The sequence below is a fragment of the Mauremys mutica genome, chromosome 8 (genome assembly GCF_020497125.1).
Source record: "Mauremys mutica isolate MM-2020 ecotype Southern chromosome 8, ASM2049712v1, whole genome shotgun sequence".
Taxonomy (NCBI): Eukaryota; Metazoa; Chordata; order Testudines; family Geoemydidae; genus Mauremys; species Mauremys mutica.
Genome location: NC_059079.1, coordinates 6,163,003 through 6,399,861, shown reverse-complemented (window position 1 = coordinate 6,399,861; position 236,859 = coordinate 6,163,003). Strand labels below are relative to the sequence as shown.

Sequence of the window (236,859 nt, the reverse complement as noted above, 5' to 3'; positions counted from 1 at the left end):
GTGAGGCACTTGCCGGGGTTGGAGGACACTTATAAGGAAACAACTGGAGCTTGTTGAATAGAAGTGCGGGTTATCAGCTGGGTTTCACTGGTTTCTGATGGGTCTGGTTTGGGGGGGTAGGGGCTGGGTTTTGTTTTCCCTGCTGCTGAATTAGGGAAGTGCCTTGGCTGTATCGATCGGTGAGAATAACGCCCCGTCCCACGCTGGGGTGTTTGCCTTTCGGGAAGGGCCTGGGGTGGCTGAGAAAAGCAGGGCAGTCTTTTAATATTACTGACGGGCGCAGGTCAGAAGTAGGGTGGGTCCCCGCCGGGGAGTCTGGCTCCTGCCGCTGAATCCGGGTTGACGGAGCTCAGACGCTCCAGGGCTGTTTGGCGCTGGGGTTTGGTCCAACCTGTTATAAATGGGGAGGTTGTTGGTGACACTGCGAGCAGGGTGTGGAATCCAAATCCCCTCCAAAGTGAATGGGTGCTTGCGATTCCCAGGGAGTGGGACACAGAGGGCAGGCCAGGGATGGGGAGGGCGCGTGGTCAGATCACATTGCACACAGCTACTCTCTGCTTCTCGGGCTTGGTGAGGACCAAGCTGCTCCAGCTGAGGCCAGTGGCCAAGCAGGGCCTGCCCTGCCCCAGAATATGGGACATGTAAAAGTGACGTAAAGCCCAAGGGACAGAATACCAGCGAATCGGAGCAAGGGGATTCAAGAAAACCATTTTGTTTGGTCACCGTCGGTATAAGCGACTCCTGTCGCAGCCTGGAGACAAAGACCTGGTCTAGTGGGAGCATGGAGCTCCTGAGAGCTAATCCTGGCTCTGACACCCACACCCTCTGTAGACTTCAGCAAGTCACTTAACCCATTCCTCTAGCTGTACAAGGAGGAGGAGAATACTTAGTTGCCTGCCCATGTCATGGGGGGAGGAGGGTGGGAAGGATTAACCAATTAGTTTTACAAAATGCTTAGAAGATGAGCAGTGCTGCATGGGCAAAATCCATCGCTCAGCCTTGGTGGAGTTGCATTTGAGTAGGTCTGCTGCTGTGTTATTTTCATCCATGCTTTTCCTTCACTCGTCCGCAGGGTGTTGCTAATGACCAACAAAAGGCACTCAGCCCAATCTGAGCCTGAACATGCTGGTTCTAAGTCACCCCAGATGTGCGCATGACATCATTGACTGCCGGGCGGTGCTTAGACCTTCCTCTGAAGCAACTAGTCCTGGTGTTTGTCATACAGTATCTATCTATCTATCTATCTAATCAGCAATCGTGATCCCCTCTGTAAGACAAGGGTTGAACAATCACTCCAGCAGTTTAAGTAATTCTGCCAGCAAAAGATTCAGATAAATAAATATATTCCCTCTCCAATTCAGGTAGCTCCTCCTATCGCTCCTCCAGGCTTCAGTGTAGTCTCCTAGGATTCCAGGGTCAGTACAACCCTATTTAATCAGCCCATACGATCAGTCCCGTTCGTCCCTCCCAAGCTGCAGAAAGGCCCTTTGAAACCTTTGTCTCTTTAATGAATTATCCGCACGTTGCCGTTGATGATTTAACCAGCCAGCCTATTCTGCACAACAGTTCTCAGGTTAATAATGTGCAATGCTGGCTACAGTTTAGAAAAACAAACCCAAAAGCCGAAACCCTGAAAAAGCAAAGCACTGTAAATAATCACAACTGTCAATTTCCCTTTGCCAAACCTCCCATTGCGCCATTGTCCTCGGTGGTTTCGGCTGTAGATCTTAGTCACTGAGCGTTCCATTTAAAAAATGTGGTTTATACACAGACAGTGCACTGGAATGGAAGGGTTCCCAAAGAAATCCACAGCAAAACTCCCATTGGTGTGAATGGGAGCAGGAGCAGAGCCAAGCTAGGCACTTCGGCGAAGGCAACAAGAGTTGGGATGGCTCAGGATTTGGCCTCAAAAATCCTGATCCAAAGCTGGGGTTCTTCCTATTGACTTCAGCCTTCTTTGGGTCAGGTCCATAAACACTGGTTCAGGAAAACACTTATATGCCCTTCTGGACTGGGAGCCCTAGCTGAGAAAGTTGCTTATGCTGGGTTCAGTTGAAGGAGAATTTCCCCCAAGAGGTTTGCTACCTGTCACAGTCTGAATGCTTCCCTTAATAACATCAGATGGGCACCAGCTTGCATATTGCTCCAAAACTGACAATAATAATAATAAACATGCAAGCAAACACATCCTGCTCACCTCCTCCCAACTCACGGGATACGGAGTTTTCCAGGAGGATACTGTTGTTAATAAATCACAGGCATGTCAATATGGCCCACCACCGAGATAGGCAAGGCAACCTAATCTACAAGCGCATTAGGATGTGGGAAAACAATCATCCAAGAAGGAAACACATTATCTGGCCTTGTCACTTTACAAAGTAATTTAAATTAATTTTTCCCTAGAGTGGTTAGGGACCACTGCTGCTTGCCCTTGTCTATTCTCTCTGGCTAATGAAGCTTTACCAGCTACTGCTAGTGAATTTCTATTAAGACCTCATCTTAGAGGTTACGGGGCAAAATCATTTCTGCTCCTGGGAAAGATGTCTATGAATTTGTAATTGTAAGTCCATGTTTGATAGGGATTAGCATCTGAAAGGCACAGAGTGTGTGGTGGGGTGGGGGTGGGGAACATTATTTCAATTAGTAGAAGAAAAGCAACTTAACATCTGATTATAGTTTATGCTTTTAATTTTCTTCTATTCAGGCATCTGGGATAATTATTTTCATAGGACATTTCTCTCCGCCGCCACTGCCTCGCAGCTCTGTTGAAGTACACACAATGAGGTGGGGTGGTTTCCTTCTTCTGACTTTTCTCCCACGTGATAGCCATAACTTCAAATGGAGGGGGGGAAGTTGGTTCCTCTCCAACTGTATCTTCTCTGGGCCTGACCTGCCGTTTGTGCGGGTGATATTAGCTATGATGCTGTTGTTCATAACGGGGCACTGAACTATGAACTAGTTGCTTTATTCTTATTTATTTAGACAGGAAGCTGCTCTTGTTTTAAGGCACTGGGCATGGGTCTAGGTCAGGGGTGGGCAAACTATGGCCCACGGGCCACATCCGGCCTGCGGGACTGTCCCGCCTGGACCCCGAGCTCCTGGTCTGGGAGGCTCACCCCCGGCCCCTCCCCTGCTGTTCCCCCTCCCCCGCAGCAGCTTGCTCGCTCCGCCAGCGGCGCAGTGCTCTGTTCGGCGGAGCTGTGAGCTCCCGGGGCAGCGCAGCTGCAGAGCCAGCCTGACCCGGTGCTCTGTGCTGCACGGTGGCAGCAGTGGCGTGGGCCGGTTCCAGCCGGGCGGCATGACTGTAGCGCCGCCAGCCACCGGTGCGCCAGGCAGCGCGGTAAGGGGGCAGGGAGCAGGGGGCGTTGGATAGAGGGCAGGGGAGTTTGGGGTGGTGGTCAGGGTGCGGGGGTGTGGATGGGGTCGGGGTGGTAACAGGGGTTTGAATGGGGGCAGGGGTCCCAGGGGGCAGTCAGAAAGGAGGGGGGGGTTGATGGGGCGGCGGGGGGCAGTCAGGGGCAGGGGTTCTGGGAGCAGTCAGGGGACAGGGAGAAGGGGTGGTTGGATGGGGCAGGGGGGGGCCATCAGGAATGAGAGAAGGGTTGAATGGGGAAATGGGGGTTGGGGGTGGTGAGGAGACAGGGAGTGGGGGTGTGTGGATGGGGCAGGGGTCCGAGAGGGGCCGTCAGGGAACGGGGGGGTGGGGGTTGGATGGGGCTGGAGTCCTGGGGGGGGCAGATAGGAGGTGGGGGCTGAGCCATGACACCCCCCCCCTCAACCGACCCTCCATACTATTTACAAAACCCTCAGGCCAAAAAGTTTGCCCGCCTCTGGTCTAGGTTCAATTCCTGGGTCTTCCAGAGACTCCCTGGGGGACCCTGTGGAAGTCACTCCATTTCTCCGCTCCTCATCCGAAAACCGGGGCTGCAGACAATGCTCCCTTCTTTGCAGATGGTAAGACCATTGCGGCTGGGCCCGGCTCTGGTTATGTGGCGATCCAGTGCTTAGCACAAAGGGAGCCTGAACTCAGGCGCTACCATAACACTAACATTATCAGAATTCAAAGGGATTAATAATAATATCACCCTAGCTTTGAGGGGGGGTAGGTCTGTGTAATTTCGTCTCAGCCTGTGAATAGCTTCTCCATCAGGGCTAAGTCAGCCCCATACACCAACACCAGCTTTGTGCTGAGGGGCAGCGGCCCCCACATAAGACTAGTGCTTAATTTCACATCAGGCAAATTTGATCGCACTTGCCTCAGCTCTGCCAATTGCAAACCACACAATGAAGGCCAGGGCAGATTCTCGGCGCTCCAACGGGGCTCAGTCCGTGGGCCGAACCTGTAGCCCATCTGCTTTCTCCGCTCAGTCGGGTCAGCTACTCCTTGGCAACTGTGCAATCAGTACTCATGACGGGAGAGTCACCGTGACAAAGGGCAGTTATTATTTTGGGATGATCATGAAATCCATTTAGGGTCATGCCTAGTGAAAAGAAGGGAGAAAACTCTTCCACCACCTACGCTGTCAGCTGAGATGATCATTGTTATGGGGTTTCCAGTCCTTCCAGCTTCCTGGCTTATCAGTGAATGCAGCTGGAGGCTTCAAACACCCTCCCAGCTTGCTGCTGATTTTATGGGGTGAAGATTAGAGATGATGATCGGATAGTAAATTATGCATTCCATTTGATACCGCTTGGCAATAGGGAATATCTAGATGCAATTAATCTCTCCCCTCTTTTTAAGTATCACATATTGGAATACTTACTATCTCCCACTGCAGTATTACAGTAACACTTGTCCTTGAATTACTAGTCATGTACCATCCTTCTGTGCTCTGACCAGAGAGCAGAAGGAAAATAATGAATGAAAGGTCTCAACTATTGCACTCAGGCAGGAATGGAGTTACATGACTAGAATCCCTGGCATTATTCAGAGTTTCATAGATTAAGGTGAGAAGGGACCACTGGTATAAAGTAGTCTGAGTGTCTCCATAACACCAGCCAGAGAATTTCACCCGGGATGGGGCAGAACAGGACAGTTTGGCTTTTTTGGGAGAGAGGAAGTTTTAACTTCCTTGTCCTGGCTGAGTTGCCGTTTGGCCGATCACATTTTGCCAGGCTGAAATTCCCTCTGCAGCTCCTACTGGACTGGGTGTTCTTTGCTTCCACTCCAACTCTGTTGTGCAGGGTTGCTGTGTGCTGCCAGGCCATTGCCGCGTTCATCTCAAGAGTGGAGCAGAAGAAATCATTTGCCTTGAGTCACACAGTCCGTGAATGCAGGACGCTCCTGCGGCTTGGGAAGGAACAGCCAGCAGGGGGCGACTTCCTAAGATTTATTCGAGAAGTGGTTGCAGGTCTCCCCCAGGCAGCTCTGCTCAAGAGCTGGATGCATTTCTGATGGATGAGTCTGTCTGTCTGTCTGTCTGCAGTGTTGTTGTGGCTGTATTGGTCCCAGAATATTAGAGAGACCAGGTGGGTGAGATCTTTTATTGGATTGGACCAGCTTCTGCTGGTGACAGAGGCAAACTTTCGAGTTACACAGAACTCTCCTTCGGGTCTGGGAAAGGTTCTCCCAGCATCACAGCTAAATACAAGGTGGAGCATATTGTTTCGCACAGGTAGTGAGCAGCACATATTCTAAGGGACCATTCAGACCTGTTAACACCTCTGCAGTCATAGGCCAAATAAGGGGAGGAGGGGCTAGTGAGTTACAGATTGTTGTAATAAGCCATAAATCCAGTATCTCTGTTCAGTCCATGACTTTCAGTGTCTCGCAGAGTTATGAATTTAAGCTCCCAGGCTCATTTTTGGAAAGTGTTGTGCAGGTTTCCTTTGAGGACGAGGACTGAGAAGTCAGCTATAGAGTGATCGCTTGGTGACAAGTGCTCACCCACAGGTGACAGGGTGTTTTTGTCTTTTTTCATTTTGCAGTGTGAGTTCATTCGAGAGCCTAGCGATTGTCTGGTTTCACCCACATATTGTTATTGGGGCATTTAATGCACTGGATGAGATATACCTCACGTTGTGATGGGCATGTGTAGAACCCATGGATCTTGAAAGTTGTGTTGGGGTGGGAGTTGGTCATTGTAGCAGTGGAGAAATTCTGCAGGTTTTGCATTTGTTGTTGTGGCAGGATCAGGTGCCACTCTTGAGCAGGTGTGTCCTGGTCTGTCGGGAGCTTGCTTCTTAGTTTGAAAGTTTCTCTCTCTCATCAACACAAGCTGGTCCAATACACTGGGGGGGGGGATCGATCTAAGATACGCAACTTCAGCTACGAGAATAGAGTAGCTGAAGTCGACGTATCTTAGATCGAATTAAAATTACTTACTTTGCGTCCTCGTGGTGTGGGATCAACGGCCGCGGCTCCCCCGTCGACTTTGCTTCCGCCTCTCGCCGAGCTGGAGTTCAGCGGTCGACAGGAGAACGATCGGGGATCGATTTATCACCTCTACATTTCACGTAATAAATCGATCCCCGATAGATCGATCGCTACCTGCGATCCGGCAGGTAGTGTAGATGTATCCAAAGATATTATCTGACCCACTCTGTCTGTATAGCAATTCCTCTTCTGAGTAGTCCCACTGGAGAATTCTTGTAAGGACTGCTCCAGGGTTGTATAATCAGTCTATAAGTCTGTGGCTAAGAATGATTTTTGTGCTGAATCCTGAGTCGTTTTCCTCAGTCTGCATTCAGGTCCGGCCCATTGAAATGGGTGGGAGTTTTGTCTGCTAAGGACTGAGTGAAAACTGAGTAAGAACTCTAAGCTTTAGTCCTGACCTTGCAAAGTGCTCTGGGTTCCCTGGGAATGGAAGGTGCTGCAACAACATCATTAATGTTTTAGCTACAAATCAGCCAGCACCTGAGGCACTGTTTGTCCAAGGAGGATGCATGAAATATTAGGGCAATGGGGACAGTAATTAATAATCCAGATCCTCAGCTGGTGTAAATCAATCAGTGGAGCGATGCTGATTTACACCAGCTGGGGATCTAGCCTAGCCTTTTGAATTTCACTCTCCGCCTCACTGGAAGCTGTGAAGCAGGATGGGGGCTCACTGTATTGGTTTATCAGCTAGTGCCTTTGGATTATGTACTGAGCCAGGGGGTGGGGGGAGGGGTCTGGTTTTCCTCTTGCTCGCACTGGTGTGAATCCGGAGTGACGCTGCTGAAGTCGATGGAGTAACGCTGGTGTGAAAGGGTTGTGAAGAGAGACTCTGGGACTTAGTCTCCAGGCACGAGAACTTAACAGAGTCAAGGCACAACTCAGGCCAGAGAGCGAAGGTGTCGTCAGATGTGGTGCACTGCTCTGCTCTGTTCAGTGATGATAACAGTTGGCTGTGGGCGTGTTCCCTCTGTGCGCTGCCCCGGCTCTGCGCAGGTCGGTGGCACAGCAGACCCCGAGAGAACCCCCAATGACCACAGATTCCAATAAGGTACCAAGGCACCTGGCCAGGTTTATTGTCAAATGAAGCACAGTAGTAGTTTCCCACAGACTCTACAGGACATACTACGAATATGTGCCCCCTGACAATGGACCGGCTCAGTCTGTGGCGGGATTCTCCACTGCCCCCTAGGCCAGACCAAGACAACCCCTCAGGGGTACACTTTTATACACAGGTACAAACAAGTTACACATCACTCCTGACATATAGAGGTGCAACCCCTCTATGCGACCAGGAGGCAGGCCATGAGGGAGTGGGTCTCTGGAGGGCCTGGCTGGAGGGGTACTGGGCTGTGAGGGGGCGGGGAAGATCTCTGGGTGTTGGGGCACTGGGGAGTGTGGGACGTGTGTGGAGTGCTGGGCAGTTGTCGTGGGGCTCTGGGCAGGGGGGCACTGGAAAGGGGTGGTGTTGTGCAGGGTGCTGTGCATTTGTGGCAGGGTATGGGGGGGCCCTGGGCACAGTGGGTCCAGGGGGGCTCTGGCCATAGGGAATTGGGGGTGTGTGTTCCGATGTTGGGGGGGGGGGTGTTGCGCGGCATGGGGCATGCTGGCAGCACAGGGCCGGGCAGACCATTGCGAGTCTGCTGCTTTGTAAATAGTGCCCTCGCACTAGGCTGGGTGGAGTGGGGCCACCCCTGCCATGCCATTGCCCCTGGCTGGCCCCTCACTCCAGGGACCGACCCCCCCTGCACCATGCTCCATTGCCCCATAGGGGCTCACAAATATGTTTGGCGCCGGGCCCACAAAAGGTTAATCCGGCCATGTAAACCCAAATTATGACTGGTACTAACAGGGAATTTGTTTACCCAATTTGTAGTTACTGTGCAACTTAATTTCTTTATCAGAGGGGTAGCCGTGTTAGTCAGGATCTGTAAAAAGCAGCAAAGAGTCCTGTGGCACCTTATAGACTAACAGATGTATTGGAGCATGAGCTTTCGTGGGTGAATACCCACTTCGTCAGATGCATGTAGTGGAAATTTCCAGAGGCAGGTATAAATATGCAGGCAAGAATCAACACTGTAACAATAATACAGTAATAATAGTTGCTTTTACACAATAGCCAAATTCAAATGAACTGACACTGATTTCTAGCTGATTGCCAACTTAATTGTTCATATATGGTAGAATGAAGTGTATTTGACCAGTCTCTTATTTATAAAGCACTTCATTTTTCTTTTCTTGACGCTTGGGGAGTTTCTTCACTGTATGCTGATATCATCTGGTGTTTTTGTGATGTGGTATTTTCCAGTGTCTTTAGTGTGATATTTTCTGGTGTCTTCTGGTGTCTTTGGTCTGTGGGATGCAACCTTAAACAGCTAGTTAGTTAACATAATACAGTTTTTTGTTTGTTTTACATCTCTTCTTGTTTTCAGTAATCCAAAGTTAATACACTGATGAATGTACTTTGTTCATGATGTGACAGGGACTAAATCTTTTATAACACAAGCTATACTTTGCAATTGTTGTATGGACATGCATTTTCACTTGAGGTGCATTACTAATAGTTTATACTAAATAAAATGCTTAACCACTAAAATAGATACTCACAATCTTCTATGAGAAGGTGAGTTGCTTTCCCTTGCTGAGCACTCTGTTTTAGTAAAAGAGTTAATAACAGAATTTTTACCAAACTTTTTAGATTTAATTGCTTGTGATACCAATTCCACTTTTGTTAACTGTTTAGAAGCACAAACTTTAACAACCACTACATCCCTTTAACATAATAGAAAATAAAATAAAAATTAAATCAAAATGAATTTTAAATACAGGTCTATGCAAATACTTTGAGGGTATTATTCTTTTATGATGCTCGGTTGTGTTTGGGAGACAAAGGTGGAAACCTATTGAAAAGGTGGAAACCTACTGAAATTGTTTGGTTAGCTTTATGCATAAATTGTTATTTTAAAACATTTTTGTTATGACATTCTTATAACTATATTCAAAAGTGCAAACAAGTTTATAAAAAGCCCAAACAAAAAATTGACATTTTTGTTAATATCACTTTAATCTTAAGGTTGTGGTTTTCCCACCTTTTTATTTCTTTGAGTAAAAATAAAAAACAAAACTGTGATTAATAAAAGAGAATTCTTTTTGTTTACGATTGCATTATTTGTTGAGGCAGAAATATATGTACATATATTTATAACTGAGACCTTGTTGAACTTTGAAAAAAAATAATATTAATAATATTATGATGGTTATACCCCAACCATAATATTAAAATAGTGTGGTACCATATTACCATCTATCTATCTATCTATCTATCTATCTATCTATCTATAAAGGGTATAAAATTGACTTTTGTTGCAACAAAATAAAAAGAATAAAAAGTAGTCATGTGACACACACAACACAGGACAACATACATGACATACAAGACTAACTTACAGTTAAAAACAAATGGTGCCAGAATTCCATTTATAACTATACAAAATAAGGCAAACAAAAATACAAAATAAACAAAAGGGTTAAACATTTAAATATGCAAGTTATTACCTTGCTATTTAAAACTTTTAATAAAAATTGATACAATTCATATTATTTTCAAAATTTGTTGTATTAATTTAGTAACTTAAGGCATTTTCGATTACTTTATATTAACTTTATTTTAAAACTCTGCTATATGGAAATAAGGATAGCCCATGTTTCAAATATTAGTTAGTGGTTAGGATTAGAAGCAGAGTCTGCATTTCCGTTGCATGGCAACCATATCTTCAAGAAAGTTAGGAGTAATTCCAGCTGTTGCATTCCTGAAGGGTTAAAATAATTTACTGGATTTACTTAAAGTTTTTACCTTATTTTCTCTTTGTTTGTTGGTTTGTTGGTTTGTTCTCTTTTGGAGGTTTCTGTAAAAACTATAACTTTTAAACCAGAGAGAGAGAGAGAGAGCGCAGAAGGGGGGTGAAGAACAACGTAGGAAGGTAGGGAGACCTGAGCCAAGAAGGTATCTTAAAGTACAGGCAGCAGCAGCGAGTTTAGCAAACTGAGAAAGGATATAAAGGAAAACGTAACTGGTATTAAAAATATTTCAGAAAGAAGGTTCTACGTTTAGCTCTGAGCGCGGAGTGTGGTTCAGTCGGTTAAAGCAGTTGGGAACCCCACCCCAGGGTTTTATCCTGGCTCTGAGAGGAGAGCGGGGGTAGTTACGTGCTCTTGTAAAACCTGACTTTGTTCCCTCAGCGTATGTTGCTTTTGTGTGCATGCCAAGTGGATGGCGGGAGTGCCCTTTTTTGCTGCCGTTAACTGGTTTTGGGCAACTCCATGGGTTAATGCATCAATTCTAGGTGTTAACCCGCTTCATTTTTTTACTTTGAAATTCTTTTTTATTCACTCCCCTGCCATCGAGTCGCTGCTCCTGTCTCCTAATGTGCTCTGTGAACTGTTCCGTTTTTTCCCTCTTCTGATTTACCAATTCAGTGAAAAGTATTGTGTGTGCTCCTCTTTCCTTCTGTGCACTTACTTCTCCCGCTCTGACAGGCACCAGTCTAGGGCTCAGTTTACGTTTAACCGGCACCTGGCTTTTATCATAAGGTGGTGGTTGCAATGCAGTGGACCCCATTTCATCTTTTCATTTCGCTAGGGCTCCCTTTTTCCACTTCTGTCCCCATTCTTCAGGCACAGGGCAGCTACCGGAAGCCTGCTGTTGACCACCAGGATTTATAACGGGGTGGGGGCACATCTCTTTTTCGTAGGTTTCTTACAGATGTTGTCAATGTTTTATTCTGTTCCTGTGCTGTTTGTCTGTGGGCTGCTTGCCACCCCGCAAGGAGAGCGAGAGCAGGCCAGGGCTCTGTAGCGTCTTCTGATTATTTTAACACTTCCTTTGTTTCTGTTACTTGTCCCACCAATTTTGTGGCATGTTGTCTTAACCATTTAACAGCCCTGGTTATAGTTTGTAATATTCTGCATTTCAAGGCTACAGTTTCTGCCCAAGCCTTACAAATTTCATTCCATGGTTCTTCCCCACTATATTTTTTGAATTCAGATGGACCTCTTTGGCTAGCGACCCAGCAGGTCCACAAGTTATCAAACTCTGTGGGGATTTGAAGGCAGGGGAGAAGGGGGTTCCCTACCTCGTGGCTTTCTGTCATGTTAGATTGCGATTCCTACAGCGGACAGCTCGCTTACTCACCAGATCAGCGGTCGGGGTCACCAATGTCATCGGACATCACTAGTGTGGTGCTCTGTTCTGTCCAATGTTGATAACAGTTGGCTGCGGGCGTGTTCCCTCTATGTGCTGCAGATCACTGGCACAGCAGATCCCGAGAGAACCCCCAATGACCACAGACTCCGATAAGGTACGAAGGCACCTGGCCAGGTTTATTGTCAAACGAAACACAGTAGTAGTTTCCCACAGACTCTACAGGACATACTATGAATATGTGCCCCCTGACAATGGACCGGCTCAGTCCGTGGCGGGATTCTCCACTGCCCCCTAGGCCAGACCAAGACAACCCCTCAGGGTACACTTTTATACACAGGTACAAACAAGTTACACATCACTCCCCGACGTATAGAGGTGCAACCCCTCTGCGTGTTAGGGTGCCGCCTCTCACCCTGTACATGTGGGTTCAAACAAAACAACTCTAGCCATCATAGAATAACAGGGTTGGAAGAGACCTCAGGAGGGCATCTAGTCCAACCCTCTGCTCAAAGCAAGACCAATCCCCAACTAAATCATCCTAGCCAGGGCTTTGTCAAGCCAGGCCTTAAAAACCTCTAAGGATGGAGATTCCACCACCTCCCTCGGTAACCCATTCCAGTGCTTCACCACCCTCCTAGTGAAACAGTGTTTCCTAATATCCAACCTAGACCTCCCCCACTGCAACTTGAGACCATTGCTCCTTGTTCTGTCATCTGCCACCACTGAGAACAGCCGAGCTCCACCCTCTTTGGAATCCCCCTTCAGGTAGTTGAAGGCTGCTATCAAATCCTCTCTCACTCTTCTCTTCTGCAGACTAAATAACCCCAGTTCCCTCAGCCCCCTAATCATTTTCATTGCCCTCCACTGGACTCTCTCCAATTTGTCCACATCCCTTCTGTAGTATTACCATCCAGCCCCTGTCTTTAGGATGGTTTAGCCTGTTTTCCTTGTGATCTATGTGGAATGTGCTCGTACCGGACTGTTCTGGTACCATCCTGGCACATGTTTAGTGCTTAGTACCTTTTAGGTATGTGTATATTTGCAACATCAGCCTTCTTCTTGCCAGCTCCTGTGAGCAGGGCCTGCCTCTGGCTCACAGCTTAACTTTGCTTTATGTTAGCAAAGTCTTGACCATTACTTTAGTTCAGGCTTTAGGCTTCAGACCAGGCCTCTGATACAAGTACTTATGTTTCAGGACCTCATCTTACTACAGAAGACATCAGAAAAATAACAGGGTGAGTCGCTTGGGATACTGGCTGAGCCTACGGGGCTTCAATCGTTTGGGACAGGTCAGTTCCTGAGGGTGTGTGGTGGCAGAAGGAGAGTAGCAGTGGCAGGGGGGTGGAATGCAGCAGGTCCTTCTCCAGCCGATCCTTCCACCTCTGTCTCCCATCATGCTTTTTTCAGCCGGCCCCACTGTGGCTGGGATGGGAGGAGTGGAGCTGGGGCAAAGACGAAAGCTACTATGTAATCGTTAGAAGGAGGGGGAAAGCCCAATTCGTTGGCCCTTTACCCAGGGACGAGCACACTGAGTTTCCCCCTGGCAGCTCTGAGTCCGGGCACACAGAGCCGCGGGCTGGGTTGCAGGTGGGGCACCTCTTCAGCCATGGGGTCTATAGGTCACAATATTTGAGCTGTTTTCTGCCCTACAGAGGCCTGGCACTCCATGAGTGCTGTTGTGCCAGCATCTCATTATCCTCTGAGTGTTGCCATGGTGTACATTGCCACCTCCAGTGAATTGCTGAGGGTAACATGGCATTAGCATCTCCTGGGAAGTGCTACACTGGGCATTGTGCTCTGCCGGGGCTGGGCACCCTATGGATCTGCCATGGTGGGTGCTGGCTCCTACCTGGCTAGGCACTGGGACAACTGACAGGCATCGTCATTCCATTCTGAGGAGCCCAGAGGAGGTATTTGCAGGACTCCAACTGCAGGGGAATGAACAAACACTCAGAGAAAATACAAACACTTGCCCCGTCTTGACATCTAGTGTGTGTTGCCAAACAGTCTTCACCCCCCACTAGCCGTTGTTTATCCAGGCAATCTGTAACCATGCCCTCTTTTCAAAGCTTTGCTCTGCTTGGATGACTCCAGGCCTGCTTCCAAAAGAAAGGCCTCTTGTGTAGAAATGTGTCTAATTAGCACCAGCCCTCAGGGGGCTCATTAAGTGAGAAGCAAAATGCAAGAGGAGCCTCTTTCTTCCCTCTCTTTTGTGTGTGTGTGTATGTGCTGTGGGGAAACGAATCTTTCCCAGTGAGAGCCTGCTTGTCTAACTGCACCAGGAGGCAGGATTTCAGCTGGGCAGAAACAGAATTTTCTTTCAAACATCCACTTTTACTCGCTGTGTATACAGAATGCCCCGAAAATCGGAGCCTCTGTCAGATCCAGGCAGTCCCACAATAATAATGCCTAGCTCTTATGTAGCAGTTTTCATCAGTAGATCTCAAAGCCTCTTGCAACGGACAGCCGCGTCATTATCCCCATTTTACAGAGAGGGAAACTGAGTCACAAAAGGGGACGTAACTTGGCTGCTGGGTGATCATTAGTCTGTGTCAGAGTTGGGAATAAAACCCAGGTCTCACTAGTGCACTAGGCCAGTGGCTCTCTACCTTTCCAGACTACTGTGCCCCGTTCAGGAATCTGATTTGTCTTGTGCACCCTCAAGTTTCACCTCACGTAATAACTATTTGCTTACAAAATCAGACAAAAATACAGAAATGTCACAGCACATTATTACTGAAAATTTGCTGACTTTTGCATTTTTACCATATAATTGTAAAATAAATCAATTGGAATATAAATCTTGTACTTACATTTCAATGTATAGTATATAGAGCAGTATGAACAAGTCATGGTCTGTATGAAATTTTAGTTTGTACTGACTTCACTAGTGCTTTTTATGTAGCCTGTTGTAAAACTAGGCAAATATCTAGATGTACCCCCTGGAAGACCTCTGCGTATCCCTGATTGAGACCCACTGCTCTATGCACATGGGCACACGGCACAAAACAGAAGCCTTTGTCTAGTCAAGGATACAGTGCTATGCTGTCTCTGAAGAGAAACCGTGGGATTTTTAAATATTTGAGTCAGTGCTGTAGAGAACGAGGTCAAGAAATTCGGTGGTAGGGCTGGGGGTGGGGGCCAGAATATTTAATGTAATGAAACGTTGCAAAATAAGTGAACAAGTTCTGTTTTGTTTGCAAATTTTCTGTAACTTTTTCAACATCAAAATGTACATTTCTTTTAGGGAAAAAAATACATTTAAAGGTTTTTGTGTCTTTCCCTCTTAGTTTTACTCCTCTCTTCCCTCTCTTCTGGGGCAGAAAAAGTAAAATTGGGAGAGAAAGAGGTGGAAGAACCCCAAAAATGAAAACCTTAAAAATGCCCCCCCCTGAAATGATTTTCCTTTTGAAACTTTTAATTGAAAATAGTTCTTTTTTTTTTTACCCAAAATGAAAATTCTCTGTGAAAATTTTAATTTTGGTCAAAAAGCCATTTTTTCGTCAAAAAAAAGTCTGATGAAAAATGTTCAGGCCGATCAGTGGAAATTTTAAAATTCCAGCACCTGATTGTCCACAACACTTGAAAAAATGGACAATGAATAACCTAAATTCACTGGGAGGTTGCAAAATGGACTGGCATGCTCTGGTCTGGGACCTGAGAGGCCTGGATTCTGGTCCCAGTCTACCATTGACTCACTGTGTGAAGTCACATCCCCTATTCGTGCCTCAGTTTCCCACCTGTAAAGTGGGCATACCAAAACTTCACGCTCAGCTGTTGTGACATTTAATATACAAATGAATGTAAAGATGACAGAGAAAATAAGATTTTCCCAAATCTCTGATCTGTATCCAGTGGCAGCTTGCAATTTCTGTTATCTGCTGGATCAGAAGCCATGGGTTGCCATGGAGAGAATTATGAAATCATAAATCGAACTGCAAAGCAAGATTTAATCTGTTGAGATTTATTACATCTTCTCTGGTATATTTCCTGCTATCTTAGCCATTTTCCACTTCCTGTCCACAGATGGTCTGATTGAACAAACACATGCTGTACATCACACCTCTCACATCGTTACCTTAAATAAAGTCTCCACAAGACCGTCCTCACAGAACCACAGGTTGTAAAGACTGAAGGAACCTTCCTGAGCAGCTGGTCCAATGATCCACCAGAACATAAGAGCTGCCAGACTAGATTAAACCAGGATCCTCATCCCGGATCCTGTCTCTGACAGTGGCCAGCATGGGCTGCTTCAGAGAAAGTGACAATGGAGAGCGAGGGGATAAACTGCCCCCGGGGAAAGTTTCCTCATATCACCTGACAGAGGTTGGCTTATGCCCTGAAGCAGGAGGCTTTAGAGCCCTTCCAGAACTATTGTAACTGGTTGTTCTCATTACCCAGACAAATATAGGCGGTAGAATTTCACCCACCAATTCTTGCATTGAGCCCAATAGCTTGTGGTTGAACTACTGTGCATTTTTTAGAAAGCAAGGCCCGTCTTAATTTAAAGACTGTGAGTGGTGGAGCATTTACAATGGGCCCTGGGAAGCTGTTGCACAGGTTGACTTGACAGGGAGCTCAGAAATACTTGTGACACTGCTCAGGTGCCGCAAAATTACAAGTTGCCTTCGTAGAGCCATGAAACAAAATGGTTTTTAAAATGTCCAATGTAACATAAACTAAACTGAACAGAGAATACCCAGCTTTTCCATCACTCTCCAGCTGAGCGCCGAGGAGAAAGGATGGCCCAGTTGTTAGGGCACTAGCAAAGGACTTGGGAGACGTGGATTCAATTCCTTGCTCTGCTACTGAGTTCCCATGTGACCTTGGGCAAGTCACTTAGTTTCTCTGTACCTCAGTTTCCCATCTCTACAATGGGGATAACTGCACTGCCCTTTCTTACAAGGGTGTTGTGGGGATGAATACATTAATGATGGGTAGGTGCTCAGATACTACGATGACAGTGGCCATGAAAGTACCTAAGCCAGGCAGAGGATTGCTGGGAAGATGGGTGTGATCCATCTCCTGCTGAAGTCAATGGGAATCTTTCTACTGGATGTTGTCTGGGCCCCACCTGATCTCTGCATGCTAACAACAGTCTGTAGCTAGGGAATCAAATACATGTAGCTGCTTAAAGTGCTCTATAATTCTTTTTAAAGTACACTTGGTGCTTGGGAAAGAGGCCAGACTGACAGCCAGGGAGATGGAAAATCCTCTCTCTGGGTCTGATCCAAAGCCCATTGAAGTCAAGGGGAATCTTTCCATTGATTTCAGTGGGCTCTGGAACAAGTCCTTTATTTGCTGAACTGCTACAGCATGACGGGCAATGAGCTTCAGTCCTGACCTGGAGAGACGCCCTGTAAAGGTGAATGGGGAGTTCAGTCTATATCGCTATTCATCCCTTCGCTTCCTTGGCAGAACGATCAATGCGGGGGAGGGGGGCAGTTAATATCAGTGTCAGTGGATATGTCTGTAACATGGATTCCTGTTCACAGGGGACCGACCGAGCCCCTCAGGCCATTTCACACAGGCCCCGGAAGATGGGAACAGCTTTTGCTCACTATCAATCTGGGCCTCTGGCCTGCCATCTGATCCTCATGGGCGGAGCCTGGCTGCTCATGGAGAATCCCTCTGCAGTCAGTGCAACTCCATGTGAGACAACAGTCTGTCCGCGTGGATCTGATTGCAGGGTTTGGGCCCTGGGCTGGAGCAGCACCAGTAACTTGGAGGCAAAACGGTGCATGTTTGATCACCAGTCCCCTGAGTTGTGTAATCTTCTTCACAGAAAACTATTCAAAATGTCACAAAACACAGAAGAAAAATCTACTGGGCTATGCAGTTCTTTTACATACTAGAGGAAGCAGAGCTATAAAACGCATCTGTTGTCCGACAAAGCTGCAATTACAAGTCAGTGGAAAGGCAATCCCTAAAAAACAAAGCACACGGTCAAAATGAGAAATCTGATGTGCCTAAGAGTCAATATATTGACAAACCTGTACTATCCAAAGCTCAGCAATAGCTAAAACCTTTCCAGTGGCTATCAGAGAACAGAGCAGATGCATTAAAACATCGAGATAAGCAGATATGTTGTTTGGTAGGCTATGAAGCAAGGAACGCATACAAATGTTTACACTTGTAAACAGAGGAACCAGTGGTGATAAAGTGCTGTTTGGGCTTAAGAAGCAAATAGAATTCTATTTTACCACAGGGTTCCCCCTAGGCTAACACCCGCCATAAACTCAGATCCTGCAAAACAAAATAGCCCTGATTCCTAAGAAATCAAGTGTAATTTTGGAAGGCAGGTCATAGCGCTGTGCATGCATTTCAATCATTAATAGCTCTCAGGGCCGGTGCAAGGATGCTTTGCACCCTGGGCAAAACTTCCACCTTGCGTCCTCCCCCCCCTGCACTCCTGCCCTGAGGCGCCCCCCCCCGCAGCAGCTTCCCCCCTCCACCCTGAGGCGGCACCTCCCCGCCCCAGCTCACCCCTGCCCCGCCTCCTCCCCGAGCACGCCCTGGCTGCTTCACTTCTCTCGCCTCCCAGGCTTGCGGCGCCAATCAGCTTAGGCGCCGCAAGCCTGATAAGCGAGAGAAGTGAAGCAGCCACGGTGTGCTTGGGGAGGAGGCGGGGCAGGGGTGAGCTGGGGCGGGGAGTTCCCCTGCATGCCGCCCCCCCCTTACGTGCTGCAGGCGGCCCTCCCCGCACCCCCCTGCCCCAGCTCCCTCCGCCTAAATGCCGGCGGCGACCGGGGTGGCCGAAGATCCGGCCGCCGCGGTCGCTGCTGAAGAAAATGCCGCCCCCCCAAATCCTAGCGCCCTAAATGGTTGCCCCGGCCCTGATACCTCTCTGTGTTTTCATGCCATCGCACATCACTTTTTCTTTATGGCTATAAAAGTCAAGATGTGCCAGGTTCATAGGCTCATAGAATTTGAGGCCTTTACCGTCCTCCAATAGGTTCTCATCCTGAGGGTCATGCACACATGGCATCATGGGATTGTGACCATGTATCGTTCCCATATTGCCAAATGGGGGTTTTTGGCTAGATGCGAGGGGGACCCTAGGAGGGATCCTACTGTGGGAAAGGGGGACCCAATATGGAAAAGGTAGAGAATGACTGATGTAGTCTGACCTCCTGTATAACATAGCTCATAGAATTGCACCCAGCAGCTTGGGGTTGACCTAGATCATCTTCTTTAGAAAGAGATCCGGGAGTGTTGTAAGCAAGACATGCAAAGTTATTCTTCCACTCTACTCCGCCTGATTAGGTCTCAGCTGGAGTATTGTGCCCAGTTCTGGGGGCCACATTTTGGAGAGAGTCCAGAGAAGAGCAACAAAAATGAATAAAGGTCTAGAAAACGTGACCTATGAGGGAAGATTGAAAAAACTGGGTTTGTTTAGTCTGGAGAAGAGAAGAGTGAGAGGGGATGTGATAACAGTTTTCAAGTACATAAAAGGTTGTTACAAGGAGGAGGGAGAAGAATTGTTCTTCATAACCTTTGAGGATAGGACCAGAAGCACTGGGCTTAAATTGCAGCAAGGGAGGTTTAGGTTGGACATTAGGAAAAACTTCCTAGCTGTCAGGGTGGTTACGCACTGGAATAAATTGCCCAGGGAGGTTGTGGAATCTCCATCACTGGAGATTTTTAAGAGCGGGTTAGACAAACACCTGTCAGGGATGGGCTAGATCATCGGTTCTCAACCAGTGGTGCAGGACCCCCTGCGGGGCCGCGAGCAGGTTCCAGGGGTTCCGCCAAGCAGGGCCAGCGTCAGACTCCCTGGGGCCCAGGGCAGAAAGCCGAAGCCCCACCGCACGGGGCTGAAGCCGAAGCGTGAGCAGTATAGCTTCATGGGGCTCCCCAGCTTGTGGGTCGGGGCCCGAAGCAATTGCCATGTTTGTGTGACGTTTAGATGTTGCTTGTAATCATGAGAACGGGGAGCACTGGCTGTTGGGAGTCTGAAAGGACAGGAAACATGAAGGAGTTGAGGAGGCAGAGTGAGAGTTACAGAGGGTGCAGCAGCAGCTTGGTAAAGAGGTTTCCACTGTAAAAATAAAGTCCCGCTGAACTTTGTTAGTACATTGCCTGGTTGATGCAACAGTTTGCTACCCCCTAATACCGACCCTGGCTTTTATATGGAGAAAATCAGTTGTTGTGACACAGGTGGGCCATGGAGATTGTATAGCATGGTAAGGGGGCCTCAGAAAGAAAGAGGTTGAGAACCCCTGGTCTAGATAATACTTAGTCCTGCCATGAGTGCAGGGGCTGGACTAGAGACCTCTCAAGGTCCCTTCCAGTCCTATGATTCTATGTTAAGTCTGCGCTGGTGGGAGGATGAAATACATGACAGATGGTGTATGAGAAAGATGCAAGACTGGCTGGTAGGAGACAGGTCAGGTATGGAGAATATTTGTGAATCATCATCTCTGAGATGGTAGCTGATGCCGTGCAATTATTATAACATTGCAGTTACAATAGTTATAGCTTACAAACCTTTTGGTAGGAATATAGGCCCTTGTGCATCCAGGTTTAAGCCAATCTCTAAATTTGAGGGGATGGGATGAGATGGTCGTGGGAGGAGATTATCCCACTTCTGCTTGCTGCAGTGTCTCTTATCTTCCTTTGAAGGATCTGGTACTGGCCACTATTGGAAACATGCTTCTGGACTGGATGGACCTCGTCTCTGACCCTGACTGACATTTTCCATTTTCCTATGCAAAGAGGATCAAATTGCTTGGGGATAATCGGACCTTTTTCATGAGCACTGACATAGAATGTTCACAAATCAATAGTTTGATAGCCTGTGGCTTAAGCAGACATCAGCCATCTCAGAGATACAAGCTTCTACATGTAGCCAGTAGGATGGGATATCTTACTGCTGGTTCCTCCAGGGCCTTTGGTCTTATGATAAATGTCTCCACTTTGGATATTTATTACAGTGAATTCTACTTATCGGTGAACTGGTGAGTAAAACTGGAAAATAACTAGGCTTGGAAAGATTCAATTTTTATCAGTAAATATCAGTAAATGTTGATTTTACCAAATACACCCAAACAGGCGAAAAATAGTTCCATTGATGATAATCAAAATTTATAGATAGGCAAATTAATAAAAATGCTGCTTAGGAGTCAAAATCCAGTGAGTTAGACTTTAGAATGAGGCTTGTTACAAACAGACTAGCGAATGAATAGCAAAAACAGGTATGACTTGTTGATTTAAGGATATTAACTTTGTGTATTTTGCCAAGCACTGCTGACAATTTGTGTTTTAACGGTTTATAAAGCGTTAACTTTTTGAACGTCATCATCTACTGTCATTAAATAAGTGTTCCCTTTCCCCCCCATAATTTTGCAGAACTGGGAAAATTACATCACTAAAAAATCTAAAAAAAAATGTCGATATCCATCAAAATTATACATTAAAAAAGATTGAATTCTGACAAGCCTAAATATAACAAACCAAGGCCAGCAATATGTTCTGAATGCGGTCAGTAACTGAGGGAAAGCTCATAAAGGAGTCATTTTTACTTCTTCACAAATCAAGTATTTCACCATTATTTATTCTTTGTCCCACAGTAGTGCTAGAAGGGCTAATGGGGTAAGCCCCATTATGCTGCTAGGTACTCTGAAAACACACGGTAAGCCTTAAGAGTTTGCAATTTAAATGGACAAGATGGATAAAGGCTGGGAAAAACAAAATGCTGGTATTCCCATTTTGCAGATGGGGACCTGAGCCACAAAGAGATGAAGGGACTCGCCCAAGGTCACCCAGGGAGGCAGTGGCAGAGTCGGGAATTGAAGGCTTGGTTTTGAGGGGACACCGTCTGCTGTTTTGCCACATCTCGTGATTGTATCATGAGCCTCATGATAGTTGGTGTTTTCCTTAAAGCCCCAGTTCCTGGAGTCAGATGGTTCTAGGAAAATCTCAACTTTTACTTAAAAAAAAAATAAAGTTTCTAGCCCTTATAGGGGCATAAACGTTGAAAATGTCAAAGCTCAAGTAAAAAACCCACAAATTTATTGTTTTTAGAATCTTACAAGTTTTAGGACAATCTCATGATTGGGGGAGGGGTGACATGAGTTTTGCATGATTAGGGTTGTCAATAATGCACCTGGCTCATAGACAGCTATTTTTAAATAGCAAATTTCCTTTCCTATGTTATTAATAACATCTTAGATAACTGAAAATGAAATAATCTCATTTGCTTTATGCTGCTTGTTTACTTTGCGCTTATTATTTTCCTTTTTCTCAGCCAAGACAATGACACCAGACAGGTCAATTTCAGGTTTGTTTATAGTCAGTTTCATCTTGTCATTACATATTGTTTGTCTTCCAACAGCACCCAGAATGTGCTACTACGCCTGCAAGATAGTCCCTGCCCCAAAGAGCTTTCAATTTAGGCAGCAGATCCGTGCTGAGATGTCTGGATCACAGGCACCATAGGAGAATTTTTTTTTTTTAGTAGAGTTCATTGCAACTGCAATCTGTGTAGGTTTATTTCTGCAGGTCTAAGGCTTCCAGTGACTTCATGGTTATCACTATGTTGCACACCATGATTACTTGGAATTGAGATAGAACTCAGATCCTATATTACCACCAGCGCCTACCACTTGAGCTAAAAAAGAGTCACCCGTAGCCATATAGGGTCTATGACGTGCTGTTCTGATTCCATCCTCCATAGGGCAATGGCATATCCCACTAGCCAGTAGAGTATATTATTTTCTGTGCATCTATTTCTACCAGTCAGAGTTTGAAGGCTTCATTTTACAAATGCTGTATTTTTGGGGCTTTCATTTGATTTGCTTATCTGATTTTGGTGCTGTTGCATTATCTGGTATCATGCAACTATGCTACGCCAGGGTGCTCCTTTCAAGAAAGAATGTGTTGATCATAGTATCGGTTCCCCCAAATCCCCACTGTAAGTAAATAAACAGCCATGGTTCATTGTCTCCTCTGAAATTCCTTCAGGCTCTGCAGTAACTGCCAATTATTCAAACCACATGTCTGCAAACTAGACGTTACTTATTCACCTGGCCCAAAGAGGAAGCAGGTATGTAAATTCCATCTGTACCTCCTCTATTTAAATAGCCACTTATTAATGTCACTGATAATTTACCACGCTCATTTCCATGGGAGGCAGCCGTGCTTAAGTGTGCTCTGGGTTTTCAGATTTCACATTCAGCAATCTGAAAAGCTTCTGCGAAGGAGCAGGGCTCATTGTTTCTGTCACAAAGCAAAGAGCCCTCCGCACTGAGCAACAAAAACAACTACTCCCCAGTCATGCAGCCTCTCCAGGTTGCTGCCCTGTGCCTTTTAATGGCTCTGGAGCCAGTGAATTGCCAGCAAGGTAAGTGTGATTTGCTACTTTTGGGGGTTGAACTGGGGGAGTCTTGAAAGTTTCTGGTTATGAGTGAAATAGCTGATCCATGAAGGGGTTGCTCTTTACCTCAGTGGCAGTGACAGGCACTTTCTTTTTAACCAGGTGCATCACAAATGAATTGCTGAGAGTCTGAAAACAAAGCATTTCATCTGAAGCTTTGTCTTCTTCACTGCAAAAAAAAAAGGCATGTTCGCTGTCTTGCTCTGAAATCTGGTGGAGACAAGAAAGACACGGGTAGTTTTTTTACCTTGTGGTAGCTGAGCGCAATATTATACACCACCAATCTGGGGTTTAACTCCATTGAGGTAAACTGGCTGTGCCTTATCTCCACTAGGATTTTACACAGAGATAGCTCATTGGCTATAAAGACACGCTTTTTTTGCAGTGAAGATATAGTGCTAGGTTTTTATCTTTCCAGTTACTCTAGGACAGTGGCTCGCAACCTTTCCAGAGTCTGATTTGTCTTGTGTACCCCCAAGTTTCACCTCACTTAAAAACTGCTTGCTTACAAAATCAGACATAAAAATACAAAGTGTCACAGCGCACTATTACTGAAAAATTGCTGACTTTCTCATTTTTACCATATAATTATAAAATAAATCCACTGGAATATAAATATTGTACTTACATTTCAATGTATAGTATAGAGAGCAGTATGAACAAGTCATGGCCTGTATGAGATTTTAGTTTGTACTGACTTTGCTAGTGCTTTTTATGTAGCCTGTCGTAAACCTAGGCAAATATCTAGATGAGTTGATGTACCCCCCGGAAGACCTCTGCCGACCCCCGCCAGGGCTGTGTGTCCCCCTGGTTGAGAACCATTGCTCATGCAGTGAGATCTCCCTAATTCTCATGTTGTAAATCTTCAATTTTGATCATGCTTGCCAGAAAAAATCTCCCCCAAATGGATGGCTTCCCCCACTTTTCAGAAAATGACAGAGAGGCCTCCTGCTACTGTGACATCATTTGTTTTTATTAAGTACGACAGGACATTTAATAGTAGTTAATAGTAAAGTGTTCTAATGAATAATTAAAGTTGATCTTTTATCTTTTCAGTGTTCTTGGAAGCCCTGCCCTGCACACCCACACACTCACCCACACAGATCACACTTTGTGTTGTTCCATCCTTTATTGTTTCTAATGTATTTGTTTGCTTACTTGCTTATTCTCAGAATTTAACTGCCATGGATCTCCCAGTTATCCGACTGAATTAGGGTCCAATCCTGCACCGCTATCTCAAACAGCGTGTTGCCATTGACTTAAAGGGAAGCAGGACCAGCCCTCCTAATGACGTTCTTCTGAATTTAGGCACTTATATGACTTTTGAGCTATGGCCAAATCTCACAAACAGCCACATTTTCAAAGCACCCCAGAAAGATGCACCCTTACACATTGGATGGATTCTGGGGAATGTGCCCATATGGGCAGTGATATGTGCAAAACAGGTAACAGCATGTGCAAGGGCTATTTGCACTGACAGCCCCCCTCCCCTCTCCAATTTGCAGGTGCAAATGTGTGTATGCACATTTTTATGGGCACAATGGTTGCATCCAGCTTAGCTCATTTGGGCCTGTAATCAAAAGGCTGACAAGAGAATCGGCATCAGAGGGCTAATAATTAGAACAATTAAAAATTGGAAGGACACAAAAGAAAACCCGTGTCCGTGTGGAGTTGTGCCAGGGTAACCAGGGTGTTTTGAAACTTCAGGAAACTTGGTCCTGCTGCCCAAACGTAATTGCTCTTTATTCAGTTCCAATTCAGACTCTTCTTGCCACACCTGTGTATCCAGGGGGACAGAGCTAAGGCCCTCTGCCAGCAGGGCCGGCGCTAACTTTTTTGCCGCTCCAAGCAAAAAAAAAGAGCGCCGCCCAGGACCCCGCCCCCCCCCGAGCGCCGCGCCGCCCAGGACCCCGCCCCCCCCCGAGCGCCGCGCCGCCCAGGACCCCGCCCCCCCCGAGCGCCGCGCCGCCCTGGACCCCGCCCCCCCCCGAGCGCCGCGCCGCCCAGGACCCCGCCCCCCCCCCGAGCGCCGCGCCGCCCAGGACCCCGCCCCCCCCCGAGCGCCGCGCCGCCCAGGACCCCGCCCCCCCCGAGCGCCGTGCGGCCCAAGCCCCCCCCGAGCGCCGTGCCGCCCCCGCCCCCTGTGCCCCCCACCCCCACTGAGCGCCACAGCCCTCCGCACCCCCCCCGAGCGCCGCGCCGCCCAAGCCCCCGCCCCCCCAAGCGCCGTGCCGTGCCGCCCAAGCCCCCGCCCCCCCGAGCACCGTGCTGCCCAGGACCCCGCCCCCCCCCAGCGCTGTGCCGCCCAAGCCCCCCGTGCCCCCCACCCCCACTGAGCACCACAGCCCCCTGCCCCCCCGCCGAGCGCTGCGCTGCCCAAGCTCCCGCCCCCCCCGAGCGCCGCCCCACCCAAGCGCCCCGCACCCCCCACCCCCACTGAGTGCCGCAGCCCCCCGCACCCCCCCTGAGCGCCGTGCCACCCAAGGCCCCCCCCCCTCCCAGGGCCGCCTGGCCGAAACAACAACAAAAAAACCCGAGCGCCACCCCGCCCCAAGGTGCCGCCCCAAGCACGTGCTTGGTCGGCTGGTGCCTGGAGCCGGCCCTGTCTGCCAGACCAACCACCAATCACCCTTTCCCTCTCGTGGCCACTTGCTCTCCAGTCCCTGCCTTGCCCGTGGCCCTGCGCTGACCTTTGCGTGTAGGGAACTAAAGGTGCCCGTTACAGAAGTCGAAGCAGAAATATGGAAAATCTCCTGAAGTGACACGGCTCACTTGTGGGGAATGGGGAGCAGTGTGTGAAGCTGGAGAGGGTAAGGGGCACATCTCGTCCCAGTCAATGCTCTCAGGCTCACCCTGTTTTTGTGGGGAGTTGAGTTCACATGCAATTTTGCTGACTTGTGTCTCTCCGATCCATAGGTGACGGCTCCTATACCGGTCAGTGTATGCTCTTCGGGGCTTGCAGGAATCGATGCATTTTGGGTTATGTTCAAGGGCTCACATAGGAGTTAGAGGATGTGTTCTTTGCTATTTCTGTTTCATTTGGTTTGCCTTTTTAAAAAACAAAACACTTGGAGGTGGGTCCAGATTGGAGCCCTGAATCCAAGCCCTTATGAATGTTCTGTTCAGATAACCCCCCAGCACCTGGATTCCTGGTCAGGTCTGGATGCTGCTGAAATCTTGTGAAAACACCTCTTGGAGCAAGATCCGGGCCCAAGGTAATGGAAACCTCTTGGGAAGAGATGAATTGATGAAATTTCAGTCTTTGGGGCTGAAATGTCATGAAAACAACTTGCCAAATTTCAGCACGGCTGTATCTGAACCCAAATTCGCTACCACTGGCCTAAGCCTCATCTGGATCAGGATGTGAACATCACTTCCCTGAGTCACATCTAACACCACTAATGCTCACCCACCGACCAGGAGAAAACCAACACAGCAATAAAACGAATCCAACAGAGGTGACAGCTGAGGAGGAACCAGAGAAGGAAATGAAGCAGTCCAGGCTTCAGGATGATTTGGGATGATGACACATTCCTAGGACTAAACTCTGCCCACAGCTAGACCTGCCCAACCCCATGGGTGGGACTGAGAGCAAGGAGTTAAGCCCTCTTGTTTACGACCTATAGGGAAATGCCAGCAATGAGGCCAAATCCTACTCTGTTTACACGACTCTGTGAAAATCAATGAGGCTGCTCCTGTGTTCCCGGATCCTGCTTCAGCAAATCTTTGAACACATGAGTAATCCCATTGCATCAGCGGGACCAGTCTCCTGCTGAAAGTTAGGCAAGCGGTTACGTTTCTTAGAAGTGATTTTGGCCCTCGGTCTTTTAGCATACAGAACAGACTGTCCTCCACTTACAGCCTGGTGCTAAGTTAGGGCTGGACGCTTTGGCCTCTTGTTCTGCTGGGATTGTTCTGTTTGGTTGTTAAGTTTACAGTACTGCCAGTCCCGGGCATTCAACAATCCTAAATCAGATCCTCCCATAATCATGAGCTTGGCTACAAAAAATCATGAGTTTTTAAAAAAGAATTATACATTTTGGAGTCTTTATAATTGCCTTCTATTTACTGAGTATTTACTCACTTCAGAATTTTCTCCACAAACACGAGGTCTAAAAACTTACTATTTTTAAAAACAAGAACTGAGAGTCTCCTATAATCACAGGATTCCAGGAGCTGAGGCTTAAAGAAAACGCCAAATATGTCAAGACTCATGGTACAATCAAGAGAGTTGACAACACTAAATCTAGTTCATAGCCAATTGTAGATGATTCTGCTTTACATATACGGGTGTATGCAAGCCATGTTTACAACTGCTAATAAAGAGACAGTTTTGTCATTATATGGGCCAGATGCTTGGCTGGAGTAAATTGTCAGAGTCCTACTGGAGTCCAAGAAGCTACATATATTTACACCAGCTGAGGATCTAGACCGTGATGACTTTGCTCACACTTACTGGGCCAGATCCTGAGCTGGGGTATAGATGTGTTGTTCCATCTCTGTGTTTTGTTTACAGCTCGTTCTTTGGAAGAGCTCCCCAGCACCACCGTGGGAACTGCGGAACGATGCACCTCCCTGTTTTACAGCAAATCCGCAGGGACACAGGTGTTTCAACTCCAGAGGCATGCGGTGTCCTTTCCTGCTTCTTCCAGCCCTGCCACACACCCACATGCAAATCATGTGCAGTATTAAAAGCCTTAAGGAGCAAGGGGCGATTAATGCACTCAAGAGATCTTGGCGTGTGCAGCAGGGCCGGCTTTAGGAAGTGCGGGGCCCAATTCGAATAGTTTTGACGGGGCCCCGGCAGGGATGACTAAAAAAAAAAAAAAAAAAAAAAACAAAAAAAAACCCCTTTCATTTCTTCCATGTATTATTTACTTTCCATGACTATATACATAATAACAAAATTATATATTACATACATTACATCATATATTATAAATATCAATATTTATCGTACACCTCACCTATGTTTTTAAAACTTTATCTTCCTCGCTTTTTGTCTGACAAAATCTTTCAGTAAATTGCCTAACTCTAAGCTCTTCATTACTTCGCATTCAATTGACATGATTGCCAAATTGTTTAATCGGTCTTCCTGCATTGTTGATCGCAGATATGTTTTAATTAGATTTAGCTTCGAGAAACTCCTCTCTCCTGAGGCTACAGTTACTGGAATAGTCAGGAAGATTCGAATTGCTATAAATAAATTTGGGAATCCTGTTGATCGGTTATTATATGTAAGAAATTGAAGGATTTTTAGGGGGTTTGTACAATCAGATGAAATAATTGGCTTTAATGCTTCCAGTTCTTCACAAAGCATGTAGCCATTTATGTCAACTGATTTTACAGTTGAAACTTGTTCGTTTTCCTGCACTAGTTTCACATCTGTCAATGCAAGTTCCAGATCTGCAGCAGCTTTTCGTATGGTGTCCTTGGGAAGATTTTTGAATTTGCATAAAAATCCAAATAAACTCTCATGCTTTTGTAACTGTTCAAACCTTGGTTCAAGTGACTGTAAAGCTTTGTCTAACACTTGATTGAAGCACTGCACTCTGTAAGCTTCTTTTGGATCAGAAAAAGGCTCGTCTGCAGACTCGTACTCAAACTGTTTTTTTCGTTTGTGCAAACGTTTAGTCTGGAATACTGGAGTCACATCTAGATCTTTGGCAAGTTCATTGGCACCAGTTAACACTTCTTGAAAACCCTTCTCTCTGTACATTTTTAACCAGTTACAAAGCTTTTCAAATGAAGAAATTCCTGCAGAAATATCCATTGTATCACTCTGCAGCTCTTTGCTCACAAAATTCACTTGAAAAAGTAAATCATGCCAGAAAACTAGCGAAACCAAAAACTTATAATCCCTTATTTGAAAAGCCAGCGATTTAGCTTCATGTTTTGCTTGAGAATCATCAGTTGTTTCTTCTACCTCTACAAGTGCATCATAAAACTCCCCTGCTTGGTACCGCAGAGCTTTGACACTTTGCATTCTACATTCCCATCGTGTTTCGCAAAGAGGCTTTACCGAAAGGCCAGTAACATGTTTTCTAAAAATAGTCCATCTTTTAGTAGATGCAGAAAAAAGGGCATAAATACACTGCAAGGCTCCAAAGAAACTCATCGCATCTGGACATGTTTTGGCCATGTCTCCCAAAATGAGATTATAGTTGTGACATGCACATGGTGTAAAAAAAGCTCTTGGGTTTGTTTTCAAAAGTCGTGCTTGTACACCTGATATGTTTCCCTTCATATTTGCACCGTTGTCATAGCCTTGCCCACGGATATTTGCAACGTCCAATCCCAGGTCTTTGAGTTCACTTAAAAGGATATTGTACAAATATTCACCTGTGCTGCTTTCTACTACTATGAACTTAATGAAATGTTCATATACTCCTGCTGGAATACTTGGTGATACACCATCAGCCACATATCTAATTGTCAATGACATTTGTTCTTGGTGACTAATGTCAGAAGTGCAGTCGAGTATAATAGTAAAATATTTAGCAGCCTTAATTCGAGCTATTATTTCACGTTTAACAGCATTCCCTACAATGCTAATAAGTTCATTTTGAATGTTTTTTCCTAAATAATGGTCATGTATTTCTTCGTTCTTGATTCTTCGTAAATGTTCCTGTATCACTGGGTCAAACTTTCCCAGTAATTCAATAACTCCAAGAAAATTTCCATTGTGTGATGTTCCCAGCCGTTCATCAGACCCACGAAATGATAAGTTTCGTTCTGCTAGCAACTGAACGACAGCAACTAGTCTCTCAAAAACTTGATACCAGAGTTTTGCTTCTTTGTCAATAAGTTTTTGTTGTATTGAGTCAATGGTTTTTTCAGCAGATAACCTTTGCTGAAGGTCGCAGCAACTAAGCATAGCTTGTAAATGTCCTTTTGAGTTTTCGTGCTCGGACAATCTTGTATGAATATTAGACCAGTCATTAAAACCATTAGATGCTAATGAACTTGTCACATTATTGCACAAAATCTTACAGTAATAACAAAAGATCTTGTCAGCTGACACTGAGTATATCACCCATGGACGAGGTACAATTTCACCATTTGAAAGTTTCCTTTTGCAGTGAAACTTTGAAAAGTGTTTCCCAATCTTATTTTTAGGGAAATCTTCTACAATAATTTTAGGCGGCCCTTGTTTTACTAAATACTCCCTGATACGCTGGCTAATGTATTCTGGCCAAGTTGCAGGATCATCAGATATTTCCATCTGGTCAGCAGAGTTGAAGTTGCCTTTCTGCTCTGGATCTAAAACACTCACATCTTTATTATCAGAAAAGCATTCTTGACCCTCAGTACCTTCAGCATCAGTTACAGCCCTTTTTGTAGTCTTCTCTTCACCGTGACTGGCTTGAGTGTCTTCTTCAGACTGATTTGGCTCTTCAAATTCTTTGTCACTGCTGTCGTTCTCTGTCTGTGTTGTATGTTCTACTGGAGAATTTTCAACCATATCTGCGTCTTCACTGAGCTCTTCTGGCTCAACAGTAGAATCAGGTCTGCTAAAATACTTGCTTAAAGCATCCTTTTGCTTCTGTCTTTCAACTGCCTTTGCCTTGTATATGGCTCTTTTCTTACTTCCACTTGGGTACTTTCTACCAATATCTCTTGATCTCTTGCCCATATTGATAGAAGTCACCACATTCTAAAGGAATATTAATTATAGATTTTCACTTTCATATTAGGAAAATAATTTGTTTTGATAGTTGTACAACTGATTTTATTCAATAATGTCTATTTTATGCCCCCTGCTTCCCCCCAGCACCGCCCGACCCCGTGGAAACACTGCCCCCCCCCCAGCGCCGCCCACCCCGCAGAAACAAACCCTCCTTCCTCAGCGCCACCCCGTTGAAACAGCTATGGGCCAAAGAGGAAGGTTTGGAGAGGGGGGGAGAAACGGCACACATAGGCAAAAAGAAGTATTCCATTCTATGCATCTGAAGAAGTGGGCAGTAGCCCATGAAAGCTTATGTTGAAATAAATGTGTTAGTCTCCAAGGTGCCACAATTACTCCTGTTCTTTTTGCGGATACAGACTAACATGGCTGCTACTCTGAAACCTGGCACACACAGGGTGACCAGATCACAGCAGTAAAATAGGACTCGCCCCCTCCCCGCTCAGCCCCACCATCACACCCCTCCTCACCCCACTGACTTGCTGCGTCCCTCCTAGTCAGTCCCCCACCCACCACTCGCCACCTTTCACTTTCTCCCTCCCCTGCCAGAAACCCCCATGCCTGCCCCTAGAACCCCTGCTGGCTCAGTGCTCGCCTCTTTGCCCACCTGCCGCTTGCCCCCCTGCTTGCCCCCAACTTGCCACCGCACCCCCCCCCGAGTATAAAGCCTCATTCAAAGACCATGGGGTCACTATATTACTGCACACAGCAGTCAATCAATGCAGTTGTAGATAAATCTCTGCATTATGCATTTTTGTATAACTTTTACATGACTTTGTATTGAACCTTAGTAATATGTTATAGCAGGCCCCTAAGGTAGCATAAAGGTAAAAGAAAAATGTCTTTTTGCTAGAAGTAGAATAAGATCTTCCCTCCACTTTGTAATCAATTGCCCCATTGACTGAATGAGGTGTGAATGAGGAAGGTGTGGAAGGCAGCACCTCCAGACAGCTGCAAATCTTGGAGAGGGGCTGGGAGCCAGACCAAGGAGCTTTGCCCAGAGCTGAGTGGGACAGAGTTTGGGTGCTGGGTGCAGGCTCCGGGTGTGACGAAGTGGGACTGGTCTTACTGGGGGTTGGGTACAGATCCTAAGTTTCTAGCAGCAAAAGGCCATGCAACCAAATGCCTGAGGTTCTGTCGCCTAGCAACAGATGGCCGGGCCCCTCCCTGCAAAGGTGCATCTAAAGGTGCTGGAGACAAAGGAGTCAGGTGACCTCCTGGCCCGGGAAAGAAGCGGAGGAGAGAGGAGGGGTTGGAGGGGGTTAGGCAGACGGGAGTTGGCTGGGGATAGAGGGGAAGCAGGGAGAAAGGGCTCTGATCCCCGAGGGGGGGGGCTGTAAGGCCCCAAAATGGACCTAACCGGGGGGATCCGGTTATCTGTGCCTGCAAGACCTGTGTTGGACTGTGTTCCTGTCGTCTAAATAAACCTTCTGCTTTACTGGCTGGCTGAGAGTCCTGGTGAATCGGCAGGGAGTTTGGGGGTGCAGGGCCTAACTCCCCCACACTTCGTGACACCGGGCTGGGGCATGGGGTGGGGTGCAGGAAGGGTGGAGGGGTGCAGGCTCTGGGAGGGAGTGCGGAGGGGTGGGTGTAGGCTTTGGGACAGAGTTTGGGGGCTGGAGGGTGGTGTTGGGGGGAAGGGACTGCCATGTGGCTTCCTTCCTCCCCTGTTGCCCCTCACCATAGCCTCAGTGGGGGATGGAGCTGCCCCTTGCCCAGTGTTTGCAGGAGTGGTGACTGGGGGGAAACCCAGTCAAACTCTGGTTTTACTCTTTCGCTGATGGGTCACTTAAACCCTTACAAACTCCTTCCTGCCTCTCTCACTCCCCTTTTCTACTGGGCTTGTTTGGTCTTTTCAGTGGAGCCAGATGAAAACCACAAACCCCAGTGAGAGCAACAGGCTGGAAGACTAGACTGAACCCACCACCCAGCCTAGTCCATCCCAGAGCCCAGGACTGAGGGCAAATGTCCCCCCACCCCCAGGCCACCTGCTTCCACTCCTGGCCTCTCCCAGCGCTGCCAATGATTCTGTGTGGCTGCATCGGGTGGGATTTCAAGCGGACCCCTCAACCCCCGCTAAATTCACCCCTGTTTTGTGACCACTCTGCACCAAGAGCACCTACCTTCCCTGCCCTAAAGCTGCTGGATGGCTAGAAAGCTGAGCTGGGCATTTGATTGATCTAGAATATTATCATACCCCCCCCAAACCTTAATATCCACAAAGCTTTGGGGGGGGGGGCTATTCCCCCCAAGCCGGTCTATTTCATTGTTGCAGGGCAAATGAAGGAGCCATGGTTTAATGGAAATATTCAGCCCCTACAGCGGTCTTGCAGCAGGGAAAGCAGAGTTGATGGGAAGGGAACAGTTTTGGATAGGAGCCCCTGTCCTCCTCCTTTGCAAATAATTTGGAGAGGGGAATTTGATCACTCAGTGCCTCAGTTTCCCCTCTTGCGGGGGGGGGGGAGATAAAAGTCTCAGCCTGCCCTGTTGCAGACCTTTCGCATTCTCCCCTCTTGATGTATTTGATTTCCCCCTCCAAACCTCCCTCTCTCTCACCTGGAGTTCACAGCACTAAGTACCGGCTCGGGGCTTTTCCCCTGGGTTACAGGATCCCAAGACTTTAGTTTTAAAACAGACACAGGCAGTCACAAACTCACCCTCAGACACCAACACCACGAAAACAACCCAATATTACAAACCCTGGGGGAATCACAGGGTCAAACACTCACCGTTGGAAGCCCCAACTGCTCAGGTTAGTGAGGTCCACTGCAGAGATTCCTGTCTGCCACAGACCAGAAGCTCCCTTGGCGTCTCCTCCAGGTGAGTGCTGGGGGTGGGGGAGGGGGAGGGGGAGAGGAAGGAAGGCACATGTGCCTTCTCTCCCCCCGCCCCCCGACCTGTCCTGCAAGTGCAGCCAGGGCTGCCTCTGCCGGCCAGCGTCTCTCAGCGTCTCTCGTTGCCTAGCAACAGCTGCTGCTTCCGGGAGACGCAGAGTTTGCTTCCGGGAGAGACGCTGCCGGTGCGTGGGGGCCCCTTCAGGCGCGGGGCCCAATTCGGGGGAATCGGGCAAATCGGCCTAAGGCCGGCCCTGGTGTGCAGTATCGCTAATGACACTGTGTCCTTCCTGCTAAGGAGGGGATTTCACACCTGAACACATAAGTAGATGGCAAAACCATGAATCACAGCAGCTGACACACAGGCTCATTTGCCCCATTTACAGGTGGAGCTGTGAGAGGCGGATCCAGATTTCAATCTGAATCCAAACTTTCCCATAGTCTGGGGGAGAGTTTCAGTGCTGGAGTTTTGAACTGATCTTATGCCTGTTCTTATGGAAAGCCCTTTCAAGCAACGGGAAGGGCTGTTGGACAGGGCTTACTTATGCTTCAGATGTGCATTTATTTTTTTTTTCTATCAAAAGGATCAGCAAAGCAATAAATAGCTCCCAGGGGGGCTGCCTCGGTGAAGTTCAAATGCAGACTCAAGGAGCCACGTTTTTCAACCCAGCCTTTACAGTTGTGCCTGCAGTTTTGCCCAGGCAAATCCCTGCTTTTGCATGTGCACATTGCAGCTGTGGGTGCGGATCAGGTGATGAGATGTGGACGTAATCACAGGGCTTCAACAAGCAACCCTGGGTGATTTTGCATGCTCCCAAATTCTGGGTGCACACAGAGCGTGCTCCTAGAGTTAAAAAGAACAGGAGGACTTGTGGCACCTTAGAGACGAACACATTTATTTGGGCATAAGCTTTCGTGGGCCACTCCTACAGGGTGAGCTGTATCGAGGATAAAGGGGCAGATCTAACAGTGGTACTTGAAGTAGTAGTGGTCTGAGTTGAAGGTGCTGGGTTCAAACCCTGCTAGGGGCTCACAGTGCAAATTTAGAAGCTGTCTTAGAAGCCGTATCTAATAACTTGCATCAGATGCTGTAGGAAATAGCAGCCACTGAATGCTCAGTAGTGATACACACTTGATTGTCTCTGGATTTCTATTGTCTATGGCTTTGCATTTTTGCCCTTATCGCATGCTTGTGTTGGCACGTTCTCTCCAGTGACGCTGGAGGGAAACCCCTCTTGATCTGGAAGCCCGTGCTACGCCGCCTCATTTCTCGGAGGGGCTGTGGCTATCACAGCCTTCAGAATAAATGAGATGCGCAGGAGGGAAAACTCATCTGCTGGCAAGAGAAATTGGCCCACTGGCTGGGCTTCCGGCAAAGTCAGTGGCTGGGCTGAATCCCTCGGAAGCATTTCCACTAGGTTTTCAAAGTGGAAAAGACAAGACAGCTGTAGCAGGGTCTGAAGCCAGAGAGATGACTTTGGTGGGACATCAGGGGTGTGTGAAGGAGACTTTTGGTTTGGGGAGGGGCTTTGGGCTCACAGGAAAGGCTTATGGGGTGCGGGAGAACGAGCAGGGTGGGAACAGGCAGCAGGCCTGGGAAGGATGAGCCTTGACTTCCACATACGCACAACCAAGCAGAGAAGTTCATCTGAGCAGCAGCCCTCTTAAGTGATCAGAGCCAGTAAAGAAGGGGGGCAAAATGAAACCAGACCAAGAAAACACTGAGCTGGGTCCTGCATACAGGGCCATTTCGGGGAGCAGCTACACGAGCAAGGAGTAAAACCACAAAAAGAGCCAGGCCCTGAGCCAGGGAGGGAGGCTGGTTAGGGATTTGGGAGATGTGGGTTCAATTCCCTGCCCTGCCACAGAATCCCTGTGTCACTTAGTCTCTCCGTGCCTCAGTTTGGCATCAGTTCTATTTGGCATCAGTTACACTCATTATATGTACTTATTGGATGCCAGTAAATACCCATTTACACCTGATATACCCACCACCAGGCACCTCACTCCTGAATTTGGCCCATTGCCTATACGCTAGGTAGGGTAGGATTTTACTGTTGTTCTAACCAGCTTCCCTTTCAATTTCCTATTGAAAGACAAAGTCCTGATCATCTGGGATCTTGATTAGCCTGAGAGGTCCCCCCCCACCGCCCCGCCCCTGAAGGGATATTCCCAGGCTCCTCGCCCAAATACATGTCACCAGGAGTTACTAATGCGAATGCTGACCTCACTTTACGGCGTCCCTACCTAAGCACTGATTACTGAACTGGACTAGAAAAGAAACAGAGAGACCATTGTCTGAGAGAGCCCTTTAGGGACCATTGTTGAAACGTAGGCCGTGCTGCTAATCTAAGGTAAACATTTTACCAGCCAGCCTAGTTCTAGAAAAACATTGTTAACATTCATCCGGGCCAGGACCCATCCGTCAGCATTCTGTGCGTCTTTCCCTTTTACATAAACTTCTTTCCTCCTGGGAGTGAAGCCATTTTTAGTTTGCTTCTCAATGCTTAAAAACGGTCGCTTTCTATCATAGACTCACTGGACTGGAAGGGACCTCGAGTGGTCATCTAGTCCAGTCCCCAGCACTCATGGCAGGACTAAGTATTATCTAGACCATCCCTGACAGGTGTTTGTCTAGACTGCTCTTAAAAATCCAACGATGGAGATTCCACAACCTCCCTGGGCAATTTATTCCAGTGCTTAATCACTCTGATAGACAGGAAGTTTTTCCTAATGTCCAGCCTAAACTGCCCTTGCTGCAATTTAAGCCCATTGCTTCTTGTCCTGTCCTCAGAGGTTAAGGAGAACAATTCTTCTCCCTCCTCCTTGTAACAACCTAATATGTATTTGAAAACTGTTATCATGACCACTCTGTCTTCTCTTCTCCAGATTAAACAAACCCCATTTTTTCAATCTTCCCTCACAGGTCATGTTTTCTAGACCTTTCATCAGTTTTGTTGCTCTTCTCTGGACTTTCTCCAATTTGTCCCCATCTTTCCTGAAATGTGGCCCTCAGAACTCAGCACAATACTCCAGTTGAGGCCTAATCACCGTGGAGTAAAGCAGAAGAATGACTTCTCGTGTCTTGCTTACAACACTCCTGCTAATACACTCCAGAATGATGTTTGCTTTTTTTTTTTGCAGCAGTGTTACACTGTTGACTTGTATTTAGCACAATCCAGTCTCATTCCAGTCCAAGGGAGTCTTTCCACTGATGTCACAGGGTGCTAATTCAGCCCTGACGGATGCAAGGAGGTCCTGAGCTGGGCTCCATGGGAGTTTTGTCATTGGCTTCAGGGGGACCATGACTGGGTCCCGGGGGTCTAATCTTTTCAGATTGTCCCAGCCAAACTCCATGCGGGGATTGCCCTCTGCCTTCTTACATTCCTCCTAGAGTCCCATCTAGACACTGCCTTCTTCGTCATCTCCTGCCCTCAAGCTGTTCTGACTACCTAACTCCCATTGATCTACTAGGAGTTAGGCACCGGACTACTTGGAGCATCTGGGCTTAAGTGACACACAGGGAGTCTGTTGCAGAGCTAGGAACTAAAGCCAGGTCTCCTGAGTCCCAAGACTTAACCCCAAGTTCATCCTTGCTATTAACATGGAAGCCTTTAATGTTCCCTTCCCCCGCTCCCCACCACAGAGCCAGCTTGTGGGGAGCACTCCGGCTTAGCAGATGCGGGAAAACTCTGTGTGGCTTGGCAAAGGAGCGGGGGGGATTAGAACCACATCCGCTTTTGTTCTGACTTATCGAGTTGTCGTGTTTGTTGTTTCCCTGCATTCTCCTGAATGCATCGCCCCCCAGCTTGCAACTGGTTCCCTCTGCTGCCGACTGGCCCCCCCTCCAGCCCCGTCCCTCCCCCAAAACTTGGAAGGTGATCACACTCCAAACGAGCAGCCGCCAGCTAGCGGAGTGTCACGCCGAACATGCTGGCACCTCCTTCGCCAGGTTTGTTATGCTAATGGGCCCACCATAATCCGCTTTGCAACATCATCACCATTAGTGACGGATTACGGAGTCAGGAAAACACGGCACTGCTCAGCGTGAGCGGGCGGGGGGAGGCTTTCGTGTCCGGAAAGAGGGGTTGGGGGGAGCAGCGTGGGCTTGCGAAGATAAAAGTGCAGGTACAGAGCTGGTTTGGGGTGTTTAGTCACAGCCTTGTTTTGTGGACAATGTGGAGTCACATTTCCCCCAAGGGCAGCTCAGCAAGCAATTGGCCATCAAGGCGCACCCAGTGCATAGGGATGGTGCACCGACCGCACCATCCTATCGAGGCGAGGTGCATCCTTGGGAGCATATGGAGGGAACAGAACCTGCATTCCCCCAAATCCAGGGACTTGGATTGTCCCTAGTCCCGGCACAGGTTGCTCTCTGCACTCCCTTCCTTGCACATTCACGCAACAGCCAGAGAGACCGTCCTGCCGACTACACAGGGATTGTGAAGAAGCCCCGTAGATATCGTGTATTGAGGACTGTGTTGGACTTGCAAGTTATCACCTTAAGGGGGAAAGAGGTTCTGCTCATGTTCATAACAACATAAAAATGGCCCTACTGGGTCAGACCAAGGGTCCATCCAGCCCAGTATCCTGTCTTCTGACAGTGGCCAGTGCCAGGTGCCCCAGAGGGAACGAACAGAACAGGGAATCATCAAATGATCCATCCCCTGTTGTCCATTCCCAGCTTCTGGCAAACAGAGGCTGGGGACACCGTTGCCTGTTTGCACGCTAGAAGGCCCTGTAGGGAAGTGTGTTCTGAGAGCCAGTCTGGAAAAAGCCATCTTAAGCAAAGTAGGGTGAGCTGCACCTGGCTGCCTTAGGAAGCAGCCTGTTTTTTCTCTCTCTGGTTTTGGGTTCTTGTGTGTTATCCTGAGTTCTGAGAAATAAGGCCGTGTTACGTTGCAACCTTTCAGCAAGAGTAGTTATGTTTTTGTCTAATTGCTCTGAGAGGTGAAATGGTCCAGTAGTTAAGGTGCTACTCTGGAGACATGGGTACCCTGCTCTGTATACCTCTGGTACTGACTTCCTGTGTGGCCTTGGGCAAGTCACTTAGACTCTTTATGGTTCTTTTCTCCATCTGTAAAATGGAGATCATTGTAGCTACATCAGGTAAGCCATCTATCAAAGGAACTTAGGTGGCTCCCATTTATGACAGCTTCTGAGCACCTCAAACTCTTTAATGTGTTTATTCACACACCACCACTATGAGGCAGGGCAGTGATGTTATTCCCATTTTACAGATGGGGAACTCAGGCACAGAACAAAAAGGGACTGATTTTTAAAGGCATTTAGGTACCTTTTAAAAACCCAACTGTAAGGGACTTTCCCAAGGTTGCATAGGAAGCCAGCAGCAGAACAAGGGCGTAAACACACGCCTGACAAGTCTTAGGTTAGCACCTCCTCACTGGGCCACCCTTCCTCTCAAGGTGGGTGGAGGTGCTGCTCAAGTACTCTGGTAGTGGGGGTGGGGGAGCACAGATGTATGTGAAGCAGAAACAGAATAGACAATGTGACCTGCAGTGTATCTTGAATCTGCAGTAATGGCACAATATGAAGGAAACAAGATGTGGTGTACACTGCTGCCTAACTGAAAGGAGATGTCGTTCTGTTTTTAGTGTGTGCTGCATCCTGAACCACCGAGGCAGGGAGTAGCTGTGAGGCAGATGCCAGTTTGTTTTTCCCATCAGATGCAGAATGTTACGGAGTTAGTCACACTGTGCTCTCTCTGTTTCTCAGGGAGTCTTTATATTCGTTTTTTCTTGTTTTCCTCTCTCTGAAACAAATGGCACTTTGAATGAGGACTATATTGCTACTATTATTTATTTGTACTGTGGTTATGTCTAAGGCCCCAACCTGGGCATGGGACCTCTGCGCTAGGTGCTGTACAAATGTATAACGAAAAGACTGTCCTTTCCCCAAATACCTGGGGCTTATTTTAGTTCTACACAGGGAAATAGAACATTAGAGATGGGTCTGAGATGCGAAAAATAGATCCAGAGTTTTAATTACCCAACACTGGAGGGCATTTGGACTCAAGGCTTTGGTTTGGGTTCCTCTCCAGTGGAAATGAGGGAAAGGGAAGGGTTGGCTCAGCTGACAGGCCCCTGGTACAACTCTCGAGGACAAAGGAAAGGGCTGCGACTTTGGAACACTGTGGTCGGTGCCAACGTCCATCCCACAGTGCAACGCTAAAGACCATCCTGTCCCTGTTAGTCTGCATGAGGCGCGGGATGGTATCGATGTGGTGGGGTTGGATGGGCTGTTGGGGTGTGTGTGGATTTTTAATGCCAATCCGGTTTCTTCGCCTGCTGGGATCTGCAAGGCTCAGACCACTGACCAACCAGCCCCCCGTATCCTTACTAAAGCAGGGTGGCCTTGAGGTCAAGACCCAGCTTATGGCTCAAGAGCGCTGTGTTCATTTTCTCAGCTCTGCCCCATGCTGTCAATCACAACTGCGGACTCAGTCCTGCAAGGTACTTAAACGTGTGCTTACACGGACTTCAGTGGGCTTTCTTAGATGATTAAATTCCAGCATGGGTTTAGTGTGTGGCTGGCTTGGGACCAGAAAGCTCAGCAGGATGGATCCCTGAGAGCCTATATTAATGGAGGCAGTTTAAGAACCTAAACAGAACAGGTGAAGCTAAAAACATCTCTAACATATGTCTCCCCGCTTTCTTCACAGGCCTGGGAAATCTCCAGCCGTGGATGCAGGGGCTTATTGCAGTGGCTGTTTTCCTAGTCCTGGTGGCGATTGCTTTTGCAGTCAATAAGTATTGGTGTCAGGAAAAAGAGTAAGTGTGGGTTTTCCTCCTTCCATTTGACTTGGGCTTCTCTGTCGCTAGAGCAGCTCCAAACGCAGGCCGTTTCGAGTTTTAGCCATGTAGGCACAATGTAATCACTGCACAAAAACAGGGAATCTTTCCTGATCCTCTTAATGGTATCGGTTTACAGGGACCGTGAGCAACACCGCACAAGGCAATGGTCGTACCGTGTAACCTTGTGGTGACACTTCCACTTCCTGTCCTGGCCAGAATCCAGAAATGCCCCTTAAAGTCCCAAAGCCTTGTTACTGAGGGTACGTCCACACTACCCGCCGGATCAGCGGGTAGCGATTGATCTATTGGGGATTGATTCATCACGTCTAGACGAGACGCGATAAATCGATCCCCGAATGCTCTGCCGTCGACTCCACCAGGGTGAGAGGCGGAAGCGGAGTTGACGGGGGGAGCCGTGGCCATCGATCCTTCGCCATGAGGATGGGAAGGAAGTCGATCTAAGATACGTCGACTTCAGCTATGCTATTCTCGTAGCTGCCTATCTTAGATCGAGTCTACCCCCCTAGTGTAGACCAGGCCTGAGACGTTAAAGTGGCAAATGTACAAGCTCCAGACTCAGGAAGGAAAAGGGCTGAAGTGCCAGACTCTGAGCTGATTGAAATGTTCATCGCTCCAGTCCCTTCAGTCGGGTGGCATTTAGAACAGACGCTGCTGCCTTGGCCCAGCTGTTACTTGGTAGCAGGGAAGGCCAGGTGAAATGACGCATGTTTCACCACTTGCATGGTGCCACCAAGGGATACAGGGCAGTTAAAAGGACGACTGACTAACCAGATGTCTCAGAGGGCCATGTTTGATTGACTTAAAACAGTGGTACCAAAAATGATAGCTGCTGAAAATCTGGCCCCTGGACATCAGTGATGTCATGATCATTGACATACTTTGGGGATCTGGCCAGAGAGGAAGGATGGTCAGTAAGACTTGGGAGGTCTGGGTTGAAGTCTCTGCTCTGCTATAGACTTCCTGTGTGGCCTTGGGCAAGTTAGTTAGGCCCAGATTCTCAAAGTATTAACACACCTAACTCCCGTTGATTTCAGTGGGAGTTAAATACCTAACTACCTTTGAGATCTGGGCCTCAGGGCTTGTCTCCCTGGACACTTACTTTGCAACAGGGGTGTGAATTTACCCTGCACTAGCCAGCCGCATCCATGTAGACCTGCTGATGCACACTAAGAATTTCTTAATGCACTTTGATCTAGTCCAGTTTCAAAGAGGACTAGATCAAAGCACATTAATGGACTGTTAGTGTGGGTCAGCAGGGTCCACACAGACAGCGTGGCAGGCTAACATGGGTTCTAGCTGGCCATGAACCCATCACTGCAGTAGGGAGACTTGCCCTTCCCTACCTCCCAGGGGTGTTGTGAGGATGAAGACATTAAAGACCGGTAGTTGCTCAGATAATATGTTGATGGAGGCCATATATGTACTTCCGATGGATGGTTTAATATATTAAGATTTAACATGTTAAACACAGATCACAGATAGACAGGTTGTGCAATGCTGCTGAGGTCACCACCCTCAAGATGGGTTAACTTGCTCGGCCTCATGTCAAATCCAAGGTTTCCAGGGTTGAAAGTTTGACTCAAGCCAGGACCATCCTGGGTTCGTGACGCTGGGGGGAGGGGAGAAATGAAGTAAAGAGAAAAATTCCAGTGAAAAACTATGGTGCAATGGGGAGCAGAGAGAGAGAGAGCGGGGTGAGTGAACGCTAAACAGAGAGGGGTAGAAAAGGGGCAGAGAAGAAGAATGAGAAAAGTTGAATGAAGAGATAAATACAGTAGATAATATGGGCCTGGTTCTCAGTTACTTCATTTCTGTATTTGGGGCAGCGTTGAAAGATACCGTGAGAGGTTTCGCCATCCTTTGAAGCATGGGGCCTGGGTCACTTGCTGGTTGAATTAGAATACATGGTGGAGTCTCTGTAACTTGTGGTCTTTAAATGATGAGTTGAGGAGTTCACTAACTTAGCTGGAGGGTAGGGGTCTATTACAGGAGTGGGTGGGTGTGATTTTTGTGGCCTGTGATGTTCAGGAGGTCAGACTAGATGATCACGATGGTCCCTACTGACCTTGAAGTCTGAGTCTATGAAAGAGGGGATTAAGGTCTCTGGCTTTAAACCACTGTTGGGATCCTGCAGGGGTCTGTCCAGCTCCAGTGTAAGCTAGAGCTGCCTCAGGGCTGCTCTAACTTCAGCTCTGCTTTCCTGTGCCCCCATGGGCCCTGAGAGGCAGAAAACAGCTGTAGCACAGTGTGACCTGTCCACATCCCTGATTCACTCCCTACCCTGCAGTAGGGCAGACCTATACAAAGTAGGAAGCCCCTAGTGCAGGGGCATTTTCAAGGGGCCCTTTCTGGCACTTTACATCCCCTTTACACTGCCAGAGTGGCATAAACGGGTCGTAGGATAGCTGAGGATGAGGTCCCATACCCTCCTAGCTTCTGGGCATGCTCTCCTTTCCTTAACACAGAGCAGGCGCTACCCTTGAGCTAAAACACATGCTTTGATTTTTTACGCCAAATCCATACGTCAAATCCAATGCTTGCTAATGTTGTCTAGTAAGCCCTTATCTATACTGAAGGGGGGGATCAATCGAAGTTACGCAACTTCAGCTATGTGAATAATGTAGCTGAAGTTGACGTACTTAGATCGACTTACCGTGGTGTCTTCACCGCAGTGAGTCAACTGCTGCCGCTCCCCCTGTCAACTCTGCCTGCGCCTCTTGCGGCGGTGGAGTACAGGAGTCGACGGGAGAGCGCTCGGGGGTCGATTTATCGTATCTAGACTAGATGTGATAAATCAGTCCCCACTGGATCGATCACTGCTCGCCGATCCGGCGGGTAGTGTAGACGTACCCTAAGAGTCAGGAAAGTGGCCCAGCTGCACAGCTGTTTGGTGGTGGAGCCAGCACTGCTCACGTCACGTCTGACCCCCTCTTCCTAGGAGCGTGGTGGTATCTCTGGCTCAAACATTGCTCCTCGTTGTCCTGTCTAGTGCTAGAATCTGGCTGCTAGGGCTGGGAGGAAGGTTGGGAAGGCTAGAAGCCCATTTTACTTTACTTTGTCTTCTCATCAGAAAAGATGCTGTTGAGGCTTAGCAAGCTGGCAGCATTCCAGCCCCGGTTCTGTCACTGTGACAGCAGTTATCAGCTTAATCCCTGCCTGTTTCTGCCTTGACATTTCTTTGCATGCCCCGGACATCACCCACCAGCAAGTACTGAAGGGAATCGGAGACATGCATGTATAACGGACCGGAACCAGCGCAGTAGATCAAACCTCCCTGAGCCTTGGGGGAGGACACAGTGCTGGATCTGGCTCCAGGTCCGAACGTCTTTGGCTCAAGTCGAGCTGTGTGATAGGCTGACCAAGAACAGCCCGTCCAATTGCCACCATCAGCTAATTGCCACCATCAACTTGGGACACTGACACACACACAAACACACCTTCTCGGATGTAGACTCCAAGACCCTAGCAGCTTAGGACACGGACACACACACACACACCTTCTCAGACACAGACTCCAAGACACCAGCTGAGGCAGAGTCTCTTCTACTGTTGAAATAAAAAAACATTGCAAAGTATTTTGCAATAGTCTACTCAGAGACTGACTGGAAAAACCAGTTAGCAGCAGAAAACAATTCAAAGGTCTGACAAATTAGTCTCACCCAGTGCTGCAAACCTGGCACTGTGCAGCAGGGAGGGCCAACTGCCGGGATATCGGATTTGCTACCTAGGCAGAAGGAGCAGTTAAAGAACGACTGACTCACCAGAAATCCCCCAGGGCAAAATCCTGCAACCCTTAGTGATTATATTCAGGCAAAGTCTCTGAGTAGGGAATTTTTGAGCCATAGTTATTAACATTGTGGCTGCAGAAAACAGACAAAGCACGTGAACAATTCAGTAAGCATATAACCTACTGGTAAGTGTATGTTACAGATCCTCCTCTGTACCCAGTCCACAGAGGCGATGAGTCTGTTACCACCCTAGTAAGGTCGAGCTGTAGGAGCATGTGCTTATTAGCTCTGGAGGTCGCTGGGTCAATCGCTGGTCTATCAGCCATGGTGTCGTAGCCGTGTAGGGCTGGAAGGGACCTCGAGAAGTTAGCAAATCCAGCTCCCTGTGCTCTGGCAGGACCGAGTAAGCCCAGACCATCTGTGACAGGTGTTTGGCCAATATCCTTTTAAAACCTTCCAATGATGGGGACTCCACAACCTCCCTTGGAAGCCTGTTCCCAAGCTTAACTACCCGTAGAGTTAGAGAGTTTTCCCCAAGATCTAACCTAAATCTCCCTTGCTGCTGATTAAGCCCATTGCTTCTTGCCCTGCCTTCAGTGGACATGGAGAACAAGTGATCACCGTCCTTTTTATAACAGCCCGTAACATATTGCAAGACTGTTATCAGGTCCCCGCATTCCCCAGAATCTTTTCTCAAGACTAAACAGGCCCAGTTTTTTTAACCTTTCCGCATAGGTCAGGTTATCTAAACCTTCCATCATTTCTGTTGTTGTCCTCTGGACTCTATCCAGTTTGTGCACGTCTTTTCTAAAGCGTGATGTCCAGCATTGGACACAATACTCCAGCCGGGGCCTCACCAGCGCGGAGTAGAGCAGGACAATGACCTCCTGTGTCTTATGTCTGACACTCCTGTTAACACCCCCCCAGAATCATATTCACCTTTTTTGCAGTTGCATCCCATTGTTGGATCACGTTGAATTTGTGACCCACTGTAACCCCCAGATCCTTTTCAGCAGCCCTGCCACCTAGCCAGTTAGTCCCCATTTTGTAGTTGTGCACTCGATTTTTTTTCCTTCCTGGGTGAAGTCCTTTGCACTTGTCTTTACTGAATTTCAACTTGTTGAATTCAGACCGATTCTCCAATTTGTCAAGGTCATTTTGCTGCTTTTCCAAGTTTAAAATTCAAAGAGTCCTGTGGCACCTTCTAGACTAACAGACCTATTGGAGCATGAGCTTTCATGGGTGAATACCCACTTCGTAAATTTGTCCTCCAAAGTGCTTCCAACCCCTCCCAGCTTGGCGTCATCTGCACTTTTTAGAAGCATTCTCTCCACTCCATTATCCACGTCAATAATGAAAATATTGATTAGTATTGGACTCCTGCAGGCCCACTAGATCCGCCCTCCCAATTTGACAGCAAACCACTGATAACTGCTCTCTGAGTATGGTCTTTCAACCAGCTATGCACCCACCTTCTTGTAATTTCATCTCGATCGCATTTCCCTAGTTTGCTTATGAGAATGTCTTGCCGAACTGTGTCAAAAGCCATGCTAAAATCAAGGTATATCGCATCTACTGCTTCCCCCCGTCCATTAGGTCAGTAACCCTATCTGAGAAGGACATTAAGTTGGCTTGGCATGATTTGTTCTTGACAAATCCGTGTTGACTATTCCTTATAACCCTATTATCCTCCAGTTGCTTACAAACCAGCTATTGAAGTGAGGCGGATTGGTCTTTAATTTCCCAGGTCCTCCTTGTTCCCCTTTGTAAAGATAGGCCATGAAACTATCTCCTGAGCCCCCTCTTCTCCCTTGTTCCAGCTGTCCCACCTCCACCTCTGCAGCAAGTAGCCTGGTGCCCTCAAGGGTAAGAACACTTGTCCCATAATGCTCTCTGGTAGCAGCTGCTGCAGCATTTCCCGGAGGATCGATGAGCAGCCAGTGGTCAGTCCTCTGATCTGCAATGGAGAGCTGAATGTGTAAGATCCAAGGAACTGAGCTGGATACAGCCTGGGTGATTGGCAGTGGGACTGGGGCATGAGGCGAGGGGCTGGTGAAAAACCATCTAGTCCTAGGAAGGATTTGAGGGTCACGCAGGGTAACTAGAGTCAGGGGCGGCAGAAGCTTCCTAAAAGTGGGGGGCCACACCGGTGCCCAAACTGTGGCCTTGCCCCTTCCCCCTGAAGCCCCGCCCCCATGCTGCCCTTTACCCCAAGATCCTACCCCTGCTCATTCTTCTCCGCCCTCTTCCTCCCATTGCTTGCCCTTATGGCCGGTAAAAGTGGGAGAGCCATGGCCCCCTCGCCTCCCCTGTTCCACGCCCCTGCCTAGAGTAGCTGCTGTGGAGTAGTTTTGAAGTCTGGAGGAAGAATTCTCTACTTCTGTCGAGATCCCCAGCAGCCATCTGAGATCATCACTCTCACATCAAACCACTTTATTCTCCGGCATCTTTGCAATTCTGGGTTGCAGCTGGCAGAGGAAGAAGTGAAATGTCCTGAGAGAGGCAATCCTGGTGTGGTTGTCCCAGCCTGACGAGAAACACAAAGTACTAAACAACTTGTGAGAAAACCCCTCATCCTGAAATCTTCACCCTGGTTTAGCTGACCGGTTCCTGGCTGTATCCCAGACTCTCTCTGTGCTTTGGGGCAAATTACACAGGCCAAGGTCAGCTGAAATACCTTTGAGAATCTGGGCCTTAATGATGCTCAGAGCCTCAGTTTCCCCCTCTGGAAAAGAAGGATGAAGACCCAGGGGTGCTGAGAAGTTACTGTTTATGAAGTGGGAATAGTTGGGAATAGAGCCCAGGGGTGGCGTCTCAGCTGGATCAGAGCTCTGCTGACTTCAGGGGGCTATCGGTTCACACTAGCTGATGTTTCTGACTCCTGGTCTGGAACACTGTCCCCTGGCCCATGTTGGCTGATGGTGGCAAGGAGGCAGTGTGGTCTGGTGGCTAGTGCCCTAGCAAAGCACTCAGGAGATATGGGTTCTAGTTCTTGCATTGCCTCTTTCTCTGCCACTGTTGTCCCCTTGTCTATGATGGAGAAAAGGATCCTGACCTTCATAAAGTGCTTTGAGATCTGGGGGTGAAAGGCCCTCTGCAACTGATGATTATTATTAGAAGCTTGGACAAGCAGTCATAGTCTGGTGTGTTAAGCAAACAGCCTTTCGGGTCCTTTTGAGGTTCATTCGTTTGCTTGTTAGGGGAGCACGAAAGGATTCGTTAGTTGAAAACAGTATTGCCAACCCCAAATGTTCCAAAATCAGGAGTCAGGATCCTCAAAAATCATGAGACTGGCTTAATCAGGAGGTGATGTAAAAATAATAGATTTGGTGTTCTTTCTGTTTGCCTTTTGCTTTTTAGACTCATAGACTTTAAGGTCAGAAGGGGCCATTATGATCGTCTACTCCAGGGGTCGGCAACCTTTCAGAAGTGGTGTGCCGAGTCTTCATTTATTCACTCTAATTTAAGGTTTCACGTGCCAGTAATATATTTTAACGTTTTTAGAAGGTCTCTTTCTATAAGTCTATAATATATAACTAAACTTTGTTGTACGTAAAGTAAATAAGGTTTTAAAAATGTTTAAGAAGCTTCATTTAAAATTAAATTAAAATGCAGAGCCCCCCGAACCTGTGGCCAGGACCCGGGCAGTGTGAGTGCCACTGAAAATCAGCTTGCGTGCCGCCTTTGGCACCTGTGCCATAGGTTGCCTACCCCTGGTCTACTCTGACCTCCTGCACAACGCAGGCCACAGAATCTCACCCACCCACTCCTGTAATAAACCCCTAGCCTGTGTCTGAGCTTCTGAAATCCTCAAATCATGGTTTAAAGACTTCAAGGTGCAGAGAATTTTCCAGCAAGTGACCCATGCCCCACGCTGCAGACCTTTAGGGTGCACTGGGGTCAGAGCTGTAAGCTTTTTCCACAGCCACGAGGGCCAGAAACACACTTTTTCTTTAAGAACAAAGGCTGAAGTCATCACATCTCCACTTGACTCCAGGAGCTGGGGCTTTAAGGAAGCCAGTAATTATCATGCGACTTATGACAAAATCATGAGAGTTGGCAATACTGTGAAAATCAAAAACCAACTTGGCTGGGACAAAGAACTTCACTGATCACCTTATGAATAGAGTTCATGCACAGATTGTTAAGGCCAGAAAGCGCACCTGATGACTGTCCACTGTGAGAGTTCTCCAACAACTTGTGATCCCCTTGTGCTTAACAATCGGTCCCACCTTGTGTTTAGCTTGGATGCTCTGGTTACCTTCTCCAGACCTGAGGAAGAGCTCCGTGAAGCTCAAAAGCATGTTCCAATCACAGATATCGCCGCACCCACCTTTCCTCTCTCTCGACGGCTTGCTCAGCAATATGAAAGCTTCGGGTTATTGTTCAAATGATACCTGAGCTTTACAGAGTGTGAAATCGTTTGAGCTGAAACTCTGTCGCTCACTTGTGTGTCAGCCAAGAGGCACAAATACAGTGCAGCCAATGGTCCTTCCATGGTTCTATCTAAATTCTTTCAAATGTGCTTCTTTTGTTAGGGAAAATATGGAGTCGGTGGTCACCATAGGAGACCAGAAGGAAGAGGCTGTCGTATCCAACGGGACTGAGGGGAGGTATTCAATCACAGCGGCTGATTTCAGGTGAGCCAGGCATTCAGGAGCTTTTGAGTTCATCCGAAGAGGATCCCATTCTGTGCTAGGCCAGGACGGGGGCAGAAATGGTTTGACGTCACCATTAGGCCATTCAGCATCGGGGCTCTGGTGACCAAAATAATCTCCAGTGTAAATTTAAGCAGCTCCTCCTCTCATGGCCGGACCTGGGCCTAGTCCTGCCATCTGCCCCCAGGACACCTCCTAGGCCGAGTCTTGCGGGGAGGGGACAGTGCAGAGCTGCTTATGGTGGCTCTGAGCAGGCCGGTTGAGATAAAATTTAGGACCCCGGTAGATCATGTCTGCTGGGGTCCTACCCCAGTTACAAATGATTTGGGGGGGCCCCTGAGCTCAGGACCACAGTACAATTGTCTCCCCTTTCCCCCTCCACTCTTGACAGTCTTGGACCTATGCTACGTTTGCACTGGAAGAATTTTTCCTCTGGTCATTTTCCTCGCTACATGTGTGGAGGGGCCCAAATTTGCCCTCATAAAACAAGGGAGATTGCCAGGTGACAAACATGAAAAGGTCAGAACGAGTCTCCTCTTTGTCCTTAATAACAGTTTATGAAAACAAAAGGAGGATTTTTAAAATCAAACTGATTTGTTCACCCTTAATGCTGCCAGGTCCTTCAGCCCACTTGGCGAAGGCAACCGGTCAGGTTCACTTTTGTTTCTGGCCAGTGTAGGCTTTCTAGGGCTGGCTGCCATTAGCAAAGATAGGGCCTGATCCTGCAGTACTTATGCCCCTGCATAAAATCAAGCAGGGGCATACGTCTTGGCAGGATCGGGGACTTTAGTACACTCATTTTGGCAATTCCCACCACCGAAAAGGCATAATTGATAGCAGCAGCAGTGTAACATTAGTGCAGGCTGAGCTGAGGCATTTTCACTATGAATTTGCCCTGGTTAGTATGAAAGCCCTGATCCTGGGTTCCACCATCCAGAAGCTGCTACTTGAGCATTAGCTGTTAGCAGTACAGGCCCCATGACACATAGTTACGACCCTGGAAAAAAAATCAGGGATTTTTTTTATTTTTAATGCACGGTAGTGTCCCAGGCAAATGTTTGAATTTCATGGGATCTGCACGGCTGCCGAGTCTCCCCCGTTCCTCTCCCCAAGCTGCTGTGATTCTTCCAACAGCGAGGAGGCGGAAGATGTCAGTCCCGTCCCAGACAGTGGGGTTAGGGGCAGGCTGGGGGGAGGGCGGTGTCTCACCATCAGACAGGATCCCAGGCTGCCACTGCTGCTTCCGGTCTGGCTGATGGGGTGAGGGGGTTGGTGCTAACAATGCCTGGTGCTGCAGTGTCTCCCCTGGTCCTCAGGGTGCTTCTGCGGGGCTAGGCCAATGCTCCTAATCAATGCCGCTTCCCTCGCCCTGGTGGCCGGACAGGAATGAGCAGCAGTGGCCAGAATCCCTGGCTATGAATGAGACACTTCCCACTAGGCCACACCTCCTGCCCCCTTCCTGTGATAGGACCTGCTGCCACCTCCCCACCCACCTCTGGCAGGGGCCTGCTAATCCTCCATGAGCAGCCACCAGCTCCTGCTGCTGGAAAAATTGCAGTATGGACTTATTTCACAATTTCCATGAAAGCAAAAGTTACACACGGTCAAGCAGTTTTGACTCCATCCAGTAGAGGACAATGGTTCACATATACACAAGCCAGTTAACTGCAACACAGCATGGGCCATTCCTCTAGCTCCATTCAAACTAAGGAATATTGACTTAAAAGCCTAACCATAAATCCTTCCTTTACAGTCGTGGTAAATGTGGTGTACTGAAAACTCAGTTAAAATTGTAGGCTGTCACTTTAAATTTCAGGGGGGTTTCTTGTGTGTATAGGGAAGTGTGTATTCTGAGTCTAGCAGCAGTCAGTCTGCAGCCATCCAGACTCAAATAAGATGGGGTGAGTTGTCCCTGTCTGTTTTTGGAGCAGCCTGTTTTCTCTCTCTCTGGTTTTGGGTTCTTGCATGTTATCATTTGGAATTCTAAGCAATGAAGTCATGTTACATTGCAACCTTCCAGCAAGAGTATTTATGTTTTTATTTATGTGTCTGCATGTATGCTGTGGACGTAACAGTAACTGACGGCTTTCCTGTAACATTTCAGGTCCAAAGAAACCCAGCACGCCTATGAAAATATCGTTGAGTACGAGGGGAAAGTCCTCACTACTCCAATGTAAGAGCCACCTTCAAGGATCGCCCATTTTGTGCCGTCCTTTTTTGCCCCTCTCCAATTCTAACTTGGCATCCCTGTGCTGTGGTCAGCTCTATAGCCAGGAGTCGCCCATGGATTCACCCATGCCCTGGAAGATGAAGATTGCTCCCAGCATCATCCAAACCTGGGCAGGATAGGAAGGACAACAGCCACAGCTGCCTCTTACTCCCTGTTCCCTGTCGGTGTGCAGGGAGTGGGAGAGGCCATCCTAGCCAACGGCTCAGACAATGCAGAGGGGGAATAAAGGTCTGGTTCAGATTTCTCTCCACCCCCCCTGCCCAATGAAGCAAGAGGGAAGCAGGAACCAGGAATCCACTCCAAGCTAGGCTATAAGATTGCTGTGCTGCCCGGCATGGACAGAAGCCCCTTCCTTCTTTTTGTCTAAAATAACGTCACCTGTGACATCTCTTCTTCTTAGTCCTGGTCTGGCGCCGGTGGGCGCTCGCGCCCCCCAGCCCCGCCCCTGCCCCAACTCTGCCCCTATTGGATCCCTCCCCAAATCCCCGCCCCAGGCCCTGCCTCTTCCCCAAGCACGCTGCGTTCCTCCTCCGCCCCCCCTCCCTCCCAGCTTGCCACGCAAAACAGCTGTTTCGCGGCGCAAGCGCTGGGAGGGAGGGGGGAGAAGCAGGATGCGGCGGCCGCTCAGGAGAGGAGGCAGAGCAGAGGCAGAGGTGAGCTGGGGCGGGGAGCTGTCAGTGGGTGCGGAACACCCACCAATTTTGGAGCACCCATGGAGTCGGTACCTATGCCTGGTGTAATAGCATATCTGTTAATCACTGCGCAGTCTAACAGCCTTTCTTTATAGCCGAATAAGCTCAAATATTCTATACACATTCCCTCAAGAGCTAGTTATTTATTGATCGCCAAAGCTGGGCATCCTTTTGGAGGTGAGGTATCACCTTTTCCTTTTTATGTCTCTCTATGAACAAAGAAGCCAATTGGTTGAATTTGCCCGATCCGAAATCTCCTCCTGTGAACATATTTTCCTGGTAGCAATAAAGAGAATTATTCTTGAACGTCCTGGTGGCACCCAATGAGTTACAAGGCACAAAGCGTCTTCATAGATACCCAAAAGAATTTTGTGAACAGGAAAGAACCTCATGCGGTGTGAAAAATGACGACAGTCCCATTCCCAGCAACATGCAGAAGGCAGGGCCAGCCTGGGATTGCCACAGGAAGGCTAGAATCAGATCTTCCATCCTGGTTCTCTCACAGGCCCAGCCCAGCCTCAGCGGGAGTTTGGAGTGAGCGAGGAATATAGGATTGGGATCTATCTAAGGCCCAGAGCATTGATGGGAGAGAGAGGAGGGTGGGTTTTGTGGCTAAGGCGCTGGATTGAGACGCAGGAAATTGAGGTGCAATTCCTGGCTCCGCCCCAGAATCCTTGTGTGACCTTGGTCAAGTCATTAGGCTCAGATCCTCAAAGGTCTTCCGGTGGGAGTTAGGCACCTAAATCATAAAACCATAGGACTGGATGGGACCTCGAGAGGTCATCTAGTCAAGTCCACTGCATTCATGGCAGGACTAAGTATTACCTAGACCATCCCTGACAGGTGTTTGTCCAACCTGCTCTTAAAAATCTCCAGTGACGGAGATTCCACAACTTCTCTAGGCAATTTATTCCAGTGCTTAACTCCTCTGACAGGAAGTTTTTCCTAATGTCCAGCCTAAACTGCCCTTGCTGCAATTTAAGCCCATTGAGTCTTGTCCTGTCCTCAAAGGTTAAGGAGGACATTTTTTTCTCCCTCCTTGTAACAACCTTTTATGTACTTGAAAACTGTTATCATGTCCCCTCTCAGGCTTGCAACCCCTCAACATACCTTTTGAGGATCTGGGCCTTAGTTTCTCTGGCCAAGATATTTAGGCTGCTGACGTCCATTGAGTTCAACGGAAGTTAGGAGCTGAAACACCTTTGGGGATCTGGGCCTTCATTCCCCATCTATAAAATAGGGGTAACACTCAATTCTTTCTCCCACTGTTTGTCTGTCTTGTCTATTCAGACTGTAAGCTCTGTGGGGCAGGGACTGCGTCTTGCTATGTGTGTGGACAGCACCTAGCAGGTGCCATCAGCCTGACCCCCCTCCATAGGGAAAATATTGAAGTAATATATCCACATGTATCAGTTCCGTGGGTTTTCCAGTATTTAAGGACAATGGACCTCACTGTTATTTCTGTTCTGACTGTCGCAGCTCTCTGCACTCTAGAACGGGCCAGAAATTGCTTGTGCAGAGAGGCGGGAAAGAGAATAATAAAATAAGGTAACAAAACTTTTTAAACCTCAAGAGACGTCAGGGCCTGTTTGGTTGGAAACCTGGCAGAGAGAAGGTTCTGAGGTGGGGAAGGGAGCTGCGTTTTTATTGAGCGATAATACTTGGATGAAAAAGTTATAGATCTTAAAAAAACAAACAAATGAAAACGAGGAGTCCTTATGGCACCTTAGAGACTAACAAATTTATTAGGCTAATAAATGTATTTATTTTGACTATTATTAGTCTCTAAGGTACCACAAGGACTCCTCCTTTTTTTTTCTTGATACAGACTAACATGGCTACCAGTGAAACCTGTCACCAAACAGATCTTAAAGTGCATTAGAAAAGAGTTAAATAGCATTACCCTAATTTTACAGATGGGGAAACTGAGGCACAGACAGCTTGTTCAAGGCCAGCCAGTAGCAGAGCCATGGGGTCTCTCCTCAGCCCCAGTCCAGTGCCCTATCCCCTGCGCCACACCAAACTGGCTCCCTTGTTGCTAATGTGAATATTCCTAAGGCTGGATCCAGCTCCCCTCCAGGTGACAGGAAAGACTCCCATAGACTCCAGTGGGAGTTGGATCAGGTCCCTGACAATGACGGGTGCTGGCTAGCTGCAGGTTAGAATAGCTCCTTCCCCCTGGGCTGTTAATTAACCAGAATGCCTCTCATTCCTACGTGAGAGCGCTGGGTTGTTTTGCTGAAGCTGCAATAATCTGGGGAGGTTAGCTTCAGATAAGAGGCTCCCAACACCCTCTGTCAAGCATGCTTGGCTAATACAATGTGCCAGCCACTCCCCCTAAGAGCCTGAGCACACAAATACCTAGCTCTGGAGTATCCCCTCTCAGGGATGCAAGTGTTTGCAGGGCTGGGCTAAAATCCTTTAGTGATGAAGCCTTTATAGCCTCCACCCGTGGCCTGGTAGAGAGGTGGTGACCTCTCTCCCAGGTGCCTGCTTTCAATTCAGGTGGACTCAGCTGCAGGGAATTAGGCCATTAAGGAAGGACTATAAGAGGGGATTCTGGGTGGCTCTGGGTTTGACTAGCTCTGAGGTTGGGGGTGGGAGGGAAAGGAGGTTTGGTTTAGAGTAGCCGATTGTTTAGTGATAGTGGTACCTACCCCGGACCACATGCTGCTGCTAGGTACTGCACAAACAGAGCAAGGAGAGTCCCTACCTCAAACTGATAATCTAACTGTAAGACAAGAGACACCAGCTGGCTACAGCCAGGTTAGCCTCACCTAGTTTGGCTTCTAGTCATTCCACTCTAGCTTCATGAAATCCTCTTCCTTAGTGCACTGAGCTTAGGCTCGGAGAAGCTTTTTAAACTGCACAGGCTTTGCCTCTGCTTACACGGTCTCTCCTGCCAGCCTCAGAATATTTCTTTCACACCTCAGACCAATTGTGATGTCCCTTGCTCTGGTTTAAGAGGAGAAACCCGCGGAGCGCTTGCAAATCCAACTGACTTCCTCACCCGTGCTCCCTCTCTTGTTGCTGAATCACTTAGATGTTCCCAAGGGCTTCAGTCAAGATCACAGCCTCATTGCGCTAGGGGCTGCATACACGTGTGAAAAGGCCGGGCTTCCCCGCAAGAACTTTATGGGTGCTCCACGGGCTGCACAGATTTGCCAAGCGAGCTTTGAAACACTTGTATTGGATCAAATTTCAAGCATAGGAGCACTAATGCACATGTAGCTACCGGGGGAAGCTGGATGTATGTATAAAATTCTGTTGCCTTTTGGCTGTGTGTTTAAGTGAAGAGGGGCTAGATCTGTGCTGTTCAGAGCCAGATCCAAACTGTTCTGCAGTCTAGGGCTCTGTGATGCTGAAATTTGGGCTGGGGCCACTTCCCACAGCATTCGAGCAGCTCTCAGAAGAACAAAAGCAGCGACATGACCCCACACTGTATTTCAAGAGCGATTTGAAGTTTTTGTTCGGTGAGCAGCAGATTCAATCTACCTGGAGTCTGAGTCAGAAACGGAACAAAGCCTGTTTCTAGATCTCACCTCCTGTTCTGAACAGCAGAGTTTTCTGGCGAGAGCAAAGGACTGGCTGGCAGTACACTGGGGTTCTACTCCCGGCTCTGACACTGACTTGGGCCAGTCACTTTCTCTCCGCGCTTCCATTTGCCTGTCTGTAAAACAGGGATCAGACCTACGTTAGGGGGGTGCGGACAGAATGAATTACTAAGGGACAAGCACTAGTCTCATTTACACCATTATTAATCCAGAGTTACTCCACTGAGTGTTTGTAAAGGGATAAACAGAGCTATAGAGATACCAAATATTTTTTGTTATTCACTGATTCTAGAGGATGTGCCCAGCCCAGCAGCGGAGAGGTAACAGGCTCTTCCTCACACTGACAGCAACTCTGATGCCAAGATAGGTGAAGGAGCAAGAGCAGTGCAGAAAGGGAAACCTTTAGTGTGTGTTATCCCTGTGGCCTATGACAGTCGGAAATTCAAAATCTCCTCCTGCTTTCTCCCCCTGTAGAGTGTCTCCTTACATCGAAACCAGAACCAAATGTTATTGGAATTAGGAAATATTTTCACCCAGGTGATGCTGTTGATGTCTTCAGTAGGAGGCGGCCAGGAAATCCAGGGGCTCAAATAAAATATTAAAACATGGCCTAGCTAGTGTCAAGATGATAGTACTACATCTGATAATACTTCAATATATAAAGTGCCCTTTTTCTGACTGTTATGTTCATGGTATACAAAGAGAGAAGTCAACAACATAAAATTACTCTTGCTGAAAGGTTGCAGCATAACAGGACTTTATTTCTTAGAAATCAGAGCCAGAACATACAATAACCCTAAAACAGAGAGAGAGAATACAGGCTGCTCCCCAGAACAGAGAGAGAGAATACAGGCTGCTCCCCAGAACAGAGAGAGAGAATACAGGCTGCTCCCCAGAACAGAGAGGCACAACTTGCCCCACCTTACTCTAGTCTTATGGTTGTGAAGTCTGGATTGCAAGCTTCTCTAGAGAGTCTCCTAGCCTGCAAACAGGAGCAAGAAGCTGCCCCCTCCCATGCATTTAAAGTGACAGCTCGCAATTTCAATACCATTTTCAGTACACCACACCGGAGATCTTAAAGCATGTAATAGTATAACAAAGAAAAGATTTTTAAAAAATCCAAGTGTTTTGGAAAAGTTAACCCCTACTGCCTCAGGACCTAAGCCAGCTTCTGATTGGGCGTCAGGAAGCAACTTTCCCAGGGAGCAGTTTTGTATCCCATAACTATCTATTGCAGAGTGTCTTGCACTTTCTTTGGCTGCAGCTGGAACTGGCTGCTGTCGGAGACAGTCTACTGAGCTAGATGGACCCTGGGCTGGTCCAGTCTGTCAATTTCTCTGTTTCAGATTTAAGGCTCCCAGTACTGCAGTGAGGCAGGTCAGTATTCTCCCCACTTTACAGGTGACAAGAGTGAGGCACAAAAATTAAGTGACATGCCTAAGTCACATACTGAGTTTGTGGTAGGAACAGAAATAGAATCCCAGACTCCTGATTCCCAGTCCCTGGCTGTAATCTCTAGTCTGCACTGCTCTCCCACGCATTCCTAGCCTATGGACGCTCACAGATTGCAACGTAAGCACTGAACGCTAGGTGGACTTCAGAAACCCGATCCCAGAGTTCATTGGCAACTCCTTGCTCAACGGACTGTACCTCAGATTAGTCATTTAGCATTTACACCACGCAAGCATTTTAGCTCACATTACTGAGCGGTGGGGTGGAGGGGTTGTGGGGAAGGCAAGGTCCTCTTCCTTTTACTTCTTGGTTGCAAAATAACTTATAAACACCATGTCTGTAATGAGTAACCATAACACTGGTTCATCTTCGCACACATGAGCCGAGCACCAGTCGCATGCCGTTTGCAGTGTGGTAGCCCTGGTGGTCCTGGGACAGGGGTAGGCAACCTATGGCATGTGTGCCGAAGGCGGCACGTGAGCTGATTTTCAGTGGCACTCACGCTGCCTGGGTCCTGGCCACTGGTCCAGGGGGGCTCTGCATTTTAATTTAATTTTAAATGAAGCTTCTTAAACATTTTAAAAACCTTATTTACTTTACACACAACAATAGTTTAGTTATATATTCTAGACTTAGAGAAAGAGACCTTCTAAAAACATTAAAATGTATTACTGGCACGTGAAACCTTAAATTAGAGTGAATAAATGAAGACTCGGTACACCACTTCTGAAAGGTTGCCGACCCCTGTCCTAGGATATTAGAGAGGCAAATTTGGGGTGAATCATAGCTTTTATTGGACCCACTTCTGTTGGTGAAAAGAGACCAGCTTTCAAGCTTCTGCAGAGCTCTTTAAATGCTGGGCTGTTACGGAGCGTGGAACAGTGATTGCTCCATTCATTAGTGTATGGTTTTGATTCAGAATGAAGCAGAAACTGGTGTCATTTGGAATGAGTTATGAGAGCCAAGCACACACAAAAGGAGAGTGACCCTGGTGTGGCCTGCGTGTGAAATTGCTTTCAGCTCTGTTCTGTAGGATAGTAATCATAAGCACATTTGCCTGGAGAGCACAGGGAATCTTACTCGGTGCTCCTCGTCTCTCCCCATGCTCCTTTGTAGAACTTTGCCTGCCTGAGTCACTTGTTGCAGTGGCACAGCGAAAATGGCCTGACTTAACGCCAGTGACATTGCTTTCTAGCTGCTTGCTTTGGAGGCAGTGTGGCCGTATGGATAAGGCACCAGATAGAGCAGGTTGAGGGTTCAATCCTGGCTCTGCCACTGAATTGCTGTCTGACCCTGGGCAAGTCACTTCACCTCTCTGTGTCCATTTTCTCTTTGTCTATTGAGACTGTAAAGTTATTCTGTACGGAGACTGTCTCTGACTGCATGTCTGTACAGCACCCAGCACAGTCGTGGGCGGTGAGCCCTGATCTCAGCTGAGGTGCTGTGGTAATACTGATAGAGACAGGAAGTCACCCATCCACATTAGCAACTGGTCAGATGGCTCACGGACATTTCTTAGCACAATCCTACAAAGAACAAAGGGAATCTATTGTTGGAAAATCTTAATTAGATTTTAAGCCCTGAAGGGAGAAAAGTGAGGTATTAGCTGACACAGCTAATGCGTGTTATGGGTTCATTGTTATATTTCTTGTTTACCTTGCTGCGGTGGCTGATAAGGAACAGGTTCTTGGCTGTATTGCCGTAATTAGGATATCTGATCTCTGGCCAATAGGGCCGGCAAGCCGTGCTGACAACACTGGACAGGGCAAGCGTGACTGGGAAGGTGACTTCTCACTGCACCCAGGCACTAATGCTATCCGAAGCCGAGCACCCAGTGAACTGTGGCCCACGGCTCAGAGATCCTGATAACACCGAGGGGACCCCTCGCTCTGACAGTGGATGATAAGCAGGCTCCGTGAACGTCCCCATGTCCATCCTGAGGGAATGAGTTGGCAGCATCACTACAATCGGGGCTCTGCAAAGGGGGAGCTGGTTTCTCCTTAGGCTGGCCATGCTGGACGGACCATACAGGCTGAGGGGAGGTCGCCCCATGGAGCGAGACCATACAGTGTTCGCTGCAGGCTCATCCAGACCCGCGCGCCTGGCTCGCTCAATGGAATTCAAGGGGGCAGGTTCAAGATAATCTGACCTAAGGTTTTTTCACCCGGTAGAGCTTTTCTTTCCCTGCCATCTCTGATCCCATGTACTATACTGCAAGGAGCAATCCTGTGCTGGCAGAGGAGAAAGCTAGCTGGTCTAGTGGTGGGATCCATGGGAGGCTGCACGGAAGCTTCCTCCTGCCTTTGCATAGGGACCAGCTAGAATGTGCCAGGAAGCTGAGAGCCGTTGCTCCATGCCAGCACGTCCCCAAAGGGGTCAGTCTGTGTCCCAGCAGCCGGTCTAATGCCCTCGCCGCACACAGTTAGAGGGTGTCAGAGGCCCGGCCGCAGCCAGGGGGAATTCTAGCCGGCCCCCTCCTAGCGCTTGCGCTGCTACCACGCCCTGCTCCCCGCAGCAGAGCTGGGCCTTAACGCATGATCTCCAGCCCTCTGAGTCTATACTTACTTCTGGGCAGAGTTAGCAAAGGCCACATCAATTACCCGGAAACAAACCACGAGCCACAGCCCGTGCTCGCTGTAACCGCACGGGCTTGAACAGGGACGTCAGCGCCAGGTAAGCTGAGAGTAACATCTGGCAACGGATCAGAAGCGGATGTGTCCTACTTCCGCTCCAGACAAGCCTGGGCATCCTTGTGTGTGAGCCGAGGGTGGGCTTCTGTGGCCCACACGGGTTCTACAAAGTAGCCCACTATCTCACCCTCCTCTGTACCAAGGAGGTGCAGCCCACAGGGGCCACCAATCCCAGCCACGTTGGCCCAGCCAGCACGGCACTTGTACGTGACGTCCACCCTTCTGCTCCCAGTCTGGGTCTAACGCACGTGCACACGGGAAGGGGAGGTTAACAGAACTGGTCGACATCTTGTCATTCCTGATCGTCCTTTGGATAAAGATATTGGGGGAGCGTGGTGGTGGTTGTTGTTATTACTGCCCATGGTTGTAAGGTGCCTGTCACCGCAGTATCAGGGCACATCTTTAACCCTCATCCGGTCAGATAATTCCCTACTATGATGAAAAGCAAATGCCTGGTCCCATGATGCTGGAGAAAAGCTGAGATCCAGATATCACACTTTTAGGTCCTAATTCAGCATTGCATCACTCCAGTTGTACCCCAGTGTGAACTCAACGGGGTAACACTGACATAGCATGCGAGGGGATGGGGGGCAGACTCTTAGTATCTTCACCAGGGCTGTGATTTAGGAGCGTCAGGGAAGCAAAATGGAAGGGGCGAAGGAATCAGAACTGTTTCAGCCCGGGGACAATTGGATCTATGGGCCCATGAAATCTCCACCGTGGGATGAGCATGGAGGATGGAGGGAGAAGAGCCTCTTAACCAGGGCGGTAATGACAAGAGAAAGGTTTCGGAGCCACTTTCCCAAGCACTCATTTAAAAATTCACATATACTTATTTAAGGACCACAAGCGAGAGGGGAGAAAGTCACTAAACTGCAGTCTACAGAAGAGCTCTGTGCAAGCCCGAGAGCGTGTCTCTGTCACCAGCAGAACTTGGTCCAATCAAAGCGATTACTTCACCCACCTTGTCTCTGTAATATCCGACCAGCACGGCGACAACAACATTGCAAACCACAAACTGCAGTGGTATATTTGTGCCTACAACTCCTGACATACAGGTCCCTTAAGCAGTGTCAGTGCTGCCCCCTACAGGTAAGAGATTTAACTGGAACAGCTGTGTCCGCAATGAATGACAAGGCACAGAACAGGTAGAGAATCAAGCCGGTGTCCTGGTGGCTTGACGTTACAGACCAAGTGGCAGTCACAGTACAGGTGCTGTACACCTGACCAGACAGTCACAACTCCAGTACTAATGGGCTGTACAGTTTATATGAGGCCTGTGGGAAGATCCCAAAGCACTCTATAAAGGTTAAACAACGAGAAACTCAGCACGCCCCCCCCTCGTCCCCTGGCCTTGGATGTCAGCTGGAATTGCCACCTTACAGATAGGCAAACGGAACTGAAGAGAGGTTAGGAGTGACTTGGCAAGGACAGATCCTTCAAGAGAACCCCTGTGGACCTGGCATCCCACCTCCTGCTATAACCGTGGTCATTTTTATTCAAATTAGCTGAACGATCGTGATGTCGTACAGCTGGCTGGCCCCCGTCATCGGAAGGATGCAAAAGTTGCTCTGCAGAAGAGGTGTGCCGGAACCACTGCCACGTGCCACTGAAATGCAGCCACCTCTGGAGTGAAACGCGGCCGAGCGCTAGCACATCTCTTCCTCCTGCAATGCGGAGGGTTGCGGTGGGCTTATGTGAAAACCACAGCATTGCTCTCTGCAGCGGGAAGGTCATTTCAGTGCTGTCAGGACACTGGAGAATGTATTGGAAGGTACAATTCTGCACTGGCTAAGTGAGGGCTCAGGGGTGGGGCTACCCATCTTTTCTATCCCTAACTGTTCTGATTACGGCACTTCATGGCTAATGGCCATTTGACCATCACCTGCACTGTGTGGGTGAAAGCATCTGTAGCCAGGCATGTAGTAAACACGTGCATGCCTCAGCAGCTGTACCTGTGTAAAACAATAACAATCAAGGGAACTCAGTCAGGACCCCAGGGCGCTAGGCACTGGCCGGACCGAGGCAGTGCCTGCCCCAGATGGATCACAGGCTACGATGATGAATGACATGATGGGATAGAGGACTAGGTAACAGGAAAGGCAGGTGTCTTTGCATAAATCAGCAGTTTTAGTCCTTGCTTGAGGCCACCAGCGCCAGAGGGCTGTGATTTTTGGGCATCACAGCAGAGGGAGGAGCGGTGCAGTGGGTGAATGTGTTTGACTGTGAGCTGCTTGTCCCCTTGAGCAGGGTAGGTGTAGCAATAAATGAAGCCAAGTCCGTCAGTCTGTTCCAGTGGAGCGCCCCAAGCGGGGGTTTTCCACGTCCTTTTATTGTAAATGGTTACATAAATCACCCTATTATGCGCATGTACTAACTCAATCCAATTTCTCGCCCCCTCTCCCGATTGGTGCTTTATGCACTGCGTGTTCCAGTGGTAAACACCTAGTCGGCGCTTAATCAGTGTGTCTCCTGACCGAGTGTGTGTGGGGGGGTGGGAACCACTTCAGCCGCTCTAAATGCGGGGGCGGTCTTCCTACCCCCTGAGTGCTTAAGAAGTGTAAAGTTCCTACAGGTAGGTGCAGTTACACACACGCTGCCCGGTGGCGTGACCCGAAGTGGATGTTCCACGAGGCTGATTTAAAAGGGACGCGTCTCGCACACATCTCCACTGCCCTTAGTCTCTGGCTGGCTGATGGGGGAGAACTCCCGTAAGTGGATGGTGTAAACTTGAGCAGCCACGAGGCTGCTCCAATTTGAAACGTGAAATTGGTCACCACTCAGTAACATCTAACAATGTCAGGCACCATTCCTGCCTTTCCACTCACGTCCCTTTGCACGGTCCTACCTCCGTCCTGCTCTTTTTGGATGAAAGGATGGCCTGGCATGCTGCTCATGGACACGGCAATCTGTTTGCCTTCGGGTTATATGGAAGCTGGCAATATTCACATCACAGCCACAGTCACAAAGAGTCTGCTTTCCTCTTGAGACTGCCATTAAGGGCCAGCTCCTTGTGGAGTCTATGGCAAAGCTCCCAGTGGGGACTGATTCTGACAGCAGAGTACATAAGTGAAGTCAAAGGAGTGACACTGGTTTTATTATTATTTGTCCTACCCTGCGGGGAGGAACCCCAGTCACTGATCAGGACCGCACGGTGCAAGGCGCTGCACAAACAGACCAGAAAAATGGTTCTCGCCCCAAAGAGCTTAAATGTTGCTTGGTATTAAGGGCTGGGTACTTGGCTGGTATAAACTGGTGATGCCTCATTGCCTCTAATGCATTAGCAACCGATGTAAATTGGTGCAACTCTGCGGCCTTCAGTGAAACAACCCCAGTTCATACCAGCTGAGGATCTGGGCCCCAAGAAATTTGGACCGTGGCTTTTCAAAGAGTCCAGAATCAGACCAGAACATTTCCTTGTATTTCCATGATCATTGCAAGAAATAGCTCAATGATCTCTGTAAGCAACTTTTTGTTCCGTAGTCCTGTCGTTGTAAAAAGGAAGCAGGGTTTTCACTGCTGTTTAGTTTTTAGCTGCTGCTAGAGTGGAGTATCCTGCATTATATTCTTTGCACTGTGTGGAAGTTGCTTGGGGGATGATCATACAACTGCTGTCGCCTTGAGGCCTGGGTGGAAATGAGGTTTGTATCTCAAGAGGCTGTTTGGGAGTCAAATGCACATAAAGAAGGGGGGACATTTTGGTTTGTAATAACAATGTGCATGCAAGAATTCCCCCAGGGGGAAGAAAATCACAGGATCCGAGCCGCGGGCGGGAGAGAACAGAAATGGAGCCACAAACTGCCCCTGCGGTCCATGCGTGGCTGCTATTCTGGCAGATGGCTGGAGCAACCTGAGGTGAGCTCTGCAGCTTGTTTGGAAGAGGTATACACTCCCCATGCCCTGGCGGTGGGCATGTCCTCCGTGGCTGGATGGTATCTGGGGCAAGCGCCGGCCAGCGCAGGAGTGTGTGGGGCAAAGTGGCTCGAAAAGTTTTTGGTCTCGGTTCAAACCAATGAAAAGCCAGCGGTAAAACCCCATCCATTGTTGGTTTGTATACCCACAGCAGTCAAACAAACATCCCCTGAGCCTTTCCTTATCACTTAATTACACCTGCTAGAATGAATAGATTAAAGGGGGCGGGGGGAATGGGACGGGGAGAGAAACCATCAGAATCCTGCAGAAAACTGCGTTTTGGGATTGTTAATTATTCTCTGGGGTCTCTAATCTTCAACTGGCAAACAGCATCACTAACTGTCTTAAACCTCCTTCTGGAGCATGCTGATAATAAACCATCTACATGGAGGATCCAGTTATCTGCCCTCGTCCAGCCGCCGGTGACACGGCTGGAGCAGGAGATAATGAATGTGCGGCATGTAATAATGACACGGCTGTGGCGATTATCGGGCTGATACCTAACCTTTTAGCTCCATTGTTTGCCGTTCAAAAACAATAAAAAAAGAGAGGGGAATATTCGGTACTAAACACCCTAAGTGCCGCGCTGCCACCTCATTAATGCCAATGGAGCTGGCTCGATCTGTGTTTTTAACTGGATTTATGGCACCATGAGCCTCTCCCCCCATTGATAAATTGCCATTTGATTGTGCAGCCGTCGTAGTCATGGCAATGCAGAGAGTGCCGGGAAAGTACAGAAATGTCATCGTATTCGAGGGAGTCATTTGGGGTGAACACTTGAGTGATTAGATCTTTATCTCGCCCTGCCGACCGCTTCTCACCCGGGGTTTCTTCTCCTCTAGAAGCCGTTGAACGCTGGTTTCAGAAAGAGATGAAGAGCTCATGTGAGCACGCAGGCATCCGGACGCTCGCAGTTTTAAGGCTAGAAGAAGGGACCATTGTGTCATCTAATCGGACCTCCTGTATGGCCCAGGCCCAGTAGCCCCTCCATTGAGCCCATCGATGAACCAGACGTTAGCGTTTTTCGCTGTCGTGCAAGAAGCACCGGTCTTGCTGCAGGCAAATCTACAAGTCAAGGCAAGGCTGCAGGAAAAGGCTGTAAATTGGCTTTTAAAACGGCATTCACCTCATGCCTCTTCCGCAGTAATGACAACACCTGGCACTGCTTCCCAGGGCTGGAAACTTTCAAGACGTTGATCGCAAATGGAAATTGTGCAACAAAATGTTCCCTGACCGGCTTTCCTTATCACCTGTTATTTCTAAATATAACGCCTTTAATCCAAACGCTGGGGGAGATCGACAGAGAGCTGCAATGGCAGCATTGAAAGTAACAATCAACAACAAAAATCAACACGGTGATCCTGGCGCACGGCGCATTTCATCGGCGGATCTCCAAGCGCTTCCCAACCAGGCATCCACTCAGCCCCATAGCATGGCTGCGAGGCAACGAAGTGCTGGCTGTTCTCTAGATAATACGGACACACCAGAAAGAACTCGCGTTCACACAGTGAGTCAAGGACAGAACTCAGGAGCCGTGACTCCTAGTCCCCTGTTCTACGCCCCAGACAGCAATGCCCACCCTGCACGCCCAGCCCCACGTTGAAAGAACCGTGAGGAAGTTCTTAGTTCTCCCTTTTAATCTTAGTTTTCACATTTTAAACTAACTTGTTGCTCATGAATATTAAAGGAGCTGGCTGGGTTGGAAGCTGATGGCTGAGTGAAGGGAAAACAACCCTAAATTAATTATGCCAAAGGAGCCTTTGACAGCAAGAATTTCCCCATATCTGTAGGTACCCAGATCAACCCAAACCACAGAGTCCTTTTATGGAGCCAGATTTTCAGCTGAGGATCTGGCCCATTATTCTTCCCTTGTTCCAGCTGGACACAGCTGGCAATCTCTGCGAGTGACGGCAGGCCTCTGTTTAAGTTACTGTGCTCAGAAAGAGTGGTAACCTCCTCGCTGCTAACCATTGACTGGAGTCTAGATGCCCCATTCCCAAGCAGAGCTGCGTATTTGTACTTCGCTTCCTTTCCGGAGAAAGGATCACTGTCAATTTCTTTAACCTGCCTGTTAAGGAAAGTGTCTGTCCCGTCTCCAGAAATCCCTCAGCACACACCAGCTCAGGCTGGGTCAGTATTTGGCTGGCCAGCCTCGAAGAGAAACCCAGGGTGATGTTGGGGCACTGTAGTCCCAAATGGTGCTTCTAGGTGAGGACATAGATTGGAGACTCTTCCTGATTCTTGCCATTAAAATCATCCCAGGGCATCACTGTGCCGCTGGAAGTTAGCCCCTCACTATGAGGTTGAAAGCTGTTACAGCGAGTCATTTTAGATGTGTGTTTTATGCCTTTTGTAGGAATCAGAGATGGAGTGAGATGATCGCTGAGGAACTCAGATCCAGATACAGAAAGTTAAAGGCCAGAAGGGACCATTAGGCCATCTACTCTCATCTTCTGCAGAACACAGGCCAGAGAATTGCAACCGTCAGTTCCTATGCCTGGATGTGAAACATGTAGCTCAACCTGCTCGCAACTAAATCACAAACTGAGCCTGAGCTGGGTGAATGTTTCTTCTTCGTGACTATCCACAAAACCATTTGGACCAAGCCAGTGAACTGCACTCAAGCTGACAACTTTGATTGTTTGCTGTTCGCGATGTGTGATTGGTCATCTATGTCATGTGGTATTATTTCTGTACCCTGACTGGGTGACTGGAACGCCTTATTCCCGGGAACAAGAATTGCAGAAGGGTGAATTCCATTGATCAGGAACGAACACCCTTGTTTGGGGGGTACGTAGATGTTAATGTGAAGACCAGCCTGTCTCCCAAACAGTCATGTGATCACAAACCCGTGGGTGTGAACGTTCCCCAAGAGCAAAGCAGAACAAGCAGCGAAATGGTTAAATCAAAGAGCCGAATGTTGGCAAAATGCTGTTTCTGCAGGATCCAACCAGCTCTGCCATTTACCGCGTGAAGAAAATGTGCTTCATGCCAATTACCCAGCGGTCCCTGCTGCATGTCCCATAAGGGACAGCAGAGCAGACGCCTCGGGGTAGAATATTTTTGAAGCCGCTCCCCAGTAATATATTTTCAAAGGCCTCCAGTAACTGGTTCGGCCGCCCCTGCCTCTCATCATTTAGTCCTTTGAAAATCTACCCCTCCTTATCTAATTCATCCACCCTGCTGTGAGAGTTGGGTCAAATGAAAAGAAGCCAGGATGAGAGGGAGGGCCTGCGGGTAGCCCACTGAGCCAGAGTCTTGCAGTCCATCAGGAAAACCATTTCCATGTTATCAGCACAGCTGACTCACTGTGAGGCGGACTCTCGGCTGGTGCAAAGCGGCAGAGGAGACAGAGAAGAGTCTCACACCAAAGGGGACGAATAGGTAATAAACTGCAAAAGTCTCATGAAAATACCTTCCTTTGCTTTGCAGGCTGCAGACGGAGCGAAAGGGCCAGATTCTAATCTCTGAGTTCCAGCATAACCTCCTGGACTTTAGGGGAGCCACTCCAGATTTACACTGGGGTCAGAGAGATCGGCATCCACACTTGACTCTTAAAAGGCAGATTCTCCCCCCCCCCCATTCCCTACCAAAAAATAATTTTAAAAGGCATACATTGCATGTGTGCCGCTGACATACTAAGACATAGATAGCTCAGAAATGGCCAAGACACTCTGAATAGCTAGAAGGAAAGGGACTCAGTCGACGTTTTGCAGTTAGAACTTTATACTTGGAATAAGAACAATGTATTGGCTTTGTGACCTAGTGGAAGGAGCAGTGGGCTGAGAGTCAGGCGCTCCTGAGTAGTAAAGCCCCAGCTCAGCACAATGTGGCATTGAGCAAGTCATTGCCCTGCTATGTGCCTCAGTTTCCCTCACCTGTACAATGAAGATAACAAATAATACTCTACCTAGCTACACCAGAGTGTAGTGAAGGTGACAATGGCTTAGCAGCGATTTGAACATGTCAAGTGCTGTGTAAGTGCTAAGGAGTAGAACAAAGGACTGGAAATATGGTCTTTTGGGTTTCCTTCCCAGCGCTCCCTCTGCAACACGAGCTGTGTGCCCTTGTCACATCATTAACCTCTCCGTGCCTCAGCTTCCCTGACGCGCAATGGGTATTATACTTCCATATTATACTACCTATCTCTCCTTGAGATGCTCTAAGGCTTAATGAATCAGTCACTGCAAAGCACACTGAGATCCTTGCTAGAGTGCATGGTAGATGGGAGTTTTGCTATTGACTTCAATGCAGGGCTCAGGATCACGGCCAGTACCCCAACTCCAGAAGTTCTAAAATCACGAGAGCCTGAAAATACATGAGATTTTTTTCAGAACTACTCCATTGGGGGCTCCCTTTATGCACCTTCTGTTTTCTGACCCTTTCAGGGTTGTGTTTTCAAGCCTTTCTCCACAACCATGAAGCCTAGAAGCTTAGCTGTGGTTCTCAGTTAAGCACCTGACTCCAGGAGTTGGGGCTTCAAGGAAAAACACCAGACATCGTGAGCGCTGGTCAGGGAATTGGCGAGGGATACAGCACCTCTCACCTCCAGACTGAATGAGCTGGCACACGTTGGGAGTAACAAACCCCTTGGCTGCCTGTTGGCATCTGAGTAGTAAGTTAGTGGTCTCCTTTGATTTCCTAAAGGGCAGCTCGCCATGCCATCAAGTGATGGGAGTGAAGGCTACATCTGAATGTGTGTGTGTGGGGGGGGCGGGGTTGCAGGTAAAATAAGCCAATGGTAGGTGATTTCTGGTCTGGAAGCAGGGAATAGGTGTAGATAGCAAGACAAGACCTGGGGAGGAGGCCCTGGGGGAATTGTGGGAAGACACTGGCAGCCTTCAACTGCTGGTCACGGCACTAGCTTGTGTCCATGCTACAGAGAAGTTATGTCAGCAGCTGATGAGGCGAGTCCGATTGAGGTGTGCCTTGTACCATTAGTCATCCCAGCCACCTCGCCGGGGGGTTTGTGTCTGGACAAAGCTCAAGATGACGGGAACATCAGAGCTTCGTGGTAACTCTGTGGCGAGGACAAGCCCTTGGAGGGTTTATTTGCTGAGTCCGAGGAAGCTTTACCCTTCCCCCCGACCTGTCCCGTGGCCGAGCCGAGGGCGTCAGTCTCCAGGGCTCACCGTTGCTGAGTACCTGAATTCACCCAGAAAATTGGCTTTCGAAAACAATCCAAGAGGCTCTAAAGGCTTTCGTGGCAATTCAACATTTGGTCAATCAGCTCCGGTCACCTTGAGGGAGGTGAGTCAATAGGTGAGCCGAGCGAATGATTTGTAATGAATAATTTATCCCATGAATTTCACCTCGATCACCACTTACCAAGCTAATAAATATTTTCTTGTTGTTTCCTTTTGCTCCCCTGTCTGTCTGCCTCCATCTGTTCTCTCGTCTTATACTTAGATTGTAAGATCTCTGGGGCAGGGCCCGTCCTTTAGTTCTGTGTTTGCGCCTAGCACAATGGGGTTCTGATCCATGCTCTCATAGGGTCGACTGAAATGCAAATAAGAAATAAGTAAAATAAGGCATTGCGCTGGCTCATCACGCAGGAACAAATGTTGTTCTTCATCACCACAAAACAGATCACAAATTTCCCAGATCAATTCGCTGTTCAGAATTGTACCACATTTCCCCACAACACTTTTCTTGCTTGTATTTGAGCTGTGATCTTCCGTAATCCCAGATCGGCACATAGACCACATGCATTGTTTCTCTCCCTTGACTGGACACGGGTTAACTCTTTCATGGGATATTTCATATGACTGTTCAGAGAGAAAGAGTGAGTTTTAAACGCATGCTCCGTGAATACTGGGATAGCTGAGTTGACATTTTGATTTGCATGAGCATTTACGCTATTGCAATGCAGTCACACAAATACTCCTACAACATAAGCAAGCACAAGAAGCATATGAAAAAGGCCAAAATGAATTAATTTAAAAATTCAAATGAATAATGATAGAACTATGCGATATTAGCCCAGTCAGTTTGCTGTATGAATTCAGTGACAGGAGGACTCTTTTTCAGTATATCTGAAGCTCTCTGCTGCCACCTAGTGTTATTTTTTATATAGCAACACAAAACATTGGAATATTTTCAGGGAAGGCAAATGTATTTAAACCTATTTTAAACCTCCAGTTACAATCCTGGTGGTGGACTAAGTACTTTTCCGCCTCTTCTCTGAGTCAGAGCTGAACTGGTGCCCCAGCAATAACGTCAGGGACCCTGTACTCACTAATTTGCTGAGACAAACAGATTCCGACCCATTTGTCCTTTTATGGCATTTTTTCTCAGGAGTCAGGGATTAATCTGAGTGTCTTCGATCAGTTCCAGTTTGGCAAATCTCATCTGCCTATTGAAAATTTCCTCTGCGTGTTGTGATGAGAGACATATTCTTTCACATCTTTAGGCAGACGGTTGTGTAGTGTCATGGCCGCTGTGTGCTGTTAATGTGCTCCACCCCAGAGATGGTGGCACGCAATAGCTGGTTGAAGTGATTCCAGTGTGGCTTTTTATAATGACTGTTCTGACTCATGTTGTGATTTTATTAGCAGATCAAACGATATAACAAATCAAATCAAAAGAACCAAATGTAAGACATACCCCTAGGAATAAAAAATGCAGGCCTTATTGATAAGCTTTATCCTGGACACAGTGACTCTGAAAAAGACCTGGGGGCCATAGTGCATCATCAGCTGTGAACTTGAGCTGCCTTTAGTGTGACACTGTGGCCAAAAGGGCTAATGTGATCCTGGGATGCATAAACAGGGGAATATCAAGTAGGCGTTGAGAGGGTCTCCTACCTCTGTATTTGGTGCTGGTGTCACCGCAACTGCAAGACTGTGTTGAATTCTGGTGTCCACGCTTCAAGAAGGATGTTGGAAAAACTGGAGATGGTTCAGAGAAAAGCCGCAAGCCTGATTAGAGGATTGGAAACCAGGCCTTATGATGAAAGACTCAAGTCGCTCAGCAAAGAGGAAGGTTAAGAGGTGACTCAAGCAGTCTAGAAGGACCTACATGGAGAACAGAAATTGAACCCAGCAGACAAACCTCTAACAACCAATGGGTGGATGTTGAAACCAGAGAAATTCAGCCCTGAAATAAGATGTACATTTTTCACAGGGAAGGTGATTAACCATTGGCTATCTGCAAACATCATTTCTCTAGATTTGACCCAGTTACTCTTCTGCATCCCTACACTGGCTTTCTACCACATCAGACATAAGCTATTTGTCTTCATTTTCAAGGCCCTTCCTTTCATCTCCAATTCAGTGACAAGAGGTAATCTCCCATCTCCAATCGACCCGCTTGTTACATTTCCAAACCCTTCCTTCCCTTTGTGCTTTGTCGCGTGCTGCTCCTTGCGCTTGGGAGGAGCTCCCCATAAACATCTGCAAAACTAAATCCTCCTACTCCTTCAAATCCCTCCCTAAAGCTCACCTGTGCTGCGATGCCTACAAAAAACTTGACAACTGTCAGGTCACTGGTGTGCTAAGACAGCTGCCTCTCATGCTGACCAATATCATCTCATTTTTACCTTGTTTCCCCTCCTCTGTCTGTATCCATTTGTTGTCTCTTATTTCCTACTTACATTGTAAGCTCATTGGGGCAGGGACTTCTTTTTTGTTCTAGGTCAGGGGTAGGCAACCTCTGGCACGCGTGCCAAAGGCAGCACTCAAGCTGATTTTCTGTGGCACTCACACTGCCTGGGTCCTGGCCACCGGTCCGGGCGGCTCTGCATTTTAATTTAATTTTAAATGAAGCTTCTTAAGCATTTTAAAAACCTTATTTACTTTACATACAACAATAGTTTAGTTCTATATTATAGACTTATAGAAAGAGACCGTCTAAAAATGTTAAAATATATTACTGGCATGTGAAACCTTAAATTAGAGTGAATAAATGAAGACTCGGCACAGCACTTCTGAAAGGTTGCCGACCCCTGTTCTAGGTGCTACCGGAATACCAATAAATAATCAGAACTGAAGCAACTTATCAAGGGTTGTGATGGATCCTCCAGCACTGGAAATGTTTAAATCAAGAGCGGATATTTTTCTATTTCTATGTCTAAGGAAAGAGTTGGTTCAAAATCAACTATTTAGCCAATTCCCCATGGCCTGACAGTTCTGGGGAGTCTTTCTTCCCTCCATTTCTGTTTCTGAACCTGAAGCAGGATTAACACAGGGAAGTCCTCTGGCCTGTGCAGGACTGTCAGATCAGGTGCTCACCTACGCTAATTACTGGTTTCTAACAGCTGGCTGTGTCCTTGTGCATTTTCAACACTTACAGTCACCGCCAGGACCTGATGAACAGAGAGAGTTTCAAACCCTGGGCTGTTTTAAGTAGAGATTCATAGATACCAAGGCCAGAAGGGACCATTGTGATCTGCAAGTCTGACCTCCTGCATTACAGAGGCCATAGAACTTTGCCCAATTAATTCCTAGAGCAGATCTCTTAGAAAAATATCCCATCTTGAGTTATAAATTGTCCACGTGCAGAATCCACCTCGGCCCTTGGTAAATTGTTCCAATGGTTAATTACCCTCACCGTTAAATAATTAGGCCTTATTTTCAGCCTGAGTTTGTCTAACTTCAACTTCCAGCCATTTAATCATTTTATACCTTTTTCTGCTAGATTGAAAAGCCCATTGTTAAATATTTATTCCCCATGTAGGTATTTGTAGACTGTAATCACGGTACCCCTTAACCTTCTCTTTGTTAAGCTAAGCTTATTGACTCCATCACCGTAAGGCAGGTTTTCTAATCCTTTAAGCATTCCCATGCCTCTTCACTGACCCCTCTCCAATTTACCACCATGCTCCTTAAATTGTGGGCACCAGAACTGGATACAGGATCCCAGCAGCAGTCGCACCATTGCCATACACAGAGATAAAAAAATCTCTCTACGCCTGCTCAAAATCCCCCTGTTTATGCATCCCAGAATGGGCCTGTAACCATGAAATTCAAATCTGGGTGTGAACTTTTTCTTCAAGTTCATCTGGACTCTGGGTGCTGACTTGTGACTGCATTTGCAGAATTACTGAAGATAATGAAAACCTTGCAGGGGAATGACAGCAAGGGTGAATTTTGCTTTCGTTTTCAGAACAATCACTAATAGCTCCATGGTTACTCATGATGCTGGGACACATCACAGACTGTATGATTGTTCTTCTAGTAGATTGTTGTAAAGGCGCCAAATTCCACATCAGTTTATGCCCTTCATTTGAGGGAGGCTTGAGAGAAATAAAGGTCAAGGCAGAAGTCAGCTCTCGGAATTTGTCTGCACACAAGTTGTATTGTTTTAATTAGACTGGTCTTTGTGCATATTAATGCTGCACTCTGTGCCTGGAATGTCCTCCCCTGTCTGGGTGCTTATATAACCACAACACTGTCATACTTGAGCACCTCACAATCTCTAGCACTCCTCTGAGGGAGGGAAGTATCATTCCCATTTTACAGAGGGGAAACTGAGGCACAGGGCAGCTGAAGTCAGTTGCCCAAAGTCACATAAGATATGAGAGGCAGTGCCAGGAATTGAGCCCTGGTATCCTGAGTGCCTTATCCACTAGGCCATCCTTCCTCCTTATTCCAAGGAGCTCTCCTGCTCCAGACCCCTCAGCTTGAACCAGGACATCAGATGGAAGCCCAGTCCTGATTCTGATCTGGATCCAGACCTGGCTCTGGATTTCATGGGTATGGCTTCTCTCTAAGTATGTACAGCGGGCTAAAGTGAAGAATCAAACATGAACACCCCTCCACCCATCTTTCTGGAGAAGTTCAGATTCGGAAGCCAGCCTGGATCCAAAATTCACATCTTAAGCAGAGCTCTGCTTAAAGAGCCCCACTGCATTCAGCAAAGAATCCTGTGGCACCTTATAGACTAACAGATGTTTTGCAGCATGAGCTTTCGTGGGTGAATACCCACTTCTTCAGATGCAAGAAGAAGTGGGTATTGCACTGCATTCAATTAGCTGTCCCCCTCCAGTCTCCTCTTGGAGACTTCGAACTCCATCTCTGCCTGCCCATTCTTTTTTTGAATACCCCTCCTCTGGGGCACAAGTATATGTTTATAAAATGCCCCTCATGACGCTGTATAAAATACTAGACGCTTAGTTAGTGGAGCAGGGAAATATTGCATAGGAGTTGACTGACCTTTGTACCTAGTGTCCGAAAACTGCTGGACTCATGATGTCTCTATTTCTTTCAGTTCAGCGTCATGAAGGGTAAAGACACATCACATGTTCATGGTCGGGGCTCTGTTTGTGACGTAGGACGCGTTTAAACAAAGATAACATTTGAAAAGTTTTACCAACAGTCTGATTTGGGGACAGGGAGAGATTTCCCATTGATTTTTCAACAAGAGGCCCTAAGTGTCTTGTATGCCTTTGAAAATCTTCCCCCCAAATGAATTAGTTCAAGACAGAAGACTCAGACCCTGCCCATGAAAAAATTAAATTCACCGTTGATTTTCTCCTATTGGAGGCAAAGCAGGTGCTGTCACAAGACAAGGCCCTTCTGTAGCTTACGCATTGACCTGCAAACCCAAGCAAGATGCAAGTTCTGGAGCATTTCCCACTTTATTCCGTTAGCAGCATCCACTGTCAGTTACAGAAATCACAGGCTCAGTTTAGGCCAAAGGTTCTTAGAGCATTGCGTAAACAGGATGTTAAAACTTCAGTTATTCTAGAAGTCATTATTTCCAATATCAGGATTAAATCATGACATGCAGCTCATCTCTTGCAAGGGGCTTTCAGATTACAGCTTTAGAATTTGAGTAAATGAAAGGATTTTTTAGCTGGATAGCCTGGTGAGATTTCATAGCTATTCCTCCAACGAGGCTTCTAATACTTAAGGAGTGTGGAATAATATTTTAGTCTCTGTCCAGGTGTGAGATACTTAGCTGGAGTCACAGAGCAGGAATTGATTCTTCACTTCTTAAATCTGTCTTGACTCGATGCTTTCCCCACAGTTTAGTCCCAAGCACTAGACACACAGTTTCCCCATCTGGTTTTGGTCCCTGGACTCAGCTGTAGCCAATGGCCTAAGTAAACCTCTGAAGGTGTAGAAATGCCTTTCTCTGATGTAGGGGGTGATTCTGTTTGCTAGAAGCTGGGAATGGGCGACAGGGGATGGATCACGTGATGATTCCCTGTTCTGTTCATTCCCTCTGGGGCACCTGGCATTGGCCACTGTCGGAAGACAGGATACTGGGCTAGATGGACCATTGGTCTGACCCAGTAGGGCCGCTCTTACGTATGTTATTATATTCTGCCTCTTACTATTGAGCTGTCAGTCCTTGGCTTTGCTGAACAAGGTCCAAGAGGAGCATTGAACTTTCAGCCTGGGCCTTCACCCTGGGTCTGCTTTGTCAGCTACACACTGCCTAGTCTAGTGGCTGGATTGAGCTCTGGTACATTGAACCTCCTGTTCTATTGGTCTGTTGTCTTCTAGGAATTTTCTCTCCGACTTCTTCCAAAAGCCTCTGCCGACTGCCCCCATAGCACCTCTTCTCTTTATCCACTTGGCCCCAGAACACTGCTCAGTGCAGAAAAGGGTTTTGAACAAAGTCTCCTTTAGTTTGTTGTGCGAAAGGAGCAAATGGCCTTGCTTTATCTAGGAACATTCTGCTCAGTACACTCCTTAGTTCTGTGCAGGACAAGCTGAGGCTCCTTGCCTTGTAAAAACTGGTTCATACTAAATCCAGGCCCGTTTCAGCAGAAAGCCGATGCAGCTCTCATTTCCCCAGTTTGACGCCTATGTGCCTTACCTGTAATGGGTTTGATTTAGATCCAACCATGATTCTGCAGAGGCAAGAGCCTTTACAACAGAAAAAACGGACAAACGTATTCCTATTCACAAGGCCCCACAGCCAGCCAGAGAGAGAGAGAACCTTGGTCATAATGCTCTCCTACATCCAACCAGGAGCTGCCGTGTCTCCCATGGATTCACCCCAGCAGGGAGAATGGCTGAAGAGGTGCACAGCTACTTAAAGGGGCAGTCCCACTGTAACAGCTGGTGCCCCTAAGGTCTGAGGATTAATTCTATGCCCGCATGGATCCCCCTTCATTGTCTGTGATGCCTTTATGGGCACAGTCCTTCTCATGCCCACTTCGGGGATATCTGGAGCAGTGACCCCCATCTGCTCTTTCTTTTCTTAGGGTAAGAGATTCTTTCATATCCGGGGACATTTGGGTAACATCCACATCCCTACAATAACGGCCATGTCCAAACCAGAGCGGGAGTTGGACAACATCCTGCTAGTTATAGAACTAGAGAGGAGAAACATAAAGCCGACGGCAAGTTGTTGAACTGGCTTTCCTCTAGGTATAGGCTAGGGAAGATGAGTGACGAAGGTCGCAGATGGGTAGCTGTGGATATTGCATATTAGGGTTTGCTCAGTTTACAGCTCACAGCCTGACAAAGATATTTAAAGACCTCTTGACCAATCCACAATCTTTAAGTTGCATTCTACAGGGCATGGCTGTATTCGGGGCATTTGACAAGCTAACCCCCCTTCCTGAGGAGGTCTGTGTACATGTCCCTTCCTTCTGAATGCAAATTGGTGTCTCATCTGGTGATTCGGTGTCTGAGTCTCACCCTGGCAGGCCTTTCCTGCTCCGGGTTTGTAGCAGTCTAGGGAACCTTGGAAGATTTTGTTATGGCTTAGCTCAGGCAATTCCGCTTTCTCAGCCTCCGGTTATTGTAGGACACAGCATGCTAGCTTTGACCTGCTGTAGCCGGCTGGGACTGCTGTGTGGTAAGTCCCTGGCTGTTGGCCAGGGAGGCAGCCCCGGAGGGCGGAGAGTGTCTATTGCATTATGTATGAGCTGATATGCTGCTGTTTGTATAAAATGAGCATGCTTTGTGTTTGTTTTAGGACTTCACCCCAGGCCGAGCTACAGGGCGCTGGGTCCCCGTCTCAGTGACAGCAACGTTTGGGGTCCCCGTTGCAGATGTGTCACTTTACCTTCATTAAAGCCAATTACTCTCAGTGTGGAGTCGGTCTCGTTCTTGCAGAGTACCTCGGACCCTTTTGGGCAATAACAGGGTTGCTACAGATTTTTCATTCAGAGGCACAGTGTCAGAGATAGCATGGGCATAAGAATGCATAGAACGTTGCTAATCAGCAAAGGGGCAGAGTTAGCTGTCACATTCTCCAAGTGCAGGACCCAAAGCCCATTGAAGTCAATGAGAAGAAGACTCTCATTGACAGACTTGGGCTCAGGCTCCAAGTGAGGAGGGAATTGCTGCACGTTTCCCTGGGCTGGAAGGGAGGTGTCTTGATGCAGTTGCTACATTGGAGGGGCGGATTCCAAGGATGAATGCACAGGGAGATCCCTCAATATCTGTCTAGCATAAATGATGTGACAAGGAAGCTCTATTCTGGGGATCATGTAAGCATCCATCCTGGATTCGAGGGGAGAATTAGAGGTATCTTGGCTCCAGCTGAGTGACTTTTTAGGGCCAATGAGAGCTGTGTGTGTAGTCTGAAGGCAGCCTGTATGGATCTTTGATTGTCCATGTTGGATCGTGTCGGTGTTTAAATTACAGAGAGCTCTGAGCCAAGATCTGAGCAGCCTCCACTGGAAGAAAGTTCAGATTTGGAGCAAAAATTTTAACTGGCTCTATTTCCGTAGTGGGCCAAACCAAAACTCCAGAGCTTCTCATTGGGTAGCAGTGTTCACCCACCTCTTAACTGGGAGACTTGGCCCAGCTCACACTTCAATCTTCCCAACCAAGCGTTGATGTTAATCCCTCATAGGGGATGAGAGCGGCCTTGGTGGTGGAAGTCACACCTTTGTTGTTGATGTTTGGCTGGAGCCAGCTCTTGGCAAGGCTGGGTGGATAGGTGATCAGTGCAAAATAGACCAATGTGCTACCGTGTGGGGATAATGTTGGGCTCAGTCTACCCTGGAGGTTAGGCATTAGTGAAACCTGCAGTGCACCAGTGTAAATTGTGTCTACACTTGAGGTTTGCACTGGTGCCTAAAATCCCAGTGTAAGGAGGCCTTAAACCCCAGCTAGATCGCTGGCTCCCATAGGATGGGAGGTGAGGAGACACTTGGACTCCTGTGGAGGACGGAGAGCTAGCTCTGTGCAGTGCTGCTCTCGACAGCTGGCATTAGGGAACCGATGTGACATTGCACTCAGAGCTCTGCTTGTGCCCTCAGCACACAGCGTGAGGGGCTGTGGAAAGGGGAGTTCTGCCTTTGACCCTGCATTGCTTGGGTCCTACGGCATGGCACTGACAGGCAAGAGTGCTCCTTAGCTGGGGGTGAGGCGCTTGGGATGCTTTACTCCCATAGCCAGGTCTCCTCCCAACACTGCGCTCACTCCAGCTCTGGGGATGGGGAAGGCCACAGAGAAACCAGCTGGTGCTGAGAATTCAGGAAAGGTTGTGGATCGGGTTGGCTGAAGTGGGGCTATCCCGTGAAATACCCATTGATTGCATTCCCTTGCAAATGAGCCGATCCTACTGACGCCCGATGTGGAGCTCCATGGTTTCTGCGGTGTCAGGGAAGTTTCTTTAAGAGCAGGTGGATCCCATTGCTGGACTTGAGGACAACCTGTGGTATTTCCTTGGGCGGTTTGGCTGGATCAGGAGCCAGCTCAAAGCGGAGCAGAGTCAGAGCAAGAGCCACTTTCAGCTCGTTCATGGCAAACTGCTTCCCGATGCAGTTCCTGGAAGAGGGAGAGGAAGCTTATAAGGACGTGTGCTCTTGCTTAGAAATCAGCTTTCATTCACGAATCTATCCCGAAGCACTTTGCTAGCTGAGTGAACCAACCCAGCTCTTTGGGTCAGTGACCATTTCTCAGGTGTATGTACAGCAGCTAGCACAATGGGGGCCTCATTTCAGCTGGGGCTTTCGTCTGCTACTGTAATATATAGCCTAGACGAATCCCTTCACCTAACCATCACTATAGTGCTGCCACTACTGGGTTAAAACATGGCAGCTGTTTAATAGTGCACAGCAACGTTACCAGGCAGATTGGGGACAGGTGTGAAAAATGCTCTTTCCCATTGAACCTGCAAGGAGATCGATACAGTTACTCCCCTACTCAAAGAGATCTTTGCTGACCACAGGGGAAATTTTTCCAAGTCACATATATCAGTTAGGCACCTGGCGCTCATTGGGTTTTAATGTGCTTAACTGCCACACACATGTGCATGGAATATCTCCCCCTACAAGTGATCCAGAATTCAGTCCCATGAGTGATGGCTCTGGAGTTGCCCTGTAATAATTTAGAGCGATGGTGTGCTGATCGGATTATTGCAGGGGTTCTCAGATTTTTGTACTGGTGACCCCTTTCACACAGCAAGCCTCTGAGTGCGACCCCCCCATTATACATTAAAAACACTTTTTAATATATTTAACACCATTATAAATGCTGGAGGCAAAATGGGGTTTGGAGTGGAGGCTGACAGCTCATGTCCCCCCCATGTAATAACCTCACAACCCCTTGAGGGGTCCCGACCCCCAGTTTGAGAACCCCTGGATTATTGGGATGTTTACTGTGCGAATATATTGGGTGAAACTGAATAGGGGGCGGTGGTCGGGAAAGCCAAGCAGGAAGGCAAAAGATAAGCCACTTCTCCCCCAAACACTTTGGTGTCAAGAGACAATGCCAGGAGAGGAAAAGGCCTGTGAATGCAGGAGCTCAAAAGAACAATGGTGTGTTAAAAAAGGCACACTCTTCTGAGGGGAGGAATTGTTCAGAGGACCCAGGCTGAGATAGGCACCCGCAGGGGTAACAGAACAAGTGAGGCCTGCTTAGGACCCCAACAGGCAGTGATAAGCCTTTGGGTGAGATAGACGTAGGTGCAGACCACTGGCTGTTTTGAAATCTTTTCTCTCTAAGTGCTTTCTTCCGACTGTTAAATAACCCGCGCTTTGGTTGTCAGAAGTCTGGCTGGTTGCTGTAAACCGCTGGTCACAGACTCCCGAAGGGAAGAACTGCAGGGGTCTGAACTGGGTTGGACCTGGTGGGTCCTGTTGGGCCTGGTCTGAGAGGGGAGAATTGCACAATTCCAACCGGGAGAGGCCTGAGGCCTAAGACCTGAGGGGTTCGCTCAGAGACCACAAAGGGGCTGGGGGTGCAGCTAGCCCACCAGGGCCCCGCGCCTCTACCAAGCGATGGTGGCATGTCAGTTACACTCCTTTGGAGATGTAAGGAGGCTTTAAACCCCAGCTAGATCATTGGCTCTCATGTGATGGGAGCTGAGGCGACACTTCGGTCTCTTGTGGGGGAAGGAGAGCTAGCGCCATTGCAGTGCTGCCCTCTAGCGTTTGCATTAGGGACTGGATGTGAACACTGCACTCAGAGCTCCATCCATCACAGTCTTTTGGGGACAGGCCACTCCAGGGGACGGCTCAGTGGGCATCGTGAAGCAGAAACAGGAGAGGCCAGAGAGTTCAATCCCTAAGAAGGAACCTCTGGAAGCTCCCGTAGCTCCCCCACTTGGAAGACACAGCAGTATGCAGCCAACATGTTAGTGCTCAGTGGGTATTAGCAGCATCCTGGCAGAATGTATTGCTTTGTTTTCAGCTGCCCCCACCCACAGAGTGAATGAAATATCCCCCACCGTGCTCCAGCTGCGAAGGGCAGGAAAGCATGGGAATGCCTCTTGGACACGTTCTCTGGTGAAAACCTCATGGGATCAAACACCTGCGGGAAGAGATTTCAAAGGTCTGTGGCAAAGGCTTTTCGTTTCCAAACTACAGCATTGCTTGGTTTGATGCCAGCAACTTTATAGAATCAGGCAAGGTGCATCTGACAACATTGCCCCCATCAGCTTAGGCACAGGATGCGGCTCCAACCTCACCAGAGCTGTGAAATAAATCCTCAGAAACGGAAAAAAAAAAATTCAGAGTCAGATGAGAGGTCAGTTTCAGCCCAGAGTCTGTTGCTGTAGCCCTAATGCAGGGGAGGAGGTGCTGAGGTGGAAACTCTTCCAGGACAGCCGCAGTGCGAAGGGGCAGTGATCTCCCCTCCCATAAGGGGCCGTCACAGCCCAAAATGTGAGCTGTGCAGTCACCCTGTAAGCTGGGGAGGTGCTGTCGCAACACACCCCCGGTGCAGCCCCCTACCTAAAGAGTGAGCTCTTGTGCTGGGCCCAGAGCACTACTGCCCCTCAACCACAGCTGCCAGGCGACTTGCAGGAGTTGCTGGTACAACCAAGAGCATCATCTGCTACATTTGCCCAAAATGCTATGAATCCTTATTCCACCTGACGTACCTGACTATGTGTAAAAACAGACCTTTCCACACCCTACTCTGTCTCTCTATGATACTCAAAATCTTTAGGGCAACCTCCTTTTTGCAGATCTATCGCACCTTTCATCTGGACAGACACTACTTGAATAAGATTGCAAAACACCTCGGTAAGGTCAACATTTTCCTGGCTTTACAGCTGGGGAAATGGAAGAAGGGAGAAGTAAGAGATGTCTTGCTCAAGGTAGTATGTGGCAGAGGCAGGGAAAGCACCCATCTCTCTTGGTACCCAGTCCTTTGTTTTAACTACGTGACCATCTCTTCTTTCTGTAAAGTTAAAAATACCTCTGGATCTTGCCATACGGCTGGGTTCCTATGAAGAGAATAAATATGCACTGCAACCAGAGAACCTGTAAGAAAAATAAGAAATAAGAAAATAAATATATTCATCTCTAAGGTGCCACAAGTACTCCTCGTTGTTTTTGCTGATATAGACTAACACGGCTACCACTCTAAAAGAAAAATGTTGGTGACCTCACAAGGCAAACATCTATTCAGCACAACATGCTATCCTGTTAAAGGCCCTTAATCTTCTTAACCAACACACCTGCTGTCTGAGAAATATCTTGAGTCATTTCTACATACATGTTTTCACTCCCTTTAGCCCTGCAGAGGCAACGTTGAACTATGGGAGAATGATCTGGGATCTATTCTGTCTCATGTATCATCAGCAAAAGTGATAGGTCTCAAAATGTAACTGTAAGTGGGGAATCGTCATCGAGCTGTGGGTTTCTAGTGGGGTCCCACAAGGCCCTACACTATTTAACATTTTTATCAATGACCTGGCAGAAAAAATAAAATCACTGACAATGTTTGCAGATGACACAAGGATTGGGGGAGTGGTAAATAACACAGAGGACAGGTCACTGATTCAGAGTAATCTGGATCGCTTAGTAAACTGGGCACGAGCAATCAATATGCTTTGTAATACAACTAAATGTAAAAGTAAACATGTAGGTACAAAGAACATGAGTCACTCTCACAGGATGGGGGACTCTATCCTGGGAAGCAGTGACTCTGAACAAGATTTGGGAGTCATTGTATGTAGATAATCAGCTGAGCAAGAGTTCCCAGTGTGATGCTGCGGCCAAAAGAGCTAATACGATCCTGAGATGCATAAACAGGGGAATCTTGAGTAGGAGTAAAGAGGTTATTTTTACCTCTATAGTTGGCACCAAGAGACCACTGCTGGAATCCTGTGTCCATTTCTGGTGTCCACAATTCAAGAAGATTGTTGATAAATTGGAGAGGGTTCAGGGAAGAGCCATAAGAATGATTAAAGGATTGGAAAACCTGCCTTATAGTGATAAACTCAAAGAGCTCAATCTGTTTAGCTTAAGAATGAGAAGGTTAAGCAGTGATATGAGTACAGTCTAGACTCTATAAGCATCTACACGAGGAACAAATATTTAATAATGTGCTCTTCAATCTAGCAGAGAAAGGTCAAACACAATCCTGTGACTGGAAGTTGAAGCTAGACAAATTCAGACAGGAAATAAGGTGTAAATTTTTAACAGATAGAGTAATTAACCACTGGAGCAATTTACCAAGGGTCATGGTGGCTTCTCCATCACTGATAATTTTGAAATCAAGATTGGATGTTCTTCTAACAGATAATCTCTAGGAGTTATTTTGGGGAAGTTCTCTGGCCTGTGTTATACAAGAGGTCAGACTACATGATCACAGTGGTCTAGCAGGAATCTGGGACTCTGTCAGGTGAGTTCTGAGTGCCAAACCTATGTTACTAGAAACGATGTAATGGCAGTAGTAAATGGCATTATAATATATTAATCTTCAGCATTTGTGGAGAGAAAGAACTTGGAATGCCACAATACTATTTTTACAATCACTTGTGTGACAATCACTATACCTTCCAGGTGAGATTTTCACAGCTCGCACAACTGCACACTTACATTTTTGGCTTGTGAAAGTGGAGGGGGGGATGATCTGGCCCTTAGTGAATTTCATCCTTTTTATTGATCTTATGCAATAACTAAACTCTCTTTTTAAAAAAAAAATACACTCAGCAGCAGTGCATGGGCGCCTTATAGAAGTGATCTAAATTCCATTGAAACTGGTGGAAAAAAAATCCCATTGTCTTCAAGGGTCTTTGGATCAAGATTGGTGATTTATCAAGTGCACACCAGATGATGCAATATAATATAATCGATGAGCAGATTATCAACAGAGTCAATAGATTTTGCGTCAGAAGCAGGGAATGGTTAGAAGATTGGGCAAGAGCACCTAATGATTAGGGAAGAATGATAGACATGCCGGCTGTACTTTGAACCTAGAAGAATGAACTGCAGTTAAAGCCAAGTAATGGCTCTGCTTCAGGTGTATATTTCACTAGCATAGTTATTGGGGCAAGGGTAACTTCTCCCCTCTCACCTCCTGCGGTGTGATTATTGCACGAATTAGTAAAACCAGAAGGAGACGGCAACATGACCCCGTGCCTACAAACCAAAGAAATAGAGAAGACAGACACAGGGTGGGGGAAGAAACACAAGGAGAGGAAACAATGTGATGGCAGCAAACAAACACATTAGTTCCATGACTGTATCGATTAACTGATTTGCGGGGAGGAGTTAGTTAGGAAGAGACTAGTTAAATGGAGCGCAGAGAAGTGAGCAGGAGGGGTAGACGGGGCGTGAAACTGAGGTGAGGAGACCGAGATGAGGAAGAGTGCAGAGAAAGGCAGAGATCATTCTTCAGCTTTGACTGGAATGTCCAAAGGTCCTTGTTTTCGCAGCTTCTGCTCCTACTGGCTTGCGTCTCTGGCTGGCTGCTCTGCAGTTCTCCCCCAAGGCCACGTGATGGGGGAAGGGGAGGCACTGCCTGGATTCTAGTGATAGTGTGCATGTGTATAGGGGGTTCCCCTGCACAGTTCTGGGTCTGGGGGATCACGGGCTGGGCCCCATTTCTCCCTCTCCCCACAAGTGCAGCAGTCCCTGGCATAGTGCTATCCAACTGGCAAGTGGAGAGCATAAAGCCAACAGTCCCCTACCTGCAACGTATTTTTCTGCAAGTTCCCTGCTCTTTTTTGGATGCCGCTAGAACTGGCGCTGCAAGGCATACGCCTGGGGCAGGACAGCGTGCGCTGGCCATGGGCATTGCAGGCTGGAATTAAATGCCATGCTATGTTTGTTTGCTTTCTGATTGTTTAATGTTTTGGTCTCCATTCACGTAGCATTTTTCAGTTGGCAGACTCATACCCATCTCACTGAGTGACGAGAGGAGAGGCAACTGGAGAATTTGGTAAGATCAAGACAAGACAGGCAGGACACTATGCCAGGAAGTACAGGGTGAAATTTACCATGATGTCCTAAACAGTTGCTTAGGTAATACAACCCTTAAAGACCTCCATCATTCCCAACATAACAGAAGATAGCAATGATAGGGGTACTCAGTGTGTAAATCTCCTGGGCCTACCCAAAGCCCGTTGAGTCAATGGGAATCTTTCCATTGGCTTTGAAAGGCTTTGGATCCAGCCCTATAACTGTTGTTCCCATCAAGCTCTCTGCCTTTACTGAGTCAATGAGACCATGACATGAGCAATTCCGGCTCAGTCCTACAGTGTATGGCCAAGCAGTCTTGTGGTGTGATCTTATCCGACCTCACAAGCTAACACAGATCAGTCCTAGAGGTAGTAGAATAGTTCAATGCAAATAATATTAGTTGCACATTAGGGTGCACTCTCTCTCTTTCTTGCCCTCCCTGCATTGAATGATTATTAGTAATAAAGATTTCCATTAGATTGTAAGCTCTTCTGGGCAGAGACTGCCTCAAATCATATGTATATGTATAAGGTCTCATGTGTATGCAATAGTGCCTAGCAAATGGGACTTCCTTCTTGGTTGGTGCTTCTGAATACCTCCAATATACAAATAATAAACAATAAAAAAACAATATCTGGGATTTTCAAAGGAGTTTAAGGGAATTGGGCACCCAAATTCCATTCAACTCCAGTGAGATTTGGGTGCTTAATTCCCATAGGCTCATTTGAAGCTCCCAGCCAATACTTCACAGGAAAAGAATGTAATATTCTTGGGATGCAGGGGACTGGAAGCATTTCAGATGTGATGCTTTCAGCTGTTATGCTATATGGGGCTATATCTCAGTGGTTTGAGCATTGGCCTGCTAAACCCAGCGTTGTGAGTTCAATCCTTGAGGGGGTCATTTAGGGATCTAGGGCAAAAATCTGTCTGGGATTAGTCCTGCTTTGAGCAGGGGGTTGGACTAGATGACCTCCTGAGGTCCCTTCCAACCCTGAGATTCTATGACTAACAACATTCAGCCAACTCTGGCCAGAGTTGAGATGGGAGACCACTAAGGCATGCATGTGTGGAGCAATGGTTGTACCGATACAAAGCATCCCCTACATGGACTTAGTTGGCAGGACTCCCATGGAATCTCAGGAGGAAACTGGCATTGCTATTTTCTAGCAAAGTCTCTGAGGTAGGGCAGGCAGCAGTCCCAGCTACCGTCCCTAGGGTGAATCACCCCAGGGCTCAATGAGACAGGTTGGTACAGGAAAGTGCAATTTGTAATGGACATTCAAAGAATCATGTTACAATTTACAATGAAGACAGAATAGGCCATGGGAGCACCACAAACCGCTCAACATCTCCTAGATCTTCACTTGGATGTCACAGGAGAATTTCTTCCACTCTCACTGACATGAACTACATTCAGGACCAAAGTGTGACTTCAGTGGGAGTGGCATGTATGCGGCTGAAGGTAGAATTGGGCCCTTAAGAAGGAAGAGGCTAAACAGACCTTCTGGTAAGGTTCTTCCATCGTGGAATGTGATGGGTTTGCTGAGCAGTCGGGACACTCCAGGTACCGGAGGGTAAAGGCGAAGGCTCTCCTTGATGCACATGGTGCTGTAAGTCATTTTGCCAAGGTCATCCCTGAAAGAAAGCATAGGTGGAGAGTATGAATGAGTAACGGCCCCTACCACTATGAAAATACTAGCTAGCAGCATCAACATCAGCAAACCAAAGATCTAGAATTGAAATGCCCTTAACACAACGGAAGCTTGGATTTGACCTTGGATCTCTCCTTCGTAGCATTGCTATACTAAGTGTTGATCCTTCAGTGCAGCACTTGTGAAATAGATCCATTTTTAATTCCTCCAATTGAATACCTAAGAAAATGATCCCAAACCAAATTATATTAAACTAGTGAGGTAACATCTCACCACTGAATGGTCTCTCTGTCTCCCAGAATCTCCTTGATCTCTTCCCTGCATCTCTGCTGGTGCTCTGGGTACAGGGCCATGCAGTACAAGAGCCAGGAGACCCCACTGGCCGTGGTATCGTGACCCTCAAACATAAACGTGTCCACCTCAGCACGTAGGTCTTCATCGGATAATCCAGCTCCGTTTTCATCCTAGCAAAGCAGGGAGGTAAATAATCCCCAAACAAGTGTTCATTTCATTAACAATTTTTAGAATGAAAAACTACACTTTGATTACTGGTGAGGATCCCAGGCCTGATTTGTCTTGTTTACACCAGTGGAAATCAGGTGTCAGTCCACTGAAAGCAATGGAATTATGCAGGTGTCTACATGGTGTAAGTGAGATCAGATTCAGATCCATTGAGTACAAAGGCAGGCGTTCCCCTTCTAGGATAAGCAAGGGAGCAGAGATGGGCTATGGTTCAAGTTACTCATCATCAAGTGTCACGTACCAACCTTCGGGGCTGACAAACTGAATATGAGCCAACAATGTGAACCTCTGACCTAGCCCGTCCCTGATAGGTGTTTGTCTCAGCAGCCCAGACCACCTGCACAGAGCTAAAACCATTTTGGGGTGCATTAGCAGGAGTGTTGTATATAAGACATGGGAGGTCATTGTTCCACGCTACTCAGCAGTCGTGAGGCCTCCGCTGGAGTCCTGTGACCAGTTCTGGGCACTGCACTTTAGGAAAGATGTGAACAAATTGGAGGGAGTCCACAGGAGAGCAAAAAAAAAAAAGGATAAAAAGTTCAGAAAACCAGGGGGCTCTCTGAAGAAAGGTTAAAAAGCTGGGCTTGTTTAGTCTTCAGAAAATAAGACTGAGGGGGGACATGGTAACAGTCTTCAAATATGTTAAGGGCTTTATAAAGAGTATGGAGATGAATTGTTCTCCCTGCGCCCTGGACGTAGGACAAGAAGTAACAAGCTTAATCTGCAGCTGGGGAGATTTAGGATCGTGGGAGATACATTCTAACTCTGAGGATAGCTAAACTCTGGAACAGGCTACCAAGGGAGGTGGTGGAATCCCCATCGCTGGAGGTTTTTAAGAGCAGGTTGGACAAACACCTGTTGGGGATGGGCTTGGTCAGAGGTTCCCAACTTGTTTTTGCTGAGATCCCACTTTGGAGATTTATGTCTCATATGAGCCCCACTCTTTCTAAGAAACTGTATTTTTGTAGGGGGTGGCGTGCCTGGTACCCAGAGGGGCCAGGGCGGGTCCTCACCATGTAACAGTTGAGAAAGCCTTCAGCTCCCTGCCATGATAAGACAATCTCTCAGGGGCAGCAAACTGCACTGCGCTGAAGGGCCAGTCAGGAGAGGAGCAGAAAGCGGCACCCTGTGAGTACTGGCCTCCTTGCTTAGGGTGACCTGCAATCCCGTTTTTAAAGGAACAGTCCCATATTTAAGCCCTCCTGCAGGTGTCCTGACTTTTTCTTAAAAATGGGCAAATTGTCCCATATTTTCTGTCTCCTCCCCATCAGTACTGGTGGGTCCTGCTGCTGGCCAGATCCCTGCTCGCCAGCCGCCCGCCCACCAGCGGTGATTCAAGGGGTCCAGTGGCCGATGATGGGGGTGGGTGTGCAAGGCTGGTGGCAGGGCAAAGCTGCAGCGCGGGGCCAGCCGCTCCCCATGCTGGTCTGTCAGCACAGCCCCCACCGTGTGCTGGCTCCTGGCCGGCAGGACCCTGCCCCCCGTCCCCGTTCCGGCCGGAACAGGCTGCGCGCTGTGAGCTGCGGTGGGTGGTGAGTGCAGGCAGGCGCTAGGCAGCGGCCGGTTACGTGTCACCTCTGCTGCCCACTCATCAGCCCTTTACGTGCTCCCCCTCTGGCTGTCCTCTCCCTGCTTTGCCCCTTCACCACCCCAGCCCCACTGCTCCTCCATATCCCTGCAGCGGGGTGCGTCCCGCTCCCAGCGCTGGGCAGAGAACCAGCCCCTGGTCGGAGCGCTCAGGTCACCAGCAGCCTGGCCGGCAGGCGCCTTCCTTCCCCCGCTGCCTCTGGCTGGGCAGCGCCCCGGGAAAGCCCAAGGTGCTTCGGCTCGGGGCGCTGGCCAGGAGGAGCCGAGCCCTGCGTGTGCCAAAGCCCCGCACAGCGCTGGCACGGGGAGGCGTCTCTGCTCTTCAGCTAAACTCTGGAGTGGCGGGGGGAGGGGGGAGAAGTGATTTCCAGCCTGTTCGTGTCCTGCCCCTGCAGGCTTCACAGGAGCCCCCTGGGCAGGGGCTTAGCACCCTCTTCACCCCCACCCCCTGAGGTCCTGCCCCCAGGAAGCTCGGGGCTGCTCCGTCCCCTAGGCACCCTCCCCTGCTGAGCCACCTCTCTGGCTGGATTCACTGAAGCTCCTGCAGGCAGGTTCCCTGGGCCCTGGTGCACAAGGCATCCTTAGGGCTTAACCCCTTCCTGCCCACGCTGTAGCAGGGGGACAGAAGGCGGCTGGGTGAACTTGGTGGCCACCAGCAGCCTGGAGGTGTCCCCCCCACCCTGATCCCCTGTGGCTGGAAGCAGCTCCCATCCCTTCCCTCCCACACCGTGCTGAAACGCTGCTGCTGGCCACAATCTGGTGTGAACCGTGGCAGAAATCCGGGGAGGGGGGCATGTGACCTTGCACGCCCCCCCCACCACGTGTTGCCTTGGGAAGACGTGGTGCCAGGTACTGGGAGAGGCAGATCCGTCCCAGGGGCCCAGCCAGGCATGGAGGGTGGAGAGTGCAGGGCAGGGAGGGTCAGGTCAATTGGACACCCCACCCCATGTACAGGAGTGTGTGTGTGTCACGACCTCTCCCTGTGTGAACCCTAAAGCCTTAACCATAAGAAGGTAAATAAAAAGAATCCAGCTACACAGTATTTCTTTTGAACAGAGGCTCAGTCAGCGTGATGTTCATTTGAACGTTCGTACTGATCGTTCTGATTGATTGTTGGGGAAGTCGCTTAAATACGCGTAATTTTCCCTGGTGTCCTGTGTTCAGCAAAGGGAAATACAACCCTACCCTTGCTGGACAGCCCCTGGGCATTCAGCAGGGCCCCATCTGCTCTCCCTCCGCAGGTTCTGTCCGGCAGGGGGAGTGGATGGGGCTCTGTGCCCTGGGGCCGCACTGAAGGGCCAAGATCACGAGGGGGTCTGTCCGGCGGGGGTGGGGTGGGGTCAGTACTCCCGGGGTGCATCCTTCTGTCCCCGGCTATCTGAGTCGCCACCAGCCTCCCCAGCGGAGGACGGTAACTGCTGGTTGGTGGCTCCTGCAGGTGCGGCATTGGGGGAGTGAGTTGGGCATGAACCCTGGTCTCAGCAGCCCAGACCACCTGCACAGAGCCCCACCTGCTTCCCTGCCAGACAGAGCCCCCTCCATGTCCCCCAGGACCTCACACCCCTCCAATAACCCCACCGCAGACACCCCAGGTATACTTAGTCCTGCCTCAGTGCAGAGATCAGCCCAACTGGTGGCCCAGGGGCCAGATGTGGCCCCTGGGCCGATTCCATCTGGCCCCCAGGTGTCCACTCCCCCAGCACACAGAGAGCATTTCAGTGACATGCTGCACGTACCAGAGACTGTCTGTACAAAATGGCATCCTCTGTGCAGCATGGCCTTGTAAGTATGGTGCGTGAGGTCACGCTACGTGCAGGACGCCATTTTGTTTCTGTATGTGGCCTGCACAGGTGTCACACAACTGCACATACCGCCTGCGTCTCTGAAAAGGTTGAGCCACCCGAGGGCCCTTCCAGCCCTGCATTTCCTGTGCTTCTATGGTAACTACCATGTGTTGTCCACTCTCCTCAGAAGAATCCTTATTCTGTTTTATTTTTTCTATACACAAAGAGAAGTTATTTATTTTCAGCCAGGATATTTGTTTTAAGATTACAAGACAAACAACAAACAATACAAGAAAGAACAAAAGTAAAATCCCTGGAGGGGAGGGGAGGAGGAGGGGAAGGGGAGGGAGAGTGAGAGCACAGTGTGTGTGTCTCTCCCCTGTAAGAGTCTGCACTGAACTGAACTCCAAATGGCAGCCATCTCCAGCAGACCAGCAGGCACTTAGAAATTTAAAGATGCAGTAAACAGGAAACCGAAAAGGGGACATTTACCTAGTTACACACAGTATAGACAACACCCCCTCCCTGGAATCCTCCCTAGAATATGCCAAAGGTCTCATTCATGCTTACATGCTGTGGTGCCGCTGTTCCTGTACGTATTAACGTGCTGAGGGAAAAGCAACTCACAGAGAGGAAAGAGTTAATTACCCTCATAGCACCGTTACTACTTGTAGTTATTCATTCACTGAGCACTGTCCTTTGCACACCCTTGCTTGACATGTCTTCCCTTCCCTTCCAGCCCCGCTATCAGCTGACAGAATTAGACATGAGGATATATAGGCTGGAGAAGCTATTGTCAACCACAACCAGGTGTGTCTGCTGATGACACTTAGGGAAACACTTGCTTGGCTGTTTACATGAGTATTTCAAACACTCACCTTGGCACACAGAAGAATGTCCAGAAAATCCAAGTACTTCTTCTTCTGGATCTTTTCAAGTTCTTGCTGATCTTGGAGGGACGTCTTTCTCTCTTTTATTACTTTATCTGCATATGAGAGTGGCAAATATATTAGCTACCCCTTGACATCACTGTGACCTGTCTGTCTGGAAAGGTCATGCTGTTGAGCAGTCAAAAGATCAGAGTCTGAGGGTCTTCTGCTTAATGCAAATGATGAAATGGACATATAGTAGACGAGTGCAGGAGATGAGGTCTCTTAGAACCAGGTATTAGGAAGATTTTGTATTTCTAAAGTACTGTCATTGATGGATAGGTCCATCAATGGCTATTAGCCAGGATGGGAAGGGCTGGTGTCCCTAGCCTCTGTTTGCCAGAAGCTGAGAATGGGTGACAGGGGATGGATCACTTGATGATTCCCTGTTCTGTTCGATCCCTCTGGGGAACCTGGCATTGGCCACTGTTGGAAGACAGGATACTGGACTAGACGGACCTTTAGTCTGATCACTATGGCCGTTCTTATGTTCTTATGTCCCTTCCACTGAGAGCTCTCTCAGTACGTTACAAACAGAGGAATCATTATCTCTATTTTGCAGGTGATCAAACTGACCTGTGGAGAAACGAAGTAACTTGCCTGAAGTCCCACAGTAAATCAGTGACAGAGTGAGGAATAGAAATCCATCCTTATTGGAATTTCACTGAAGTTCATGGAATTCCACCAGCGTTGGATTTGGCTCTAGATCTACTGACTACCAGCCTTGTGCCTCAATTTTAAAACCATCTTTCTTCCCTGGAGAATTAGTGAAAAAGTTTCTCCAGGGTTTCCATTCATAGACAGACCAGCTAGCAGTAGGTTAATCCCACCAAACTAGGCAACATCCTACAGTCAATAGGAGAAGAAAAGGAGGACATTGGGAGATACCTGTATGCTGGTGTGCTAGTCGGCAGGCCTCCTGAAAGCGACGTCCTTGAGAACTGATTCGATAGATGAAATCATTATGAAATGGGACAAAGCGGATTCTATGAAACACCAGGTAGGTCAGGTCATAGACTGCTTTGATGTAGTAGTCTGAGTCACTGAAGGAAAAGAACAGTCAAATAAGGCTACTATGGATCTGGCTGACAAGAACTTTTTTGTTAGGATTTGAAAGCACCTGGCACTGACCTGTCAGTCTGGCAGTTGCTATGACAACTGAAGGCACATTTCATGATGCTGTCCAGGGTCATCAAGCTGACATGTTCAAAGAGCTCCACTGATTTATCCAGTGTGATCAACCGTTCCCACTTATCCTAACAGAGGAGAGAGAGATGAGGAGGGATGGGATTCCAGAAAAGGGTTTTGCTGACTACAGAGATCCCATTCAGTGCCCTTTATTCATTTTTGTTGCTTTTCATATCTGCATCCTGCCAAACCCCTGTTGCATGTTAGACCCTGCTCTGTAAGCAAAGACTCTGATCTAAAAGGTCCAATGTTAGCTGGGATTGACATTCCCTTTTGGACTAGATTACAGGATTCTTTATTTATGGCTGGAGATCAGGCCAAAATGAAAAACTAGATCTGAATTCTTCTTTCCCAATCTTTGGGGTCGGCAAGGTCTGGATCTGCCTCAGGATTTTGTTGTCCTGGGCCTGAACTAGAAACCGAAATCCAAACATCCCTAAAGCAAGTTTGAGCCAGACCAGGAGTGGCTCACAGCCATTTCTATGTACAAGTTGTTTTCATGATATCCTGAGATTATTTTCAGCAAAGTGAAAAGAAACTGATCTGTGTAATAGGTCTTTGGCCAATTATTTTTGGCAGGAACTAGATCCAAATCTGAGGGGGGAAGGGAGAATCCACATACAGTGGTGCATTGTTGATCTAATAGTATTTTCTAGAACGTCTGTCACCACTAGCATATCTAATGGCTCAACAGATATAACCAGAAATCAAGGTAAATTAAGACTTGAGTTCATTTTTACTGGTTTCATAATTGATATGACTCAGCAGCAAACCTCTCCACATAAATTAATGTCCTCTGAGCAAAAGTTCATTGACAATTCAACAGATACGCCACGCCAGAAGGATTTGGTTATCTGAGTCCAATCCATCTGGATTAAAGGATGTGTCTACAATTTCTTTGATCTCTGCAACTGAGTGGATGTCGCTAGCAAACTGTTTTATTTGCCAGCATTGTAAACAAACCAACGTAAGTTTAGCAACAACCCTTATTAAAAAGGGAGACATGATTATTTCTAGGTGGTTAGAGCACACCTCAAGTGATAACTGAAAATCTGAAGACGTTTGGGGCCAAGTGCATCTCTTGATGTATCTCCACTATAGTCAGTGGAATTACCCCAGAGGTCAATTTGGCTCAGAGACTTTAATTATTATTAGGGACATACAATCCTTGTGAATTCACGGTTTCTAGCTAAAGAGAGTATTTTGAGTTAAAAGGACTCTTCCAACAAGCTGGACTAGGAGAAGTGGGCACCTTATGGATGGTGCATGATAGTATATGAACTTCATTCGATTCCACCCTGAGCTCCTCTTCATCTACTCTTCATTCCCAGTTTCTGTATTTGTTTCGGGCTCAGTCCCCCTATTTTATACTAGCCCAAGTTTAGTTTCTTATCTGGCAGTCAGCCTGTTCTCCTCATTTACCTTCTATGTTCACCATCCCCAGGCTGAGAAAAGCTACTGTATTACTGTTCACTTTATTGGAAACCAGGTGACAGAAAAATATCTTGGGCCAGATTCTAAACTGATGTAGGTTGGTGTAGCTCCATTGAATTACACCAACTGGCCTCTTTACTAAAGGGTTGTAGAGCGATTGTGGGACACAAACTGTTTAGAACATCTCGTTCCACTTTCTTCTAATTGTTCAACATCCGACCCAGTTATTTTCCTGGCTCTGCAGCTGAAAGCACACTCGTGGTGAAGATTCCTACCAGCATCACTTTGGTAGACTCTGCCATCAGTGAGACATAAGGTTTCAGCACATCATAATGAAACCCTGGGGTCAGCAGCCTTCGATGCTGGAACCACTTTGGCCCATGTAAGATCAGTAATCCCTTGCCTGGGGGCATATAAATAGCAAAGAACCAGTCAGATCACTTCACAGTACAATGAATTACTATTATTAATGTGTATAGCACGCATAGTCGTTTCGGTGCTTTGAAGAGAGGGAACATTTAAAACATGAATACTTAATTCTATACCTAAGCAAGTCTTCAGTGGGTCGCATTCTGAGGGATGGTACCATGAGGAAGGAGAGGGAGTCTTAAGAACTTGATGAGAGATTAGAAAGAACACACCATTCGAGAGGAGGGGGGATGGCATTTACTGAAAGAGGGCAGGGGCAAAGGTGGAGGGGACTCTATAATTGATGTAGTACCGTATTGGTGTTTTGATAGCAGCCACAGAGGGCCCTTAATAAGGCTGAAATTAGTTATGCCCCAGCAAGGATGAAATCTCTGTCGCACCAACTAGAGCCGGGCAAAACCAATTTTCAATGAAAAGGGTCAAAAAAGTGAAAACCGAAAATATTTTGGTTTTCCAAAATAGAAAATGTTGGTTTTACACTGAAAACTTTATGGGTTTTATTTGATGGCAACCATTTTTCTTTTGGTTGGAAACCCAACATTTACGTTTTCTGCATTTTTTCCCCCCAGGTTCTGCAAAGCAGAAATGTTTTGCACGGGAGAGAAAAAATTTGCAACCAGCTCTACAAATGACATAGGTATTAGCAATGTTAATACCCTGTGCCATGAAATGACATGGTGCAATAAACATCAGCAGCTGGAAACAATAACACTAATGTCCAGAATTACCCTGATGCACAAAGTGTGGTTTTACTCAGTAAAAGCAGTATTATGGAATTTAGTGTGTATGCGCCTTGCTGAGTCCACACACAGTTTGCTCAGTTTACAGTTTACACAGTTTACCAGCCCTGTAAACTCAGCTTTGGTTCTGAGAGTCACCTCAGTCATCCTCAGTGACACCTGCTAATCCCATTAGACTTCAGTGGGGTTGCAGTGATGGCACCGAGGGCATAGTCTGAAGACCATGAAGCTGAATATGTGTAATTGAGGGCATTGGTTATGGGGGAAGGTAATCACCGTCATCTGAAATATCAGATACTAGTCACTGTGGAGCAGGATTCTGGATTAAATAGAGAAATGGTCTAGTCTAATATGGTATCTACTGTGTTTGTCATGTCATCCCTAGTAGCTTTCCATAGCAGAATGGTCATCTTCTCTGGTTTTATAATAGCAAGGAATAAAGTAAATCAAATTACAAGGGAAGTGTGTGGCCCATCATGAACTGATGAAGCAAGGAAACTGAGGATGAGGGCTGAAACTCTGGGCTAACACTCCAAGACATAGCATGCCCTTGATTCATTCATCAAACTGTTCAAAAGGATGGATGAAGCATGATTCTACATACCAATCCAGGGAATTAAGAAATTGTAGATTGTGAGACCCTTGGGATCTGTAAAATTCAACAGAGAAGATAAGTACAATGTTAGGAGTTGACACACCAAGAAAACAAAAATCTAGATGCATTTCTGGTATGAATTCACTCTTCTAGTTATAGCGATGGAGCTCAATTAATTAGGAACTGAGTGGTATAGAAATTAGACAGCTAAATCTTTTCGTATTATTTAGTATATTAAATATTTAAAGAATATTTCTTTTCATACTATTACATTTTAAAGAGGGTCTTTTACATATATCTCATTAATTAGATGCACACGGGACTGGGGAGGGTGATGGGAAGATGAGATTAGAGATATGGGTGAGGAAAGGGAAGGGAAGGCCATGGAAGCTTTTAAAGTTGAGGAAGGACATTTTGTGCTGGAGGAACAAGAAAGTCAATGGAGATGCTATTGCCAGATCAAGGCCTTGGGCCTGATCTTCAAAGGTATTAATGTGCCAGGTCCAAGCCACATCAGGGATCACATCGACATCAATGATCCACCAGGGCAGCTGTGCTCTTGTAGGGTCATGATGCAACTGTTGAATCAAATCTGAGAGATTAGGCTCATCCAGACTCTGACCGCATTTAGGATGTGCAGCAAGAACCTCCTCTTTGAAGAAGCTTTCCAATCCTAATGGGAATAATATTGAGATATGCCTCTAGATAGTAATCTCTACAGGACAGAGTTTGTCATTTGTTCTGTGTTTGTATAGCCTCTAGTCCTAGAATACTGTGGCCCCGATTTAGTCAAAATCCCCAGGTACTACCACAACAGTAATTATAATAATTAGAGCTTCCTACACTAGAAAGGGAGAACAACTGAAGACCTGGGATGTCATGTAGGAGATGTTCTGTGCTGCTTTTCCTGGGAACAACTTAGATACTATGGTGGTGGGTGCTCTAGGAAACCCTAAGACAGACACATTTCTGAGGGTGCAGGTGTTTGGTTCCCATTTCCCATTGAGGGTGAGTATATAAAGTGCCCCAATTTAACGGAGAAGAGCTACGCATTTGGGAAGGGTATAAAGGAGGGAATTGGAATAATCGACAGAAGAGACAAGCGGGAAGAAGAGTCTGAATGGTTCTCTGTGGAAATAACACTTGGCCTTTGCACTGGGCGAGGGCATTAAGTGCGAACCTTTCTGAAATAAGCTCCAATGACCGTACCTCCATGGCCAAACACAGTTTTGGCATAATCAGGGTGGTTGACTGTTAAGGAAGCCATGAAAGCTCCAATCCATCTGGGGTAGGCATAAGGGTACTTTTTTGCCCAAGACAGCAACAGGTTTAATTCTCCACCTTGAGAAATCTGCAATGATAGTGAAAAGAGAGTGAGAGAGAGCTTAGGGAGAAAGGGGTGAAATCACCTCAGCGTGCAAAGTCTGCACAATGCCATCTGGGAGCAGGTGGAGTGGATTTGCAATGAGGGGTTCCGCACCTCAAGATGGAGGGAAGATGCCATGCTGGCCTCAAACTGGCTGGGGTAGAGAGAACCAAAATCTACATACAGTGGCTACACAGTTCCAGAGGGACCTGCATTGCAGCTCTGTCTCCTTTGCAAATCACAATGGTAAAGCTTAACACTCCCCTTGCACTGGGGAAATGAGGCAGCTGCTTGAAAAATGTGCTATTTTTTCAGAGAAATGTCAAAAATTAAACTTTTTGTCAACATTTTCCTCTGAAATTTTTAAATAAAAAAACTGACACCCCAAACCAGAAAATGTTGGGAGTGTTGAAAGCTGTTCTACGTTACAATTCTTAGGTTTAAACAAATTTCAGCTTCAAAGAACAGTTTCTGGTTTTTCATCAAAAAAGGAACACCATCAAAAATGAAAATTTCCCATGCAAAATTTTTGCTTTAGACAAAAAGCCATTTTTTTGGCCAAAATTGCATGTTGATGAAATATATTAACATTGCAAGAGGCAAAGCAGTGCAGAATCAGGCTCAACATTTTAAACCAGTGATACTCAGACTTCAGTGGGTCAGGAGCCAAATTATTGATCAACATTACTCAAAAGAGCCACAGTAGTGAGAATTCATTGCTTCATTTACTATAGTACTATATATTCATCTTCAAACAGTATGACAGGGTAAGATTTAGTTTATATCTATCTATTATTATTATTATTCTCATAGCAAGTTGACTGACCAAGTATTATTATTTTATCAACTACAATTGGTTAATAACAGAGTACAAGTATCCTGATTGGTTAATAACTTAGACTGATTAATAGTTAAATCACACAGTAGTTTATATCATGTGCTGCAAGGATCTACAGGGGACACATTAAAGAGACACTTGCAGATCGAGAGTCACAGTCTGAGTATCACTATTTTAAAGATGTATTTGATGTCAATCTGTTTGAGTTTTGGTGACATGAACATTGCAATTGAATACAACAATGCATAAAGCCCCAAATGGCTGCCTCATGAAATGCTGAAAATGTTTGAAATAAAAATTCCCCATATTCACACACACAGCAGAGCTTAGTAGCTGTGAAAACCAACTCAAACCTACTTCCTACAGAGAAGATGCCTCTTAAGTGGAGGCAAGAAACTTTTTTTACGTTACTCCTATTAAATTTGATCGCCAAAGTCCTGATCTTGGAAAGCATGTTTAACTATAAGCAGGTCAGTAACCCATGTCAAGTCAATGGGACTATCTGTTTGCTTAAAGGACCGGAGCTGAAAATTGGACACAATTCATACTGTGGCTGCATTTTTATTTGTCCCCCACAAACATGACACTAACATACACTTGTGGTGTCTGTTAAAGGGTAGGACAAGAAAGCCGCCGCCTGCCAGGATCCTTTCCTACTGAACAGATTTCACAGACCCCACTCACAGTATTTACCTTCTCTCTGCCTATTCTCTGTTGAAACTAATCGAGATGGTGTGTATATAGCTGCATAACCCCACGTCTTTCCCTACCTGAGAGTTGTGGCCATACAGCCAGTGGCTGGGGGGACCTGGGAAACTCTCAAAAGCTTTGAGGAGCTGTTGTCTCTTGCGATAGAGCTGGATCGCTTTCAGCAGCGCGTAGATGAGGCAAAATCCAGCAGCCGGGTACAGAAGCAGAGAGGAAGGGGTTGCTATTTTCTCCAGCGCAAAGGCCATGGTCGTGCAGCTTCTGTGGCAGTGACAGGCTCTGAATCTCTCGGTGTGCTCACATTCCTTTTGGGTCTGGATTAGCCAATAGTCAAAGCAATATAACTCCCTCCCCTTTCCCACACAAGCTTGTGTGGAATGCTGTATGCCGAATAACCTAGTGGGAAGCAGCAAAGAATCCTGTGGCACCTTATAGACTAACAGACGTTTTGCAGCATGAGCTTTCGTGGGTGAATCCGAAGAAGTGGGTATTCACCCACGAAAGCTCATGCTGCAAAACGTCTGTTAGTCTATAAAGTGCCACAGGATTCTTTGCTGCTTTTACAGAACCAGACTAACACGGCTACCCCTCTGATACTAGTGGGAAGGTAGAGGAGAAAGTTCTGAAGTTCTCACCAGCACTTGGCCAGACTTTGCTCTGCAGGAGAAGACCCAACTGTCCTGTCAGTTCATCTGTCTTTCCCCCCTACTTCAGGCATTTAGCAGTGCCCTAAGGAAACTTCTTATTACAGAGGATTAAGAAGAAACTTCCCATGTGGACAGGTTATCCTATCACGGCAGGATTTCTTGCACCCTTTCTCTTGTAGCCTGATTTGGGGAGGGTTAGTAGGGACAGTGGAATTTATCCACTTAATTTAGTTTTATTTAATAATTAATTTTCTAATTAATTAATAATATTAATAATAATTTAATAGATATTAATAATATGGGTATGGGTCGCCAATATGTGTGATCAGAAGATAAAGTTCGTCTTGAATCAGGCTTCACAGAATTTATACAAGGAGATTGGGGGTATATGACAGAAAACTTACACTGAGACAGAAATAGTCAATAAAGACCTTTTATTTAAAATCAATGAAACAAGAAGTAATTGAAAAATGTTAAAAGCAGTTTGAGATTACAAAGTTACAAATATTACAGTTCTAATTGCACTCTGCAACAATAGCACTAGAGTGAATTTTCACACCCTTGATAGAGGAAGTATAGCTATGAGTTAAACCCTTCTTAGCATAGATGCTTTAGCAGAAATAAGAATTGGTTCATACTTACAACTTTGAAAAGAATTAATACTACGACTTAGTATTGACAGCTTTCGTAGGAGGAAGAGGCTTCAAAGTAAGTTGAGACGATGGAGAGTAGAAAGATGGTATCGCCTGTCTAATGGAGGATTGTCACCCTTTTTATAGGGAGAAATCCTTCCTCCTATGCCCAAATTTGTCTTTCCCCCATGGAAAGGTGAGGGTACCTGTTTTCATAGGTTGACCTTTTATGTGCGTATGGATGACAGCTATCTACGTATCTTGTGGTGTACGTGTTAGATTTGTGGGCAGAAAAACCCCACTTTTCACCCTATTTAGGTGAAAGGTTAGCAGACATTCAAAAGGTCCCTAGACATTTTGCGTAGGTTTGTCTCCTATTATTACTTTTCTGAGTAAGGGTCTTAAAGGTTGCTGTCAGCGTCACAGAGGAAATAGGCCAGGATGTCTGGCCTAGAAGTTTCTAGGTATCTTGCATTACAGCTTATTGTAAATAATTCTATTAATCTATGCAGCCTACACACTTTTATCAAAAAGACATTTTATACAGACCAACAGATTAATCCTCAGGGCTACACTCTGAAGTCGCTGGTGCTAGCCAGGATTGCCAGAGGAGGATGCTGAACTAAATGGACCTCTGGCCTGATCCAGTCCATATTCCATCCAGTCTTATTTTGCATGGTAGAAGGTGCACAAATGCCCACAGTGCCACCTAGTGGTCAGGTGGGGGTCAGCAGGCCGTCTTCCCCTTGAAAAAGTGGTCCTGCCTTTCAGCGCCCCGCCCCAAGGCTCACCCATCCTCTTAGTCAGCGCTATCGCCTTAGATCAGTGGTCCCCAAACAGTGGGGCACGCCCCCCTAGGGGGGCCTGCCGGAACATTCCGGGGGGCATGGTGGGGTCTGGGCCAGCCCCCAGCTCCACTCTGGCTTGCCCCCTGCTGCAGCGCCTGGCCCTGATCACAGCCCCACTCCCAGCCACGGCCCCAGCCGCAGCGCCAGCCCTGCTCCCAGCTGGAGCCCTTGGCTCCCAGACCTACTCCTGGGCCCAGCTCCTGACCTTGGCTTATGGGGGAGGCACGGACAAGGTAAGGGGGGGAGGGTGACAAAGTTTGGGGAGCACTGCCTTAAGTGAAGGTCCCTGGTGCTGTAATGTCCTCTGGGAGTGGATAGGAGAGCCCGGGCCTGTGCTCTCCACTGGGCTCTGGATCAGGCCCAAATGGTGGGCAGCTACACTGGACACCTTGGGGTGTCAAGCAGCTTCCCCTTCCTACCCCTTTAGCTTCATGGAGTAAGTCACTTCAGCCAAGTCTCTGACCTGCACGCTCAGTCATTTCTCTCTCCTTTGTAGGTTTCCACTGGTTAGTGCAGTCAGGCCTCAGGCAAGGAGCTCCTGGGCAGTATTTTCCCCTCAGAGCACCAGTCTGCTCCCTTCCACTTTGAGCCGCTCTGCTCTGCTTCTCCTTTTAAGCTCTGCCTCCAGTCTGTGCAGGTTTTGCAGGTTTGGCTGGTCAGGGCCGCTTGGCCTTACATTAGCTTCATGGAATGTTAACGCTTTATGCAACAACCCTTCCACCAGCCAACCTAAGAGAGGCACAGCTCTCGTTGCAAGAGAACTGGCCAGGCATAGGGTTGACATTGCCTTGCTCAGTGAACGAAGGTCAATTGGCAGAGATGGGTGCAGGATACACATTCTTCTGGGGAGGTTGCCCAGCCTCAGAGCCAGGACAACTGGATGTTGGCTTTGCCATTAGCAACTCCATTGCTTGCAAGCTTAAAAGTCTACCTAAAGGCATAAGTGATCATCCAATGGTTTTTGTAGTTGCCATTGAAATGTAAGAGGTATGTTACCACCATCAGCACTTATGTTCCTACCATCACAAATGTTGAAAACGAGAAAGAAAAGTTCTCTGTCAACTTAGACAAACTCATCGTGCCTACATCGGCATCAGATAAATTTATTATCTTAGGGAGACTTTAAAGCAAGGGTTGGCAATAATATCTGCTGGCCTGCCCTTGGACAGCATGAGCCTGGGAAAGAGAATAGCAATGGAACACTGCTACTTTGTGAGTGGGTCAAGTGTAAATTAGCAGTTGTGTGTACCTTTTCCCGCCTACCAGACAGAAAGAAAATATCATGGGTGCACCCAAGATCCAAACAATGGCCTCTTATCCACTACTTCATTGTCCAGTGGCAAGATCTACACACAGGATGTACAAACCACTGCAAGCATGGAAGGGCAGACTTCTGGAAAGACCATCACATGATCTCTCCAAACTGTTATTAGTCATTCAACCATTGTATCGCAAGTCATCATCTACACCAATCAGATGGCTCAACAGAAAGTGATTATAAGATGAAGTGGAGCTCTGTAATAACATTACAGCAGCTATGTCTGACCCTGCTGGACTGACAACCAGTGGTAATGTAAACAGTGAGTGGGCAACTTTTTTCAACATGGTATCTCAAGTCACTCTTTCTATCTTGAGTACAGCAAAACAACATCGTCAAGATTGGTTTGATGAGAATGGTGGAACACTATGGCTGATGAAGTCCAAGGCTATGCCAACCACCAAGAGACCAAAGATTTCTCTGCTGATTTTAAAGACGTGTATGGTCTGACACATACCCTTACAGTGCCCCTGAAGAGCGTGGATGGCCTAACACTGATCACTGACAAAGGAGAAATATTTCAGAGGTGGCAAAAGCATTTCAGTGATGTTCTGAACACACTGTCTAACATTACAGACAAGGCACTAATAAGAGTAGTAGATCATCCAACATGTAATGACATCAAGGACACATCCCCATCTCTTGATGAAGTCAGCACTTCAATCTGTGCCATGTGCAACTGCAGGGCTCCCGGATCTGATGGCATTCCTGCAGAAATATTGGAATATGGAGGTGAGATCCTGCTGAGGAGACTTCATGAATTCATACTCAATATATGGTGTACTGAAGACATATTGTATGACTTCCAAGTTACTACCATTGGTTTGTTAACTCAGGGTTTGAGCGTCCACACTCATTTGTAACCCTAGGTTAGGAATTGTGGAACCCTGTGTCCCAAACTGGGGCTCCAGTGTCTACATTGATTTATTCAGGCTTGAGTCCAACCACCTATAGCCCAGCCTTCCTAGTGCCTTCCCAGAATGTGGTCATTCTAGCCCTTTTTTCATGGTGCACTGTGGGAAAAATTGACCGTCCGCCAAGCTTGACTGCCCAGAGGACAGAGAAAGTCAGCCCAAGGGATACTTCTGGGGAACTCCCAGAGTACAAATCCAGTAGGGCTGTTTCTACACTGCAAAGCAATATGGCCTGAAACCTGAGTCCCATCTTGACTTAGGCTCTGGACCTCCACCCCCATGGGATGCTCATATCTTGAGACTGAGCTCTGAGCATGATTTGTGTATAGATGGAAGGAGGGTTAGGCTTGAGCCTGAGTTCGAACCCTGGGCTTACATGTCAGTGTAGACACACACTAAAACATTAATTAACCCTCACACCCATGGTGAGGCTTAAGCATACATTCCTGGGTTTGGGGGGTGTTTGGAACAGGGATTTTGGTTTTGACCCACTATAAAATTAAGGTCCATTGGTGCATGGTGGACCCTGATCAAGTTACAGATCTGCGGTTTGTCCGTTTTACTGATGGGTAAACTGAGGCACTCAGACACTGGATTAATCTATATTAAGGCCAGAAGGGGTGTTGGATCATTTGCTCTGATCTCCTGTATAACACAGGCCATAGCATTTTACCCAGGGATTCCTGCAGTGGAGGGAACCGTCCTTCCCAGCTATGTACATAGACGCTAGTGAGGATGATAGGCTTGCGGTTGAACAGGGGTGACCTTGATAAGATTGCTTACACAGTGGAAAAAAAATATCTCTGACCTTGCCCTCTGGTACCCCCAGTGCTCTGATGGCTTATTGAAGCAAATCAATCACATTCCTCAATGAGTGTGTTTTACCAGAACAGCTACTTCTCTGACCTCTTGCATTAAAGCCCCAGGGAGGTATCCTGAAATTCTACAGACATACAGAGCCAGATTTGGTGTACGCAGCCTGTTTGCACCAGGGCGGAATTGGGCCTATAGTACAAAGAGCAATGAAATATTTAGCGGTTACTTGCGTCCTGTTCTTGTTTCAATAGAAACTGTGAGGTTATCAGCATGAAGATTTCTATAGCCTGGCAGACATAAAGGGCCAAAAACTGAGCTGAAGATCTGACTCAGAATGTGCCTGCATTTATAACCCTTAACCCCCATAAGGGCCAGAAATGTACTTCTAATTGGAAGATGACATGTTTTTCAAAGCATACAGAAAAATCCACACTAAACCCAGAGCCTTGGAGTGACCAGGAAAACTGATCCATCAGTTACTGAACATAGCAGCTTTCCACCTAGTTGGCTTCTTTGTTTGTTATGTAACTAGTGATAGTTTATGTAGAACCTAAGACAAACAGAGATAATTTGTATTAAAGTCCAAGGGTGATTTAAATGGTCTTTTCAAGAAGCAGAAGGAATGACGGAGACTGCAGCCAGTCTGTTCCAGAAAGTTTTATTGGGAGCTTAATATTGGCTAGGTATCTCTATGGTATGTTACTCATTTTGTATCTGCCAACTAATTGGTAGCTTATGCTGTATGTTCTAGTTAAATAATACCATACACTTGAGTTTAAATGATTAAAGAATCACTGCCCCTTAACATAACCACAGATGCACTGGCATGTGACTGTTCCTTGGTAGTCACATTTCTTGGATGAATTCATAGAATCATAGACTTTAAGGTCAGAAGGGACCATTATGATCATCTAGTCTAACCTCGTGCACAACACAGGCCACACAATCTCACTCCTGTATCAAACCTGTGTCTGAGCCACTGAAGTCCTCAAATCATGGTTTAAAGACTTCAAGGTGCAGAGAAACTTCCAGCAAGTGACCCATGCCCCAAGCTGCAGAGGAAGGCGAAACCCTCCCCAGGGCTTCTGCCAATCTGCCCTGGAGGAAAATTCCTTTCTGACCCCAAATATGGCGATCAGCTAAACCCTGAGCATGTGGGCAAGACTCACCAGCCAGACACCCAGGAAAGAATTCTCTGTAGTAACTCAGATCCCACCCCATCTAACATTCCATCACAAGCCATTGGGCATATTTACCGCTAGTAGTCAAAGATGAATTAGGTTATCCCATTATACCATCCCCTCCATAAACTTATCAAGCTTAGTCTTGAAGCCAGATATGTCTTTTGCCCCCACTACTCCCCTTGGAAGGCTGTTCCAGAACTTCACTCCTCTAATGGTTATAAACTTTCGTCTAATTTTAAGTCTAAACTTCCTGATAGCCAGTTTATATCCATTTGTTCTTGTGTCCACATTGGTACTGATCTTAAATAATTCCTCTCCCTTCCTGGTATTTATTCCTCTGATATATTTATAGAAAGCAATCATATCTCCCCTCAGCCTTCTTTTGGTTAGGCTAAACAAGCCAAGCTCTTTGGGTCACCCTTCATAAGACAGGTTTTCCATTCCTTGGATCATCCTAGTCGCCCTTCTCTTTAAGGCACTTTACAAAGTCCCAAAGAATCCAACCTGTTCCAGCACACTTTAGTGTCGCGGACAATTGTGTGTGTGAGACAGTAATGATTTACAATGAGTGTATTTGGAAGGTAGGTGTAACCTGATGGCTAGATATAGTGTATATTCCTTGGATGATAGAGCCATCTCTCCTTTCTTTTAGTGTTCTTTTGTAAGAGGCACCCTTGGTCACAACTCCAGTTGAGCACCTCCTCTTGGTTACTCACCAGACTGCTGTGAGTGAATCAAGCCGTGGAATCCTCTGGGTGTCCTAAGCCTCCAGAGGCTGAACAGAGTCCAGGCACTGTCCTTATCTTAGGGTCTGGAGTCCTTCTTGTCTCAGTGCCTGCCTTGCGTCCCAAAACATGGAGCCTTCTCCACCCAGCTCTTCTATTCTGCCCTTGGCCGCTCCATCTCCTCTCCCTTTCCTGCCCATAACTACTCTGTGGCTCTCAGTCATCTCCCTGTGAGTCCTTTTCTAACCTTTCAGGCCCTTGGTCAAGTGACTCCTAGAACAGCCGTAACAAATGATAGACCTCAACTAGGCAACTTCATTGCCAGACATCCTCTGTTCTGACAAACCAGTTTTCCTGGTTGAGATCTAGACTATTGTTTAATATGTTTGTATTTGACTAGAGGACCATCCCAAATTAACAACCCTCTGTTGTCAGCCCTGTCAGAATTTCAGTTCAAGCTGGAGGTAAAGAAGGAACAGAGAACACAGCACTCAAAGCCCACACATTCAAAATGGAGTTTGCTGCTTGATAAAGATATGCCCAGAGAGTCCATAATCTCACACTGAATCCACAAATCGCACAGATTTCCCGAACAGTCATACCCTGACAATCAGCAGATTCCCTTGGGGTGGCAGTGTTGTCTAGTGGCTAGGACACTACATTGAGAGACTTGGGTTCTACTCCCAGTTCTGACACTGCATTACCTTGGGTAAGTCAGCACTTTTCAAGGGGTGGCACTCAAGGGGCTTTAGTTGTGTGTTTCCCCTCCCCCCCCTTCAGCGGCAGCACTCCATTTGTTGTTGTTGTTGTTTTTGATTTGGTGGCGGCACTCTGCCCTCCCCCCCCCTTTTTATTTTATTTATTTTTTGCTTGGGGCAGGAAGAAACCTGGAGCCGGCCCTGGATGTGGACCTTGCATAAGGCCACAGCAAGAGACACAATCGGCCATGGGATGAGAGGCGGGGATCTGAGAGCATGAATCCGGATACATTTATATTGGGAAGCCTAATGTGCTAATAAGATGGCATGAAGATATTTTTTAATGCTATTTAATTTATGCATCATTGACACAGCTGTGAAATCTCAAGATAATTTAGATACAAACAAGTTGATAAAAGGGGTCACACTTGAATTTAATCCTTACAAACATTGATTAATTTGCTTGCTGGGTCGTTGGGATGCCTGATCTGCCACACACAATTTTGCTCTACAGTGTACAGTCGAAAGTTGTGCCGCTTTGACTATGCCACTAAAGGTAAAGTGGGACAACTCCCCTCCCTTGTGTGGATGCAGCTATATGGGTATAAGTGTACTCTGTACCAGTATAGCTGTTTCTGTATGGGACGGGAATAACTATATGGGTATAAGTCACCTTAATAATGGTGTCAGTGAATCCACATTAGGACTTTTACTGGTATAACACCAGCAATGAAAAATCACACCCCTCGCCGACATGGTTATACCTGTAGAACTTTTCAGTGTAGACCAGGATTTGCACTCTCTTTAATTTAGTTAGCTGAAGGGCTGAATCAGGCCGTCCCATGGCACCAGATAAGCCTTTGCATTGCCCTGAATGGAAGGCAGGGGAAGATTAAAGAGAGAGGCAACTTTTGTGCAACGAACCTGCCATTGATTTATGTCCTATCTAGCAGATGTTTTGGAGCATGAGCTTTCGTGGGTGAATAGGTATTCACCCACAAAAGCTCATGCTCCAAAACGTCTGTTAGTCTATACAGTGCTACAGGACTCTTTTACAGATCCAGACTAACACGGCTACCCCTCTGATACATGTCCTATCTAGAAGCATGTGGAGTGGCCAGTGCCCAAACAGCCCACCTGGGTCCCGATCCCTGATTGGGGCTTCTAAACACTCATGTAAATAAACAATAATTGTCATTACCGCTATGTAGGGCTTCTTCCTATTAAGCATATCATCGCCCTGGGGGAGGCACACTACTCCAGCAGGAATTGCAGAGCACTCCCGTCCCTTGGTGGACTTACTGCAGTACCCTTTCTGGGGTAAACCAGTACAACTCCCTACCTACTCGTCTCGCTCCCTCAGAGGAAGTGATCCCTACACAGGCGCTGGAAATCTGGCAGGCCCGTGTACAGAGCATACAAGGGGACAGGAAAAGGAAGTCTCCTTACTCTCTCCCGTCCATCCTTCACCCTTTGTGTCAGAATCTAGCCCCTCTGCAAATCTCCCAGAGCTGGGACACTGTCCTCTCTCTCTCTCTTCTGTACAACGCTAAGCCCTTGTTAAACTATTACGATGATCAATCAAAATACACAGCTGCATCTCCATAGCCCTTCCCCCCCCCAATAATTTTTTAGTTAATCACAATGAAGAGTTAGCAGGGATACATCTGCAGAAATAAAACACAGCCTTTGTTTTCACTAGAACCGACTGGGAAAATTTTGACAGGAATTGTTGCTTTGGACAGAATTTTGTTTAGAAAAAAAAAATCTATCAATGTTTTTTGACACTGGTACAGGTTTAGATTTATTTATTTCAGAACGACTTTTCATTTTGCCTTTTATTTAAAAGTCAAAATCAGAGCAAAAAGTTTAGATAATTTCAGAACAATTTTTAAAATTTTATTAAAATGATTTTTTAAAAATTCATTTTGTGAGAATTGCAATTCTGAAAGGGAAATTTCAGTTCCCACCCAGCTCTAGTTATTCAATCAAATTTAGATTAAACTCTGTCATGTATCACACTCCTGTCCCAGTGATCTAAGTGTCACTGAACTTTCTTCAGGTGCAGGTGAATCCCATTCTTGGAGCGCAAAATGAGCTGAGGTATTTTGAGTGGGGGCTTGGCTGGATCAGGGGAGAGTTCAAAGCGTAGCAGAGTCATCACAAGAGCCACCTTCATTTCGTTCATGGCAAACCTCTGCCCGATGCAGCTCCTGAGCAGAGAGAAGTGACAAATATTTCATCTCTAAAGTTACCAAAGACACTTAATATAGTAAACAGAGCACAAGAGGCAGCCACTGGAAATACTGCTGGTATTTCTAACAGTATCCCTTATGCTGATGCATTTCAAGAACGAGTATGAGCTGATGCTGTGTTGGACACCACTGAAATGCAGGAAATGGTAATTCTGTCCTTAGAAACAGGGTGTTGATTTGAGAGCAAGCAGGATGGTGGGTTTCCTCTTGCTGGATTTTCTCCATTTGGATGGGGTGACATGGTAGCACTAACCCCTTTGTTTCATAGATTCGAAGGCCAGAAAGGACTATTGCAATCATCTAGTCTGACCCCTTATCTAACACAAGTCAGAGAACTTCCTCAAAACAATTCCCAGAGCAGAACTTTTAGAAAGCAGCAAAGAGTCTTGTGGCACTTTATAGAATAACAGACGTTTTGGAGCATGAGCATCCGACGAAGTGGGTATTCACTCACGAAAGCTCATGCTCCAAAACATCTGTTAGTCTATACGGTGCCGCAAGACTCTTGACTGGTGGGCACCAGAACTGGACATGGTATTCCAGTGGTGATTGCGCCACGGCCACAGAGAGAGGTCAAATAACTTCTCTACACTTCCCCGGTTTATGCCTCCCTTTTATGGCCCCAGCATCACACTGGGAGCTCATGTTCAGCTGATTATCCACCCAGCCCCTAAATCTTTTTCAGAGCTTCCCAGAATGGAGTCCACAGCTCTGTAAGTATGACCTACATTCTCTGTTCCCAGATGCAGACATTTACATTGAGCCATATTAAAACTATATTATTTGCTTGCACCCTGATTAGTAAGCGATCTAGATAAATCTGAATCAAGTAGGAGCATTATATTGCAATATTTTCTTACCTGTTCAGTCCTTAGTAGTAATATCTGAGCAACTTGCAATCATTAATGGAATTTATCCTCACAATATGTGTATTTTACAGACCGGTACCAAAGGAGACTGACTTGCCCAAGGTTCCACAGCACATCAGTGGGTAAACCAGGCATAGATCCCAAGTCTCCAGACTTACAGCCCAGTGCCCCTGTCCACTAGACCACCCCATGTCCTAATAACTAATATTATGCAATAGAGTCTACAATGTGCTAGACACTTGGCCAGATAGACAACAAAGGACATTCCCTTCCCCCAAAGAGTTGACAAACAAACAAGCAGACAGAGGCCAGCGCAGGAAAATAACAAAATAATTTTCTATGCCAATCAACAAGGTTCCCTACAGGGAGCACAGCAAAAAGGGGGATGTAACATTGGAGAGAAGCAGGGGCCTTGCTGATGAGATCAAGGTCAAACCATGTATAGGAGACCACATTGAAGATGGTATGGAGGTATTGTTCTGACATGCTGTGGATTTAAACAGACATAAGCCTGAGCTGGATCCAGGTCCAAGAGTTTCCTAAGTTAGGGGATGTTTGGATTTGGAGTTTTGCTTCAGTCCCAATGTTCCTTTTTAAGCACACACTGTTGAATACCTTGAGAGCACATGTAAAACAAGAGCACTCTGATATGGCACATGGCAAAGACAAAAGGTGAAATTCTGTTCCCCTTGAAGTCAATGGCAAAACTCCCACTGACTTCACAGGAACCAGGGCCGGCTCCAGACCCCAGCGTGCCAAGCACGCACTTGGGGCGGCGTGCCGCGGGAGGGCTGCAGGCGGCTCCGGTGGACCTCCCGCAGGCATGCCTGCGGACGGTCTGCTGGTCCCGCGGCTCCGGTGGACCTGCCGCAGACATGCCTGCGGAGGGTCCGCTGGTCCCGCGGCTTCAGTGGAGCATGCCTGCGGGAGGTCCACCGGAGCCGCGGGACCAGCGGACCCTCCGCAGGCATGCCTGCGGGAGGTCCACCGGAGCCGCGGGACCGGCGACCGCCAGCGCGCCCCCCGCAGTGTGCCGCCCTGCTTGGGGTGGCACAATTCCTAGAGCCGCCCCTGACGGGAACTGGAATGTCACCCCAAGGTGGGAGTGATCCATCAGTGTCCAGGGAAGAGGATTTTATTTAACTAAAGCGACGTATAGAATTAAATATACTCCACCTGGGTCCAGCTGCAAACGGCAGAAAAGCATAGGAATGGCGTCCAGCTGAGTTCTCTGGTGAGAATCTCAAAGGGTCGAAGACCTGCAAAGAATAATAAAGACACATATGAAACTATCGCTTAGTTTGGCAACCGAGCTTAGCTAGTAAGGGCCAGATTCCACTCTCAGTTACCCTTGCACAAGCCCACTAAAGGCAAGTAAACGGCCTTATCTTAATGACATAGGGCAATGTGTACCAATGGTTTGGGTAGGGAAAAGGGACACAATTTCCATCACAATCTCTCTCCATAGCTAACACCTTGTATTTGTACATGGCTCCCAGCTTACAGCAGAGAAATGGCCCCAGGCAGAAGATCCTTGAGACATCTACAAACTTCCCAAAATGAAGAGGGTGGGTCTGGCGCAAACAAACATGGGAGGAGTCAGGGCAATGAAAGGTATTGTGTCAGCTTTAGGATTTGACCCAATGCATGGGTGAACCTGGTTCTCTCTCCACCCTTAATTAAAAATTCACATAGAAACAAAATTTAGTTTTGTCTGGACCTCCCCTTATCCAAAGGTCTTCACATATCCCCTACAATCTATGGTTAAGTGGAGTCCTCATACAGCATGAACATTGTGTTATCTACATACTTCTAGTGAAAAATGGTCATCTACCCAAGGAAAGGGCCTGCTTGCTGCTTCCTGTGCACATAGTAACTTCTCGTTGATCCAACATATAGCTATCCCATAGCCAAAAATATCTTATCAGTCTCAAGTAAAAAAAGAAGTACCTCTGGATCGTGCCAGACTGTGGGGTTTCTGTGAAGACCATAAATATTCAGTGAAACTAGGGAGCCTGTTAAGAAGCACAGAAATAAATCATCATAAGACAGGAAAAAAGTGTTCTAGACCATAGTGTTCTGTCCATCTACACTTGTGGAATCCTGTAACAAATCCCCTTTTGAAGTCCTGTTTTCTTCTGCCACCCATGTGTTTATTGAGTAACAGAGTTCCATCAGGGGACCACCTCATTCTTTACTGACTAATAAAACAAAAATTGGCCAAAAATGTCAAAGAATTTCTACAGAAGGTGAAACAAGTCACTTCAGGTAAGGGTCAGTAGAAGGGGAAATGTTGAGGTAGAGTGGGGGGAAATCCCAAAGATGTTAGAGATGAAAGAATCCTGGTGGACGTACTCCATGTCCTTATGAATGCAAAGGTTTTTCCTTGTGGTTTATTCTCCTGCTCTTTGTCTTATCTGCTTTTAAATGAGTCCAGTGTTGGGGTCTCCACCTTTTACCTTTGAACATTGTGGAACAACATATACATCACCCCACTAGGAATTGACTCTTGGTATCTATTTGTGTAGCTTCAGTGTTGAGGAGCCCCAACCATGGCCCAGACCCCATTGTGCTAGGTGCTGTACAAACACAGAACAAAAAGACAGTCCCTGCCCCAATGAACTTACAGTCTAAGTATAAGACAAGAGACAACAGATGGAATCAGACAGACTGATGGGGGAGTTCACAGAAGTAACATTCATCAGCATGACAGGCAGCTGTCTCAGCACATCAGCAGCCTAGTTGTGATTTTTTTGTAGGGTTTATGGCAAAGGGAGAGTTTTAATGATGGTTCCTCCCAAGTGTGAGGGGCAGCATGGCAGAAAGCATGAAGATGCTTGTTGGAAAATTTAACAAGTGGGCAATGGAGGCTGATATTATGGGCCGGCTGGAGGTGGGAGTTGACCTTTTGATACTGAACGAGGGATGATAGGTAGGGGTGAGGAATGTGATGGGTAATGAAGGGCCTACCAAGGGAAGACAAGTAGCTTGTGTTTGAAACAGTAGAGACGAGGGAGCCAGTGGAGGGATGCAAAGAGGAATGACAAGGTCAAAGTGACCTTGGTCAAAGGCTGGGAAAATAACCTTTGGAGCAGCATTTTGAATGCACATCAGTGGGGCAAGATTGCATTGTTCAAGGCCAGAGAAAAGGATGTTGTCATGACATGCGAGATAATGAGAGCAGGGCTACAGTTTTAGCTGTGTGGCTGGGTAGGAAAGTCCATTTTTTAGAGCCATTATGCAGAAACAATTTGCAAGAATTAGACATAGACCTGTCTCTAGGTTCTCATATCCAGGCTGAGTCAAAGATGAAGGCCAAGTTACAGGCCTCACTGATGGGTAACAAGGTGGTGAAGAAAGGAGGTAGCAAAGGTGGTTTTGGAGGGAAGAATAAGAGCTCTGTTTTGTCTATGTTGAGCTTGAGCTGATGGCTAGACATCCACAAGGAGATGTCAGAGACAGGCTGAGATTTTTGTTTGGACAGCAGGAGATGGGTCTGGAGTAGAGAGGTAGATCTGTGAATTGTCCACATGGAGAAGGTAGTTGAATTTGAGTTTGTGGATGTTCTTGATATTTAGCCTAAATCAAGTATCACACTATTACTCCTAATAATAGTCCCTGTGTCTCCCTAAACAATTCCCCTTCCCCCTTTCATTCTCTGTATATAAAATGCTTTTGGAATGAGAGGTGATATACAAGTGAGAGACATGAGCATCACTGCCATTGATGTACAGGCACACAGGAGCCTAATTAGCATTTAAAGAGGAGATTGACGAAGCAGACCTTTTGGTAAGGTACGTCCATCAACAAATGTTACAGGTGCACTGAGTCCTCGTGCTACGACAGGTACCGGAGGGTAAAGACAAAGTGTCTCTTTGATGCACATGGTGGTGAAGGTCATCTTCCCAAAGTCATCCCTGAAAGGAACCAGAGGCAGAGATTGGGGACAACTGACAATGGCCAAAAAGATATTCTTCATATTTTCTACAGAGATTCACCCAAAGGCAGAGCTGTGACCTGGAAAACAGAAAACTAAAAGGTGAACTTTATAACCAGTAAGTCAAGCAGATTGCAAGCAGATGGGAGTTCTCAGTGTGAGAGCCATGGAGGAGGGAGAGCGGTGGGGAGGTACTGCTTATGCAAGCCAAGTAGAGGAGGGAGAGTTCTCCCTCTGGTTTTATAAGAGAAGGGGGAGCTGTACTCTGCCCAGCTCCCTTAGTTTAAAAGGAGCTGAAAGGGGAAGGGTGATTAGAATGGACACACTTAGGCAACCTTCTCTACCTCTCCATCTATAATATATAGAGTTATTAGGGCTTAAGGCAAGAAGGGACCATTAGATCATCTAGTCTGACCTCCTATACATCACAGACCATTAAATTTCACCCAGATCCCTCTGAACTGAGCTCAGTTGTGCCCAATAGCTTATGTCTGACTAAAGCATATCTTCCAAAAACATACCCGACCTTGATATGAAGATATCAAGTGATAGAGACTCCACCATTTCCTCTTATTCGTTGTTCCAATGGTCAATCACCCTCACTTTTAAAAATGTGTCCATTTTCTAATTGCAGGATGTCTGGCTTCAGCTTCTAGCCACTGGCTCTTGTTAAGTCTTTCCCCAGTAGATTACAGAGCTCTTTAGTACCTGGTATTTTCTCCCCATTAGAGACACTGTAATCAAGTCACCTTTCAATCTTCTTTTTGATAAATTAAACAGATTGTGGGGGGGGGAGAGGAGCGATCTAAGTTAGGCAACTTCAGCTACGTGAATAATGTAGCTGAAGTCGACTAACTTAGATCAACTTACCATGGTGTCTTCACCGGGGTGAGTCGACTGCTGCCTCTCCCCCATCGACTCTGCCTGCGCCTCTCACCAAGCGGGAATACAGGAGTCAACAGGGGAGTGCTCGGGGGTCGAGAGGTGATAAATCAACCACTGTTGGACCGCTTGCTGCCTGCCGATCCAGTGGGTAGTGTAGATATACCCTAAGTCTCTCATTGTAAGGCAGTTTCACCAGCCCTTGAAGAATTTTGCTGTTTCTTTTTAGCACCCTTTCCAACTTTTCAACAACCTTTTTAAAACATGGACACCAGAACTGGATGCAGTATTCCAGAATCTGTCTCACCAATGTTCTGTGAGGAGATGGAACAGATGTCTCATGTCAAGCTGCAAGTGCCATTCTGTTTTGTGAATGCTATTTTTACTGTAAACTGCCATGTGCCCTCTGGTTTGTACTGTGGCCTCCATCTTGAGCTGGGCCACCCAGGAGGTGTTGGGATAAATCCTTACATCTAGCACAGGGGCTAAAAATGGGAAACCATCAAGAATCATCAACCTTGATGGTCCTCCATTCAAGTGGGTTCACCCCAGAACAAAAGGCTGCCTGCAGTCCAGGAGAACTAGCTTTCCTAGTTGGGAACTGGGGGTTAGGTGGAGAGACAACTGGGGTTAATAAACTGATCACCTGATAGGGGTTTCAAAGTTATTTGGGAGGTCACTTGAAAGGAAAATTAAGTTCTCACCATTGAACAGTATCTCTGTCTGCCAGAATCTCTTTGATCTCTTCCCTGCATCTCTGCTGGTGCTCTGGGTGCAGGGCCATGCAGTACAAGAGCCAGGAGATTCCACTAGCCGTGGAATCGTGACCTTCAAACATAAACGTGTCCACCTCGGCACGTAGATCTTCCTCGGATAATCCAGCTCCATTTTCATCCTAACCACACATGGCTTCTATCAGGGTTTCATGGGCTTTCCCAGGAAAGAGACATGAGGTTTCCTGCTGCTCAGAGCTTAAGTGACAATGTGTTAGAAAGGAAACCCTGGAGCATTGATCCCAGTGGGTCAGACCTTCCCTTTAGTTTGGGGAGAAACATAAGGAACCCTGCATGTGAAATGAACTCCTGTGACGCAGACAGGTACAACTGCAGTCCTTGCTGTCCCTCGAATGCAGATACTGCTTCCTGCTGGCTCCCTCTGGAGGAGAAGAAACCTCCTGGAGGTATGGTGATTAGTAAGGAGGAAGCTGGGACATACTTGTCCCCTCCCCCTTCACTAGCCCATGGAAAGGGCATGATGCACCAAGGGAAACACAGTGCATCCCTTAGAAGGGATATAGCAGTGGACTTACTAGTACCCCCATGCACAGTGCAGCAGTGGGCGGAAATTTCTCTCTCCTCCCAGTGCTTCCCCAGCCTAACACAAAGCTGAGCTTAAATCAGGGGTGGGCAAACTATGGCCCGCGGGCCTCATCCGGCCTGTGGGATCGTCCTGCCTAGCCCCCAAGCTCCTGGCCCGGGAGGCTCATCCACAGCCCCTCCCCTGCTGTCGCCCCTCCCCCACAGCATGAGCTCACTCGCTTTGCTGGCGGCACAATGCTCTGGTCAGCTGAGATGTGAGCTCCTGGGGCAGCGGAGCTGTAGAGCCCGGCCTGACCCGGTGCTCTGTGCTGCATGGTGGTGGCGGCAGCGTGGCCTGGCTCCAGCTGGGCGGCATGGCTGTAGCGCCGCCAGCCACCGGTGCTCCAGGCAGCGCGGTAAGGGGCAGGGAGCGGGGGTGGGGGTTGGATAGAGGACAGGGGAGTTCAGGGTGGTGGTCAGGGGCGGGGGTGTGGATGGTGGTCAGGGGGGAAACAGGTGGTTGAATGGGGGCAGGAGTCCCGGGGGGCAGTCAGGAAGGAGGGGGGGTTGGATGGAGTGGCAGGCGGCAGTCAGAGGCGGGGAGTCCGGGGGCAGTCAGGGGACAGGGAGAAGGGGTGGTTGGATGGGGTAAGGGTCCTGGGGGGGGCCATCAGGAATAAGAGGAGGGGTTGGATGGGGCGGCGGAGGTGCAGGGGCAGTCAGGGGACATGGAGCAGGGGTGTGAGGATGGGGCAGGGGTCACAGAGGGGCTGTCAGGGAATGTGGGGGGTTGGATGGGGCAAGAGTCCTTGGGGGGGAGGGCAGATAGGAGGTGTGGGCCGCGCCATGACCCCCTCCTATAACCGGCCCTCCATACAATGTACGAAACCCAATGCTGCCCACAGGCCAAAAACTTTGCCCTCCCTGGCTTAAATGGTATGCACAGTCCTGCATAATTACATTGCCACCCAATCACTGCTGAGTTAAAATGATCATTTCTATAAAACGATCACTCTTTCGATCTACAGGAGTCTGCTTATGTCTTGCCAGTGACTATACTTTATAAAAATGGGACTAAGTGTGGTTTATAACCCGGACTGCACATGAACAAGGCTACAGAGTTTGTGTGGCATTAACTATGCACACAGGACTCTGCAGCCACAGAGTTGGGGCAGAACCCATCCCTTGTGTCAAAACTATGCTTCTGAACATTGATGAAACTGGACAATTAATTTTAACCTTTTCCCTGAACAAACAATATATTTTTTGGAAGCTGCTGTCCACAATGCCCAGGCCTCTCTCAGTGCTGCTACTCGAAATGCTCACATACTTGGCTCCGATCAGTTCTTGCAACACTCACTTTAGCACTCAGAAGGATGTCCAGAAAGTCCAGGTGGCGCCTCTTCTGGATCTTTTCAAGCTTTTGCTCATCTTTAAGGGACTCCTTTCTTTCTCTGATCACTTTATCTGCATCAGGAAAACATTAAAATAATTATATCCCATTCGGAGCCATATGTGCACTGTGATTCTCCAGAACCCCAATGGATCCCAAAATACCCAGGAACCAGAATTCTTTGTTTCTCATAATTTCTGAAATGAGACAGATCACTCTGCATGGCTTCTGGGGGATGTAAAGAATCTGGGCCACAGCAGAGCTGCCTGAACTACCTACACCGATGGGCGCTTCTCCTGTTGGTGTAGGTACTCCACCTCCCTGAAAGGCGGTAGCTATATCAATGGGAGAAGACCTCCCATTGACTTAGGGCTGTCTACAGCACAAGTTAGGTCAGTATAACTACCTTGCTCAGGGATGTGGATTTTCCACATCGCTGAGTGATGTAGTTATACCGACATAAGTCTGTAGTGTAGACTACGGCTTATCTTGAAGCCTGGTACAAATCCTTAATGAGAGGTGAGAAGAGGATAGTAGGAAGTACCGGTATGGTGATGTGCTAATTTGCAGGCCTTGCGGAATCGACGCCCTTGAGAACTGAGCCAGTAAATGAGATGGTTGTGATGCAGGGGGGTCTGGATTCTCTGATACACCATCAAGCTGAGGTCCATGACCGTTTGGATATATAAGTTGTCACTACAGAGAGAGAGTCAAGGGAGAGATGGATAAAGACAGGGCAGCGAGTTTGAGCGCATTGGGGGAGAGATTGCAAAGATTTCAGAATTGTTGATTTTAATGGCAAGTGTGTGGTTACCGCAAGACTGAGCTCAGCCAGCATGACAGCAATGTGAACATGCGGTAATGTAGCAGACTGCCTCAGAGAATGGACTTTTCCTTCCAAAGCATTCAGGCCAGCCTGCAAAAGGCAAAGCAGTGTTCCTGGGGAATAACTTGAGTGTTTGCAGTTGAATGTCTTGAGCTTGCAGCACTTCTGCCTGGCCTTGCACCCCCAGTGTAAGCGTCTGATAAGCCATGTGCCCAGTCCTATGCGGTGCCAAGTGCCCTCAGCTCCCCTTTATTGCAATAGGACAGGCAGGCACTCCATGCCTTCCCAGTTCAGGCTTTTGGGTTGTGAGACTGCGGAACCAAACGTCACTAGTCACATGAAAACTTAGGGCTGATCTTGATCCCATTGAATTCCATAGCAACCCCCCCCACTAACTTCACCAGAGCAAAATCAGACCAGGGGTGCTGGAACAATTTATACAGTGGGGGTGCTGAGAGCCATTGAACCAAACTTACAGCTTTTTGGAAAACCAACATATAATGGAAACCACTTCAAGCCAGCAGGTGCAAGAGCACCTCCAGATCAGACTCATTATGATTTTACTTACTCTTAGATCTGAATAACTGTATAATACGACTGACTGAATAGGAAATAGCTTTCTTGGTTTGCCCCTTGTCTCAGTTAAACAACAACAATCTCACTTTTGTAACCATCCCCACCAAACCACAGCGAATTCTCAGAAAGATCAGCTGGTGGCATCAATACATTAGTAGCTTCTGGATTTAAAAGACACCAGCACGTCTAGCTCCTGAGGCAGGCTGTAAGAGGTGGTGAAGTGGGTCCAAGCACCCCAGATCCCAATATTCCCCTGTGTTAGTGACATGAAGATCAATAGGCTAATGCATCCACTACTTCTATCACATCTGTGTAGTTCCCAGTTCGGACACAATTGCACCACACTGAATTTAAAATCATTTAAGGCCAACAAGGACTTTTCATCAGGATTTGACACCAGCCTGTACTGACCTGTCAGTCTGGCAGTTGCTCTGGTAACTGAAGGCAGATTTCATGATGCTGTCGAGAGTCATCAAGCTGACATGTTCAAGGAGCTCCACTGACTTATCCTGTGTGATCAGCTGTTCCCATTTATCCTATTGGAAAAGAGTAATGAGAAGGGAGGCATTTTCTTGGCAGTACAGAATCCTGGTTACAGCCATTCACTTGGGTCTGGGCCACCTCCTGCATCTGGGGATGTTGGACCTGTGAGCAGGTGGCTGTGATCTTTAACAGTCCAGCCAGTTACACTGACAGTCTTGAGATTAAACCCTGGGTTGCATGGGAGGCTGAGAGATGGCAGGAGCACCTTTAACAGGGCTCATTGTCTGCCAAGTCATCACAGGTCACTCTGTGGAGATATGCAACGGGTTAGCATGGGCTCTCTTCTGCTCACTGTGCTACACTGCTGCAGCGCTGGGAGCCGACCCAGCATGCACCAGGGAGAGCATTCTCAATGTTTTTAAATCTTTCTAATCTACTAGGTAAAGGCTCTTAAATCAGGAAAGAGCACTAGGAGGTTTGAACTCATGACAGTGCCAACAGCCGTTCCTACCAGCATCACGTGGACAGAATCTGCCATCATGGTCACGTAAGGTTTCAAAATATCATAGTGAAACCCTGGTGTCAGCAGCCTCCGATGCTGGAACCACTTTGGCCCATTTAAGATCAACAATCCTTGCCCTGTGGAGGAGCACAGTGCAAAAGAGCTTGTTAGATCACTTCCTACTAAGCAATGGATCATTTCAGATGCCATGATACAATCCAGCCATAATATGAATGAATATCTACTCAGTTCTATCCAGTGTATTCATCAGGAGGATGAGAGTTTTTCTTTAGAACATAAGAACATCCATACTGGGTCAGACCACTGGTCCATCTAGCCCAGTGGTTCTCAAGCAGGGGTACGCAGAGGTCTCATCAACTCATCTAGATATTTGCCTAGTTTTACAACAGGCTACATAAAAAGCACTAGTGAAGTTAGTACAAACTAAAATTTCATACGACTCGTTTATATTGCTTTATATACTATACACTGAAATGTAAGTACAATATTTATATTCCAAATGATTTATTTTAAAATTATATGGTAAAAATGTGAAAGTCAGCAGTTTCTCAGTAAGTGCTGTGACACTTGTATTTTTGTGTCTGATTTTGTAAGCAAGTAGTTTTGAAGTGAGGTGAAACTTGGGGATATGCAAGACAAGTCAGACTCCTGAAAGGGGTACAGTAGTCTGGCAAGACTGAGAGCCACTAATCTAGCCCAGTACCCTGTCTTCCAGCAGTGGTCAATGCCAGGTGCTTCAGAGTCTATGAACAGAACAGGGCAATTATGGAATGACAATGTCATCTGCTCCCGCCTTCTGGCAGTCAGAGGTGAGGGACACCAAGAACATGGGGTTGCATCCCTGAGCATCTTTGTTATTAGCCATTGATGGACCTATCCTCCATGAGCTTATCTATTTCTTTTTTGAACCCAGTTAGACTTTTAGCCTTCACAACTTATCCTGGCAAAAAATTCCACAGGTTGGCATTGTATTGTGTGAAGAAGTACTTCTTTTGCTGAGTGACATCATTAAACACCCTTGATTTCACTTACAGCTTTTTGGAAAACCAATTTTTTCCCCTTGTGAGAAATTTCAAATGAAAAATCTTTGTTTGAAAATTTTTAATCAACAATTTTCAGTTTTCCTGTGGGAACCAAACCAAAATTCTGTACTTAAATGCAAGCTTTCAATTTGTTTAGACTTAAAATGTCATTTTGGTTCAACTAAAACAACCAAAACAGAATGATATTTTAAGACAAAACAGAACATTTTTCACTGAGAAATTTCCTGCTGAAAGCTGAACAGTTGTGTCAGAATTGATATTTTTCCACACACATTTCAGTTTCAACAAAGTCATATTTTTTTTGAGGAGAGAACTTGTTATACAAAAAAGTTTAACCAGGTTTAATTTCAGTCCAGACAAGGAAATTCAAGGTTAAGGCTCAAAGATGATCTGATACTTGTTGATGTTTTTCACGTATTACCACATAATATCCTGTGCAAAATATTGTATCTAATGTGCTCTCAGCTAAACCTCTGAAATATCTAGTTACAATGATGACATGAGTAAAGCGTTGGAGCTTAACCCCCATTTCTCAATCTGAACTCGGATTTCCCCGCTTTCCTGCATTTCAGTCACAGCTTTCCAGTTACTGTCACAGTCATTTGTGTGAGTTAGCCATTAAATGCTATCGCTCTGTATCTATATGGCACAGCAAATGGTGCAGCTTCCCTCATGAATATCACCAGCAATATTGTTACATGAGGTAAATGAGAATGAAATATGATAGTACAAACCAATCCAGGGAACCAGGAAACTGTATGTCACAAGAGACTTAGGGTCTGTAGAATTCAATAGAGAAGAGAAATATATTATTAGGGTAAAATGATACCGAAGGTGAATAAGGTGCTACTCATGGTGAGTAAGGCATCAAAATCTGGTCCTATGTTAGTCAAACAATTATTAGAATTACTTCTAAGCTTTAATTATGCTCTCGTTAGTAGAAAAATCTGTATTGGGAAGGACAATCTCCATACAGGAAAACTCTGACATTTTATATCAAGGTTCCATTAATAGATTCTAAAGGGTTAATAAATGTCTGACAGACATTGTAAGCGTGTAACAGAGAGGAGTAATAGGTGTTGTTATAGGGGGTTATAGCTGCATCATAAAAAGGCACAATAGATGGCTCTAAGCAACCTACTGACCTCTTGGACTCCTCTATAGCAAATGACAAGCCATTTTCTAATACATCAATTCTTTCTAACCCTTGTCTATTTATAAATGGAGCCTTAGTTAAAAAAGGTGACCACGATTCTCTCTATTTAGAGCATTCTCTTCTCCTTCATTCATCCATCTATCCAGATTCATTCCCATCACCATAGTATCAGAGCACTGGGGAAAGACCAAATTGGGTTGGTTATTCTTAAAACCCCTTCCAATAAATATCTCACCTCCCCTGATTCTCATAACTTGAGAGTTGCCCCTAAGTCAAGTCCCATCTGCACTAAAAAACCATGACTTGAGTGTGGTTGGTGCTTTCAGCTGAGTCAGCTTGGCCCATCGAGGAAGAGGCTACAGCTCTAGTGAACACAACCTGTCATTTTCCAGGTATGTGCAATGAGCCAACAACCTTTCTGGAGTGTGGGCAATACAGATAGAAATGGACATTAAGGGCTGCATTTTCAGACTGGTCTAAATAGGTCTACCTTTGTCCACCCACAGAGTTGCAGGCATAAATAATTGCAGGCCCTGTGTAGCTGGTGTAAATCGCGTTACACTTGGGCTTCAGCACTTATTAATTGCTCTTCAGATGGAGAACGATCATTTTCTGTGTGAGTATTGAAAACAGTTGATCAAAATGCTCACAAAATACACTGATTTCATTCTGTGCCACTTTCCATCTTAAAACAATGGATTTTTTTAAAATAGATGCTTTTCACTTCACCCTTAAGTAAAGAGGTGTTATATTTTTGGACTCAGCAGAGAAGGAGATAGACACAGTGGGAGCTGCTAGAAACACAGCTTTGTGCTGTGCTTGCTTTATTGTTCTAGCTGAAAAACTGAAGGACATCACAAGACGCAGTATCTTTACCTCCTCTGCTGTAGACCGCCTTGGCATATTCAGGGTGGTTGATGCACAAGAATCCTAAGAAACTGCCAATCCACATGGGGTAACAGTGTGGGTATTGTTCTGCCCAGGACGCTGTATTGTCTAGTTCATCCTCTTGTTGAAGCTGTATTGTAAATTAAAGGTAGATGTAGTTCATGACAGATATTTAGCAGCACTATCTGAATGGGGAACAGTCCGGGGAGTTGATTAATTAGATAAGACAATAGTTAATAGGCCAAGTATGCGTACATGTCTGCATTTTAGTAGTGCTATTGATTAGGCTTTTAACATCACTTGAAGTGCAGAGGTGCCCTGTTTGTTAGAAAGGCAGATTAAGGTGCGTGAATGTGGGTAAAGCCAGGGGGAACCATAAGAAGTAGCCCACACAATTGTTATTTAAGCAATTCCTCTTTCAACCCAGTCCCATTCTCCCTGTTCTGCCTTCAGATACCCATCTGGACCCTGACCTCCACCTCCCATTATGTTTCCTCATCCCATCCCCACAGAACACCTGGCTGAGTCTGTCCTGGGCCTTTGAGCTTTCTGTCTGAGTTCTCCCATGTAGCACATCTAGAATTTAGCTCAAATGGGCATTCAGGGCCAGATCCTCAGCTGATGGAAACTGCAACAGCTCGACTGAAGGCACTGGAGCGATGTCCATTTACACCAGCACCTGGGATTTAAGCACAGACCCAGCTGTGACTGACAACTTGTGTGAAGGTTGTCTAGGTTTTTGTCTTGTTGAAGCTGCATTGTTAAAGGGAGATGTAGTTCAAGAGAGATCTTTAGCAGCACACTCCGAATGGGGAAGAGCCTTGTTACCGTCAGGGGACTGGATGAATCAGATGAGACAATAGCTAACAGGCCTAGGCAGGAATGCATATTTGTATTTTTGTAAAGTTGCCCTTGTACAAGCTTTTGAAGTCACTCCAAGTGCAAAGGTCCCCTAAGTCATTAGAAAGGCCTGTAGAGTTGGATGAATAAGGACAAGGCCATGGGGAACCATAAGAAGTAGCCCACACAGTTAAGTGTTGCTTAAGGAATCCTTCCTTCAACCGGTCCCCTCGCTCCCAAAAGGAGAACTCTGAATGCCAACAGTCCTGCTACTCTTCAATTGAATTCTAGGGGACAAGGAGCAGGAGGGCTTGGATGGGGCAGGGATTCTGAGGGAGGCAGTCAGGGGGGCGGAAAGTGGGAGGAGTCGGATAGAGGATGGGGGCCAGGCTGTTTGGGGAGGCACAGCCTTCCCTACCCGGCCCTCCATTCAGTTTTGCAACCCCAATGTGGCCCTCGGGCCAAAAGTTAGCCCACCCCTGGTCTAATAGCTGAGGTTGGTCTATGATCAGTTTATACACACACACACACACACAGACGCGCGTGTGCTACAGTCCCAGTTCCTACTTTACCATTTGAAGGTGGCCATACAGCCAGTGGGTGGGAGGTCCTGGGAAACGTTTGAAGATTTTGAGTAGTTTCTGCTTCCTCCGGTACAGCTGGATTGCTTTCAGAACCACACAGGCAAGGCACACCACGGCCATCAGGTGAAACATCTGGGAGACAGCTCCATTCAGCCATGCTCCAGAAGGGTTCATTGCTGTCTCCAGTACAGATTTCATGGTGCTGCCCTCATTGGCAGGCACTGTATAAAAAAAATCCCCAACCCTGTCAGCTTCTGCTGCACTCTGTACTTACTGTGTGCACAGGGTAAAGCTTAAGCTTGTGTCTCTCACCACCAGAAGTTGGTCCAATAAAAGAGATTACCTCACCCACCTTGTCTTTATAGTAAATCCTATGAACTAGATCCTCCACTGCAGCTATGCTGATTCACAGATGCAGCAGATTTACAAAATGGTAGAACCCAGGGAAGTGGAGCAGTATTGTCGGAGAAGTTAAGGAGAGGCAGCAGGAGGCTGCTATTTGTAGGGTCCCTGGGTTGGGATCCGGAATAGTGGGTGTGCCCGTGTTCCCCGCACTTGCCACTAGGGAAGTGGCCAGACTATAGAGCTGAGAGATACTTCCCCTCTCCCCCCAGAAGAGGGACAACATGGATGGTGGTCTGGACGGAGGGCCGAATCATGAAGAGGACTCTATGGTTCCTGAAATCAGGCATATCTGCAGACAGAGAAGGTGGCGGGAGAGGTATCACCAGCAGAGGGCTGAGAAAACTAATCCCTGAGATGGCCAGCAGGAGGTGCCGCTCTGGTGAGTGAATCCCCTCACAGTGCCCCAGAGCTGCTGAGAGCTCCAAATGACAGAAGTTTCATAGGGGAGGGAGCTGTCTGCTGGCATTTCTTGGTGAACCAGATGGGCCAGGCCTCATTTCCATTTCCCATATGTGGCAGTTTGGGGAACTGTGGTCAAAATTCAGTTACATTTTAAATTTGGGGGTAATAAAACACTGTCATCCCTGTGGGTAACAAAAGAGCAGGAGAACTGCACCAACTATGCCTGCAATTATGGGTCACCCTAACCACCATTGCAGTTTGGCAAGGCTGGGTACTGAAGCCCCGATAATATGAGAGAAGGAGGAGGGGCTGTTACCTCTGGTAGCAAGTATTGTGCCCAGGTGCTATGTCACTGACCTGTCTCTGAAGAGTGGTGGAGAGGTAGCTTTCATGAAGAAGAGATGGTTTTGCAGACAGTGGCAGACACGGAGGTGTTATTGAGGCAGGCGAGCTGAGGAACTCTAATGAGGTCCCTGCTACCCAACAATGAGATCAGTGCAGCTGGGCGAGGTGGTATAGTTCCCGGACCAGATCTGGCAGCGCTTTTCATTGGGGCTGGAGATAGACCTGCCTGAATTCTGCCAACCCGTGACAACAAACTGTGCATAACATTTTCTTTGTTTTGTACAATGGACTCAGTGCTTGTGAGGAGAAGAATTGCCTGTCGGGGCACCTCAGGGAGTATGTAGTTTTCCTAGGTTTCTGGGCAGGGGCATGAGTCAGTATTTGCTAAATTTTCAGAAGGAACCTTAGACATTTGAACCAGCTCTTTTTACTGCCTATAACCTCTGGTACAAGGGTCACACTGATTTTTGTTGCTGGTTTTCAGGAGTTATTGCAAGCTGGGTTAGGTCCTTCTTTATTTACCGGTATATCCCTGAGTCCTTTCCCTGTTCTCATCCCCTTCTTTTAGTTTACCTTGTTTCTATCCGGGGATTAAACTGTTTGTTTTTATGTGGACTGAGATTCAATGTACTAGTTCAGGGGTAGGCACGGGTGCCGAAGGCAGCACGTGAGCTGATTTTCAGTGGCACTCACATGGCCCGGGTCCTGGCCACCAGTCCGGGGGGCTCTGCATTTTAATTTAATTTTAAATTAAGCTTCTTATACATTTTAAAAACCTTATTTACTTTACATACAACAATAGTTTAGTTATATATTATAGACTTATAGAAAGAGACCTTCTAAAAACGTTAAAATATATTACTGGCATGTGAAACCTTAAATCAGAGTGAATAAATGAAGACTCGGCACACCACCTTCTGAAAGGTTGCTGACCCCTGTACTAGTTAATTCATGTCCTAGCAGTCAAGGGGTTGTTAGTCCTTTGTATACCTGGCCACTAGGTGGAAGCACTAATTGCTGGGAACCCAGGGCCTATTGGGTGTAGGTGGAGGTCAGAGAGATCCTGAGGAGGGTGGAACAAGGGACTCCACCACCAGTGAGGGCCAGGATGCCCCAGGAAGGGGTTACATATGTAACATAGGTCACAGAATTTTACCATTACCCCTGCCTTGAGCCCAGTAAGAGGTGAAAGTGCAGTAACCATGGTTACTACCATGGTTTTAAAATAAATCGGTACCTAGGGGCTGATCCAGCCCGCACTGAAGTCAATGGGAGTTTTTCCACTGACTTCAGTGGGCTCTGGATGCAGCCCGCAAATCGAGCATATTATGTATTTGTGATGCTCCACAGAGGTACCCAGGGTTGGAAAGCACCTCACTGCTACATGCCCGTAGCGTGATGCACTCTTGTCCTTGCTTCCGTTCCCTGAAACCAACCGCCTCTGGCAGCACAAGCACGACCTTGCAGGACCCACAGGCTTCAATCCCTTTGTGCAGGTTAGTGGATGGCACACAGCAATGCCCAAGCACTCTCTGAGAATTCCCTGCAGTGTCCAGCCTCTTCTCCACTGACCACAGAAACAGTTCAGACCAGCTTGTTAGATTCAGCTCAAGACCAAGGTTTTGCTTATTATTACAGCACTGAGATATATTTAAAAACGAGAATAAGTTTATGATTAAAGTATAGAGAATCAGGAATAATGAATAAGAATATTGGAAACAGATCGTTACATGTAGAACAAAATCATAACATGCTTTCTATAGACTAAACTTAACTAACAGGTTACTCACATGTCTAAAGCTGTTTATTATACTCCAAGTCCTCTGCAACATTTTCAATCAAGGCACCCCCTCTGGCCTTAATATAGATGAATCCAGCGTCTGAGTGCCTCAGTTTACCCATCAGTAAGAAACCGCAGATCTGTAACTTGATCAGGGTCCACCATGCACCAATGGACCTTCAATCAAGGCAGGAAGAGATCCCGTTTTCATGAATGCAGATATGCTGTACATTTACTTCCTAACCGTAGGATACCATGATGCCTTCTTTATCTTTTAGAAATACACTCAAAGTTCACCATCTTTACTCCTAGACATGCTCGGCCTGGGGGCAGGGCAGAGGGAGCCTCAAGCATGGGCCAGCTCAGAGATGGGGGTTTGCCTCAAACAAATAACTTCAAGTTGTTAAAAAGCACAAATCTGCTGATCAGACGGGAAGAGGCAGGGCTTGCAGGAAATCAGGTCTCTGGAAGCAAGGTGTGTGCCTATGAAAAGTTGAGCCTACCCAACTCTTGAAGGAAAAGTCTTTGCTTTGAAGAAGCTGTTTGCAGTCTCTGTATCACCTACTGGTCACAGATGCTGACGGGAATCCATGCAGGTGGCCAATGCAATCAGGACAATGAAGTAATCAGAGTTGGTGTATGAGTGCTGCAGCCTCAAGATCCAGGCTAAAAGCGGGGTCACTCATGGGAGTCCACTCTGAGAAAAATGAAGGTGCAGGGCCAGTCACTTGAACAGGTGCCTACAGAGAAACCGAGGTCAAAGGTACAGTTAGTCTTGAACCATGAGAGAGTGTTCTAGGATTTTACAGGGGTCCTCCTGGTCTGCTGCTGACATATCCAAATGCTGCTGGAGCATGTGGCAGCTTTTCTCCATTATAGCTAATTGTGTGACTGTTCTTATTTTCTTTTCCTTTTTATCCTGTCCATTGCAATTTTGTAGGCGTCCCATCCAAATAATGTCCAATTACTAGACACATCCGTTTTCACATCCATCTGCTCAAGGAGGGATAGCTTAGTGGTTTGAGCATTGGCTTACTAAACTCTGTGTTATGAGTTCAATCCTTGAGAGGGCCTTTTAGGGATCTGGGGCAAAACATCTGTCTGAGTATTGGTCCTGCTTTGAGCAGGGGGTTGGACTAGATGACCTCCTGAGGTCCTTTTGAACCCGGATATTCTATGATTCAGGGACAGGAACCTGATATGTAGCCATGTTTATTGTTTTCTCTGGAGCATCCTCTCCTCCCCCCACTATTCTTGGTTTCTGATTTCATGGACCTTCAGGAGCAGACACACACCTGACACCATGGTTGGTGTGTGAACACAAAGAGATAGAGCCAGGACTGTGCATGAGCCTCTACTGCATGAGCTAAAAGCCATATGGCTGCTAGCTAAGGCTGCAGAGCAGACTCATTAATCTCTAAGTGGTCTTGGTGCCACTAGATGAGACAGAACACCACACCTGGAGGTGTGTGGGTTAGAGACATATCTAGAGCTTCTTGGATCTTCAAGTAGTAGTCTAATTTCCAGTACATAATCATAGTGTAGCACAGGAGTAGGCAACCTATGGCATGGGTGCCAAAGGCAGCATGCGAGCTGATTTTCAGTGGCACTCACACTGCCTGGGTCCTGGCCACCAATCTGGGGGGCTCTGCATTTTAATTTAATTTTAAATGAAGCTTCTTAAACATTTTAAAAACGTTATTTACTTTACAATACATAACTGAACTATTATTATATGTAGACTTATAGAAAGAGACCTTCTAAAAAGGTTAAAATGGATTACTGGGACGCGAAACCTTAAATCAGAGTGAATAAACGAAGACTCGGCACACCACTTCTGAAAGGTTGCCGACCCATGGTGTAGCACCTCCTGTTGGGAAGTTATTTACCGTAACACTATGTTTCTATAGCACCTGGGCCCCCAATCTCAGCTGGGGCCTCTAGGCACTACTGTAGTACAAATGATACTATTTCAGCCTTCTAGACACTAGAGGGGTTTAGGACATCACATAAGGATACAGCAGGAGCATCAATTTCTCATCCATAGAGCAGATCTGAGAGCCTGAATCCTGCTCAACTTATATTTGGAAACCTAAAGGGCTAACAAGATTACATTAGCGTTTGTTTAATACTCGCTATTTAATGTGTGTGTCAGTGACACGGCTGTGAAATCTCAAGTAACTGAGATAGATACAAGTTGGTAATAGGTTTCACACTTGAATTGAATCTGGACAAACAGGGCAGATCTCTCATGCTGATGAAATTGCTCACGGAACATTTGAGATCCTGGTTCTGCCACACAGATTTCTGCCCTACGGCAGGACTTGCGCACATGAGAAATTTGTTCTGCTTTGACTATGCTGCTAAGCACTGTTTTTCAACCTGGAGTATGCGTACCCCTAGGGGTCCATGAGCTCTCAACAGGGGGTAGGGAAGAAAAATCCTGTAATGGCAGACAGCACATTTTATTTGGTAAAAGTTGGTAATCTAATCATAGGTATATTATGACCATACCTCAGATGAGCGTATGCAGTAGACAACATTATTTGGAAAAAGGGGTATGTTATTTGAAGCAGAGGAGGGTGAGGGCAAGAGCCGCCTTCACCTCGTTTAATGTAACAAAATTAGAGGAACCATTAGAAAAGAGATAGAGAATAAAACAGAAAATATCCAATGCCACTATATAAATCCACCTTGAATACTGCATACAGTTCTGGTCGCCCCCTCTCAAAAAAGATATTTTAGGATGGGAAAAGGTACAGAAAAGGGCAATAAAAATAGTTAGTGGCATGGAACAGCTTGCATAGGAGGAGAGATTATAAAGACTGGGACTGTTCCTCTTAGAAAAGAGGTGACTAAGGAGTGACGTGACAGAAGTTTATAAAATCATGAGTGGTGTGCAGAAAGTGAAGGAGGAAGTGTTATTTACCCCTTTACATAACACAAGACTCAGGGGTCACCTGAGGAAATTTATAGGCAGCAGGTTTAAAACAAACATAAGGAAGAACTTGTTCACACAAAACACAGTCAACCTGTGGAACTTGTTGCCAGGGGATATTTTGAGGCCAAAAGTATCACTGCATTTAAAATATAGCTTAGAGAAGTTCACGAAGGATTGGTCCATCAATGGCTATTAGCCAGTACGGCCTGGGATGCAACCCCATGCTCTGGGTGTCCCTAAACCTCTAACTGCCAGAAGCTGGTCCTGGATGAGAGGGGTTGGGACTCGAAAAATCACCCTGTACTGTCCACTGCCTCTGAAGTGTCTGGCACTGGCCTCTGTGTGAATCAAGATACTGAGCTAGATGGACCAACAGGTTGATCTAGTATGTCCATTCTTATGTTCTTATAAATAAGAACGAGGAAAGGATTCTGTGCAACACCGAGTGAGTTTCAAATACATGTTACTTCCCTTTTTTATGTAACTGGCAATGTGAAAAGGGGCTTTTGCCTCTTGAGAGCCTCCTAGTGGCTACATGTGGTACCACCTGTCTTTTCTCATTCCTGGCACCTCGGCAGGCTGCCAGACAACCTTGGCAGGTCTTCTATGGCTTGGCACTCACAGAAGGGTTGAATCACAGAAACCCCCTTGGGGCTGCCACCTGAAGTGCCAAGACTATTTCTTCCCCTGCTTTCCCTGCCAGCTTAGGACTTGAGATGCTTCAATAAGCCATCAGAGCACATGGTCAGAGATATTTTTTTCACTGTGTAAACAATCTTATCAAGGTCACCCTTGTTCAGTCGCAAGCCTATCCTCCTCACTAGTGTCTATGTACATAGCTGGGAAGGACGGTTCCCTCCACCGCAGGAATCCCTGGGTAAAATGCTATGGCCTGTGTTATACAGGAGATCAGAGCAAATGATCCAACACCCCTTCTGGCCTTAATATAGATTAATCCAGTGTCTGAGTGCCTCAGTTTACCCATCAGTAAAACGGACAAACCGCAGATCTGTAACTTGATCAGGGTCCACCATGCACCAATGGACCTTAATTTTATAGTGGGTCAAAACCAAAACCCCTGTTCCAAACACCCCCCAAACCCAGGAATGTATGCTTAAGCCTCACCATGGGTGTGAGGGTTAATTAATGTTTTAGTGTGTGTCTACACTGACATGTAAGCCCAGGGTTCGAACTCAGGCTCAAGCCTAACCCTCCTTCCATCTATACACAAATCTTGCTCAGAGCTCAGTCTCAAGATATGAGCATCCCATGGGGGTGGAGGTCCAGAGCCTAAGTCAAGATGGGACTCAGGTTTCAGGCCATATTGCTTTGCAGTGTAGAAACAGCCCTACTGGATTTGTACTCTGGGAGTTCCCCAGAAGTATCCCTTGGGCTGACTTTCTCTGTCCTCTGGGCAGTCAAGCTTGGTGGACGGTCAATTTTTCCCACAGTGCACCATGAACAAAGGGCTAGAATGGCCACATTCTGGGAAGGCACTAGGAAGTCTGGGCTATGAGTGGCTGGACTCAAGCCTGAATAAATCAGTGTAGACAGTGGAGCCCCAGTTTGGGACACAGGGTTCCACAATTCCTAACCTAGGGTTACAAATGAGTGTGGACGCTCAAACCCTGGGTTAACAAATCAATGGTGGTAACTTGAAAGTCATACGATATGTCTTCAGTACTCCATATATTGAGTATGAATTCATGAAGTCTCCTCAGCAGGATCTCACCTCCATATTCCAATATTTCTGCAGGAATGCCATCAGATCCGGGAGCCCTGCAGTTGTACATGGCAAGATTGAAGTGCTGACTTCATCAAGGGATGGGGCTGTGTCCTTGTTGTCATTATATGTTGGATGATCTACTACTCTTATTAGTGCCTTGTCTGTAATGTTAGACAGCGTGTTCAAAACATCACTGAAATGCTGTTGCCACCTCCGAAATATTTCTCCTTTGTCAGTGATCAGTGTTAGGCCATCCACGCTCTTCAGGGGCACTGTAAGGGTATGCGTCAGACCATACACGTCTTTAAAATCAGCAGAGAAATCTTTGGTCTCCTGGTGGTTGGCGTAGCCTTGGACTTCATCTGCCATAGTGTTCCACCATTCTCATCAAACCAATCTTGATGGTGGATCAAGCTGCTGTAATGTTATTACAGAGCTCCACTTCATCTTGTAAGCATGTTATGTTGAGCCTTCTGATTGGTTTAGATGATGACTTGCAATACAATGGTTGAATGACTAATAACAGATTAGTGAGATCATGTGATGGTCTTTCCAGAAGTCTGCCCTTCCATGTTTGCAGTGGTTTGTACATCCTGTAGATCTTGCCACTGGAGAATGATGTAGTGGATAAGAAGTCATTGTTTGGATCTTGGGTGCACCCATGATATTTTCTTTCTGGTAGGCGGGAAAAGGTAAACATGAATTCTAATTGACACTTGATGCACTCACAAAGTAGCAGTCTTCCATTGCTATTCTTTTTCCCAGGCACATGCTGTCCAATGGCAAGCCAGCAGATATTATTGCCAATCCTTGCATTAAAGTATCCCTAGGATAATCAGTTTATCTGATGCCGATGTAGGCACGATGAGTTTGTCCAAGTCACCAGAGAACTTTTCTTTCTCGTTTACAGCATTCATCATAGTAGGAGCGTAAGTGCTGATGGTGGTAACATTCCTCTTACGTTTCAATGGCAACTACAAAACCATTGGATGATCACTTATGCCTTTAGGTAGACTTTTAAGCTTGCAAGCAATGGAGTTGCTAATGGCAAAGCCAACATCCAGTTGTCCTGGCTCTGAGGCTGGGCAACCTCCCCAGAAGAATGTGTATCCTGCACCCATCTCTGCCAATTGACCTTCGTTCACTGAGCAAGGCAATGTCAACCCTATGCCTGGCCAGTTCTCTTGCAACGAGAGCTGTGCCTCTCTTAGGTTGGCTGGTGGAAGGGTTGTTGCATAAAGCGTTAACATTCCATGAAGCTAATGTAAGGCCAAGCGGCCCTGACCAGCCACACCTGCAAAACCTGCACAGACTGGAGGCAGTGCTGATAACCTCACAGTTTCTATTGAAACAAGAACAGGATGCAAGGAACTGCTAAATATTTCATCGCTCTATTCCGCCCTGGTGCAAACAGGGTGTGTACCCCAAATTTGGCTCTGTATGTTTGTAGAATTTCAGGATACTTCCCTGGGGCTTTAATGCAAGAGGTCAGAGTAGTTGATCTGGTAAAACACACTCATTGGGAATGTGACTGATTTGCTTCTAGAGTCTGTAAGCTCACACTGAATCCACAAATCGTACAGATTTCCCAAACAATCATACCCTGACAATCAGCATAGTCCCTTGTTGGGGTGGCAGTGTTGTCTAGTGGCTAGGACACTACATTGAGAGACTTGGGTTCTACTCCCAGTTCTGCTACTGACTAACACTGCATGACCTTGGGCAAGTCATTTCCCCTCTGTTTCTCGCCTCATCCTTTGTCCGTCTTGTCTATTTCGAGTCATCGGGACAGGGACTGTCTCTCTCACCATGTGTCTCTACAGTGCTTAGCAGAATAGGGGTCAAATCTCTGGTTTTCCAGGCATTAGAGGGATGCGGACATTGCATAAGGCCACAGCAAGAGACACAATTGGCCACGGGATGAGAGGCAGGGATCTGAGAGCGTGAATCTGGATACATTTATATTTGGAAGCCTAATGTGCTAATACGATGGCATGAAGATATTTTTAATGCTCACTATTTAATGTATGCATCATTGACACAGCTGTAAAATCTCAAGATAATTTAGATACAAACAAGTTAATAAAAGGGGTTACACTTGAATTTAATTTTTACAAACATTGATTAAAATGCTTGTTGGGTTATTGGGATGCCTGATCTGCCACACACAAATTTGGTCTACGGTGTACAGTCGAAATTTGTGCCGCTTTGACTATGCCACTACAGGTAAAGTGGGACAACTCCCTTCCCTTGTGTGGATGCAGCTATATGAGTATCAATGTGCTCTTTATCAGTATTGCCATTTCTGTATGGGATGGTGTAACGGTGTTGGGACTCACCACCACAACACCTCCTCCTGGTGATTCCAGGAATTAGCTCAGTCCAGTGGAGCGCTCCCTCCTGGTGGTGTCCCGTCAGTCATCTCACCTTCAATTAGCGTTGCTCCCAACATGCAATGTCCTCTTTGAGCCACTGCCCTCCGGCAGTGCCCCTTAGACCATCCTCACAGTCCTTCCAGAGGGTGTGGGGGGGTCAATCAGCTGCCTCTCTGTGCCCCGGCCAACATGGGCAACTGCAGCCCCAAAGTCACACCCCTCTTGGCAGGGTGTTGGAGCAGCCCTAGATGGCCACTCCTATCGGCCGGGTGTAAGGGAAGGGGGGACCTGGGCCCGCCCACTACTCTGGATCCCAACCCAAGGACCCTCTATTGGAAGCCATCCTGGCCTCCTTCTCTCCCTCCATCTGTCTGTCCACCTCCCTGGGCCGCTTCCCCTTCGGCCCCTCGCACCAGCTAGGTCCTTCCCCTCAGGGCCTGCAGCCTGGCAGACACCAGGCTGGAGTTCCCTACTGCTCCCCCAGGCCTGGAGACAGAACTTCCCCTACCGAAGGCCTGGGACAGACTGCCTCTCCTCTCATTGAGCAGCCTTTATATAGAGCCTATGCTAGCCCTCATTGGCTGCCTCTAATATTGGCCCTGATTGGCTCCCAATAAGTCCTTCTCTGATTGGCTGCCCATCTGTGCAGGTGCACTGACCTGCTGCAGCCCACACTCTCAGGGAGTGGGCCAGCTGCCACACTACAGATGGGAATAACTATATGGGTATAAGACACTTTAATAATGGTGTCAGTGAATCCACATTAGGGCTTTTACTGGTATAACACCAGCAATGAAAAATCACACCCCTCGCCGACATGGTTATACCTGTAGAACTTTTCAGTGTAGACCAGGATTTGCACTCTCCTTAATTTAGTTAGATGAAGGGCTGAATCAGGCCGTCCCATGGCAACAGATTAGCCTTTGCATTGCCCTGAATGGAAGGCAGGGGAAGATTAAAGAGAGAGGCAACTTTTGTGCAACGAACCTGCCATTGACTTATGTTCTATCTAGAAACATGTGGAATGTCCAGTGCTCAAACAGCCCACCTGGGTCCCAATTTCTGACTGGGGCTTCTAAGCACTCATGTAAATAAACAATAATTGTCATTACCGCTATGTAGGGCTGCTTCCTATTAAACATATCATCGCCCTGGGGCGCAGTGTGGAGGCACACTACTCCAGCAGGAATTGCAGAGCACTCCCTTCCCTTGGTGGACTTACTGCAGTACCCTTTCTGGGGTAAACCAGTACAACTCCCTACCTTCTCGTCTCGCTCCCTCAGAGGAAGTGATCCCTACACAGGCACTGGAAATCTGGCAGGCCCGTGTACAGAGCATACAAGGGGACAGGAAAAGGAAGTCTCCTTACTCTCTCCCATCCATCCTTCACCCTTTGTGTCAGAATCTAGCCCCTCTGCAAATCTCCCAGAGCTGGGACACTGTCCTCTCTCTCTCTCTTCTGTACAACGCTAAGCCCATGATAACTATTACAATGATCAATAAAAATACACAGCTGCATCTCCATGGCCCTTCCCCTTGCAAATAACTTTTTAGTTAATCACAAAGAAGAGTTAGAAAGGATACATCTGCAGAGATGAAACACAGCCTTTGTTTTCACTAAAACCGACTGGGAAAATTTTGACAGGAATTGTTGCTTTGGACAGTATTTTGTTTTGGGTAAGTCATTTCCCCTCTGTTTCTCGCCTCGTCCTTTGTCCGTCTTGTCTATTTAGACTCATCGCGACAGGGTCTGTCTCTCACCATGTGTTTATACAGTGCTTGGCAAAAGGGGCTCCAATCTCTGTTTGGTTCTCCAGGCATTAGAGCAGGGGTCCCCAATGCAGTGCCCACGGGAGCCATGGCACCTACAGGGGCATCTTAATGCACCCGCGTCCTGGCCCCCGGGAGAGCACCCGTCGAAATGCCACAGCGGCATTTTGGCGGGGACGCATCTCGATGACGACGCTTGTCGCCGACAAATGATGTCATCAAGAGGCGTCGCTCCCAAATTTTGGCAGCAGCGCCTCTCGATGATGCCAGTTGCCGTCGACAAGTGATGTCATCAAGAGGCGCCGCTCCCGAATTTCAGCGGGGACGCCTCTCGATGACGTCACTTGTCGACGGCAAGCGACGTCATCGAGAGGCGTCGCTGCTGAAATGCCGCTGAAATTCGGCGGCATTTTGGCGGGTGCTCCACCGCCGCAGTGGTCCTTCGGCTGGCGCCCGCCAGCCAAAAAGGTTGGGGACCACTGCATTAGAGGGATGTGGACAGGGCTGGCTCTAGGCACCAGCATTCCAAGCATGTGCTTGGGGCAGCACTTTTCAAGGGGCGGCACTCAAGGGGCTTTAGTTGTGTGTTTCCCCTCCCCCCCTTCAGCGGCAGCACTCCATTTGTTGTTGTTGTTGTTTTTGCTTTGGTGGCGGCACTCTGCCCTCCCCCCCTTTTTTATTTTACTTTTTTTTGCTTGGGGCAGGAAGAAACCTGGAGCCGTCCCTGGATGTGGACCTTGCATAAGGCCACAGCAAGAGACACAATCGGCCATGGGATGAGAGGCAGGGATCTGAGAGCATGAATCCGGATACATTTATATTGGGAAGCCTAATGTGCTAATACGATGGCATGAAGATATTTTTTAATGCTATTTAATTTATGCATCATTGACACAGCTGTGAAATCTCAAGATAATTTAGATACAAACAAGTTGATAAAAGGGGTCACACTTGAATTTAATCCTTACAAACATTGATTAATTTGCTTGCTGGGTCGTTGGGATGCCTGATCAGCCACACACAATTTTGCTCTACCGTGTACAGTCGAAAGTTGTGCCGCTTTGACTATGCCACTAAAGGTAAAGTGGGACAACTCCCCTCCCTTGTGTGGATGCAGCTATATGGGTATAAGTGTACTGTGTACCAGTATAGCTGTTTCTGTATGGGACGGGAATAACTATATGGGTATAAGACACTTTAATAATGATGTCAGTGAATGCACATTAGGGCTTTTACTGGTATAACACCAGCAGTGAAAAATCACATGCCTCGCCGACATGGTTATACCTGTAGAACTTTTCAGTGTAGACCAGGATTTGCACTCTCTTTAATTTAGTTAGCTGAAGGGCTGAATCAGGCCGTCCCATGGCACCAGATAAGCCTTTGCATTGCCCTGAATGGAAGGCAGGGGAAGATTAAAGAGAGAGGCAACTTTTGTGCAACGAACCTGCCATTGATTTATGTCCTATCTAGCAGACGTTTTGGAGCATGAGCTTTCGTGGGTGAATAGGTAAAGCCCTTGTTAAACTATTACGATGATCAATCAAAATACACAGCTGCATCTCCATAGCCCTTCCCCCCCCAATAATTTTTTAGTTAATCACAATGAAGAGTTAGCAGGGATACATCTGCAGAAATAAAACACAGCCTTTGTTTTCACTAGAACCGACTGGGAAAATTTTGACAGGAATTGTTGCTTTGGACAGAATTTTGTTTAGAAAAAAAAATCTATCAGTGTTTTTTGACACCGATACAAGTTTAGATTTGTTGGTTTCAGAACGACTTTTCGTTTTGCCTTTTATATAAAAGTCAAAATCAGAGCAAAAAGTTTTGATAATCTTGGAAGAATTTAGATTAAACTCTGTCATGTATCACATTCCTGTCCCAGTGATCTAAGTGTCACTGAACTTTCTTCAGGTTCAGGTGAATCCCATTCTTGGAGCGTAGGACAGCCTGAGGTATTTTGATGGGGGGTTTGGCTGGATCAGGGGAGAGTTCAAAGCGTAGCAGAGTCATCACAAGAGCCACCTTAATTTCGTTCATGGCAAACCTCTGCCCGATGCAGCTCCTGAGCAGAGAGAAGTGACAAATATTTCATCTCTAAAGTTACCAAAGACACTTAATATAGTAAACAGAGCACAAGAGGCAGCCACTGGAAATACTGCTGGTATTTCTAACAGTATCCCTTATGCTGATGCATTTCAAGAACGAGTATGAGCTGATGCTGTGTTGGGCACCACTGAAATGCAGGAAATGATAGTGCTGTCCTTAGAAACTGGGTGTTGATTTGAGAGCAAGCAGGATGGTGGGTTTCCTCTTGCTGGATTTTCTCCATTTGGATGGGGTGACATGGTAGCACTAACCCCTTTGTTTCATAGATTCGAAGGCCAGAAAGGACTATTGCAATCATCTAATCTGACCCCTTATCTAACACAAGTCAGAGAACTTCCTCAAAACAATTCCCGGAGCAGAACTTTTAGAAAGCAGCAAAGAGTCTTGTGGCACCTTATAGACTAACAGACTTTTTGGAGCATAAACATCCGACGAAGTGGGTATTCACCCACGAAAGCTCATGCTCCAAAATCTCTGTTAGTCTATAAGGTGCCACAAGACTCTTTGCTGCTTTTATAGATCCAGACTAACACCGCTACCCCTCTGATACTTAACTTTTAGAAAAACATCTAATCTTGACTGAAAAATTGAGAATCCACTACGATCCTTAGTAAATTGGTCTAATGGCCACTTACTCTCACTATTAAAAATGTATGACTTATTTCCAGTCTGGATTTGTTGAGCTTCAACTTCCAGCCATTGGAGCATGTTATAATTTTCTTTGCTAGATTAAAATGCCCATTATTAAATATTTGTTACCGATGGTAGGTATTTAAAAACTGTGATCAAATCACCCTTTAATTTTCTCTTTATTAAGCTAAATACATTGAGTTCCTTGAGTCTATCACTATAAGGCAGGTTTTCTAATACTTTAATCATTCTTGTAGCTCTTCTCTGGACTCCCTCCAATTTAAAAAAAAAACTTCCTTCTTGACTGGTGGGCACCAGAACTGGACACGGTATTGCAGTGGTGATTGCGCCAGTGCCACAGAGAGAGGCCAAATAACTTCTCTACACCTACTCAAGATTCCCCGGTTTATGCCTCCCTTTTACGGCTCCAGCATCACACTGGGAGCTCATGTTCAGCTGATTATCCACCCGGGCCCTAAATCTTTTTCAGAGTTATAGCTTCCCAGAATGGAGTCCACAGCTCTGTAAGTATGGCCTACATTCTCTGTTCCCAGATACAGACATTTACATTGAGCCATATTAAAACTATATTATTTGCTTGCACCCTGATTAGTAAGCGATCTAGATAAATCTGAATCAAGTAGGAGCATTATATTGCAATATTTTCTTACCTGTTTGGTCCTTAGTAGTAATATCTGAGCACCTTGCAATCATTAATGGAATTTATCCTCACAATATGTGTATTTTACAGACCGGTACCAGAGGAGACTGACTTGCCCAAGGTTCCACAGCACATCAGTGGGTAAATCAGGCATAGATCCCAAGTCTCCAGACTTACAGACCAGTGCCCCTGTCCACTAGACCACCCCATGTCCTAATAACTAATATTCTTATGCAATAGAGCCTACAATGTGCTAGACACTTGGCAAGATAGACAACAAAGGACAGTCCCTTCCCCCAAAGAGTTGACAAACAAACAAGCAGACAGAGGCCAGGGCAGGAAAATAACAAAATAATTTTCTATACCAATCAAAAAGGTTCCCTACAGGCAGCACAGCAAAAAGTGGGACATAACACTGAAGAGAAGCAGGGGCCTTGCCGATGAGTTCAAGGTCAAATCATGTATAGGACACCACATTGAAGATGGTATGGAGGTATTGTTCTGACATGCTGTGGATTTAAACAGACATAAACCTGAGGTGGATCCAGGTCCAAGAGTTTCCTAAGTTAGGGGATGTTTGGATTTGGAGTTTTGCTTCAGTCCCAATGTTCCTTTTTAAGCACACACTGTTGAATACCTTGAGAGCACATGTAAAACAAGAGCACTCTGATATGGCACATGGCAAAGACAAAAGGTGAAATTCTGTTCCCCTTGAAGTCAATGGCAAAACTCCCACTGACTTCATGGGAACCGGAATGTCACCCCGAGGTCGGAGTGATTCATCAGTGTCCAGGGAAGATGATTTTATTTAACTAAAGCGACGTATAGAATTAAATATACTCCACCTGGGTCCAGCTGCAAACGGCAGAAAAGCATAGGAATGGCGTCCAGCTGAGTTCTCTGGTGAGAATCTCAAAGGGTCGAAGACCTGCAAAGAATAGTAAAGACACATAGTTATGAAACTATTGCTTAGTTTGGCAACCGAGCTTAGCTAGTAAGGGCCAGATTCCACTCTCAGTTACCCTTGCACAAGCCCACTAAAGGCAAGTAAACGGCCTTATCTTAATAACATAGGGCAATGTGTACCAATGGTTTGGGTAGGGAAAAGGGACACAATTTCCATCATAATCTCTCTCCATAGCTAACACCTTGTATTTGTACATGGCTTGCAGCTTACAGCAGAGAAATGGCCTCATGCAGAAGATCCTTGAGACACCTACAAACTTCCCAAAATGAAGATGGTGGGTCTGACCCAAACAAACATGGGAGGAGTCAGGGCAATGAAAGGTATTGCGTCAGCTTTAGGATTTGACCCAATGCATGGGTGAACCTGGTTCTCTCTCCACCCTTAATTAAAAATTCACATAGAAACAAAATTTAGTTTTGTCTGGACCTCCCGTTATCCAAAGGTCTTCACATATCCCCTACAATCTATGGTTCAGTGGAGTCCTCATACAGCATGAACATTGTGTTATCTACATACTTCTAGTGAAAATGGTCATCTACCCAAGGAAAGGGCCTCCTTGCTGCTTCCTGTGCACATAGGAACTTCTCATTGATCCGACATATAGCTATCCCATAGCCAAAAATATCTTATCAGTCTCAAGTAAAAAAAGAAGTACCTCTGGATCGTGCCAGACTGTGGGGTTTCTGTGAAGACCATAAATATTCAGTGAAACTAGGGAACCTGTTAAGAATCACAGAAATAAATCATCATAAGACAGGAAAAACGTGTTCTAGACCATAGTTTCTGTCCATCTACACAAGTGGAGTCCTGTAAAACTAGATTAGTAACAAATCCCCCTTTGAAGTCCTGTTTTCTTCTACCACCCATGTGTTTATTGAGTAACAGAGTTCCATCAGGGGACCACCTCATTCTTTACTGACTAATAAAACAAAAATTGGCCAAAAATGTCAAAGAATTTACACAGAAGGTGAAAAAAGTCACTTCAGGTAAGGGTCAGGAGAAGGGGAAATGTTGAGGTGGGGTGGGGGGAAATCCCAAAGATGTTAGAGATGAAAGAGTCCTGGTGGACGTGCTCCATGTCCTTATGAAGGCAAAGTTTTTCCTTGTGGTTTATTCTCCTGCTCTTTGTCTTATCTGCTTTCAAATGAATCCAGTGTTGGGGTCTCCAAATTTTACCTTTGAAGATTGTGGAACAACTTATACATCACCCCACTAGGAATTGACTCTTGGTATCTATTTGTGTAGCTTCAGTGTTGAGGAGCCCCAACCGTGGCCCAGAACCCCATTGTGCTAGGTGCTGTACAAACACAGAACAAAAAGACAGTCCCTGCCCTATTGAACTTACAGTCTAAGTATAAGACAAGAGACAACAGATGGAATCAGACAGACTGATGGGGGAGTTCACAGAAGTAACATTCATCACCATGACAGGCAGCTATTTCAGCACATCAACAGCCTAGTTGTGAATTTTTTATAGGGTTTATGGCAAAGGGAGAATTTTAATGATGGTTCCTCCCAAGTGTGAGGGGCAGCATGGCAGAAAGCATGAAGATGCTTGTTGGAAAATTTAACAAGTGGGCAATGGAGGCTGATATTATGGGCTGGCTGGAGGTGGGAGTTGACCTTTTGATACTGACCGAGGGATGATAGGTAGGGGTGAGGAATGTGATGGGTCATGAAGGGCCTACCAAGTGAAGACAATTAACTTATGTTTGATACAGTAGAGAAGAGGGAGCCAGTGGAGGGATGCAAAGAGGGATGACAAGGTCAAAGTGACCTTGGTCAAAGGCTGGGAAAATAACCTTTGGAGCAGCATTTTGAATGCACATCAGTGGGGCAAGATTGCATTGTTCAAGGCTAGATAAAAGGATGTTGTCATGACATGCGAGATAATGAGAGCAGGGCTACAGTTTTAGCTGTGTGGCTGTGTAGGCAAGACCACTTTTTAGAGCCATTATGCAGAAACAATCTGCAAGACTTAGACATAGACCTGTCTCTAGGTTCTCACATCCAGGCTGAGTCAAAGATGAAGCCCAAGTTACAGGCCTCAGTGATGGGTAACAGGGTGGTGAAGAAAGGAGGTAGCAAAGGTGGTTTTGGAGGGAAGAATAAGAGCTCTGTTTTGTCTATGTTGAGCTTGAGCTGATGGCTAGACATCCACAAGGAGATGTCAGAGACAGGCTGAGATTTTTGTTTGGACAGCAGGAGACGGGTCTGGAGTAGAGAGGTAGATCTGTGAATTGTCCACATGGAGATGGTAGTTGAATTTGCGTTTGTGGATGTTCTTGATATTTAGCCTAAATCAAGTATCACACTATTACTCCTAATAATAGTCCCTGTGTCTCCCTAAACAATTTCCCTTCCCCCTTTCATTCTCTGTATATAAAATGCTTTTGGAATGAGTGGTGATATACAAGTGAGAGACATGAGCATCACTGCCTTTGCTGTACAGGCACACAGGAGCCTAATTAGCATTTAAAGAGGAGATTGACTAAGCAGACCTTTTGGTAAGGTACGCCCATCAACAAATGTTACAGGTGCACTGAGTTCTCGTGCTACGACAGGTACCGGAGGGTAAAGACGAAGTGTCTCTTTGATGCACATGGTGGTGTAGGTCATCTTCCCAATGTCATCCCTGAAAGGAACCAGAGGCAGAGATTGGGGACAACTGACAATGGCCAAAAAGATATTGTTCATATTTTCTACAGAGATTCACCCAAAGGCAGAGCTGTGACCTGGAAAACAGAAAACTGAAAGGTGAACTTTATAACCAGTAAGTCAAGCAGATTGCAAGCAGATGGGAGTTCTCAGTGTGAGAGCCATGGAGGAGGGAGAGCGGTGGGGAGGTACTGCTTATGCAAGCCAAGTAGAGGAGGGAGAGTTCTCCCTCTGGTTTTATAAGAGAAGGGGGAGCTGTACTCTGCCCAGCTCCCTTAGTTTAAAAGGAGCTGAAAGGGGAAGGGTGATTAGAATGGACACACTTAGGCAACCTTCTCTACCTCTCCATCTATAATATATGGAGTTAATAGGGCTTAAGACAAGAAGGGATCATTAGATCATCTAGTCTGACCTCCTATACATCACAGACCATTAAATTTCACCCAGATCCCTCTGAACTGAGCTCAGTTGTGCCCAATAGCTTATGTTTGACTAAAGCATATCTTCCAAAAACATGCCCGACCTTGATATGAAGACATCAAGTGATAGAGACTCCACCACTTCCTCTCATTCTTTGTTCTAATGGTCAATCACCCTCACTTTAAAAAATGTGTCCATTTTCTAATTGCAGGATGTCTGGCTTCAGCTTCTAGCCACTGGCTCTTGTTAAGTCTTTCCCCAGTAGATTACAGAGCTCTTTAGTACCTGGTATTTTCTCCCCATGAGAGACACTGTAATCAAGTCACCTTTCAACCTTTTTTTTGATAAACTACACAGATTGGGGGGGGAGGGGATCGATCTAAGTTAGGCAACTTCAGCTACGTGAATAATGTAGCTGAAGTTGACTAACTTAGATCGACTTACCATGGTATCTTCACCGGGGTGAGCCAACTGCTGCCGCTCCCCCATCGACTCTGCCTGCGCCTCTCACCAAGCGGGAATACAGGAGTCAACGGGGGAGTGCTCGGGGGTCGAGACGTGATAAATCAACCCCTGTTGGACCGCTTGCTGCCTGTCGATCCAGGGGGTAGTGTAGACATACCCTAAGTCTCTCATTGTAAGGCAGATTCACCAGCCCTTGAAGAATTTTGGTGTTTCTTTTTAGCACCCTTTCCAACTTTTCAACAACCTTTTTAAAACATGGACACCAGAACTGGATGCAGTATTCCAGAATCTGTCTCACCAATGTTCTGTGAGGAGATGGAACAGATGTCTCATGTCAACCTGCAAGTGCCATTCTGTTTTTGAATGCTATTTTTACTGTAAATTGCCATGTGCCCTCTGGTTTGTACTGTGGCCTCCATCTTGAGCTGGGCCACCCAGGAGGTGTTGGGAGAAATCCTTACATCTAGCACAGGGGCTAAAAATAGGAAACCATCAAGAATCATCAACCTTGATGGTCCTCCATTCAAGTGGGTTCACCCCAGAACAAAAGGCTGCCTGCAGTCCAGGAGAACTAGCTTTCCCAATTGGGAACTGGGGGTCAGGTGGAGAGACAACTGGGGTTAATAAACTGATCACCTGATAGGGGTTTCAAAGTTATTTGGGAGGTCACTTGAAAGGAAAATTAAGTTCTCACCATTGAACAGTATCTCTGTCTCCCAGAATCTCTTTGATCTCTTCCCTGCATCTCTGCTGGTGCTCTGGGTGCAGGGCCATGCAGTACAAGAGCCAGGAGATCCCACTAGCCGTGGAATCGTGACCTTCAAACATAAACGTGTCCACCTCGGCACGTAGGTCTTCATCGGATAATCCAGCTCCATTTTCATCCTAACAACACATGGCTTCTATCAGGGTTTCATGGGTTTTCCCAGGAAAGAGACATGAGGCTTCCTGCTGCTCAGAGCTTAAGTGATAAACATGTTAGAAAGGAAACTCTGGAGCATTGATCCCAGTGGGTCAGACCTTCCGTTTAGGTTGAGGAGAAACGTAAGGAACCCTGCATGTGAAATGAACTCCTGTGATGCAGACAGGTACAACTGCAGTCCTTGCTGTCCCTAGAATGCAGATACTGCTTCCTGCTGGCTCACTCTGGAGGAGAAGAAACCTCCTGGAGGGATGGTGAGTAGTAAGGAGGAAGCTGGGACATACTTGTCCCCTCCCCCTTCACTAGCCCATGGAAAGGGCGTGATGCACCAAGGGAAACACATTGCATCCCTTATAAGGGATATAGAAGTGGACTTACTAGTACCCTCATGCACAGTGCAGCAGCAGGCGGAAATTTCTCTCTCCTCCTAGAGCTTCCGCAGCCTAACACAAAGCTGAGCTTAAATCAGGGGTGGGCAAACTATGGCCCGTGGGCCACACCCGGCCTGTGGGACCGTCCTGCCTAGCTCCCAAGCTCCTGGCCCGGGAGGCTCACCCACAGCCCCTCCTCTGCTGTCGCCCCTCCCCCACAGCATGAGCTCGCTCGCTTTGCCGGCGGCACAATGCTCTGGTCAGCTGCGCTGTGAGTTCCTAGGGCAGCGGAGCTGCAGAGCCCGGCCTGACCCAGTGCTCTGTGATGCATGGTGGTGGCGGCAGCGTGGCCTGGCTCCAGCTGGGCGGCATGGCTGTAGCGCCGCCAGCCACCGGTGCTCCAGGGAGCGCGGTAAGGGGCAGGGAGCGGGGGTGAGGGTTGGATAGAGGGCAGGGGAGTTCGGGGGGTGGTCAGGGGCGGGGGTGTGGATGGTGGTCAGGGGGGAACCAGGGAGTTGAATAGGGGCATGGGTCCTGGTGGGCAGTCAGGAAGGAGGGGAGGTTGGCTGGGGTGGTGGGGAGCAGTTGGGGAGGGTCAGGGGGCAGTCAGGGGACAGGGAGACGGGGTGGTTGGCTGGGGCAGGAATCCCAGGTGTGTGTGTCAGGAATGTGTGTGTGTCAGAAGGGAGAGATAGCTCAGTGGTTTGAGCATTGGCCTGCTAAACCCAGGGTTATGAGCCCAATCCTTGAGGGAGCCACTTAGGGATCTGGGGCAAAATCAGTACTTGGTCCTACTAGTGAAGGCAGGGGGCTGGACTCAATGACCTTTTAGGGTCCTTTCCAGTTCTACAAGATAGATATATCTAGGGAGGGGTTGGATGGGGCAGCAGGGGCACTCAGGGGACATTGAGTAGGGGTGTGTGGATGAGGAAGGGGTCCCAGAGGGGCCATCAGTAAGCAGGGGGGGTTGGATGGGGCAGGAGTCCTGGGGAGACAGATAGGTGGTGTTGGCCGCACCATGATCCCCTCTCATAACCAGCCCTCCATACAATTTACAAAACCTGATGCGGCCCACAGGCCAAAAAGTTTGCCCCAACCCTGGCTTAAATGATATGCACAGTCCTGCATAATTACATTGCCACCCAATCATTGCGGAGTTAAAATGATCATTTCTATAAAACAATCACTCTTTCGATCTACAGGAGTCTGCTTATGTCTTGCCAGTAACTATACTTTATATAAATGGGACTAAGTGTGGTTTATAACCCGGACTGCACATGAACAAGGCTACAGCGTTTGTGTGGCTTTAACTATAGATACAAGACTCTGTATATTGCCAAGCTCTGCAGCCACAGGGTTGGGGCAGAATCCATCCCTTGTGTCAAAACTATGCTTCTGAACATTGATGAAACTGGACAATCAATTTTAACCTTTTCCCTGAACAAAAAATATATTTTTGGAAGCTGCTGTCCACTATGCCCAGGCCTCTCTCAGTGCTGCTACTCGAAATGCTCACATACTTGGCTCTGATCAGTTCTTGCGACACTCACTTTAGCACTCAGAAGGATGTCCAGAAAGTCCAGGTGGCGCCTCCTCTGGAGCTTTTCAAGCTCTCGCTCATCTTTAAGGGACTCCTTTCTTTCTCTGATCACTTTATCTGCATCAGGAAAAAATTAAAGTAATTTTATCCCATTCGGAGCCATATGTGCACTGTGATTCTTCAGAACCCCAATAAATCCCAAAATACCCAGGAACCAGAATTCTTTGATTCTCATAATTTCTGAAATGAGACGGATCACTCTGCATGGCTTCTGGGGGGATGTAAAGAATCTGGGCCACAGCAGAGCTGCCTTAACTACCTACACCGATGGGCGCTTCTCCTGTTGGTGTAGGTACTCCTCCCATTGATATAGCTACTGCCTTTCAGGGAGGTGAAGACCTCCCGTTGACTTAGGGCTGTCTACATCACAAGTTAGGTCAGTATAACTACTTTGCTCAGGGGTGTGGATTTTCCACATCACTGAGTGACATAGTTCTACCAATATAAGTCTGTAGTGTAGACTAGGGGCTTATCATGGAGCCTGGCACAAATTCTTAATGAGAGGTGAGAAGAGGATAGTGGGAAATACCAGTATGGTGATGTGCTAATTTGCAGGCCTTGCGGAATTGATGCCCTTGAGAACTGAGCCAGTAAATGAGATGGTTGTGATGCAGGGGGGTCTGGATTCTCTGATACACCATCAAGCTGAGGTCCATGGCCGTTTGGATATATAAGTTGTCACTACAGAGAGAGAGTCAAGGGAGAGATGGATAAAGACAGGGCAGCGAGTTTGAGCGCATTGGGGAAGAGATTGCAAAGATTTCAGAATTGTTGATTTTAATGGCAAGTGTGTGGTTACCGCAAGACTGAGCTCAGCCAGCATGACAGCAATGTGAACAGGCGGTAATGTAGCAGACTGCCTCAGAGAATGGACTTTTCCTTCCAAAGCATTCAGGCCAGCCTGCAAAAGGCAAAGCAGTGTTCCCGGGGAATAACTTGAGTGTTTGCAGTTGAATGTCTTGAGCTTGCAGCACTTCTGCCTGGCCTTGCATCCCCAGTGTAAGCGTCTGATAAGCCACGTGCCCAGTCCTATGCGGTGCCAAGTGCCCCCAGCTCCCCTTTATTGCAATAGGACAGGCAGGCACTCCATGCCTTCCCAGTTCAGGCTTTTGGGTTGTGAGACTGCGGAACCAAAAGTCACTAGTCACATGAAAACTTAGGGCTGATCTCGATCCCATTGAATTCCATAGCAATCCCCGCACTAACTTCACCAGAGCAAAATCAGACCGGGGTGCTGGAACAATTTGTACAGTGGGGGTGCTGAGAGCCATTGAACCAAACTGTAAACCCTGCATATAATGGAAACCACTTCAAGCCAGTGCGTGCAGGAGCACCTCCAGAACCCCTAGTTCAAGCACCTCCAGATCAGACTCATTATGATTTTAGCTACTCTTAGATCTGAATAGCTGTATAATACGATTGACTGTATAGGAAGCAGCTTTCTTGGTTTGCCTTGAAACAATGCCCCTTGTCTCAGTTCAACAACAACAATCTCACTTTTGTTACCACCCCCACCAAACAACACTGAATTCTCATAAAGATCAGCTGGTGGCATCAATGTATTAGTAGCTTCTGCATTTAAAAGACACCAGCACATCTAGCTCCTGAGGCAGGCTGTAAGAGGTGGTGAAGTGGGTCCCAGCACCCCTGATCCCAATATTCCCCTATATTAGTGACATGAAGATCAATAGGCTAATGCATCCACTACTTCTATCACATCTGTTTAGTTCCCAGTTCGGACACAATTGCACCACACTGAATTTAAAGTCATTTAAGGCCAACAAGGACTTTTCATCAGGATTTGACACCAGCCTGTACTGACCTGTCAGTCTGGCAGTTGCTCTGGTAACTGAAAGCGGATTTCATGATGATGTCGAGAGTCATTAAGCTGACATGTTCAAAGAGCTCCACTGACTTATCCTGTGTGATCAGCTGTTCCCATTTATCCTATTGGAAAAGAGTAATGAGAAGGGAGACATTTTCTTGGCAGTACAGAATCCTGGTTACAGCCATTCACTTGGGTCTGGGCCACCTCCTGCATCTGGGGATGTTGGACCTGTGGGCAGGTGGCTGTGTTCTTTAACAGTCCAGCCAGTTACACTGACAGTCTTGAGATTAAACCCTGGGTTGCATGGGAGGCTGAGAGATGGCAGGCGCACCTTTAACAGGGCTCATTGTCTGCCAAGTCATCACAGGTCACTCTGTGGAGATGTGCAATGGGTTAGCATGGGCTCTCTTCTGCTCACTGTGCTACACTGTTGCAGCACTGGGAGCCGACCCAGCATGCACCAGGGAGAACATTCTCAATGTTTTTAAATCTTTCTAATCTACTAGGTAAAGGTTCTTAAATCAGGAAGGAGCACTAGGAGGTTTGAACTCATGACAGTGCCAACAGCCATTCCTACCAGCATCACATGGACAGAATCTGCCATCATGGTCACGTAAAGTTTCAAAATATCAAAGTGAAACCCCGGCGTCAACAGCCTCCGATGCTGGAACCACTTTGGCCCATTTAAGATCAACAATCCTTGCCCTGTGGAGGAGCACAGTGCGAAAGGGCTGGTTAGATCACTTCCTACTAAGCAATGGATCATTTCAGGTGCCATGATACAATCCATCATCATCAGAAACATGAGAATTTTTCTTTAGAACATAAGAACATCCATACTGGGTCAGACCACTGGTCCATCTAGCCCAGTGGTTCTCAACCAGGGGTACGCAGAGGTCTCATCAACTCATCTAGATATTTGCCTAGTTTTACAACAGGCTACATAAAAAGCACTAGTGAAGTCAGTACAAACTAAAATTTCATACAATGACTTGTTTATACTGCTTTATATACTATACACTGAAATGTAAGTACAATATTTATATTCCAAATGATTTATTTTATAATTATATGGTAAAAATGTGAAAGTCAGCAATTTCTCAGTAAGTGCTGTGACACTTGTATTTTTATGTCTGATTTTGTAAGCAAATAGTTTAGAAGTGAGGTGAAACTTGGGGATATGCAAGACAAGTCAGACTCCTGAAAGGGGTACAGCAGTCTGGCAAGGTTGAGAGCCACTAATCTTGCCCAGTACCCTGTCTTCCAACAGTGGTCAATGCCAGGTGCTTCAGAGGCTATGAACAGAACAGGGCAATTATGGAATGACAATGTCATCTGCTCCCGCCTTCTGGCAGTCAGAGGTGAGGGACACCAAGAACATGGGGTTGCATCCCTGAGCATCTTTGTTATTAGCCATTGATGGACCTATCCTCCATGAGCTTATCTATTTCTTTTTTGAACCCAGTTAGACTTTTAGCCTTCACAACTTATCCTGGCAATAAATTCCACAGGTTGGCATTGTATTGTGTGAAGAAGTACTTCTTTTGCTGAGTGACATCATTAAACACCCTTGATTTCACTTACAGCTTTTTGGAAAACCAATTTTTTCCCCTTGTGAGAAATTTCAAATAAAAAATCTTTGTTTGAAAATTTTTAATCAACAATTTTCAGTTTTCCTGTGGGAACCAAACCAAAATTCATTTTGAATCAACCTTTCTGTACTTAAATGCAAGCTTTCAATTTGTTTCGACTTAAAATGTCATTTTGTTTCAACTAAAACAACCAAAACAAAAATATTTTAAGACAAAACACAACATTTTTCCACTGAGAAATTTCCTGCTGAAAGCTGAACAGTTGTGTCAGAATTGATATTTTTCCACACACATTTCAGTTTCAACAAAGCCATATATTTTGAGGAGAAAACGTTATGTACCAAAACGTTTAACCAGGTCTAATTTCAATCCAGACAAGGAAATTCAAGGTTAAGGCTCAAAGATGATCTGATACTTGATGTTTTTCACATATTACCACATAATATCATGTGCAAAATATTGTATCTAATGTGCTCTCAGCTAAACCTCTGAAATATCTAGTTACAATGATGACATGAGTAAAGGGTTGGAGCTTAACCCCCATTTCTTAATCTGAACTCAGATTTCCCCGCTTTCCTGCATTTCAGTCACACCTTTCCAGTTACTGTCACAGTCGTTGTTGTGTTAGCCATTAAATGCTATCGCTCTGTATCTATATGGCACAGCAAATGGTGCAGCTTCCCTCATGAATATCACCAGCAATATTGTTACATGAGGTAAATGAGAATGAAATATGATAGTACAAACCAATCCAGGGAACCAGGAAACTGTATGTCACAAGAGACTTAGGGTCTGTAGAATTCAATAGAGAAGAGAAATATATTATTAGGGTAAAATGATACCGAAGGTGAATAAGGTGCTACTCATGGTGAGTAAGGCATCAAAATCTGGTCCTATGTTAGTCAAACAATTATTAGAATTACTTCTAAGCTTTAATCATGCTCTCGTTAGTAGAAAAATCTGTATTGGGAAGGACAATCTCCATACAGGAAAACTCTGACATTTTATATCAAGGTTCCATTAATAGATTCTAAAGGGTTAATAAATGTCGGACAGACATTGTAAGCGTGTAACAGAGAGGAGTAATAGGTGTTGTTATAGGGGGTTATAGCTACATCATAAAAAGGCACAATAGATGGCTCTAAGCAACCTACTGACCTCTTGGACTCCTCTATAGCAAATGACAAGCCATTTTCTAATACATCAATTCTTTCTAATCCTTGACTATTTATAAATGGAGCCTTAGTTAAAAAAGGTGACCACAATTCTCTCTATTTAGAGCATTCTCTTCTCCTTCATTCATCCATCTATCCAGATTCATTCCCATCACCATAGTATCAGAGCACTGGGGAAAGACCAAATTGGGTTGGTTATTCTTAAAACCCCTTCCAATAAATATCTCACCTCCCCTGATTCTCATAACTTGAGAGTTGCCCCTAAGTCAAGTCCCATCTGCACTAAAAAACCATGACTTGAGTGTGGTTGGTGCTTTCAGCTGAGTCAGCTTGGCCCATCGAGGAAGAGGCTACAGCTCTAGTGAACACAACCTGTCATTTTCCAGGTATGTGCAATGAGCCAACAACCTTTCTGGAGTGTGGGCAATACAGATTGAAATGGACATTAAGGGCTGCATTTTCAGACTGGTCTAAATAGGTCTACCTTTGTCCACCCACAGAGTTGCAGGCATAAATAATTGCAGGCCCTGTGTAGCTGGTGTAAATTGCGTTCAGTGCTTGGGCTTCAGCACTTATTAATTGCTCTTCAGATGGAGAACGATCATTTTCTGTGTGAGTATTGAAAACAGTTGATCAAAATGCTCACAAAATACACTGATTTCATTCTGTGCCACTTTCCATCTTAAAACAATGGATTTTTTTTAAATAGATGCTTTTCACTTCACCCTTAAGTAAAGAGGTGTTATATTTTTGGACTCAGCAGAGAAGGAGATAGACACAGTGGGAGCTGCTAGAAACACAGCTTTGTGCTGTGCTTGCTTTATTGTTCTAGCTGAAAAACTGAAACTAACAAGAAAGTGAGGCGTAGCACTGAGAAGCAGGGAGTACTTAAACATTTAGAGGGACAGGACATCACAAGACGCAGTATCTTTACCTCCTCTGCTGTAGACCGCCTTGGCATATTCAGGGTGGTTGATGCACAAGAATCCTAAGAAACTGCCAATCCACATGGGGTAACAGTGTGGGTATTGTTCTGCCCAGGACGCTGTATTGTCTAGTTCATCCTCTTGTTGAAGCTGTATTGTAAATTAAAGGTAGATGTAGTTCATGACAGATATTTAGCAGCGCTATCTGAATGGGGAACAGTCCGGGGAGTTGATTAATTAGATAAGACAATAGTTAATAGGCCAAGTATGCGTACATGTCTGCATTTTAGTAGTGCTATTGATTAGGCTTTTAACATCACTTGAAGTGCAGAGGTGCCCTGTTTGTTAGAAAGGCAGATTAAGGTGCGTGAATGTGGGTAAAGCCAGGGGGAACCATAAGAAGTAGCCCAGACAATTGTTATTTAAGCAATTCCTCTTTCAACCCAGTCCCATTCTCCCTGTTCTGCCTTCAGATACCCATCTGGACCCTGACCTCCACCTCCCATTATGTTTCCTCATCCCATCCCCACAGAACACCTGGCTGAGTCTGTCCTGGGCCTTTGAGCTTTCTGTCTGAGTTCTCCCATGTAGCACATCTAGAATGTAGCTCAAATGGGCATTCAGGGCCAGATCCTCAGCTGATGGAAACTGCAATAGCTCAACTGAATGCACTGGAGCGATGCCCATTTACACCAGCACCTGGGATTTAAGCACAGACCCAGCTGTGACTGACAACTTGTGTGAAGGTTGTCTAGGTTTTTGTCTTGTTGAAGCTGCATTGTTAAAGGGAGATGTAGTTCAAGAGAGATCTTTAGCAGCACACTCTGAATAGGGAAGAGTCTTGCTACAGTCAGGGGACTGGATTAGTCAGATGAGACAATAGCTAACAGGCCTAGGCAGGAATGCATATTTGTATTTTTGTAAAGTTGCCCTTGTACAAGCTTTTCAAGTCACTCCAAGTGCAAAGGTCTCCTAAGTCATTAGAAAGGCCTGTAGAGTTGGATGAATAAGGACAAGGTCATAGGGAACCATAAGAAGTAGCCCACACAGTTAAGTGTTGCTTAAGGAATCCTTCCTTCAACCGGTCCCCTCGCTCCCAAAAGGAGAACTCTGAATGCCAACAGTCCTGCTACTCTTCAATTGGATTCTAGGGGACAAGGAGCAGGAGGGCTTGGATGGGGCAGGGATTCTGAGGGGGGCAGTCAGGGGGGCGGAAAGTGGGAGGGGTCGGATAGAGGGTGGGGGCCAGGCTGTTTGGAGAGGCACAGCCTTCCCTACCCGGCCCTCCATTCAGTTTTGCAACCCCAATGTGGCCCTCGGGTCAAAAGTTAGCCCACCCCTGGTCTAATAGCTGAGGTTGGTCTATGATCAGTTTATACACACACACACACACACACACACACACACACACACACACACACACACACACACAGAGTACAGTCCCAATTGCTACCTTACTGGTTTCATACCCCCCGCACACCAAACTATGATCCCAAGACACACACACACACACGCGTGTGCTACAGTCCCAGTTCCTACTTTACCATTTGAAGGTGGCCATACAGCCAGTGGGTGGGAGGTCCTGGGAAACGTTTGAAGATTTTGAGTAGTTTCTGCTTCCTCCGGTACAGCTGGATTGCTTTCAGAACCACACAGGCAAGGCACACCACGGCCATCAGGTGAAACATCTGGGAGACAGCTCCATTCAGCCATGCTCCAGAAGGGTTCATTGCTGTCTCCAGTACAGATTTCATGCTGCTGCCCTCATTGGCAGGCACTGTATAAAAAAAATCCCCAACCCTGTCAGCTTCTGCTGCACTCTGTACTTACTGTGTGCCCAGGGTCAAGCTTAAGCTTGTGTCTCTGATTCACAGATGCAGCAGATTTACAAAATGGTAGAACCCAGGGAAGTGGAGCAGTATTGTCGGAGAAGTTAAGAGAGGCAGCAGGAGGCTGCTATTTGTAGGGTCCCTGGGTTGGGATCCGGAATAGTGGATGCGCCCGTTTCACTCGCACTTGCCACTAGGGAAGTGGCCGGACTATAGAGCTGAGAGATACTTCCCCTCTCCCCCCAGAAGAGGGACAACATGGTTGGTGGTCTGGACGGAGGGCCAAATCATGAAGAGGACTCTATGGTTCCTGAAATCAGGCATATCTGCAGACAGAGAAGGTGGCGGGAGAGGTATCACCAGCAGAGGGCTGAGAAAACTAATCCCTAAGATGGCCAGCAGGAGGTGCCGCTCTGGTGAGTGAATCCCCTCACAGTGCCCCAGAGCTGCTGAGAGCTCCAAATGACAGAAGTTTCATAGGGGAGGGAGCTGTCTGCTGGCATTTCTTGGTGAACCAGATGGGCCAGGCCTCATTTCCATTTCCCATATGTGGCAGTTTGGGGAACTGTGGTCAAAATTCAGTTAAATTTTAAATTTGGGGGTAATAAAACACTGTTATCCCCGTGGGTAACAAAAAAGCAGGAGAACTGCACCAACTATGCCTGCAATTATGGGTCACCCTAACCACCATTGCAGTTTGGCAAGGCTGGGTACTGGAGCCCCGACAATATGAGAGAAGGAGGAGGGGCTGCTACCTCTGGTAGCAAGTATTGTGCCCAGGTGCTATGTCACTGACCTGTCTCTGAAGAGTGGTGGAGAGGTAGCTTTCATGAAGAAGAGATGGTTTTGCAGACAGTGGCAGACACAGAGGTGTTATTGAGGCAGGTGAGCTGAGGAACTCTAATGAGGTCCCTGCTACCCAACAATGAGATCAGTGCAGCTGGGCGAGGTGGTATAGCTCCCGGACCAGATCTGGCAGCGCTTCTCATTGGGGCTGGAGATAGACCTGCCTGAATTCTGCCATCCCGTGACAACAAACTGTGAGTAACATTTTCTTTGTTTTGTACAATGGACTCAGTGCTTGTGAGGAGAAGAATTGCCTGTCGGGGCACCTCAAGGAGTATGTAGTTTTCCTAGGTTTCTGGGCAGGGGCATGAGTCAGTATTTGCTAAATTTTCAGAAGGAACCTTAGACATTTGAACCAGCTCTTTTTACTGCCTATAACCTCTGGTACAAGGGTCACACTGATTATTGTTGCTCGTTTTCAGGAATTATTGCAAGCTGGGTTAGGTCCTTCTTTATTTACATCCCTGAGTCCTTTCCCTGTTCTCATCCCCTTGTTTTAGCTTACCTTGTTCCTATCCGGGGATTAAACTGTTTGTTTTTATATGGACTGAGAATCAATGTACTAGTTCGGGGTAGGCACGGGTGCCGAAAGCGGCACTCAAGCTGATTTTCAGTGGCACTCACACGGCCCGGGTCCTGGCCACCAGTCCGGGGGGCTCTGCATTTTAATTTAATTTTAAATGAAGCTTCTTATATATTTTAAAAACCTTATTTACTTTACATACAACAATAGTTTAGTTGTATATTATAGACTTATAGAAAGAGACCTTCTAAAAACATTAAAATGTATTACTGGCACGCGAAAACTTAAATCAGAGTGAATAAATGAAGACACGGCACACCACCTTCTGAAAGGTTGCTGACCCCTGTACTAGTTAATTCATGTCCTAGCAGTCAAGGGGTTGTTAGTCCTTTGTATACCTGGCCACTAGGTGGAAGCACTAATTGTTGGGTGAGGGTGGACATCAGAGAGATCCTGAGGAGGGTGGAACAAGGGACTCCACCACCAGTGAGGGCCAGGATGCCCCAGGAAGGGGTTACATGTGTAACATAGGTCATAGAATTTTACCATTACCCCTGCCTTGAGCCCAGTAAGAGGTGAAAGTGCAGTATAACCATTTATAAGCTCTACTATGGTTTTAAAATAAATCTGTACCTAGGGGCTGATCCAGCCCGCACTGAAGTCAATGGGAGTTTTTCCACTGTCTTCAGCGGGCTCTGGATGCAGCCCGCAAATCGTGCATATTATGTATTTGTGATGCTCCACAGGGGTACCCAGGGTTGGAAAGCACCTCACTGCTACATGCCCGTAGCGTGATGCAGTCTTGTCCGTGCTTCCGCTCCCTGAAACCAACCGCCTCTGGCAGCGCAAGCACGACCTTGCAGGACCCACAGGCTTCAATCCCTTTGTGCAGGTTAGTGAATGGCACACAACAATGCCCAAGCACTCTGATAATTCCCTGCAGTGTCCAGCCTCTTATCCACTGAATACTCACAAAACTATCAGGCCTGCTGTGACCAAAGAAACAGTTCAGACCAGCTTGTAAGATTCAGCTCAAGACCAAGGTTTTGCTTATTATTACAGCACTGAGATATATTTAAAAATGAGAATAAGTTCATGATTAAAGTATAGAGAATCAGGAATAATGAATAAGAATATTGGAAACAGATGGTTACATGTAGAACAAAATCATAACAGCAGCAAAGAATCCTGTGGCACCTTATAGACGTCTGTTAGTCTATAAGGTGCCAAAGGATTCTTTGCTGCTTCTACAGAACCAGACTAACAGGGCTACCCCTCTGATACTAAAAATCATAACATGCTTTCTAAAGACTAAACTTAACTAACAGGTTACTCACATGTCTAAAGCTGTTTATTATACTCCAAGTCCTCTGCAACATTTTCAATCAAGGCACCCCCTCTGGCCTTAATATAGATGAATCCAGTGTCTGAGTGCCTCAGTTTACCCATCAGTAAGAAACCGCAGATCTGTAACTTGATCAGGGTCCACCATGCACCAATGGACCTTCAATCAAGGCAGGAAGAGATCCCGTTTTCATGAATGCAGATATGCTGTCCATTTACTTCCTAACTGTAGGATACCATGATGCCTTCTTTATCTTTTAGAAATACACTCAAAGTTCACCATCTTTACTCCTAGACATGCTCGGCCTGGGGGCAGGGCAGAGGGAGCCTCAAGCATGGGCCAGCTCAGAGTTGGGGGTTTGCCTCAAACAAATAACTTCAAGTTGTTAAAAAGCACAGATCTGCTGATCAGATGGGAAGAGGCAGGGCTTGCAGGAAAGCAGACAGAACTCAGGTCTCTGGAAGCAGGGTGTGTGCCTATGAAAAGTTGAGCCTACCCAACTCTTGAGGGAAAAGTCTTTGCTTTGAAGAAGCTGTTTGCAGTCACTGTATCACCTACTGGTCACAGATGCTGACGGGAATCCATGCAGGTGGCCAAATGCAATCAGGACAATGAAGTAATCATAGTTGGTGTATGAGTGCTGCAGCCGCAAGATCCAGGCTAAAAGCGGGGTCACTCATGGGAGTCCATTCTGAGAAAAATGAAGGCGCAGGGCCAGTCACTTGAACAGGTGCCCACAGAGAAACCGAGGTCAAAGGTACAGTTAGTCTTGAACGATGAGAGAGTGTTCTAGGATTTTACAGGGGTCCTCCTGGTCTGCTGCTGACATATCCAAATGCTGCTGGAGCATGTGGCAGCTTTTCTCCATTACAGCTAATTGTGTGACTGTTCTTATTTTCTTTTCCTTTTTATCCTGCCCATTGCAATTTTGTAGGCGTCCCAGCCAAATAATGTCCAATTACTAGACACATCCGTTTTCACATCCATCTGCTCAAGGGGGGATAGCTTAGTGGTTTGAGCATTGGCTTAATAAACCCTGCATTGTGAGTTCAATCCTTGAGAGGGCCTTTTAGGGATCTGGGGCAAAACATCTGTCTGAGGATTGGTCCTGCTTTGAGCAGGGGGTTGGACTAGATGACCTCCTGAGGTCTTTTTGAACCCGAATATTCTATGATTCAGGGACAGGAACCTGATACGTAGCCATGTTTATTGTTTTCTCTGGAGCATCCTCCCCTCCGCCCACTATTCTTGGTTTCTGATTTCATGGACCTTCAGGAGCAGACACACACCTGACACCATGGTTGGTGTATGAACACAAAGAGATAGAGCCGGGACTGTGCATGAGCCTCTACTGCATGAGCTAAAAGCCATATGGCTGCTAGCTAAGGCTGCAGAGCAGACTCATTAATCTCTAAGTGGTCTTGGTGCCACTAGATGGGACAGAACACCACACTTGGAGGTGTGTGGGTTAGAGACATATCTAGAGCTTCTTGGATCTTCAAGTAGTAGTCTAATTTCCAGTACATAATCATAGTGTAGCACAGGAGTAGGCAACCTATGGCACGGGTGCCAAAGGCAGCACGCGAGCTGATTTTCAGTGGCACTCACACTGCCTGGGTCCTGGCCACCGATCTGGGGGGCTTTGCATTTTAATTTAATTTTAAATGAAGTTTCTTAAACATTTTAAAAACCTTATTTACTTTACAATACATAACTGAACTATTATTATATGTAGACTTATAGAAAGAGACCTTCTAAAAAGGTTAAAATGGATTACTGGTGTTGTCAGAGTGGTACCGGTGTGGTGCTCTGCTCTCTCCAATGTTGATATCACTCGGCTGCGTGCGTGAGTTCCCTCTGTTTGCTGCCCCAGCTCTGCGCAGATAGCTGACACAGCAGACCCGATGAGAACCCCCAATAACCACAGAGTCCAGTAAGATGCAAAGTCACGTCGACTAGGTTTATTGCGACCTTGGATACAATGGCAGTTCCCTGTAGGTTTCTTAGCCTAATTCAGGGCATACTACGAGAAAGTGCCTCTTGGCAATGGACCCAGCTCAGTCAGTGGCGGGAGTTTCCACTGCCCCCTCGACTGGACAAAGACACCGCCCCAAGGATGAATTCTTATACACAGATACAAATAAGTTACACATCACACCTGACGTATGGAGGTGCAACCCCTCCACGTAGCACGGTACAACCCCTCTACGTAGTAAGGTGCCGCCTTTTACCTTGTACATGTTGGTTCAATCAAAACAACTCTATCCATCATATTACCCTTTTGCCCCTGTCATTGGGATGGGCCAGCCTGTTCTTTATTATCTGTGTGGAATGTATAAGTATGTGAATGTTCAGTACCTTTTAGGTACGTATCAGCCCTTTCCTTGCCAGCTCCTGTGAGCAGGGCCTGCCTCTGGCTCACAGCTTCACTTTGCTTTAGCAAAGTCTTGACCATTACTTTAGTTCAGGCCTCAGGCCTCATACCGGGCCTCTGATACCAAGGTTTATATCTTAGGGCCTCCTCTTACTACAACTGGGATGCGAAACCTTAAATCAGAGTGAATAAACGAAGACTCGGCACACCACTTCTGAAAGGTTGCCGACCCCTGGTGTAGCACCTCCTGTTGGGAAGTTATTTACCGTAACACTATGTTTCTATAGCACCTGGGCCCCCAATCTCAGCTGGGGCCTCTAGGCACTACTGTAGTACAAATGATTCTATTTCAGCCTTCTAGACACTAGAGGGGTTTAGGACATCACATAAGGATACAGCAGGAGCGTCAATTTCTCATCCATAGAGCAGATCTGAGAGCCTGAATCCTGCTCAACTTATATTTGGAAACCTAAAGGGCTAACAAGATTACATTAGAGTTTGTTTAATACTCGCTATTTAATGTGTGTGTCAGTGACACGGCTGTGAAATCTCAAGTAACTGAGATAGATACAAGTCGGTAATAGGTTTCACACTTGACTTGAATCTGGACAAACAGGGCAGATCTCTCATGCTGATGAAATTGCTCACGGAACATTTGAGATCCTGGTTCTGCCACACAGATTTCTGCCCTACGGCGGGACTTGCGCACATGAGAAAGTTGTTCTGCTTTGACTATGCTGCTAAGCAGTGTTTTTCAACCTGGAGTGTGCGTACCCCTAGGGGTCCATGAGCTCTCAACAGGGGGTAGGGAAGAAAAATCCTGTAATGGCAGACAGCACATTTTATTTGCTAAAAGTTGGTAATCTAATCATAGGTATATTATGACCAGACCTCAGATGAGGGTATGCAGTAGACAACATTATTTGGAAAAAGGGGTATGTTATTTGAAAACTACATAGAATGAAATAGCGCCCCCCTCTAGTGTCAGATACAGTTATATCTGTATAAGAGTACTCCATACTAGCATAGCTACTCCCATATGGGAAGGGGAATAACTACAAAGCTGACAAATAAAAATTAATAGGCTTGTCCCCAGGCCCACTTCCCATTTTCATATTTTGGGTTAATCACACAGAAGAATTATCAGAGCTGTGCTTACAGAGCTAATGCACTGACTATTTTGGCAGCATTATTCAATCAAAATTAAGCCCATTGTATTTCACTCCCCTGTCCTGGGGATATTAGTATCAGTGAAGTTTCTTCAGTTGTAGGTGAAGCTCGTTCTTGGAGCAGACGTATTTTCCTTGGGAGGTTTCACTGGATCAGGCAAGAGTTTGAAGCAGAGGAGGGTGAGGGCAAGAGCCTCCTTCACCTCGTTTAATGTAACAAAATTAGAGGAACCATTAGAAAAGAGATAGAGAATAAAACAGAAAATATCCAATGCCACTATATAAATCCACCTTGAATACTGCATACAGTTCTGGTCGCCCCCTCTCAAAAAAGATATTTTAGGATGGGAAAAGGTACAGAAAAGGACAATAAAAATAGTTAGTGGCATGGAACAGCTTGCATAGGAGGAGAGATTATAAAGACTGGGACTGTTCCTCTTAGAAAAGAGGTGACTAAGGAGTGACGGGACAGAAGTTTATAAAATCATGAGTGATGTGCAGAAAGTGAAGGAGGAAGTGTTATTTACCCCTTTACATAACACAAGACTCAGGGGTCACCTGAGGAAATTTATAGGCAGCAGGTTTAAAACAAACATAAGGAAGAACTTGTTCACACAAAACACAGTCAACCTGTGGAACTTGTTGCCAGGGGATGTTTTGAGGCCAAAAGTATCACTGCATTTAAAATATAGCTTAGAGAAGTTCACGAAGGATAGGTCCATCAATGGCTATTAGCCAGTACGGCCAGGGATGCAACCCCATGCTCTGGGTGTCCCTAAACCTCTAACTGCCAGAAGCTGGTCCTGGATGAGAGGGGTTGGGACTTGAAAAATCACCCTGTACTGTCCATTGCCTCTGAAGTGTCTGGCACTGGCCTCTGTGTGAATCAAGATACTGAGCTAGATGGACCAACAGGTTGATCTAGTATGTCCATTCTTATGTTCTTATAAATAAGAACGAGGAAAGGATTCTGTGCAACACCGAGTGAGTTTCAAATACATGTTACTTCCCTTTTTTATGTAACTGGCAATGTGAAAAGGGGCTTTTGCCTCTTGAGAGCCTCCTAGTGGCTACATGTGGTACCACCTGTCTTTTCTCATTCCTGGCACCTCGGCAGGCTGCCAGACAACCTTGGCAGGTCTTCTATGGCTTGGCACTCACAGAAGGGTTGAATCACAGAAACCCCCTTGGGGCTGCCACCTGAAGTGCCAAGACTATTTCTTCCCCTGCTTTCCCTGCCAGCTTAGGACTTGAGATGCTTCAATAAGCCATCAGAGCACATGGTCAGAGATATTTTTTTCACTGTGTAAGCAATCTTATCAAGGTCACCCTTGTTCAGTCGCAAGCCTATCCTCCTCACTAGCGTCTATGTACATAGCTGGGAAGGACGGTTCCCTCCACTGCAGGAATCCCTGGGTAAAATGCTATGGCCTGTGTTATACAGGAGATCAGAGCAAATGATCCAACACCCCTTCTGGCCTTAATATAGATGAATCCAGTGTCTGAGTGCCTCAGTTTACCCATCAGTAAAACGGACAAACCGCAGATCTGTAACTTGATCAGGGTCCACCATGCACCAATGGACCTTATTTTGATAGTGGGCCAGAACCAAAACCCCTGTTCCAAACACCCCCCAAACCCAGGAATTTATGCTTAAGCCTCACCATGGGGTTAATTAATGTTGTTTTAGTGTGTGTCTACACTGACATGCAAGCTCAGGGTTTGAACTCAGGCTCAAGCCTAACCCCCCGTTCATCTATTACACAAATCATGCTCAGAGTCAGGATATGAGCACCCCATGCGGGTGGAGGTCCAGAGCCTAAGTCAAGATGGGACCCAGGTTTCAGGCCATATTGCTTTGAAGTGTAGACACAGCTCTACTGGATTTGTACTCTGGGAGTTCCCTAGAAGTATCCCTTGGGCTGACTTTCTCTGTCCTCTGGGCAGTCAAGTTTGGTGGACGGTCAAGTTTTCCCACAGTGCACCATGAACAAAGGGCTAGAATGGCCACATTCTGGGAAGGCACTAGGAAGTCTGGGCTATGAGTGGCTGGACTCAAGCCTGAATAAATCAGTGTAGACACTGGAGCCCCAGTTTGGGACACAGGGTTCCACAATTCCTAACCTAGGGTTACAAATGAGTGTGAACGCTGAAACCCTGGGTTAACAAACCAATGGTGGTAACTTGAAAGTCATACGATATGTCTTCAGTACTCCATATATTGAGTATGAATTCATGAAGTCTCCTCAGCAGGATCTCACCTCCATATTCCAATATTTCTGCAGGAATGCCATCATATCCGGGAGCCCTGCAGTTGTACATGGCAAGATTGAAATGCTGACTTCGTCAAGGGATGGGCCTGTGTCCTTGTTGTCATTACATGTTGGATGATCTACTACTCTTATTAGTGCCTTGTCTGTAATGTTAGACAGCGCGTTCAAAACATCACTGAAATGCTGTTGCCACCTCTGAAATATTTCTCCTTTGTCAGTGATCAGTGTTAGGCCATCCACGCTCTTCAGGGGCACTGTAAGGGTATGCGTCAGACCATACACGTCTTTAAAAGCAGCAGAGAAATTTTTGGTCTCCTGGTGGTTGGCGTAGCCTTGGACTTCATCTGCCATAGTGTTCCACCATTCTCATCAAACCAATCTTGATGGTGGATCAAGCTGCTGTAATGTTATTAGAGAGCTCCACTTCATCTTGTAAGCATGTTATGTTGAGCCTTCTGATTGGTTTAGACGATGACTTGCGATTCAATGGTTGAATGACTAATAACAGTTTCGAGAGATCATGTGATGGTCTTTCCAGAATTCTGCCCTTCCATGCTTGCAGTGGTTTGTACATCTTGTAGATCTTACCACTGGAGAATGATGTAGTGGATAAGAGGTCATTTTTTGGATCTTGGGTGCACCCATGATATTTTCTTTCTGACTGGTAGGCGGGAAAAAGTAAACATGAATTCTAATTGACACTTGACGCACTCACAAAGTAGCAGTCTTCTATTGCTATTCTCTTTCCCAGGCTCATGCTGTCCAATGGCAGGCCAGCAGATATTATTGCCAGTCCTTGCATTAAAGTCTCCCTAGGATAATCAGTTTATCTGATGCCGATGTAGGCACGATGAGTTTGTCCAAGTCACCAGAGAACTTTTCTTTCTCATTTTCAGCATTCATCATAGTAGGAGCATAAGCGCTGATGGTGGTAACATTCCTCTTACGTTTCAATGGCAACTACAAAAGCATTGAATGATCACTTATGCCTTTAGGTAGACTTTTAAGCTTGCAAGCAATGGAGTTGCTAATGGCAAAGCCAACATCCAGTTGTCCTAGCTCTGAGGCTGGGCAACCTCCCCAGAAGAATGTGTATCCTGCACCCATCTCTGCCAATTGACCTTCGTTCACTGAGCAAGGCAACGTCAACCCTATGCCTGGCCAGTTCTCTTGCAACGAGAGCTGTGCCTCTCTTAGGTTGGCTGGTGGAAGGGTTGTTGCCTAAAGCACTAACATACAATCTAATGTAAGGCCAAGCGGCCCTGACCAGCCAAACCTGCAAAACCTGCACAGACTGGAGGCAGTGCTGATAACCTCACAGTTTCTATTGAAACAAGAACAGGATGCAAGGAACCGCTAAATATTTCATCGCTCTATTCCGCCCTGGTGCAAACAGGGTGTGTACCCCAAATTTGGCTCTGTATGTTTGTAGAATTTCAGGATACTTCCCTGGGGCTTTAATGCAAGAGGTCAGAGTAGCTGATCTGGTAAAACACACTCATTGGGAATCAGCAAAGAATCCTGTGGCACCTTATAGACTAACAGACGTTTTGGAGCATGAGCTTTCGTGGGTGAATACCCACTTCTTCGGATGCAAGACATTGGGAATGTGACTGATTTGCTTCTAGAGTCCGTAAGCTCACACTGAATCCACAAATCGTACAGATTTCCCAAACAATCATACCCTGACAATCAGCACAATCCCCTTTTGGGGTGGCAGTGTTGTCTAGTGGCTAGGACACTACATTGAGAGACTTGGGTTCTACTCCCAGTTCTGCTACTGACTGACACTGCATGACCTTGGGCAAGTCATTTCCCCTCTCTTTCTCGCCTCATCCTTTGTCCGTCTTGTCTATTTAGAGTCATTGGGACAGGGACTGTCTCTCTCACCATGTGTCTCTACAGTGCTTAGCATAATGGGGGTCAAATCTCTGGTTTTCCAGGCATTAGAGGGATTCGGACATTGCATAAGGCCACAGCAAGAGACACAATCGGCCACGGGATGAGAGGCAGGGATCTGAGAGCGTGAATCTGGATACATTTATATTTGGAAGCCTAATGTGCTAATACGATGGCATGAAGATATTTTTAATGCTCACTATTTAATTTATGCATCATTGACACAGCTGTAAAATCTCAAGATAATTTAGATACAAACAAGTTAATAAAAGGGGTTACACTTGAATTTAATCCTTACAAACATTGATTAAAATGCTTGTTGGGTTATTGGGATGCCTGATCTGCCACACACAATTTTGGTCTACGGTGTACAGTCAAAAGTTGTGCCGCTTTGACTATGCCACTACAGGTAAAGTGGGACAACTCCCCTCCCTTGTGTGGATGCAGCTATATGAGTATCAATGTGCTCTTTACCAGTATTGCCATTTCTGTATGGGACGGTGTAACGGTGTTGGGACTCACCACCACAGCACCTCCTCCTGGTGATTCCAGGAATTAGCTCAGTCCAGTGGAGCACCCCGTCCTGGTGGTGTCCCGTCAGTCATCTCACCTTCAATTAGCGTTGTTCCCAACATGCGGGGTCCTCTTTGAGCCACTGCCCTCTGGCACTGCCCCTTAGTCCATCCTCACAGTCCTTCCGGAAGGTGTGGGGGGGTCAATCAGCTGCCTCTCTGTGCCCCGGCCAACATGGGCAACTGCAGCCCCAAAGTCACACTCCTCTTGGCAGGGTGTTGGGGCAGCCCTAGATGGCCACTCCCATCGGCCGCGTGTAAGGCAAGGAGGGAAGGGGGGACCTGGGCCCGCCCACTACTCTGGATCCCAACCCAAGAACCCTCTATTGGAAGCCGTCCTGGCCTCCTTCTCTCCCTCCGTCTGTCTGTCCACGTCCCTGGGCCGCTTCCCCTTCGGCCCCTCGCACCAGCTAGGTCCTTCCCCTCAGGGCCTGCAGCCTGGCAGACACCAGGCTGGAGTTCCCTACTGCTCCCCCAGGCCTGGAGACAGAACTTCCCCTACCGAAGGCCTGGGACAGACTGCCTCTCCTCTCATTGAGCAGCCTTTATATAGGGCCTAGCCTAGCCCTCATTGGCTGGCTCTAATATTGGCCCTGATTGGCTCCCAATAAGTCCTTCTCTGATTGGCTGCCCATCTGTGCAGGTGCACTGACCTGCTACAGCCCATGCTCTCAGGGAGTGGGGCAGCTGCCACACTACAGATGGGAATAACTATATGGGTATAAGACACCTTAATAATGGTGTCAGTGAATCCACATTAGGGCTTTTACTGGTATAACACCAGCAGTGAAAAATCACACGCCTCGCCGACTTGGTTATACCTGGAGAACTTTTCAGTGTAGACCAGGATTTGCACTCTCCTTAATTTAGTTAGCTGAAGGGCTGAATCAGGCCGTCCCATGGCAACAGATAAGCCTTTGCATTGCCCTGAATGGAAGGCAGGGGAAGATTAAAGAGAGAGGCAACTTTTGTGCAACGAACCTGCCATTGATTTATGTCCTATCTAGCAGACCTTTTGGAGCATGAGCTTTCGTGGGTGAATAGGTATTCACCCACAAAAGCTCATGCTTCAAAACGTCTGTTAGTCTATATGGTGTCACAGGACTCTTTTACAGATCCAGACTAACACGGCTACCCCTCTGATACATCTCCTATCTAGAAGCATGTGGAGTGGCCAGTGCCCAAACAGCCCACCTGGGTCCCGATTCCTGATTGGGGCTTCTAAGCACTCATGTAAATAAACAATAATTGTCATTACCGCTATGTAGGGCTTCTTCCTATTAAACATATCATCGCCCTGGGGCGCAGTGTGGAGGCACACTACTCCAGCAGGAATTGCAGAGCACTCCCGTCCCTTGGTGGACTTACTGCAGTACCCTTTCTGGGGTAAACCAGTACAACTCCCTACCTACTCATCTCGCTCCCTCTGAGGAAGTGATCCCTACACAGGCGCTGGAAATCTGGCAGGCCCGTGTACAGAGCATACAAGGGGACAGGAAAAGGAAGTCTCCTTACTCTCTCCCGTCCATCCTTCACCCTTTGTGTCAGAATCTAGCCCCTCTGCAAATCTCCCAGAGCTGGGACACTGTCCTCTCTCTCTTCTGTACAACGCTAAGCCCTTGTTAAACTATTATGATGATCAATAAAAATACACAGCTGCATCTCCATGGCCCTTCACCCTGCAAATAACTTTTTAGTTAATCACAAAGAAGAGTTAGCAGGGATACATCTGCAGAGATGAAACACAGCCTTTGTTTTCACTAGAAACGCCTGGGAAAATTTTGACAGGAATTGTTGCTTTGGACAGAATTTTGTTTTGAAAAAAAATCTATCAATTTTTTTGACACCGGTACTAGTTTAGATTTGTTGATTTCAGAACGACTTTTCGTTTTGCCTTTTATATGAAAGTCAAAATCAGAGGAAAAAGTTTTGATAATCTTGGAAGAATTTTTAAAATTTTATTGAAATGATTTTTTTAAATTCATTTTGTAGGAAATTTTGAAATTCTGTTGTTTCCTTTGCAATTCTGAATGAAACCATTTTGAAATCACAGAATTTCCCATGAAAGGGAAATTTCAGTTCCCACCCAGCTCTAGTTATTCAATCAAATTTAGATTAAACTCTGTCATGTATCACACTCCTGTCCCAGTGATCTAAGTGTCACTGAAGTTTCTTCAGGTGCAGGTGAATCCCATTCTTGGAGCGCAAAACGAGCTGAGGTATTTTGACGGGGGGCTTGGCTGGATCAGGGGAGAGTTCAAAGCGCAGAAGAGTCAGCGCAAGAGCCACCTTCAACTCGTTCATGGCAAAATGCTGCCCCACGCAGTTCCTGAGCAGAGAGAAGTGACAAATATTTCATCTCTAAAGTTACCAAAGACACTTAATATAGTAAACAGAGCACAAGGGGCGGCCACTGAAATAGTTAACGGGATTCACTTCTATTCAGTGGTTAGTAGAAAGGGCTGGAAAATGGAAATTCCTTCCCACAACAAAATTTTGCATTTTTAAGTCTGGAGATGTGACAGCCTGGGGAGCCGACCAGCCCCCAATTCCCTGAGTAGACAGTGGTGCAGAGAAGCGACTAGCAGCTGCTCTTTCTTCACCAAGTAGAAAAGAGATGGCAGCAGAGCTGTAAACATAATTCTTATCTGATGTTAAACATCTTCCCCAGGTAATGCCTGCAGCCAAAGAACATACTTGTTTTATTTAATTATGTCGGGCAAGAAAAATACCAAGTACTGCACTTTGCTCTCTCCAGTCACAGTATAAATTTGTTAGTCTCTAAGATGCCTCAAGGACTCCTCGTTGGTTTTTTTAGTATAAAGACCAGGTCTGAAGCCAGTTTAAAGTGGCAAAGAGCCATCAACTTTTCTATGTGGATTTAGATTGGCTAAGCATCAGCTTTCTACGGGTATTTGTTTTGGATAAACTGAGCAGTGAAGCTGGTTGGGATTTTTCCACTGGAATGATTTTCCAACAGAAAATGCAGTCTTAGCAAAAATGAAATTTTTCTAAAGAACATTTCCAATTTTTGTTGGAAAAATTTGAGGAAAATCTAAATGAAAACTCCTGTAAGCCAGGCAGGCAGCTTGGGATAACTGGGGAACATTCATTTAGATGTTCCAAAGGAAAATTTCAGTTTTGAAGAAATTGCCCCTTCTGTCAGAAAATTATTCCAACAGAAAATTCTTCACCAGCTCTACTGGATAGTTTATCAGAAACAAACATAGGCAGAGGGCTGGTGTGAATCAGCATAGATTCAGTGAAGTTGACGAAACTATGCCATTTACACTGGCTGAGAATCTGGTCCCTGTGGTGGAACAGGAGACAACAATTAGCAGAACCTAATGGTGTTTCTCTTGGCTGATTTGTAATTAAACAAAAGGTTTGTTCTTTTGTTGCAGGCACTTGTCAGGGAAGAAGGATTCTAGAAACAAGTGACAATTACATGTACAGTTCTGCTGTGAATACAGCAGGAAAGCTGCCACCTCCTCTCTCCATAGTGAAGAATATGTACAGGGTAGTTCTTCACAAGTCATGCCCAAGGTCCCACAGCACATCAGTGGGTAAGCCAGGCATAGAGCCCAAGTCCCTAGACTTACCTGTCCACTAGACCACCCCATGTCCTAATAACTACTATTATTGTGCAATAGAGCCTACAATGTGCTAGATACTTGGCAAGATAGACAACAAAGGACAGTCCCTTCCCCCAAAGAGTTGACAAACAAACAAGCAGACAGAGGCCAGGGCAGGAAAATAACAAAATAATTTTCTATATCAATCAACAAGGTTCCCTACAGGCAGCACAGCAAAACTCCCACTAACTTCATGGGAACCAGAATGTCACTCCAAGGTGGGAGTGATTCATCAGTGTCCAGGGAAGAGGATTTTATTTAACTAAAGCGATGTATAGAATTAAATATATTCCACCTGGGTCCAGCTGCAAACGGCAGAAAAGCGTAGGAATGGCATCCAGCTGAGTTCTCTGGTGAGAATCTCAAAGGGTCGAAGACCTGCAAAGAATAGTAAAGACACATAGTTATGAAACTATCGCTTAGTTTGGCAACTGAGCTTAGCTAGTAAGGGCCAGATTCCACTCTCAGTTACCCTTGCACAAGCCCACTAAAGGCAAGTAAACGGCCTTATCTTAATGACATAGGGCAATGTGTACCAATGGTTTGGGTAGGGAAAAGGGACACAATTTCCATCACAATCTCTCTCCATAGCTAACACCTTGTATTAGTATACGGCTCCCAGCTTACAGCAGAGAAATGGCCCCATGCAGAAGATCCTTGAGACATCTACAAACTTCCCAAAATGAAGAGGGTGGGTCTGGCGCAAACAAACATGGGAGGAGTCAGGGCAATGAAAGGTATTGTGTCAGCTTTAGGATTTGACCCAATGCATGGGTGAACCTGGTTCTCTCTCCACCCTTAATTAAAAATTCACATAGAAACAAAATTTAGTTTTGTCTGGACCTCCCATTATCCAAAGGTCTTCACATATCCCCTACAATCTATGGTTAAGTGGAGTCCTCAAACAGCATGAACATTGTGTTATCTACATACTGCTAGTGAAAAATGGTCATCTACCCAAGGAAAGGGCCTGCTTGCTGCTTCCTGTGCACATAGGAACTTCTCATTGATCCGACATATAGCTATCCCATAGCCAAAAATATCTTATCAGTCTCAAGTAAAAAAAGAAGTACCTCTGGATCGTGCCAGACTGTGGGGTTTCTGTGAAGACCATAAATATTCAGTGAAACTAGGGAGCCTGTTAAGAATCACAGAAATAAATCATCATAAGACAGGAAAAACGTATTCTAGACCATAGTGTAGATGTCCATCTACACAAGTGGAGTCCTGTAAAACTAGATTAGTAACAAATCCCCCTTTGAAGTCCTGTTTTCTTCTGCCACCCATGTGTTTATTGAGTAACAGAGTTCCATCAGGGGACCACCTCATTCTTTACTGACTATTAAAACAAAAATTGGCCAAAAATGTTAAAGAATTTCTACAGACGGTGAAAAAAGTCACTTCAGGTAAGGGTCAGGAGAAGGGGAAATGTTGAGGTGGGGTGGGGGGAAATCCCAAAAGATGTTAGAGATGAAAGAGTCCTGGTGGACGTGCTCCATGTCCTAATCAATGCAAGGTTTTTCCTTGTGGTTTATTCTCCTGCTCTTTGTCTTATCTGCTTTTAAATATGTCTCCACCTTTTACCTTTGAAGATTGTGGAACAACTTATACATCACACCACTAGGAATTGACTCTTGGTATTTATTTGTATAGCTGTCATGTTGAGGAGCCCCAATCATAGCCCAGGAGCCCACTGTGCTAAGTGCTGTACAAACACAGAACAAAAAGACAGTCCCTGCCCCAATGAACTTACAGTCTAACTATAAGACAAGAAACAACAGATGGAATCAGACAGACTGAAGGGGGAGTTCACAGAAGTAACATTAATCTGCGTGACAGGCAGCTGTCTCAGCACATCAGCAACCTAGTTGTGAATTTTTTGTAGGGTTTATTGCAAAGGGAGAGTTTTAATTATGGTTCCTCCCAAGTGTGAGGGGCAGCATGGCAGAAAGCATGAAGATGCTTGTTGGAAAATTTAACAAGTGGGCAATGGAGGCTGATATCACGGGCTGGCTGGAGGTGGGAGTTGACCTTTTGATACTGAACGAGGGATGACAGGTAGGGGTGGGGAATGTAATGGGTCATGAAGGGCCTACCAAGTGAAGACAATTAACTTATGTTTGATACAGTAGAGAAGAGGGAGCCAGTGGAGGGATGCAAAGAGGGATGACAAGGTCAAAGTGACCTTGGTCAAAGGCTGGGAAAATAACCTTTGGAGCAGCATTTTGAATGCACATCATTGGGGCAAGATTGCATTGTTCAAGGCCAGAGAAAAGGATGTTGTCATGACATGCGAGATAATGAGAGCAGGGCTACAGTTTTAGCTGTGTGGCTGGGTAGGAAAGTCCATTTTTTAGAGCCATTATGCAGAAACAATCTGCAAGACTTAGACAAAGACCTGTCTCTAGGTTCTCACATCCAGGCTGAGTCAAAGATGAAGCCCAAGTTACAGGCCTCAGTGATGGGTAACAGGGTGGTGAAGAAAGGAGGTAGCAAAGGTGGTTTTGGAGGGAAGAGTAATAGCTCTGTTTTGTCTATGTTAAGCTTGAGCTGATGGCTAGACATCCACAAGGAGATGTCAGAGACAGGCTGAGATTTTTTTTGGACAGAAGGAGACGGGTCTGGAGTAGAGAGACAGATCTGTGAATTGTCCACATGGAGATGGTAGTTGAATTTGAGTTTGTGGATGTTCTTGATATTTAGCCTAAATCAAGTATCACACTATTACTCCTAATAATAGTCCCTGTGTCTCCCTAAACAATTCCCCTCCGGCCATTCAGTCTCTGTATATAAAATGCTTTTGGAATGAGTGGTGATATACAAGTAAGAGACATGAGCATCACTGGCATTGATGTACAGGCACACAGGAGCCTAATTAGCATTTAAAGAGGAGATTGACTAAGGAGACCTTTTGGTAAGGTACGTCCATCAACAAATGTTACAGGTGCACTGAGTTCTCGTGCTACGACAGGTACCGGAGGGTAAAGACGAAGTGTCTCTTTGATGCACATGGTGGTGTAGGTCATCTTCCCAAAGTCATCCCTGAAAAGAACCAGAGGCAGAGATTGGGGACAACTGACAATGGCCAAAAAGATATTCTTCATATTTTCTACAGAGATTCAACCAAAGGCAGAGCTGTGACCTGGAAAACAGAAAACTGAAAGGTGAACTTTATAATCAGTAAGTCAAGCAGATTGCAAGCAGATGGGAGTTCTCAGTGCGAGAGCCATGGAGGAGGGAGAGCGGTGGGGAGGTACTGCTTATGCAAGCCAAGTAGAGGAGGGAGAGTTCTCCCTCTGGTTTTATAAGAGAAGGGGGAGCTGTACTCTGCCTTAGTTTAAAAGGAGCTGAAAGGGGAAGGGTGGTTAGAATGGACACACTTAGGCAACCTTCTCTACCTCTCCATCTATAATATATAGAGTTATTAGGGCTTAAGGCAAGAAGGGACCATTAGATCATCTAGTCTGACCTCCTATGCATCACAGACCATTAAATTTCACCCAGATCCCTCTGAACTGAGCTCAGTTGTGCCCAATAGCTTATGTCTGACTAAAGCATATCTTCCAAAAACATACCCGACCTTGATATGAAGACATCAAGAGATAGAGACTCCACCACTTCCTCTCATTCTTTGTTCCAATGGTCAATCACCCTCACTTTTAAAAATGTGTCCATTTTCTAATTGCAGGATGTCTGGCTTCAGCTTCTAGCCACTGGCTCTTGTTATGTCTTTCCCCAGTAGATTACAGAGCTCTTTAGTACCTAGTATTTTCTCCCCATGAAAGACAGTGTTGTCAGATCACCTTTCAATCCTCTTTTTGATAAGCTAAATAGACTGTGCTCTTTAAGTCTCTCATTTTAAGGCATTTTCTCCAGCCACTGAAGCTGGAGTACAGGAGTCGACATGATAAATTGACCTCCGCTAGATCGATTGCTGCCCGCCGATCTGGCAGGTAGTGTAGACATATCTTAAGTCTCTCATTGTAAGGCAGTTTCTCCAGCCCTTGAAGTGTTTTGGTGTTTCTTTTTAGCACCCTTTCCAACTTTTCAACAACCTTTTAAAATGTGGACACCGGACCTGGATGCAGTATTCCAGAATCTGTCTCACCAATGTTCTATGCAGAGATGGGACAGATGTCTCATGCCACGCTGCAAATGCCATTCTATTTTGTGAATGCTATTTTGACTATAAATACCATGTGCCCTCTGGGTTGTACTGTGGCCTCCATCTTTAGCTGGGCCACCCAGGAGGTGTTGGGAGAAATCCTTACATCTAGCACAGGGGCTAAAAATGGGAAACCATCAAGAATCATCAACCTTGATGGTCCTCCATTCAAATGGGTTCACCCCAGAACAAAAGGCTGCCTGCAGTCCAGGAGAACTAGCTTTCCCAATTGGGAACTGGGGGGGGGGTAGGGAGAGAGACAACTGGGGTTAAAAAACTGATCACCTGATAGGGGTTATTTGGGAGGTCACTTGAAAGGAAAATTAAGTTCTCACCATTGAACAGTATCTCTGTCTGCCAGAATCTCTTTGATCTCTTCCCTGCATCTCTGCTGGTGCTCTGGGTGCAGGGCCATGCAGTACAAGAGCCAGGAGATCCCACTGGCCGTGGTATCATGACCTTCAAACATAAACGTGTCCACCTCGGCACGTAGGTCTTCATCGGATAATCCAGCTCCATTTTCATCCTAACAACACATGGCTTCTATCAGGGTTTCATGGGTTTTCCCAGGAAAGAGACATGAGGCTTCCTGCTGCTCAGAGCTTAAGTGATAAACATGTTAGAAAGGAAACCCTGGAGCATTGATCCCAGTGGGTCAGACCTTCCCTTTAGGTTGAGAAGAAACGTAAGGAACCCTGCATGTGAAATGAACTCCTGTGACGCAGACAGGTACAACTGCAGTCCTTGCTGTCCCTAGAATGCAGATACTGCTTCCTGCTGGCTCACTTTGGAGGAGAAGAAACCTCCTGGAGGGATGGTGAGTAGTAAGGAGGAAGCTGGGACATACTTGTCCCCTCCCCCTTCACTAGCCCATGGAAAGGGCATGATGCACCAAGGGAAACACATTGCATCCCTTAGAAGGGATATAGCAGTGGACTTACTAGTACCCCCATGCACAGTGCAGCAGCGGGCGGAAATTTCTCTTTCCTCCCAGTGCTTCCCCAGCCTAACACAAAGCTGAGCTTAAATCAGGGGTGGGCAAACTATGGCCCGCGGGCCACATCCGGCCTGTGGGACCGTCCTGCCTAGCCCCCAAGCTCCTGGCCCGGGAGGCTCATCCACAGCCCCTCCCCTGCTGTCGCCCCTCCCCCACAGCATGAGCTCGCTCGCTTTGCTGGCGGCACAATGCTCTGGTCAGCTGAGATGTGAGCTCCTGGGGCAGCGGAGCTGTAGAGCCCGGCCTGACCCGGTGCTCTGTGCTGCATGGTGGTGGCGGCAGCGTGGGCCGGCTCCAGCCGGGCGGCATGACTGTAGCGCCGCCAGCCACCGGTGCTCCAGGCAGCGCAGTAAGGGGGCAGGGAGTGGGGGTTAGATAGAGGGCAGGGAAGTTCAGGGTGGTGGTCAGGGGCGGGGGTGTGGATGGTGGTCAGGGGGGAAACAGGTGGTTGAATGGGAGCAGGGGTCCCGGGGGGCAGTCAGGAAGGAGTGGGGGGTTGGATGGAGTGGCAGGCGGCAGTCAGAGGCAGGGAGTCCGGGGGCAGTCAGGGGACAGGGAGAAGGGGTGGTTGGATGGGGTAAGAGTCCTGGGGGGGCCATCAGGAATAAGAGGAGGGGTTGGATGGGGCGGCGGAGGTGCAGGGGCAGTCAGGGGACATGGAGCAGGGGTGTGAGGATGGGGCAGGGGTCACAGAGGGGCTGTCAGGGAATGTGGGGGGATGGATGGGGCAAGAGTCCTTGGGGGGGAGGGCAGATAGGAGGTGTGGGCCGCGCCATGACCCCCTCCTATAACCGGCCCTCCATACAATGTACGAAACCCAATGCTGCCCACAGGCCAAAAAGTTTGCCCTCCCTGGCTTAAATGGTATGCACCGTCCTGCATAATTACATTGCCACCCAATCACTGCTGAGTTAAAATGATCATTTCTATAAAACGATCACTCTTTCGATCTACAGGAGTCTGCTTATGTCTTGCCAGTGACTATACTTTATAAAAATGGGACTAAGTGTGGTTTATAACCCGGACTGCACATGAACAAGGCTACAGAGTTTGTGTGGCTTTAACTATGCACACAGGACTCTGCAGCCACAGAGTTGGGGCAGAACCCATCCCTTGTGTCAAAACTATGCTTCTGAACATTGATGAAACTGGACAATTAATTTTAACCTTTTCCCTGAACAAACAATATATTTTTTGGAAGCTGCTGTCCACAATGCCCAGGCCTCTCTCAGTGCTGCTACTCGAAATGCTCACATACTTGGCTCCGATCAGTTCTTGCAACACTCACTTTAGCACTCAGAAGGATGTCCAGAAAGTCCAGGTGGCGCCTCTTCTGGATCTTTTCAAGCTTTTGCTCATCTTTAAGGGACTCCTTTCTTTCTCTGATCACTTTATCTGCATCAGGAAAACATTAAAATAATTATATCCCATTCGGAGCGATATGTGCACTGTGATTCTCCAGAACCCCAATGGATCCCAAAATACCCAGGAACCAGAATTCTTTGATTCTCATAATTTCTGAAATGAGATGGATCACTCTGCATGGCTTCTGGGGGACGTAAAGAATCTGGGCCACAGCAGAGCTGCCTGAACTACCTACACCGATGGGCGCTTCTCCTGTTGGTGTAGGTACTCCACCTCCCTGAAAGGCGGTAGCTATATCAATGGGAGAAGACCTCCCATTGACTTAGGGCTGTCTACATCACAAGTTAGGTCAGTATAACTACCTTGCTCAGGGATGTGGATTTTCCACATCGCTGAGTGATGTAGTTATACCAACATAAGTCTGTAGTGTAGACTACGGCTTATCTTGAAGCCTGGTACAAATCTTTAATGAGAGGTGAGAAGAGGATAGTAGGTAATACCTGTATGGTGATGTGCTAATTTGCAGGCCTTGCGGAATCGACGCCCTTGAGAACTGAGCCAGTAAATGAGATGGTTGTGATGCAGGGGGGTCTGGATTCTCTGATACACCATCAAGCTGAGGTCCATGACTGTTTGGATATATAAGTTGTCACTACAGAGAGAGAGTCAAGGGAGAGATGGATAAAGACAGGGCAGCGAGTTTGAGCGCATTGGGGGAGAGATTGCAAAGATTTCAGAATTGTTGATTTTAATGGCAAGTGTGTGGTTAGTGCAAGACTGAGCTCAGCCAGCATGACAGCAATGTGAACAGGCGGTAATGTAGCAGACTGCCTCAGAGAATGGACTTTTCCTTCCAAAGCATTCAGGCCAGCCTGCAAAAGGCAAAGCAGTGTTCCCGGGGAATAACTTGGGTGTTTGTAGTTGAATGTCTTGAGTTTGCAGCACTTCTGCCTGGCCTTGCATCCCCAGTGTAAGCGTCTGATAAGCCACGTGCCCAGTCCTATGCGGTGCCAAATGCCCTCAGCTCCCCTTTATTGCAATAGGAGAGGCAGGCACTCCGTGCCTTCCCAGTTCAGGCTTTTGGGTTGTGACATTGAGGAACCAAAAGTCACTAGACACATGAAAACTTAGGGCTGATCTCGATCCCATTGAATTCCATAGCAACCCCCCCACTAACTTCACCAGAGCAAAATCAGACCAGGGGTGCTGGAACAATTTGTACAGTGGGGGTGCTGAGAGCCATTGAACCAAACTGTAAACCCTGCATATAATGGAAACCACTTCAAGCCAGCGCGTGCAGGAGCACCTCCAGAACCCCTAGTTCCAGCACCTCCAGATCAGACTCATTATGATTTTAGCTACTCTTAGATCTGAATAGCTGTATAATACGATTGACTGTATAGGAAGCAGCTTTCTTGGTTTGCCTTGAAACAATGCCCCTTGTCTCAGTTCAACAACAACAATCTCACTTTTGTAACCATCCCCACCAAACCACTGCGAATTCTCATAAAGATCAGCTGGTGGCATCAATAAATTAGTAGCTTCTGCATTTAAAAGACACCAGCACGTCTAGCTCCTGAGGCAGGCTGTAAGAGGTGGTGAAGTGGGTCCCAGCAACCCAGATCCCAATATTCCCCTGTGTTAGTGACATGAAGATCAATAGGCTAATGCATCCACTACTTCTATCACATCTGTGTAGTTCCCAGTTCGGATACAATTGCACCGCACTGAATTTAAAGTCATTTAAGGCCAACAAGGACTTTTCATCAGGATTTGACACCAGCCTGTACTGACCTGTCAGTCTGGCAGTTGCTCTGGTAACTGAAGGCAGATTTCATGATGCTGTCGAGAGTCATCAAGCTGACATGTTCAAAGAGCTCCACTGACTTATCCTGTGTGATCAGCTGTTCCCATTTATCCTATTGGAAAAGAGTAATGAGAAGGGAGACATTTTCTTGGCAGTACAGAATCCTGGTTACAGCCATTCACTTGGGTCTGGGCCACCTCCTGCATCTGGGGATGTTGGACCTGTGAGCAGGTGGCTGTGATCTTTAACAGTCCAGCCAGTTACACTGACAGTCTTGAGATTAAACCCTGGGTTGCATGGGAGGCTGAGAGATGGCAGGAGCACCTTTAAGAGGGCTCATTGTCTGCCAAGTCATCACAGGTCACTCTGTGGAGATGTGCAATGGGTTAGCATGGGCTCTTTTCTGTTCACTGTGCTACACTGCTGCAGCGCTGGGAACCGACCCAGCATGCACCAGGGAGAACATTCTCAATGTTTTTAAATCTTTCTAATCTACTAGGTAAAGTTTCTTAAATCAGGAAGGAGCACTAGGAGGTTTGAACTCATGACAGTGCCAACAGCTGTTCCTACCAGCATCACGTGGACAGAATCTGCCATCATGGTCACGTAAGGTTTCAAAATATCATAGTGAAACCCTGGTGTCAGCAGCCTCCGATGCTGGAACCACTTTGGCCCATTTAAGATCAACAATCCTTGCCCTATGGAGGAGCACAGTGCAAAAAGCTGGTTAGATTACTTCCTACTAAGCAATCGATCATTTCAGGTGCCATGATACAATCCAGCCATAATATGAATGAATATCTGCTCAGTTCTATCCAGTGTATTCATCAGAAACATGAGAATTTTTCTTTAGAACATAAGAACATCCATACTGGGTCAGACCACTGGTCCATCTAGCCCAGTGGTTCTCAACCAGGGGTACACAGAGGTCTCATCAACTCATCTAGATATTTGCCTAGTTTTACAACAGGCTACATAAAAAGAACTAGTGAAGTCAGTGCAAACTAAAATTTAATACAATGACTTGTTTATACTGCTTTATATACTATACACTGAAATGTAAGTACAATATTTATATTCCAAATGATTTATTTCATAATTATATGGTAAAAATGTGAAAGTCAGCAATTTCTCAGTAAGTGCTGTGACACTTGTATTTTTATGTCTGATTTTGTAAGCAAGTAGTTTTGAAGTGAGGTGAAACTTGGGGATATGCAAGACAAGTCAGACTCCTGAAAGGGGTACAGTAGTCTGGCAAGGTTGAGAGCCACTAATCTAGCCCAGTACCCTGTCTTCCAGCAGTGGTCAATGCCAGGTGCTTCAGAGGCTATGAACAGAACAGGGCAATTATGGAATGACAATGTCATCTGCTCCCGTCTTCTGGCAGTCAGAGGTGAGGGACACCAAGAACATGGGGTTGCATCCCTGATCATCTTTGTTATTAGCCATTGATGGACCTATCCTCCATGAGCTTATCTATTTCTTTTTTGAACCCAGTTAGACTTTTAGTCTTCACAACTTATCCTGGCAATGAGTTCCACAGGTTGACACTGTGTTGACACTGTGTACTTCTTTTGCTGAGTGACATCATTAAACATCTTTGATTTCACTATGAGCTTTTTGGAGAACCAATATTTTTTTCCCCTGTGAGAAATTTCAAAAGAAAAATCTTTGTTTGAAAATTTTTAATCAACAATTTTCTGTTTTCCTGTGGGAACCAAACCAAAATTCATTTTGAATCAACCTTTCTGTAATTAAATGCAAGCTTTCAATTTGTTTAGACTTAAAATGTCATTTTGTTTCAACTAAAACAACCAAAACAAAATGATATTTTAAGACAAAACACAACATTTTTCATCGAGAAATTTCCTGCTGAAAGCTGAACAGTTGTGTCAGAATTGATATTTTTCCACACACATTTCAGTTTCAACAAAGCCATATTTTTTGAGGAGAAAACGTTATGTACCAAAACGTTTAACCAGGTCTAATTTCAATCCAGAAATTCAAGGTTAAAGCTCAAAAATGATCTGATACTTGTTTATGTTTTTCACATATTACCACTTAATATCATGTGTAAAATATTGTATCTAATGTGCTCTGAAATTAAACCTCCGAAATATCTAGTTACAATGATGACATGAGTAAAGGGTTGGAGCTTAACCTCCATTTCTCAATCTGAACTCGGATTTCCCCACTTTCCTGCATTTCAGTCCCACCTTTCCAGTTACTGTCACAGTCGTTTTTGTGTTAGCTATTAAATGCTATCGCTCTGTATCTATGTGGCACAACAAATGGTGCTGCTTCCCTCATGAATACCACCAGCAATACTGTTACATGAGGTAAATGAGAATGAAATATGATAGTACAAACCAATCCAGGGAACCAGGAAACTGTATGTCACAAGAGACTTAGGGTCTGTAGAATTCAATAGAGAAGAGAAATATATTATTAGGGTAAAATGATACCGAAGGTGAATAAGTTGCTACTCATGGTGACTAAGGCATCAAAATCTGGTCCTATGTTAGTCAAACAATTATTAGAATTACTTCTAAGCTTTAATCATGCTCTTGTTAGTAGAAAAATCTGTATTGGGAAGGACAATCTCCATACAGGAAAACTCTGACATTTTATATCAAGGTTCCGTTCATAGATTCTAAAGTGTTAATAAATGTCTGACAGATATTGTAAGCGTGTAACAGAGAGGAGTAATAGGTGTTGTTATAGGGGGTTATAGCTGCATCATAAAAAGGCACAATAGATGGCTCTAAGCAACCTACTGACCTCTTGGACTCCTCTATAGCAATTGACAAGCCATTTTCTAATACATCAATTCTTTCTAATCATTGACTATTTATAAATAGAGCCTTACTAAAAAAAAGGTGACCACAATTCTCTCTATTTAGAGCATGCTCTTCTCCTTCATTCATCCATCTATCCAGATTCATTCCCATCACCATAGTATCAGAGCACTGGGGAAAGACCAAATTGGTATAGTTATGCTTAAAACCCCTTCCAATAAATACATCATCTCCTAGTCTGCATTTTCGTTTGTGCCTGCTCAGACTTGCTCTTTTGTTTAGGAATATTGACTCATTAGCCTCTGATTCTCTTTATGTGTAATAACTACAGAGATTTTTTAATACCATTACTTAATTCAGGCTTTATCTTCAGTGCAGCCTTAGGTTGAGTTATAACTTGAGTGTTGCCCCTAACTCAAGTCCCATCTGCACTGAAAAAAACATAAGTCAAGTGTAGTGGTGCTTTCAGCTGAGCAGGCCTGGCCCATCGAGGAAGAGGCTACAGCTCTAGTGAACACAACCTGTCATTTTCCAGGTATGTGCAATGAGCCAATAACCTTTCTGGAGTGTGGGCAATACAGATTGAAATGGACATTAACAGCTGCATTTTCAGACTGGTCTAAATAGGTCTACTTTTTTCCACCCACAAAGTTGCAGGCATAAATAATTGCAGACCCTGTGTAGCTGGCGTAAATTGCGTTCAGTGCTTGGGCTTCAGCACTTATTAATTGCTCTTCAGATGGAGAACGATCATTTTCTGTGTGAGTATTGAAAACAGTTGATCAAAATGCTCACAAAATACACTGATTTCATTCTGTGCCACTTTCCATCTTAAAACAATGGCATTTTCTTTGAATAGATGCTTTTCATGTCCATTTCTGAGACCTCTGCTTTACAGATAATAGCATTCAGTGGCATTTGCAGTATGGAATGATATCACTAGCACTCAGATATAAGAGGGGTTATATTTTTGGACCCAGCAGAGAAGGAGATAAACACAGTGGGAGCTGCTAGAAACACAGCTTTGTGCTGTGCTTGCTTTATTGTTCTAGCTGAAAAACTGAAACTAACAAGAAAGTGAGGGGCATAGCACTGGAAAGCAGGGAGTACTTAAACATTTAGAGGGACAGGACATCACAAGATGCAGTATCTTTACCTCCTCTGCTGTAGACCGCCTTAGCATATTCAGGGTGGTTGATGCACAAGAATCCTAAGAAACCGCCAAACCACACGGGGTGACAGTGTGGGTATTGTTCTGCCCAGGACGCTGTATTGTCTAGTTCATCCTCTTGTTGAAGCTGTGTTGTAAATTAAAGGTAGATGTAGTTCATGACAGATATTTAGCAGCACTATCTGAATGAGGAACAGTCCAGGGAGTTAGATAAGACAATAGTTAATAGGCTAAGTATGCGTACATGTATGCATTTTAGTAGTGCTATTGATTAGGCTTTTAACATCACTTGAAGTGCAGAGGTGCCCTGTTTGTTAGAAAGGCAGATTAAGGTGGGTGAATGTGGGTAAGGCCAGGGGAAATCATAAGAAGTGGCCCAGACAGTTGTTATTTAAGCAATTCCTCTTTCAGCCCAGTCCCATTCTCCCTGTTCTGCCTTCAGATACCCATCTGGACCCTGACCTCCACCTCCCATTATGTTTCCTCATCCCATCCCCACAGAACACCTGGCTGAGTCTGTCCTGGGCCTTTGAGCTTTCTGTCTGAGTTCTCCCATGTAGCACATCTAGAATTTAGCTCAAATGGGCATTCAGGGCCAGATCCTCAGCTGATGGAAACTGCAATAGCTCAACTGAAGGCACTGGAGCGATGCCCATTTACACCAGCACCTGGGATTTAAGCGCAGACCCAGCTGTGACTGACAACTTGTGTGAAGGTTGTCTAGGTTTTTGTCTTGTTGAAGCTGCATTGTTAAAGGGAGATGTAGTTCAAGAGAGATCTTTAGCAGCACACTCTGAATGGGGAAGAGTCTTGCTACAGTCAGGGGACTGGAGGAGTCAGATGAGGCAATAGCTAACAGGCCTAGGCAGGAATGCATGTTTGTATTTTTGTAGAGTTGCCCTTGTACAAGCTTTTCAAGTCACTCCAAGTGCAGAGATCCCCCCTGTTTATTAGAAAGGCCAGTAGACGTGAATGAATGAGGACAAAGCCATGGGAAACCATAAGAAGTAGCCCACACAGTTAAGCGTTGCTTAAGGAATCCCTCCTTCAACCGGTCCCCTCACTCCGAAAAGGAGAACTCTGAATGCCAACAGTTCTCCCACTTTTAAATTGGATTCTAGGTTACAGCACCTTGTGGATCAGCCATGCAGATGCCACTGGTTTTGGCAACCGCAAGTTCTTCCATTTGAGAACTAGTGACCAGACAGCCTGCTTAAACCAATGTGTAGTTTAATTTTAACAGCAGGAATAAAGCATAACATAACATGGCCAGGATTTTAAAGCAATAGTCCATGTGAATGTCTAGCCTACCTAAAGGCTTCCCATCCTGTGATGGAAGCCTTAACTTCCTCAAGACTCCCCCAGCTCAGGCATTGTCTCTCAGCCACACAGAAGTGTGTACTGGATGGCAGTGCTTAATTTGTGCCTCTAGGCTTGGCAGTTCAGAGCCCTGGCACCTCTGGGCTTGCTGCATCAGTTATGAACAAAAAAAAACATTGCTTGAGCCCTGGCACCTCTTTCATTACAAATTAAGCACTGTTGGGAGGTGTCATATCTCCAGTGGTTGTTTTGCCTTCCTGGCTGTTTCCCAAAGAGCCTGATGGGATATTCTGATGTTCCTAATGCACCCATGAAAAACTTCACAGATGTGCCTTTTCCTATCTCACAGGACCTAGAACTCATCAGAAGCGGCCCAGGACAAGCTATACTTATGACTTGGGAGAATTTTCAAAACATTGCCAGACACCTCTCTTTGTTCTGAGCCATGTGCTCGTGACTTGAAAGAGAGTGAAAATCTCTCTGCAGGCCACAGAGCATGCATGCAGAATCTGAACTGGCCTGTTCTGGAGGGTTTAATAGGAGAAAACAAGTCTCTGCCTTAACCACAGAAAGCCTGTGACCTCTCCCTAGCAAACGTGACAATAGACTCCTATTAGTGGGAGGGTAGAGGAAAGTAAAGAAACTTTGTACTTATGTAAACAAGGAAGCCAAGTGCCCTAATAGTTGAGGTAGGTCTATGACATAGTACAATCCCAATTGCTACCTTACTGTTCACACACACACACACACACGCTACAGTCCCAGTTGCTACTTTACCATTTGAAGGTGGCCATACAGCCAGTGGGTGGGAGGTCCTGGGAAACTTTTAAAGATTTTGAGCAGTTTCTGCTTCCTCCGGTACAGCTGGATTGCTTTCAGAACCACACAAGCAAGGCACACCACAGCCGTCAGGTGAAACATCTGGGAGACAGCTCCGTTCAGCCATGCCCCAGAAGGGTTCATTACTGTCTCCAGTACAGATTTCATGAGGCTGCCCTCATTGGCAGGCACTGTATAAAAAAGCCCCAACCCTGTCAGCCTCTGCTGCACTCTGTACTTACTGTGTGCACAGAGTCAGACACACTCTTATCACACTGGACTGCAAAGATTAGACTTTCAGCTGCTTTTCAAATGGATTACAATTACTGCCCAAATCAGAACAACCGTGGGTGAAGTTTGCTGAAAGAATAGCTCTAGAAGGCAATGAGCATGTTGTGGGAAACTTGTGTCTGACTCTAATTCATGCAAAACAAGCTGGATAATTGTATAGCCAATAAAGCTCTGGGTAGCTATGTAGGTGAGGTAGGAGTAATCATTTATCTCTGCCTCTGAACATAAACATATCAAAAAACGCACCCCAAATAGCTCTGCATGGCAGCATAAATCGTGCATGCAAAGTGTAGCCATGTTGGTCCCAGGATTTTTAGTGTTTAGGAAAGTTAGAGTAGTATGGACTGAATAGAGACACTGGATTTATGGCTTATTATAACACTCTATAACCCATTAAGTCCCTGCCCCCCCAGCTTTTTTGCCCCTATAACTGGAGAGGTGTTAAAGGGCCACATCACCTTGAAATAGTGTTAACTCCTTATGCTAAACCATCTGTTCTACCTTGTATTTAGCTGTGACACTTGGAGTGTATTTCCCACACCTGAAGGAGAGCTTTGTGTAAGCTTGAAAGCTTGTCTCTCTGTCACCAACAGAAGTTGATTCAATAAAAGAGATTACCTCACCCACCTTGTCTCTATAGTAAACACTATGAACTAGATCCTCCACTGCAGCTATCCTGATTCACAAATGGAGCAGATTTACAAAATGGTAGAACCATTAGCAGCCCCAGTGAGTTCAGCTCTTAAAAATCAGGCGACAGACAGGGTAGATTAGGAGATTCTAAGGGCAGCAGGGACCATTAGATCATCTAGTCTGCCTTGGGTGACCAGATGTCCCAATTTTATAAGGACAGTCCCAATTTTGGGGACTTTTTCTTATATAGGTACCTATTACCCCCCCCACCCCTGTCCCGATTTTTTGCACTTGCTGTCTGGTCACCCTAAGTCTTCCCTCCTGTATGTAGCCCCTGCCAGTTTGGGAGCTTTAGAGGTGCTGCTCCTACAGAAAGTAGCACAGAGGCATAAACTGGGACTGTCTCTGAGACTGCCTGGTTTGGCTGTGCTGGAGGGAGACACCCGGCCTGCGGCAGGAAGACACGCCTGATTGGCAATGCTGGGTGGCCCCAACGGCAGGTCCCTGAAGAGGCTTCACAGGGCTCGGGGTGGGGGTGGGGGGGGGACTGTGTGACTGGGGGGAAGGAGCGGAGAGCCTGAGGGAGAAACGGTTGGTTGTTTCTCTCCACAGCCACCAGAGAGGCAGCCATTTTTACTCTCTTGGTCACAAGGTCTGAAGCCGACCCAGAGCCCCCCGATCCACAAGAGAGGCCGAGTCCCCAGAAGATGCAAGAACTGTGGGAGTGGAAACCCCACAGAGACCCCACTGCACTGGCCACCAGGACTCGATCCTGCCTGGGACACCATCCAGCTCTTCCTTTATATAGCTCCCTGTTCCGAGCTACAGGTTCCTCACTCGCACATGCTCCGTCTTGACCGTTACCTCAGAATTCGGATTGACAGCTCTGCCCTCTAAAACAAGTTGTGACCGGTATGAGCGGGTTCTGACCAGCTGGAGGCTTAACTGCCTCTCCCCTCTGTCACTCAGTAGCGGTCAATCTTGCACATGCTCACTGATGACCTTCACCTCAGCGCATGCTCAGGGTCCGCAGCGTCCATCTCAGAGTGGAGTGACTTTTGCTTATTCAGTAGAAACTGGAGAATTTTCTCTGGTAATAACACAGGAAAAGAAGAGGTTAAAAGCAGCCAATAAGAGAGAGCGGCTGCATGGAGCAGCCAATCAAGGCCCGGAGGACTCACATATAAGAAGAGCCGCAGGGCAGAGCCCAACCCTAGTCAGTTGCTGCCGGGAGCCCAAGGAGAGAGGACTGTGTTCCTAGCAGGCAGTAAGAAGGTAGCACCTTGGATAGAGCAGTTGCTGTCAGGGACCGGGGAGCTGGCTGGCTGGCTGCTGGGAAGTGCTGGCTGGAGGTCCTGAGAAGAGGGTGAAGAAGGTGCTCTGGCTGCCGGGAAGTGGCCAAGAGAATTGAAGCAGTATTGTCGGAGAAGTTAAGGAGAGGCAGCAGGAGACTGCTATCTACAGGGTCCCTGGGCTGGGACCCAGAGTAGTGGATGCGCCCGGTTCCCCCCGACTCGCCACTAGGGAAGTGGCTGGACTATAGAGCTGGGAGATACTTCCCTCCTCCCCCCAGAAGGGGGAAAACGTGGATGGTGGTCTGGACGGAGGGTCAGGTCATGAAGAGGACTCTATGGCAGAGAAGGCGGCGGGAGAGGCCTGACCAGAAGAGGGCTGAGAGAGCTAATCCCCAAGATGGCCAGCAGGAGCTGCCGCTCTGGTGAGTGAATCCTGTCATGGTGCCCCAGAGCTGCTGAGAGCTCCAAATGACAGAAGTTTTATAGGGGAGGGAGTTGTCTGCTGGCATTTCTTGGTGAGCTAAGGGAAATGACAGGATGGAGAACTGTGGTCAAAATTCAGTTAAATTTTAAATTTGGGGGTAATAAAACACTGTTATCCCTGTGGGTAACAAAAGAACAGGAGAGCTGCATCAACTATGCAATTATGGGTCATCCAAACCATCACTGCAGTCTGGCAAGGCTGGGTACTGGAGCCCCGACAATATGAGAGAAGGAGGAGGAGCTGCTATCTTAGGTGGCAATGCTATCTCTGGTGGCAAGAATTGTGCCCAGTGCTATTTCACTGATGTCTCTGAAGAGTGGTGGAGAGGTAGCTTTCATGAAGAAGACATGGCTTTGCAGACAGTGGCAGACACAGAGGTGTTATTGAGGCAGGTGAGCTGAGGAACTCTTATGAGGTCCCTGCTACCCAGCAATGAGATCAGTTCAGCTGGGCGAAGTGGTATAGCTCCCGGACCAGATCTGGCAGCGCTTTCCACTAGGGCTGGAGATAGACCTGCCGGAATTCTGCCAATGTTTTCTTTGTTTTGTACAATGGACTCAGTGTTTGTTAGAAGTATTGCTTGTCAGGGGCACCTCAGGGGGTATGTAGTTTTCCTAGATTTCTGGGCAGGGATGTGAGCCATTGTTGTTTGTTAAATTTTCAGAAGGAACCTTAGACATTTGAACCAGCCCTTTGTACTGCCTATAACGTCTGGTATAAGGACCACACTGATTTTTGTTGTTGGTTTTCAGGAGTTATTGCAAGATGGGTTAGGTCCTTGTTTATTTACATCTCTGAGTCCTTTCCCTGTTCTCATCCCCTTGTTTTAGCTTACCTTGCTCCTATCTGGGGATTAAATTGGTTTTTTTTTTATGTGGACTGTGCTTCCATGTACTAGTTAATTCATGTCCTAGCAGTCAAGGGGTTGTTAGTCCTTTGTATACCTGGCCACTAGGTGGAAGCACTAATTGTTGGGAACCCAGGGCCTGTTGGGTGAGGGTGGAGGTCAGAGAGATCCTGAGGAGGGTGGAACAAGGGACTCCACCACCAGTGAGGGCCAGGATGCCCCAGGAATGGGTTACATGTATAACAAAGGCCATAGAATTTTACCATTACCCCTGCCTTGACCCCAGTAAGAGGTGAAAGTGCAGTATAACCTTTTATAACCTTTACATGGATTTAAAATAAATTTGTACTTAGGGGCTGATCCAGCCCTCACTGAAGTCAATGGGAGTTTTCCCACTGACTTCAGTGGGCTCTGGATGCAGCCGCAAATCAAGCATATTATGTATTTGTGATGCTCTGCAGGGGTACCCAGGGTTGAAAACACCTCACTGCTACATGCCCTTAGCATGATGCAGTCTTGTCCGTGCTTCCGTTCCCTGAAACCAACCGCCTCTGGCAGCGCAAGCACGACCTTGCAGACCCCACAGGCTTCATTCCCTTTGTGCAGGTTAGCGAATGGCACACACCCATGCCCAAGCACGCTCTGAGAATTCCCTGCAGTGTCCAGCCTCTTCTCCACTGAATACTATCAGGTCTGCTTGACCAAAGAAACAGTTCAGACCAGCTTGTAAAATTCAGCTCAAGACCAATGTTTTGCTTAATATTACAGCACTGAGATATATTTATAGTGAAAATGAGAATAAGTTTATGATCAAAGTATAGAGATTCAGGAATAATGAATAAGAATATTGGAAACAGATGGTTACATATAAAACAAAATCATAACATGCTTTCTAGAGACAAAACTTAACTGCATGTCTAAAGTGGTTAGTACACTCCAAGTCCTCTGCAACATTTTCAATCAAGGCAGGAAGAGATCCCGTGTTCATGAATGCACATATGCTATCCATTTACTTCCTAACCGTAGGATACCATGATGCCTTCTTTGCCTTTTAGAAATACACCCAAAGTTCATTGTCTTTACTCCTACACAGTATAACCCTCCAGGGCTTGTTTTTCTCCTGTGTGCTCATTTTTTGCTGACTTCACCTCTCTTCATTAACGTGTGACTTCGTATGTAAATGTGCAGCCATTGGGTCCACTTAAAGTGCTGAATTTACATCCTGGCAGAGAGATGCACAGTTTTGGTGACCTGTTATTACTTTATATGCTTAACAACAGTCTTGGCTATAAGTGACAATGTCATGTAAATAAGCAGCAGTGTATGCACCATGGGTCTGGAACCAGAGGTTCTCATTATGGGTTGCACTTCCCTGGGGAGGAACGGGCATGTGCCAGGGGAGGCACAAGTACCTGTCTTTTGGCCGGGGCATTGTGCTGCCCCAGCAGATCCAGAGCTCTGTTCGGCCAGGGAGCAGGGCAGAGGGAGCCAGACTTCAACCAGGGGCCAGCTCAGAGATGAGGGCTGGGCTCAAACAAAGAACTTCGGAACCGTTACGTTGTTAAAAAGCACAGATCTGCTGATCAGATGGGAAAAGGCAGGGATTGCAGGAAAGCAGACAGAACGCAGGTCCCTGGAAGCAGGGTGTGTGCCTATGAAAAGTTGAGCCTACCCAACTCTTGAGGGAAGAGTCTTTGCTTTGAAGAAGCTGTTTGCAATCTCTGTATCACCTACTGGTCACAGATGCTGAAGGGAATCCATGCAGGTGGCCAAATGCAATCAGGACAATGAAGTAATCACAGTTGGTGTATGAGTGCTGCAGCCTCAAGATCCAGGCTAAAAGCGGGGTCACTCATGGGAGTCCACTCTGAGAAAAATGAAGGCGCAGGGCCAGTCACTTGAACAGGTGCCCACAGAGAAACCGAGGTCAAAGGTATAGTTAGTCTTGAACCATGAGAGAGTGTTCTAGGATTTTACAGGGGTCCTCCTGGTCTGCTGCTGATATATCCAAATGCTGCTGGAGCATGTGGCAGTTTTTCTCCATTACAGATAATTGTGTGACTGTTCTTATTTTCTTTTCCTTTTTATCCTGTCCATTGCAATTTTGCAGGCTTCCCTTCCAAATAATGTCCAATTGCTAAATACATCCGTTTTCATGTCCATCCGCTATGGACAGGAACCTGATATGCAGCCACATTTATTGTTTTCTCTGGAGCATTCTCCCCTCCTCCCATTATTCTTGGTTTCTGATTTCATGGACCTGCAGGAGCTGACACAAACCTGACACCCAGGATTGGTGTGTGAACATAAAGAGATAGAGCCAGGACTGTGCAACATTCTGGCTGTATTCCTTCCTCCACATTGAGTGTATATTTATATTGCAATAAAAAACCCACCACTCCACATTTCAGAGCCTGGGTCAGGTGATGTGGGCTTTTGTTGTGGGGCTAAAAGATGAAGTATAGATATTTGGTGTCAGGCTACAGCTTGGGCTGCAAGACCCTCCCCCTTCATGAGGTCTCAAAGCCCAGGCTCTAGCCTGAGACCAAACATCTACACTACAGTTTTATAGCCCAACACATGCCCCCAGCCTGAGTCAGCTGACCCAGGCTAGCCGCAGCCATGCCGCGGGGCTTTCAGCACTTGTAATACCGATAGACCCTGGTTGTTGGCAGGTGGGATTGAACCTGGAACCTCTGGAGCTAAATGCATGAGCTAAAAGCCATATAGCTGCTAGCTAAGGCTATAGAGCAGACTCATTAATCCCGCTCTAAGTGGTCTTGGTGCCACTAGATGGGGCAGATCACCACACCTGGAGATGTCTGGGTTAGAGACATAACTAGAGTTTCCTGGATCTTCAAGCAGTAGTCTAACTTCCAATACACAATTGGAAGCACCTCCTGTTGGGAAGTTTTTTACCATAACACTATGTTTCTACAGCACCTGGGCCCCAATCGGGCCCCTATCTCAGCAGGGGCCTCTTGGCACTACTGTAGTACAAATGATACTATTTCAGCTTTCCAGACCCTAGAGGGATTTAGGACATCACATTAGGATACAGCAGGAGTGTCAGTTTCTCATGAGATCCATAGAACAGATCTGAGAGCCTGAATCCTGCTCAACTTATATTTGGAAACCTAAAGTGCTAACAAGATTAGATTAGAATTTGTTTAATACTCGCTATTTAATGTGTGCATCAGTGACATAGCTGTGAAATCTCAAGATAACTGAGATAGATCTAAGTTGGTAATAGGTTTCACACTTGAATCTGGACAAACAGAGCAGATCTCTCATGTCAATGAAATTGCTCACTGAACATTTGAGATACGGGTTCTGCCACACAGATTTCTGCCCTGTGGCGGGACTTGCATACACAAGTTGTAAGAAAGTTGTACTGCTTTGACTATGCTGGCAAGCAGTGTTTTTCAACCTGGGGTTAGGGAAGAAAAATCCTATAATGGCAGACAATGATTTTATTTGGTAAAACTTGGTAATCTAATCATAGGTATATTATGACCATACCTCAGATGAGGGTATGCAGTAAACAACATTATTCGGGAAAAGGGGTATGTTATTTGAAAACCACATAGAGTGAAATAGCGCCCCCCCCCCAGTGTCAGGTACAGTCATATCAGTATAAGGCTACTCTATACTAACATAGCTACTCCCATACGGGAAGGGGAATAACTACAAAGATGATAAATAAAAATTAATAGACTTGGCCCCAAGCCCACTTCCTATTTTCATATTTTGGGTTAATCACTCAGAAGAATTATCAGAGCTGTGTCTGCAGAGCTAATGCGCTGACTATTTTGACAGCATTATTCAATCAAAATTAAGCCTATTGTATTTCACACCCCTGTCCTGGGGAGCAAATTACCTCACTCCCAGCATAGTTTGGTTTATGCTGCTCCATAGCTGCCTACTGTAGGGTTTCTACATAGAAGCAGGTACTAGCTAGTGTGGGAGTCCAAATACTGGACTAGCTGGACCATTGGCAAAATGTGGAATAGGATCCTGGTTGCAATTTTAAGCATGGAGAGGCTACTGGGTCTGCATAATGGACTGAAATTAGACCATGAAGTAAAGAAATGCTGGAAGAAAGTCCCAGTCCTTAAACTTCAACAGGTGTATTAAACATTATTGTAGGAGGATCTTGCAGAGGTAAGCAAAAGAGCCATGGGATAGTTCACAATTATTGTTAGCCCTCTTTAAATATAGGAAAAATGAGACAGAAAGAGATTGTGGGTGAGGTTTTCCGAAGTGTCTAAGTAACTTAAAAGCAGCAAAGAGTCCTGTGGCACCTTATAGACTAACAGACATATTGGAGCATGAGCTTTCGTGGGTGAATACCCACTTCATCAGATGCATGTAGTGGAAATTTCCAGAGGCAGGTATAAATATGCAAGCAAGAATCAGGCTAGAGATAATGAGGTTAATTCAATCAGGGAGGATGAGGCCCTCTTCTAGCAGTTGAGGTGTGAATACCAAGGGAGGAGAAACTGCTTTTGTAGTTGGCTAGCCATTCACAGTCTTTGTTTAATCCTGAGCTGATGGTGTCAGATTTGCAGATGAACTGAAGCTCAGCAGTTTCTCTTTGAAGTCTGGTCCTGAAGTTTTTTTGCTGCAGGATGGCTACCTTTAAATCTGCTATTGTGTGTCCAGGGAGATTGAAGTGTTCTCCTACAGGTTTTTGTGTATTGCCATTCCTAATATCTGATTTGTGTCCATTTATCCTTTTATGTTCCTTTTAAGTAACTTAAGAGGCCAAGTGGTACTGATTTTCTATGGGACTTGTGCTTGTAAATCACCTAGGTACTTCTGAAAAGTCCCATTCTGTTTGGCATAGGCACCTTGCTTCAGTGGATCAGGCATGAGTCTGGGACTCAGGTAGCTTTCTCCATAATGGTGCAAACAAGATGGAAGCATTGTCCTCTATACTGGTGTTGAAATTCTCCAAACTCATTGTTCAGGGAGAATTCAGAATCCATGTCAACATGGACTTGGATGTAAAACTCACCCATCATTAAATTAATTTATTGCTTGCTTAGGACACTCATTGGTCATTTCTGGCTCAACCCACACAGCTGGCCATACCTGACACACAGGTTTCAACCCTGATGTTTATAATGTTTTTTCCAAACTTGGGTTTTGATAATTGATGTTGCTTTGTTGTCCTGCTCCCCTAACAACGCAGGGTTTTGCTTCCAGAAAAATCTACTGACCTGAATCAAGTTGTCACCTCATGGGTAGCCCCTGGGTACAGCAAACATCTCAGCATTTTACATTCCAGAATATGTCACTGAGTGGTTGAAGATTATTAATGTGTTTATTGAAATGCTCTCAACAAAACCTGGACAAGTATTTGAGTATTTAAAAAACACCACAACTCTTTATTAAGGGGTTCAACTACAGAAGGCATTAACAGATCCATTCCTGATAAAACTGCATCCGATTGAGTAAATATGGATCTCCACAAGCAACTTTTATAACGCACAAACCCTGTTCTCTGTTTCAAACCCAGAGCAACGGCACTGAGATCAATGGATCAAAATCTGGCTTTTACCGTTGATTAAATCAGATTGCATTTAACAGGAAAATCTTGCTCCCACCAGTTTTTCCGTCTTAGCTCAAAGATTAATGGGAAGCTCACCTCCTAATGCGAAGAGGAAAATACTCCCCCCTCCTACACTGGGAGACATAATATTAAGATCCTCATTGCTTTGTAAGGTGGGACAGAAGGAATAGACAAAGGGCACTGGAAAAGCCAAAAGAGAGAAAAGTTTCTCTATACAGAATATAATTATGCCCTCACTGTACTGGATTTCAAAACCAGTGATTTCCTGTTGTACTTTCGTTCATGTCTCTGTGTATGGCTAATCTATAAGCATCATTGACCAAATTCTCAGCTGGTGTATTTTGGCATAACTCCAAGTCAATGAAGCTATGTCACTTTACAGTGGCTGACGATCAGGCCCCATAAGAAAGTCTCCACCCAGCCTCACCCTTAAAGAATGTCTCTACCCTCCCACACACTAGTACAAGCAGCAAAGAATCCTGTGGCACCTTATAGACTAACAGACGTTTTGCAGCATGAGCTTTCGTGGGTGAATACCCACTTCTTCAGATTCCTCATATTTAAGATGAGCAAATCTACTTAGAAAGTCTTGTGACTTGCAAGCTTTGCTGAAGAAAAAATATCAAAGATAGTTTCAGCATGAAATAGCAAAGATATTAGGAAAGTTTCTTTAAATGCAAGTGTATTCCAGTCCTGGAGCGCAGGATAAGCTCAGTTACTTCATTAGGAGGTGTAGTCAGGTCAGGTGAGAGTTCGAAGCGGAGGAGGGTTAGGGCAAGAGCCACTTTCAACTCAGTCATGGCAAACTGCTGCCCGATGCAGTTCCTGAGAAGAGAAGGAAAAATACTCAGCCTGTAAGGGAGATTTATGGGCTAAGTCATTAATGGTCTGAACCAAACCTGCCGGAGTGTAAAGAGAGGAAGCTGCTCTAGTGGACTGGGAGTCAAGGGGACCTGAGTTCCATTACTGATTCTGCCACTGACCTGCCATATGACCCTGGGCAAGTCACGTCCCTGTTCTGTACCCCAGTTTCACCTCCAAGCCTTTGACTATTTTGATTGTAAACTCTTCCAGGCAGGGTCTACTGTGATGGCCGCCACCTTGACTGACACATCGGGAATTGACTCAGGGACACCCAGAGCTAAAAGCATGAGCTGATACATCTTGAGATAAATACCTGGGCTCTTTAAGTGGGATTGTAACAGATGAGTAGCTTCTGCCGTTTGGGCAGAGAGGGGAATGTCTAACACAGTCTCATGGTTACCCTGTCTCTTTCTATGTGTATGTACAGGTCCTAGCACAGTGGGGCCCCATAATATTGGTTAGTGCCTCTAGGTACCACTGTAATGAAAATAATATCTTTATAGTCAATGGACTTGGGATCAAGCACTAAAGGACAATCTATCATAATCATCACTTCTGAGAACAATTAGAGGTACACGAGATAATTTTCTCTCCTCTCATTGTGGTTTTCAGTTTTCTGGCTGTAGGTTTCACACAATTAATTAATTAATACGTCACCGTGGTCCAGCAGCAAAGGGCATAAAGGCGAAGGAATGCTGATCAGACAAGTTGTCTTGTGAAAATCTCATGGGGTCAAACACCTGGAAGAAAAGATCACTTGTACTCTAAAGACATTTAGTGACAAAGCTACCGCTGGGTTTGGCAACTGTGTTCACACAGCAAGGTCCCATCTCTTCCCTCGGCTAGTTAGATGATCCCCCATCTCCTCTGTAACTGAGGGTACAATTGGGCCCCATTCTGCACTGACTTGCATTTGGGGTAGGCAGCACCATGTTGCACGACGGACACTTGACAAAATTAACGGACTGAGTGACGGACATTGGCGAGGGGTGGGGGTTATGTCATTCAGTCATCATTCAACCTGCAAAATAACCACCATTTTCCACACTGAAAAAAACCAGTAACTTAGCTAGCTAGTTAATAATAATAATAAATTCAACTCACTTTAATGTTTTTGAATGTACCTCACCACGGCAGTCAATATTTTTTTGTGGGATGGGGCATTGAAATAAATATTCATCCTAAAACCATATATCCAGTGCATTGTTGCCAGTACTTTTCTATTGGTTTCAGAGTGATAGCCGTGTTAGTCTGTATAAGCAAAAACAACAAGGAGTCCTTGTGGCACCTTACAGACTAACACATTTATTTGGGCATAAGCTTTTGTGGGCTAGAACCCACTTCATCGGATGCATGAAGTGGAAAATACAAGAGCAGGTATAAATACATGAAAAGATGGGAGTTGCCTTACCAAGTGTGAGGTCAGTCTAACAAGACAATTCAATTAACAGTAGGATACCAAGGGAGGAAAAATCACTTTTGTAGTGGTAATGAGAGTGGCCCATTTCAAACAGTTGACAAGAAGGTGTGAGAAACAGTAGAGGGAAATTAGTATGGGGGAAATTAGGTTTAGGTTTTGTAATGACCCAACCACTTCCAGTCTTTATTCAGGCCTAATTTGATGGTGTCCAGTTTGCAAATTAATTCCAGTTCTGCAGCTTCACGTTGGAGTCTGTTTTTGAAGTTTTGTTGTTGCAGAATTGCCACTTTTAGGTCTGTTACAGACAGCCCCCCAACCTGAAGCAAATACTCACCAGTAACTACACACCACGCAAAAAAACACCAACCCAGGAACCAAACCCTGCAACAAACCCCGGTGCCACCTCTGTCCACTTATCTATTCAAGGGACACCATCATAGGACCTAACTACGTCAGCCACACCATCAGGGGCTCATTCACCTGCATATCTACCAATGTGATATATGCCATCATGTGTCAGCAATGCCCCTCTGTCATGTTCATTGGCCAAACTGGATAGTCTCTACGCAAAAGAATAAATGGACACAAATCCAACATCAGGAATTATAACATTCAAAAACCAGTAGGAGAACACTTCAACAAAAAAAACTTAAAAAACAGACTCCAATGTATTTATACCAGTCCTGTATTTTCCACTCCATGTATCTGATGAAGTGGGTTCTAGCCCACGAAAATACATTTGTTAGTCTCTAAGGTGCCACAAGGACACCTCGTTGTTTTTACTTTTTTATTGTTCTTGTTTAAATGTCTTATGAGAGGATGTGTGTGTATGTGGGCAGGAGGAGGATTAGCATCTCCCACTGACCAGGGTACATCATTTATCCCATGTCTGGGACCAAGGGGTCCCTCTCCCCTGTTTGTGTCGCTTACATGGGAGATTCCTCATCATGTCACAGGATGTGGGAAGTGGAGGCGGGGGGTTGCTCAGTGGAGCAGGGTTTCCCTTTCCCTTCACTGTGACTAGGGCATCCGCCCCCCCACAGGCAGGGGTTATCCCAGGGTGGGTGGGCATCTCCTCTGCCTCCTGACCAGGGCATCCCCTCCAAGGGGCAGGCTCCAGCTGTGGGCAGGGGTCTGTTGTGAGCGGGCCAGGGTGGGACAAATTCTTGGGGGGGGGGCTCACCTCTGTTGTCCTTCATCCCTGCTGTTGCTGGGGAGCTAGGCTGAGAGGGCCTCTGCATCTGGGGGGGGTGGAGCCAAAGGGCTGGAGCTAGGCTGAGGGGGCTGTGCAGTGGGGGGCAGCCAGTGGGCTGGGAGCTGGGTCAGTGCTGCGGGGGGTGGAACGAAGCTGCACTCCGGAGGCAGCATGCTGCAGAGTGGCCAAGACAGACACTTCACAGCACAGAGGGATGCGGGGAAGCCGTTTGCGGGGGTGGGGAGTGGGGCGCTGCCTCATGGTAAAAATGTTGAGGTCCATGCCCATGTACCTCAAAATTTTTACCATGGACACAGCGCCGACCCATGTCTGTATCTTATATATTCAATCACACGTGCAATGTGCCAAAACTACCTGAATGGGCTATAAATTACTGCCTGATGTACAAAGCCATATGGTGGAGAATGAGGCCTCATGCCACTAAGGAGAACCTTCATTGACTAACCTAATTGGGATGATGGGATTTAAAAGGTTCAGAGCAATTACACCTTTCTAAATGAATAGACGTCTGGATCCCATCTTCATTATCAGTGCAGATAAAGGGCAAGAGATTCTGATCTCAGTTGAATTGGTGTAAATCCTGAATAGCTCCACTGGGGTCCATAAATGTATTCTGGATTTACACTGGTCTGACTGAGAGAAGAAACTAGCCCTAAGCCTACATCCAAAACAAACAATCCAATAAAGAACTTCCGCATATATAGAGGCCAGACTGTACTTTTAAGGCCTGGCCCAAGATGCTGCTGGTATATAGCCACTCTGCCCCAATGGAGGGTGGGGAGGGATGCTGTAGCAAGTTCCTTCCATTGTGCCCAGGCAAAAAGAAACTAAATATCACAAGAAGCAAAGTAACATACCTCTGGATCTTTCCATACCACGGGGTTTCTGTGAAGAGCGTAAATGTGCAGAGACACTAAGCTACCTGGTAAGAATGAGAGAAAAGATCTCATGAGAAGAAAATCACCTGCTACAATATTTTCTTTCTATTTATATTTTTGTATTCCTGCCCCACCACCAGGGCCGGTGCGAGGATGTTTCATGCCCTAGGCGAAACTTCCACCTTGCGCCCCCGCCTTTCCCCCCTCCGCCCTGAGGCGCCCCCCTTGCGGCAGCTCCCCACCCTCTGCCCTGAGGCCCCCCCCACTCCAGCTCACCCCTGCTCCGCACCTGAGCACCCCGAGCACGCGGTGGCTGCTTCACTTCTCCCGCCTCCCAGGCTTGCAGCGCCTAAGCTATACATCCTCCCAGTTGGACAGTGAGCCATTAATAACTACTCTTTGAGAACTGTCTTAATCAGTTGTGCACCCATCTTGTAATAGTTTCATCTAGACCACACTTGTTTGTGAGAATGTCATGTGGGACTGGATCAAAAGCCTTACTAAAATCAAGATATATCAAATCTACTGAATCCACCCTATCCATTGGGCCAATAACCTTGTCAAAGAAAGAAATTAAGTTGGTTCCGCATCATAATTTAATAATTTGTTCGATAATCTTTCCAAGTATTGAAACTAGTCTGGTCTGTTGTTTCCTCTTTTAAAGATAGGTGCTATGCTTAGCCTTCTCCAGTCCTCTCGGACCTCACCCATCCTCCATGAGTTCTCAAATACAATTGCTAATGGTTCCAAGATTGCATCGACTCTTTAAGTCTCAAGAGTGCATTTTGTCAAGCCCTGCTAAGTATGTCCAGTCCATCCACCCAAAGTATATGGGGTTGCTGCCTTATTTTTACTGGTATGCACACATCTATTTATTCATCTCTCTAGGCATGTAAGTCGCGCTCTGCACCACCTTGTCTGAGCGACTTACAGGTCGCTGTATAAATGGAATATAATATAATATAATATAATAAAAGGATAAATGGAAACACAGAAGACAGCTACAAGAATTACTTGAGGTTTGAAAAACATGCCTTATAGTGGGAGATTTACTAAGTTCAATCTACTTCGTTTATTGAAGAGAGGGCTAAGAGATAACATGGTCACAATCATAGAATCCTAGACTCATAGAAGATTAGAGTTGGAAGAGACCTCAGGAGATCATCTAGTCCAACCCCCTGCTCAAAACAGGACCAACCCCAACTAAATCATCTTCATTTCTCCTCTCTCATTTGTAAGGCCAGGCTGTGAATACATCCCTGCAGAGGAGCCCTCCTGTTCACATACACAAACTGCTTAGTCTTAATCTTCTCTTGCATAGGTGCGATTCCTAGACAGTTCTGGATAAAGTCCACACACGCTGTACCAGGTTAAAGTCACCCTCTTTATGGGGTTTGGCTTAATGGTAACACCAATTACAATGAAGTGACACAAAACTAGGCATTTTCCCTAAGCCCAGCTGTTCCAAGTGTGTCCAGCAGGACCGCCGTGGCTCTGCAGTTAGTTCCCTCAGATCAGAGAGTCACACCCCACTTCTTACGCCTCTTGATGGAGTTAGCAAGCTGTACTTGTCCCAGTACTTTAGGTCTTACTCAGCAGCTTTATGTATGGTGCTAATTCCTGCCCACAGCGTAGGTCAGCTAAAGAGCTTTTCATCTCTCTTTGAGTACATAGATCTTGTCAGCTAGCAAAGCAAACTCATCCACCTCCTATGAGTGGGCCAGATCATTCCCCACATCCTCTGGAATTAATGTCCTTCCCAGTCTCTGACTTCTCTTTTTCCTCAGTCACTTCAGGATCAAAGTGCCATTGTTCCTTGCAGTAGATCGTTGTGGTCAGAAGGATATGTGAAATATGGCTGAGACACCTGGCTGGTGACTAGTTAATGACTGAGACAGATATGGATGCAGGGAAATGCTTCCTGGATTTTTGGTTCAGCTGACACTATTAGACCGTCTCTGTTTTGTGTGATTGCAGAATATTTATCCTAATCCATTTTGGTTATTGGTGCACTGCTTACCTTCCTAATTGGAGTAAACCAAAACTCTGGAGTCAAAACCCTTGGAGCTTTAGAGGATTTCTTAATCCTGATCCAAATGCCATCACTTGGGTCCATAATTAGCTGATACACACACATACAATGCCCATTAGTTACTATATATAAAGTTGCAACCCTTAAACGTATAAAGAACACAGGAAAAGGGATAGAATCAGACCTTCCGGCAAAGTCCTCCCATCGAAAAATGTGACTGGTTCATTGAGTTGTCGATACACTTGAGGTACCGGAGGGTAAAGGCGGAGGGTCTCTTTAATGCACATGGTGGTGTAGGGCATGTTACTAAGGTCATTCCTGAAAAGAAACCAAAGATATGTCTGAATGTGGGAATCTCCTCCCCAATGCAGAAATACAAGGCTGCCTGCACAACCTGTTGTTTCTCTAGGTGAATTTTTTAGATTGTAAACCCTCAAGGGAATCTACAGTCTGAAAGAAGTTCCCTCTTGTCCTCTTCAAATGGAAGGCTTCTGACTAAAACTGGGAAATGCTGTTATGTTTTTCCATACCCAAAGAGCAGTGAGGCCTAAATTCTGCTCTCACCAGCAGTGTGTTCAGCTGGAGTAATGCTACCAACTTCAGTGGGGTTCTCAATCTATAACTGAGTACCTGTTTTCCAAAAAACAGGATCAGTTACTTATCTGATACAGCAGCTCAATATTATTTCATTACAATATTTTTTAATGAAAAATGCTTTTTTGATCAAAATGAAAGTTTTTGAGGAAAATTTGTGTTGGTGAAAATTTATTTTTTTGTTGTTGAAATTTTCTGGTTATTCAAAAGGAGAAACTAAAATCTGAAAAAATGTTCAGTAAAACTTTTCTGGTTATAGTATACATTCTTGGGTTTTAGCTCGTGAAAACAAAAATCTTTTACTGACATTTCTTCAAGATTTGTTTTTGTTTTGTCTTCAAAAATCAAAGCAAAATATGGGAAATTTTGAAAGTAATGTTCTTGAATTTTTCAACCAGCTCCTGTTCTCTTGTCTCAGAAAGTCTATTTGGGACACCCACAATGTCCTAGTTTTTCATTTCATCCATATCAGACATTTGGATTTTTTAATAACTTACAAACGCTTTGTCCAAGACTTATTACTACATCAGGTACTATTTGTTCTGTTTTTACCAGAAGCCCCAGTCCAGTGGAACTAGTGTTCAATGTAATGAATGCTGTTTGCAGTGAAAGGAAAAGTTAAAAAGTGCAGGTGCAATCAAAGCTGTTCTTTTGCTCAAAGTGCATGTTTAACAACTGTGGCAAACCCAGGACAAATGGCTACAAAGGGAGGGGTAGTATTTAGTCCCAGGGGGTTAAAAGGCCTCTCGCAATCCACTGAGGAGAGATAACCAGGGGGAAATAAGGTTCAGCTGGAAAAGGGGTTACCAGGGAACTAATTAGGTTCAGCTGGCTCCAACTGCTGGAGACCTTTTTAAACCTTCCCTGGCATGGAAGAAGGGGGGAGAGTGAGAGAAGCAGCCAGCAAGTTAGGTGCAGCAAGGCTGTGATCTCTTCCAGCAAGGAAGGCTGTGCCCTGTCCCCAGAAGGGGAGAAAACAAGCACAAGAGACTGACTGAGGGAAGGATTAGCCAGACACTGTGCTACCTAGAAGGGTTTGCTTTGCCCAAGCCTGTGTCTCCAAGGCTAAACAGGACTGAGCCTGCTGAGGAGAAGGAGGTACTTTGCCACACAACACTCCTTCAAGGTTACACAATACACTCATACAGGGCAATAAGTTACTGGGAGAGGAAAGTCCTCCACTCTGAGACATATGTCCAGCTGGCTGTGGAATTAGAAGTTAGAACTAGGTAAGATCAGTACACATACTCATCCAAATTACATATTTTTTTTAATATTTCACAATTCCAAAAAATGTCACCACAAAAGAGTCTGACTTTTATGTTTATTTTTAAAATATGGTCACCTTGTCCCTCTAACATTATTGGACGTCTTAGATTTTTTTGATAAAATGCATCCTTTGTAGAGCTGGTGGGAAAATTTCTGATGAAACAAGAGTTTAAGTGGAAAATGCCAGTTCATCAAGCCTACAATTTTTCACAAATGAGATTTGGGTTCAAAGAACATTGCTGAATCTCAGGCAGTTGTGTTGGGAAACTACTGGGGTCCCTGCCAGGTGGGACTGCCCTGGGGCTAGGGAACTCAAGCTTTTGTAGTCTGCAGCTGTGGGGCAACCCTGCCATACCGGGACTTCTAGGCTCTCTGTTGTGGAGCTAGGAGCCCGGAAGCCTTGGAAGACCCAGATAAGACTCTCAGACTCTTACCTTAGAATCAAATGAAGTAAAAATTGTAAATGAATCAAACTGTATCATAGAATCTCTAAGGATAGAAATTCCATGCTCTAATAATAAGAATATAGAGGTAGGAGAGCAACTGGTCCTGGAACCCACCAGAGGAGAGGCAATTCTTGATTTAGTCCTAAGTGGAGCACAGGATCTGGTCCAAGAGGTGAATATAGCTGGGCCGCTTGGTAATAGTGACCATAATATAATTAAATTTTACATCCCTGTGGTGGGGAAAACTCCAGAGCAGCCCAACACTGTAGCATTTAATTTCAGAAAGGGGAACTACACAAAAATGAGGAAGTTAGTTAAACAAAAATTAAAGGGTACAGTGCCAGAAGTGAAATCTCTACAAGCTGAATGGAAACTTTTTAAAAACACCATAATAGAGGCTCTACTTAAATGTATACTCTAAATTAAAAAACATAGTAAGAGAACCAAAAAAGAGCCACCATAGCTAAACAACAAAGTAAAAGAAGCAGTCAGAGGCAAAAAGGCATCCTTTAAAAAGTGGAAGTTAAATCCTTGTGAGGAAAATAGAAAGGAGTATAAACACTGGCAAATGAAGTGTAAAAATACAATTAGGAAGGCCAAAAAAGAATTTGAGGAACTGTTAGCCAAAGACTCAAGAAGTAATAGCAAAAATTTTTAAGTACATCAGAAGCAGGAAGCCTGCTAAACAACCAATGGGGCCACTGGACGATCGAGGTGCTAGAGGAGCACTCAAGGATAAGGCCATTGCAGAGAAATTAAATGAAATCTTTGCAGTGGTCTTCACAGCTGAGGATGTGAGGGAGATTCCCAAACCTGAGCCATTCTTTCTAGGTGACAGATCTGAGGAACTGTCCCAGATTGCGGTATCATTAGAGGAGGTTTTGGAACAAATTGATAAATTAAACAGCAATAAGTCACCAGGATCAGATGCTATTCACCCAAGAGTTCTGAAGGAACTCAAGTGTGAAATTGCAGAACTACTAACCATAGTCTGTAACCTATAATTTAAATCAGTTTCTGTACCAGATGATTGGAGGATAGCTAAAGCGATGCCAATTTTTAAAAAGAGCTCCAGACGTGATCCTCGCAATTACAGGCCTGTAAGCCTGACTTCAGTACCGGGCAAACTGGTTGAAACTATAATAAAGAACAATATTGTCAGACATATAGATGAACATAATTTGTTGAGGAAGAGTCAACATGGGGAAATCATGCCCCCCCAATCTGCTGGAATTCTTTGAGGGGGTCAACAAGCATGTGGACAAGGGGGATCCAGTGGATATAATTTACTCAGATTTTCAGAAAGCCTTTTCCAAGGTCCCTCACCAAAGGCTCCTATGCAAAGTAAGCTGCCACGGGATAAGAGGGAAGGTTTTCTCATGGTTTGGTAACTGGTTAAAAGATAGGAAATAAAGGATAGGTATAAATGGTCAGTTTTCAGAATGGAGAGGTTAATAGTGGTGTCCCCCAGGGGTCTATTCTGGGACCCGTCCTATTCAACATATTCATAAATGATGTGGGAAAAGGGGGTAAACAGTGAGGTGGCAAAATTTTCAGATTATACAAAATTACTAAAGATAGTTAAGACCTAGGCAGACTGTGAAGAGCTACAAAAGGATCTCTCAGAACTGGGTGACTGGGCAACAATATGGCAGATGAAATTTAATGTTGATAAATGCAAAGTAATGCACATTGGAAAGCATAATCCCAACTATACATATACAATGACAGGGTCTAAATTAGCTGTTACCACTCAAGAAAGAGATCTTGGAGTCATTGTGGATAATTCTCTGAAAACAATAAGAACATAAGAATGGCCGTACCGGGTCAGACCAAAGATCCACCTAGCCCAGTATCTGTCTACCGACAGTGGCCAATGCCAGGTGCCCCAGAGGGAGTGAACCTAACAGGCAATGATCAAGTGATCTTTCTCCTGCCATCCATCTCCATCCTCTGCCGAACAGAGGCTAGGGACACCATTCTTTACCCATCCTGGCTAATAGCCATTTATGGACTTAGCCACCATGAATTTAATGTGCAGCGGCAGTCAAAAAAGCAAACAGAATGCAGGGAATCATTAAGAAAGGGATAGATAATAGGACAAAAAATATCATGTTGCCTCTATATAAATCCATGGTAAGCCCACATTTTTTATATACTGTGTGTAGATGTGGTCGCCCCATCTCAAAAAAAGATATATTGGAATTGGAAAAGGTTCAGAAAAGGGCAATACAAATTATTAGTGGTATGGAATGGCTTCCATATGAGGAGAGATTACTAAGACCAGGACTTTTCAGTTTGGAAAAGAGACGTCTAAGGGGAGATATGATTCAGGTCTATAAAATCATGACTGGTGTAGAGAAAGTAGATAAGGAAGTGGAGGATAGGTCCATCAATGGCTATTAGCCAGGATGGGCAGGGCTGGTGTCCATAGCCTCTGTTTGCCAGAAGCTGGGAATGAGCAGCAGGGGATGGATCTCTTGATGATTCCCTGTTCTGTTCATTCCCTCTGGGGCACCTGGCATTGGCCACTGTCAGAAGACAGGATACTGGGCTAGATGGGCCCTTGGTTTGACCCAGTAGGGCCATTCTGATGTTCTTGGATGTCCTGGGAAAGCCCTTCCGTGGAGACTGCCACAGGGCCAGGGATCCCAGGCACTCCAGACTCCCAGCAGCCCAGGAAGCCAACTGACCCAGGAGACTGGAAGCTCTGAGGTCCCTGACTGTATGTCAGTGTTTCCAAAACAAGGGTTTGGGGGATTTTCACTTCACACGGAATTTTGAACAGTTTGGTTTTGTTCTGATTTGGAACACAGTCAAAATTTCTCACACTGGAAATCCCAAATTTCTGCCAGCTGTAATCCTTAGACTGTGACAGATCTGTGCTTCCCTATTTATTTTCATTGATGACTTGGGCACTAACTCTGCCATCGACTGCTTTCATCTCATTGATAATTCTTGGCACTTATTTAATACATTTCAGTTGTAGTTGTTTGTCAGTTATAAAACCTATGGCAATTAATGCCCAAATCAACAATTATCATGAGCAGGGATGAAGCCTACCACCAAACCTTAAGGTGAAGTTCATCAATAAACATCTAAGGTGTCTGAGACAAGACAGAACAGGCATGTTAAGCCAGATGCCCAGTTAATGTATATCAGCAGGAATGCCCTGGAGCACTAAGTGACTTCAGTGGGGTTGACTGAGGGTCTGGCACGTTATTTCTTAGAGGCAAATTCTGTTCTCATTAGCACCAGTGTTAAGTCTGGAGTAACTCCACTGAAGTCTGAAGAGTTACTCCAGATTTATATTCTCAGACTCTGCACATGCCTAAAATTTAACTGGAGATGTTCACAAAATTTCAAACTCCCATCCCAAGTGTTAATGTGTAATGATTAAAAGCAGAGTCTTGAACTTTCTTAAGTCTCACCATTAGCTGACCCAATCTTCAAGGGGAAGCAATGTGCAATAAATGAGGTGTCTCACCACTGAATGGTCTCTCTGTCTCCCAGAATCTCCTTGATCTCCTCCCTGCATCTCTGCTGGTGCTCTGGGTACAGGGCCATGCAGTATAAGAGCCAGGAGATCCCAGTTGCTGTGGTGTCATGACCCCCAAACATGAAAGTGTCTGCCTCAGCACGTAGATCTTCATCAGGTAATCCTTCTCCATTTTCATCCTAATTTTGGCATAGAAAAATTTTGCAATTAAACTTCATGCTTCAGGGTTTAAGACAATCTCTAACTATTAGAGATGAGGATAAGACCTAATATGATGGGCAGATTATCCCACATCTGCTACTGCAGGGTTCTTATAACTTCACTTGAAGGAGCTGGCCACTGTTAGAGACAGGACTAGATGGGCCTCATGTCTGACCCAGTGGCAGTTCCTGTGTTCTTTTGTTCATGTTCTGCATTCCCACAAGAACCTACTGTGTATATATATATAGACAACCGTCTGAGGAGTTGCATATCAAGAATTAATTAAATCCAACCACTTATACACAGTGCTGTGTAATGAATTCACATAGGTGGAACTTGAGAAAGAGAGTCAGGTTTCAGAAAAAAACTAATTTTGGTGTGACATCAGGTAGTGCAGGTCTGGGCCAGACAAACACAACCATTTTAGCTAGAGCTGGGTGAATAATGGATTATTCAGTTCTCTTGCAATTCTGAAAAAAAGTGTTGAAAAACGATTACATGATGAACCCAAACGATTTTTCCCCCAACATTTTTGGTGAATTGAAAAGTTCAATTGAATGAAACATTTTGTTTCAACAAACTTGAAATATTTAATTTAGATTTCAACCATTTTTAAATATTTTGATTGACTTTATTAAAAAACAAGCACATCCAAACAAATTCACTCCTGGTATGAGACTCAATAGGACTTGTGCCCATTTATAGCATGTTTGAATTTGACCTACTGCATCCAGACATTCCAGCTACACCCAACAGCCAAAAAGATTAGAAAAGGGAGTATTTGGTGAGGAAACTGCAGTCAGCAATGCTCAGGTATCTGCCAATGATACTTAGTGAAATGTGCACATGGTATAGTGCAGTTAGTTCATGTGTATTCTTCAGGACTCACCTTGGCACATAAAAGAATATCCAGAAAGTCCAGGCGCCTCTTCTTCTGGATCTTTTCGAGCTCTCGCTCATCCTTGAGCCATTCCTTCCTCTCCTTGATCACCTTCTCTAGGGAAAGAATAATCAACATATGATTTAGTTAAAATGTCACTGTGATTCACTAGTAATTCAATCACCTTGGAAGGCAAATGGTGGAAGCCACATCTCTAGATACATTTAAAAATGGACTGGTCAAATCACAAGAAAAAAGAATACTTTGCACCTTTCAACAGAGAATCTCAAAGTTCTTTACATTCAGTATTCTCAGAACGCTTCTGTGAAGTATGTACATTATGTGGTATTTCTACCTTTTCCTGGGTAATGAAATTTAGGGCACAGAAGTATTAAGTGATTTTGTTTCAAGGTCACATGAAAAGTCTGTAGCAAATGTAAGAATATATCTCAGATCTCCTGATTCCCAGTCCTGTTATAATCACAAAACCATCTCATGGACTAGATCAATAGATTCTCCTCTCCTACCTTTTTGTTCCAGGACCACTTAGTAAGAGAAGGATTATCTCATGGGTCATATTCCCATCCCACTGTAACATTCAAATCCCACCACTGCCTGATTCTCATCAGATTTCATTCTGCAGATTGCCAGGCAGGTCTCTGTGGACTGATTGTACTCCATGAGTGCAGTTTGAGAACCATTGGATTAAATGACATAGTACTCTAGATTTCTTTCTTCTCTGATTCCACTGTATAATTCAATTAATGGACCAGAATGTGAGGTTCTTCTGGTTAATGGAGTTTCCCTAAAGTATAAATTTCAGGCCGCAGGTAATCTGAGGAACAGTCATGGTTTTACCACTATATACCCCCTTTTTTTAATCTAATATTTTCCAGTCTGTCTCCCCTGCCTGCCCAGAAGGCCATCCCTCTTAAGAGACCCAGGATCTTGAGCATGGTTAATGTCTCAGTTGTACAGATGAAATCTTGAGTCAAGAGAGGAAAGAAATACCTGTATGGCGATGGACTATTCTGCAGGCATTCCGGAAGCGACGCCCAGGGGGACTGAACCAGTAGATGAGGTCATTGTGGTACAGAAATGTCCTCGTTCTCTCTTGTACCATGGCTGTGAGCTGACGTATAGCTTTGAGAAATGTATTCTCGCTAAAGGGAAGACAAAAAAGGGGAATTTAATGTGTGTTAATTAGGGCTGTCGAGCAATTAAAAAAATTAATCACGATTAATTGCACTGTTAAACAATAATAGAATACTATTTATATAAATAGTTTTGGTTGTCTACATTTTCAAATATATTGATTTCAATTACAACACAGAATAAAAAGTATGCAGTGCTCACTTAATATTTATTTTTTACTACAAGTATTTGCACTGTAACAAAACAAAAGAAATAGTATTTTTCAATTCATCTAATACGAGGACTGTACTGCAATCTCTTTATCATAGAAGTTGAATTTACAAATGTAGAATTATATACAAAGAACTTGCATTCAAAAATAAAACAATGTAAAATTTTAGTGCCTGCAAGTCCACTCAGTCCTACTTCTTGTTCAGCCAATCGCTCAGACAAACAAAGTTGGTTACAATTTGCAGGAGACAATGCTTCCCGCTTCTTGTTTACAACGTCACCTGAAAATGACCAGGTGTTCGCATGGCACTGTTGTAGCCGGCATCGCAAGATATTTACATGCCAGATGTGCTAACGATTCACATGTCCCTTCATGCATCAACCACCATTCCAGAGGACATGTGTCCATGCTGATGATGGGTTCTGCTTGATAATGATCCAAAGCAGTGCGACCCGAAGCATGGTCATTTTCATTATCTGAGTCAGATGCCACCAACAGAAGTTTGATTTTCTTTTTTGGCGGTTCGGGTTCTGTAGTTTCTGTATTGGAGTGTTGCACTTTTAAGACTTCTGAAAGCATGCTCCACACCCTGTCCCAATCAGATTTTGGATGGCACTTCAGATTCTTAAACCTGGAGCCGAGCGCTGTAGCTATCTTTAGAAATCTCACATTGGTACCTTCTTTGGTTTTGTCAAATCTGCAGTGAAAGTGTTCTTAAAATGAACAACATGTGCTGGGTCATCATCTGAGCCTGTTATAACATGAAATATATGGCAGAATGCAGGTAAAACACGGAGCAAGAGACATACTATTCTCCCCCAAGGAGTTCAGTCACAAATTTAATTAACCAATTATTCTTTAACGCACATCATTAACATGGAAGCATGTCCTCTGGAATGCTGGCCAAAGCATGAAGGAGCATATGAATATTTAGCAGATCTGGCATGTAAATACCTTGCAATGCCAGTTACAAAAGTGCCATGTGAACATCTGTTCTCACTTGCAGATGACATTGTAAATAAGAAGCGGGCAGCATTATCTCCCGTAAATGTAAACAAACTTGTTTCTCTTAGCAATTGGCTGAACAAGAAGTAGGACTGAGTGGACTTATATGCTCTAAAGTTTTTAATTGTTTTGTTTTTGAGTGAAGTTATGTAACAAAAAAATCGACATTTGTAATTTGTGTTTTCACGATAAAAAGATTGCACTATGTTACTTGTATGAGGTGAATTGAAAAATACTATTTATTTTGTTTGATTTTTACAGTGCAAATATTTGTAATAAAAATAATATAAAGTGAGTACTGCACACTTTGTATTCTGTGTTTGTAATTGAAATCAATATATCTGAAAATATAGAAAAACATCCTAAATATTTAATACATTTCAATTGGTATTCTATTGTTTAACAGTGTGATTAAAACTGCTATTAATCACAACTTTTTTTTTCCAGTTAATCACGTGAGCTAACTGCTATTAATCGACAGCCTTAGTGTTAATTAAAGAGAGACATTTATGCTACCTCAGTGCAACTTCATACTTTCCCACCACCGCCACCCACAGGAATTTGGCCATGTTCCTTGCTTTTATTGAAAATCCCAGCCTAAATTGCTTTCCCTAAGTCACCCAAGAAGTCTCTGGTACAGCCGGAAATTAAACTCATATCTTCTGACTTTGAGTCCAGTGCCTTAAAGGCAAAACCACTGTCCTTCTCATACGGACCTGTGCTGGCAGTTGCTTTGATAACTGAAGGTGCATTTCAGCATGCTATCTAAAGCCATCAAGCCAACGTCTTCAAAGATATCCAGCGACTTGTACTTTGTTATCCACTTCTCCCATTTATCCTAATGTAAAAAAGAGAGGTCAGCATTCACAAAACAAATGGAATTTCTCAGATCACCAATATCCCAGCCATCATCCTTTGAATAATTTCTTTGTCTGTAGGATCCGAGATTCATTTGCAATCTGTACAATATTAGGAGTATGGTGTGGAAATGAAGAAATGGAGGATTTGTGGTTGAATTTGAGCATATCTTTTAGAAAGACGTCCGGTCTTGATTTAAAGATTCCAAACAAGGATGAATTAAACATTTTCCTCACTAATCTGTTCCAATAGTTGATTATGACTCACTCTTTTATGTATCCAGTGTAGTTGTAGCCATGTCAGTCCGAGGATATTACAGAGACAAGGTGGATGAGATTGGGTAGTTAAGGAATTACCATGAAAGAGTTAGACAAGGTGAGGTAATATCTTTGATTGGACCAACTTGTGTTGGTGAGAGAGCTTGTCGGTCCAACCAAAGATATTACCTCATCCACTTTGTCTCACTCTTTTATGGTAATTCCTTAACTGCCCAACCCTGCTGATACGTCCTAGCTGATTTTAATATCCTGAGTCCACTGTTTGGATGCCCCTCTGATAGTTACATTCAACTTGTGGAGTGACAGCATTAAACAAATTCCATTCCATACGTTATTCATAATACTTTATTCTTGTTGAGAGAGACTGTGTCTACACTAGCATTATGTCTGCAAAACTTTTGCCGCTCAGGGGTGGGAAAAAACACCCCCTTGAGCGGTATCAGCTTTTCCAGCATAAGTACTTATTGGGAGATGCTCTCCCGAAGGCATAGCTACTGCCGCTCGTTGAGCTGGTTTTATTATGTTGACAGAACAGCTCTATTCTATTGGCATGACACGGCTACCCGAGCGATCTTACAGCGGCACAGATGTATCAGTACAGCTGTGCCACTGTAAGCTTGTAAGTGTAGACATGGCCAGAGACATGGTAAGTGAGGAATATCTTTTATAGGACTGACTTCTTGTTGCCATTTCAAACACGTTGGCAATAAAAAGTTTATCAATAGGTGTACAGCCCAGCATATTGCTATGGAATCTCAGGTCCTTCGGTCAGAAGAAGCAGAAGGAACATCTGGAAGTTGGTGAATCAGGGGTGAGGGTGGGGAGGTTGCCCTATTGAATTTACTTCTTATGTTCTTATGTTCTTACTTTTACTTTCTTAGCAGATCATGTATTAGGTGGAACCCTTTCATCTAGTGGGGACTAGCTTCTCACTCAGCTACTGTAACACTGCTGTTTCAGTGAGTTACTTAAATAAAATGCCAGTGGTGATTAGAACTGAAAGCAGAGGAGATAACTAAAGACATATTATGCCTCATTCTCCTTTTGCATACACCACTGTAATTCCACTGATGTCAATGGGCTTACTACTGATTTATACTGGGGTAGAGGAGAAGAGAATCTGGGCCTTTGTTACACACAGGCTACACAATGAAGCAGTAATGTTAACGGGGCCCTACCCCTGCTCCTCTTGATGCCACTGACTCAGGGGTAAGAAGACAGGGTTGGGAATGTACTCTACTAGGCCACTGCTGGATGGAGTCTAGGGCCGTCCCTGAGACTGGCTCACCTCGGTACCCAGATGTGATTAATTCTAGGATGGAAATGGTGAGGAACATCTCACACCGGCTTGTCTTACTGTAGCAAATGAGCATAAAGTGCAGCTTGACAGGGCTTACGTTTCAGTATGGGAAGGGGAAGGTTAAGAATGACGACAGTAGCAGAGGGTTACCTACCAACATCAGTTTGGTGGAATCCGCCATCAGTGACACATAAGATTTCAGAATATCATTATGAAATGCAGGAGTCAGCAGTCTACGGTGCTGGAACCACTTTGGTCCATGTAAAACAATTAATCCTTTCCCTGAGGAGGGAAACACACAGTTTTAAGCCTTCTGGATTGTGGCAGAGAGTCTGGACTTCGGTCCATAACTTACAGCTCATGACAAAAGAAATCAGACTGCTTAGATGGGCTTAACAAAAGGCCTCACCAAAACAAGATAAACCCATACGATCTGGCCTGTGAAAGGTGGGCTTGTCTACACTATAAGTTACATTAGCATAACTTACGTCGTACAGGGGTGTGAATAAGCCACCCATGAGCAATGTAAGTTACACCGACTTAAGCACCAGTGTGGAAAGCACTATGATGCGGAGGTGGTTTTATTATGCTGATGGGAGAGCTCTCTCCCATCGCCATAGTGTGTCTTCACTGGATGCACTATAGCTGCATCTGTGCAGATAAGCCGTTGTAGCACTTCTAGTGTCGACTAGCCCAAAGAGACAGTGTTATGCCCTTGAAAGACAGTTGTTAATCGGAAAAAGGGTCTTTGTGTTCATCATGGTTTATCTTGGAGAACATGCAACCCCCTGCTGTGTGGGTACAGGACGGAAGAAAAGTGGTTTGGAAAGCGGAGGTAGCTGTCCTAAATAAAGTATAAAGGGGCCACAAATACATTTAGGGCAGGTCTACACTTTAAAACTGCATCAGTGCAGCTGTGCTGCTGTAGCCAGGGCCAACCCCAGGCACCAGACCAGCAAGCAGGTGCTTGGGGCGGCCAAGGGGAAGGGGCGGCAGGTCGGGCTCTTGGGCGGCGGGTCCCTCGGTCCCTCTCGGAGGGAAGGACCTGCTGCGGAAATGCCACCAAAGAAGAAAGCGTCGTGGTGGAGCTGCCCCCGAAGTGCCACCGAGATCGCGGCTTCCCCCCCCCCCCCCCCGCTGCTTGGGGCGGCCAAAAGCCTGGAGCCGGCCCTGTCTGTAGCATTTTAGTGAAGGCGTTCTATGCCGATGGGAGAGAGCTCTCCTGTTGGCGTAGTTAATCCACCTCCATGAGAGATGGTAGCTCTGTCAGTGGGAGAAGCTCTGCCTAAGCCGATCCTTAGCTTGGTATAACAATGTTACTCAGGGACGTGGATTTTTTACTCCCCTGAGCGATGTAGTTATAGCGTAGTAATTGCCTAGTGTAGAGCTGGCCTTAGGCTGGAAGTTGGAAGGTGGTTTATAACCATCAGAGAAGTGAGGTTCTGGAACAATGTCCCCATAGGAGTTGTGGGGACAAACCACCTAACCAGTTTGAAGATGTAGCTTGATACATTTAAGAACAGGATTATATGAGGGGGTTGCCTGCAGTGTTTGGGGACTGTACTTGATGACCCAAGCAGTCCTTAGCAGTCCTATGTTCTATCTCCCTACTAGCTTTTAGGATTCTAGCTCAACAGGAGCAGGGACTTTATTTGCATCAGTCAATCACCCTTGTGCAGCCGTCTCTACTATTTCGGTCTGTTGTTGTGCATATATCCAGTTTTATTTAGTTCACCTAGGTATACAGTGCCTCTCACAAAGCATCTAAATGCTAAGCAACTAAATTGTGTGTTTGGTGACAGGGGGTGTATACGCTCTACAAAGCCACCTCCTGTCCTGTGCCACCTTTGTGCTCCCATTTCTCATGGAGGAGGGGGCAGGATTCCCTAGAGATCTTTGGCATGGCTGTAATGCACAGAGCATATGTCAGGGAGATGGTGTGCAAGGAAATTTCTTTCGCTGACTGCTTTAACTTGTGCTGGCCTTTACCAGTCGCAGGGAGGCAGGATTAGAGCTCCTGATTCCCAGCCTTGTGGTCACTGAGGACTTTCAGTCAATGAGATGCAAATTAGAGTGGTCCATAGTGGGGTGGTGGAAAGCAGCAAAATCTCATGGCTCCTATGGGATCCCTGGGAGGTTAGGAAGGGGCAGCTTGCTCCCTCACCTTGTCCTCCTGATGCGCCCATCCCATCCCTTCTCTGGCCCCCACTGGGTCCTGAAGCAGCAGCTTCCTTCTCTCCCCACCCACACAGACTCAGCTGCAGGGGAGGGGACACATGAGTCTTCAGTACTGGGTCTTTGAGCAGGTGGAGTGAGTTTCACCCCATAAGATCTCTTCCTCTTGTATTAATTTAGATGGAATAAATGGGCCCAAGAGCCAAGCATGTTAACATAACCCAGTCACTGACCAGCATTAAACAGTTTCACACACAGTTCAGGGTTTGGTGTGCAGAAACCCCAGCCTCCTTAGTACCAGGGCAAATGCGCCTTTACAAACCCTTTTAACCCCTTATTAAAGATACTGGAAAAGAAGAAAAAACAGTTCAAGCATTTGAAATGTAAAGTCTCAAGTAAGGCTTTCATTGTGACCACATCCCTTGTTCCCTTTCCCTTTAGCTGGAGAGAAGCTTTTAAGAAGGAAAAACACCCTTGTGAGACAGTCTCTTACATGGTACCAAAGACGGTAATAACTGTCCTTTGGGGTGGGGGGAATTAGTTGAAATGGGCTGGAGCCGATCCTATTTCCTAAGAGACAAAACAAGACAAACCCCAAAAGGGGAAGGAAAAGATCAGCAAAGATAGACATTGCAGCTTCTGTCTCTGGTGTTGACTTTTACTTGCAACCTCAGTGCTGGAATTAGGCCGGGTCTCTGACACAAAGATTTTGGTCTTTTGATTTCTAGTCCTCCACTTCTCTTGTTTACCAGGCATGATCTGAACACAACCCTTGAGTTACATCCGGAGGCCTTTTTGAGTGGACTACTTCAGTCCCTAGCTCCCTTTTGCACCTTTTCCCATCAGCGTTTATGGTTCTAGGTTGTTGTGACACTTCATAAATTTCCCACTCACTTTTCACAGTTGGGCTCGCAAGCTGGGTAAATTTGTGCACCCAGTTAACCCAACAGTCCCTACAGAACTGAGTTATGTAATGTTATGTGAGAGCCAAAAAGCATACGTACCAGTCCATGGGACAAAGAAATTATAGAAGTCACCAGCCTTCGGATCTGAAAAATGCACCAGAAATGTGTGTTTTAATGGAATCAACTTTGCCTTCTAAGGCAAGCTATGTCAGTAAATCAAGGGGTCATGCAGGGGGGTAAGTTTTTGCCCTCCCATGACATCCTATACTTCAGTAGGGAAAAGCAAAGCATTTTCATGGAACCCATTAAGGGCTAGATTGTTGCTTTTAAGCCCCAGTGGGTGGTGGTATTGCAGATCTGCCCCGCCCCAACTGGAGGTTGTGCCAGAGACAGATACAGTGGTCAGGATTCTCACTGCTGCTCCAATAGCCTACATACGCTGATAACAGCCTGCATGGAGTTGGGAGCGTACTATCTCCATGAAGGGACTCCATCGGGCATTATCCTTGTCCCTCTCCCGCAAGCCCCGGTGCATGGGGTGTGCCCTGGGGCGGGACTGTAGCTGGCACCAGCACACCCGTTCTGGCTTGCACCACCAGCCATATGAAGCCCTGGGGACAACTGCAGAATTTACTCCAGAGGCAGCCTTGGTCGCCGGAGCAGCCCATAGTCAGGAGGGCAGAAAGGTCAGTTCCAGCCCACTTTGTCTCCCTTGTCCCTGGGCACCTGGCCCAGAATTGCAGCCATTCTCTTCCAGCGCTGCTGGCTGGGCGAGAATTGCAGCCATTCTCTCCCAGCGCTGCTGGCTGGGCTGGGGAGAAGACGAGCAATCTGACAAGACGGGATGGGAGCAGAAACAAGCCCTACATTTAGATCGAGGTCATCGAACTTGAGGTCGGATTGGGACAGAGGTGCTTTCCCTAATCTTGGAGCAAAGTCCACATGCAATAGGGAGGGATGGCAGGTGATTTTAGCTCAGAGCTCAGAAGGCAGGGCACACCTGGCAGCCACACTTGAGAGTACTCTCTTCTGCCTCTCGCCTCCCTTCAGAAGCAAATTCCATCAGCTGAAGGGGCATGGAAGGCACTGGGTTGATAGTCCTCTTTAGAGTCACTGATCGGGTAGTGTGTGTGCAGGTCCAATAAACCTGCGGCTGCCAATACACAAACAGTGCGAATGTTCGCCCCTGAGACCTTCAGCACCAACACCACTTCAATTAAAGAAGCACCTCCTTTGGCTGTGATGAAGGAGAGTCCTATCCTCACAGCAGCCAGCCACTAGAGGCCGATATGTTCACACAAATTAACTCAAATGTGCCACGCAAGCTTCCACCACGCTCCGCCTCGGAGCCATTGGCTGGAGGGACAACCTCCAGAGGAGAAAAGGGTAATCCAAGCCCTGTGCCTAATCAGTCCAGGGCTGAACTGAGACGACCGTGTCCAGCTGGGGCCCCTTTGTTGTAAGAAAGCTCTTCAGAAACTGGGTGGGAGTTCGGAGAAGAGCAAAAGAAATGATATATGGGGGTCATTAAGGAAGCTCAAAGCAGCTGGATACATGTGTCTTAGTTAAGCAACAGCTGGCAGGGGCCGAATGGTGTCCAAATATGTAAACAGTGTAAACCACAAAGCAGCAGAGGAATTATATGGGGATGCAGGTTGTGAGGGAAGGGTGTAGGAACAAATAGGATAAAATGAGTAAAGTGAAAATTTAGGCCCAGATACTCAAAGATATTTAGGCACCTAACTGCTAGTGAAAATCAGTGTGAGTTAGGCACTTAAATACCCTTGTGGATCTGGGCCTTAAGCTGTATTTCAAACAAATGTTTCCTGACAGTTCAAGCTTTGAGCCTGTGAAATACACAATAAGAAAGAGATACCATGGTGCCGAGGGCCATGTAAGCAGATAGAAATAATCTGGCATTGGCAAGGGAATGGAGTAGATTATTATGAGGGGTTTTTCCTTCTTTACCATCAATGGTATTGGTGTACCTGGTTTAGGGTTTCTATAGCACCTCAGCACTTCTCAGGTACAGTCAGATTCAGCAAAGTTGCCAGGAAGTGCTAACTGCGTTTGTGCACTCTAAACCCCTACACATTAGCTATTGGACGGTCACCACCAATCCAGTTCATGTAAACCACTAAACTTCAGAGGTGAAATCCTGGCCCCATTGACTTCAGCAGGTCCATGATTTCACCCTTTAGTGTGGTTTAGATTCTAGCTGCTGACACGTAGGTCAGGTTTGACAAAGCCCTGGCTGGGATGATTTAGTTGGGAATTGGTCCTGCTTTGAGCAGGGGGTTGGACTAGATGACTAGATGACCTCCTGAGGTCCCTTCCAACCCTGAGATTCTATGATTCTATAATTCCTAAGCCTGCCGGCTTTTAAAACCCCACTCTGCTGTTTAGCGCATGGTAAAACAGATTCTAGGAAGTGGTATTAGGCTCATCCATTACTGCTCAGAGCTAGTTCATTGGTTTTAGGTAAGTGAAGCAGGACCTGCTTTCCATGTGTAACCCACTGGGCAGCTAGTGTTGATGGTCCCCCTCTGGGTCTGATGCACAGAGGATACATGTACAGACACTGCTAAGGAGTCAGACTCTTCAGCTAATGCTTTAGCGGCTCATTCATTTAGCCCTGGAATTTCCCAGATCAGTCTCTGGTATGTCAGCCAAGGTGGCAGCTGTCACACAGGCAATTTGCTGACAGGCATTTTGTGTTCTTAGAAGACTATGCAAATAATTGCACAGGGTAAAATTCACTCCCATACAGAGGGTTTCCACCTAGCCTATGCACAACTTAACTTCCATTTTAGCCTGTTTGGAGGGTCTCATAACCCTAGGCTGGCCCTCTGCACATGAATAAATTTTGTTGTTCTGAGTTCACTTTGGTTTTCAATTGAATCTTGCAGTGTACACCTACACTGGGGTTACTAAGGAAGATCAAAACAGCTGAATATGTATAAACCATAAAACAGGAATGGAATTATATAGGGATGCAAGTTAGGGTGTGTGGGGGGGTGAGGGGTGTTAATAGTTAGGAGCAAATACAGTAACTCCTCACTTAACGTCCTCCCGTTTAACGTTGTTTCAAAGTTACGTCGCTGCTCCGTTAGGGAACAGGCTCGTTTAAAGTTGTGCAATGCTCCCTTATAACGTTGTTTGGCTGCCTGCTCTGTCCACTGCTTGTAAGATTCTGTGGGAGAGCAGTGACTTTACAAGAGAGCATTGCACAAGTTCCTCTTCTCCGCCTCCTCCCCATCCCTCCCAGCACTTCTCCCACCGCCAAACATCTTTTTGGCGGTCCTTAGGACTTCCTGGGAGAGAGGGGGAGGAGTGGGGAGACACCGTTTCCCTGCTCCTGCGCCTCCCTCTCAGAAAGTCCCTGCTCCTTCCCCCACCCCCGGAGTCCTAAGTGCCACCAAACAGCTGTTTGACGGCGCTTAGGACTTTCTGGGAGGGAGGGGGAGGAGTGGAGATGTGGCGCTTCCTCCCTCCTCCCCCTCCCTCCCAGTGCTTCGTGCTTAGGACTCTCTGGGAGGGAGGGACGGGGAGGAGAGGGGAAGTGCTGCATCTCCACTCCTCCCCCTCCCTCCCAGAAAGTTCTAAGCGTCGCCAAACAGCTGTTTGGTGGCACTTAGCACTTTGGAGGGTGGGGAGAAAGGAGCAGGGATGTGGCTGCTCCGGAGAGGAGGTGGAGTGGGAGTGGGAAGAGGTGGGCCTGGAGTGGAACAGGGACAGGAAGAGGTGGGCCTGGAGCATCCCCCGGCAAAGTCAGCGCATGTTCTTCTCCGGGGAACCTGCCGCTGCTGCTGCGAAGGTGCTTCCAGGTGTCCTTGCCTGCAGCAGGCTGTGCCTGTGTGGGGTAAGCCAGGGGCACTTCCCAACCACAGTACAGTACTGTACTGTACAGAATATGATGCCTTTTGTCTGCCCCAAACAAATTTCCTTGGAACCTAACGCCCCGCATTTACATTACATCTTATGGGAAAATTGGATTTGTTTAACATCGTTTCACTTAAAGTTGCATTTTTCAGGAACAGAACTACAATGTTAAGTGAGGAGTTACTGTAGTTCTATAACAAGGCTACAGATTTCAAGATATCAGCGCTCCACTAAAAATGGACTTTGGTGGCAGGAACACTTAGCAACAGTAACCCTAAAACGATTTTTCCTTTCATAGTTTTGGCCTAAGCAAGGGGGCATGGGGTCGCCATTTGAGCTCCCCGCCTCAGGTGCCAAAATGTTGTGGGCTGGCCTCGACTTTGGTGGCAGGAACACTCAGCAACTGTAATCCTAAGAACTCAGAAATAAAGTTGCCTGTTCTTACCTCCTCTGCTATATACAGCCTTGGCGTATTCGGGGTGGTAGATATTCAGGAATCCTAAGAAACCTCCAAACCATACAGAGTGAGCACATGGATATTTCTCTGCCCAAGATATGACCTTGTTGAGTTCTTGATCTTGAAGCTGTAATGATTTTTTACAAAGAAAAAAATACTATTATGGAGAAAATGAAGGTGCAGGAAGGGATGGTCTCGTGGTTAAGTATTATAAAGGTTTATATTGTGGTAGCACCTAAATATATCAGGATTGGGGCTGCATTGTGCTGGAAGCTGTACAAACACAGAAAAATGGCAATCCCTGCCCTGAAGAGCTTAGGCACTGGACTAAGACGCAGCAGACTTAGGTTCAATTCACAGCTCTGCTACTGGCTCCCTGTGTGACCTTGGACAAATCAGTTAACTTCCCTGAGTCAGTTTGTGATAGTCTGAGTAGCACCTTCCCCATCCCACCAATTGTTCCCATTGATTTCAGTGGCTATACTTGTGATAAAGTTATTAGGCAACTAGGAAAGATCATTCCAGTCTGGGCCTCTGTATCTCAAATGGGGATGATATGATTTTCTTTCTCCAACTGTTTGCCTGTCTCATCTTTGCAGTGCCTAGCACAATGGGACCCTGAACTAAAGACAGGTCTATGGGTGTGGCTACAAGAGAAACAATAAAGACATGATTCACATCTAGGGTTGCCAACTTTCAACTCGCACAAACCCAAACACCCGTGCTCCGCCCCCTGCCCCGCCCTTCCTCTGAGACCCCACCCCTTCTCCAAGGCCCCACCCCCTGCTCACTCCATCCCCCGTTCCGTTGCTCGCTCTCCCCCACCCTCACTTGCTCGCTCACTTTACTGAACTGGCTCTTGGGGGTTGGGCTGTGGGAGGGATAGAGGGCTCTGGCTGAGGGTGCTGGCTCCAGAGTGGTGCCAGAACTGAGGAGTTCAGGGTGTGGGAGGGGGCTCTGGGCTGAGGCTGCGCGTTGGGATAGGGGAGTGAGGGAGGGCTCTGGCTGGGGGTGTGGGCTCTGGAGTAGAGCCGGGGATGAGGGGTTTGGGTGAAGGGGGCTCTGGGCTGGGGGATGGAGCCAAGGGAGGGGGCTCTGGGCTGAGGCTGCGCGTTGGGATAGGGGAGTGAGGGAGGGAGTACGGGCTCTGGGTTGGGAGTGCAGGTTCCAGATTGGGGCCAGAAATGAAGGGTTCAGGGTGTGGGAAGGAGCTCGGGGCTGGGGCAGAGGGTTGGTGTACAGTGGGGGTGAGTGCTCCAGCTGCCAAGGTCCCCTTTCGACCAGTTGTTCCAGTCAAAAAACAGACTCCTGGCAACAGTATTCACATCTGTAGAGTCTAAGGCAGCCTCCTGGTGCTTAGGATGGCAAATACAAGTGTTACCACGTCCCGCCAAAAGTATTGATGATTCAACAAATGAATACAGCCCTCAAGGAGAAAACATTTACAGGCCACAGAGAAAAACATTCAAAAGAAGTGGCTCTTTTCTCAAACTGGGTACATCTATTTAGGCGGTAAATATCTTGGGTAAATTTATTTAGCAAGAGACTCTCCCTTCTCCTCTCTGTTTGGACTTGGGATAGAAAAAAAGGGGAGTGGGTTCCCAAAGATAAGCAGCCTCCATGGAAAGGAACAGTCCATCCCACATCCAGGGAGGCAGAGACTGTCTAGTACATTTCACACACACACCCAAAATATTCAAAGTATTAAATATAGTGAGATCAGTATGAATGGTAAAATAGAGAGGGGTATGAATTCCAAAACCCGGGAGGTAAAATTCCAGTTGGGATAGCTCCCCTCCAATGTAAGACCCCCCAGAAAGCCACTGGCAGCTGCTGATCTGTCTATGAGACTTGTCACTGATCCTTGTTACAGCAGAGCCTTGCAATATTTTGGCCCAAGTTTTAAAAAGTGGCCTCTGTTTTGGGGGTACCTCCATTTTTGGGTGCCCAAGGGAGATACCTTGAGCCTGGTTGAATTGGAGCTGAGGGTGCTCAGCACCTCCGAAGAAATCAAGCCCTAGGTATTGAAGGTTGGGCACTGAAAAATGCAGGCTTTCCCCCTCCCCCCAATGATGACAGTGACCTTTACCATTCACACACAAAATCACTGACATCTCCCCATTTCTCTGCAAGTACGGGACAGCAGGGAAGTGTGCTGAGTTTACCAAGACTTCATTCGTTTGTGACACACACTCCGACACGCTCCCTAATACATTATCAAGCAGTATCATAAATAGACCGTACCTCATGGGCATGGCCATACAGCCAGTGCCTTGGTGGGCCTGGGAAGCAATCTAGGGCTTTGAGCAGTTGCTGTCTCCTCCGACACAGCTGGATCACTTTCAGCAGCGCATAGGTCAGGCAAAACACAGCAGCCAGGTAAAAAATCCGATGGATGTCCACATGCAGCCAAGCCCAGGAGGGCCCCATGCTGTCCAGCACAGATATCATGGTGCTGTCAGCCTTTGTCTCTCTTGCATATGCACTGAATTCACAATCTATACACACACGCACTTATCCCTGTGTGCAGTGGGAGCTGGAGTGAAGAGCCAGGGCTGGACTGGCTCTGAGATATCCGGTTACAGAGCCAAACCGCCCAGATAGAAACCATAAATGTCATGCGACCTATCAGAGATCACACAGGCTTGAGGAGAAATGCTCAGTGGCCAGAGGTAAACGGATAGCAGTCCAGTGCTGAGCCCCTCCCCACAACACACAAGTAAATAGATGGACTTTGCAGCATGGTCTGAAGATCAGTACACTCGTATTCTGTTAAACCAGCCGGTGAAGTGAATTCCAGTCATTATTTTTACATATATAGACAGAGACCTTTGTATGTATTTATAAACACACACACACATACAGACATGTATATATATAATATGGGGGGCTGATAACCTCAGTCACAGGTGGTGCTATCCAACACTTCCCATTATCAGACCATTTTCAGTTGCTTTACTTAAACGGTTCGGGCTGACATTTGCCATTCTGGTGTCTGCCTGCTGGTAGCAGGCAATGTGGGGGAGTGACCTCCCTGTTTAGAATCAGGGAACAAGACTCAGATCCTAGGGAGAGGGGAGCAGTTTGGAAAAAGGAACTAAGAGGAGAAGGAAGAGAAACATGGACTTGTAATGATGCTGGTTCTGGTGGGACCCAACTGAAAGTGCCAATTCAGGACAAATTGCTTAAAGCAGGGCAGTTACAGCCCAAGGCTGGGGTTCCTTTGCACACCAAGGCAAACCAAACCAGCCAAACTTCTACCCACTAGCTAACCATAAGTCACACAAGCAATTCCCTTAGACACACCAGTTTCCCAGTATCACCACCAGTGCCACTTGTTATGGGGACAAATGATTATGAAAACCAATACCCCAGTAAAGAAAAAAGGTTCTCCCAATTCCAAAGGACCAAGTCCCAGACCCAGATCAATATACAAATCAGATCTTACCCACAAATCACGCTGTTGCCAACCCTTTAGAATCTAAAATCTAAAGGTTTATTCATAAAAGGAAAAAGATATAGGTGAGAGCTAGAATTGGTTAAAAGGAATCAATTACATACAATAATGACAAAGTTCTTGGTTCAGGCTTGTAGCAGTGATGGAAAAAATTGCAAGTTCAAATCAAGTCTCTGGAGTACACCACAGCTGGGATGGGTCATTCAGTCCTTTGGTCAGAGCTTCAGTTTGTAGCAAAGTCCCTCCAGAGGCAAGAAGCAGGATTGAAGACAAAATGGAGGGATTTCCAGGGCCTTTTATATCCTCTGCCCTGTGGAAGACCACAGCAGCAAGATGGAGCCTGGAGTCACATGGGCAAGCCACATGTCCATGCATAGCTCATTTCTTTGCAGGTGGCAACCATTGCTCATATGCTATCTTGAATGTTCTCAGGAAGACTTCTTATGTGGATTGGAGTCTTCCAAGGTCTGTTGTCAGTTAAGTGTTTCTTGACTGGGCACTTAACTTGCAAATTCCTTTCTCAAGAAGCTTTGTACAATATTTGCTGCAAATATATAACAGTGGTTGCACCAATAATGATCTGTACGGTCACAGGTTATATTAACAACATCACAGGACTGTGAGTGGGGATGAGAGGATACTGGGACTGGCTGGGCAAGGAGACTGGGACAGTAATCGGGTGCCTAACCTTAGACACCAAGGGCTAGATTCTCCAGTCGCTTTCACCAGGGGTAAAGGATTGTGACTCTATTGGCTTCAGCGGAGTTTACACCAGACTTACATTGTTGTAAGTGAGATCAGAATCAAGCCCTCAGTTTCGAAAAGCTTGACCTGCTGACTTGCCCATGGTCCTGTAACAAGTCCAGTAGCTCAAAGGTCTCTGGGTCCCAATGCATTCCTTAGCTTAGAACAAACCAGCAATTAAGAGTTGAGTTAAAATTCTTTGTCCTTTTGAGTCCCAAGGTCATCTAGGCCAGATCCTCAACTGATGTAAATCAGAGTGGCTCCATTGACTTCAATGCAGCTCTATCAGCTGGGGAGCTGTCCCACTGAGCTGTTATTTACTGTTTTTTTTAAGGCTAATGGAACTGCAGAAATTTACAGGTGTTACTTACTTAACCTTAAAGAAGAGGTGAGTGTTTGAATTCATTGAAACCTAGACACAGTGTGCACTCCTGTTTTACAAAAGGCTAGATCCTGTGAGAGTCTATGGGCCTCCTGCAAATGACTGGGCATCCTCAGAGCCAATTCCTGGCAGCTTTGTGTTTGTCTGGTGGTACAAAGGGCACAGAGATCTCTCCCAACATGTCGGCTCTGACACACAATGAGTCCCTGGGTACAGCAAACTTGGTATAAACAGTTCTATGCCACCTGCTCCACCCATAGCTGGATGGGACTTTTCTGGGAGGTCCAGGAGCAGGAGGGGCAGAACTGAACTATTTTTGCAATTACTTCTTTGTATTCTGTCTTCCAGTGATTCCCAGTCAGTAGGGAAATCCCTATGGAACTGCTCTTGCCAGAGTAATTTAAAGCAGCCCTTAGGCTGCTTAAGGCAGCGGAAATTTCACTTAGGTTGCATTTCTTCCCCTGCCCTGGATTCTTTCTTAAGTGCAGTTCGGCTAGATGCAGGGACCTTGCCCAGAACTCAGTGGGAAGATGCTCTAAGCCTCCGTAGATCTAGGGTTAAGATCTCTTAGGCCTTTGATACAGTCTGATGTTCCTCTTAGAAATTTCCCATTGTAGCTACTCCCAGTACAGCTCCAGCAGGGGCAGGAACAGTGGGAGCACTTGTATAGCATGGCCACCCCCGTTGTTTATAACTACCAGGTTGTCTATGCCTGCTTGGAACAGGATGAACTGACCCAGAGTCATTGTTTGAAGGGACTAGATTTGTTTCTTGGATGTGGGGAAGATCTCATTCAACAGTCAGAGCTTCTATTCCTTGTGTTTTAGAGATTTTAGTGTACTGAACGTTTGAAGGGTTATCTATTTCCTCTCCTAAGAGTTTATTGGGCAGCTTTCTCAGCTTAGCACAAAGGTCATTATTTGTGCACAATACAGTTAAAGGTTTATGAAGGAGTTGTATAACATGTATCCCCCTTTAAGGGATCTGCTTCCACAAAGGGTCCTTAAATTAATCTTATCAGTGCTTATGAAGCCGCCATTTGAACCCTTAGCACAGTGGTCTTTGTTTTATTTATCTGTCAAAACTGTTTATTATTGCTATAACCATCAGCCAGACGGGTGAGTGAATTGCTTGCTTTGATGGCCGATAAGCCTTCACAAAGTCAAAGTGGATCTTAGACCTGATCCCAGGTTTTTAACCAAAAATAGTATCTGAGTTTCATGTCAGACTAAATTTACTGGTATTTTTCCCCAAACTGCATACTAATAAAAGGGAATCTGTGTCACATACTTGAGATGTTAGAAAGGGTTTAGCATATTATTTAAATAGAACAAAGGGTTTTAGGAAATCATCTTGGTTGTTTCTTATGCTAATAACTAAGGCTAAGATTATTTCATAGAGATTACAGAAGTCACAGAGACCACTGTGACATTTTCCACTTCAGCCCTGGTGGGACTGGAGCCGTCAGCGTTCCTAGAGATCTCAGCAACTGTGTGTGGCAGGGGCCACCCGCAGCTCTCAGCCACCACGGCAATCGGGGGAACCCCAGAGCTGTCATCTACTGCGGTGGTGTGTGCTGGACCCCCACCCTCCAGACCTGCAGCAGGTCTTGAGCTCTCATCCCCCCCAATCAGCCCCACTTTGTCACAGTTATTTGTAGAAAAAGTCAGGGACAAGTCACAGGCTTCCATGAATTTTTGTTTATTGTCCATGACCTGTCCCTGACTTTTACTAAAAATAACTGTGACAAAATCTTAACCTTACCCATAATCATATGTGACTTTCTGCTCAGACTATTTCCAGATGGGTTAAAAACCATATCATTGGCAGTACCTGTGCCTACTTTTGTAAGGTCTCAGTTTACTAGGCCGGTGGTGGCATGTTTTGCTTGCCTTAAACATGTTCCTATCAGAGAAAATCTATAAGGCTGCTCATACCTTTACTAAACTTTGCGCTTTGGTTCTGCCTTCGAGAGTGGATGCTGGATTTGGTAGAGCAGTGCTCCAATCATTATTTAATTAGGATTCCGCTTCCCTCCTCCTGCGTCTTCAGCACTGCTTGACAAACTACCCATAAGTGCAAATATGCCAAGCCACTTGAAGAAGAAATTAGGGTTAATTGCTTGTAAATGGAGCTCTTTGAGATGACTCTACATATTCCTACTTCCCATCCACCTTCTTCTCTTTGTCGGTGTCCTGCTGTGGTTTCTCTGGGTTTGTAGTGGAAAGATAGAGGGCGCAGGACTCCCTTGTATACCCTCACCCTCAGAACAGTCTAAGACCTGAGGGGAAGGGCAGGGGAAGTGCATGGGTGCTCTGATGAGCACTGTTTGGAAGGTTGGTGCATTACCCATAACTATGACATGCAACAACATCACAAAGAAACTCAGCTTACAGGTAATTTTCATTCATAAAGACCTCAGGTTTGGGCCCAGTAGGAAAGTAATAGTAACGCTAATGGGAAGGGGGTAGGTTTGGAAGATAAAATAAAAAAAGAACAAGTTAAAAATCACTTAGAAAAGTTAGATGTCTGCAAGTCACCAGGGCCTGATGAAATGCATCCTAGAATACTCAAGGAGCTAATAGGGTTGGTATCTGAGCCTCTAGCTATTATCTTTGGAAAATCATGGGAGACAGGAGAGATTCCAGAAGACTGGAAAAGGGCAAATATAGTGTCCATCTATAAAAAGGGAAATAAAAACAACCCAGGAAACTACAGACCAGTTAGTTTAACTTCAGTGCCAGGGAAGATAATGGAGCAAGTAATTAAGGAAATCATCTGCAAACACTTGGAAGGTGGTAAGGTGATAGGGAATAGCCAGCATGGATTTGTAAAGAACAAATCATGTCAAACCAATCTGATAGCTTTCTTTGATAGGATAACAAGTCTTGTGGATAAGGGAGAAGCGGTGGATGTGATATACCTAGACTTTAGTAAGGCATTTGATACAGTCTCGCATGATATTCTTATCAATAAACTAGGCAAATGCAACTTAGATGGGGCTACTATAAGGTGGGTGCATAACTGGCTGGATAACCGTACTCAGAGAGTAGTTATTAATGGTTCTCAATCCTGCTGGAAAGGTATAACAAGTAGGGTTCCGCAGGGGTCTGTTTTGGGACCAGCTCTGTTCAATATCTTCATCAACGACTTAGATATTGGCATAGAAAGTACGCTTATTAAGTTTTCAGATGATACCAAACTGGGAGGGACTGTAACTGCTTTGGAGGATAGGGTCATAATTCAAAATGATCTGGAAAATTGGAGAAATGGTCTGAGGTAAACAGGATGAAGTTTAATAAAGACAAATGCAAAGTGCTCCACTTAAGAAGGAACAATCAGTTTCACACATACAGAATGGGAAGAGACTGTCTAGGAAGGAGTATGGCAGAAAGAGATCTAGGGGTTATAGTGGACCACAAGCTAAATATGAGTCAACAGTGTGATGCTGTTGCAAAAGAAGCAAACATGATTCTGGGATGCATTAACAGGTGTGTTGTGAGCAAGACACAAGAAGTCATTCTTCCGCTCTACTCTGCGCTGGTTAGGCCTCAACTGGAGTATTGTGTCCAGTTCTGGGCACCGCATTTCAAGACAGATGTGGAGAAATTGGAGAGGGTCCAGAGAAGAGCAACAAGAAGGATTAAAGGTCTAGAGAACATGACCTGTGAAGGAGGCTGAAAGAATTGGGTTTGTTTAGTATGGAAAAGAGAAGACTGAGAGGGGACATGAGAGCAGTTTTCAGGTATCTAAAAGGGTGTCATAAGGAGGAAGGAGAAAACTTGTTCATCTTAGCCTCTAAAGATAGAACAAGAAGCAATGGGGTTAAACTGCAGCAAGGGAGGTTTAGGTTGGGCATTAGGAAAAAGTTCCTAACTGTCAGGGTGGTTAAACACTGGAATAAACTGCCTAGGGAGGTTGTGGAATCTCCATCTCTCGAGATATTTAAGAGCAGGTTAGATAAATGTCTATCAGGGATGGTCTAGACAGTATTTGGTCCTGCCATGAGGGCAGGGGACTGGACTCAATGACCTCTCGAGGTTTCTTTCAGTCCTAGAATCTATGAATTTATGAATAATAATATACCGTGCATGGCTTGAGTATAAAGGCAGCAGGCAAGCTGAGGTTTCCCTCCTCTTCTTTGTTAGCTGCCATGATAAGCCCCTACAAAGGAGTGTATTATTAGTTACCATTGCATTGGGTATAGTAGGTTGGGCTTGAATTACAGAGTGTCAGGATCCTATGAAATACCTTGTATGGAAGAAGTCGGGAGCTTTTTCCTAGTACTTTTTCTGGAGCTTCTTTTTCTTTGAGTGCTTTTTCCTGTAGCTCTTTCTTTTCTTTGTTCTCCTATATTCTATAGACTATCTTTTTATCTATCTTCTATCACGCTATCAGCTCAGCTTGTGCAGTATAGTATAACTACTCAACATTCCTAACTGTTGGGGAAGCCAGCACCATCCTGTTACCGGGCATACCAGGTCCTTCACCTCCTATTACCGGGTCCTCAAGGAAGAGTGTGAGTATGTTAGGTTAAGGTACTTACAATAGGAATGTTTTGGAACAGCAGGAGTTTTGGAATTCTTTTACTGTTTTGGAGTCATAAGTTTCATAGCATTTATTATTCTTTTGTTAATCTCAATAAAGTTTTATCAATTTGGTATTGTCCTCGGTGTCAGTGTTTTTGCCAAGCACCCCAAGAGTCGTCTCCTGATATAGAACTCTCTGAGTCCCTGAACCCTGTAGTCTGAATTGGACAAGAACCTATAAATCTTTTGGTCTGATATGATCAGTGGCAAGCCATAACAGCTAACTCGTCAAATTCAGGTCAACAAGCTGACTCAGATGCACTTGTTTCTTGTAACTGCTGTCTTCCAGATACACTACTGGATAGACAGTAACCACTTTACAAATATTGCTGTGTCAGGATTCAATATTGGGAACCAGACACTGAACAAGATTGTTTTGAATAATGTGTCTCAGTTCGGATGCAGTGTCACTGACCCCCAGTTATGACTGGTAGTAACAAGGAATTTGTCTACACAATTTGGAACATTGCCAATTTACCACTGTTTTTGTTATACCCTGAGGGCAATCCCAGTTGGCTATTTATTACTAATAAGGTCAGGCAACTTTCCTTTTAAAAATATTCTCTGATGAGTTAATTATGGTAGCTACTATGCAACTCTCATAAGCAGTACAAATAATTTCTTTACCAATCCAGTTTTTCCTTGCCTTCACATTGTTTGCTGCAAGTAGCTTGTTCATTTTTACTTGTGTTTGATTTAATAGTTTAGCAGTATGATGCACGTTGTAAATCGTGTACTGTTTCTTTGGTAACCAGATCATCAATATCATGAATTATGGATTCAGAGACAGTTTCCACTACCTAGTGGTCACAATAGTTATATATATTTCATGTTGCCTCTGTTCCAAATGGATATTCCAGGTTTAAATAATCTTGAAATTTAACCAATAATTCCGTCTAGATTTTGGAGTCTCCTATTTTGAAACATACCATGCTGTAGAATAGTCTTTTACCCAGCCCTTGAGTCTTGTGCATATTCCTGATAAGATGCTAGTATGTTAATTAACAAAGAAGTATATGGTAATGATAGATTTGCTTTTACACACTAACCAAATTCAGCCATATTTCAGGGAGAAAGATTTAAAATGACCGGCACATGAACTCACTTTGTTTAGTAGCACACTGTTTAACTAACAGACCTGGCCCAGCTTGTGGTTTATAGTTGTTTGCAGTTAACTGTCCATATAGGGTAGGATGAGATGTGGCTGACCAGTCTGTTATTTATAAAGCACTTTATTTTTCTTTCTTCTGACATCCAGGAGTTTCTTCACTGTGCACTGATATCCTGTGGTGTCTTCAGTATTTCAGATGCACCCTTAAACAGCTTAATTTGGTTAACACAATCAAGTCTTTTCATTTTACATTTTTCTTATTTTCAATAACCCAAGTTTAATACATGTTAACTTAGCTTGTTTACAATATAATAGGGATCAAGTCTTCTATAGCACAAGCTGTGCTTTTGTTCTGATTTTCCCAATTCTTTAGCTTCAATATACCTGTTTTAGATGCTCTTACAGTTGTTGCATAGACAGGCATTTTCACTTAATGTGCATTACTAATTTTTTCATAATAAATATAGTGCTTGACTGCTAAAATAGATGCTCACTAGCTTCTGTGAGAAGGTGTATTGCTCTCCCCTGCTGAGCTTTCTGTTTTAGTGAAAGAGTTAGTAACAGAACTTTGTAGTTACTTATTTCTGATAGCAATCACCTTTTGTTAACGGCTTGAAAGCACAAACTTTAACAGCCTCTATTTCTTCTTAACATAACATAAAAGAAAATAGCATAAAAATTAAACCCAAATGAATTTTAAATGCAAACTCCTTGAGGGTATTAAATTTTCATGACACTTGGTTGTGTTTGGGAGACAAATGTGGAAACTTGCTGAAATTGTTTGGTTCACTTTAACATTTTGCAACATAAGCAGTCCTAGTAAATATTTTTATATTTTTTGACATTTTTGCTATAACATTCCTATAACTATATTTTAATATTTAATAAAGGCACAAACAAGTTTATCAAAACCCCAGAAAAGGAACTGACATTTTCTTAATATGAACTTTGCATTAATGTTGAAGTTTTTAATTTGAACTAAAAAGCTTTTGATTAATAAAAGAGAACCCTTTTTGTTTGTAATTAAAGTATTAACTGAGGCACAAATTTATGTACCTACATCTATAACTGAGGCCTTTTGGGGCATTGCAAAAATTAATTGGGATTATGATGGTTATAATTCAACCATAATATTAAAATAGTGTGATACCACATATAAAAAATGAGTATCAAATTGGCTTTTGTTGCAACAAAGTAAAAACAAACAAAAAATTAGGCATGTAACACACATAACATATGATGAGAGAGGACAACATACATGACATACAGGGCAAACTTATAATTAAAGATGAACGGTGCCAGAATTGTATTTATAGCTGTACAAGATAAGGCATTATGAGCTTAAAGTTATTAAGGCAATGCATTTTAGAAAGCAGATAGGTAAACAAAAGAGTTAAATATTTAGATAGGCAAGTTATTACCCTTTTATTTAAAACTTTTAATAAGAATTGATACAAATGCCTATAAAGTTGTTGTATTAATTTCATTAACTTATGGCAGTTTCCATTGCTTCATATGACTTTTATTGTAAAAACGCTACTATGTGGAAATAAGGAAAACCCATGTTTCAAATATTAGTTAATGACTAAGATTAGAAGCAGAGTTAACATTTCTGTTGCTTGGCAACCATATCATCAAGGAAGTTAACACTTCAGGAATGCAACAGCTGGAAATACTCTTAAAATAATGAATTTACTGGAGTTATTTAAAGTAATGTTACCACCTTATGCATTTTGATTATTTCTTTTGGTTTTTTCAGTTGCTCCATTTCTTTCTGTGATGGGGGTTCTGAACCCTGTAATAACTATGACTTTTAATATTTAAAACAAAGAGAGGGCAGAAGTGAGGGGAGGGGGTGGGGAGCAGCCTAGGAAGGGAGGGAGACCTGAGCCAAGCCGCAGCAGCAGCAGCTGCAGCAGTGAGTTTAGCCAACTCACAGAGGATATGAAGGAAAGCTTAAGTGGTGTGCAAAACTATCTGAGAAAAATGGTTATATTATGAGCTCTGAGGGGGCCTCCATGGGTTAGAGCAGGGGACTGGCAACTCGGACTCCTGGTTTTGATCCTGGCTCTCACAGGAGAGTGAGGGTTGCTACCTGCTCCTGAAAAACCTGAATTTGTTCCCCGCAGTGTCTGTTGCTTTTGTCTGCCTGCCAAATGGATTGCTGGAGTGGCCTTCCCGGCTGCAGTTAACTGTTTCCGGGCAGCACGCTGCCTCAGTTCTAGGTGCTAACCCACGCACTCTTGGGTTTTCACTTTAAAATCCTTTTCTATCCACTCCCCTGCGATCAAGTCACAGCCCCTGTCGCCTAATGTGCACTGCTAACGGTTCCATTTCCTCCTCCAACTGATTTACCAATCTAGTGAAAGTATTGTTTGCTTCTTCCCCCTCCTGTGCACTTGCTTTTCCCGTTCTGACAGGTACCATGCTAGGTCTTGATTTAGGATTTGCCAGAACCTGCGGTCTCTCATCATAAGGTGGCGGTTGGGGTGCGGAGGCCCCCTGCATGGACTACCCAATGATTATTGGTCTGGGTCATTCCACACGTCCCCATTTCAATCATCCCAGGTTCCATCTTTCAGTTTTCCAAGGCCACCTTTTTCCATTTCTGTCCCCATCCTCCGGGCACAGTATAAGTACCCAAAACCTGTTGCTGCTCACCCAGATTTATAGCAGGGAACAGCACTTCTCTTTTTTGCAGATTCTCTAAAGCTGATTCCAATTTTCTGTTCTGCTCCTGTGCTTGCTGCAGCATACCATGTATCTGAACTGCTTACTGCCCTGCCAGTAGCGCTTGTGTTTTCCAGTGCTCCATTCCTTCTGTTGCCTCTGCTCTTTTTTTTGTCTCTATTACTTGCCCTGCCAATTTTGTGGCGTGTTGTTTCAGTCATCTAATGGACCTACCCATAGTTTGCAATATTCTACATTTCTTCTTCTTATTATTATTCAAGGTTACAGTCACTTCAATAGCCTTACAGATTCCAGTCCATGTTTCCTCGCTTTCTTTTTAAACCTAATATGGGCCATCTTTACTCATTACTTAGCGTGTCCATTCCTCATCAAACAGTGAGGATCTGAAGGGAGGGGATAAGGGGATTTCCTAACTCAGAGTTTTCTGCCATCTAAGGTTGCAACTCTAAGAGTGGGTAGCTCGCCACTAACCAAAACAACCATCGAGTTCACCACGTCCATCGAGTTAAGTCCGCTAGGTGCTGCTGTTTCCAGATCTCCAATGTCAGCTGCATTAGCAGAGAGCACAGCTGGCTGAGTCGGCAGACCCTGATAAAGAAAGATCACAGGCTCAATTTGGTGGCAAAAGGGCTTGGCCAGGTTTATTGGTGACAAAGCACGGTGCTAGTGCCCCAGCTCAGTGGACACTAACACTCGTATGCTCGAGATAATGGTACCAGCTCCATCAGCACATCAGGAGGCTGACCCCTCGGCAAGCACAAAGTTGCCCCTCCTTTGTCATCTCCTTTTATACATTGATAAAGATATGTTACACTCCAGAAGTTGTTCATTACCACCCTATACCTTGTACCTGCTAGTTCGAACAAAACATCCTCATCCGTTATCCTGTCACCTCATCCTTATCTTATGAGGGATCGGTGTGTTCCTCTACCATCTCTTAGGAATGTGTTTACATACATACATAGAGGTACCGGAGGATGAAGGTGAAGGTTCCTCTTAATGCACATAGTGATGTAAGGCACCTTGACAAGGTCACTCCTAAAATGAACCAAAGACAGAGATTGTGAATGAGTGGCACCTACCTCTTAGAACAGAAAGTCGAGTAGGCAACACATGCCCAACACCAGTACATAGAGTGCAATGCCATTTGCAAGTTGCAGATCTCTGTATTGACATGGGTTCTGTTCAAATGACTGGTACACCAGATGGAGAGCTCTGTCTAAGCTCAAAAACTTGTCTCTTTCAGCACCAGAAGCTGGTCCAATAAAAGATATTACCTCATCCACTTTGTCTCTCTGGTACACCACAATAATTTATTTGTCTCCCAAACAATTGTAAAGACTATAAAATACAATACTGCACTTCTGTCTCTTCTTTACATCTGAGGATGGGCCCTTAATCAAAACCCCATCTCCAAACCCCACCAAATCTTGGGGTTATTCAACATCTGAACTCAGATTCAGATAAAAATTCCACAAAGAGAGCAATGATGATTAGACAGCTAACTCTCCAGGTCACATGGCCAAACAGCATTTTGTGCCCGCTGTCCAAATTTGGAGCCTGCATCACACACGTTTGGGAAGTGCAAATTTAGAAGCAGAGATGAGGACACTCTGAAAGTGGGGCACTCAACATCTGCACATGGGTTTTTAAAATGTATTTTTTTAAAAATTCTTTTGAATTCATTTTTAGTAGCTCCCTTCTCAGCTTCTGGAAATCACTTGGGCCAAATCCACAGCTAATCTAGATTGGTGGCACTCCACTGATACCAACAGAGTGACATCGATATACACCAGCTGAGGATCTGGCTCATGGTTTGTAAGTGAAATGTGTGCAGGAAAAACAATGTGCTCCTTTGTTATGGAGTCCTGTCCTTTGCTGATTTATGGGCCAACAATCTGCCCAAGGAATAACCCACATTACAATCTAAGAACCTTCCTAATCTCAATTTTTAGGGAAAGAATTTGAAGTAAAAGACCCAGAAAGTGCTGCGTGATCACATGCCAACCTTTTTGTCACATGATCCAGGATGGGCTGGAAGCCTGTAAAAAGCTCTAATATTGAACAATAGTTAGTGACAATATCATGGTACTGTGTGGAGAGGTGAGAGAGGAGATTGGTATGATGAATGGGGGGAGTATGGCAGTCTGGAAATATAGGATTTTATATATTCAAAATTGGGTAGGGCAAGATTGTGTCCCGCTTTCTCCAGTGTTTTGGAGAGGATGGGGGGCAGTAGGGACTAGCTGGGGGAGAAGGAAGCATATGGCATAACCCTCAGTTGTCCTCCAGAGTCTCAGCTTCTGTTTAAAAGCAAAGGAAATGCATGATGGGGTTGCCTGTGACAGCGGGGGACTGGACTCCATGACCCAGCAGGTCCCATCTGGTTCTATTTCTTAGATAAGTCTCTAGCTATTATAGAGGAAGAAACCTTCAAAATGTGAAGTGAGAGAGACTGACGCAGGAATGAGTTTGCAGAGAGCCTGAAAGAGCAGCCTGGAGAGGTGTGAACTGTCCCATATGTCTCACTGGTGCGGAAGGTGATACTTTAAACGTCAGCGCAGTTAACTATTTCACTGCTTATCGAAGCATGTAAAAAAAGAGAGGAAGGGTCATAGCATAAAGCTGTGTTGCTCAGATTGTATGGAAGGAAGATAGAGGCCTGACTTGAGAGTTGTGGTAAAAGGTCACAGCACTAGTCACGGAGAGGTGAATGGCCTGGAGAGCGGGGCCCTGACTCAGGAGCCAGAGGAACTGTGAACAATGTGCTGCTATTGACTGTTGGGTGAGTGACCTGACGGTGATGGCCCCAGAGAGGGGGCTGGAGAAAGCTGTCTCTTTAGATGCTGACCGTGGGAACTGCAGAACGCTTTTACTGCAAGGCTTTTGGGGAGCTGGCAGGTGGGAATGCGTTGTGCCCAGCGGTGAGCTTTGTGCTGGACACGGAGGCCGAGATTTTCAAAGCGATGAAGGTGTCACTGGACTCAGCGTTGCAGCACCTAACGGACGTAGAGGCTACATTTCATTTTCACAAGGGATTTAGTCACCTTGGAGCCAGAATCCCATTGAATTGGTTGGTTCTGTTCTCCTGAAGGAGACTCAAGGCCCAAAAGTTTGGGAACCACGATCTACAGGCCATATCTACAGGGCCGCCCAGAGGGAGGGGCAAGTGGGGCAATTTGCCCCGGGCCCTGCAGGGGCCCCCACGAGAGTTTTTCGGGGGCCCTGGAGCGGGGTCCTTCACTCGCTCCCGGGGCCCCGGAAAACTCTCGCGGGGCCCGGGCCCCCGGAGCTTCTTCGCTCCCAGTCTTCGCTGGCCAGGGGTCCTTCCACTCCGGGACAGAAGGACCCCCCCGCCGCCGAATTACCGCCGAAGCGGGACCCGCCGCCGGAGTGCAGCTGGGTCTTAGGCGGTAATTCGGCTGTGGGGGGCGGTCCTTCCGTTCCGGGACCCGCCGCCGAAGTGCCCTGAAGACCCGCGGCGGGGGCTGCACTTTGGCGGCGGGTCCCGCTTCGGCGGTAATTCGGCGGAGGGGGGTCCCCGCCGTGGGTCTTTGGGGCACTTTGGCGGCCGGTCCCAGAACGGAAGGACCCCCCGCTGCCGACTTACCGACGAAGCGGGGGCCCCCACCGCCGAAGACCTTGGGCTCCCGGAATCCTCTGGGGGCCCTGCATATCTATACTACACAACGAAGTCGACCTAGCTTACAGCGGCACACAGCCACCACAGTAATCACACTGCTTGTGCGTGTCTACACTTTGCTCCTTGTGTCGGCGGTGCGCACCCTCACCAGGAGCGCTCGCACCAATTGAACTGTCAGTGCGGGGCATTGTGGGACAGCTTCTGAATGCCAGCAACAGTTAATATAAGCAACGTGGTCTCTACACTGACGCTGACAATCTAACTACATTGACCTTGACTCTATGCTGTTCGTGGAGGTGAAGTTAGTAAATCGGTGTAGTGGAGGACCGAAATTTGAATGTAGACACTTGCAAAGTTAGTTCAACATAAGCTGCCTTGCATTGACCTAACTCTGTAGTATAGACCAGGCCTCAGTAGGATTTAGGTTGCTAAGTGCCTAAATCACTTTTTAGAATAAGAGGTAGGCTCTTAAATTAATTAGGTGTTGCAACATCGTGCAGCGACACCTAAATACCTTTAAAAACCTGGGTCTGGGAGATAATGTTCCCTTCGTGGTCGAACAAAAAAAGGGAAACTGAGGCTGGGCACATCTCTGGTGTTGAGGCTGGAGGGTGCTCCAGGAGGGGTCACCCTATGGTGGGTTTGCAGGGAGGTGTGGTTGGTTCTGTTCTCCTGAAGGAGACTCAAGGCCCAAAAGTTTGGGAACCACGATCTTGCTCAGATTGGTGAGCGCATCCCACTGATGTCAGTGTGTCTACTCGTGCAAGCAGCTGATCTAGCTAGTGTCACAATTCCGATGTGCTTCGTTCTCAGGGGAGGGTCTGTTATTATGACTGTTATGTAGAAGCTCCATAGTACGATTTCTTTCCCTTTCCCCATTCTGAGCCCTCTCGGAAGCAAGAGGAATACTGCCATTAATTCCAGTGCCAGCAAGATTGTCGTTTTCTGTCTGGAAAATGTTTCCCCCCCTCCACCTGCCAACTATGTTTTAAACAGATTTACCATTTGCTCCCCAATTTGTAGCTCAGGGCTGCTGATGGTATGAGCACTGTTTGGGGAACAGTGGTTGGTAAATGCTTCTACAGATCCAGCAGAGGGTGCATAGAACACACAAATAATGGTGCACGAGTTTCATTGAATTAGTAGCTGTTTTTTAATTTAATTTCTCATTGGTGGGATAGTGAGATTTTAAAGACAGGTGCACAAAATCCAGGGAATGCACCTCTCTGACCTGTATTTTTAATGTAGGGTAAACTCTAGGCCTCCACTGTTTGACTTAATCCGTTTGTACCTGAAATGAGCCTAGTAGCACTCATAATTAGGAAGATGAAAGTCCTGTGAAACTGATGACAACATACAGCCCTTCAAGATATACAATGACATAAAGCGTCCAAAGAGATACTGAACTTCTTGGTTTTGTGAATAATGCTCTCAAGAATAGATCAGTCCCCATAAAATGATCTTAGGCGGGAAAGTCATCAAATACACTGTAAGATCTCCCCACTGAACTGTATCCCAGTCTCCCAGAATCTGCTTGATCTCTTCCCTGCATCTCCGCTGGTGCTCTGGGTGCAGGGTAGGCAATGTACAAGCCAGGAGATCCCACTGGCCGTGGTATCGGGACCCTCACACATGAAAGTGTCCACCTCAGCACACAGATCTTCATCGGATAATCCAGCTCCATTTTTATCCCAGTAAAGCAAGGATACTGCTCAGGGGTGATTCAGAGCTGGGTTTCTTTTTAATTGCCCCAGCGCAGTTTGAGGGTGGAGGATGAAAGATCATCATTGGCAAACTAGGTGTGGGTTTGCTTTACGTTTTTCAAAATGTCATCGATTGGTTTAATAAACCCCAAATGGGGCCTGGTTTGAATCTGGGTTCCGTTTTACCCAAACAGATGAAGTTCAAAGGTCTGGAGGGAAGATTCCTGTTTAGGGACATATCTGTATGTAGCATTCTAGAAAATGAGGTTTGCAACAAAGCTATGGCTGCTACTGCAATGGAAGGGGTGACTGGCGGTCTTTCCTTGAAAGACTGTGGACTCTTCCAGGATAGATAATATGCTAACAGTACTGAGCTTGCAGCAGTGAATGGTTATCAGACAGCTGCACACAGCTGGCTATAGGGAACAGTGAGCTCTTTGTAACAGATTTGGAGAACCATGCTGTCCTATGAAGGGATGGATCTGCATGACACTTGGGCATTTCTGAGACCATTCAAAAATAAAATGCAATAATTCTTACCTTCTCTGGCAAATATGGCCTGAGCATAATCAGGGCAGCTGATACTTAAATACACTGAGAAACTCTCCACCCAACAGGAAAGTCATAGAAGTATTTATGGCTCCAAGTCACCACCTTGCCTATGTCATTTTCATCTTGTTGAAATGGTAGCAATAAGGGGGTCGGTGGGGACGGCATAGGAAAATAAGATTGTTGACAAAGCCTCCTTTCTACGGAGTGTAAGAGTCTTTCCAGAGTCAGACAAATGATCACCAGAGGCTGTTACAAGCTGGCAATGGTTCATTAGGCATTCAGAGACCAAACTGATGAGTGAAGTGTAAAAAACCTAAATAGAATAGAATGACTTTATTCCGTAGTGCATTAAGCAGCAAGACTAACACCTGTCTTGTGTTTGTTCTCTCATTGTCTCTTCAGGAGCAGAATTGTTTGCAGCGGGGTGTTTTGTTTTGCAATTGTTTAATAATAAACATACAGGTTGTTATGTGTTTATGATCTATCCAAATATGTCTCCATGTCAGTGCTGAAATGCCAGCTGGCATGAGAGTATTGCAGTGCCACTTGGCATTTTTAATCAACTCTAACAGTCTTTTTAATGATCATTATTTATTATTTGTGTTAGTGGAGCACCCAGGCACCCCAGTCATGGGCCAGGACCCCATCATGCGAGGTGTTGTACGGACACAGAACAAAATGATGGTCCCTGCACCAAAGATCTTACAGTCTAAGTATCAAACAAGAGACAACGGATGTATACAGATAGATGGGGGTGTACAAGGAAACAATGAGACAATATTGATCAGCCTGATAGGTTGTCATCTCAGTACACCATCAGTCAAGTTTTTTGTAGGCATCACAGCAAAGGAGAGTTTGGAGCAGGATAATGGGTTGGTGTTAATGGGGAACTCCTCCCAAGCATGAGGGCTAGCATGGGAGACAAGCATAAAGGTGCTTTTTCAAAAGTGCAACAAGTAGGAAATGGAGGTCGGCGTCACGGGTGTAAACTCACTTTCAGACATTCATATTCAGCTTTTTCATACTCAAGCAGCAGCTCGTGCAGTGTTGAAAAGGATCCAAAATTGTCATATGCGGCCCATGGGACAAAAGACAAGAAAACAATTTACCAGGGGCATTAGTGAGAAGAGAGAACCTGAGGGCTGGTAGATATCAAAGAATGGGCTGTCTCTTTTGCTACATTTTTCAAAAATTAAGTTAAGATCCTGAAGTGGTAGCTGCCTTTAGAAAAGTCTGAGCTATCCTAGCTAAGAGGTACTAATTTCAGCCTAACCTTCCTGAAGCACCTATATGGGGAAACCCAGACTTACAAATTGATGGAAAGGTGTGTCTATAATTTGGAATAATTGACTGAGTAGGGCCATCATATGGATTTCCCAATAGTGAACGATGAGGGATTTGCTGAAGCAACACTATGACCTGCTACCCTCGGCAGAGTGGCAGTACTTACAGCTAAAACAAATGCT

The 236,859-nt window shown here is 46.1% G+C and overlaps 5 protein-coding genes across 15 annotated transcripts; 1 reads left to right on the top strand and 4 right to left on the bottom strand.

Annotated features, from left to right (window-relative positions):
• Positions 1-22,649: 22,649 nt before the first annotated feature.
• PDZK1IP1 (PDZK1 interacting protein 1) lies at positions 22,650-51,456 on the top strand. Its single transcript, XM_045028497.1, has 4 exons — positions 22,650-22,923; positions 40,160-40,268; positions 48,580-48,681; positions 50,804-51,456. The coding sequence occupies exons 1-4, from the start codon at positions 22,857-22,859 to the stop codon at positions 50,874-50,876; spliced, it is 351 nt and encodes a 116-aa protein (XP_044884432.1). The 5' UTR covers positions 22,650-22,856; the 3' UTR covers positions 50,877-51,456.
• Positions 51,457-73,792: 22,336 nt separating this feature from the next.
• Positions 73,793-97,828, bottom strand: LOC123375314 (cytochrome P450 4B1-like). The gene is made up of 12 exons (XM_045026077.1): positions 97,618-97,828; positions 95,853-95,994; positions 94,653-94,697; positions 93,155-93,282; positions 91,389-91,513; positions 91,146-91,300; positions 90,207-90,313; positions 85,709-85,899; positions 85,285-85,418; positions 80,791-80,855; positions 79,817-79,899; positions 73,793-77,913 (listed from the first exon to the last, which is right to left on the bottom strand). Exons 1-12 carry the CDS (start codon positions 97,801-97,803, stop codon positions 77,745-77,747), a joined length of 1,530 nt encoding a protein of 509 aa, XP_044882012.1. The 5' UTR covers positions 97,804-97,828; the 3' UTR covers positions 73,793-77,744.
• Positions 97,829-105,719: 7,891 nt separating this feature from the next.
• LOC123375312 (cytochrome P450 4B1-like) lies at positions 105,720-123,381 on the bottom strand. Of its 3 annotated transcripts, XM_045026076.1 has the most exons (13): positions 122,879-122,952; positions 121,984-122,145; positions 121,455-121,596; positions 120,157-120,201; positions 118,368-118,495; positions 117,785-117,909; positions 116,516-116,667; positions 115,939-116,045; positions 113,985-114,175; positions 112,245-112,378; positions 110,412-110,476; positions 109,638-109,720; positions 105,720-107,550 (listed from the first exon to the last, which is right to left on the bottom strand). In XM_045026076.1, exons 3-13 carry the CDS (start codon positions 121,528-121,530, stop codon positions 107,382-107,384), a joined length of 1,275 nt encoding a protein of 424 aa, XP_044882011.1. In that variant the 5' UTR covers positions 121,531-121,596; positions 121,984-122,145; positions 122,879-122,952; the 3' UTR covers positions 105,720-107,381. The 3 variants fall into 3 exon arrangements, with proteins under 3 accessions (XP_044882011.1, XP_044882009.1, XP_044882010.1); XM_045026074.1 differs by lacking the exon at positions 121,984-122,145 and having other exon boundaries at positions 122,879-123,376; XM_045026075.1 differs by lacking the exons at positions 112,245-112,378; positions 121,984-122,145 and having other exon boundaries at positions 122,879-123,381.
• Positions 123,382-135,582: 12,201 nt separating this feature from the next.
• On the bottom strand, positions 135,583-183,916 carry LOC123376104 (cytochrome P450 4B1-like). 9 transcript variants are annotated; one of them, XM_045027841.1, is made up of 13 exons: positions 163,830-164,694; positions 152,506-152,738; positions 150,970-151,111; positions 149,608-149,652; positions 147,846-147,973; positions 147,263-147,387; positions 145,970-146,121; positions 145,391-145,497; positions 143,242-143,432; positions 141,506-141,639; positions 139,660-139,724; positions 138,883-138,965; positions 135,583-136,702 (listed from the first exon to the last, which is right to left on the bottom strand). In XM_045027841.1, the coding sequence occupies exons 1-13, from the start codon at positions 163,852-163,854 to the stop codon at positions 136,534-136,536; spliced, it is 1,599 nt and encodes a 532-aa protein (XP_044883776.1). In that variant the 5' UTR covers positions 163,855-164,694; the 3' UTR covers positions 135,583-136,533. The 9 variants fall into 9 exon arrangements, with proteins under 9 accessions (XP_044883776.1, XP_044883779.1, XP_044883777.1 ...); XM_045027847.1 differs by lacking the exons at positions 135,583-136,702; positions 138,883-138,965; positions 139,660-139,724; ... (8 more) ...; positions 152,506-152,738; positions 163,830-164,694 and adding exons at positions 165,735-166,120; positions 167,722-167,804; positions 168,500-168,564; ... (8 more) ...; positions 179,715-179,856; positions 183,657-183,916; XM_045027846.1 differs by lacking the exons at positions 135,583-136,702; positions 138,883-138,965; positions 139,660-139,724; ... (8 more) ...; positions 152,506-152,738; positions 163,830-164,694 and adding exons at positions 165,735-166,120; positions 167,722-167,804; positions 168,500-168,564; ... (8 more) ...; positions 179,715-179,856; positions 181,827-181,964.
• A 6,872-nt stretch (positions 183,917-190,788) lies between these two features.
• LOC123376107 (cytochrome P450 4B1-like) lies at positions 190,789-219,076 on the bottom strand. Its single transcript, XM_045027851.1, has 12 exons — positions 218,766-219,076; positions 216,510-216,648; positions 212,282-212,326; positions 209,257-209,384; positions 207,383-207,504; positions 205,307-205,458; positions 204,305-204,411; positions 203,203-203,393; positions 197,591-197,724; positions 195,354-195,418; positions 192,518-192,600; positions 190,789-191,821 (listed from the first exon to the last, which is right to left on the bottom strand). Exons 1-12 carry the CDS (start codon positions 218,970-218,972, stop codon positions 191,653-191,655), a joined length of 1,542 nt encoding a protein of 513 aa, XP_044883786.1. The 5' UTR covers positions 218,973-219,076; the 3' UTR covers positions 190,789-191,652.
• Positions 219,077-236,859: the final 17,783 nt, after the last annotated feature.

Excerpts from the sequence above, each read along its gene's own strand:
- PDZK1IP1 (XM_045028497.1), top strand. The coding sequence starts at position 22,857 with ATGCAGCCTCTCCAGGTTGCTGCCCTGTGCCTTTTAATGGCTCTGGAG. Across the intron at positions 22,924-40,159 it reads GCCAGTGAATTGCCAGCAAG|GCCTGGGAAATCTCCAGCCG; the intron begins GTAAGTGTGATT and ends CTTTCTTCACAG. Across the intron at positions 40,269-48,579 it reads TATTGGTGTCAGGAAAAAGA|GGAAAATATGGAGTCGGTGG; the intron begins GTAAGTGTGGGT and ends TTCTTTTGTTAG.
- LOC123375314 (XM_045026077.1), bottom strand. The coding sequence starts at position 97,803 with ATGGCCTTTGCGCTGGAGAAAATAGCAACCCCTTCCTCTCTGCTTCTG. Across the intron at positions 94,698-95,852 it reads AACTGTGTTTGGCCATGGAG|ATCCCAAGGGTCTCACAATC; the intron begins GTACGGTCATTG and ends TGAATTTTACAG. Across the intron at positions 80,856-85,284 it reads TGGAAGAACCTTACCAGAAG|GTTCTCTGGTTGCAGTGCAT; the intron begins GTCTGTTTAGCC and ends TTTTTCTTACAG.
- LOC123375312 (XM_045026074.1), bottom strand. The coding sequence starts at position 123,088 with ATGAAATCTGTACTGGAGACAGCAATGAACCCTTCTGGAGCATGGCTG. Across the intron at positions 114,176-115,938 it reads ACATCCTTCTGAGTGCTAAA|GATGAAAATGGAGCTGGATT; the intron begins GTGAGTGTTGCA and ends ATGTGTGGTTAG. Across the intron at positions 107,551-109,637 it reads CCGTTTGCAGCTGGACCCAG|GAGCTGCATCGGGCAGAGGT; the intron begins GTGGAGTATATT and ends CTCTCTGCTCAG.
- LOC123376104 (XM_045027841.1), bottom strand. The coding sequence starts at position 163,854 with ATGTTGGGAACAACGCTAATTGAAG. Across the intron at positions 152,739-163,829 it reads GGGAACAACGCTAATTGAAG|TGCCTGCCAATGAGGGCAGC; the intron begins GTGAGATGACTG and ends TTTTTTATACAG. Across the intron at positions 145,498-145,969 it reads ATTAGCACATCACCATACTG|ATAAAGTGATCAGAGAAAGA; the intron begins GTATTTCCCACT and ends TTCCTGATGCAG.
- LOC123376107 (XM_045027851.1), bottom strand. The coding sequence starts at position 218,972 with ATGATATCTGTGCTGGACAGCATGGGGCCCTCCTGGGCTTGGCTGCAT. Across the intron at positions 216,649-218,765 it reads TGTATGGCCATGCCCATGAG|CTTCAAGATCAAGAACTCAA; the intron begins GTACGGTCTATT and ends AAATCATTACAG. Across the intron at positions 209,385-212,281 it reads TTTCTTTGTCCCATGGACTG|GGAAAGGATTAATTGTTTTA; the intron begins GTACGTATGCTT and ends TTCCCTCCTCAG.